The sequence below is a fragment of the Prionailurus bengalensis genome, chromosome B1 (genome assembly GCF_016509475.1).
Source record: "Prionailurus bengalensis isolate Pbe53 chromosome B1, Fcat_Pben_1.1_paternal_pri, whole genome shotgun sequence".
Taxonomy (NCBI): Eukaryota; Metazoa; Chordata; class Mammalia; order Carnivora; family Felidae; genus Prionailurus; species Prionailurus bengalensis.
Genome location: NC_057344.1, coordinates 194,808,565 through 195,046,106, shown reverse-complemented (window position 1 = coordinate 195,046,106; position 237,542 = coordinate 194,808,565). Strand labels below are relative to the sequence as shown.

Sequence of the window (237,542 nt, the reverse complement as noted above, 5' to 3'; positions counted from 1 at the left end):
ACGGGGGCCAGAGAAGGTTTCACACGTGGAAAAACACTAACCATGCTAAGTTGTGTGTGTTTAAGGAAGTGGGAGGGATACAAAGGAAACAAGGAATTCTGCAGCTGCATTTACCCCATCCCAACCTCGAAACACCACTGGTATTCGCAATCAGAAAAGGGTGGAAAACCCAGAGATGAAGGGGACCTGGGAAGGGTAATGGAAATGAAGAGAAACAAGTTACTGAGATCAGCCAAGAGGTCATTCTCCTAAATTTGTTTAGCTTGATGGTTTCCAAGACAATTATTATTCCTCTTAGCTTGCACACGAGTGAGGACACTACCTTACATTGGTGGGAAGCATTATTTCTCATGGATTTCCGAGGTATTGAATCCAAATAAAAGTGAAGCGTATGTGCACTGATTTATAGTGAAACGGTGGCAGTGAACAGGCGGAGGAGGGAAAGAGACCAGACGTCTGAGCAGATAACTGTCGCTTCCAAGTCTCATGGCCCCTGCAGTCCCGCTGTCCCTGGGGGGCATGTTTCCACATGATTTTTCATGATTTCTACTGACAGTGATAGGATTCCCTTACTCTCTTTTTGGTGGCTTCTTTTTTTAATGTTTATTTATTTATTTTTGAGAGAGAGCAAGGGGGGGAGGGGCAGAGAGAGAGGGAGAGAGAGAATCCCAAGCAGACTCTGTGCTATTAGCACAGAGTCTGACGAGGGATTCAAACCCACAAACCATGAGATCATGACCTGAGCCAAAATCAAGAGCCAATGCTTAACTGACTGAGTCACCCAGGCTTTTTGGTGGCTTCTAATTTTTCTTCCATGCTTTCTCTCTTTGCTCACTCACTCAGTAAACGTTTGTAATGCCTCCTATGTGTGAGTCACCGAACTGGGTTCTGTGAAGGTGGAGGAATACCAAGGTAAATATGTCACAGCCCCCTGCCACCACATGTCTAAGGATACAAGAAAGGAAATGACATGTGTACACATACACAAAATACCAAAAATTCTAGAAACAAACAGGCTAAAATATGCTAAGTTCTAAACTGGACATAGAGACCAATGGTCTGGAAGAAAAACTGAGGGGGGCAGGTGTAAAATTAAGTGGTGAGAGAGGAGGCCTGGGGAAAATCTCCTCCACCCTCTGGTCTTTCAGTGGTAGGTGGGACTTGGAATAGCCAGCGGTGACAATGGGGACAAAGCATGAAAGTGAGAACAGAGACCCAGAAGAGCCTCAAATGCCAGTGTGACGATTGGGGACTTCATTTATGAGGAACCCTGGAGCCCCTGTGTGCCCCAGAGCTGGGTGCTGCCCTTATCAGCAAGGACATTTGCCGTGATCAAGCAGCTGTGCACAAGGAAATGCTCGCTTCTGTCATCTCCAGACCTATCTCCCATCATCCTCTTCTGCCTGCCTTGCTTTGCCCACTTGTTGGCCTCCATCTGAGTCAGGACACAGGTCTGGAAGGCTAAGGGCAATGAAAGTATACAAAGAAGAGAAAGCAAAGGTGGTTTGAGATAGTCACCTGCCTCTAGATAACAGCTTAACCTGGAAGGCCAGGCTACAGAGGGTAAACACAGCCAAGAGCAGAAGCTGATCTGGGGATCATGAAACTATGGGCCCTTTGAAGACAGTGGGATGTGCTGGAAAAACTGGCAATGGAGGAGTTATTGCAGACAGTCGTGAGCTACAAGGTTGTTGTGTAATTGAGAACTTTTGCTGATCGTGATCCATTAATGCATTCATTTTTTTTCTGGACGTTGTTTACTTATCTTTTAAATGTTTCTTTCATTACAAAGCCTATTTTGAGTAGCTTTCTTAAACGCATGTTTCTTCAGCTGGTTCTAGGCCCAGAGATGAACTTTATTTTGAAATATCTGGTGGGATGGTGATGGGGATCAGAGAGCTTAAGTAGGAAGCAAAAGAGTATTTTGGTTTTAAAAGGAAAAACTCCTTAAGCAAACATGGCTGTCTTTTATTCCATAAAAAAAAAAAAACAACAACAGATGCAACATATCCACATTTGTGGGTATTTGTGTAAAGAAAATAGAAGACAGACTTTGGTTTAAAAAATTCTGATTTTTTAGATTCCAATCATTCTTCGTAAGGGCTGACTTGTGATGAATTTGTGTCAAGAGAGATTTATTGACTATATAACATCTTGTTTCAGAAGGATTTAGAGTCACTTGCAAAGACGGATACAACACAGAAAGAATGCATTAGTCAGAATCAGGTGAGAGGAAAGAAGCAAAACAAAAAAAAAAACAAAACAAACGAAAACAGCAACAACAAGTGAGACCTACACAAACCTGTGTGGTGAGCTTGAGTGTGCCTGTGTAACACGCTTTTGGGACACGTGTGTTTCTTTGTACCTGTGCCTGCTAAAGGGAATTCCCAGGTCACTTATCATTGTGAATGATGTTGTTTGTGGTGAAAAACGAAAGATTCTATAAACTCTAAATATACTTCTTCCCTGCCACTCTGTGAAAAAAAAGATCATGGACATAAAAATATTTCGGAAACTGACTAACGTGTTGTTTGATACCTTCTTCCCTCTTGCCTTCTCTACCTCCATTTCCAGCCGGCGACATCCATACCCACCCTGTCACCAGTGTCACACCTAAGGACATTCCAGATGTCATTCTTCCCCTCCCCACTGAATTTTTTCAGTATGAAATTCTTGATGGTTCTCTTACATGTACATTTCTGAATCCTTGAATCTTTCCATCCCCAAAGCCAAGGTTTCCTTCATATGCTATCATGACTTCCCTAGACTAGTAAAAAACAACTTCCTAAATGACCCTTTGCCTCCAGCCGCAACCCTTCAATCCATTCTCCACAAATACAAATATGGTCACGTCAACCCACAGCTTACAGACCAACAATGGCCCTCAAATCCCCGCAGTATGAAAGGGGCCTTGAACTTTTGGAGGCTTTGCTCTCTGGTACACATTCCATACCACTTTTCTGACATCCATACATAATTTCCTTCTGAAGGACCATCCTTCACATGCTAAGTCTTTGAGCTTCTAAATGGAATCGACTCCTGCACCATGTTAAATAACTGGTCTGATCAATCAGAGCATAGCATTCCACTCACCAAAATAATTGGCCCTGGTGACTCAATCAGAGACTAGGAGACTTTACTGGGACTTCTTGCCTGTTGGACTTGAGTCTGTGAGCCTCTATGAGCCATCTTACCATTACAGAGTATAATACCATTTGAGACAGAATCACCCACAGATGAAGTCGAGTTGGAGATAAAAGGAGTCACCATTGAAATACTAGGCATACCTATAGCCCATCTTCCTTTGGACTTTTCAGTTATGGTAGCCATTAAATGCCATTTTTACCAAGCACTTTTGAGGTGGGTACTTAATCACTTGCAAAAGATATCTTACCTAATATTAATACAAACACCCTTTAGCAAGGCACATTAGACCCTTTGGGATTCAGCCTCTGCTTGCTTTTATGGTCACATCGCCAAAAGTCACCACATGCAACCTATAATCCAAGCAAATACAAGATACCTGCAGGTCCAGGACACCTTGTTCTTATGTGCCTCGGGGCCTTTACACACACTGTTTCATTTGCTCATAATGCCATTGCTGTCCTTGTCTGCCTGCTTAGCTCACCTTTCAAGACTCAGCTAGAAAAGTTGCTTCCTTTTCTCTAGTATGCCTCTTCCCCTATGCCCAAGGGGAATCATCGCGGACCTCACACATCTTCCTTATGATCTGGGAACTAGTGCAGAGTTACGATAGCCACAGTGAACATTTAGCACTATTCAAATGTTTTACATATATTAGCTCACTTGCTCCTCACAGCAGTTATTCTCTCGTTTTACAGATGAAGAAACTGAGAGGCAGAAAAGATAGGAAATGTGTTAAGTAAATAGCGTCACAGTAGACCCAGGCAGTGGAGCACCAGAATCCACTCTTAATCACCATGCTGGGTCCTTCTCCTGTTACACACTCATTCCGCAATCATGCCATCATTGCACTGCCCATATTTTTCTGCATTTGGCGATCCCTCCTATTCATCTTTATACTCAAGGACGGCACACAATGCTGACCTTAATATGTACTCGATTAAAAAAACGTGATGGACTGATCAGTGCCAAGTTCTTTTTAGCCTCAATTTCTACATAGATCATTGCACTGGGGGAGGAGTGACCCGTTCCTCCCCCCTCTCTCATTGATGCTTGTAAACATCATCTTCTTTCTATTTCAGCTGGAAGCTAAGCCCATCACAGTCAGGACTGGCTCCCCCATGATCCAAATATGCAGTGTGGCTAGAGCAGACAGCTCTGCAAACTCTAGGGAGACAAAGCTATTCTAACTTCCCTTGTTCTGCACAAGGAGCAAAGATGCACCCCGGGACAGGTGCCGAGTCAGTGGGTCTGGTTTAGTTCTCCCAAGGAGAACTCAGGCAATCTTTTACAACACCATGTTCATTGTTATGCTTGCAAAAGTCAGGCAGCCTGAACTCCTCTCGGTTTTCCTCACAAGACAGTCCTCATAGTAAGCACTCTCACACACACACACACACACAGATTAATCCTCACAGAAGCCAGGAACAAGCAAGCAAGACTACACTTTGCACACACCTCATGTGCCCCTCAATACAGTTTGTACTCAAGCCTGAGACATGCCAGATACATCGGGTAACTGACGAGTCCTTTGGAGAAAAACATTCAGCCCACACACAATTTTCAATGAGGAGTGTTTCAGTGCTATACCAGGGTTTCCAGAGATACACTGATAGTTCCTTCTCCTTTCGTTCTACAACAGGATTTCTAGCCTTAGCAACAGTGACATCTAGAACCAGATCATTCTTTGTTCCACAGGTCTTTCTTGTGCATAGTAGGACACGTAGCAGCATCCTCGGCCTCTACCCAGTAGGTGCCAATAGCACGCCCTCCAGTCACGGCAACCAATGGTTTCTACAGACACTACCAGATGCTCCCTAAGTGGCGAAACTGTCCCCAGCTGCGAACCATTTCTGTGCCATCTGGTCACGGTGACAGCTTCTCCTCGGTCCCCACAATCCACCTGTTTGCCAACAGCCATTTTCCAGTTGATCCTTTCTTTTTACAGACACAAAACCACATGGCCAGTCACCATGTCAAGTAAGATATTTGTTTCCTTTCCAAGGGATCCACCAGTTGAAGAGCACCCTGTCCTCAAAGGCACACAAAAAGCAGCAAGAAACTATGCCCTCATCCCAGTTCCATCTTGCTGTGACCAGAACATTTCTTTTGCGTTTTGTCTAAGATACAAAACTCACAACGTCTCCAATTTCCGGGAATATAGTCCAAGAAAATAATTAATAATGAGTGCAAGGGTCTAATTACAGAGAAAGCCTTACAGCAAAGTTGATAACATGGCAAACCGGGAGATAGCTTAGGTGATAATCGAATATTAATACATCGATCCAACAGAATATTTAGAGTGCAATTAAAAGTGATGAGAATGGAATTTCATCGGCACCAGATTCATGAAATATAAACAGAACGAAGAGATTACTGACAAGTATTTCATTGCTTATCCTACTTTTAAAATGTTTTTGTATATATGCATAGAAAAACTGGATAAAAATAAGTAATTAATGGGGATTTTTTAATTTCTACCCTTTGATCTTTATTTTTCCCTTTTGTAATAAACATATTTTACTTATTTTACATAAAACATTTTAAAACTACTTTTTTCATTAATTTATTTTGAGAAATAGAGAGTGAGTGGGGGGGGGGAGAGAGAGGAGAGAGAGAGAGAGAGAGAGAGAGAGAGAGAGAGAGAGAATCCCAAGCAGGCTTCACGCTGTCATTGCAGAGCCCAACATGGGGCTCAGTCTCACGAACCATGAGGTCATGACCCAAGCCAAAACCAAGAGCTGGATGTTTAACTGACTGAGCCATCCAGGTGCCCTACATTTTTATGTAATTTCTTAGGTAGGGTAGTTGCACACTATTATGCTCCCAAAGGATTGCAGAGAAAAGTCTAAGGAGAGAGAGAAAAAAAAATAAATAACCCTAAAACTGTAGGTGAAGTGTGAAACAAATTGACCCTTTAAGTTTTCTGGTTGCATACCTGGATGTCTATTCCAGATTCTTTAAAGCAGGAATAAAACTAAATAATCCTAGTTTATATATTTTTTTAAATGATCCCACCCTAACTTGAACAGGGAAGGAAATGAGTCTTGAATTGACATCATTTTATTGAGTTTTTATTAGTCCGGAACTGTAAAACCAATGGATTAGCCACAGCATGAAGTCATTCCGAATCAATGCATCTGTCGGATGGCAAAAGGATTTATGAGCAGCAAGATGAAGAAGACCAAGCCCATGGCTTCACTCTGGTGCCATCATGGAGGTGGCAGAACTTATTGACATTTTTATCGCCTTGCCCGATCTAGTCAAAATTCCAAGAAATGATCTGAAAGCACTGGAAGTAGAAAAAATCATAAACTCTACAGGGCTGCATGGATGCCCTTACATTACAAAAGTGCTATTTTTTACAAGATTGTTTGTGAGATGCTGCCTTGGCTAAAATAAGCAACAGGAAGAAGCAGTCTCTGTAATCTATCCCTACCACAGCTTCAGATAACATTCCTGGCACTGCACCGCATCCCTGTTGTTACTGAAATTACTCCAGAACAATGAAAGGGAGTTGCAAGGATTTTCTAAGAAAACACCCAGGTCTCACTATATTCACGATGAAAAATCAAAGCACAGTTGCCTGAGGCGTTCCAGGTGGTCAACCTATTGGCAAAAAATAATTAGATAGTTGACAGGTGAGATGGTCAGGATCGAGAATACATATTCATCGCTATACCAAGATACATAAACACACATACACACACACATGCACAAAGTCCTTACCCACTTGACTCCCCCTAGGCATAAGATTAAATTTAAGATGTCCAATCAAATTTGAATTTCAGGTAGCCCAACAAATCATTATAGAGTGTAAAGATGTCCCCAATATTTAACTGAGTGCCTTGTATTTTTATTTGCTAAGTCTGGCAACTCTACTCCCCTAGAATTCACCTGCAAAGGCATAATGTGAATCCAAATGACCTTCAGAAGAGCTCTGCACACAGTTTTTCATAATAAGAAGAAGAGAAGAAGAGCTTTTCTTATGAGGAGGGATTCTTAGCTTCTCAAAAGGGCTTCAAAACTAAATGTGACTGAATCAGAAAGACACAAGAAGAGCCAGGCGGAAAGTCAGAAGATGTAAGTTCTAGCCCCAGCAATAATGGTAAGCAGCCTTGTGTGACTTTTATTAAAATAGCACTAAATCCAGTAAGTGTATTTCCACATTAGATCCATGGTGTACAAAATGTGGCTGCCTTTCTTTCTCTGAACTCATGCAGACATTGCTAATCGATCTCAGCATTCCTTCCCACTGTGCACATGGGCAGCCTCAGGATCCTCCTCAACCAAATCTTCCAGCGGCCATCATTCATCATCCACTGACTAGAGTCTACCCTTGAGGTGAAATTGCTCGTCTTTCTGAACTAAGTGAGCCTTAGGTTTCCCTTCCAGCTCTAATGAAAGTTTAGAAATCTCTGCAATTCCAATTCAACGCTAAAAAGCAAGACCCTACCTAGTTTCACACCCTCAATTAAAAGCAAAACATGACAATTGTTTTTGAAGTAGAATTCTTTCAAATTCAGAGTGGGAGTAGTGGACACAGGAGTCCTGCTTTGATTGGACCTTATGGGAGCTGGATGGCTCCAATGGTCCTTCAGAAGCTCAGTGGAGGACACGGCAGGTCCTGACTCCCACCTTCAGTAATGCCTTTGACGCCTCTTCACGTTTTCACATCTTTCTGCACACCATGGGCTTTTCATACTACTCACTGGCTTCCTCTCCCTCTATATATCTTTTCTACCTCGTGAGTTCTGCCTTCTCACAATTCCAACCTCTCCTAGCTTCTTGTAGTACCATGCTAGTTCATGACATTTTTTTTTGTTTCAGCTCCAATAGCTCAATCTGCCTGATTCTCTCTTATTTGCCCCAGACTGCGGGTCTCAAGGCTTAGCTGGTTCCTGTCTGCCAAGGGGCCAGTCTAGAGATTGGCTGCTAGCTCAGTCAGCACCCATTGTTCCTGTCAGCTAAGACTGTAAATACCTGGTATAAAACATGGTTGCCTGGGTGAAAGTTCATCAGCAGGGGATGTTGGGGGGTCAGGGAGTTTGTTCCGTTCTTTCATTCTATCACACAAATATCAATGCCTTTGGGTCTGTGCAGAAACCATGCTTCAGTAACTAGAGCTGTACTTTCTGTTCATCTCAACTCTCACTCTGAGATTGTTAGTAAACTCAGCGGTGAGTACTTAGCAAAAGGAGTCAAGACCGAGGCTCCAATATGTCAAAAGGAAAACTGTTTCTTTGGGGATATTTCTTCCTTCTCAAAGCAAGGTAAGAAAATAGTAATTTTGCTTCTCCTTCGAGGTTTACTTTGATGGCTGAATGGAATGAGGCCAGTTTGCTTTTTAAGGTACTGACCTCTAGTGGCCAGAAATGATAACTACTCTGCTAGAGAACAAACTAGGATTTTACAAAGCCAACTGTGAGCATGGAGGGGCTTTGAAGATCATCTTTCTCTGCCCACTTCATGTTATGGAAGAGGAAACAGAGATCCACAAGAGATGAAGAACTTGTCAGTGGTCACTAAGATGGAACTGAAGCCAAGGTCTGTCTCATTCTGTTCATCTCTTCCCACTGCTTCGCACACCTTTCAAAGCTACTCTTCCACATGTGCTGCACTTAACAAATAGAGTGGCAGTGACAATACTTCAGTTCCAGACACTCCTCTGTGACTGACCACAAACCTGGCTGGATGCCTGAGTATGGAGGCTTCAACCCCCACAAGATGGCAAACACCTAGAAGGTAAGGATTTTTCCCTAATCATTTTTGAATGTCTAGCCCATTTCACTACACCTGCCACATGGCAAATACGTAATAAATGTCGGATGGATGGATGGATGGATGGACATGTGGAAAGACGCATTTTAACTTGAAATTGTGAATCAACTAAAACCATAAGCTACTGTCTTTTTATCCTATTAGCAAATGGCAGATCCAAAGTTTGAGGCCAGAAGTTCAGTCTGATGCTAAAAGCCACCGTCTCAACCACTTGCCCCAAAGACCCCTGCTACTAATGCTGGCCTTCCTGAATTTCACATAAGCAGTCTTACTGGCTCTTGAGTCAAGACAGTTGATTCAAGATGAGATGGTGTTTTTCAGACTCTCAGTCATACATTTTTGTCCTCAAAAAATGACCCAGTGAAAACTTCCTTTCATGTGTTAGTTTGTTCCTTCGATCGTTCAGCATATATTTATTGAGTGTCTACTGTGTCCCGAGAATTTCCTTGACTAATGAGATCCCAGTAGGAAAGAGAAGCACTATGCTAGTGGTAAGATTTGGGAGGACAAAGAAAGACGGAAGGCTTGTAAATGACAGCAAATCCTTCTCCAGTGTCAGTGGAGATGTGAGTTAGGAGACAGGACTGAAGAATTCTAGCCTGTAGCAGTACCTCAAAGAATGTGTAAGTAAACCTCGGGATCCTTCTGTACAATAACTCAGTCAGTAGTGAAGGGTAGAATATTCATATAGTAAGTGGCAAACCCAAGACTCCCTCCCCCAACTGTTGTTCCTAAAATTTACTCGCCTTTTGAGGATTCTAGGATTCTCCACTGATACCATCCTTCGGGCTCCTACAATTCTTCTTCCTTTCCCTACCCTTCTGTCCCAAGCATGGATATAAACCCCTTCTGTAATTTCCCACAGCATAGATGAGACTATGTTGGAACATATAAAAGATTTTAATAGTCTCCCCAAAAGAAAGAGGAATTATAACAGAGTTACTGAAAGCTGGCAACTAGATATGATGGCACTTGGGACCCTGAGGCCACCCTCATGAGGCTGGCCAGGCTCCCATTGGATCGCTCCACTGTCCAGCCCAGTTGGGCAGCATATGGCAGTGTCCATCTTTCCCAGCTGCCTTGTAAAATTCCTCAAGTATGTCAAAGCTCCTTAGAGGCCAAGCCCAAGAGAGCGGAATGGTGCCCAGTGACAAGTGTTCTTTTGCCCTGAGCTCCAAATTCCATCCTTCTAATAGTGAGAACACAGGCAGCTACCAATTTACAGATGGCTCTTACTCCAGAAATCTATTTGCTAGACAGTTATTTGGAATCTGCCATGCATTTCCCACAGCATCAACAGTGATCAAAATCAGAGGCAAGTACAAGAAAATTCTATTTATACCCTGGTCCATTTAAGGATATTAGAAACAAAGCTTCCCAGTTTGACAGAAGTGAGGAAGTGAGTTTAGATGCTCCTGGATACCCACTATATCAGTGTATCATCTGCACCAGCGCAAGAACTCAAATCCTCCCCCTGTCCCCGGCCCTCAAGAAATCTGCACCAAAGGGCAGAGCACAGTTGTCTATACAGAGAGCTATGGCTGCAGACAGCAAAAACATGAAAATTCTTGACCTGGAATCAATAGAAATGTCATTCCTAAATTAAGTCTAGCAAACTGTCTACGCTTCCTAAGTATATTTAGCATTTGGTGCATTTGAAGGAAATACATTGCAATTTGTGGCATCACAGGACATGAGAAAATAATAGATGGATGGGTGCCCAGAGAATATTTTTATTGAGATATTGTCAGCAGTTCCTCTGTCTAGTGAGCCCAGAAGGTGTCCTTGGATAAGATCTCGTTGCAGTGAAGGGTCTTCTAAGCAACTCTTCTGGATTTTACAAATGTTAAGACACCACCCCCTGGGAAATGGGGGTACAATGGGATTTTCTACTACCTGAAGGACTCTTCCCTTTCTCAATGCCCCTTGTAGTCCTTGAACAAATTTGCAAAGCGGAAAGGAACTCCACGGGGACAAAAGGGATTAACTCATTCCTGCTGAATTTCAACAGCATGAAAACCTCTCTGATCAACGTGGATGGTCCTAATTAAGTTGATCAGTTAGAAGGGATACTTGGCACCCTGGAGGGCAATTCAACAAGAAGAAAAGGGGTTTGGGGAGTGGAGACAGTGGTTCAAATCAGAACTCAGGGGACTGGGGGGAGGGGAGGAAGGAGGGAGTGTAATTGCTGGTTTAGGTGTAGCTTGTGACTGAGGTCTTAAACCTCTCCAGATGCTGGGAACAGTGAGAAGTTAATTGATATAACCATATTGGAGAAACCAGGGTCCTATTGGCGCTTGGGGCCAATGTTTTTATGGAGAAGGGGGCTGTCCTGTGCTTTGAAAGAGGCTTAGCAAGATCCCTGGCCTCTACCCACTACATGCTGGAGGTAGGTTCCCTATATTGTGACAACCAAACATGTCCCCAAACTTTGCCAAATGTCCCCTAGAAGGACAAATTCAACAGTGGTTGAAAAGCAATGGTATAAACTAAAAAGTAAAACCATGAACTCTTTAAAAAAATTTTTTTTAATGTTTTTATTTATTTTTGAGACTGAGACAGAATATGAATGGGGGAGGGTCAGAGAGAGAGGGAGACGCAGAATCTGAAACAGGACCGGACTCTGAGCTGTCGGCACAGAGCCTGACGCGGGGCTCGAACTCACAGACTGTGAGATCATGACCGGAGCTGAAGTCAGATGCCTAACCGACTGAGCCACCCAGGCGCCCCGGAAAACCATGAACTCTTAAATGTGAGGAATCTGGTATGACTATTTGGACTAGTGGACACATCAATGCATCTGAGGGCAAAAGCGTTCAGCCCTCTTGGAGCCATTTACTGCAGTAACGAGCTGGACTCCTCTATTCTCTCTCCTTTGGCATTTGGATACAGGACTACCCCTTGAATGGAGTAAGCCATTGTTCAAGATTTATGAACACTTCTAAGTGAAAATGAAGCTTCCAGGGGAGGCACTAGTCTTTGAGTTGGAAAATGAAAGCATTGTGATAATATTTATACCCTAAGCTGGTGAAGCAGGTTGTAGCAGTGAGATGCTTTTAAAGGAAGTAGCTGAAGAGAAGAGAATATAAAAATTGTAACAAAATAACCTTTTCAACAAGAAAAATATCAGAATATGAGAATTCACAATTCCTACTAAGAGTAGCAGTTTCCTCTGATATGTAAGAGAGTATCCAATTATTTCAAATTATGACATGAGTCTCCAGATAAAATGAATCTTCTAGCATTTTATTCTTGATAGCTTAGACAGCTCTCTTAGGAAGGGAGAATGTTTTGAAAAGAAGCAAATGAGAAGAAAGCCGTTGCAATTCGAAACAGGCTGAAAATCACAGCCCTGGAGGAAGAAAATTAAATGCTTTAATATCTACAAAATAAAAATAAGCTACAGAACCAATATATCTGAGTCAATAAGTGTTTCTCTCCACTTACTATAGAAACAAGAGGTTCAGATTTGCTGGAGTTTAAGCCATATTTCAAGGGGAGATGTATATAATTCAGTGAATTGGAAAATATAAATCAAATGTTGAAGAGCATGGTTTTGTATAATTTATGATTCAAAGGTGATTCTTTAGCTTCCAAGTTGAGCTTTGTTTTAGCAATGTGTTTTCCCTTGTGACAGATTTTTTTTTTCCTGGAGAAAGTATCAACTACAATCAAAAATATTATAAAATTCCCAGAACCGAGTAAGAATGACTCATTCATCTAAAGGCTGAACTTGTGTTCCACCTGTTCAGGTCTGAAAAGCGCAGTTTAACCCTTATTGACCTGAATAATGGGCCATGGCAGCTCTCCTCCAGAAAGAACATAGCATGATAGTCTCATCTCAGGTCCTATGACTTTTCCATTTTGATTTTAGTGTCCTAATCTCCCAAAGAGGGTTCCAATGCACCATGCTTTAGTGGTATACCCTTTCAGGCATTGAATACATTTGCTTATTATTTGTGTTTTAGGTATATAAGTAAAAATTATACGCCTCAGAGTCCTAAGTAAAAAAAATAATGACCATATTTCATTTGTTCATTCATTCATTTCTTCATCTATTTAAAGACGTGGCTGCTACAATTACTTGTGCTGCATAACAAATGACCCCAATTGCAGTGGCTTAAAACAATCATTTTATTATGCACGTGGATTCTGAAGGTCAGCAATTTGAACAGAGCACAGGTGATTGATTCATTGATCTCTACTCTAATCTGCTGCCTCCACTGAGAAAAGCCAAACCCTAGAGGTGATATAATGTCTAGGGGTTGGAAACAACCAAAGGCTTGTGACACACATGTCTGGGGCCTTGGCCAGGCTGACGCGAAGACTAAAACTTCCAAATAGAGTGTGTACCTTTCCATGTGGCCTGGCTCCCTCACAGAGTGGTGGCTTCAGGGTAGTCAAACTTATATGGCAGCTCAAGGCCTGAAACATGAATGGTCTAGCAAGCAACATAGAAACCTCACTGTTTCTGTGACTCAGCCTCAAGAATCAGCCAACAAGTCAGTATCACCTCCATAATACTTGATCGTCAATGAGGTTATAAGTCCGCTCAGATACAAAGGAAAAGAAAATAAACTTCATCTCTCAATGGGAAGAATGTCAAAGAATTTGAAGGTTTTGTTTTTTTTTTTTTAAGGTTTATTCATTTTTCTGACACAGAGAGAGACAGAGCATGAGGTGGGAGGGACAGAGAGAGAGGAAGACACAGAATCCGAAGCAGGCTCCAGGCTCCGAGCTGTCAGCACAGAGCCCTACAGGGGGCTTGAACTCACGAACTGCGAGATCATGACCTGAGCTTAAGTTGGATGCTTAACTGACTGAGCCACCCAGGCACCCCTTGGAAGTTTTGTTTTAAAACAACCAGGAAGAGGTGCCTGGGTGACTCAGTCGGTTAAGTGTCCAACTTCAGCTCAGGTGGTGATGTCACAGTTCATGGGTTTGAACGCTGAGTCAGGCTCTGTGCTGACAGCTCAGAGCCTGGAGACCACTTTGGATTCTGTGTCTCCCTTTCTCTCTGCCCCTCCCCCGCTCGTGCTCTGTGCCCCTCTCTGTCTCTCAAAAATAAACATTAAAAAAATTTTTTTTAAACAACCACAAGGGCATACCAACATAGAGCATGGGGTTTTTATTATTCAAAATAATTTTTAAAAAGATACAACTACAGACAAGTCACAACTTAAAAATAATGAGGAATATTTTGAAAATCCTTATGCTAATCAATTTAAAAACAAAGAAAAGCGGGGCGCCTGGGTGGTTCCGTCAGTTAAGCGTCCGACTTCGGCTCAGGTCATGATCTCAGGGTTCGTGAGTTCGAGCCCCACACCGGGCTCTGTGCTGAAAGCTTGGAGCCTGAAGCCTGCTTCAGATTCTGTGACTCCCTGTCTCTGCCCCTCCCCCAGTCGCACTCTGTCTCTGTCTCTCTCAAAAATCAATAAAACGTTAAAACAAATTAAAAAAAAGAAAAGAACAATTTCCTAAAAGTATACAATTCTAAAACAGAAAGAAGAAGAAATTTAAAGCTTGAATAGGCTTATAAGCAACAAAGAAGTAGAATCAGCAGTCACAAGCTGAGCTACAACCACCCCCTACCCTCCACAAATAACGTTATTCTCCAAAGAAGATCCAGGATTAGCCAACAAACCCGATGGATTACAGAGCTCAACATCACTACTCATAGGGAAATGCAAATTAAAACCACAGTATGATGCCACTTCATACCTACTGGAATGACTGTCAATCAAAAACGTGGAAAATGACAAGTGTTGGCAAGGATGTGCAAAAATTAGAACCCTTGCACATGAGTGGTGGAATGCAAAATGGCTCAGCCACTGCGGAAAACAGTGGCAGTCCCTTAAAGAGGTAAACCTAGAATTACCCAACAATTCCACTCCTAGGAATCTACCTAAAAGAATTGAAAGCAGGGACGCAGCAGACACGTGTATGTGACTGTTCGTTGCAACATTATGCACTCTCACGGAAAGATGGAAACAACCCAAGTGCCCATCAGCAGATAAATGCAGAAGTTAACCGCCAGTAGCTCTGCAAAGGAATATTAATTCAGCTTGAAAAAGAAACCATGTGCTGGCACATGCTATGACATGAATAAACCTCGAAATCCTTATGCTAAGTGAAGTGAGCCAAACACAAAAGGACAATTGTTGTATGATTCCATTCATATGAAATAACTAGATTAGGCAAATTTATCAAGACAGAGAGTGGAGATTATACATTACCAGGGGCTGGGTTAGGTCTCCAGAGGGAGAAATACAGAGTTATTGTTTAATGGTTACAGAGTTTCTATTTTGGGGTGGTGAAAATATTTTGGAAACAGATAATGGTGACGGGACGGTTGCACTATGCTGTGAATATAATACACTAATTGTACTATATTAATTGTACATATTACTATATGTACTATATTAATTGTACACTAAAATATGTATTTGAAAGTTACTAAGAGAGTAGATCGTAAAAGTTCTCATTGCAAGAGGAGGCTCTTGGGTGGCTCAGTTGGTTGAGCATTGGACTCTTGATTTTGGCTCAGGTCATGAGCCCAGGGTCGTGGGATCAAGCCCAGCATGGGCTCTGCCCTGAGTGTGGAACCTGCTTAGGATTCTCTCTCTCTCTTTCTGCCCTTCCCCCGTTCTCTCTCACGCTCTCTCTCTCTCTCTCTCAAAAAAAAAAATCTCATTGCAGGGTGGAGGGGTGGGGGGAATTGTAACTATGTGAGGTGATGGATGGCAACTAGATTTATTGTGATCATTTTGCAATATATACAGTATCGAATTATTACGTTGCACATCTAAAACTAATACAATGTCGTATGTGAAATATATCTGAATAAAACTGGGGAAAATGGTTAGAACCACAAATTTGATGTTGTATGTATTTTAACATAACAACAAAAAAATCTCATCAGATCCAAACAGTTTTAGAGACAAGTTTACAACAGATCATGTGTGCATGTGTGCATGTGTGTGTGTGTGTGTGTGTGAGAGAGAGAGAGAGAGAGAGAGAGAGAGAAACAGAGACAGAGAGGCAGAGGGAGAGAAAGAGAGAGAGGATTAGTCTGCTTTTTTGAGATTCATATATCCCTTTATCTAAATTAAAGCAAGGACAATACAAGAAAGGAAAAAGTACAATTTCACTGATGAACACAAAGGCAAAAATAAGATCCAAATAAGCGGTAACTAAATCCAAGAATTAATTTTTTAATTATCTTGACCCAGTTTCGCGTATCCCAAAAATGCAAGAAAAACTTGGCATTAAAAAGCCTGTTAATGTGGGGCACCTAAGTGGCTTAGTCGGTTGGGCATCCAACTTTGGCTCCGGTCATGAGCTCACAGCTCATAAGTTCAAGCCCCATGTTGGGTTCTGGGCCGACAGCTCAGAGCCTGCAGCCTGCTTCGGATTCTGTGTCCTCCTTTCTCTCTGCCCCTCCCCTGCTTGTTCGCTCTCTCCCTCTTGCTCCCTCAGAAATAAACATTAAAAAAATTTTTTTCAGAAAAAAGAAGCCTGTTAATGTAATTCACATCAAAAAAAGGAAAGAAGAAAAATCATATTTGATTACCTCAAAAGTTGCAGGAATAAAAGCTTATGATATGTGATTCAACATTTGTTCTTGATTAAAAACTCTAGCTAGCTCAGAACACTTTACCTAAAAGAGATTTTTGCATCTTGATTTAAAACAAATCTGCTATATTCATTTATTTTGCTTCTATAAGAAACTTTGTAAAAAACGATGTTTTTGAATTATGCTTTTTAATAATTTCAGCACATCCTGACATATATAATTCTTATGCACTGGTTTAGTTTAGTCAAATATTAAAATATCAGAGAAGTCACAATCAGAAGGTAAATTAGCTCAGGGGTGGTGAACAGATCCTATCTCTTATCATAGTTGATCACTTCAAATAGATGATCTCGTACAATAAACATCTCGTACAATAAACATGGACTGAACTGTGTCTCCCCCCAGATCTCACATGTTGGTGCCCTAATGCTTGATGTGACAGTATTTGGAGATAGGGATTTGAGGAGGTCACTAGGGTTAAATGAGGTCATAAAGATGGGGTCCTAATCTGGTAGGATCAGTGGTCTTATAAGAAGAGGAAGGGAGTTGTCTCTCTCTCAATCTGAGTGCACCAAGGAAGAGCCATGTGAAGATACAGATACAAGGTGTCCATCTACAAGCCAGGAAGAGAGCTCTCACCAGAAATTCATCCACTGGCACCTTGGTCTTGGGTTTCCCAGATTATAGACTGAGCAAATAAGTCTCTGTTGTGTCAGTCATCCAGTCTATGGTGTCTTGTGAGAACAGCCAGCCTGAGCTAATTAGAACAACATTCACATTTTTTTGTGTGTTTAGTAAGATGTACAGAATTTACCATATGCCAAGATTTGACAAATAGTAACTTATTAAAGCCTCATAACAACCCTCTGGAGCAGTTACTATCATTAACCTCATTTTACAGAGGAGGAAACTGAAACCTAGAAAAGTTAAAGAAGTTGACCAAGATCCCTCTTTTCAGATCCAGCACTTATCTGTGTCCTCCCTGCTTTCCCCCTGGGGCTCGCGAGACACGGGGGCCTCTTCAGTGCCCCTCCGTGTCTCCCAACTACTCTTTTAATTTCCATCTCGCATGCCACACTTTAATTTTCTAAATCTCTCTTCTACACCATTAATTCTCTTTCCAGCTCTGTCACAGGTAGTTTGACCCATCCTTTGCTTTAAAAAAAAAAAAAAAATCATGACTTTCAGGGCACCTGGGTGGCTCAGGTGGTTAAGTGTCCAACTTCGGCCCAGGTCATGATCTCACAGTTCGTGAGTTCGAGCCCGTCCAGCTCTGTGCTGACAGCTCAGAGCCTGGAGCCTGCTTTGGATTGTGTCTCCCTCTCTCTCTGAACCTCCCCTGCTTGCACTCTCTGTCTCTCTCTGTGTCTCAAAAATAAACATTAAAAAATAATATTAAAAATAAATAAATAAAACGAGGGGCACCTGGGTGGCTTAGTTGGTTGAGCATCCGACTTCAGCTCAGGTCATGATCTCACTGTTTGTGAGTTTGAGCCCCACATCTGGCTCTCTGCTGACAGCCCAGAGCCTGGAGCCTGCTTCAGATTCTGTGTCTCCCTCTCTCTCTCTCTGTTCCTCCCCTGCTCATGCTCTGTCTCTCTCTCACAAATAAATAAACATTAAAAAAATTAAAATTGGGGCGCCTGGGTGGCCCAGTCGGTTAAGCCTCCGACTTCAGCTCAGGTCAAGATCTCGCGGTTTGTGAGTTCGAGTCCTGCGTCGGGCTCGGTGCTGACAGCTCAGAGCCTGGAGCCTGCTTCGGATTCTGTGTCTCCCTCTCCCTCTGCCCCTCCCTTGCTCACGTTCTGACTCTCTCTGTCTTTAAATTATAAACATTTAAAAAAATGTTTTAATTCAAATAAATAATAAATACATACGACGAAATTAAAAAATCATGACTTTATCAATCATTTCTAAAAGCTCTAGCTGATGCTTTTTCACATTTGCCTCATCTGTTTGATAGTATCTCACTCTTCTTTCATATTTTCAAAGCATCCCTATAAGCTCTTCTATGATCATTGCTTTTTTAATATTCTCCATCTGATTGTTGTATGATCAGAAGATCTTGCATATCTCATTGTGCCCTCTGATTGTCTTCAGACTTGTGATTCTTTCCTGTTGTGTTGGCTAACTTTGGATTGTGAGCTCATCTTCAACAAGGTTTATCCACAGCTTTCCTGAACTAAGTACTTGAAGATATAATCCTCCAGGAAAGTTCTGTATCTGCCTTTGCCCAGCACCCCATGGGATACAGTAGCTTGAGATTACCTTTTAAAATTTGTGACATAGGGGGTGCCTAGGTGGCTCAGTAGATTAAGCGTCCAACTCTCAGTTTCAGCTCAGGTCATGCTCTTGGAGTTTCATCAGTTTGAGCCCCACGTCAGGTTCTGTGCTCACGGTGCAGAGCCTACTTGGGGTTCTTTCTCTTCTCCCTCTCTTTCTGTCTCTCCCTGACTCATGCTGTCTCTGTCTCTCTCTAAACGAATAAATCAACTTAAAAAATTCTTTTAAAATTTTTCACTTAGGAGACTCCTAAACAATATAGATAGCACAAATAAATCAAACGGTATAGTGCAAGCCAATAGTTATGAATTCTCTGAAGAATATTTTTCCCACCACAACTGAAGCACAAACTGAGGAGTTTTGTTGCCTCCTTGTGCCATTATTAGATACTAGATAGAATATTTTAACCTAAAGATTTACTCTTTCACCTCTGAGAGTTTTTCTTTTATTATTTCTTTGTTAATTCTATCTTCTCGTTTTCTCGGTTCTCTCTTTCTATAACTACAAGTGTGTTATTTCTTAACCTGAGATCCCCTCATTTTCTCCATAATGCTTTTTTTTGCAAGGGCAATATGCTAGTTTTTCACTGGAGGATCCAGAAATGTCAGTATCTGGGGTCTGTTCTTTGTGACCAGAAAATAATTTTCCATGTTTTCTAGATTGGTGCTGCTGGAGGTGACACAAGGAGAGCCAAAGGTTACTTCAGTTCTGTGAGAAGGAAAGGACCTTGCCTCCTCTCCATTTCCTGCCCAGTTTTCAGCCCTGAGACACACCCACCTTCTGCTGTACCTGGGAACTTGTGGCCAGAGTGTCTCTGGCTCAACTTCCCTTGAGGAGTAGCTTCCAATCCCCTTTGGGGGGGGAGGGGGAAACAGAAAAGGGGGAGTAAGGAGGATGAGCATATTTCCAGGCTGCCAGGAGTAAGGGAGGGTCCTGAGGATCTAACTCCTCTATGCATAGCTGTTCACATCTTCGTGAATTTTCAGCCCCACTTGCCTTGGTATCTGACTAGATTCGTTTGCAGGGAAGGCCGTAACAAAGTACCACATACACGGTGAGAAATGCATCGTCTCACTATTGTGGAGACTAGAGGTAAGAAATCAGGTGTTACAAAATAAACAGGGGTGCCCGGGTGGCTCACTTGGCTGAGCATCCGACTCTTGGTTTTGGCTCAGGTTGTGATCTCACGATTCATAACATCGAGCCCCATGTCACCCTCAGCACCCTGACAGTGTGGTGCCTGCTTGGAATTCTCTGTCCCTCACTCTGCCCTTCCCCCACTCATGTTTGCTCTCTCTCTCTCTCTCTCAAAGAAGTAAATCAACAAAAATAAATAAGTAAGTAAATGTAAAAAAAAACCAAAATAATATAATATAAAATATAAAGGAAATCAGGTATTGATTGGCAGGATCTGTTTCTTCTGAGGGCTGTGAGGGAGAGTGGAGAGTCTGTTCTGGTCCTCTCTCCCAGCTTCTGGGGGCTGCAGTCCTCCCTTAGCTTGTAGATGTTGCTCTTCCTGGGTCTTCACATCATCTTTCCTGTGTACATGTCTGTCCCTGTCCCCAAATATCCCCTTTTTATAAAGACACAGTCATATTGGATTAGGGCCCACCCTAATGACCTCTTTTTAAATTGATTGCATCTGTAAGGACCTGTCTCCAAATCAGGTCACATTCAGAGGCCCTGGAGGCTAGGGCTCCAACATACTTTCTTTTGGAGGGACAGGATTCAACCCCCACCCTCCTGAACCTAGTCCTGACCGTCTCTGGAATTCTGTAGAATGGATGGGCTCATTTCTCCTCCCCCCACACACAGATACACATGCAAAGACACACACACACACACACACACACACATACACACACAGGGTACACAGATGGATATATTTATACACACACACACACACCAGAAAGGTTGGAGTGTGGCTTTCCTTGGTCTATCCATTCCATTTCTCTTCCATGTGCTTTGCCACTTCTCCCATGACCTTTGCTTTCTTTTAAGCCAATACCATTTATATCCTCTTTGAGCAATCTCAGTGGGATTCTGAAAATACGCAAAGATTAATCCTGGACATCCAGCCTCCACATTTAACTGGAAAACACTCACCGCTGCCCAGCAGCACCGCCCAGAACCTTGGCTGCAAATAAGTCAGGTGCACCGCCCACTCATGGTGACCTTTCGTGATTCTAAACCTCCCGCATCTGAGCATCGCCTGTCTCTTGCCAGAAATGCCCAGTGACCCTGATGACATAAGGGAGAGCGTGCTTCCTAAAGCCCCCCCACACCTGACTTCTGATCAGCTGCCCCCAGCTGGTTCCTGTCTGTGCTGGGCTTCTCTGTTCCCCCAGCATGTCCGTGCTCCGCTACTGGAAGTCACCTGTCACTTTAAAAGAAAAAAAAAAAAAAGCCGGAGTGACCTCCCTTAGGAACGTGTTGCTAAGCGGGTGTTTTTGCTCCCAGAGCTTCAGCCTCCCAGGGAGCAGCCCTGGGTCCGCCCCAACGCTCAGCCTTTCTTCCCTTTGGACTCTTTCAGAAGATTCGACAGCAAGACTCCGTCTCTCCCCACTTTCCTTTCATCCCAGGAAGCGGAATCTGCAAAGCGCTTTGTAAAGTTGCTTAAGGTAACCAGTTCTTCCCGGGGAGCAGGGCTGCAGCAAGGGCGTCCTGCCCTCGTGACCCTGGCTTGGAGCTCAACCCCTCAGTCCCCCCTTAGCCGATTTCATGAATTGTGAGTGTAGGGGTTCTCACTACTAAGATTTACATTTTACTTTCTGGAATTGAATTCATAGAGCGTCAGTTGGGCTGCTTTGATTTGAGCGGCTGTCTGATGTCTGGCTCTCAGGGCCGCTGGGTGGAATCCCTCCCACAGGGTTGCTCGGCTTCCGTCCTGGGACTTTCCTGCCATCCTGTCGCTTTCCTGTCTCCCAGAAACATTTGCTGCGGGTTGCGTCTCTGAGTGTCTCAGTTCACGTTGGTCCAAGGGGCAAAGTGCCACTCATTTCAGGCTTCATTTTTCTTGGCATTAGGCGGAGGAAGAGTCATTACAGACAAAGGGATGAGGATCACTGCTCCAAGAGACCACAAGAAAATCTGCGGGCTGGTATTTACACTTACAGTTTGCCTCCGTTGCAAAGAGGCGCTATGGAAAGCTAATAAGGTCTTGTGGGAAGTGCACGCCTGTTATTGGATTTTCATATAACCTCTTCTGCAAATAAATTCGGCTCCAGAATGAAATCTGTCTCTTAGAGCTCGTGTAGAGTCATTCACTCACACGTTTATCGAGCATGAACAAGGTGCCAAGCAACGGGCTGAAGTTCAGAGCAAGCAGAAATGCATTAGACCAGCTCAGAAGCACAGAGTCTGTGCAGAAGACAGCCCTATAAACGGAGGCTAGCAGTACAAGGAGCTAAGTACCGTAAGATATTTATAAAAGTGTCGAACGTGCTTGAAACACAACAGATGACTCCCAGAAAGGGCCTGGGATCACTTAGTTCATCACGTGAACGCACTGGGCATATACCACAGAGCGCAGCGCAAGTGTGGCATTTATATGCACTCTGCCAGGGTGACATGTGTTACATCGAGCCGATTGAATGATTCCATAAAGCTATCTGTCACCAACCTCAGACAAAGGGAAGCTGTGGCTGGAATGCTTTGTAGACTCAGATAATGAATTTAGAAGCAGTGTGTGTGGCACCTGCCAGGGGTCCGGGCTCCAACCCTAATAGGGTAGGGCAGAAAAAGCTAAGCACCATATGCAGGGAGGAAATACCCATGGGTGTGAGGGCAGGGGAGGGCTTCAGAAGCACCACAAATGGAAAGAGAAAGGAAACTCCCCTGGGCCCAGCTGGGGGAAGGGAAAGTGGGGACCTTGGGTTTTGGAGCCAGGAGGGTGAAGGTGGGAACCACAAATGGTAATGGGGGACTTCAATGTCACCTCAGGTCTTTCTGGTGATTCCCCTTCTGTCCCCTTTTTCTACTTTCCTTCTCTAACATCACCTTTTCTTAAAAACCATACCGATATCGAGAGCCTGGTCCATGCTAGGCATTTTACCATACAGTCTATCATTTAGCCCTTATACAATAATCTTGGAGGTAGGAATTTTGCAAATTTACAGGCGAAGAAATGTATCTCAGAGGCGAAGGCATTTGCCCAAGATCACACAGCTGACAAGTAGAGCTGGAATTGGGACCCAGGTTCATTTCATTTTTCACAAAGGTCTCACTATTTCTATACACCCGTGTTCGCACTGTTTTGGAATAGGACACTCACATTGTGTTAATTTTTTTTAAGCAGCCCAAGGTCAGATGCAGTGCATCTCTTATAACACACCTTCATCCTTTTGCCTACATCCTGTAGAACTTGTCACCGGGTCCTCTGGATAGGGCTCTGATGCACTCAGCACCCTCAGAGACAGTCCATTTGTTTGGACAAAGGTCTCAGCAGTACTTTCCTAGAAAACTGTCTTTGGTTTTCTGCACGAAGTTATATAAATCATTGACCTAAAGTAGCCACAGCCCTGTCTCACTGGGGCAATACTCCACAGCTTTCAATTGTACATATTTCCCGAAGACTGAACTAGCATAGATTGGTTCCTGATATGATCACAAAACAGGGATAAATGGCGAGACAGAGAGGTAGAGGGGCATGGGGAAGACTGTGGAATCACCAAGTCTTGGGGTCAAATTCTGAATGTGACATTTAATAACTATAACCTTGGACAAATCGTGTATCCTGCCGGAGGTTAACCTCAGAGGAAACCTTGGTCCCTCAGAGGTGAATTGAGGCACGAGGAACTGAACTAGAAGTGTTGTTGTAAGGTCTGGTGGTACCTTGCATCTAGACATAGCACAAAATAAGTCTGCGGTAAATCATGGCTCTTATTTGGATGTTGCCAATAGGAATATATTAACAAGTGCTCAATGCATTTGGTGATGACAAGCTACATATTAAAGTCGAACAGTATTGATTTATCTTCTCTTAGGATCCGTGCTCATGAAAAAATAAATTTTGATGTCATTTGATTTCCTTAGAAACTCATTCAAAGGTAATGATCAGGAAAGAATGAGGAGAAAAAAATCAACTCTGTTACATTTTTCATTCTTCTATTTACTTCATATATGACTTTTTTTTTTTTACTTATTGAGGAAGAATCTTTCTTTCCTAAAATACATCAGTTCTTTTTTTTTTTTTTTTTCCAGCTCATAATTACCGGGGTTGTTTACTAGAGAGTTTTCGTGTCCTTGGGCATTTCAGTCTTATTCTCTTCCCCTCATTCCTTCTAGATCACCTCCTCGTCCTTTTATTTTCTGAACTGCTGACATCAGTTTCCTTCCTCCATTTCTGGTAGCCTGTGAGGAGGTCTGGAGAGGAGACAACAGATTTCCAGATGCTTTGTTTCCCTTTAATATGCTAATTCCCCATCAGGGTCACTGCAACCTTGAACACCTCAGATGAGCTGCTTAAATGACAAGGCCTAGCTGAGATTCAGATTCCAGGATATTAGGAAGGGCTTACAACTTGTCAGCCCTGGTGTTTCTCCCCACGCCCTCTCTCCTTTGATCTTCTCAGCAGCCCAGAGAGGACAATGAAGATTTAAAGGGCTCCAGAATGGGGACATGGAAGACACAGCCAATAAGTACTGATTTAGTCATTCATTTGAAACCCATTTTTTTAATGTCTCCTAGGCTCTGGAGGTAAACAATGAGCAAATGTCCCTGCCCTCTTATAGCTTATATTCTAACAGGGACAGGCAGACAATAGCAAATAAGTATATATGTTGGCTGGTGACAAGTACTACGGAAAAAAGAAATCATCATGAGATAGTTAGAGAATTCCAGGAAGGTGAGGGAAGCAGATCACCATTGTATTATGAGTGTTCTGGGAAGACTTCTCTGAAGGGTCTCTGTAGGGCCTTCAAGGAATTAAAAGAAACAGAGAGCCTTGCAGTTATCTTGGGCAAGAGAGGTCCCAGCAGAGGGAACAGCAAGTGCGAAGGCCCTGAGACCAGAGGATTTAAGTGCAGATCATGGAGCGCCTTGTAAGCAATGGAAAGGGTTTCGGATTTTACTCTGTTGGGAAAAAGAAGTCATTGGATTTTGAGTGCAGAAATGACATGACTGCGCTTGAATTTTAAACAATTCACTCTCTTCAGTGTAAAGAACAACCTGTGGGTGAGCAAGGTGAGAAGCAGAGAAGTTAGGAGGGTCTTGCAAGAAGCCATGCGAGAGACAATGGTGCCTGACCGGGTGACAGCAGTGGAGGTGGATAGAGGAGGTTGGATTCTCCATATAATTTGAAGGCAAAGCCGGCAGGATTTCCATGGATTGCACGTCGTGTGTCATGTGAAAGGCAGAGCGGAGTCAGCAATGACACAATATGGCGTATGTCTGAGGTTTCTGGCCTCAGACAAATGAGTTCTGTTTTTTGCAACAAGGAAGGTTGCAGGACAAGCAGATCAGGGGGCGATGACAAGGAGCTTCATCTGGGGCATCTTAAGCCAAGTGAAGGTATCCATCAAGCACCTGGATAGTTGAGTCTGGAGCTCTGGGGAGGTGTGCAGGCCCTGAGTGCAAGTGTGGGGGGTACCAGTAGACCGATGGCATTTAAAGCCAAGCGACGGGGTAAGACCACCAATGGGATGGGTAGGGGCAACGCAGACCCCACCGTGTGGTGATTAAGAAGATGGAGACAGACCAGCTTAGGAGTCTGAGAGGGGGGAGAGATGATAAACCAAGAAAGAACATATCCCAGAAGCCAAGTGAAGAAACCATTTCAGGAAAAATCAGGTGATGGGTCACTTTCATTACTGACCCACTGAGAGTCAAATAAGATGAGCACTGAGGAATGATCATTCGATGTGGTGACGCAGAGTCACTGGGACCCTGACGGGAGCAGGTTCAGGGGCTGCTGGGCCCAGCAAACCTATCCAGGAAGAGAAGGTGTGAGGAACTTTCCTGTAGAAGGTTGAAAAATTGAACACTAGCTAGAAAGAGAAGTGGAGTCCAGAGACAGCCCTTTTAAAGAAGGGACCAATCACACACAGCACTTTGTTCATGGAAGGAAATGAGCCAATAGAGCAGGAAGAAGTGATTATCCAGGGGAAAAGGGAAATTGTCAGCTCAAGGTCGTGGAGGAGGAATGTGCTGGGGCCTAGTGCACAGGCTGAGGTCCCAGCCTAGATGGGAGCAGAGGCAGGCAGGGTACAAGTGGAGGCAGAAGATGTAACCTGACTCCGCGGGTGGGGGAGGGGCAGGGGATGGACCCCCCCCCACTGCCACCCCATCCCCCCACCCCCCCACCCCCCACCCCCATCATCTCTCTGTTCAGTGAAATGAGAACCAAGGCCAAGGGGAGAGAGTGAGGAGGGGGTGGGAAGGTGGAGGTTTGAGGGGAGAGGAGAGGCTATGAACTGGACTCCTCTGACTCCAAGGGCAGAATTTCCTCACTCCCACCTGCTGCCCAGTGGCACCAGGTTCATTGCTGGGCTCATTGCCAGGCCCACGGGGCCAGAAGGGTCTGGCATCCTTCCTTTTCCTCTGGGGCTCCCTTCCACCAATCTGGGTCTGCAAGCACATATTCCTTGGGAATGGACCGTCTGCTCTAACACGGAGGTCAGCCTCATAGACATCGGTAGTAAGAAAGATGTTTCACTGATTTTCAAAGGCCTGACTTCTTTGTTTTGTTTTGTTTTGATTCCCTGTCCAGGAGCAGACACTGCAGCCAAAATGAATCCCAAGGAAGAAAAAGTGAAAATAATCACAGAGGTAAGCGGTTGCTTAGATGTCCCCTGAAGGTGTGGCTGTGTGTGCGTTGCACTTACATCACACGTCTTTGTGAGAGAGGAAGTTAGGCCAGCAACAGGCCTTTATTGCACGCCTACTGAATGCAGAGGGCGCTATGTCAGGCACGCGGTGGAGACGGGGCCTGATGGCATAAGAAACGCATCCCTGCAGACATTCCAGGGGCTCACCTCTACACGAATGCTCTGAAGCTGCCCGGTCACCATTTCGTGACACACAGCTGTTCGGAGTGACCACCTGCTACTGAGTCAGCTCTGCGGCAGCACATTGATTTGTAGAAAACTTCAGGCTGAAGGAACCAGTTGTAGATCATAACCACCAGTAAAATCCTGTCTCGTGGAGTCCTGCCATTTCTAACTCATCGTGTACAAACCATCATTGAACACTATCTACAACAGAGAAGGGAGCCCATCTCCTACTTGGAGACCGCAGACCTCAGAACGGAGGAGAAAGTCTCTCAACCGCAGCTTCTCTCCTGTCTGCAGGGCCCGCTGACTTGAGACCATAGAGGCCGAAACGGAGAAGACACGCTGTTTTCTAAAGCCTGAAGGAACCACATTACCCAGCTACAACCACACAGGTTAACTTTAAGCAAGATATCAAGTACCTTCAAACCACATAAATCTACATCCTCTTATTCACGCAACGAATATTTATTGTGTCGCTGGTCCCTGGGGATACCGCAGCAAAACAAAAACCCTGTGCCCTCAGGGAGTTTCCATTCTATCTAATTTGAGGTCCTACTGGACAGTTTTCCACTGATAGAGAATCAAAACATTATTGGAAAGCAAAATAAACTAAAACAAAACAAAACAAAATAAAGCAATTAAAAAGGCCTAGATTTCCTCACAAATCCATTCTAGCCAGTGAGAACTTAGACATGAACTAAGGACCACACTTGCACACCTCAATGTTAGCAACATTTTATAATCTAAGTTGGTGAACCCCTAAGCTAAGAATACTCCCTACCTGGGGACCCTGAATCAGGAGGCCCAGTGAGAACGGGGCTTTCACCCAGAGGATGAATCAGAGATCTCAGGTCCCTTGGACAAAAGACAAGCCCAAGCTATGCCCATTGGCCGGTCAGGACGTGGGTTCCCTCCACCAACCAAAGTTCTCATCTTCTCTAACCTCCACGGCCAAGGGCAGGATGTGCAGTTGGAGGCTGACTCAGCAACCTGCTTGACATTTCTTTGAAATCTTAAATCTTATCATTAAAACCCATCCTTTGTGTTCCAAGTTTATTTCAGTATTAAAAAAATAAAATCCCAATTTCACTTTGAACACCTTTCTAATGAACTCGGTGTAACAGGGAGAGGTTCCAGATTTACCTTGCAATTCTTCTACGCCCAGAGGTGGTGCCCCATTTTGCAGAGGTCTAGGACCAGAGAAGTTTGCAGCTTGAACACTTGAGAGCATTCAGCTCTAACATCTTCTCACTAAAACTTTAGACAGCGTCATGAGGAAAAAGAAAAAGAAAAAGTTTGCACTGTGAAAGAATTTCTGTTTTCAAGAAAACCCACGAACGTTGTCTTTGAATTGAGACTTCGTGACGATTTAACATATATCCTTATTATTCTGTACCTGAGACTGAGGCTGGGGGCAGAGGAACCCGGCCCTTGAAACCCCTGGTTGGATTCCCATGTCATCCTGTGCTGGGGTCCTCTCTCTGGCCAGACCAGCTGTCCTGGCAGGGTCCCTTGTTTTTGGCCTTCATCAGATTGTGAGTTTTGAGGGCAGCAAGAATCTGTGTGTGCCCAGGGCCAGAAGCACGGCAGATGTTGTAGGGGTGAACGATGGAGGCTCCAAGATCATCTCATCTATGATGTTTCCATTTGGATACAACTTTTCAAGACCATGTCTGCTTTGAGAAGAGTAAAGGCTGGTAGCTGCTTAGACCATGTCAACTGTCCCTTCGCCCATACTCAACTTTAGGGGTGGGGGCAGGATGGTGATTTTAATTTGAATACGTAAAATGCACCCTCTTCCTCTCTTACCGCCATTCCCCAACTGACACACAGACTCAGCGACCGCTCTTCCATTTACATTTTTACAAAGGAGTTCGATGAAAATGATGAGGATGCGGGTGTGGGAAGCCAGAAGAAGACCTCAAAGATGGCAAGACAGAAAAGGAAGAAACCGGTATGTGGTGCTGGGGACCCTGTGTCTGTCTGTGCATCGGGCTGCCAATTAACAAGGTGTGGGCACCCTCAGGGGACCACACATCCTCCCTGGGGCACCCTGGAAAAGACAAGGGTGCAGGGGGAAGGTGCAGGGTGTGGGACCTGTGTGGGGCCTTAAGGGTGACCCTCACAGGGACGCTGTGGTCAGTACCCCGGGCATTTTCCCTCTGAGGTTTCTCCCATCTCCTGAGAGAAGCCCCAGAAAAGAGGGACGGAGGCTTTTTACTGTTGTCCTCAAAGGCCATGAACTGAGGCCGGCGATAGATGGCAGTGCAGGATTACTAATCATGGGGCGCTCCCCCTTTCTCCAATTCCAAGCCCGAGCTCAGCTTCGGTCTAAACCAGAGCGCCCGCCCCCCCCAACCCCCCTCCAGCTCTCCTCAGAAGTGACCCTCCTCGGCTGAGAGCATCCCCCTGCAAGGCCAGCCTTCTCAAGGTAAATAACCACCCCCCCCACAACGGCCAGGAGCCCCTGTCCTCTGAGGAGGGGAGGCAGGGAAGATCTCTTTGGAGGGGCAACTTGCTTGGAAGCATCGAGATGCCAGCAGGGGAGGGAAGGAAGGGAGCGCCATTTTGAGCCAGCACCCACGTGATGGGGCTGCCTGGAGAGGGTGGCTGGGACGTGAGGAGGTGTGGACGCGGGGAAGGCACCGAGGTAGCCGCAGTCGGGGGACAAGCCCCCTCTCTGTGCCCCACCGCACTCCGGTGGGGCCAGCTGGGCCGAGGGGCGGCCTCTGCTTGCGCAGCTCGGATGGAGCAGCCGGGGGAGGAGGGGGGCGGCCAGCCACGTGGCCAGCCTCTCTGGCCACTCTGGGGAGCTTTGACCCCTTCCTGCAGGGTCCCCCAGAGGATCTGCAGCCAGGGCAGGCGACCCAGAGTACCGCCGGGACGGGTGCACGTCCTTAGCTACTGGGCCACAGGCACAGGAGAGAGAGGCAGGGACGGGGAGGGGGGAGCATGGTACCTGGCACTGCCCTCCTAGGCACCGGCTCCTGGATGTAACCCGTGCAGGAGCCCAGACTGCAGACCTTGGAGCAGGAGAGGTTTGGGGGGTGTTGGAAGAAATCCAGAGTACTGTCGCTTAACCCCAGCGGCACCTCAGAATGGAATTTGGGAGATTTTTTTTTTTTCCAGTCGGTGCCTGGGGTCCACCCCAGGCCATTTATTTGAATCACAATGCCCGTGCTTTGCACCGTGGCCGATACAAAGTAGCATCTCGGTGCAGCCGCTGTCTTCAACTCCCTTGTTCTACAGATGAAGAAGGAAGGAAGAGAGGAAGTTAAATAACTTGCCCCGAGTCCCTCAGTTCATCTGAGTTCAGAGGCAAACCTTTGTCTGGCCCCAAAGGCCATCGCTCAGCCTTGGCCTCCACTGTCATCTCTGCTCACTGGCCTGTCCTCTGACAGCCTGGGGAAGGAGCCACAGGCTGTCCTTTGCCCTGAATTCCCCGGGGACGCTTTGGCAGCTGTTTCCAAAAGATTTGGAGTTGGGATCACATAGTTTTGGCCGTGGCTTTCCTGCTCCCCCTTTCCACCCAATTTCTGCAAAGGTCTGCACACTATTCATAGAAATAGTGGAAGTATTTATTTTATTTGGGGATGCCTCAGTAATTTAACGAGAACCCTCTTAGACGAACTCAAGGTTGGCACCCCTTTTCTGACAGGTGACAGCACCACGGTTATCTAGATATGAATAGTACTAAGGCTTGTCCCCTCACTGAGTGACCCACCTCATCCCCAGATAAGATCTGTGTCAACCCAAGCCCTGGGGGTAACAACCTCTGCCCCTCTGCCCACAGCTGCCCGCCGCTGGCCCCGAGGAAATGGTGTCTGAAAATCCCCACCTAGGCAACCAGCCGGAGCCCCTGCAGGAAGATTCTGACACTCGCCCCCTGAGCATGACCACCCGTCGAGGCCCCCGGAGTAAGTGTCCCCCAGTTCAGTTCAGCCAGTGTTTATTGCCTATTGTAATCAGCACAGAGCAATATGGGATTTTTAATGGGTAATGTTTTTCATACATGGCTACCACCCCTCCCCCACTGCACCCCAACTCTGTGGGTACTCTCCTAGGTTAGCATCTGTCTAGGAGACAGGACACATAGTTTCAGGACGTACTTCTCTAAGCATATATGTTTGGAAGTGTTAACTTGAAATAAAAACGGCACAGGTGAGGGCACCTCGGTGGCTCAGTCGGTTAAGCGCCGACTCTTGATTTCGGCTCAGGTCATGATCTCGCTTGTGGTTCATGAGATCCAGCCCCGTGTCGGGCTCTGTGCTGATAGCGGGGAAGCTGCTTGGGATTCCCTCTCTCCCTCTCTCTACCTGTCCCCTGCATTTTCTCTCTTTCTTTCTCTCTCTCTCAAAATCAATAAAGAAACATTTTTTAAAAATAGTACAGGTGATCAAATTCGTAGAAATTCAAGGTAGGGTGAAATGGTTAGGAAGCCATCCAAATCCAAAAAGTGTGGCTCGAATTCCCCCTTCCAAGAACCTCCACTATCATGGACAGTCATTAGTTATCCGCTCATTGTAGGAAAAAGGATCACCCTTTACTTGTTGCTTTTCATGAAAAGTGGATTAGACAAGAGAAAAAGGTGTGTTACACTTTTCAGTTGTTAAGCAATCATTACACAATTGTCACCCCATTTCCCTACAGCAGGGCTGGGGCATAAAGTAACTACTGGAAACCAGAAGGCTTTGGAAGCAAGCTCATCCCAAGTCCAACCTTAAGAAAAATGTGGTTCCCATCGAAGAGCGATGATATCATAGGACTGTTACAAATTAGTAAAACAGAACCAAACTTTACCCCATATAGTTACTTCTTTATCCGACTGCTCAAAAGTATTCTTTATGAAAGATTACAACTTGTCTTAGCTCTGGCTGCCATAACAAAATACCATAGACCGGGCGGTTCAAACAAGAGACATCCATGTTCTCATAATTCTGGAAGCTGGAAGTTGAAGATCAAGGTGACAGAGCAGTGGGTTTCCAGTGAGACCTCTCTGCCTGCCTTATAGGTGGCTGCCATCTCCCTGTGTGCTCACTCGGGTGTCCCTGCTTGTAAGGACATCAATCCTATCAGATCAGGGTCCCACTGTGTGACTTCGTCTAACTTTTATTACCTCCTCAGAGGCCCTCTCCCCAAATAGTCACAGTGGGCGTTAGGGTTTCAACATATAAATTGTGTGGAGACACAATTCAGTCCATAGCACAACTATTGAATATTTAAATAGTTATTTTTTTAAGATTATGTATTTATTTGGGGAGAGAGAGAGAGAGAGAAAGAGAGCACACACGGTCAAGTGGGAGAGGGGCAGAGAGACAGGGAGAGAGAGAATCCCAAGCAGGCTTGGGGCTGTCATGGCAGAGCCTGACATGGGCTCAGTCCCCTGAACTGTGAGGTCATGACCTGACCAAAATCAAGAGTCAGAAGCATAACCGACTGAGCCACTCAAGTCCCCCTTAAATAGTTATTTTTAAATCAAGGGAAAAAGTGTCAGAGGGGTTGGCCAATAATAAGACTCTTACCAAAAAGTCAATTCTTTCCCTATTCCTAAAATGAGGAAAATACTATTTATGATCACCATGGGAGTGATGTGAGGATGAAATCAAAAAAGGGTGTAGAAGTATTTTAAATAGTATGTACTGTTATAAATAGTCAAATAGTAGGCACTAGTATATTACATAGATAAACACACAGTGATGAAGGGGTTTTTTACAAGGCGAGAAAAGACTTTTGGAGTTTGCATTGGTCCAAAGTGAAATATAAACAAAACCCATGATTTCTGATTTGGAGAAGAGGAGAACAATAGAACAATAGAAAGCTAGGATCCGCCTGCTTCAACGAGGTCATGACTAGCGGGTAGCTGGATGTCCCTGGATAGAGCTACAACTGTTGTTAATTTCGCAGCACTGGTGGGCCAAGGGGCAAAGAAAACACCCCTAGGACTGAGGTGGGGGCACCTGGTGGATAAGAAGCCTGTGGGGCCAGGCATCAGTCAGAAGTGAGAGGTCAAGACCAGCAGAAAGCTAGCCATGTGGTCAAGAGAGCCGAATGGATTTCATCCATGATGCTGATGCACAGTAGGGCGAAAGACAGATGGGGGACAGGGGAAGACGAAGAGCTCTGAGAAACACGGCAAGGGGTCTAGGCTGAGACAGAGCAGTGGAGGAGCTCAGGCTGAAGGGTGTGTGGGAGCCTTGAGGTAGCACTGCTGGAAGAGGATTCTGGACAGATGGCTTGGAAACCCACAAACGCGGGCAGAAAACGGTGTGCCCTGAGCAAGGTGCAGGCAGCCGTGCCTGGGAAGTTGCACACCTTTGCCATTTGTTAGAAGTATGGCCCTAGGGGCTGCCTGGGAGGCTCAGTTGGTTAAGTGTCCAACTCCTGATTCTGGCTCAGGTCATGATCTCACAGTGCTAGGGTTCGTGGGTTCAAGCCCCGTGTCAGGCTCTGTGCTGACAGTGCAGAGCCTGCTTAGGATTCTCTCTCTCTCCTTCTCTCTCTGCCCTTCCTCTGCTCACACACTCTCTCTCCCTCAAAATAAATACACATTTAAAAAAAAAAAAAACCTTCTGTATATCACTTTCCCACTCAGAAATCTGTGATAAGCATCGCATAAAATCCACACTCTTTCTTTGTTCTGGGTTCCAAGACCCTATGCACTCTGGCCCCTTCCAGTTGTTTCTCCTTTTCTCCCATCTCCCAACCTGGATGACTGCTTACTGATCCCTGAAAGCCTCATGACCACCTGAGCACTCCCAGGCTCTGGTGCCCACCCGAGGAAAGCTCCCCAACCATGTCTTCAATAAGCTTGTGGCAGAAAGGCAGGAGAGCTGTAGCCATAAAGACCGTGGTCTTGGGGGCGCCCAGGTGGCTCAGTCGGTTAAGCATCTGTCTCTTGGTTTCAGCTCAGGTCAGGATCTTATAGTTCATGAGTTCGAACCCCACTGACAACGTGGAGCCTCCTTAGGATTCTGTCTCTCTCCCTCTCTCTCTGCTCCTCCTCTGCTTGTTCTCTTTCTCAAAATAACCAAATAAACTTTAAACAAACAAAAAGCCCATGGTCTTTGGGGTCAGACAAGTGTGGGTACCAGTCTCTCTACCTGTCCCTTTCCTACCCTCTTGGGCAATTTCCTCCATCTCCCTAAACTTCAGTGTCTTTATGTGCAAAACGGGAACAAGAAGAGAATGCCTTAATACCTCCCCAGAGTTTATATTCCAGTTGGGGGTGAAAGGGAAAAGGAGAAAATGAAATAGACATGATGGATATAGAGTATGGCCAGGGGCGGGGGTGCTACAAAGATAAAGAATAAGCTGGATGGGACGCCTCAGGGATGAGAGGGAGGGTTGCTATTTTATCATCATGGGAAGGCCTCTCCAGCAAGACCATCTTTGAGCCTGGAGCAAATGGGAGACCCCTGAGAAAAGTGCTCTTAATGCAAGAGTGTGTTCGGTATGTTTTAGGACCAGCAAGGAGGCCACAGTGGCTGACAGTGAGCAGGGAGGACAAATGGGAAATGAGAGGAGAAGGGAGGTGCCTCGGGGCCCCTACACTTTCAGTCTGAGTGAAATGAAGGCCAGGGGAGGGTGTGCTCAGACTTAAGGGTGCAGGCTGCTATACTAAGGAATTGACTCTGGAAGGTGCAAGAACAGAACAGAGAACCAGGTGAAGAGCAAAGACAACATCCAAGTGGGCAGTGGGGGTTGGGTACTGGGACCAAGTAGTGGAAGAGGTGGAAAGAAAGTGGGACTTGGGGCATCTGGAGGGTAGAGACAATGGGGTTTATGGCTGGACTGAACAGGAGTTTTGAAAGCAGGAAGGACGATGTCAGCTTTTTAACTTGAGCAAGTGGGAAAATGCAGTTGCCATTTACAGAGAGAGGAAGATGGCAGAAAGAATGGGTTTGGGGTAAAATGTGGAAAAGACAGAGTTTGCCGGATGTCCAGGCGGAGGTGGATGTAGGGGTCTGGAGGTCAGGGGAGGCTTGGGGGCAGGAGAGGCCTTTGCTGACCATTTGTCTAAAAGACCACTTTCCTGAGGCCCCGGGGGCTCAGACGGTTGAGTATCCGACTGTTGGTATCGGCTCAGGTCATGATCTCACAGTTCATGGGTTTGAGCCCCACGTCTGGCTCTGAGCTGGCATCGTGGAGCCTGCTTGGGATTCTCTCTCCCTCTCTCCCTCTCTCCCTGCCACTCTCCTGCTCAAGCTGTCTCTGTCTTTCTCTAAATAGGTAGATGATAGATAGATAGATAGATACATAGATAGATAGATAAAACTTTAAAAAAAATTTTTTTAAAAAGAGCACTTTCTGGGGCACCTGGGTGGCTCAGTCAGTTAAGCATCCGACTTCAGCTCAGGTCATGATCTCATGGTTTATGGGTTCAAGCCTTGCGTTGGGCTTTGTGCTGACAGCTCAAAGCCTGGAACCTGCTTCAGATTCTGTGTCTCCCTCTCTCTCTATCCCTCCCCGCCTCAAAAAATAAATAAAACATTAAAAATTGAAAAAAAATAGCACTTTCTCACCTCGTCACCTATTGTGTCCTTCCCAGGGTTCTGTTTTCCCCTAGAGCACGCACCCGCCCCCAGCATGTTCCAAGCAACTGTTTGCGAACTGCCCCTGAGAGCAGGACTTCGTCTTCTTCATTCATGACTGAACCCAACCCCAGTGCCCAGAGCGATCCCTGGGGCAGGGTTGGGGCCCGGTGACATTTATGGAACAACTGTGCCCAGCAGCGTAAGAACGAGCACCTCAGACAGGGTCCTACCCTCTCAGGTGTTGTCGGCTTGTGGGCGAACTAGCTGATTAAGGACATGAGAGTAAAACTACAGAGGCCTGATGGTACGAGAGCACCTTCCCCGCCACCCCGTCGTCCTTGCTGGGCGAGGCTGGAGGCACGGGGACGGGGTGCTCTCGGCTCCACAGTGAGACCGGGTAGGCCGACTGCTCTTTGGAGACAGGAGTGTTTATCACCCAGGCACATTTCTTCCTCGACCCCTTTTATGATTTTTTCCCAGCAAAACGGGAAGTACAAATGTATTCCCTCTGCTCACAACTCTTTAACCCGTCTACTCGGGCTTTATGCGTCTGGTTATCAAAATAGCTTTTGATAACCAAATAGTAAGGTAAGTAACCAAAGTAAGTAACCAAAGTAAGGTAACCAAAGGTAAGTCAAATATCACCAAGGCAAGCGCCACATCTTTAAGATCCTAAACATAATACCCTTGGGGGCCTGTATTTTTCATTAGGAAAATTCAAATGTGCACAGAATTAAATAACATTCAGTGAAATAGGGGGCCTGGCTGGTTCAGAGGAGCATGTGACTCCAGATCTCAGGGTTGAGTTTGAGCCCCACGTTGGATGTACAGCTTACTTAAAAATAATAATAATAATAATCCAGTGAACCTCATATGCCCAGCACCATATTCAAGAATTAACAAGATTTTGCCACATTTAGGGATCCTTTTTCTTGTTTTGTTTTGGTTTTTTTGCCTTTGAGATATCTGTGTGTGTGTGTGTGTGTGTGTGTGTGTGTGTGTGTGTGTTTAATTGTGGCAAAAATACACATAACACAAAATTTTCCATCCTAATCATTTTTTTAATGTTTATTCATTTTTTTTTTTTTTTGAGAGAAAGACAGAGCGGGAGCAGGGGAGGGGCAGAAAGAGAGGGAGACACAGAATCTGAAGCAGGCTCCAGGCTCTGAGCTGTCAGCACAGAGCTCCACGCAGGGCTCGAACCCATGAACCGCGAGATCATGACCTGAGACGAAGTTTGACGTTCAGCGGACTGAACCACCCAGGCACCCCACCATCTTAATCATTTTTAAATGCACACTTCAGTAGAGCTAACTGTATTCACATAGCTGTGCAACAGATCCCTGGAACTATTTCATCTTGCAAAACTGAACCTCTGCGCCTAATTTTTTAAAGTTTATTTTTTTATTTTGAGTAGGGGTGCAGAGGGAGGACAGAGAGAATCCCAAGCAGGCTCTGCGCTTCAGGGCTTGAACTCATGAACCATGAAATGATTGGCTGAGCTGAAGTCAAGAGTTTGATGCTTAACCAACTGAGGCACCCAGGGCCCCCAAAGCTCTTTACCTATTAAACAGGAACTCCCCACTTCCCCTGCCTTCGTCCCTTGGCACCCTCCATTCTTCTTTCTATTACAATGAATTTGACGATTTTAGGTACCTCAGATCAGTAAAATCATACAGTATTTGTGACTGGCTTATTTCACTTAGCGTTTATGTCTTTAAGGTCCATCCATATTATAGCATGTGACAGGAATGTGTTCCTTTTTAAGGCTGAATAATATTTCAGTGCATGTATATGTTGCATTTTGCTGATACATTCATCCTTCATGGACATTTGGATTGCTTCTACCTCTTCTTGGCTATTGTGAATAATGTTGCTGTCAACACGAATGTGCAAATATATCTTCAAGATTCTGCTTTCAATTCTTTTGAAAGAAGCACGAAGCACGAAGTGAAAATGCCACTTCAGATGGTAGGTCTATGCTTCATTTTTGAGGAACCGGCATACGTTTCGTGTAGCGGGTGCATCATTTTATATTCCCACCCACACTGCACCAAGTTTCCAGTTTCTCCACATGCTTGTCAACATTCATTATCTGCCACTTGCATTGTTTCTACACTGGCCATCTTCATGGATGGGAGCTGACACCTCACTGTGGTTGTGATTTGCATTATTCTGATGATTAGTGATGTTGAGCATCTTTTCATGTGCTTGTTGACCATGTGTATATCATGCTTGGAGAAATGTCTATCCTTTTCCACTTTCAAATCAAGTTCTTTGTTTTGGGTGCTGTTGAGTTATGGGTGTTCTTCACGTATTCTGTATAATAAACCCTTTATTGGATACATGGTTTGCCAATATTTTCTCCCATTGATTGTGTCCTTTGACACACAAGAGTTTTTCAGTGTGAGGTAATCCTGTTTCTCTGCTTTTGTCTTTATTGGTTGTGCTTTTAGTGACATATCTAACAAATCAACGCCAAATTCAATGTCATGAATTATTTCTTCTATGTTTTCTTCTAGGAGTTTTATAATTTTGGGTCTTACATGTAGGTCTTTAATCCATTGGATTGCATTTTTATATGATGTAAGGTAAGGGTCCAAGTTCATTCTTTTGCGTATGAATTGCCAGTTTCCCAACACCATTTGTTGAAGAGACTGTTCTTTCCCTATTAAGTGACTTCACACCCCTGTTGAAGACCATATGCGCAAAAGGTTTATTTCTGGGTTCTCTATCTATTCCATTGGTCTGTATGTCTTGTTTATGCAACACCATGCTGTTTTGATCATTGTAGCTTTGCGATATGTTTTGAAATCAGGAAGTGTGAGAATGCCAACTCTTTTTCAAAATCATTTTGGGTATTTCAGGGTCCTTTAATATTCCATACGCATTAAGGATGAATTTCTCTCTTTCTGTGAAAAATGCCAGTCAGATTTTGATAGCGATTGCATTAAATCTCTAGATCACCTTGGGTGGTACTGACAGTTTAACAGTGTTAAGTTTTCCAATACATGAACGTGAGATGTCTTTCCACTTATTTGTGTCTTTAATTTCTTTCAGCAATGTTTGGCAGCTCTCAGTGCACAAGTCTTTTGCCTCCTTGGTGAAGCTTCTTCCTAAATATTTTATTCTTTGTCATGGTATTCTAAATGGAATTGTTCTCTTAATTTCCTTTTTAAATTTTTTTGTTGTTAGTGGATGGAAACACAGCTGAGTTTTTCATGTCGATGTTATATCCTGCAACTTGGCTGAACAGTTCTTTTGTGTATAATCTGTAGAGTTTTCTGAGTGTAAGACCACGTCATCTGCAAACACAGATAGTTTTCTATTTTCCTTTCCAATTTAGGATGCCTTTGTAGCTTTTTTCTTGCACTATTAATGTGTCTGGGCTGCTGTAACAGATGCCACAGACTGGGTGGCTCATAAAGAACAGAAATTTATTTCCCACAGTTCTGGAGGCTGAGAAGTTCAAGATCAATGACCTGGCAGATTTAGTACATGGTAAGGAGGGCCCACTTCCTGATTCACAGATGGCCGTCCTCTTGCTCTGAGGAATGGTAGAAGGCACAAGGGAGCTCTCTGGGATCTCTTTTGTAAGGGCACTAATCCCATTCATGAGAGTGGAACCCTCATGACCTAATTACCTCCCAAAGTCCCCAATTCCAAATACCATCACACTGGGGGTTAAGTTATAATATCAGAATTTGGGGAGGACACAAACGTTCAGTCTGTGGCACTTGCCTCACTGCTCTGGCTGGGGCTTCCAGTACTACATTGAATCAGAGCGGTGAAAGGAGGCATCCTTGTCTCGCTCCTGATCTTAGAGGAAAAGTTTTCAGTTGTTCACCACTGAGCATGATGTTAGTTGTGGGCTTTCATATATGCCCTTTACTATGTTGAGGTAGTTCCCTTCTATCTCTATTCTGTTGAATGTTTTTATCATAAAATGATGTTGAATTTTGTCAAATGCTTTTTCTGCATCAGTTGAGAGGATCATGTGTTTTTTGTCCGTGGTTCTGTTACCAAGGTGTATCCCATTGATTGATTTTTATATGTCGAAACATCCTGGCAACACCCCCAAACTGGGCTGCGCTAATACTCTGTGTAAATGGATCATCAAAGCTATCTCTCATGGCCCATTTATAAATACCGTTTACATTTCCCTAGGTGAAACCTCAGATTCAGTGGGTTCCCTAGCCCCAACAGGGCAGTTTATGTTAGCGCTATGGGACTTTTTAAGCTCACATGATTCCATTTTACTTTCTTCCCTTAGCACTTAGTGGTTTACCTGAGGCATCCCCACACCAAGATAGATAGGTAGGTGATAGGAGGGTAGGTAGGTAAGTAGGTAGGTAGATAGATAGATAGGCAGGCAGACAGATGATAAATTTGACAGTCTTGAACTCTGAGAGCTTAAGCTCATGTTCTGAGCCACTTAGCAAGCTTTCTGATAAGATTTCTACCAAGATTCCTCATTCTTCTTCCTTGCCCACATCCCATTATATCGCCAAGATATTAAGAGAGATAAATGTTTCCATTCAGCACACCTTCCTTGAAACCTACAGGAGCTGAAATCAGACTCACTACTACTCGTTATGACTTTCAACCACGGGACCTTGAGCGATAACCTCATCTTCCCAAACCAAAGGAACCTCATGTATAAAATGGGGAGAATCAAAGTCTTGACATTATGCAGCAGTTACGACAGTGAAATCAAATGATATACAGAACGCGCCTACGGAGGGTCTGGTGCACACGTAGTTGTCTCCTCCAGCTGAAAGAAGAACTCGTTGCCAAATAACTAACAAAAATAATTACCTTTCTTGAGTGCGAGGACAGGGCAGGCACGGCGACATTATTTCTCAGAACAGCACTACCATCAGACATTGTTTTATCGGCGAGGAAACTGAGTTCGGAGAGAAGCACCAGCTAGAGGGTAAGAGGAGCCAGGACTTCAAGTCCAGTCCATAGACTTGTGTGCTCTTCATGGCCACACTACAGCATCACTTGACACCCCAAATCCCAAGCCTGACTGGTCTTTAAGGCTAAGGGTTTCCAGCTGCCCACGGAAGGTGCAGTAGCAATCCTGCAATTAGCACTGCCAGCCGTGGCCCCCAGGCCCCCAGGGGACTCTTCATACGGGGCATAGAGCCAGCATAGAGCCTTCACAAGACTGCCACACTGGCTGTGCCTCTTTCCCCCCCGCCAAAGAGTGTCATTCGGATGAATCACCTACATTACTCTCCCTACCTAAACTAACCCCTTCTCTATTCGGGGTTTTTGTTTATTTGTTTCTCTTACCCTGGCTGCTTACCTTTCAAAACTCAGTATATACACACCACCTCCTTTAGAAAGTTTCCCCCACACCCCAGTGAGGGCTGAGTAGAGCTTCTCTGTACTTCATGGCTCCTGCCCCCCATGTGAGTGTCTGAGGTCATCTTTCTTTTGTTTGTTTGTTTTTCAACATTTATTTATCTATTTTGAGGAAGAGGGAGAGAGCACTGGGAAGGGGCAGAGAGAGAGAATCCCAAGCAGGCTCTGCCCTGTCAGCACAGAGCCCGACGTGGAGCTCGATCTCACAAACCATAGAATCATGACCTGAACTGAAATCAGGAGTCAGATGCTCACCCGACCGAGCCATCCGGGCGCCCCTGAAGTCGTCTTTTTATTACTTCCCCTCTCCACTGGACTAGAAATTCCTGAAGGTAGGGACTGACTTTCAGCTCTGCTTAGCACAAGGCCCATATCCAGATGGCACTCAACAATGCTTACTGAGTCAACAGATGTCTCAACCTGGCCTCTCTGCTTTTTGCTCAAGGCCATGCTCGGGGCTCACACGTGCTGACTTACCACCCCTACCATGCCCACCACATCCTCCGTAACCAGGTCTGCTCTCCTGGATCCAGATCTTTGACTCCTTTGGGCATTTACTTCCCAAACCTCTCTTGGGTCTGGCCTCCCCCTTGGTGGTAGCAGCCCAGCTCCTCACCTTGAACTGCAACCCTATCTACACTATAGCACTCCTACAGGCCTCCAGGTGTTGCGAAAATCAGACTGTATTCGGATACTCAGATACCAGCCCACAGATTATATGGCCTCTCCAGGGCACCAAGCACATGCTCAGAGGTGCCCCTGATTAACAGCAGTATAAATCATGCAGTGAAAGCTTTGGCTCCTAATCTGCTATTCAAACATACATATAGTCATGACATTCCAAATAAAGAAAGCATTTCACTGAGCAGGCACTAGTTCCAAATCAAATAAACATCTAGAAAAAAAGGACACACATTTCCCCCAAGATTCCAACTCATACCATCTCTTAAGGGACTAACTATCAAATGTTAAGTAGTGTCTTACGAACATAAATTTCTTCATTACTGACATCTGTTTCCCATTCATTCGTGTTAGTTTCTCTGATTAAAGCATCATTTCGGAGCCAACTTCTCAGTACTGGTTGAAAAGAAAGTAGGGAATCTGGCGAAATCTGAGGCAAACTTAAGGAAATAGATCATTCATTTTAGGCATACTTTTTAAAAGCCATCCAGCCTTGGAGAGACTGACCCAGGAAAGAAATGTTACAAAGTACAGTATGGGGCACAGAGGAGACCCGCCCAAAAGATCTGGGTCTTGGCAGCTACCTTGGAGTCTAGCAGCTGGAGAAGCAAAAGAACATTCTAGTCAGAGCAGGCATGCTGGGGAATGTTCCGGCCAAAAAGTTCACCAACGCTGGCGTTTGCTACCTCACCCGGTACGGAGGGGACTAAATTAACATATTAATACAAGAATGAATAAATAATACATTGTTTCCATAATTTTTTCCTGGATTAATATCCAGGAAATGTTTGAGGTCTTTAAAAAAAAAACTTTCTGGGTTGAGGAGACTATAGCCAATTCTTAGAGGTGGCAAAGGGCTCAGAGTGGAGTGTGCTTTTGATATGTTCACTAACCAACCCAGAGCTCACCATTTTCCGGTGGGTACAACCCCAGGAAGCAATATTCCTCTGCCTGCATCATCCTAGGGCCAGGCACCAGGCAACTAACTAGAGATAGTAGCTGAGAGCCCCCCCAGAATAATTCAATCTAGCCAGCTCTAAACTGCTAACGCCACCTTGCCTTTTTCCCTCAGAAATTCCAGTAAAGACCGTAGCCTAAGGTCTCACATTGCTCCTGTCTTCGCCTCCTGACCACCCTGCTGTCATTCCATGTGGCCCTGCATGGCATGCCATGCCTCCTGATTCTAGAACTCGGGGGGGGGGGGGGTGATGAATTTGTTTCCTGAGCCTCTCCTCGGTCTCCCGTGGCCACACCTCACTGACCATCTCAAGGAAGAGTACAACAGATACAAAAAAAAAAAACCACACAGAATCATCGTTATTAGCTGTCAGGAAAGGCGTTTTCCAAAAGACTCCTTGAGAGCGACACTGCTCCAAAGTCATCTACCCCTATTTTTGTCTCCAGTCTTGAACCTACTCCAATCTGACTCACATCCCCACTCGCCACGGGCATTGCTCTTGTTGAGGTGGCCAGTGAATTGCCCATTTGCCCAATTCACTGGTCAGTTCCCAGTCTTCATCTTCCTGACCTTCAGCGGCATTCGGTGGAGTTCACTGCTGCCTGCTCCTTGTGCTCTTTGCTGCCAGCAACCTGCTCTTCTGATTTTACTTCTCCCTCCCCGGCTCTACCTCTCGTCTCCTTGCTGGTTCTTCCACCCCCAACCTCTAAATGTTGGAGCACCCAGGCTCAGTGCCTGGCCCTTTTTCCTGCATCAACACTCATCCTCTTGTTCATCTCAAGACTTGAGGGGCGCCTGGGTGGCTCAGTCGGTTGAGCAGCCGACTTCGGCTCAGGTCATGATCTCACGGTCCGTGGGTTCAAGCCCCGCGTCGGGCTCTGTGCTGACAGCTCGGAGCTTGGAGCCTGTTTCGGATTCTGTGTCTCCCTCTCTCTGACCCTCCCCCGTTCATGCTCTGTCTCTCTCTGTCTCAAAAAAATAAATAAACATTAAAAATTAAAAAAAAAAACTTGAAATTCTAACATATACATATCACGTGTGTAACTGACCACTCCCAAATGTATATCCCCAGCCTAGGGCTCTTTCAGACTACATGGGCACACTTCTACCCAATGTCCACGTGCACCTGTCCAATGAGACAACTCACATTTTTAATAGCTTTATTGAAGTTGAATGTGCATATCGTCACATTCACCCGCTGTCAGGATACCATTCAATGATTTTCAGGAAATGTATAGATTTGGACAACCATCACCACAGTCCAGTTTTAGAATGTGTCATCACCCCAGGAAGTTCCTTTGTGCCTATTTACAGTTAATCCTGACTCCCACCCCAGCCCTAGGCAAACACTGGTTTGTTTTATCTCCCTATAAATATGGCTTTTCCAGACATTTCCTGTAAACAGAATCATACAGTTTGCAGTGTTTTGTGTCTGGCGTCTCTCACTTAGCACAATGTTTTTTGAGATTCATAAATGTTGTAGCATCTATCCATGTTTCATCCCTTTTTCATGCTGAGTTCTATTCCATCACAAATATACCACATTTTACTTACTCAACCACCTGTTGGTGGACATTTGGATTATTTCCAGTTTGGGGCTCTTACGAATAATGCTGCTAAGAACATTTGCAACATGTCTTTGCATGGATGTATGTTTTCATTCCTTTTGATAAGTAGTAGAATTTCTGGGTCATATGATACATTTATATTTAACTTTTAAGAAACTATCAATCGGTTTTACAAAATGGTTTTGCCAGTTTACTCTCCCACCGACAGTTTATGAGAGTTGCCAACACATGGTATCACCAGTCTTTAATTATAGTCTTCATAAGGTGTATAAAGGCATTGCAGTGTGCTTTTAACTTGTATTTCCCCAGTGATTAATGATAGTATTTTTTCATTAGTAGCCATTTTTGTATCATCTTAGTAAAATGTTTATTTAAATTTTTGCTCATTATTAACCAGATTCTTTGTCTCACTGTGAAGTTGTAAGAGTTCTCTGTATATTCTGGGATACAAGTACTTTATCAATACATAATCCACAGATATTTTCTCCAAGTAACTATCTTATCTTTTTATTTTTATTTTCTTCTTTTTTTGAGAGAGAGAGACAGAGAGAGCATGCCGAGCAGAGGAGAAGGGCAAAGGGAGGGAGAGAGAGAATCTTAAGCAGGCCCCACGCTCAGCATGGAGCCAGATGCAGGGCTCGATCCCACGACCCTGGGATCACGACCTGAGCCGAAATCAAGAGTCAGACACTCAACCGACAGAGCCACCCAAGCGCCTCTCTTTTCATTTTCTTCATCATGTCTTTCGAAGTCAAGTGTATCACTTTTTTTCTCTCATGGATTGTGCATTGGGGATTATATCTAAAAGTTTTTTGCCTAACCCAAGTTCATGACATTTTTCTCCTATATTTTCTTCTAGAAGTTTTATGCTTTTAGCTCTTACCTTTAGCGAGGTCTGTGATCTCTCCTGAGACAACTCAGATTTTACTCCACTGAAGCTGAGCTCCTAATCTCCTCCTCCAAACCCTTTGTCCTATGGTCTTCCCCATCTCACTAAACACACATTTCATTCTTCCATGGCTTGGGTCACCCTTAACCCCTGTCTTCATCTGCCCCCATCGATGTGTCCCCATAAGTCCTGTTTCCTCTACCTTCAGAAGAGACCAAAAACACCTAAAGTACGCCTATTTCCCACCATATCCACCACTCCAATGCGGATCCAAGCCACCTCCAACTCCCAACTGGAGTATCGCACGGCATCTCAGCTGATGCCCTGGCTTCTGTTCTCACCCCAGCAGCCGGAATCGTCTTGGGAAAATAAGGTCATGCCACTCCTCTGCTCCAGCCCCCCAGTGGTTCTTACCTGACTCAGAGTTTAAGCCAAATTTTGTAGGATGACCTACAGAGTTTGTTTCCACCTTATCTCTACGACCTGATACCCTGGGATTCCATCTCCCACCCTTACGTTTCCCCTTTCGGCTCTGGTCCTACATCAGGCATGGCCCTGTCTCAGAGTGTTTGTACCAGATATGACTTATAACTAAAATGCCCATCCCCCAGTCATCCACGTGGCTTGATCCCTCATTTCCTTTACCTGCTCCAATGTCACCGTGAAGCCCGTTAGGGGCACCTGGGTGGTTCGGTCAGTTAAGAAGCCCTTGCTCGGCCACTCCACTTAAAACTGCACTACACCCCTCCCTTCTAGCCCTCTTTCGCCCTGATCAGTTTTACTTGTTTTCATACCACCTATTACCATCAGATGTACTAGATATACGGCCTGTTTGTGGTCTCCCTTCCCTGCCAGAAAATTCACTCCATGAAGACGAGGATTTGTTTGTTCTCTTCACCATTCTATCCTTCATGTCCCGTACACATAATAGGTGCCCAATGCATATTTGTCAGCTGAATGCTTGAAAACTGGAGGAGATTCTCTAGTCTAGCATGTCCAAAATTGGGTTTTGTAGAATACTAGTATCCTGACAGAGATTAATGCCTGCAAAAATACGCCAAGTTCAGAAGCTTTACATGTTATTTTCCCTCTTGGAAGTTCACAAAGCTTGTTCTGAGGCCACTCAGTTGCTCTGGCACCTCTCACACAGTCCCTGACCCCCCTGAATGAGGTTTACATTTTTTCTGCTCTGCCCAAGACAATGTGGAAGTCTCATCCGTAGGCAGAATTTTCATGGCAAACCATATCTATGAAGCCACGTTTCAGAATCTCAGCCCTGTCTGAAGCCCCTTGCCTTATCCCACCACCATGATGATGTTGGAGCACAGGGACAGAAGGCAGGGCTGGCCAGGCTTAGTCCTGCCCACGCTGATGATCCCCATCTCAGTCAGCTCCAGCTGCTCTAATGAAATAGCACAGACTGGTGACTCAACCAACAGACATTTATTTCTCACAGTTCTGGAGGCTGGGAAGCCCAAGATCAAAGCTCAGGATCATTCAGTTCCTGGTAAGAGCTCCCTTCCTAGCTAGCAGATGGCTGTCTTCTCACTGTGTCCTCACATGGTGGAGACACAGAGAGCCATAGTTCTGGGCTTTCTTTTCTTAGAAGGACACTAATCCCATCTTGGGAGACCTACCCTCATGACCTCACCTAATCCTAATTACCTCCCACAGGCTTCACCTCCAGATACCATCACATGGGGGTGAGGGCTTCAACATATGAATTCTGGGGAGACAAAAGCATTCAGTCCAAAACAATCCCCAAGCCTGGGAAGTGTGCTGACACACAGAGATGTGGGAGGGAGCAAGGGGCAGAGCCTCAGTCCTGGGGTCCCAGCACCCCAGAGTCAGAAGGAGACATACACCAGGATAAAGGCCCCACGTTTTCAGTTAACATGAAACGGAAATGTTAAGGAGGCTGTGAAATAAAGAAGCAGAAAAGAAGAACGTGACTGCAGAAATCCCTCCAGACCCCTCAGCAAATGTGAACTATCAGCAGCTCTGAGGCTCAAAACACAGGGCACAGCCCGCTGTTCTCAGCCTGTTTGGACTTTCGTTTTATGTAGTTAAATTTTCACAACTGGTACTCCTTTGTTTGATAAAAATTAGAAAGAAATAGAAGAAAATAATCACCCACATTCTTTCACCCTAGTGACAACCACCATTAACCTGAGTCCCTTTCTTTGTGCCGGGTTTCTTCTGTGTGACAGCTGAAGACACACTATGTTCACAGAGGGCTGACAGTGGCTGGAAAGACACTCCATTTTCCTACATCCATATGAAGGTGGTTAGAGTCGATGACAGTCCAAATGATTGTCCAACTCATCACGTTTTTTCCTGTCAAGCCTTGGGGATATTACCTCTGCTCCCCTCCAATTTTTCCTGCCAAGGTCAGCTGGCTTCTGTGCCGATGCTCTCCCAACCCCCCAGCTCCATATTTACATTCTATCCAGGAATATTATAACAGCAGGGGGAGCTTATTTGGGGGAGAGGTAAGGCAGGCCAGTGGCACATGGGTGGCTCAGTTGGTTAAGCGTCTGATCTCGGCTCAGGTCATGATCTCGGGGTTCATGAGTTCTAGCCCCGGTTCAGGCTCTGTGCTGACAGCTCAGAGCCTGGACCCTGATTCAGATTCTGTGTCTTCGCCTCTCTCTGACCCTCCCCCACTCGCTCTCTCTTTCTCTCCCTCTCAAAAATAAATGAACATTAAAAAAAAAAAAAGGGCAGGGCAGGCCATGTTTTCCCAACCCTTTTGTCCATTGTCCCAATAAAAATTATGCTATATGTAAGTTGCCATTAAAAAGAATTCTGTCATATTTTAAATACTTTATTGATGACACAGATAGATAAATAGTAATAAAATATAAATATAATAATATAAATATTAATGTCTTAAAATAAAAATGTTATATCACTGTTAAAGACTCTATATGGCACAGTGATTTGATGACCACTGTGATCTCCTTCAAAAACCAAAAACAAGCCCTGAACAGTTGGAAATCTGACACCATTCCCCTTTCTTCTTAAGCTCCTTCATTCCAACCCTCCCCCCCAAGAATTTTAAGTAACCTATATCTATACTGAATTTTTTTTAAATTTTTTATTGCTTATTTATTTTTGAGAGGGACAGAGACAGAGCACAATTGGGAGAGGGGCAGAGAGAGAGGGAGACACAGAATCTGAAGCAGGCTCCAGGCCCTGAGCTGTCAGCACAGAGCCTGATGCGGGGCTCGAACCCACAAGCTGTGAGATCACCTGAGCCTAAGTCGGACCCTCAACCAACTGAGCCACCCAGGCGCCCCCTAACAAACTGAATTTTTTATTGTGCTATTATTACAATTATCAATGGTACACAACTGATGAAAACATAAACATACTATAGGATTTGGTAAATCTTTATTAATCATAACAAGTGAAACAAATCCATAAAAACCTTTAGAAGGCATATTCTTTAACTAGCGAGGGAAGTTGGAAGAGGGAGGTCATGAAACAGGCATCATCACCATGCTCACATATTCTACCTAATCCATGTGAGTCCAGATAATACCAATTCAAATCCAAACCAAAAACACCCCATTTCTGATTTTATGTCCTCAGAAAGTCCTGGAGTACCCCATGGTAGACAGAGAGTTCAGGTCTCAGCAGTGAGATTCACAGAGCAATGTTTTGCAAGAAGTATGGGACTCTCTCAGCACTAGTAGGGGGAAGTGGAGAAGGAGCTATAGAAACTTCTCCGTAAAGACAAGATCACATCAACCTGGGACAGAAGAGGACAAGGCTAGAACACTACTTCAAAATGAAGTGCTTATCTTCTTACAAAGTAGTTGTTTCCCGAGGGGTCAGGTTTATAGAAGTGGTTAAGAGAAAAGTGGAAAGTGGCCACCATTTCGCAAAGCCTATCCAGAGAGAGAAATGGGTAGAGTGAGTATGGGTGATAGGACAAAGGAGACGGAGCAGAGAAGATCTGGAAGCATTTGCAGCCGGGAAGCTGATGAAGCCTCCAGATGAACAGGTGTCCCAGGAAGCTAGAGCAGCCTTGTGAGGACATCATCCTGCTGCTTCTGCGAGAAATAACACCTTGTTGGCTCAGTTGGTTAAGAGTCCGACTTCGGCTCAGGTCATGATCTCACAGTTCATGAGTTCAAGCCCCGCGTTGGGCTCTGTGCTGACAGCTCAGAGCCTAGAGCCTGCTTTGGATTCTCTGTATCCCTCCCTCTCTGCCCCTCCCCATTTGTGCTCTCTCTCTCTCTCTCTCAAAAATAAACATTAAAAAAAAAGAAAGAAATAGCACCTTATAGAGGAAATCTGTATTTCATACTCATTGACATTATGTATAGAAGTTTAACAGGATGCTTATTCTCATTATTCGTGAGCTCTTGCCTCCAAATCAAGTCTTTAATGACTTTTTAAAACTTATTTTCATCATCCTCTTCTTATTCCATGCCATGGAGACTTTATTTACACCAGGTTTGCTCGGGTGTGTCAAAGAGCCTCTGTACGTACGTGTGAGATCACACCCTTCCTCGGCCTTGGCAAGTCTGTTCTTCTCCCCCGGGCAGGAAAAATAGACACGTGGGACCACACAGCAGATCAGTAATGTAGTGGAGTAACTGACAATAAATTAGAGGGAAAAAAATGTCTTACGAGGGTTATTGCAGTTCTAGTTGCTTAAAGAAACACTGCTTCATTCTACCACGATAAAAATGAAAGCACCAAATCTCTACCAGTTCTTAAGTCAAAGGGGGTGGATGAGTCCACGTGGTTTTCCATGAATATCACATCCTTCGTGTTATCTGGAGAAAATGGTTATCACATCAGGTTTCATCCAAATGAGGATTACGTTCATTTTGTTTGTATAATCTCCCTCATGCCCCCGTGCTTCCTTTATATGTTTTTCCTCACTGATTTAGTGCTGCACGGTGCGGGTACAAAGGTCCTCAACTCCATCCTTGCCCTCAAGTGGGGCACATTCTAGCTGGGAAAAAGACACCTCCCCAGCTAGTTGTGCAGATCAGACTCGAGAATCTCTATACCCTTGAAATGTCTTTCACTATCGCGAACTCTAAAATATCCAGCAAGAACTGCTTTTTACCATTTTAAAATCTTTCACAGTTTTTAAAAGTAATCCTAGAGGGGTGCCTGAGTGGCTCAGTCGGTTAAGCCTCTGGCTCTTGATTTTTGGCTCAGGTCATGATCTAGAGGTTTGTGAGTTTGAGCCGCACATCAGGCTCCACGCTGACAGTGGGTGGAATCTGCTTAGGATTCTCTCTCTCTCTCTCAAAATAAAGAAATAAACTTAAAAAAATATTTAAAAAAGGTAATCCTAGAGAAGCCATTTCATTTTTTTTTATTCAGATGAGATAATGTTTAATAAAATATATTGTCTCTCTTTTAAACACTAATTCATAAAATTATTCTAGTGAATTAGGTGGTAGCTATTTTAAGTAAACTTGAAAAACTGGATTCTTTTTAAGGAGGGGAAGTAAATGAATAAGGTGCGTTTTCATGTTTTTCTTTAAAATTTTTTAACGTTTATTTTTGACAGAGAGAGAGAGAGAGAGAAAGAGAGCATGAGCGGGGGAGGGGCAGAGAGAGAGAGAGAGACACAGAATCTGAAGCAGGCTCCAGGCTCTGAGCTGTCAGCACAGAGCCCGACATGAGGCTCAAACTCACAGACTGCGAGATCATGACCTGAGCCGAAGTCAGACGCTCAACCGACTGAGCCACCCAGGCGCCCCCATTTTTATGTTTAAAAACACTTATTATTGACTATTAAAGGACTTCTCTCTGGAGCAGAAGCAAGGTGGGTGGCCAGGCAGACAACAGGACTGGCAAGAACCAGTCAGGAAGCCCGCCTTTGTCCCATCAGGGAAGCACACACACTCTGTGACACTTGCCATGTGCCTGCCCTGCGTGGCTGGGGACCATGGAACCTGAGGAGGAAATGGGTATTAACCAAATAATCACACAAATGTGTGAGTTCATAGTGTGGCCAATGCCATACAGGAAAAGTCTCGGGACCCTCAGCACATGTAACAGTGCATGTGATCTGCCACGTTTACGTGATCTTCAAAATGGAAAATAGTGGCTTGATGATCTTTTAAGCGAGTGAAAAAAGAACGTCAAGGGCATTTTTTTTATTATTATTATTTTTAAATTTTTATTTATTTTTGAGAGACAGAGAGACAGAGTGAGAGGTGGGGAGGAGCAGAGAGAGAGGGAGACACAGACTCTGAAGCAGGCCCCAGGCTCTGAGCTGTCTGTCAGCACAGAGTCCGACGCGGGGCTTGAACCCAGGAACCGCGAGACCACGACCTGAGCCAAAGTCAGACACTTAACTGACTGAATCACCCAGGTGCCCCTACATATATCTAATAATATGTTTGAAATACATGCTGTGTCCATGATTTAGCCTAGGGCCATGGCTTGGGTCTCTAGTAGGGTTTCTCCGATTGAAGTTATCAGCGCTGTTGGAAAGCTGAACCCTGAACTCATTGGCCATCCATTCACCTGCGAGCCTGTTTCTCATTCAACAGATTGGAAAGGCTCTTCCCAATGGTAACTGAATTGGTGTGCCTGTGCCTGGAATAGTTGAGTGTCATTCCTTTTATTCTTAGTTAAGTCGATGTGGCATTGCTGGCAGGACCGAGGTTTTCCGTCTCAGTTGCAAAGAAGCCAAGACATGTACTTATTACGTCAAATGGACAGCTGTCAGCATTATCTCATCTTTGCTTATGTGAAGTTCTAAATTTGCAAAATAAAATTACGTTCTCCTGTTATTTTTTTAATCTAATCTTCCTGTTGGAAAAAAAAGGGAAAAAAATGTTGTTTAAAGTAATTTTTCTGTATTTTTTTAGGCTTACCTCCAATTCCTTCAGCTTCCAGAACGGGCTTTGCAGAATTTTCCATGAGGGAACGCATGAGGGAGAAATTGCAGGCTGCCAGGGTGAGAAAAACCACATGAATATTTTGTTCCGTGCTGATTGCAGTTCTCCAGGTCTTGTCTAGAATGCTGCGTTTGCTCAAAACTGCGTGCGTTTGAATGCCGTTAAATTTGTTTTTCATGTTTTAAATATTAATGTAGTATTTAACATTGGCACAGGTGGAAAATTATGCTTAAGAAGAATTTAATGTCCTTTTTCTTAACCATTTCATTCGCTCTTATCTCTTAAAGAAGCGCAGCGTGTAGTTTTTAGTGACTGTCTGCCATCGAGATGGCGTCGGTGACACTACGCAGCAGTAATTTTCTGTCTGCCTTTTTAGTCCAAAGCAGAAAGCACGCTGCTGCAGGAAATCCCCACCCCTCGGCCCAGGCGCTTACAGAGTCCCGGTGAGAAAGAACTGGAGACCGAATTTGGCACGGAGGTGAGAAACGGGACTTCTCTACTTTGTGATCAAAGACAGTGAGGCGGAGGATGACATTGCCAGCAAAAGTTTCTAGAACAGAGCTATGCACAGAGGAGGTAATCGGTGCTAATTAGTAGTCATCGTAGCTACTGTTTGTAAAGTCCTACTCAATGCCAAGTGTTTTGCCAGGTCTTTTTCTCATGTTGCCATGTCATGATCCCAGCTCCCCTAGGGGAGTGGGTTCTGTTCTCTTCATTCACATGTGACCGATGAGCACACTGAAGTTCGAAGCACCTGCCATCCCCAGGTAACAGGGCAGATGTGTGGAGGAGTCGGGATCGGATTCCAGTTCTTTCTCATTCCCAGGCTGCCTCGTGGGTCAGCATTGCTGGATCCGGGGATTTTCTGGGAAGCAGAGAGAGATAGGTGTGCAGGAGGAAAGTAGGGTGGATTGGTGGCGGCCTTGAATGCCACACTGAAGAGCTTCGATCGTTTTCTACAAGCCATGGTAAGCAGTCGGCCATAGGATGGGGAGGTGGTTTGAATGCACAGGAGTGATTTTTGTTTGAATCTGAGGGGCTGAGGGGCATCTCCATGTGTGCTCCTCTGTCTAGAGATACATACAGAGGAAAGGACCGGGCCTGGAGAAACAGGTTTAGGACACATTTCTACTGCAGTGAGTTTTGAAGTTTGGAGAGGCCTTTGTTTCCTGACAGAAGACTGAATGAGGAGGGTTTTGACCTTCGGCCCATGAGGAAGACAGAAAGCAGTACAAGATAGAAAGTCTTGTCAGAAGGAGATAAAGGATTGGGGCGCCTGGGTGGCTCAGTCGGTTGGGCCTCTGACTTCAGCTCAGGCCATGATCTTGTAGTTCGTGGGTTCGAGCCTCGTGTCGGGCTCTGTGCTGACAGCTCAGAGCCTGGAGCCTGCTTCGGAGTCTTCTTTTGTCTCTGCCCTCCCCTGCTTGCATTCTGTCTGTCTCTCTCTCTCTCAAAAATAAATAAACAGGGGCGCCTGGGTGGCGCAGTCGGTTAAGCGTCCGACTTCAGCCAGGTCATGATCTCGCGGTCCGTGAGTTCGAGCCCCGCGTCGGGCTCTGGGCTGATGGCTCAGAGCCTGGAGCCTGTTTCCGATTCTGTGTCTCCCTCTCTCTCTGCCCCTCCCCCATTCATGCTCTGTCTCTTTCTGTCCCAAAAATAAATAAACGTTGAAAAAAAAAATTTAAAAAAAAAATAAATAAATAAATAAATAAATAAATAAATAAACATAAAAAAATAAAAGAAGTAGATGAAAGACAAGCCTGTAAGAGGGTGGAAGAAGGAAGGAAAGAGCAGAGCCAATGGCTCAGTGAAGCGTTTGCAGATCTAGTCCAACTGTTTGTTGTTGATGATGACAATTTGGGTTGTTTTTCACTATTGAGACAGCACAGGCATGAAGGAATCTGTGGGAAAGATCGCTGATTGCTTAGAGGATGGCTTCTCTCTTTCTGTAATGAGATGTAATAAAATTTTGTCACATTCATCCCAAACAAGCCAAAGATCGCATGACTACAAGGAGAGTTACAGCTGTGCACATGTGACGTGGCCCATGGTTCCTCAGTGGGAATACTCTGTGGGTCTGATGAAATGGCTTTATGATAGTTTATTACTCCACTCTGCTGAGAAGGCATTTATTTTTCTTTGATTCCAATTATTTTCTTCATTGTAAGAGCCATAATTCTGAAATATTGGAAAATAAAGAAAAACTACCTAAAATCCCATCAGCTTGACACAAGCACTTTAGTTATGTGGGTAGGTGTGTGAATCCCAGCGTCTGGTCAGATGGGCTACATGATAGCAGGGTCTGGTCTCTTATATCTGAGCTTACCTACACTTCCTGATTGATAGTCATTTCACAAATTCATGGCAGTTCTCACTTGTGCATGGGCCATGAATATGATATCCCAAATAAAGCTTCAAGTTGTAGAAGTAAAAATATACTCCCTTGGCTTATAGAGTATTTATTGCTTTTTGTGAGCAGGACCTTGACTTATATCCATTATATTCTATATCCCCTAAGAGCCACTGTATGAATTTGAGGTGTTGGAAGAGGTCATCAAAAAGACGTGACCGCTGGTTGACCCGCGAGCTGGACCCAGGCAATTGGAGGCTTCTCACTCCCTCCCCAGTCGTGGAAATGTGTGTTCCACCTGCCTTCCCCACTCCCAGAAGCTGTCCCCAGGGTACAGCCTTGAGACAGAAATGTGGTGTTGGCCATCTGTCTGGTATACTTGACTGAATCCAGTTAGGACCTCTGTACAGACTTTAAGATTTGGCAGGCAGGCGTGGGGGTCTCCTTCTCTTGCAGGCATGCCTCATAATTTCCCTTGCTGATTAAAACTGCCACCTACCAATCTAGAATGGTTTGCTTCTGTCTTTAGTCTCTCCCTCTGCCCACGTGGCCAATTTGCAAAGCAACATACAAGGCAAATATCAACTGCCTTCTCTTTTAATTTTTTTTTCAGAAAAGTAATCTTTTTAAAACATTTTAAGAAATAAATATTTCTGAAATGGAAATGATAGGCAAGGAAAGGAGAAATTGAGCAGGAAAGAGAAGAGATAAGATGTTGTAACTTCAGAGGCGCCTGGGAGGCTCAGTCGGTTGGGCATCCGACTTCGGCTCAGGTCATGATCTCATGGTCTGTGGGTTTGAGCCCCGTGTCGGGCTCTGTGCTGACAGCTCAGAGCCTGGAGCCTGTGTAGGATTCTGTGTCTCCCTCTCTCTCTGCCCCTCCCCTGCTCACGCTCTGTCTCTGTCTCTCTCAAAAATAAATAAACATAAAAAAAAAAAGATGTTGTAACTTCTGACACAACGTGGCCTTGAGGGCCTAGAGGTCACTTCCAAGAGCGGGACAGGGTTAACGCTCTTAGTCTTCACTTAGCTGATCCAGGGGCTCCCAGATCTTGGCTGTAACTCATCTTCCAGTCCATTAGCTTTAAAAAAAAAAAAAAAACCTCCCTTTGTTTTTTCCTCCTTGATGATCCCGAGTTGTCAAAGTGAATTTGGGTGAATGAGGTGGAAATGGCATGTAAAATTGCTTTTAGCACAGCCCTGGAACCATAACAATACTGGATGGTTTTAGGGCTCCACAAAAAAAAAAAAAAAGTCTTGGTAAAGAAAAATCAGTTCTCAGGCACATTGAATGAGATAAACACGCATGTTTACCTTAGCCAATTACAAAGAAGAAGGAAAGGCATCAGGCTTGTAAATTTTGGCCTAGAAAATGAAATCGCTTCAATATTCAGTTTCATTTTTACATTTCTTTAGATTCAGGTTACTCACGATGGTGCCTTTTGAAAGTCTGATTCGGCCAGCAGAGACTGTATAACTTTCCAAAGAGAAGAGTAAGCCTAGGTGGGCAGTAACTGGGGGGGTGGGGGGGGGGGGGGTGGGGGGGGTGGGTACAGAGTTCAGCTCATAGCTCAGAGACCTCCACACATGGCAGCTCTCCCTGACGGGACCGGCTGACCTGGCAGGAATGAGTAACTCCTTTTCCTGTGAAATTGCGACACACAGGCCGGACTCCACAGTTTTTTGTTTTGTTTTGTTTTGTTTCTGACTCTTCCAATGTTGGGTTTCAATACCATGGATGAGGGTTCGAAATAGCCAAGTTACATTAACAGTTGATTCAGCGGCCTTTTTTTCAGACCTGATCTCAGGTTTTTAACAGAACATCTCTCAGGTATATTTCTTGATGTGTATGTACCTCAACCCAGAAGGAATATCCAAAAGTGGTCCATTTATATCCTATTGAGCAGAGGAGAGAGCCCAGATGCTGGACCTTAGCTGCCCAGTGTTAAAATGTTGGCAACCTCACTCACCAGCTGTGTGACCTTGGACATGCAATTTACCTACCCTCTGGACCCCACTTCCCACCTCTGTAAAAGGTGATACTACTAGAACCCAATTCTTGGTATTGTTTTGAGGATTCAATGGACTCAGACATGTAAACGCTGTTTTCAACACTGTCTGGCACATGGGGAGCCCTTTCTATGTAAGAGTTAGCTATCGTTAGAGACTGTAGAGTAAGACGGAAAAGGAGAAAACGGTTGGGAATACTTTGGTCGGTAATCCGAATTCACCAACACCAACCTCTGTTCATTCTCTTTAGCATTTCTTTTTATTTTGTATGAGAACAAAGCAAAACACAAATGTCTAAAAACACGTGAATACTAAAGTGAAAATAGCAGAACATTTGAATATTTGGCCTCCGCTAGAGATGACCAGAATTATTCCTTCATTTGTGGGCCTGGTTCACTGTCCCAAGACCTGATTCCTTGATGTAGTCTATGTGTTGCCCAGCCAGCATCTACAACAGACGCCTTCCTGGCCGGTGTCCAATTGGCCCTGACAACACAACGTTACCATGGATGGCAATAGCCCAACCTAGAAGAGCCCAGTGGGGATCACAGACATTAACGGACAATGTGGAGACAAGGTGGTTAAATTCCGTGCTGGAAAACATTTGGAGCCCACAGAAAGGGCACTTAACTCCAGCCATGAGGTTAGGTTATATAAAATTTGAGTTATCTCAATTTAAGCAGTGGTTTCTCACCCATGACTCCAAAAGCACCTGCAGCAAAAGAATAAATAGACACACTGGGCTTCACCAAAATTAAAAACGTTTGTGCTTCAAAGGGCATCATCAAGAAAGAGAAAAGACAACACAGAGTGGGAGAAATTATTTGCAAATCAGGTATCGCGTTTAGTATCTTAACTAATATGAAGCATATACAAAAATTTCAGGTGTCTACAAGACAATCCAGATTAGGATGTCTTTTAGGGAATCAAAAATGTTGAATGGTAGTTTAGAAGAGAAGATTAGGGCTTGAACTACTATATTTTGTATTTGTGCTATGGTAAAAGTAATGGGACTTAAGATTGTCTTGTTCAAATTACAAGAGGCTTATAGAGCCTTCGTAGAGGACACAATAAATCCAAAGGTGACAAAAAATGCCACCTGGATGCATGGACTATGTGGTGATTGGCACTCAGTATTTGCTGCCTTGAAGTTGAATGTACTTTATTACTTTAAGATTATACAAATGTGTTATAGGTAACAGTTCTTTAAAACTTAATTCCACCCACTCAGTCATTTTAAGACATTTAATGACCTTAAATGTACTAATATAATTTTTTATTTTTTTACCATACCAATATAAATATCATTTTAGATTTGATAAAAGTTACATAACAGACTTTTATATCAAGTGTATATACACTGTGATAAAACCACCACTCTGGCAAATGAAGCACGCCAATGAAATTATATTGTGTGACTGTGATATCCTCTGAGCCAGGAAAGTACAGGAAGAGATGGGAAGGAACAAAACGCATAAAACACTAAACTGTCGGTATGCACATATTGGGCTACCTGGAATTTAACCTACTGATTTTATTTTCTAAACTACCAGTGTTAGACTTTCTGTCGGGTCTCATGTTTTATTCACACCATTTCTCACAGATCTCTGAAAGCTAAGGCTTGCCTGTTCAGAACCAATCTGCCCCCTCTCCCAGCGGTTGACCTCTTGGCTTATTTTCCATGTTTTCAAACCCAGCAGTCTGTCCCATGAGCTGTAGAAGGTGGCAGATTCTGAGGCAGACAGGGACAGAAAGGCATCTTCAACAGCACATGAGAAAGGCTTAGCCCCATTTCGGGAGAGGATCAGACTTGACAGAGCTTTGGAAATCCCCCCTGACCAAGCCCTGGAATCGGCTCTTTATTCTACCCTAATATTTTAAAATCATTTGTCCTTACACTGAATAACATTCATCTGCTTCTTTCCTCATCAAAACAACATTTCAAATTCTGGAATTTACCAAGACCAACAACTCCATACTTTGCATTGCACCGTGGGATTTACTCTCCAGTGCAGCTTCAACTTTTATATGGTTGAGTTGGTACATAACTATTGAATCTAACTTAATACTGCGAAATGAGAAAACAAAGGAAAAACGTAGAATTTTACACAAATGGGAATGGCATATATTCTCTTTGATACTATGGTAAATTATACCCAACTGATATCTCGTTGTTTTTTTTAATTTTATTATTTTTTTTATTTATTTATTTTATTTTTATTTTTTTATTTTATTTTTTTAATTATTATTATTTTTTTAATTTTTTTTAACATTTATTTATTTTTGAGACAGAGAGAGACACAGCATGAACGGGGGAGGGTCAGAGAGAGGGAGACACAGAATCTGAAACAGGCTCCAGGCTCTGAGCTGTCAGCACAGAGCCCGACGCAGGGCTCGAACTCACGGACCGTGAGATCATGACCTGAGCCGAAGCCGGACGCTTAACCGACCAAGCCACCCAGGCGCCCCTTTTTAATTATTTTTTTAATGTTTATTTTGGGGAGAGGCAGAGACAGAAGGAGACACAGAATCGCAAGCAGGCTCCAGGCTCTGCGCTGTCAGCACAGAGGCCAACACGGGGCTCGAACCCACGAACAGCGAGATCATGGCCTGAGCCAAAGTCAGACCCTCAACCAACTGAGCCACCCAGGTGCCCCGACCGACACCTCGTTTTTATTCTGGTCATGCTGGACATCTAGCTGTACCTGGGTGAAATTTCATAGCACCCTGTTTTATTGCACTCAAGGATCTGAAGCTCTCGTCACCGGCCTGTGGAGACCCGCCCAGCCATTCTGAGACTTTCACAAAACTGGAAGGGCCAGGAGCCTGGGGCAACTCTTGCACACTGGGAACAGAAGCCATGAGACAAGGATCCACTCTTCCATGTCCTAGGCAGGCAATTCTGAGAAGCACTGTCCTCAGCAGGGCTCCAGTGGGATAGAGCCCTGGTCACCACCGCATTAGCCAGCTCAGTAGCATTCGTCAGAATTGGCTTTTCCTCCTGTTTCATTCTCCCCAGTTCCCAACTCCTGTTCTTTGGTACCACTTTTCAAAATAAGCCACAAAAATCAGGCACAAAAGACCCTTGCATCAGGCTCTAATTTCTGGCAGACTAAAATAAAACTTTTATAGCCACACAATGTACATACAAGCTAGGAAGATAAAAGACACGTAAGAAGAAAATTAAGAATGTGACACTAAGACCCACCGTTATTGAGCCGTAACTAGGGGCATATTTTAGGTGCATGGCCTTATTTGATGCTCAAAGCAGGTGGCCTAACCTGTTAAGTGATGGAGTTGGGATTCAGGGCTAGGCAGTCAGACTCCAGAGTCCATGGTTTGATTACTAAGCTATACAAAGCAGCACCTGATGTGCCTCAGACAATAAGATTCTAGAAAAGAGTAGTCTGAGAAAGGAAGTAGCTTTGCATGGTATGGAAAAACAGGCAGGACTTGAGAAGCATAGGTGGAGGGGCCCCAGTGTGGGTGTACTATATTCCACTCGCCCTAACTAAAGTCATTCCATGCTGTGACACAAGTCTCAGCACAGATAATAATCTGCAGGTAGAATAAGTGTGTCCCTTCTTACTATGAATATCTAGATATGCTACTAGAATGGCTTAGAGTCACTCCAAAGGAAGGGTTGGCATTTGGATTGTGCTGGGTGGGAAAGAAGGAATGCTCAGGTTCTAGGAGGAGTGGATTAGAAGCAGAAATGAGGACAAAGTGAGGACAGCCCCTGGTGGATTGGCCTGATCAGAGGACAAAGGGAGCCCCCATAATGAGAATTAACACACTGAGCTATCAGAGGCAGAACTCGTTTCCAGTGGGAAGGACCCCTCCAGGGGTTTGCAAGGACAGGCCTCGTGTCCTGGAGGCTGTTGGTCAGATACAGTCACTTTCAGACATTATTGATGCTTTCCTTCATAGACTATTTGGAAATGGTCCTCTATGAACTACGTTATCTATTGATCTGCAGAAGAAATAGCATTTATCATGTTAGGGCCTAGTGAGTATAAAACTCTATCTTTGTTGAGTCTTGAGAGAGACAGAAGTAAGAAAATATTCAGCAACCTTAACCTTCAAATATATTTGACATTTGTAAGCATTTCGTACCTTGGGAATGGTGGTCTACACCAATGGTCTGAGGTTTCCCCTTTGAGAGTTCATGTTTATTTTAGAACATGTTTAGTTTCTTGATTTAAGTGTTCTGTCTATCCTATTTTCCACTCCTATAGCCAGGGGAGGAGGCACAAAAGACTCAACAAGAAGATGATTCCCAAAGTCGCTCGAGAGTAAAGTTCCGTGATTCTGTACGAAAAATCAAGACTAAACCCCCGGTGAGAAAGCCTGTCTTTTTAAATCATGCCTGCTTTAAATCATGTGTTTTGTTGGTCTGTTTGTATTTTTCAAATATATCCAATGAGAGATGCCCATATATATAGCCCGACTCTTATTGCCGTGGAGTATGCAAGAGAAAAGCATGAGAACTGATTCTTGCTTGTAAAATGCTTAAATCTAGGGGCGCTTGGGGGGCTCAGTCAGTGAAGCATCTGACTCCTGATCTTGGCTCAGGCCATGATCTCACAGTTCGTGAGTTCAAGCCCCAAATCGGGCTCTGTGCTGACACCGCAGAGCCGGCTTGGGATTTCTCTCTCTCTCTTTCCCCCTCTCTCTGCCCCTCCCCTGCTCACATGCATTCTCCCTCTCTCTCTCTCAAAAACAAATAAACTGTAAAAAATAATAAATAAAAAAGTAAGTAAGTAAGTAAATAAATAAACAAATAAATGCTTGAATCTAGCAGGAGAGATTAGAATACTGCCTGACTGGATGAAGAGGAGTACAGGGCAGGGCAGGAAATGTTAGCAGGAAGATTATTTGTTCAGCTCTGCAGTTGTACCAGCTTTCATTATGGGGAAAAAAGGGGGTAGGAACTCAGGAGGAATCAAAACCGAAAAAGCACATTAAAAAAAAAAAAAGTTAACAAACCCCTGAATTGCTCCTAATTAAACAAAACTATCTCAGCAGTGGCTTATAAAATAATGAATCTACTTTTTTCTTTTTTTTTTTTTGGCATCTTAATCATCTTTTCAAAAGCTTTTACTGCTGTAAATAAGATATTGATATGCTTATTAGAATGTTCGCTAGTTTATTAAAGAAAAGTAACTCGTGAAAGTATTAGAGGAAGCCACCAACTGCCTGCTGCACTTGTTAAAGTTTGTGATGGGTCATCTCGGACCTTCGACAAAGGTAACACGTTTGGGATGCCTCCAATGTGCCCGGTACCATTAGCATCAAGCCGCGGTGAACCGTCCGGCACTCACCTCGGCTTACGCAATCTGAAGTTCTATTACTCGCTGTTTCTCCGTAGGTCCCACCTGGCTTCCCTTCTGCCGAAGAAGCCTATAACTTCTTCACTTTCAACTTTGATCCTGAACCGGAGGAATCAGAGGAAAAACCAAAAGCAAAAAATAGAGATGGAACTACCCAAGAGGAGGAGGAAGGAGAGGAAGAAGAGCCACCTGTGCAGGGAATCCACAAAACGGTATTTAATATTACGACGGTTATGAGGAGAGGCATGATGATGATGTTACTGACCACAATGGTGACACTGGTGATGGTGATGACATCTTCGCCAGGGAGTGACTGAGGACAGACTTGTCACCACCACGCAGCTCATCCATGTCTTCATTGAAAGCAATGGGGATACGACATTGCCGTTACTTTCTGTAGCCGCTGGTTTTACCCCACAGTTTGGGTAATAAGGACCTTGATTAAATCTGTCCATTTCTCTCTGGTGGAAAAAGAGAAAAACCCAACCATGGGGCTTGCAGGTTCTTGTTGCTAGATCCACACGGTGTTAGTATTCATTTCATATGCAAATTGTTCACCTCTCCAAGGCACATGACACCTGCTCTCTCTTCCCACAACCTTACAGGTGATCAGTTTTTTATGCCCCGTTCCACACCCGAGCTACAACTCAGATTCTATCATTGTGGGAGGTATATGTGAGGCGAAAGAAAACACACCATTAAAAACAAAAATGAACAAAGGACTTGAATAGACATCTCTCCAAAGAAGATCTACAGATGGGCAATAAGTACATGAAAATATGTTTAACGTCACTAATCATTAGGGAACTGCAAATCTAAACCACAACGAGATACCATTTTACACAAATTAGAATGGCTATTATTTTTTTTTTAATTTTTTTTTCAACGTTTATTTATTTTTGGGACAGAGAGAGACAGAGCATGAACGGGGGAGGGTCAGAGAGAGAGGGAGACACAGAATCAGAAACAGGCTCCAGGCTCCGAGCCATCAGCCCAGAGCCCGACGCGGGGCTCGAACTCACGGACCGCGAGATTGTGACCTGGCTGAAGTCGGACGCTTAACCGACTGCGCCACCCAGGCGCCCCATAGAATGGCTATTATTTTTAAAAAATGAAAAGAACAAGTGTGGACAAGGATGTTAAGAAACTAGACCCTTGTGCATTGCTGATGGTGACATGAAATGGAGCAGCTGCTGTGAAAACAGCCTGGTTATTCCTCAAAAATTTAAACATGGAATTATTATGGTCCCACAGTTCCACTTCTGGGTTTAGACCCAAAAGAATAGGAAGCAGGCACTCAAACAGATACTTGGACACTTATGCTCATAGAAGCATTGTTCACAATAGCCAAAAGGTGAAGGCAACCCAAGTGTCCATCAACAGATGAATGGATGAACAAACTGGTGTAGACATACGATGGAAAAGTCTTCAGCATTAAAAGGGAAAGAAATTCAGGGTACCTGGTTGGCTCAGTCAGTAGAATGTGTGACTCTTGATCTCACAGTCGTGAGTTTGAGCATGATGTTGGACATAAGGAAGGAAGGAAGGAAGGAAGGAAGGAAAGAAAGAAAGAAAGAAAGAAAGAAAGAAAGAAAGAAAGAAAGAAAGAAAGAAAGAAAGAAAGAAAGAAAAGGGAGGGAGGGAAGAAGGAAGGAAGGAAGCAGGGAAGGAAGGAAGGAAGGAAGGAAGGAAGGAAGGAAGGAAGGAAGGAAGGAAGCAGCGAAGGAAGGAAGGAAGGAAGGAAGGGACAAAAGAAAGAGAGAAAGAAAGAAAGAAAGAAAGAAAGAAAGAAAGAAAGAAAGAAAAAGGAAGGAAGGAAGGAAGGAAGGAAGGAAGGAAGGAAGGAAAGAAGGAAGGAAAGAAGGAAGGAAGGAAGGAAGGAAGGAAGGAAGGAAGGAAGGAAGGAAGGAAAGAAAGAAAAGATTTGGAGGCACCTGGGTGGCTTAGTGATTTAAGTGTTTGACTTCAGCCCAGGTCATGATCTCACAGTTCATGAGTTCGAACCCCGTGTTGGGCTCTGTGCTAACAAAGCAGAGTCTGCTTCAGATCCTCTGTCTCCCTCTCTCTCTGCTCCTCCCTGCACCCTCTCATAAATAAACAAACATTCAAAAAAAAGATTTAGTTTTTTAACAAAAAGATTTGGATATGCCAATTATATCTCAACAAAACTAAAAAAAATTTTTTTAATATGAAATGTATTGCTAAATTGGTTTCCATACAACACCCAGTGCTAATCCCAACAAGTGCCCTCCTCAATACCCCTCACTCACCCTCCTGTCCCTCCCATCCCCCATCAACCCTCAGTTTGTTCTCAGTTTTTAAGAGTCTCTTATTGTTTGGCTCACCCCCTCTCTAACCTCTTTTTTTCTTTTCCTTCCCCTCCCTCATGGTCTTCTGTTAAGTTTCTCAGGATCCACATAAGACAGAAAACGTATCTGTCTTTCTCTGTATGACTTATTTCACTTAGCATAACACTCTCCAGTTCCATCCACATTGCTACAAAGGGCCATATTTCATTCTTTCTCATTGCCACGTAGTATTCCATTGTGTATGTAAACCACAATTTCTTTATCCATTCATCAGCTGATGGACATTTAGGCTCTTTCCATAATTTGGCTATTGTTGAAAGTGCTGCTATAAACATTGGGGTATAAGTGCCCCTATGCATCAGCACTCCTGTATTCCTTGGGTAAATTCCTAGCAGTGCTATTGCTGGGTCATAGGGTAGGTCTATTTTTAATTTTTTGAGGCACCTCCACACTGTTTTCCAGAGTGGCTGCACCACTTTGCATTCCCACCAACAGTGCAAGAGGGTTCCTGTTTCTCCACATCCTTGCCAGCATCTATAGTCTCCTGATTTGTTCATTTTGGCCACTCTGACTGGCGTGAGGTGATATCTCACTGTGGTTTTGATTTGTATTTCCCTGATGAGGAGTGACGTTGAGCATCTTTTCACGTGCCTGTTGGCCATCTGGATGTCTTCTTTAGAGAAGTGTCTATTCATGTTTTCTGCCCATTTCTTCACGGGTTATTTGTTTTTCGGGTGTGGAGTTTGGTGAGCTCTTTATAGATTTTGGATACTAGCCCTTTGTCTGATATGTCATTTGCAAATATCTTTTCCCATTCCATTGGTTGCCTTTTAGTTTTGTTGGTTGTTTCCTTTGCTGTGCAGAAGCTTTTTATCTTCATAAGGTCCCAGTAGTTCATTTTTGCTTTTAATTCCCTTGCCTTTGGGGATGTGTCAAGTAAGAAATTGCTACGGCTGAGGTCAGAGAAGTCTTTTCCTGCTTTCTCCTCTAGGGTTTTGATGGTTTCCTGTCTCACATTCAGGTCCTTTATCCATTTTGAGTTTATTTTTGTGAATGGTGTGAGAAAGTGGTCTAGTTTCAATCTTCTGCATGTTGCTGTCCAGTTCTCCCAGCACCCTTTGTTGAAGAGACTGTCTTTTTTCCATTGGATAGTCTTTCCTTCTTTGTGAAAGATTAGTTGGCCATACGTTTGTGGGTCTAGTTCTGGGGTTTCTATTCTATTCCATTGGTCTATGTGTCTGTTTTGGTGCCAATACCATGCTGTCTTGATGATGACAGCTTTGTAGTAGAGGCTAAAGTCTGGGATTGTGATGCCTCATGCTTTGGTCTTCTTCTTCAAAATTACTTTGACTATTCGGGGCCTTTTGTGGTTCCATATGAATTTTAGGACTGCTTGTTCTAGTTTTGAAAAGAATGTTTGTGCAATTTTGATTGGGATTGCATTGAATGTGTAGATAGCTTTGGGTAGTATTGACATTTTGACAATATTTATTCTTCCAATCCATGAGCACGAATGTTTTTCCATTTCTTTATGTCGTCTTCAATTTCCTTCATAAACTTTCTATAGTTTTCAGCATACAGATCTTGTACATCTTTGGTTAGATTTATTCCTAGGTATTTTATGCTTCTTGGTGCAATTGTGAATGGGATCAGTTTCTTTATTTGTCTTTCTGTTGCTTCATTATTAGTGTATAAGAATGCAACTGATTTCTGTACATTGATTTTGTATCCTGCAACTTTGCTAAATTCATGTATCAGTCCTAGCAGACTTCTGGTGGAGTCTATCAGATTTTCCATGTGTAATATTATGTCATCTGCAAAAAGTGAAAGCTTGACTTCATCTTTGCCGATTTTGATGCCTTTGATTTCCTTTTGTTGTCTGATTGCTGATGCTAGAACTTCCAACACTATGTTAAACAACAGCAGTGAGAGTGGACATCCCTCTCGTGTGTCTGATCTCAGGGAAATAGCTCTCAGTTTTTCCCCATTGAGGATGATGTTAGCTGTGGGCTTTTCATAAATGGCTTTTATGATCTTTAAGTATGTTCCTTCTATCCCAACTTTCTCGAGGGTTTTTATTAAGAAAGGGTGCTGAATTTTGTCAAAGGCCTTTTCTGCATCGATTGACAGGATCATATGGTTCTTATCTTTTCTTTTATTAATGTGATGTATCACATTGATTGATTTGCGAATGTTGAACCAGCCCTGCATCCCAGGAGTGAATCCCACTTGATCATGGTGAATAATTCTTTTTATATGCTGTTGAATTCGATTTGCTAGTATCTTATTGAGAATTTTTGCATCCATATTCATCAGAGATATTGGCCTGTAGTTCTCTTTTTTTACTGGGTCTCTGTCTGGTTTAGGAATCAAAGTAACACTGGCTTCAAAGAATTAGTCTGGAAGTTTTCCTTCCCTTTCTATTTTTTTGGAATAGCTTGAGAAGGATAGGTATTATCTCTGCTTTAAACGTCTGGTAGAACTCCCCTGGGAAGTCATCTGGTCCTGGACTCTTATTTGTTGGGAGATTTTTTGATGACTGATTCAATTTCTTTGCTGGTTATGGGGTCTGTTCAAGCTTTCTGTTTCCTCCTGATTGAGTTTTGGAAGCATGTGGGTGTTTAGGAATTTGTCCATTTCTTCCAGGTTGTCCAGTTTGTTGGCATATCATTTTTCATAGTATTCCCTGATAATTGCTTGTATCTCTGAGGGATTGGTTGTAATAATTCCATCTTCATTCATGATTTTATCTATTTGGGTCATCTCCCTTTTCTTTTTGAGAAGCCTGGCTAGAGGTTTGTCAATTTTGTTTATTTTTTCAAAAAACCAACTCTTGGTTTCGTTGATCTGCTCTACAGTTTTTTTAGATTCTATATTGTTTATTTCTGCTCTGATCTTTATTATTTCTCTTCTTCTGCTGGGTTTAGGCTGCCTTTGCTGTTCTGCTTCTATTTCCTTTAGGTGTGCTGTTAGATTTTGTATTTGGGATTTTTCTTGTTTCTTGAGATAGGCCTGGATTGCAATGTATTTTCCTCTCAGGACTGCCTTCACTGCATCCCAAAGCGTTTGGATTGTTGTATTTTCATTTTCATTTGTTTCCATATATTTTTTAATTTCTTCTCTAATTGCCTGGTTGACCCATTCATTCTTTAGTAGGGTGTTCTTTAACCTCCATGCTTTTGGAGGTTTTCCAGACTTTTTCCTGTGGTTGATTTCAAGCTTCATAGCATTGTGGTCTGAACGTATGCATGGTATAATCTCAATTCTTGTATACTTATTAAGGGCTGTTTTGTGACCCAGTATATGATCTATCTTGGAGAATGTTCCATGTGCACTCGAGAAGAAAGTATATTCTGTTGCAGAGTTCTAAATATATCTGTCAAGTCCATCTGATCCAATGTATCATTCAGGGCCCTTGTTTCTTTATTGACCGTGTGTCTAGATGATCTATCCATTTCTGTAAGTGGAGTGTTAAAGTCCCCTGCAAGTACCACATTCTTATCAATAAGGTTGCTTATGTTTGTGAGTAATTGTTTTATATATTTGGGGGCTCCTGTATTCGGCACATAGACATTTATAATTGTTAGCTCTTCCTGATGGATAGACCCTGTGATTATTATATAATGTCCTTCTTCATTTCTTGTTACAGCCTTTAATTTGAAGTCTAGTTTGTCTGATATAAGTATGGCTACTCCAGCTTTCTTTTGACTTCCAGTGGCGTGATAAATAGTTCTCCATCCCCTCACTCTCAATCTGAAGGTGTCCTCAGGTCTAAAATGAGTCTCTTGTAGACAGCAAATAGATGGGTCTTGTTTTTTTATCCATTCTGATACCCTATGTCTTTTGGTTGGTGCATTTAGTCCATTTACATTCAGTGTTATTATAGAAAGATATGGGTTTAGAGTCATTGTGATGTCCGTAGGTTTCATGCTTGTAGCGATGTCTCTGGTACTTTGTCTCACAGGATCCCCCTTAGGATCTCTTGTATGGCGGGTTTAGTGGTGACGAATTCCTTCAGTTTTTGTTTGTTTGGGAAGACCTTTATCTCTCCTTCTATTCTAAATGACAGACTTGCTGGATAAAGGATTCTCGGCTGCATATTTTTTTTGTTCATCACATGGAAGATCTCCTGCCATTCCTTTCTGGCCTGCCAAGTTTCAGTAGAGAGATCAGGCACGAGTCTTATAGGTCTCCCTTTATATGTTACAGCACGTTTATCTCTAGCTGCTTTCAGAATTTTCTCTTTATCTTTGTATTTTCAGTTTCACTATGATATGTCGTGCAGAAGATCGATTCAAGTTCCGTCTGAAGGGAGTTCTCTGTGCCTCTCGGATTTCAATGCCTTTTTCCTTCCCCAGATCCGGGAAGTTCTCAACTATTATTTCTTCAAGTACACCTTCAGCACCTTTCCCTCTCTCTTCCTCCTCTGGAATACAAATTATGCGTAGATTATTTCTCTTCAGTGCATCACTTAGTTCTCTAATTTTCCCCTCATACTCCTGGATTTTTTTATCTCTCTTTTTCTCAGCTTCTTCTTTTTCCATAATTTTATCTTCTAGTTCACCTATTCTCTCCTCTGCCTCTTCAATCCGAGCCGTAGTTGTCTCCATTTTATTTTGCAGTTCATTGATCGCATTTTTTAGCTCCTCCTGGCTGTTCCTTAATCCCTTGATCTCTGTAGCAAGAGATTCTCTGCTGTCCTTTATTTATACTGTTTTCAAGCCCAGCGATTAATTTTATGACTATTATTCTAAATTCACTTTCTGTTATATTGTTTAAATCATTTTTGATCAGTTCGTTAGCTGTTGTTATTTCCTGGACGTTTTTCTGAGGGAAATTCTTCTGTTTCGTCATTTTGGGTAGTCCCTGGACTGGTGTGGGACTGCAGGGCACTTCCCCTGTGCTGTCTTGAATAACTTGCGTTGGTGGGTGGGGCCGCAGTCAGACCTGATGTCTGCCCCCAGCCCACCGCTGGGGCCACAGTCAGACTGGTGTGTGCCTTCTCTTCCCCTCTCCTAGGGGCAGGATTCGCTGTGGGGTGGCGTGGCCCGTCTGGGCTACTTGCACACTGCCAGGCTTGTGGTGCTGAGGATCTGGCGTATTAGCTGGGGCAGATCGGCAAGGTGCACAGGGGCGGGAGGGGCAGGTTCAGCTCGCTTTTCCTTCGGAGATCTGCTTCGGGAGGGTCCTGCGGCACCGGGCGGGAGTCAGACCCGCCGGAGGGACGGATCCGCTTCCATGGGCCTCTCGTCTGCACTTGGCTCTGGAGACTCCGTTCTGCTAGTCTTCTGGCGGTTTTCTGGGTTATTTAGACAGGTGTAGGTGGAATCTAAGTGATCAGCAGGACGCGCGGTGAGCCCAGCGTCCTCCTATGCCGCCATCTTCCCAGGATTCCCCAAGACAGCAATTAAAATAATTTAGTGGCAGCTATCTAAAGCCCCTTGGAGCAAGATATCAGCCTACCGTTGGGTGGAAAAGTACCATAAGATTAACATCCTCCAATAAAGCAGCAAAGGCATACAGTAAGTCTCCATACACATTTTAAGTATATGGGTGCCTTGCAAACTTGAAATGCACACATAGTTTGGTACTTATATCTGATACATGAGTGCAACTTAATGTCTCTGGTGGCATTTGCTGCAAAAGTTGAAGCGTTTAGTAATGTTTGTCGTTATGTAATGATGGTGATTAGAATCTATTTCTAGGGCATTTTGATGAATTGCTAGATTTTATACAAATTTTTAATTCAAACACCTTTTAATTCTAAGGACCTTGATTACAGAAAATCGTTAAGAGTACATTTAGAGCACGAAGGTACCTTTTCCAGTTGAATTCTTTGGAATTTCCAAATCAGGAGCACCTATTCTGATTATTCCGGTGTGTTTTTTTGTTTTTGTTTTTGTTTCTTTTTGGAAGTGGGAAGGAGTAAAATTGAGAGGATTAGTATGAAGGAAAGCTGTCTTTTTTTTTTTTTTTTTTGGAGGGAAATAGCTTTTATTTAGAATAATTTTATATTTCCAAAACAATTACAGACATGTTACTCAGTTTCCATACACCCTTCACCCAGCTTCCCCAAATATAAACAAATTACTGCCATAAACTATTAAAACCAGGAGATTAATATTGATAAAAATACCTTAGTCTACAAACCTGATTCAAATTGTGACAATTGTCTTTTTGTGGTCCAGGATCCTATGTTGCTTTGAGGCTTCATATCTCCTTGGTCTCCACCCATCTGGGAAAGTTCCTCAGTCTATCTTTATCCTTCTTGACGTTGACAAGTTTCAAGAATACTAGCTAGTTATTTTAAATAAGTCTCTCAACTTGAGTTTGTCTGATATTTTCTCATGATTTAGATTCAAATTACACGTTAAGAAAAAGATTTATTTATTTATTTGTTATTTTATTTACTTTTATTTTTTAGATTTACATCCAAATTAGTTAGCATCTAGTGCAACAATGATTTCAGGAGTAGATTCCTTACTACCCCTTACCCATTTAGCCCATCCCCCCTTCCACAACCCCTCCAGTAACCCTTAGTTTGTTCTCCATATTTATGAATCTTTTCTGTTTTGTCCCCTTCCCTGTTTTTATATTATTTTTGTTTCCCTTCTCTTATGTTCATCTGCTTTGTCTCTTAAAGTCCTCATATAATTTTTGTCTTTCTTTGACTGACTAATTTCACTTAGCATAATACCCTCCAGTTCCATCCACATAGTTGCAAATGGCAAGACTTCATTCTTACTGATTGCTGAGTAATACTCCGTTGTATATATATACCACATCTTCTTTATCCATTCATCCATCGATGGACATTTGGGCTCTAGGAAAGCTGTCTTTTTAACATAGTCTTTGCAAAATGGCATAATCCTCTCTACATTTGAGTGCATAAACATTGTATGGAAGAGGTCTAAACACTTCAAAGTTACATCTAAAAAACATTCATGATAAAAACTCATAAATTAGGCATAGAAGGAATGTACCTCAATGTAATAAAGGCCATCTATGACAAGCCCACAGCTAACATCATACTCAATGGTGAAAAGTTGAAAGCTTTTCCTCCAAGATCAGGAGCAGGATGATGCTGCCCACTCTTACCTTTCCTATTCAACATAGTACTACAAGGCTAGCTAGAGCCATCAGGCAAGAAAAAGAAATAAAAAGTATCCAAATTGGAAAAAAAAGTAAAATTGTCTCTACTTGCAGATGCTATGATTTTTTTTCTTAATTTTTTAATGTTTATTTATTTTTGAAGAAAAGAGAGATAGAGCATGAGCAGGGGAGGGGCAGAGAGAGAGAGGAAGACACAGAATCCGAAATGGGCTCCAGGCTCTGAGCTGTCAGCACAAATCCCAATGTGGGGCTTGAACTCATGAACCGCAAGATCATGACCTGAACTGAAGTTGGAAGCTTAACCGACTGAGCCACCCAGGCGCCCTACAGACGTAATCCTGACGACTCAACTAAAAAATTGGTAGACCTAATCAATGAATTTAGTGAAGTTGCAACATACAAAGTTAACATACAAAAATCAGTAGTGTTTCTTTACAGTAGCCACAAGTTTCCTGAAAAAGAAATAAAGAAATTGATCCCATTTACAATAGTATCAAGAACACTAAAATACTTAGGAATAAATTTAACTAAGCAAGTGAAAGACCTGTACTCTGAAAAGTATGACACAGTGATGAAAGGAATCAAAGATACAAACAAATGTAAAGCTATCACATGTTCATGGATTGGGAGAGTCAATATTATTAAAATGTGACTACTACCAAAAGCCATCTGTAGATTCAATACAATCTCTATAAAGGTTTCAATGACACTTGCTACAGAAGTAGAAAAAAACACTCCTAAAATTTATGTGGAACCACAAAAGATGCAAAAAGCCAAAGTAATCCTGAGAAAGAAGAACAAAACAGGAGGCATCACTCTTTGATTTCAAGCCATATTATAAAGCTTATAGTCATCAAAACAGCATGGTACTGGCATTAAAAACAGACAAATAGGTCAATGGAACAGAATGGGCAGTACAGAAATAAACCCAAGCATATATGGTCAACTAATATCTGACAAGGGAGGGACGCCTAGGTGGCTCAGTCTGTTGAGCATCAAACTTTGAGTCAGGTCATGATCTCACGGTTTGTGGGATCAAGCCCCATGTCAGGCTGTGTGCTGACAGCTCGAAGCCTGGAGCCTGCTTTGGATTCTGTGTCTCCCTCTTTCTCTCCCTTCCCCCACTCATGCTGTCTTTCTCTCTCTCAAAAATAAACAAACATTCAAAACAATTTTTTTTTTAATTTGACAAGGGAGCCAAGAATACTCAGTGAAGAAAAGACAGTCTCTTCAATAAATGGTGCTAGGATAATTAGATATTCACATGTAAAAGAATGAAAGTGGACCCATATCTCAAAATGGATTAAAGGCTTAAATGTAAGACCCGAAACCACGAAACTCCTAGGAAAAAAAAAATACAAAAAAAGCTCCTTGACATGGGGGCTGGTAGTGAGTTTTTGGAGATGATACCAAAACACAAGCAACAGAATCAAAATGGAATTTTTTACCTAGGCTTACAGAAGCTTGTTCCATACTAATTGGTTTACAAATCAGTGTTCAGCTTGTTCTGACTCTGGATGTCTCTGGAGGTTGCAGACGAGGCCAAGAACGCAATCATTTGGAAGCTTGACTAAGCAGGAGGGTTTGCTCCCAAGGTGGTTTATTCTTCTGCCCGGCGAGAGCTGCTGGCGGGAAGCCTCAGTTCAGAGGCTCCCCACAAAGCTGCATGAGTGTCCCCATGACACGACAGCGGATCCCCAAAGCACGTATCTGGGAGGAAACAAGGAGGAAGCCACGGTGCCCTTTCCTGACCTAGAGCCAGAAGCTACATACCTATACTCGTAATCCTGCTCTTGGAAGGAAGTCATTGAGGGCAGGGCCCCCAGAACGGGAGGAGAACCAGGGTCCGCTTCTGGAAGGCAGGACTGGCAACAGATTTGTAGGCTTCTGAAATCATGACACTTCTCTCCAAAAGCCACGTCTCCTCTCTTTTGCGTGTTTCTCTCCTGGAAGCGACGTGTTCCTCAAACTGCCCTTTGAAATCGTGTGCAAGGTGAGGCCCCGTCCCCGTACTCCATGCGCGCTCTTGTCCGTTCAGACCCTTCCTCAGTATTTTTATGCTCAAGGTGGATTTAGTCTTTCTGGCAGAGGTTGTGGGTTATTTGTAGCTCTCCTTTTCTGTCTTCTCTGCCGTATTTCTCAGTCTGTCTCTGCTCACCGCGAAGCGGAAGAGGGGCACAAGCGAGAAACGTCACACACTGAAATTAGGGCACTTTTTTCTTTTTTTACTTTTTTGACGATTTTGGAATTCTCTGTCTTCAAGTTGCGCTGAGAGCTTGGTCACCACGTAGATTCACTTCCCCTTCTCATTGTTGTGTATATTTGGGAAGAAATAGTAAGAGGCGGGTAACCAGGCAACCACCTGTGCAAATCTCCAGGGGATTTTAAAAGATGTTGCTTAGGGGGTGCCTTGGTGGCTCAGTCAGTTAAGCATCCGACTTCAGCTCAGGTCATGATCTCACGGCTTGGGGGTTCAAGCCCCATGTCGGGCTCTGTGCTGACAGTTGGAACCTGCTTTAGATTCTGTGTCTCCCTCTCTGTCTGCCTCTCTGCCCCTCCCCTGCATTATCTTTAAATTATTTATCTTTAAATAAACATTTTTAAATATATTGTTCATTAATGGGCACCGGACTTCAATCTAAAAAAAGAAAAGTGGTGGAGGAGAAAGAGAAGAAGGAGAAAAGTAAGGTGGAGATGGAGAGGAGGAAGAAAGAAAAGGAGAAAAAATTTGGAAACTACACAAACAAAATTAATATGCTTCAGCGAACATTTGTGATTATAGACCCAGTACTTAGAATTTTTATGAATTCTAAGTCCGATAATTCTCACAAAACCCTAAGAGGTAAGCTCTGTTAAATATCGCCATCCGGGGGCGCCTGGTGGTGCAGTCGGTTAAGCGTCCGACTTCAGCCAGGTCACGATCTCGCGGTCCGTGAGTTCGAGCCCCGCGTCAGGCTCTGGGCTGATGGCTCTGAGCCTGGAGCCTGTTTCCGATTCTGTGTCTCCCTCTCTCTCTGCCCCTCCCCTGTTCATGCTCTGTCTCTCTCTGTCCCAAAATAAATAAACGTTGAAAAAAAAATTAAAAAAAAAAAATATCACCATCTGATGGGTGAGAAAAACAAAGATTAGAACAGTAGGTAAGGTCGGGCGTCTGAGTGGCTCAGTCGGTTAAGCTTCAGCTCAGGCCATGATCTCATTGTTCATGGGTTCGAGCCCCACGTGGGGCTCTGTGCTGACAGCCCAGAGTCTGGAGCCTGCTTTGGATTCTGTGTCTCTGTCTTTCCCTGCCCCTCCCCCACTCATGGTCTGTCTCTCTTTTTTTGTCCCTCTCTCTCTCTAAAATAAATAAACATTAAATTTTTTTTTAAAAAAAGAATGATAGGTAAGCTCCCCGAAGGCAGGCAGGCAGTGCAGGGAGCTGGGAGGCAAGACTCAGTAGCCTGAGCAGAGTGTGGACACAGCTGTCCATGTCGTGTCCTGGGGTCCGTGCCGGTCGGCAGGTTAACATACTACATAACTTCTGGGCCCAAGTACTTTAAGTAAATGTGGAAGAATGCATGCCATCAGAGGAGGCCAGAATTGTTGAGATTTCAGTAGCTTTGCCCAGCACACGTCTTCTGTCTTCAGCCCATTCTGATTTTGACATTTCCCAAGTATGTGGAGTAGTGAAAGACAAAAAACCCACCTGTTAAATATGAAAGGCCAGACAGCTTTAGGCCTTCATTTAAAAAAAAAAAAGATAAACAGGGCGCCTGGGTGGCTCAGTGGATTGAGCGTCCAACCTCAGCTCAGGTCATGATCTCACAGTTCTTGGGTTCAAGCCCCACATCGGACTCTGTGCTGTCAGTGCAGAGCCTGCTTCAGATCCTCTGTTCCCCTCTCTCTGCCTCTCCCCAACTCACGCATGCTGTCTCTCTCTCTCTCTCAAAAATAAATTAACATTTAAAAAACAAATTTAAAAAAAAGTACACAAAAAAATTTTTTTAATTTAAAAAAGTAAACGGGGGTGCCTGGGTCGCTCAGTTGGTTGAGCATCCGACTTCGGGTCAGGTCATGATCTCGCAGTTCATGAGTTCAAGCCCTGTGTCAGACTCTGTGCTGACAGCTCAGAGCCTGGAGCCTACTTCCGATTCTGTGTCTTCCTCTCTCTCTGCCCCTCCCCCTTGCTTGTGCTCGTTCTCTCCCTCGCTCTCTGTCTCTCAAAAACAAATAAATAGACATTTAAAAAGATAAACAAAAGGATGGGGCCCCTGGGTGGCTCCGTCGTTTAGGTGGCCGACTTTGGCTCAGGTCATGATCTCACGGTTGGTGAGTTCGAGCCCTGCATTGGGCTCCGTGCTGACAACTTGGAGCCTAGACCCTGCTTTGGAATCTGTGACTCCCCCTCTCTCTCTGTCCCCTCCCCAGCTCATACTCTGTCTCTGTCTCTCAAAAAATAAACGTTAAAAAAAATTTTTTTTTAAGATAAACAAAAGGGAAAGGTAACTTTATTATAAGATACATTGTTTGATGAGTTTAATGTCATTATTATTTTTCTAAGTAAACTAGTAATCTTAGTGGATCTTTTTCCATCTGTTTAATCCGCTGCAGGATGAACAATTGCTGATTAGTGCTACAGAGGCCGAGGCTTTTCTGTGGGGCTTAGATCACGCAGCTGCAGATTTTGTGGCAGTCAGACCTGCAGATTATGAAAGCGCCCACGTCCGACTACAGATGGAAAAAGAACTCCTGTTCGTGCCCAGCAGGCTGACAGGTACCTGCTCTTTTTGCCTTCTTGCTCAGCGTGGGCATCTTTGTTTTCCTTCAGATGAAATATGGCTTGTGTCTGAGGATGCCCAATTTCTAATCTGAGTTAGTAATCAAGAAATACCTTTTGGGGCCCCTGGGTGGCTTGGTCAGTTAAGCATCCAACTCTGGGTTTCGGCTCAGGTCATGATCTCACAGTTTCATAGCTTGGGGCCCCACATTGGGCTCCAAGCTGACAGCACAGAGCCTGCCTGGGATTCTCTGTCTCCCTCTCTCTCTCTCTCCTTCTCTCTCTCTCTCTCTGCCCCTCCCCCACTTGCACTATCTCTGTCTCTCTCAAAATAAAAAAATAAACTTTAAAAACAAAAAGAAGAAATGCCTTCAGGTGAAACTAAAATAAAGAACATGAGAAAATGCCCATTGAACAAACGCTCACTGATAGACCAGCAAAAGAAATACCAGGATGTTGTGGGGGTCCCCGCATCAAATCAGCAACCTGTGCTGGGGATGGAGAACATGTGAGACTCCGAGATTCTGAGATTCGGGCTGTGAGAAGGAAACTCTCTCTGCTTCATCCTCTACCCACTCAACCTTTCTAGAACACTTTTGTGACCAGACATATGTGGGTTTCTTCCTACACCGACCAATTCTCCAATACCAGCTGGATATCCTATAGCTTACTACCTGCCTGGGGCTAACACAGACCCCACAAATAAGGGCTCGGCCCCACAAGACTACTGTCTACCTCAGACGCCAGCCTCAAGTAGTGGGTCCCCATGTTACCCACACTTCTGCTCGATTTCGCCACAAATTGGGGGCTCCGTGACCCCCTCCTCAGGTTTGATCATTTGCTGTAACAGTGCATAGTAGTCAGAAAAATACTTCTACTTGCTGGTTGATCATGTAAGAAAGGATATGAGAGAGCACACACGTGAAGAGATTCACCGGGCAAGGCACGAGAGGAGGGACACAGAGCTTCCATGCACCTCCGCACATTCGCCAACCAGGCAGCTCTTCAGACCCCTTCACTTAGGACTTCTATGGAGGCTTCTTACATAGACACGATCATTGTAGACCAAATCACTGCCATTAATGAAATCTGTAGTCCCTCTCCTCTCCCAGAGGTGGGATGGAGGGCACGGTTGCTGCAAGTCCCAAACTTCTACTCACAAGCCTGCCCACCAGACCAGTCTGAGACTCTCCAGGAGCCCCCAGCCACCAGGCATGTCACTGTCATGCAAAAGGATGTTATCACGTGAGCGATTCTGAGGGAGCTGCAAAGCAGGTTGGCTGAGGTTCCTCACCTCAGGGAGGTGGAGGTCGGGAATGGTTAAGGGGCTGGAGTCAGGACCACTGGATTAACTCCTAGTGACTGCCCCTGGCTGAGTTTCTGGCCTGGGCTTCCCTTTGCTCTTTTCTCACCTGGAATTTTCTTTCCTCCTGAGAGTGCCTGAGGGACCTCCCCAGTTACTTAACTGGTAGTTCACACTTAAAATGGCAGGGCGGGGGTGCCTAGGTGGCGCAGTCTTTTGAGGGTCCCACTGCGGTTCAGATCATGATTTCGCAGTTCGTGAGTTCAAGCCTCACGTCAGGCTCTGTGCTGACAGCTCGGAGCCTGAAGCCTGCTTCGGATTCTGTCTGTCTGTCTGTCTGTCTCTCTCTCTCTCTCCCCCCCCCACTGCTTGTGCTTTCCCTCTCTCTCACAAAAATAAGTAAATAAATATTTTTTAAAAATTAAAATGGCATGGCACAAAAACAGACACTCAGATCAATGGAACAGAATAAAGAACACAGAAATGGACCCACAAACATATGACCAACTAATCTTTGACAAAGAAGGAAAGAATATCCAATGGAATAAAGACAGTCTCTTTAGCAAGTGATGCTGGGAAAACTGGACAGTGACATGCAGAAGAATGAACTGGGACCACTTTTTTACACCCTACACAAAAATAAACTCAAAATTGATAAAAGACCTCAATGTAAGACAGGAAGCCATCAAAATCCTCGAGAAGAAAGCAGGAAAAAAACCTCTTTGACCTGGGCCACAGCAACTCCTTACTCACTCAACACGTCTCCAGAGGCAAGGGGAAAAAAAGTAAAAATGAACTACAGGGATCTCATCCCCAAAATAAAAAGCTTCTACACAGCAAAGGAAACAATCAGCAAAACTAAAAGGCAACTGACAGAATGGGAGAAGATATTTGCAAATGACGTATCAGATAAAGGATTAGTATCCAAAATCTATAAAGAACTTATCAAACTCAACACCCAGAAAACAATCCAGTGAAGAAATGGGCAAAAGACATGAATAGACACTTCTCCCAAGAAGACATCCAGATGGCCAACCAACACATGAAAAAATGCTCAACATCACTCATCATCAGGGAAATACAAATCAAAACCACAATGAGATACCACCTCATACCTGTCAGAATGGCTAACATTAACAACTCAGGCAACAATAGATATTGGCGAGGATGCGGAGAAAGAGGATCTCTTTTGCATTGTTGGTGGGAATGCAAGTTGGTGCAGCCACTCTGGAAAACAGTATGGAGATTCCTCAAAAAACTAAAAATAGAACTACCCTATGACCCAGCAATAGCACTACTAGGCATTTATGCAAGGGATACTGGTGGGCTGTTTCGAAGGGGCATGTGTACCCCCATGTTTATAGCAGCACTATCGACAGTAGCCAAAGTATGGAAAGAGCCCAAATGTCCATTGATGGATGAGTGGATAAAGAAGATGTGGTATATATGTACAATGGAGTATTACTCAGCAATCAAAAAGGATGAAATCTTGCCATTTGCAACTAAGTGGTTGGAACTGGAGGGTATTATGTTAAGCGAAATTAGTCAGAGAAAGACAAATATATGACCTCACTCATATGATGACTTTAAGAGACAAAACAGATGAACATAAGGGAAGGGAAGCAAAAATATAAAAACAGGGAGGGGGACAAAACAGAAGAGACTCATAAATATGGAGAACAAACAGAGGGTTACTAGAGGGTTGTGGGAGGAGGGATGGGCTAAATGGGTAAGAGGCATTAAGGAATCTACTCCTGAAAATGTTGTTGCACTATATGCTAACTAACTTGGATGTAAATTTTAAAAATAAAAAATAAATTTAATTCAATTTAATTTAAATAAAATAAAATAAATTAATTAAAATAAAGAAAAGAAAAGAGAAAAGAAAAGGCAGGGTGGTTTGAGACTGAAAAGGGGATCCTGCACTTACCTTACCTGGAAGCTAGATTTCTTTTCAGTTGTCATGTCCTGAGTTCCAATTAAAAGCCCAGCCAAAGATAATTTGTTGTTTAATTTCGATAGTTAATTTTGAATCACGTGTGTTCAATGTATTTGTTGGACATGGCGCAGGATGGGGGTGGGGGGGTGTGCTGCTTGGGTGGCTCAGTCGGTTAAGCGATCGACTTTGGCTCGGGTCATGATCTCACAGTTCATGAGTTTGCGCCTGGAGTCTAGCTCTGTGCTGACAGCTTAGAGCCTGGATCCTGCTTCGGGTTCTGTGTCTCTGTCTCTGTCTGTTCCTCCTCCACCTGCTCTCTCTCTCTCTCTCTCTCTCTCTCTCAAATACAGATTTTAAAAAAATAATAATAATAAGCAGAAGGGAAACGTGCCCAAAGCTGACACCTTTGCCATAATAGTAACAGTGAATGCATCCTGTGCTCTCCCGCCAACAGGCACCTTTCTAAGCACTTGCTATGTATCCACAAATCTGCTCCCACACCAGGGCTGGAGAAGTCGTCTCTTTCATTTTACAGATGAAAAAGCAGAAGCCCAGAGAAGTTAGGGAACTAGTCCAAGACGTTGAATCTAGTGACGTGAGGGAGGCAGGTTTCTGAGCGGGATGGCCAGCTGCAGAGGCCACACGTCTGGCACAATGCGTCCTGATGCCCTTTGGGGGAGTGGAGAAATGCATTTGCGGCAACCTCAGCCAAGGAGGAACTTCCTCACCTGCGTCTGTGTGCAGAGGACTCTCACGTCCAGGCCTGTTGCTGCAGCCGCCTGAGTTGGGAGTGGAGGTTTCACCCCAGGGGCCCGCTCAGACAAGGGGTGGGGGGTTGCCCGTGGAGGCCTAAGCTGTCCCGGCTGCACGGGGGTCCTGCTCTGAGCAGGGATCCCATCACAGATCCTTCTCCCACTCGCACTGGCCCACGGGGGGGCCCTGTGAGGAGGTGACCCTGGCCTAGCCAACAGGAGTCGGGGAGCCACACGGCCCCAGCTCCTCCTCCGCAAGGTATGACCATGAGCGAGCTCCTCTATTCCGGGGTGCCTCGCCTGAAGTCAGCAGGAAATGAGATGCTCCTATGACATGACCCTGGACGTTTAGTTTTCCTTTGAGCACTGAGGAATGACATGAGTGAATTACCCGTGCTGTGACCAGCACATAGCAGGAGATCAGAAATAATAGTAATTTCTGTTACTGGTGCTGTCGTTCTTGTCACTGTTTGGAGAACGGTTGCCAAAGTCGAGTGTGTTAGCCAATGTCAGGGCTTCTACTTACACGTATTTTTAATCTCTTCCTTCCCTGATCTAATTCTGTAAGTATGATCATGCGTACACAACATACAGGCATATGCAGGGTGGGCGAGTGCTCAAAAACGTTCCCTTGAAAAGAGTTGAAGACCCCTGGGGTTAGTGATGGGCCCCCGTCTAGCCATGTGAGGGGTGGGGAACAGAAAAAAAGGTTACAACAGTGGCTTGCCCCAGGTTTTCTAAAGACTCCGAGGTAGGTTCTTCCAGAACTACTGGCATTGGTTGCTTTTTTGCGGGGGAGTTTGGGAAGCAGAGTATCCAAATGGCCACACACAGGAGAATTGGCAGATTCGAGGATTTGGCGAGGTTTAGAGTGAGGTAATTATAAACAAAAGTGATTCTCCACCTTTCCTCTTAGCTCCCAAATTGGCTCCGGGCCGTCACAAATCCACCATCTTTTCTCATTTCTCCTCTGGCCTACTCTGCCCAAGCAGGCCCAGGGATCTTTCTAGAACTGAGAATCTGCTCGGTCACTCCCCAGGTAGAGCCTTCGGTGACCCACACCCCTGGCCAGAACCCACTGCTGCTGGTGGCCTGAGAGGCCCTCCCTCCACCCTACTGCCCTGCAGGGCTCACCACCCACTCAGTGCCCGCCCTGTGTTCCTCCCCCTCCCCTGTTCCCTGGGACACTCACACCCCCAGGTCCCCATCCCCAGCTCCTTCCTTCTCAACCCTCAAGTGCAAATGCATCGCCTCCGGAGAAAATCCTCCCTTGCTGCTCTGTTTCAAGTTTATCTCCTTTTTTAAACTTCTTAACTTAGAAAGCATTTTCTCATACTTTACCTCATTTCATTCTCATCCCTTTTGTATGGAAGGAAAGAGTTCAAAGAAGGGCCCGGCCCTGGTTCTTTCCACCAGTGAGCGATGAAGCAGGTCCTCTGATTTGAATATCGCTGTCCCTGTGCTTTGCCACACTGGTGAGTTAGGTGTGGACTTATTTCATGATTCTGCAACGTGATATTACGGGTGAACACATTCCTCTTTTCCCTGGTTCTGCTTCTAGAAGTTAACATGGAGCATTTGCGGCTTCCAAGAATCTAAATGAAATCTCCAGTGGTTGTTTGAAGTCACCAAATTGCAGCTGCAAATGTTTAGGCTGGCACCAATGTTGCTTTTATTTGCTTCTGACCTATCTAGTGCCTACGTATAAAAAGCTTCCCGAGAACGTACAGCCCAGATATCTGGAAGACGAAGGCCTGTACATCGGCACAAGACCGGACGTGCCTCGCACCTGTCAGAACATCATGGAGAACAGGTTGCTGACACAGGAACCTGTAAGCACACAGCCAGTGTCCCCCCACCCACCCCCCGTCCTCCCTGTCCCCCGGTGGGCAACTCTTGGAGCTGCTTCTTCCTGTGGGGACAGTCACATCATGCTCATTTCCTCCTGCCTGTAGACAGTGGTTCAATATTTTTATTTGTCTCTCAGTACGTTTGGCGATCCTCAAACCGCACAACCTCTCCCCCCGCTTAAAACCCATCTTCCGTTGGCTGGGCTCGGGATTCTTCTGCTGAGTCAGATGTCCACAACCCTCACGCAGTTCACAGAAATGTTTAATCATCCACGGATAGAAGGTTCTCCGTTGTTTTGCTCCTATGGTTTTTTCCTTCAATTTCTCATGCATAGAAAATACATTTTTTCTGAAGCACCCCTGTAAGCTTTTTGTTAACGCTTTTTTGGAGGGGAGTGAGGACTATATCTTAATTGTGGGGGGTGTTAGTGACGACTCAGTTGCTAATGGAAACGAGGCTTTTATTTTTTTTATTTAAAAATTTTTTTATGTTTATTTTTGAGAGAGACAGAGAAAGAGAGAGTGTGTGAGCAGGGGAGGGGCAGAGAGAGAGGAAGACACAGAATCCGAAGCAGGCTCCAGGCTCTGAGGTGTCAGCACAGAGTCTGATGCAGGGCTTGAACCCACGAACCACAAGATCGTGACCTGAGCCAAAGTTGACACTGAACCAACCAAGCCACCCAGGCGCCCCAGAAACGAGGCTTTTAAAGATCTATTGGGACAGGGGAAGGTGCATGAAATGTGTGTGTCGACCCAGAATTTTCTTGCAAGTGTTGTTTCTTTTGTAAGCCATTTTCTGTCCAGTTAGAAGACGTTGGGACGTCTGGGTGGCTCAGTCAGTTGAGTGACCAACTTCGGCTCAGGTCATGATCTCACAGTTCATGAGTTCGAGCCCCAGGTCGGGCTCTGTGCTGACAGCTCAGAGCCTGGAGCCTGCTTCGGATTCTGTGTCCCCCTCTCTCTCTGCCCCTCCTCCGTTCTCTCTTTCTCTTTCTCTCTCAAAAATAAATAAACATTTTTTTTTAATTAAAAAAAAAAAAAAGAATAAAATGTTGTCCATCCCTCTGCTTGACCTGCAGGGAAGAAGGTGGTTCGGAGACGATGGGCGAATCGTAGCACTGCCAAACCCCATCAAGCCATTTCCTTCAAGACCACCGGTGTTGACACAGGAGCAAGACTTCAGGGCAGAACTTGAAACATTGTATAAAAAGGTAAGCCCACCTCCCCCTTTTTTAAAAAAGTTTATTTATTTGGAGAGAGAGAGAGAGAGGGCAAGCCCACACGGGGGAGGGGCAAAGAGAGAGAGAGACAGAACCCCAAGCAGGCTCCGCACTGTCAGCTCAGAGCCCAACGCGGGACTCGATCTCACGAATCCGTGAGATCACAACTTGAGTCGAGATAAGAGTCGGACTCTTAACCGACTGAGCCACCCAGGCACCTCCACCTCCCCATCTTTAATGCATGAATGTGCTTGAAAGTGCTTTGTTCTTTGGATAGCCTGGAGTGCTAAGTTCATAACATTGTACTTTGGTTGTTTAAGTTTCTCTACATCACACATAAAGAACAAACAGCAGGCGTGTTATATAAGAACAAGCCTACTATGCTCACCTACTTGCTTCTCAAACAAGGAATGAGCTCCCAGGTAGGAATGGCTAAGTCAGTGACTTTATCTGCGTATCCAGGTTAGCTGGCTTTATTTTTCTTCCTTTTTCTCTGCCATCTCACATATGCTGCAGGATTATTTCCCATTCATTGTCTCTTTATTATATAACTGGAGATTTTCTATCCTTGCAAATCCTTTCTACTGTGTTTTCTTAAGGCCAGGTAGCAAACAGCTTGACTTGAGTCCTGGCACTGACATTCACAGGGCAAACTTGGCCCTTAATTTCGCTGGGTCACAATCTCTTCATCTGTAGGATGGACATAATAATAGTATCTGCCTCTATGATGAGTGTGCAGATTCGTTGAGACAGTACATTCGAGTGCTTGGATCAGAGCTCAGTAAGTGCTGGCTAGTGTTAAACAGGCAGAGTTGCCTGCCTATGTGTTTAATTATATTACTCTTGCTTTCCTGAACTGCTGAGCAAAGATCACCACCTTCAGAAACCCATGTAGTTTTGGGGCACCTGGTGGCTCGGTTGGTTGGGCATCCGACTTTGGCTCGGGTCGTGATCTCGCAGTCCATGAGTTCAAGCCCCACATCAGGCCCTGCACTGACAGCTCAGAGCCTGGAGCCTGCTTCAGAGTCTGTCTCCCTCTTTCTCTGCCCCTCCCCTGCTCGCACTCTGTCTCTCTTTCAAAATAAAATAAAAACATAAAAAAAAATTTTAAAAAAAAGAAACCCATGTAATTTTATGTTTGTAATATTTCACCATGGATACAGTGGAACAGAATGAGGGGATTTAATGATCATTCCGTAAAGCAAGACACGGGTGCGAGTCAGGGCATCTGAACTGCCCTACTAACAACTACTTCGTGACTTTGGGAGGGTCCCATTTCCTTAATTAAAAAATAGGAACAATAATAGTCCTCTCTACCTCAGAGGATCATTGTGAGTATTAAGATAATGTAACTGTATGCCGTTTTAAAATTTTTTTAACATTTATTTATTTTTGAGAGAGCATGAGTGGGGGAAGGGCAGAGAGGGAGACACAGAATCTGAAGCAGGCTCCAGGTTCTGACCTGTCAGCAAAGAGCCCAATGCAGGGCTCAAACCCACGAATTACAAGATCATAACTTGCCCCGAAGTCGGACGCTCAACAGACTGAGCCATCCAGGCGCTCCTGCCCTTTATTTAAAATTACGAATTTCTGGGGCACCTGGGTGGCTCATTCAGTTAAGCGTCTGACTCTTGATTTTGGCTCAGGTCATGATCTCAGTTTGTGAGTTCGAGCCCTGAGTTGAGCTCTGCACCGACAGCCCTGAGCCTGCTTGGGATTCTCTCTCTCCCTCTTTCTCTGCCCCGCGCCGCCTCTCTCTCTCACTAAAAAAATAAATAAATCAACATTTTCTAAAAACAAAAACAAAATGTGAACTTCTATAAAATATTGTTGTTATTACAGACAAGTTTTAATGAGTGGCTACTTTGTGCCCAAATGTGATCATGGGAGTAGATTTGCAAAACAAGCACAAACCCAAGTCACTGTCCATGAGGGATTTGTCATCTGTTTGTTTCCACGCCAGATCTGTGACCTAATTAGTGATCGAGATAGTCTTCCCCTTGGGCACATATCCAGCAATATGTCAGTCTCCCTTCACTGTTCCATCCATTTCAGCAGGACACATTGATATAATGAGACTCTATGGGTTACAATGAGAAAATTGAAGAGTAAATACCACGGAGGGTGGGGTATTAGGGGAGCCAATTAATCTTACCTGTGTGCTTTAGAAGTTGTCAGCTAGCTGGGAAGCTGGGAATGGCACGGGGTCAGAGAGGGATGCAGGCATCAGTCGCACTATGGGAACAGCCGGACAGCAGAATGCCACGGGAACCCAAGACCGGATGGGCTTCCTGTTCCGTCTCCCATGAATTAGGTCCTCGCCTGGACACAAGCCTGGCGAGTTCACCATGGGGACGGCTGAGGAGAACCCACGAGGCCAGTAAGCAGGCTTTCGGGAAAGAGCTAAGAAGGGGCAGCAGAGAACCCAGACCAATGGCTCTTAAGCTCCAGCTGGCTCTCTAGTCACATTCTTCTTTCTCTCTGGGGAAGAAGCCATGAGGATGGACAGTGGGGAGAAGCAAGGTGGTTTCTTCCCGATGCCTGTGAGACGGGAGATCTTCCCATCTTGTGTGCAGAAATGGGGAAGTCGGGAAAGAGAATAGTTCCACTAGGAGGGGGTTGAGCATCCAGCATCACAGGAGCCAAAGAAGTTAGAGGAGGGAGAGATCCAAAGGGACTGGAGGCTCCCAAGGTCATTTCTTAGAGGGTCAGTCTCCCTTCACTGTTCCATCCATTTCAGCAAAGTTACATGGCAAAGTATGAAGGATATGTTGGAGTGTGTGAGAAGGTGGCAGAAGGCTTTAAATTAGAGGGAGGAGATATTATACGCCCTCTCTGATCCCCCATTACACGTTACCTGCTAAGTTCGCTGTTGAATTGTATACCTCGTTCTTTTTTTGGAGTGTCATTGTGGAAACTTCCAGTGATTAAAACATCATGCATTTCTTTCTGGATTGGTATTTTCACAATTTTATTTACTTCCTAACTTTTGCCTTTTCTTACATTTATTCAGATCTGTCCAATGCCAAAACCCGTTCTTCCACTGTTCCATGTCACAGGCTTGCCTTTAAGAACAAACGTTAAATGCGTATGATCTATATTTTTAGCCCTCTATCCAAACATACCTTCCATCTGGGAGTTTTGACATGATGCGCGAGCAGAGAAGGAGATGAACGGGCAGAAATGGCTTCATTGACAGGTTATTAATGCATCTTCTCTCTCCTTCCCCCACTCCCCTGAAAGTGACTCAAGGGCAAAGATGGGGTTTTCTTCTTCTCTTAGCCCTAGCACTGAGCAGGAGGCTGGTACGCAGGGACACCTCAATCAAAGTACAAATTGAATATTATTAAAATGATTCAGCTGAGCTGAATGTGTCTAGAAGAGACCCCCCTCCTTATTCCTCTCCTCAGCTGTCTCTCCTGCAGAACAGTGGCTTTCCTGGGGTCTGGCTTAACCCTGGCATCCAAGTGATGGAAAACCAAGTCAGTGTGCCAACTGGGAATTGGCAATTCTTGGGGCCATTAATGGAGCCTTGGTGAGTTTATGCCTCAGAGCTCTTAGGCTCGATGCTGACCCAGCAGGACTGACCAAATTCATCCCCCATTAGTATTTGGTAAAAATGTAATATTCTACTGTTCCTAATTTAAGACCTCTGTTAGAGACCATTAAATATAGATTAATACTAGGGGTGCCTGGGTGGCTCAGTCCGTTGAGCGTCTGACCCTGGATTTCGGCTCAGGTCAGGAACTCACAGTTTGTGAGATTGAGCCCTGTGTCAGGCTGTGCACTGACAATGTGGAGCCTGCCTGGGATTCTCTCCTCTCTCTCCCCCTCCCCTGCTTGCGTGCACTTGTGTGTGCAAGTTCGGACTCTCTCCCTCTCTCTCTCAAAATAAATAAGTAAATGTAAAAAATAGATTAATACTCAATAAATAAATAAAATAGAGAAATACAAAAAGAGATCCGATATTGTGCAAAGAACAAAATTAAACTTCAAATGAGAAAGAATGCAATCGAATACCTCTTAAGAAGGAACTGTTCCACAACTTCAAAAATAAAAATGCCAAGAGTGCATTGCACATATGGCATAAACAATATAAAATGCAGTTTGCCTAATCCTGATAGCAAAGTAGGGTTCGGGTTGTTGAAAGCATCCCAACAGCCTCCCTCCTTCCCCCCTCCTTCCTCCCTCCTTCCTCCCTTCCTCACTTCCTCCCTCCCTCCCTTCCTCCCTTCCATCTTTGCTTCCTTCCCTCCTACCTTCCCTCTTTTATTTTTAATTTTTCCATCCTTAAGTGAAAGTCCACTATATTCTCAGTTGTCCTAAACTCAGGGAGTACAGAGGTAGCAACAGTCAAACAAGGCCTTAGCGAGACCGCCCCTAGCATGGGGTATATGGTAAACAGAAATGTCACGTGTTAGAGATTCTGTGAGGGGTGCCTGGCTGGCTCAGTTCGAGGAGTATGCAACTCTTGACCTCAGGGTTGTGAGTTTGAGCCCCATGTTGGCCACAGAGTTTACTTAAAAAAAAATAAATAAGTAAAAGGTTCTGGGATTTGAAGTTGGCATGACATTCCTGAGGGGCATTTGTGTAGGAGCCTCCCCTTTGCAAAACTGCTTACCGTTTTGAGGCCTTTACCGTGATTCCAACCTCCTTGTTAATTACCACTTGAGAAGATTAGCACTTTCCCCTCTACCATCCTCACCAATGTTTCCCAGGCATTGGTCACCTACTAGGCTCTAAACTCTGCATTCACCAACACTCTTGGGTTGCAAATGACAGAAGCTAATGCAAAACTAACTTAAGCAAAGGGAGGACTTGGTGGCCCACATAACTGGGAAGGATCTGGAGATAAATCAGAAAATGAAAGGAGGGGATTTAGGAACCAGGACCTCAGGGGCTGAGACCAGGGGCTCCATGATGGCAGTCTCACTCTCCAGCTCTCTTTTCTCTGGTTCTCCTTGAATGTTGACTGGTTTCACTCCCTCCTATTGTAGGCAGGCCAGAATTCTCCATGTGTTAGGAGGCATGACCCTTGATAATCTAAGCGTAACAACTCTAAGGGAAAGGGTCTTATCTTTTCCTCCAAGATTCATATTATCAATACTAAGGACAAACTGGTCAGTTGTAAGTGGGACCTGTGACCCCCACCTCATGCCCAGAAGATGGGGATGAGAAAGCTTTCCAGGAAGACCAGAACAATGGCTACAGAATCTCCTGCAGGTTCTGGGCTGGATTCAGACTCTGTTCCTCTTATTTCTCGGGGCAAATATAGAAACTTGTATGTTAATCCCACCAATGATTATTGTTTTTCCATACAACTTCTAAATTTCTTTCTCCGTTGGCATTCATCTCCACACACACTGAGAACATTGGCAGATAATCCATTTGCATCACCCTTGATAGTTTTGGTTTTTGGTTTTCAAATGGAAAGGGAAGAATCAAATCAATTTCAAAATTAAAATACTATGCCCTACAAATATTGTTTATTCTTAGAAGAAATTGTTTCTGCTGTTTTCGGATAGTTCTCAGTATGTGGGAAAAGAAAAATATAGCAAAAAGGAAGACGTGGAACCAGGAGTCTTTCCCCTTAATAGGAAGAGAGTTGGGGTCTTTTGAGTCGTTAGCTCAGTGACTACCGGTCGTCTTAGAAGTTTTTTTTTTATGTGGTTGAGCTGAGCCTAAGGCAGAGACCATCAGCAATCATTTGAACACAGGCTAATGGAGATTTGGGGAGGGACAAATGAAGTACAATGACTTAGGTCACACTTCAAGCAATGCTACCCACATACCAAGAAGAGTACAAGATGGAACCCGAAAGCCACACCTGAGTGATCTCATAACCCTGGAACCCTTTGGCAAGGGGAAGGACAAAACAAGAACCAGCAAGAGCAAAGCAATTAGAAATGAATTTTCTATTAGGTCTGTGGAATGATGTTTACTTGTACATGTCTTTGTGAAACAGAAATTTTTGTAATTAATCCCGGTGATCATAAGACACATATTGGCCACATGCAGATTAAAAAGTTCTTTTTTTTTTTAATTTTTTTTTCAACGTTTTTATTTATTTTTGGGACAGAGAGAGACAGAGCATGAACGGGGGAGGGGCAGAGAGAGAGGGAGACACAGAATTGGAAACAGGCTCCAGGCTCCGAGCCATCAGCCCAGAGCCTGACGCGGGGCTCGAACTCACGGACCGCGAGATCGTGACCTGGCTGAAGTCGGATGCTTAACCGACTGCGCCACCCAGGTGCCCCTAAAAACTTCTAAGACAAATGCAAGTTATAATTGAATACTTTCACCTGAACGAAAGAGAAAAGAATTATGCCTCTATTGGTGCAGTCTAAAGTGTAAGGACATTAATGATCAGAACCAAGGCTTTTATAAGGCACAAAATATGAACCCAACAGGCATGGTCTCCCCTCCCTATAAACCCAAATGGAGACTCAACTCAGCATATTCTGGAAGGTACTGAGATATAGTCAATCCATTCCTACTTAAGCCTACCATTTGTAAACACATCCTAATTTTATAAGAACATTTTTTTAAGTAAACTTCACTCCCACTTTGGAGCCCAACATGGGGTTTGAACTCATGACCCTGAGATCAAGAGCTTAACCACCCAAGTGGCCCAAAAGGACACTTTTTTTTAAGCAAAAAAAAATCTGTCGATCTTCTCATCAGAGACAGACTAAATGTTATTTTACAGGGGAAAACTTGTTATTTTATTAAAATAAATAAGGATACAAAACATGAGTAGTCTACTAATCTGGGGAGGGGTGGGAAATATGAAATTGAATGGCTGAAAAGAAATAAACTCATATATTCTTACTTGTGGATCTTGGTGCACCTGTTGTCCCACTGCACATCACAGCATCATTATCCAATAAGTGCTTTAACTGTGGTCCCCCCACACTCTGCTCTCTTTGACAGGCGGTAAAATATGTCCACAGAAGTCAGCACATGATTGGGTCTGGAGACTCCCCGGGAAATTTCCAACTGGACATTGATATTTCAGGGTTAATCTTCACTCATCATCCCTGTTTCAGCCGCGAGCATGTTTTGGCAGCCAAGCTGGCCCAGTTATATGACCAGTACCTGGCAAGACACCAGAGAAACAAGGCAAAATTTCTTACTGACAAGGTACACTCTTCCATTCTTACTGTCGACTTGGTTCTTCTGATGAGCCCAAGCAACAAAGACACTTTCCTGCAGCAAACTTTCTTGCACCTCTTTCACATGCTCCCTTGGCCTAGGATGTATGATAGAGTGTTCTACCTACAGGCAAAAGGAGGGATTTGGCAATGTACATTTAATGTGTGAAAATTCGGTGGCACACAGTTAGCTTAAAGAGAAAAGTGTGTGCAAACAGTGCAAGTAACCTGACCTCCCAGGAGCGGGCATTAAATGGAAGATATGTGGCTGTGTCTTGCTTGTGTGACCTCAGATGCTGAGACCGTTCATGGCTTGGGCACCTCTCTGTCCTTAGAGACATTCTCATTTTCACATGTACTTTCCCATAACATGGTACCCAAACACAAGTCAGTTGTTTCAAATGATGCTCAAAGATATGGATCTCTGGCATTTACATGGGCTTTTCTTGCTTAATTTTGACCATGGGCAACTTTCCTCCCACGCCTTGGCTTCAAACCTACTGCCCAAATAAGAGGTAACTCCACCATACCTCCTTTTATGAGTCTATGATTTTATGATCGGTTCACAAAAATACCACTATATGTCCAGGACCCAGAAAGGTCCGCTTTTAGCCTTGAAAGAAACCTTATTTTTGAGACACACACATAAAAGTGACACTTGTCATGAGCAATTTGATTATCTGGGCTACAGAACAGGGATGGACATACACTGTTCTTTATTATTCCTTTTCTTTTTTAAGAATAGAAGAAATAGGGGCTCCTGGGTGGCTCAGTCAGTTGAACATCTGACTTCGGCTCAGGTCATGACCCAGGTTAGTGGGTTCAAGCCCCACGTCGGGTTCTTTGCTGACAGCTCAGAGCCTGTAGCCTGCTTCGGATTCTGTGTCTACCTCTCTCTCTGCCCCTCCCCTGTTCACGCACTGTCTCTGTCTCTCTCAAATATAAATAAATATTAAAAATTTTTTAAAAAGAATAGAATAAATAGCTCTCTGTCAGAGTTCATTTTGGCGAAAGTGTGGGAACAGCTGGATGCCTGAACACCCATTCACAGACTTGTTGGCATCATTTTGCCCTGGAGAAGTGGGTGGTTTGGGGCATGTAATTTGCAGTAGGCAGTAGAGTTTCTAACTCAAAACTTTTATCCATTTTTTTAAGCTCCAAGCTCTAAGAAATGCAGTTCAGACAGGACTTAACCCAGAAAAAACTCATAAGTCTCTTGATACGACCCAAAAAACTATCAATGAGTATAAATCTGAAATTCGGTGAGTATAAGTCTGTCGTTATAACTTGTACTTTTTCTCCCCTTGTTAGATGCATACTTGTTGAAAGCTTTTTTTTTTTTTGGTTTTTCTGAATGCACTGAATACATGAGACATTGAGCCAAATGCAATAATGAGATATATCCATCATATTAACCCCAAATTTGAAATCCAGTAAAAGAATGAGGATGTGGATATTGTGACTCACACACTCCACTGATGTAAATGAACATTGCTACAGCCACCACTTTAGAGAGGAGCCTGACCACACGCTAGCAAAGTGTGGAAAGTGCCCACAAGCTGGGACACAGAAATTTGGGATTTCATAGCATCGTTTACAAAAGTAAGGAACTAAGAATAACCCTATACCAGAACGAACACGTCTGGTATAGTCTTCCACTGAACATCTACACCACAGTTAAACTGACTTAGATCTCTGTGTACCAATATGGATAAAACAACGTTGAATGAAAACATCCAGGTGTTAGGAGGAGACTCGCCATGTGATATGGCTCATGAACCCTAAAGAATACCCAACACAACGCTCGTCTGTTGTAGGCACACCCGTGTGTGGTACACTCGGACAGAAAAGACACAGGTGCCGGCTGCTTCCTCTAGGGAGGGAGAGAAGGGAATGAAACTCAAGAGGTCTTCACCTGTAACTATGACATTTTGGCCAAAAACAAATGGCCCTGAGTAAATATATCAAAATGTGAACAAGTGTCCCAATTATTTATGACATATATTTTTCTATTTGGGGGCATTTTTCATAATTAAAATTCAAAAATTAAAGCCTGATTGTTGCCAAACAAGAAGGAAATACAGAATGTAGAAGGTGACTATCTTCTGGAGTCCCATCCCTCGGGGAAAATCACGATAACAGATTTCTGCTAGTTCTTCCACCTGTACATACACATGTATATACTCACGCACACATACACAGATGTGTTTATATGTTTGTATTTTGTTTAAGGAACCATTGCATTTACCATCTCACAACTTGTTTTCTATGCAAAATGCATCTCAGACCTTTTCTTATTGTAGGACATCTAGGTCCGTATCATTATTTAAAGGCTGACATTATATAGATGCTATGTCCCCTGTTGAGAGGCATTTGTACTGGTCCTATTTTTTATGCTGAAACTGTGCTCTAATTGACATTCCTGTGTGTATATATATTTATGTACCTGTACATTTCCACGGGATAAATTCTTAGAACAGGAATTAATAAATCCAGGACTTTAAATGCATACTTTTCTTTTTACAACCGAGACTTCAGTTAGTTCTTCCAGCAAAGTGGAAATTAGTGACGTTGAGATATTGTCATTGTAAATGCATGAAGAGTATATTTTAAAACAAAAATTCTTGGGGCACCTGGGTGGCTCGGTCAGTTAAGCATTTGACTCTTGATTTCAGCTCAGGTCATGATTTCACGGTTAATGAGTTCTGCTTTGTCAGAGCCTACTTGAGATTCTCTCTCTCTCTCTCTGCCCCTCCCCTGCTCGCACTCTCTCTCCCTCTCAAAGTAAATAAACTTTAAAAAAATAAAATGAAATGAAAATTCTTATTTATGCTAAAACAAAAAAACCCAGCTGGCAGCCTCTTTGTGAAGATAATTTTTGTTTTCGCATACATTGGGTAAGAAAAGGGACAAAAAGCTGTTCTGAATACAGAAGTGGTTTTCTATGGACTTGTATTTATTAATCAGCATTTGGAAGCTGGCAGAACGGTGCATAAGGTGCACAGACCGTGCCGGGGGCCCGTGGGTGGCAGAGCCAGTGTGGTCTTTCTGCCGCCCGTGGGGATGAACAGCTCTGCGGTTCAGCATTTCTGGCCCCGTGAAAGAGTGGGTTTTAGTCTTTTACTGATGTTTAACTATTGCTGAAACGAGTTCAAAGCAGACGGCCTGTTCCCACATGTCCCCTCAAGCGGGCCCGTGTGCGGCTGCTGACCTGACCAGAGGCCGGGTGAGCCCCCGCCGGGCATCGGCCGAGTCAACAGCCAGCAGAGCTCCACAGCGAGCATTTTCCGTCATTTTCCATCTTCTTTTCTGTAAATGGCATCACGACCTCATTGCTGGCCCTCTGAGCTGCAACCAGCTGGACGAGGAAGGAAGCACCTTGTGGGTGCAAGACAGGGAGACATTGTATTTCACTCTCCCTACTGGCTCTCAACCCTCAGACCTACTCAGACTTGAACATGTAAAAATTCTGCCACCCTAGAGCCCCATCTGGCTACACCTTTCTGTGTTTCCCTTCACAGCCAAACTTGTGGCAAACATGAACCAATCTTTCTGCTCGGCTCCCTCCCATCCTGTTCACTGGAACCCGTCCTCATTCACCCACCCGCTTTTCCTCTGAGGCGATCTGGCCACGGTCCCTAGGGACCTCCGTTTTGCCAAGCCCCTCCTGCTACCTGGCCTCTTGACAGCGAGGGGCCTTGTCACCAGAGGGGCCTTTTGTGATGTATTTCTTCCCCTCCCCTCCCTAGGCCACCCTCTCTTGGATGTCCGCACCCCTCTCCTTCTGCCTGTCCTTCCCACCATCCTGTCTCTATCATCCTCCTCTGCCCAGCTTCTAAATGTTCTAAGTCCCTCACAGGGTCTTTCTTTTTCTTTTCTTTATTAATCTGCATTTTCTCCTGAGAGGAATCCAGTCCCGTGGTTGGAAAGATCATCCAGAGAGGCCAGTGAACTCCCAGAGTTTCACCTCAGGGCTGATACCCTCATCCACACTCCGGACCCCATCTTTACCAAGTTTCAGAAGAATGTTACCTGACTCCCCAGGCAAAACTGCCTTTGCCTTTTCCTCCAGAGCCCTGACCACAACTGGTCGTTAAATATTCTTTTGTGATGCTTTGCTTCTGTAGCTCAGATGTCAAATTTTTCTTGCTAAGAGTTCATTTTTAGCATTTCTGAGAAACTATTTTGTCAGGTACTAAAAAAGCAAATAGGAAATATGTCAGAAAGCCTCAACGTGTCCTAGAACTCAGTAAGATAATTTTATACCGCGGTTTTTAAAAAGAAGGCCGGGGAGGTAGCAGCTAAGGGCACAAGAACACAGACCACTTGATAGTGACAGGTAACCCTTGGCGGACCACTTACCAGATGTCGGGCACGGTTCTAGCATTAACACTCCTCTCAACAACCCTGTGAAGTAGATTCTGTGAGCACCCCTAGCTTACAGATGAGGCAGGGAGAAGTTAAGTTGTTTGCTAGGCCAGCTCACAGATGAGAGACCCAGGGTCTCAACCTACAGAGTCAGGTTCCAACATCTGTGCCCTTAACCACATGCTTCACTGCTTCCCAAGAAGAATGTTTCTTAGTTCATTGCTTTCTTGTTTCTGTGAGGTCTTCAGAGAATCTCGAATCTTGGCCACCCAACCACTAACTGGCTGTCGTCTTCCGCCATCTTCTTTTTCCGGAGCCAGCAGTTGAATGACTGGGAACCTAGACCTCTGTGCTTCTCTGTACCATCTCCACAGACTGGGTCATCACAAGAGCAACCTCCAGACTCAGGTCTTCCTTCTGGAGGTCAGGAGGTGCTAATTCATGAGACCCTGCCTCCGTGGTTTTCTACAGCACTCTCTTAGGCGAATCTCACCTTGTATGTTGTAGTCATTTATCTATGTATCTGATTCCTGAGCTAAGTTGTAAATTCCTTGAGGACAAAGACACTTCCAGTCTTAGACATTCTGAATCACCTGGAATGACACCTGCTACTTGCTCAAGAAAAGAAAAATTGTCTAGTTAACTAATTGATTAATAGCACAATAGAGTACATTTGGGTTCTGGACTGGACTATCATTCATAGAGAGGGCTGAAAGTAAGGGGTTGAATAATTCCCAAGCACTTTAAATAATGGGAATAAAAATGAAAACATTTTCAACTGATGCCTCTTCAAATCAAGCTAAAAATATTGTTAATCTAGTTAGCACTGAAAACTCACCAAGGCAGGCAGCGAGCAACATTAGAACTTGTGATTTGTGTTAACAAAGACAGATTTTAATGTTTGTTGTTAACGGGGACAGTAGCATTTTCCTAAGTCTGCAATAATTTAGTCCATGAGAACTGAGTTTACTGGGCCTCTTATTTTTATAACTTCAAAGGTGGCTGTTTGTTTAAGGGTACATAGTATTATTAATAACAAGTTCAGAAGGTGATTTAGTTTAACTGACTTCAGATTCACCTAGAGAAAACAAAATCAAATAACCTCTTGAAACAGATTGGCATCCTATTGTCTTCAAATTTCCACTCATATTTTTGGATTTCTAGTACTTAAGAAGTATTATAGGTATCAGATTAAATATCCAGTCACTACAGCATTATTAGTTTCTTTTTTAATTTACACACCTACCTGAATAACTTTTTAATATATATCAACATGTTCAATCTTCTAGGCAAACAAGAAAACTGCGTGACGCTGAACAAGAAAAAGATCGAATGTTGCTTAAAACCATCATAAAAGTTTGGAAGGAGATGAAATCCCTTCGAGAATTTCAGAGGTTTACAAATACACCCTTGAAACTTGTTTTGAGAAAGTAAGCTTTTTCAAAGATTGTTTTATTGAGAAAATGTGTAAAACATGGGTACAGTTTGAAAAATAATTACAAATAGGAACGCCTGGGTGGCTCAGTCAGTTGAGGGTCCAACTCTTGATTTCAGCTCAGGTCATGGTCTCACCATCATGGGATGAGCCCTGCGTTGGGCTCTGTGCTGAGCGCTGAACATGGAGCCTGCTTAAGATTCTCTTTCTCCCTCTCCTTCTGCCCCTCCGCTGCTCACACCCTCATGCTCTCTCTCTTAAAAAAGGTTTTTTGAATAAAGAATGACAAGTAAATAACAATATGACCACTCCCCAGGTAAAGAAATAGGACATTACATGCACCTGAGCAGCCCCTATGTTCTTAACCCCGCCTCCTTCCCCCTTCATCCCAGAAGTTACCATTTTCCAGACTTTTATGATTAGCATTTCCTTGTTTTTATTTCTAGGTTTTCCATCTACCTGTAACTCCTAAAAATATGTAGTTTAATATCACCTGTATTTGATGTATCCACAAATGAGAGTAGGTTGTATGTACTCTTTGTAGTGTGTTCTTTAATACTGCGTGAGATTCAGCTACTTTATAGCTATAGTTGATTTGTTCATTTTCTTTGCTTTATATTCATTATATGAATACAACAGAACTTGTTCACTCTACTGTTGATGGACATTTGAGTTGATTCCATTTCTCATCTATTACAAGACAGCACTTCTATAAGTACTTTATATGTGTCTTTTAAGGTACACGTGCCTAAGCTCTCCTGAAATATACCCAGAAGTAAAATTGTTGAGTCTTAGGAGATGCGCCTCTCTAATACTCACGTGCTGATTACACTTTTCCAGAGTGGTTGTGCCGATTTATACTTTGAGCGGTGTTCCTGTAGGTCCATATCACTCGTGCCATCGAGGTCACCTGGTCTTGTCAAACCTCACACTTTGCCAGTCCGATAGCATGGTTTAATTTCTAACTTCCCATTCATAAATTGTCCACTTTGATTTCCTCTGTCTGTTCAAGGCTTTTGTAGATTTTTGAACTGAACTGTTTTTCTTTGTATCTTCTGCATAATTGGTAAGAGTTTGACATCTATCCTGGACATGGGCCCTTTGTTGATGTGCATTGCAGATTCCCCTCTCCTACTCTGTACTTGTCTCCTTATTCCCTTCTGCTGCTTTTTCATGATAGAAATTCTTCATTTTACACAGATACAATACGTTCATCTTTTCTTTCATGATTGGTGCTTTTTGTATGCTGCTTTAGAAATTGTTCCCCTCAGTCAAGTAGATATTCTATTATATGGTCTCTATAATCTTTATAGTTTTATGTTTCTCATTCGTCTTTAGTCCGTTTGGAATAGATCTTTGTATATGGTGCAGAGAAAGTATGCTTTGATATCAGGTATGCTACCTAATCCACTAGACTTTGATACATGATTAAAAGTAGAGTCATCACAACAAAACCATATTCTGTATATGAATTAAAGAGTGTCTCTGCTGCTGGTTTTGGTCCCTTCCTGACTGTTTGTTGAAAGTAAGTGTTGTGCTATACATCGACATGAAAAGTAAAAAATATGAGCAATTATCTGATACTTTACTTTGAAGAGAGTCATGCTTTAGCCAAAGATAGCTGCAAATTGTGATTTTTAGGGTTTCATAAATTTCATAATTTTCATAAGACTCAGAAACCATCCTACAGTTCCTGGGACAAAGACAAGACCGTGCTTCCTGAGGGCAGGGATCTGGTCGCCATTGGGTATCTGGTCCCAAACAGAGAAGCTGCCACTTGGTATTTGCTGAGTTAATATTAGCTGATGAAAGACAGATCCAAGTAGTCTGTCCCACAGAAACCACGGATGTCTCCCAGAAATTCCAGAGTTTCAGCTTCCGAATTCCATCTTCCAGGCTGCCCCTCCCACCCAGAAGCAGAACATAAATATTTACCTAATTGTTTTCTCCTTCTTTCCTTCAGTTTAAGATAAACTAAAATTTGTCAGAAATTTACCCTTAAGGTCCCCTCTAGGTGGCACTTTTTGTGATACCTAACACCCCTTCCTCCTATAAGTAGCTGCCTCCTAAATTTTTTTGGAGTGCCCCTTTTTACACCCTTGATTCACCTAGCCACCTTATGATACAGCATAATTTTTTTTCCTGCAAAAGTCATCGGATTTCAGCTAGTTTATTTATGCCTCTACAGAACAGAGAGCAAGGCAAATGGTTCTCTATATGCCAGAGATGGAACATAACTTATGAGCCAGATTTTCTCCGATGTTTATAAATTTCCAGTGCCATTGTGTTTCCCGAGTGACTTCTTCAGCAGGATCCTAGAGCTTTAAGAACCTGTGCCTTAGGGGACTGCTAATTGCTAACCCACCAGGCCCCACGTGTAAGTAAGCAAGCACGTGTACATAAGCAAACCTGAGTCAGCCTTAGGCACCTGAGTAAGTTTATCTGAAAAGGACAGGATCTTTAGGAGTAGAACCCACAGGCCAGACTGCATTGATCGCTAAGCCCAGGCAATTTGCTGCAACAAGTCCAAAGTGCTGGGCGGGAGTGTTTGGGTGACATGTCTATCACCTCCTTCCGGGACAATCACACTGCTCGGTAACATACCACACTTGTTTAATCCCAGGTTGACTCAGCCACAGCGCCTTTTTGGCAGGGGATCTCACAGAACTAATGTTCCACCAAGCACACTATGGGGAACGCTGCTTTGGGCTGGGCAGAGCTCCTGATAAAGTATCAGCAGAATCGTCAAAGAAAAACTCAAATTGTCAATCTAAAATCAGAACAGCAGTTTTGGGGGCTTGGTAGTAACATAATGAAATGGTTTCTCAGAGATTTGAAGCACGAATAAAATAAGTACAATGAAACTCTACCATTACCGGTCGGAAGTCTACAGGCACTGGACAGTGTCATATTGCCATCTGGATCACTTAGCTCAGAGTGGCATTGTTGCTTGGCGGCAAATAGATTGGGCCCATATTCCAGCTCTTCCACTCACCAAATGTGTGTTCTTGGACACCTTACTTAATCTCTCCGTGCCTCAGTCTCCTTGTGGGTAAAATGCAAATGATAGTAGTATCGGCCTCGCAGGGTGGTGAGCTAACACGCACAAAGCTTTCAGAGGAGGATCTGCCCCCCATATGGGTATTTGCTGTTATTATTACTCTCTTACTGAATTTCAAGAAATAACCAAGGTCCTGTATATTATTTTAAAGGGAAAAGGTTGACCAGAAGGCAGACGAAGAAGCATACGAAGCAGAAATTCAAGCCGAAATAAGCGAGTTGTTGGAAGAACACATGGAAGAGCACGAGCAGAAGATGGAAGCGTACAGAGCCGCGTACCAACAGTGGAAAGCCTGGAAGAAAGCCCAGGTTTGTCGAGTCACTTAGCCTTGAGCAGGGCTGACCTTGGGGACCGGAGGCGTCTGGGAGACCACCACTTGAGGCCCGAGGAGGGAAACTGGACAGGAAGACTGGGGTCCCTTCTGACTCTACCCATTGAATGTAGGGCAGTGATGCTTCTAGGATTCCCCGGAAAATCATATAACTTTGCACATATAATCCTGCAACGTTGAAGCCAAGGCATTAAGTTATAGATCGGGTGAATTGCAATGCCGGCCCACAAGACTTACTTTAATTTCAAGATGTGTCCTTGGCCTTTAGCCCCAGTATTAATGATCCCGTGAATAGCTAACGTTTTTCAGCTCTTTCTGGGTCCCAGGCACTGTGCTAAGTGCTTTCCAAGCATTACCTCATTTCAGCAGCCCTGGGAAGAGTTTCCTATGATAGTCCCCATTTTGGAGATGAGAAAACTGAGGCACAGAGAGGTCAAGAGGTTTAGTAACCTGCCTGAGTGCCCACCACTGCTTGAGGTGGGGCTAGGTTTGCAGCCAAGTCTATCTATCTGGTTCTGAAGACTGTGGTCTTGAGTGAAATTCCAAAATTACTATTTTACATTAGATTGCCTTTTGCCCAACAGAGGGCCAAGAAGAAGAAAAAGAAGCAAGCAGTCGAAGAGCATCCCGAAGAGGAGATGGGGGAGCCATATCCTGAGGAGGATCCGGTGAAACCGGTCCCCCCGGAACCCACCGATCGGGCCCTGATGGAGCACCAGGTGAGGGAGAGGGCAGCCCGGAGCAGGAGAAGGCCTGGGGAGCCACTGCTGGTCCCGGAGCTGAGCCTGGCAGGGAGCGTCACGCCCAACGAGCAGTGTCCCAGGTAAGCAGATGCTCAGTGTGTAAGTGGGGGTGACCTGTGATAGGCGCTCGTGGGTGGGCAGGCATGCGCTACATGGAGGGTATATCTCCTGACTGACACAGTTTGATCAAGAGAACCGTGAACTCTGTAAGCAAGTATCATATAGATTGAACTCTATGAAACTGAAGATGTGTGTCCGTATTTTGGTGATGTCGAATGGTTCCCCTACCTCAGGTGTCCCCACTGGTCACTCAGGAGTACACCAAGGGAGGCTGCCTGTAGGAGGCACTCTTCATAGCCACTGCCTTTGTGGCTTTTGATGTAGAGCCTTTATCTGTAACAGCAACGGGTTCTCTGTCCACTGACCTGGCACAGACACGCAGGTCTGTCACTGACCCTCATTTTCACCTGCCCCAGAGGCCAGCTTCTCTCTTAGAAGGCCCCAGAAAGCCTCCCAGAGGAATTGTGGGTATCCCCTGTAGCCATCTGATGCCTGTTCTCCAGATTTACATAGAAATACATTTCTAGTCATTCATATGATGCCTAAGAGGGAACCAGTCAGAAGCCCCACTTTCTGCACGTGCATCTATACATACAATAAATTCAGTCACCCTCAGACATAGTTAGGATGTGGGGATTCATTAGGATGTCCGTTTAAGACTTCCTGCAGCCTCCTTAGTTTCAAACTTCTGTTAACGTACCAATAACGTGTTTTTTTAATTGTGGCTTTTTTCTTCCCAATTTCATAGCATTCAGATACTACATATAAATAAACTATTCCCCAGCAATGAATTCACTATCTTCAAGCCACAAATTGCATAACATATAATTTTATAATAAACATCCAAAATATGTGATTCCAAGGGGGTTTTTTATTACATGTTTTTAAGAAAACATGTAATCGTGTTTGGGGGAAATTGGGGCTTGATTTGGCAATCTTTTGTCATGAGTCTCATTTTGACTGAGACTATACACCTCTGTCTTGAATTTCTCTGTTTTCACTGGGATTTGGGACTGTGACCCAAGCCAATGACTATGATTGAGCTTCTCATCAGGCCTTCACATAAGGGTGGCCATGCAGAAGAAGGTGCCTTAGGTCTGCTCGTAGCAGGAGGTTACTGGAATAAGCCATAAAACAACTCTGAGTAAAGTCTTTGGGTGTCTTGAATACTTCCTGAAATTTGGTGTTAAATTCCTTTATAGAAAAACAACAACAACAACAACAACAACATTGAAGTCATTTGAACAATTCCATATCTGGGATGGGCCTAAATTACAGAGATGTAAAAAGTTAAAACTACCACCATCCAGTTGAATGGATACAGGATTTCTATTTGGGATGCTGAAAATGTTCTGGAGAAAGATCATGCCAATGGTTGCACGTCAGGAATATATTTAATGCCACTGAGCTGATCACTCAAAAATAGTTAAAATGATAAGTGTTATGTTGTGTATGTCTCACTGAAATTTTTTTTTAAGTTTATTTGGGGAGAGAGAGAGAGAGAGAGAGAGAGCACAAGAGGGTGAGGGGCAGAGAGAAGGAGAGACAGAATCCCAAGCAGACTCCACACCATCAACGCAGAGCCTGATGCAGGGATCGAACCCGCAAACTGCGAGATCATGACCTGAGCCGAGATCCAGAGTCAGAGGCTTAACTGACCGCGTCACTCGGGCACCCCTTACTGCAATTTAAAAAAAGACTTTACCACCCAAAAACCCCTGAGTGCATTTCGATTTTATTTTATTTTTCTAAGCTTTCCCTGTTCCTACCAAACTTGAGTAGCTATTGACTTAACCAATAACTGGAGCTGTGGGTGGGCATCTCTACAAATATGCACAGTAAAATTAAAGACTGTTCTTAGAGGTTTTGACTTGTTTTTTAACTTCCTGGCTATAGAGGTGATATGTTTGCCAGGATACCTTTTTTTTTTTTGGAATTCAAAAAGCCTTTTTAAAAAAGGAACAGTTCTTAATCCCCTACATCCAGTGAGTACTCACTGTCAGAAAGTGTTAAGAAAAGCATGAATCCGGGAGAAGCGGATTTCACCTGTTATAATATGCTATTACATGTTTTTTTTTTTTTTTTACTCTGAGTCAGTCTTTATTTTTTATCGTTTATTTTTTTACTTGATCCAGCAATATAACTTTATTTTCATTTCTATTTAAATTCTAGTTAGTTAATATATAGTATAATATTGGTTTCAGGAGTAGAATTCAGTGATTCGCCACTTATATAATAACACCCAGTGCTCATCACAACAAGTGCCCTCCTTAGTGCCCATCGCCCATTTGGCCCATCCCCCCACCTCCGGTCATCAACCTTCAGTTTGTTCTCTATCGCTAAGAATCTCTTATGGTTTGTTTCCTTCTTTTTGTTTTCCTTCCCATATGTTCATCTGTTTTTTTCTTAAATTTCACATACGAATGAGATCATATGGTATTTGTCTTTCTCTGACTGATTTATTTTGCTTAGCATAATACACTCAGGCCCCATCCACGTCATTGCAGATGGCAAGACTTCATTTTTTTTTTTTATTTTTTTAATGTTTATTTTTAAGAGAGAGAAAGAGACAGAGTGAGAATGGGGGAGGGGCAGAGAATGGGAGACACAGGATCTGAATCAGGCTCCAGGCTCTGAGCTGTCAGCACAGAGCCCCATGCGGGGCTCAAACTCACAAACCGTGAGATCATGACCTGAGCCTAAGTCGGCCGCTTAACCGACTGAGCTACCCAGGCACCCCAAGATTTCATTTTTTTGATGGCTGGGCTGAGTAATATTCCATGGTATATATATGTACCACATCTACTTTATCCGTTCATCAGTCAATGCACATATGGGCTTTTTCCATAATTTGGCTATTATTGAAAAAGCTGCTATAAACATTGGGGTGCATGTACCCCTTTGAATCTGTATTTTTGTATCCTTTGAATAAACAACTAGTAATGCAATTGCTGGGTCATAGAGTAGTTCTATTTTTAACTTTTTTAGGACTTTCCACACTGTTTTCCAAAGTGGCTGCACCAGTTTGCATTCCCACCAACAGCGTAAGAGGGTTCCCCTTTCTCCACATCCTCGCCAACATCTGTTGTTTCCTGTGTTGTTGATTTTTATGCTATTACATTTTTAGGATAAAACATCCCGCCCAAATATAAATCGCTACTATCCCTTATGGATTGAATTCACTCCAACTGCAAGGACTATGTTTCTGTTTAGTTAAAACTTCGGGGTGCAGGGGTGCCTGGGTGGCTCAGTCAGTTGAGTGTCCAACTTCGGCTCAGGTCATGATCTCACGGTTCATGAGTTCGGGCCCCGCCTCGAGCTCTGTGCTGACAGCTCGGAGCCTGGAGCCTGCTTTGGATTCTGTGTCTCCCATTCTCTCTCTGCCCCTCCCCCACACGTGCTCTGTCTCTCTCTGCCTCTCAAAAAATAAAGAAAAGTAATAAAAAAAATTAAAAACTAAAACAAAAACTCTGGGGTGCAAACATAGGGCTTCTTTGAAAACAATTAAAGACACTGTAATATGGTGGATGATGCTTGGACCACCGTTCTTCTGTACCCTGTGGCCTTTTGAGTGCCCATTTCTTAGTCCGTATCAAATTTGTTATATGATGCTCCTTGAGACTTGTGGCTGATTTGGTGCAACGAGAGGTAACATGAGTGGCAGGGTCACCTCCAGGTGTCTTGTTCTGTTCAGTGCCCATTTGTCAGACACTCCAGTTTCCCCTGGTCAATGACTAACCCATCTGCGATCGGTCTCCTCTGGCAGGGTGGAGGTCTTGCGAAGGGAGGACGTCAAGAGACGCTCAATATATCTAAAGGTGATCTTCAACGACAAAGAAGTGTCCAGGACCGACAGTCGGCCCCTCGGGGCAGACTTCCGAGTTCACTTTGGACAGATTTTCAATTTGCAAATATTCAACTGGCCGGAGAGTTTGACACTGCAGGTATGCATTTTAATTACAGGCACTGTCCCAAGCATTTTTTTGGTGATCACAGGTACCAGATGGTTTTAAATCATCCATGGGCTACACTGGTGTCCTGATAGATTTTCAAGGTGAACAGAAGGTCAGCCTCCCCTGGGGAGCGTCTGTCCTTCCGGTCTGGGCAGAAGGAGATCTGTTTCCCTGCTCACCTTCTGAAAATGCTGGCCACGGTGCCTCGGTGTGTGCCTCAAGATGGAGAAGGGGGATGAGAGGTAGGGGTTCCCTGGCTTTTTCATCAGAGTACTTCAGTATCACTGTCTGCCTGGGTCCTAGCATGATATACCTCAGAAATCAATATTGCCATAATCAGGGGCGCCTGGGTGGCTCAGTCGGTTAAGCGGCCGACTTCAGCCAGGTCATGATCTCGCGGTCCGTGAGTTCAAGCCCCGCGTCGGGCTCTGTGCTGACAGCTCAGAGCCTGGAGCCTGTTTCAGATTCTGTGTCTCCCTTTCTCTGCCCCTCCCCCGTTCATGCTTTGTCTCTCTCTGTCTCAAAAATAAATAAACGTTAAAAAAAAATATTGCCATAATCACAGGTGGCTATAGGCTGTAAGATCCCCCCAAAATAAATTGCACCGCTAGCCTAAAGTCCCACCATTAGCAATGTATTTATTTGGGTCTGTTTTAGTTTCCTAGGGCTGCCCCACCTAAGCCACATAAACTTGGTGGCTTAAAACAACAGATGCTTATTTTTTCACAGCTCTGGAGGCCCTGAGGTCTGAAATCTAGGCTTCAGTAGGGCCATGCTCCCCGCAAAAGTTCTAAAGGTGAATCCTTCCTTGCCTCTTCCACTTCTGGTGGCCCTTGGAGTCCCTTGGTTTGTGGTAGCATCACTACAGTCTCCATCTTCATGTGGTCATCTCATCGTCTTGACCTGTCCTTTTTTTTTTTTTTTTTTTGTCTCTTACAAGGACATTCTCATTGGATTTAGGGCCAACAGTAATCCAGTATGAGCTCATCTAGATGTTTAACTAATTAAGTATATCTGTAAGAACCCTATTTCCAAATAAGGTCACATTCTGTGGTTCCAGGTAGACAGCAGTTTTTAGAGGACACTATTTAATCTACTGCAGTGTCCAAACTTGCTATTCTCATGGTGAATCCTTTCCTGTGATGCTAACAGAATTCTCTTTTATGACAGTAATAAGCCTGTGAACTACAGTTGCAAATATGTGGCACACGTGCCTTTGCTTGCCATCCGCCACCCACACAGAAATCACTAGTCCTCACCCGCCATTTATGCAGAAATTTCTCATTCCCATCCACCACCCTGGCAAGAAATAACTACATGACCGGGTCCTTTTCCCCCACTGAGCCTGGATATAACTCCAGAATCCTTCTCAACACTGTACTCCAGGCAGTTACTACCTATTGGTTGTAATTGACATTGTCTATAATTACAATTACAGCTGTATCATTATTAAAATATTTAAATACTTCTGTACTGGATTCCCAAAATGCCACCCTGGCCACCTAGACCCTACTTCTAAGATCCCCTGGAGCTTGCCACAGCGGACTAATTAAAGGGTGTGTGAATGAGGCTAATGCCTCCGGGACCTTGTTCTCCTGGATGGCTGACATCTCTTCTGATTGGTTAACACTTGACCATGAATATTCTTTGGCATTTGGAATATCAACCACTAGCTAGATCTCAGTCATTAAAAACCTATTAAAACTGGTAGAGGAAGGGGAACCTGGGTGACTCAGTCGGTGGAGTGCACAACTTCGGCTCAGGTCATGGTCTTACGGTTCGTGGGGTTGAGCCCCACATCTGTCTTTGCGCCGACAGCGAGAGCCTGCTTGGGATTCTCTCTCCCTCTCTCTCTGCCCCTCCCCCACTCACACTCTGTCTCTCAAAAAATAAATAAATATTAAAAAATTTTAAAAAAAGAATAAAACGTGATGGAGAAAGTAAATAAACACAATCTCCAGAAGCCAACTTGATGCTTTGTGGTCACCTGCCTTCAGTAATGAGGGGATGCCGGAGGCCCCTATGTGAGTCCACAGAATAGGAAAAAGTTCATTTATTCAGAGTTTGCCCCCTCATTTGAGATCCATGTGACTCATCCCCCCCTCCTTCCTCCCTGCAGAGTTAAAACTGACATGAGGAAGACCAAGATTAACGGGAGAAAGCAGATAGAGGGGCAGAGTGAAGCAAGGGAGGGCAGCATATGATAACGTGGCCAGTAGGAAGGAGAGGGATCCCTGGAAGGGGACACCCCTCCTGAAAAGAGCACAGAAGACAGAGAGAAGGCCCTCCCCTCCCCGCAGGTGCCCATGAGAGATCAGATCCCCCACCTCTGCCCTGGCAGCCTATGGAGGCTTCTCTGCTGGGCAGCCCTCCATTTTCAGAATTACCATAGAAGGAAAGACCCTTTCCTTCTGCCACCTCCATGAGTACCAGTGTCTCATTTCACATATATTCTGAAATGGGAGGGAAGCTTTCTATCCTCTCTCCTCTTTGCCATCTTGAGACATTAGCTGGCTCAGATGTTGCAATCAAAACAATTTTTTTCAAGTACTGTGAAAAAAGTAATTCTCTAAAATGTTATGAAATGGATTTTCTAAGTAAACAAGCAAAATTTGATCCTGGGGACACCAAGAATATATTCATAGGCAGTTAGCTTGGCCCTAAGAGCTGAATCATGTAATCTTTAAAAAATCACAAATTGGGGCCCTGGGTGGCTCAGTTGGTTAAGCGACTGACTTCGGTTCAGGTCATGATCTCACTGCTTGTGAGTCTGAGACCCACGTTGGGCTTTGTGTTGACAGCTCAGAGCCTGGAGCCTGCTTCGGATTCTGTGTCTCCCTCTCTCTCTGCCCCTCCCCTGCTCATGCTCTGTCTCTCTCAGTCTCTCAGAAATAAGTAAATGTTAAAAAAAAATTACAAATTAAAAAAACTTTGGCTAAATTCCTAAGCTATCCTCAGAGATTTGATAACTGATCAAATCACATATCATAATGGCTCAATGGCATGATTTTTATGATTGAGTAGTGGTTCCAGATGAAATGAATCTAAGGACTATTGTATTTCAACTCTCTAGGAATAGAACAATGCCATTTGGAAATTTTCCACATAATTGCTGTAACTTTGAGATTAGAGAAGGTTCATGAATTACTGGCGGTTTTAAGAGGGTGAGAAAAAATTGCCTTGAATATATCTGTTTATGCCAGGGTTCTGGCATATCTGTTATGCCTGACTTGAGAGCCCAACATATTTCAGAAAGAGTTCCGAGATTCTCAAAACTTTAATGCATTCATTGGTGACCCAACAAACAAGCCATAAATGTTCGCTGCTTGAGTGAGAGTCAACTGAGTAATCCCACGCCAAGATTGTGGTGCAGAACTCGAAGCCCTGGGCCGGAGGGGTGTCCATGGAGCTGCCTTAGGGAGCTTTATTTTTTTTTTTTAATGTTTATTTATTTTTGAGAGAGAGAGAGACAGAGACAGAGCACGAGCTGGGGGCGGGGTGGGGGAAGGCAGAGAGAGAGAGGGAGACACAGAATCCGAAGCAGGCTCCAGGCTCTGAGCTGTCAGCACAGAGCCCCACGTGGGGTTCGAACTCACTAGCTGTGAGATCATGACCTGAGCTGAAGTCGGACACCCAACTGATTGAGCCACCCAGGCGTCCCAAGGGGAGCTTTAAATCCAGCTGGGAGATGGAGGGAGAGAGCTACAGAGAAACAGGACCGGTTTAGTGCCGATGTCAAGGACGCTTGGCGGGATTTGATTGCAGGGTTTGATTGCGGGGAAGGAATTAATTAGAGCAACACAGCTGGACCTGGGACAGTACAAAGGAGTCAAGCCACAGCTGTCCCCAAGAGGTGGGTGAGGCTGGACTTCTCAGGACAGGGGAGAAGGCCCAGAGTCCCTCCAGAAAGGTCCTAAAAATCTCCGCAACTGAGATCTTTCCACAACAAATGTTTGGCCTTCCAAAAACATGAAATCCGATTTCGAAATAAAATAGTTTTGCGATGATCACCTTCATTTCTTTATCATTCACATCTGTATCTGTCGCTGTCCCCCCACCTCCCCGAACCAACAACTATCATGTGGTTCTGCTGGGTGATGCTTACATCTTTTAGCATTATTATTTTTCCTTATGAATCAATCCTGTTGAGCTTTCATATTCTCGGCATGTGGACTGATTTCGGGGATTTTCCCTTTTAACTGAGCTGGCAGTTACTTGAGTTCCTTCCTTCGTCCACCCCTGATTTCCGTGGCCCGTCCACAGAACCGCACTATCCGAGTGGGGAACACAGTCCTATTTGGAGAAGTGTCTTCGTTAGCCCTTAGCCAGCTCACTTCTGTGGTTGTTATTGGTCCTCTGTAGACGTAAGTCCAGAACAGATATTTTTTTTTTACGCACACATATTTATCTACTCAATTACATGGAGCCAGGCCGCCGAGAGCAGGTAGAAAGGACAGTGACGTCTGTGGTGGGACAGCGTGCATGGGGCAAGCAAGGTAAGGTCATCTACATGTAAGAGGATGTGGGTTTGGATGGGACAGGGGCCCACAAACATGGAGAAGATCTCTGGGAAATAACACTTACCGATTATCTACCCCAAGACCAGCTTCTTCACATACGCTATCTGATGTTACCCGAAAGAAAACCACAGGTACTATTATTCTCCCCGTGAGCTTCCGAGATCCTGAGTAACTACATCACCAAGCAGGTCAGGAGGCAGAAGAGAATTCAAACCCGGGACTGTTTGACTCTAAATTGTACTCTCATTTCACCATTTTAATTGGGGATAATGGTAACAAAGAGCCAAGTCTCAAATCTGACCTATCTCCACGCTCTGAGAGCCACTTACTGGGGAGGAAGTCTCAGAAAACAGCCTCAGGCGTCACTGCATATTGAGTTGTGTGGATATTTAGTAATATCTAGTATAATGGTTACTGAGCAATTACAATATGCCAGGCACCTTCTGTGTCTAGACTCAGTCCTCACGACAGTCGCACAGGAGCTGTATCATTGTCCCTGTCATCCCGAAATGCAGAGCACTTAAGTATACCTGCCCTAAGGTCACGCAGCCAGAAAGCGGCAGGGCCCGGGCCCAGCGCCCAGACCCGCTCTCATGTCGACCTCAGCAGGCCGCACGCACCAGCAGCTTGTACGTTCCATCCACTAAGCGTCTTGTTGCAGAGACATTGCACGAGGCTTGGCGGAAAACAGGAGTCCCTGGTCCCTGGCACAGCGATTAGACTGCAGTGGGGAAATGGCAAGAGGAGCTGGTGACTAAGGTCCAGTAGGGCAGGAGAAAAAAAATGAAGTTACCAAAAGAGGGCTTCCCTCCCAGAGGCTTGGCAGAGAAGGGGAGGAGGGAAACGAATCAGGGATTGGAGAGGGATGGTGGTTTACTTTAGGGTGTAGTTAGTTTCAGCATGTTTGTTAGTCGTGAGAAAAGCAACCAGTGCAGAAAAGACTGGTGACTTTGAAAATTAAAAAAAAAAGTGGTGGGGCGAGGGACCAGGCCCTGAATCTGGGTCAAGACTTGACAGGAAGTTCTTTTGGGGCGGGCATGATGACACAGGGGAGGTGGGTGGGGGGCAGAGCTGTGAAGGGGCCCACGTCAGATGCCCCCAACCTTTTCAGCGAAGGAAGGGAGTCTGTGGGCACAAGACTAGGAAGGGTTTGATGCGACCCTGAGGGAAATAGGGACATCGACCATGAGGTGACTAACACACGTGAACATCACAAGCAGCCAAGCTTGAAAGGCAGCCACTTGTACCAGATCCAGCACTAGCAAATGCAAGATGGGAAGCTGTTCTGCTTTGTTCTGTTCTGTTTTAAAAGCAGAGAATCATGATTTAAAATCATGCAATATAAATGGAATGTTGGGTTTTTTTTTTTTATCTATATGAATGTCCCTACATTTCTAAGGTTCATCTTCTCTGTACAATTCTAAATACCATTAGCAGGTAAATCTTCCCCAGATTGTTGAGTTAAAGCAAACAGTATTCCAAATAGAAGTAATAATAATTGCATACATCATCCCAAGTTGGACAAACATATGAACAAAACAAAACAGAGAGAACAGAAACAAACCCTTAAATACAGAGAACAAAATGGTGGTTTCCAGAAGGGAGAAGAATGAGGAGATAGAAGAAATAGGCGGAGGGCATTAACATGTATAAACCTCCAGGGGCACCTGGGAGGCTCAATTGGTTAAGCATCTGACTTCAGCTCAGGTCATGATCTCACGGTTTCGTGAGTTCAGGCCCCGCATCAGGCTCTATGCTGACAGCGTAGTGCCTGCTTGGGATAATCTCTCTCCCTCCCTCTCTCTGCCCCCTCCTCACTCATACACTCTTTCTCTCTCTCTCTCTCTCTCTCTCTCAAAAATAAATAATAAATAAATTTTAAAAAAAAGAATTGCAAGGAAAAATACTTTAAAAAATGTACAAACCTCCAGTTATAAAATAAATAAGTCATGGGAATGAAAAATACAACATAGTCAATAATATTGTAATAACATTGTGTGATGGCAGATAGTGACTCCTGCTACCATGGTGAGCATTATGTAATGTACAGAATTGTCAGATCACTGGGAATGCAAACTGGTGCAGCCACTCTGGAAAACAGTGTGGAGGTTCCTCAAAAAACTAAAAATAGAACTATCCTACGACCCAGCAATTGCACTACTAAGCATTTATTCAAGGGATACAGGTGTGCTATTTTGAAGGGGCACATGCACCCCAATGTTTATAGCAGCACTTTCAACAATAGCCAAATTATGGAAAGAGCCTAAATGTCCATTGACGGATGAATAGATAAAGAAGATGTGGTGTATATATATATATATATATATACAATGGAGTATTCCTTGCCAATCAAAAAGAATGAAATCTTGCCATTTGCAACTACGTGGATGGAACTGGAGGGTATTATGCTAAGTGAAACTAATCAGTCAGAGAAAGACAAAAATCATATGACTTCACTCATATGAGGACTTTAAGAGACAAAACAGATGAACATAAGGGAAGGGAAGCAAAAATATAAAAACAGGGAGGGGGACAAAACAGAAGAGACTCTTAAATATGGAGAACAAACAGAGAGTTACTGAAGGGGTTGTGGGAGGGGGGCTGGGCTATATGGGTATATGGATAAGGGGCATTAAGGAATCTACTCCTGAAAACATTGTTGCACTACATGCCAACTAACTTGGATATAAATTTTTTAAAAAATTAATTTAAAAAAAAGAATTGTCAGATCACTAGGTTATATACCCACCTGCAGCTAATATAGCATTGTATGTTAATTAAAGTTCAGTAATACATTTTTTAAAGTTTATTTATCTTAAGAGAGAGAGAGGGGCACCTGGGTGGCTCAGTCGGTTGACTGTCCGACTTCAGATCAGGTCATGATCTCACAGCCCATGAGTTCGAGTCCCACGTCGGGCTCTGTGCTGTCTGACAGCTCAGAACCTGGAGCCTGCTTCGGATTCTGTGTCTCCTTGTCTCTCTGCCCCTAACCCACTTACATTCTGTCTCTGTCTCTCTCAAAAATAAATAAACATTAAAAAAAAAAAAATTAAGAGAGAGAGAGAGAGAGCATGTGTGAATGGGGGAGGGGCAGGGAGTGAGGGAGAGAGAGAGAATCCCAAGCAGGCTCTGGGCGGACAACACATTAGCGGGGCTCGATCTGACAACGCTGGGATCATGACCTGAGCGGAAATCAAGAGTTGGACACATAACCAACTGAGCCACCCCCAATAATACATTTTTTAAAAAACATAATCTCGAGTTGGTAGCCGTGGATGTAATCGCTATTCTGAATTCATTGCTGCCCTTCATTACACAACAGAAGAATTTCTGAACACCTGAATGTAAGTCAATTATATTTCCTGCCATGTTTTTCCATAACATTCCACTTTCAGACACACACACACAAGCACTCATTTTGCTCAGAGCAGTGTTTGTCAAGCAGAGGTGACTTTGGCACCCAGGGGACATGTGGCCGTGTCTGGAGACATTTTAATTCTACCAAGCGGGGAGCTGGTGGCACCTCTAACGGGAGGAGGCCAGGGATTCTGGGGAACATCCCACACTGTACGGGACAGCTCACCACAGTGAGGAATTGCCAGCAATGCCGAGGTTGGCACCCTGACTTAGGAAAAAACAAAGTCAAACTTAATGATACAGAAAGCTGCTTACAAACACCAAACCCAGGGTGCCCATTTTCTGATTTTTTGAAAATAGCATTGCACCCGAGCATTAAGTAGAACTGATGCTACCTGGGAAGAGCAGGGTGAAAAGTGTGGAAAGATTGTGGGTGTTTTTTTGGCTTGGTCAGATGGAATCCATTTTTCCTTATTTAAAAACAAAGGGGGGGAGGGGCCTGGGTGGCTCAGTCAGTTGAGCGTCCAGCTTCAGCTCAGGTCATGATCTCACGGTTTGTGAGTTCGAGCCCTGCATCCAGCTCTGTGCTAACAGCTCAGAGCCTGGAGCCTGTTTCAGATTCTGTGTCTCCCTCTCTCTCTGCTCTTCCCCCGCTCGTGCTCTGTCTCTCTCTCTCTCAAAAATAAATAAAACATTAAAACAAATTAAAAAAAAAAAAACGTTGAGGGGCACCTGGGTGGCTCAGTCAGTTAAGTGTCTGACTGTTGATTTTGGCTCAAGTCATGATCTCACGGTTCATGAGTTCGAGTCCCACATCAGGCTCCACTCTGACGGTGCAGAGTCTAGTTGGAATTCTCTATCTCCCTCCCTCCCTGCCCCTCCCTCTTTTGTGTGCATGCACGTGAGCGCTCTCTCTGAAAATAAACAAATTTTTTTTAAAAAGTTGAAACGGTAGTCCCGGGTAGCAAAGCCTCTATTTCCCCTAGAGTTCATAATTGCCTCCGTCCTACAGACTCAACACCAAGAGTCCCCATTTACTTCCTGTCCTGACATTAAACAGGAATGTGTTTCCAGAGACCGGGAATAAGGACGCTTCTGCTGTCATCCACAGAAATGCCCTTTCTACAATAACTGCATGTTTTATGGGTCATTACGAAACAGGGTGGCCAGCACAGGGCACACCCACAAGGAATAAAAACCAAAACAGAAAAGCTTAGAAGCAACTCTTGTGGTCCTTCCATAATAACCTATTTGATGAATTATGAAAGTCTTACAGGGATGTTTTTGTAAAGCCATTGGAGCCACATAATATAGAAACTTTCCCTTAGCTGTGCCAGCAAATCACACACTTACTTAACTGCACTGAGTGTTGGAGCATTTGGAATTCTGAGGAAGTGGAAAGTAAGAGAGTCACAAGGTCAGAGACACAGGTTGAATCAAATATTAAACTAAATACTGCAGTCCTGTCACTTTCTGAAGCGTTTTACTGTCGTAAATGGTATTTTCTGACTACTTATCCTTTCTACTCCCTCATCTTGGAGTAATATCAGGACTTCGTTAACTCCTGATTTTTTAAAAACATTTTAGCCTTAATGTATTTCACTTTTCACCTCCTTGCCTTTGGGGATATAGATGATTTCATTACAAATATGGAATATGCCATAAAATTCCTATAAATCCCCAGCAACTTATTGTCTCCTTTGAAAAACATTAAAGTATCTTGAAGAGACAGATCTTACCAGTTTAAGTAAGAAATTCTTATGTCATAAACTTTACTAAAATCAGTTGACCAGCGAGATTTAACAAGATGCTTGAGAAGTGTAATTATGTTTGTGAAAGAGCTTTGTAAACCATAAAGTACTATAAAAATGCAGGTGCTCATTGTCAATCGTATGCCCAGAGGAAGAAGAATAAATACTCATTGAGCTCATAAGTAGGGAAGAGACTTTTCATCCATGTCGGCTAAACTTCAGCACCGCCTTTCTAGGGAGCTTTAAATAACATCTTTGTTTTACAATGAAAGCAAAAAGCGGGGAAGGCCATGCTCAAGGTCAGGAAGCTACTGTCAATGTCAGGATTCAGACCCAGATCTGTTGGAACCCAACACTACCCTGTCCTGTCCACCACACTGCCCTCTGCAGGCTGCAAGAGGAGTGACAGTCAGGTGTGGAGTAAATTAAGACTGAGAAAATCTGAGAGCCATGGTACACCCAGGTCTACCAGCTGTTCAGAGAAGAAAACCATTTCATTCCATGGATTTATCATGTAATGCTTTGTTTCTGGGGGCTCCTGGCTGGCTCTGTCAGTGAAGCATGCAACTCTTGATCTCGAGGTCCTGAGTTTGAACCCCACATTGGGCAAAGAGTTTACTTAATAATAATAATAACAATAACAATAATAATAAGGGCGCCTGGATGGCTCAGTCGGTTAAGCGTCCAACTTTAGCTTGGTCATGATCTCATGGTTCATGAGTTTGGGCCCTGCATCAGGCTCTGTGCTGACAGCTCAGGGCCTGTAGCCTGCTTTGGATTCTGTGTCTCCCTCTCTCTCTCTGCCCCTCTCCCACTCATGTTCTGTCTCTCTCTGTCTCTCAAAAATAAATGAAATGTTAAAATAATAATAATAATAATAATGCCTTACTTCTATTTAGAGTTAGCATGCTCCCTTCTAAATACATTAACTCCCAAATGGAAGGTACTGGACATTCCAAGAGAAATCAGGCAAGACCCCTATCCTCAGGAATCTCCACATCCAGTAAGACATATAATGCATAAACAAGGAATTTTGATAGAGTGGATAAGTGTTTCTGTAGGCAAAACACAGGGTAGGGCGGCGGCACATAAGTGGGTGTCAGTGGGCCGGTGGCCACTCCCCCCATGTCTCACTTGGTGCCCAGTACACGTGGGCACCTTACAGAGAGTTAAAGCACCCGCACTGAAGTGAGCGAGGCATACCTTTCTTGCGGAGACAGCCAACCTCTTGAGAGTTCCGAGCAACCAAGAATTCTGAGACAGGAATAGTTCAGTCTTGTGATCACAGTTGCACACGCTGAGGTGATGCTTTAAGCTCTGATTATAGACATTGTTTTTATGATACTTCATTTTGCGTTTGATTTTTTTTCATTCAGATTTAAGATTTTTTTAAAATATTTATTCATTTTTGAGAGAGAGAGACAGAGAGAGAGAGAGAAACAGAGTACAAGTGGGGAAGGGTATGAGAGACAGGGAGAATACTAAAGCAGGCCCAGTCTCTGAGCTGTCAGCACAGAGCCCGACACAGGGCTCGAACCCACAGACCACAAGATCATGACCTGAGCTGAAGCCTGACGCTCACCCGACTAAGCCACCCAGGCATCCCCTCATTCAGATTTTAAATACTCTTTCAATCATTGTTTCTCACCAATTTGTCTAAACTTTAATATATATATTATATAATATATATATTACATATATAATATATAATATATATTATGTATATAATAATATATATTAATATATAATATAAACTTTAATATATTTTTTGGTTCATGGTTTTGGTTCATGGTTAAAAGAATTCTTAATTATTTGATCACCTTTCTGACTGTCCCTGGCCCATAAGGAAGATATAGCAAAACAAGGTATGAGTTTTGCAGTGAAACAGTTATGGATTCAAATTCCAGCTTTTTGAATTACTACATGAGTGGCTAGGGGAGTTTCTCCTCTTGGAGCTTCAAATCCATCATCCAGAATTGTTGGGTCTGTTAGCTTGCTTAATCTTCACCACAAACCGTTCTTCATAGGAATGTGCTAAAGATTGAAGAAAATACCAGGTCCAAAGTCCATACCGGGCTTCGTACAAACAGATGCCTCAAAGTTTTGGCAAAGAACAAAAAGTTTCTAAAAGGAAAGAAAACCTAACATTTTCTCAAGCTGAAACTTTATTCTAGTGAGTCCATAATTTAATAGGTCAACCAAGATCTCCTGTGCAAGAAAAAACAATCTGTTCGAGGGTCTTTGAGCTCTGTAAGATTACAAATCCACAGGCTCTTATGCAAGGTTGAGACAAGCAATAAATGGCACCCCTTTTCCCATTAGACCTCTAAACCAATAAAAATACAGAGAAAAAGTGGTTTTTTGAAACGTATAAAAAGGGAGAAGGGTCACCTATAAGTTAATAGAGCCTTGAGGGACTTATCAATCAGTTGCACTGTACAGAATATATTTTGATCCTGATTCAAATGAAGTTTTACAGTAATTTTTTGAAACTCTGAAGGAAATTTGAAACTTACTAATATTTGACATTACTAAGAAACTACTGTGATAATAGTATTATAACTATGCCTTTTAATATCATTATCTTTTAGAGACACATATTGAAATATTTACAGATGAAATGATGTCTGGGTTCCAAATATTGGTGGAGACGGAAGGGATGAGAGTATAGATGAAACCAGATTAGTCAGTCATAAGCTAATGGTATTTGAAGCCAGGTGATGGTTTAGGTTCATGGTATATTATTCTTTTGGGTTTTATGTTTGACATTTTCCATAAAAGATTTTTTTTTTTTTATGTTTATTTATTTTTGAGAGAGACAGACAGAATGTGATCAGGGGAGGGGGAGAGAGAGAGGGAGACACAGGACCCAAAGCAGGCTCCAGGCTCTGAGCTATCAGCACAGAGCCCGATGCAGGGCTCAAATGCAAAATCATGACCTGAGCCGAAGTCGGACACCCAAACGACTGACCCACCCAGGCGCCCCTATAAAAGACATTTTTAAAAGAGACCAAAACATCATCTTTTTACTAATAAAGATGAATTTGGAGAATGTGGCTTACTCACGGGCTTCCTGCTTGCCCTGAATTAGGTGAACTTGGCCACTCCACACAGGTAAGTTCTATCACAGGTCTCCTAGGGCACCCAGCCTGCTAGAAGAGCTCACAGCAGGGACGCCTGGGTGGCTCAGATTGTTAAGCTTCCAACTTTGGCTCAGGTCATGATCTCATGGTGTGTGAGTTCAAGCCCTGAATCAGGCTGTCTGTTGTTAGCACAGAGCCAGCTTCAGATCTTCTGTCTCCCTCTCTCTCTCTCTGCCCCTCCCTTGCTTTCTCCTCTCTCTCTCTCTCTCTCTCTCAAAAGTAAATAAACATTTTTTTTTAATGAAAAAAAAAGAATAGCTCACAGTGGTATTAAGTCTGGGGTCCTGAGTTCAGTTCTTATGTAGTATTTGTCTTTGTCTTTGCCCCAGTAGACCCTCCAAGCTCAGTCAGCCATGTGGCAAATGCAAGCTGGTGGATACCAGGGGCCTGGCACAAAATCATCCTCATCTTCATCCTTGAAAAGAATTCATATCATACGCCTTGTAAGGGGAGGGGGTGAGTGGAGGGGGTCCAGAGGGTCCGTAGTGTCATCTTTGTGCATTCCATCGGTACGTGGGAAGTCTATTGCACAAGTCTATTGCAATAGCGGGACTCTATTGCACAAGAAGAAAAATATGAAGATCTAATTAGTAAAAGTGAAAGGAGTGGAATCGGCATTTTAGAGAAACGTGTACCAGCCACAGGGACCTCTTGGAAGGAAAGAATAACACAGGAAAGAAGCCAGCAGAACTGTGGGTATCTTGTCATCTTCTTCCACAAAAGAGAAATGACCCAAGGATACAAGAGAAATTTGATCCAATGGCACAAAGGCTCGTCTTGAAGCTGCATTGTACATTCATAATCAGTGGTTGCCTTGACACTGGATTCTTCGTCTCATAGTGACGGCATTACAATAAGACACGCCACAGTCACTAGAGCCACCGTTGGTCTAGTTTGCTCCTGCTTGGGAGAAGGTCTGAGAAGGAGCTGGTACGGTTTCAGCAGCTAACAAATAAAATGAGCTCTTGAAGGGAAGAATCTGAAAGATGTACTAAATAGTAGATTTGAACCTGATACTCTAGAGTACATCTAGGTATGATACTTCTCCTGTTGACCTTGAAGTTGGTGTAAATAATAAATCATCTGGTGGCATGTCCGCTTTATCTCACCCAATCCACCTGATGGCATCACTTTCTGAAATAACATAAGCCAGGAAAAGGAAGGAGCCCATTCCCCCAGATAACCTGAGTATCAGTTTGAAATGGAAACAATTGTGGTAGACTGCTACTTTGATTAACCCCTCTCTCTACCCCTCTCTCTCTCTACTTTCTTGTCTGGAAAGTAGGCCAGACAAGAGGACAGGATGTCAACAACTTGGCCATAAATACGGTGCAATTTAGTCTCCATGGGAACCATAACACAACTCAGCTTTTCCACTCAGAAATGGGTGTTCTGGGCTAGAACAGTGATTAACATAGATAAATGGACTAAACTCTGGGAGTGAGCACACTCTTACTATTTTTGTCTGTTTCTCTTCCTCGATTTCAGGTATACGAAACAGTTGGACACAGTGGCACCACTTTGCTGGCAGAAGTGTTTCTGCCTATTCCTGAAACGACCATTGTCACTGGAAGGGCTCCCATTGAAGAAGTGGAGTTTAGCAGTAACCAGCATGTGACCCTGGACCACGAGGGTGTTGGAAGTGGTACGGAAAGCTCATTATCCTCAGTGGCTCACAGTTTTACTGTCAGATTTGAACATAACTTTTCTTTTTTCGTTTTCAAACAACCAGGTAATTATAAAACTGCTTTCAGAAATTCAAATTAAAATGATGATATACAATTTTTTGCAGTCATCTTTTATACCGTTGGTGGCCAATAAATTCATAAAACTATGCAAGTATAAAGGAGTTCGACAATGTGAATCAGGACCTTTAAAATGCCTTGGATACCTTAGTTTCTTCTTCTAGGAATCTTTTCTTAGAAAATAATTTGAAATGAGGACAAAGTTTTGTGTATATAAGATATATATCCGGGGATTATTTATAAGGCTGAAAAAGTTTTAAAAACTTAAATATTATAATAGGGAGATTATTAGTTAATATTCTCTCTATTATCCCCTATAATTGTAATTACATATACAATGGACCTTCTCACTCTGTCTACCATGTTTCTTAACCTCTCTAATGTATTTGCTTATCCTTTTCTTTCACTGCTGTATTCTGTGACACTTCTTTAAATCTGTCTTCCAAGTCATGAATTCACTCTTTGGCTGTGTCTAATCATTGAAACTCATCACTGAGTTTTTCATTTTAATTATTGGATTGCTCACCTCCAGAAATTCTATTTTGTTCTTTTCCAATCTGTCTGGTCAGTTCTGATAATGTTTGTCCTTTCTTCAGACTCTCAACCATTTCATTGTTTTATTCCTTCACTACTTCATTTATTTTTAAAAACATATTACAAATACTTTTTTAACGTTCTGTAGCTGATCATTTCAGTACCTATCTGCTTATTGGTCTGATTCTGTTGCTTCTTATTCATGGTGGCTTGTTTCTTCGTGTGTCTCGTGATTTTTTATTGTGAGCACATATTTGGAAATTTATCTGCAAGAATTCTTTGGGGCTCAAATCCAATCATCAACCTAAAAGTCTGGAGACCTAGGGGTGTCTGGGTGGCTCAGCTGGTTAAGCGTCTGACTTCGGCTCAGGTCATAAACTCACAGTTTGTGAGTTCAGGTCCAGCGTCAGGCTCTGTGCTGACAGCTCAGAGCCTGCAGACTGCTGCGGATTCTGTGTCTCCCTCTCTCTCTGCACCTTCCCAGCTCATGCTCTGTCTTTCTGTCTCACTCTCAAAACTAAATAAACATTAAAAAAATTTTTTTAATAAAATAAAAGTCTGGGACCTAGGCTTTAGTTCCCATTCTCACACTGATAAACTCTGTGACCCTAGTAATTATGTAATCTCTTTAAATATCTTCTTCATTCATAAAATGAATCTAAGGATACCCCCTTTAATGTCTTTTGGGGTTATTTGAAGATTAAAGTGGATGTTCAATATAGAGGAAAGATCTCTGAAAAAAACACAAAGGTGCTATTACAGCATAATAGTGGTATTATTTTGTGCTAATAATATTAACTGTAAGTCCAGGGCATGAAGGCACTATTTTTTTGTAATGTTTATTTATTTATTGTTGAGGAAGAGAGAGAGAAAGAGAAGGAGCACAAGTGAAGGAGGGGCAGAGAGAGAGAGAGAGAGAGAGAGAGAGAGAGAGAATCTGAAGCAGGCTCCAGGCTCTGAGCTGTCAGCACAGAGCCTGATGTGGGGTTCAAACCCACAAACTGTGAGATCATGACCTGAGCCAAAGTTGGACGCTCAACTGACTGAGCCACCCAGGCACCCCAAGTCACTATTTTTAGTGCTTGAAAATCTTTTCTTCTTTTATTTGATTAAACAAACTGCCCCGAGGCTTTTTATCATTAATTTCCAATGGGTAGAAGCCAAATCAGTAAGTGAGGCTTACTGTTGCCGCAGTAGCTTAGGAATAGCTAACGTTTGTTGAGTGGTCCAAGCACTAAGTGATCTGCATGTAAGACCCCACTTAACACAATTCTCCTTATTCGGGTGCACTCCCTCCCTAGGGCACTTGACTTGTTCCTTCTGCCACAAATGCTCTTTCCCAAGAAATCGTCTCACTTCCTTACTTTCTTCTAGCGTTTACTCGAAGTCCCCTCTTGTGGAGCCCCTCCCTACCACCCCATCTAAAAGTTCAGCCCTTTCCCACCCACCCCCAAATACACATTGTCTGTATACACTCCCTAATTTATGGTTTCTCTTCACACTTCTCACTCTCTAACAAACCATACATTCCTCCCATTTCTCTTATTTACTGCCTGTCTCCCCTGCTGGAATAGCAACTCCTTGAGAACAGGGATTCTCATCAGTTTTGTGTCTTTACGGCCATCTGCAGCGCCGAGAATAGTCCCTGGAGCCAAGCAGAAGCTCAAATTAGTATCCACTGGATGAGTGAATAAATGGATGTCTTCACAGGAATCTTTTTTAGGAGGTATTATTATTATCCCTATTTTATGTATAAAGAAACTAAGGCTCCGAGAAGTTAGGTCATCTGTTTGTGGTCACACAGCTGTTAAGCGGCAGAACCAGAATATGCACCCAATGGTCCCACTCCAAAGTGCCTCATTCATTGTCACCTCTACACCCTGCTGTCAGAGAGAGAACCAAGAGGCCTATTCTGCACATCATTGCCTGAAGAATTTCAGTGCCGCTGCTGTGAATTATGTGTTCTGTCCTGCCAGCCCTATCCTCTCTGTTCCATTCGTCTACTGTCTGCTTTCTCACCAAGACTGGGCTCGCTCCCTTTTCATAAACAGCGTCTGTGTAATCTGGTGTCTCCCTAGGAATGCCCTTCTCGTTTGAAGCTGATGGTAGCAATCAACTGATTCTCATGACCTCGGGGAAAGTGTCCAACAGCGTGGCATGGGCCATTGGAGAAAATGGGATCCCTTTGATTCCTCCACTGTCACAGCAGAACATCGGATTTAGAAGGTGATGTGTGTCTATAATAAATTGATGAGTAATGTGTTTGCATTAATGATATCCGGGGGGCGGGCGGGAAGCTTGCAATATCACATTCTTTCCCTTTTTTCTCATGTGCTAGTAATTCCATGGTTTTTTTATGGTACTTGAGGTAAAGATTAAAATATTAATAGCCTAATAAATATTAGATGTTTAGCAGTGCCAGAAACAGCAAAAAGCATTTTGCCTTGTTTAATCTCTCCGGTAACTCTGTGAAGTATTCTTTTCTTCATTCTTCATTCTTCAAGTATTCTTTTTCTTCATTTTATAGACGGGGGGAAATGCTGAGCCTATGATTGTGTATAGGTGGTCCTCGGTGTGAATGATGATTGTTATAGAAACTTCTGGTTATATAAAGGTCCCTATTGTCAGTTCTTTCCCTTGATTGCTAGATCCTTAGGCACTCTGTACCTCACCTATTTACCCCTAGGCAGGCCCCACTTCCTTGTGGTTGGTCCCTGCCCAGGCAGCCTGGACTATGGGGGCCAGGTGGCCTGGGTTCAAGTCTGGCTTCTGTCCTGCCCCAACAGATGGGTCTTGAGTTCATCTTTAACCATTCTGGGCCTCCGTTGCCTCCACCATAAAATACAAGGACTTGGGGCACCTGGGTGGCTCAGTTGGTTGAGTATGAGACTTGGACTCAGGTCATGATCTCGAGGTTTGTGAGTTCAAGCCCTGCATCGGGCTCTCTGCTTTCAGTGTGGAGCCCACTTTCAGATCTTCTGACCCCCTCTCTCTCTGCCCCTCACCTGTTGTGCTCCCGCTCTCAAACATAATAAGCACTTAAAAATAATAATAATAATAATAAAGAAAAGGACTTATCCTGATCATCAAGAAGACAGTTTGTAAGTCACAGACTGTCATTTTCGACATGAGGGGAAACAGAGCGGGCCAGGCTCCTCTCCTTTTCTGCCTTCTCCGTCCCGATTCCGATGTCCCTGTGACGAGAACAAGGAACATCTGGTCAGCACCTCCTCAGTCAGGAGATGGGCGGTCACGTCCAGTGGAGGCCTCGAGCCTCGGCATTCTGTCCTCATTCCACTGAGTTCCACACCCGGGACGAAAGCTCCCACTCTCAGGAGAGGAGGTAAAACACAATGTGAGCGGCGAGAGACACAGCTCCATTAACAAAGCCCTGACGCAAAGGTGCTGAGAGCGCTGGCCTCCTGGGAATTCAGTCGTGTCCCAATCCGTTGTGCGTCCGTTTTTTCCTCTTGTATTTTGGCCTCAGCTACGAGGGGTCCCCAGGTGAGTGGGAAGTGAGGCTCTCAGGGCACCCTGAACCGATTGCGCAGGCTCCTTCTCACTGGCCCGGATCCAGGGACTCGGGACACTTCTACGCCCTGGGCAGGGTTGTAGGGATACTTCTTTTTCTTTTTTTTGGTTTTATTGAGATATAACTGACACATGGCATGAGTTTAAGGTGTACCATGTAATGATTTGATAAGTGGATATATTGTGAAATAATCACAGTAAGTCTACCTTACATCGATCACCACACGTAGCTGCAAGTTGTGCTTTCCTTGCCGTGAGAACTTTTAAGATCTGCTCTCTTAGCAGTTTGTAAATGTGCAGTAAAGTACTGTTAACTGTGCATCAGATCTCTGGAACGTCTTTATCGTATAACGAGAACTTTGGACTTTTTGACCGCCTTTGGCCACCGCCTCTCCCGCCCCACCTCTGGCCACCACCAACCCGTTCTCTGTTTCTACAAGTTTTGTTTTGGTTTTGGGTTTTGGTTTTGATTCCAGATATAAGTGAGATCCCACCTTATTTGCCTCGCTCTGTCTGACTTATCTCACCCAGCACAACGCCCTCGAGCTCCGTCCATGTTGTTGCAAATGGCCGGATTCCTCCTTTTTTATGGTGAGTGACATACCACGTTTTCTCTATCCACTCACCCACTGAGGGGCACTTCAGTTGTTTTCATGTCTTGGCTCTCATAAATCATGTTGTAGTAATCATGGGGGTGCAGACACCCTTTAGGACAGCGATTTTGTGCCCTTCAGGTGTATGCTCAGAAGCGGAATTGCTGAATCATATGGCAGTTCTGCTTTTAATTTCTTGCGGAGCCTCCAGACTGTTTTCCAGTGTTCGCACCAGTTTACATTCCCACCAACAGTGCACGGGGGTTCCCTTTTCTCCACATCCTCACTGACACTATTTCTTGGGTTCTTTATTTTAGCCATTCTAACAGGTGCGAGGTGATATCTCACTGGGGTTTTGATTTGCATTTCCCTGATGACAAGTGAGGTTGAGCATCTTTTCACGTGTCTATTGGCCATCTGGATGTCCTCTTTGGAGAAACGTCTATTGTGGTCCTCTGCCCATGTCTTAATTAGATTATTTGGGTTATTGCTATTGAGTTATGAGTTCCATATATACTTGAAACATTAATCCCTTATCAGATGTATGGTGTGCAAGTGTTTTCTTCTACCATTCACTCTTCTCTATTGTCCCTGAAACGTGTATTTTTTAATGTTTATTTATTTTTTTGAGACAGAGACAGAGTGAGCAGGGGGAGGGGAAGAGAGAGAGAATCCCAAGCAGGCTCCACACTGTCAGCACAGAGCCCGATGTGGGGCTTCAACTCTTGAGTCATGAGATCGTGACCTGAGCCAAAATCAAGAGTCAGAAGCTTAACCGACCGAGCCACCCAGGCACCCCCCAAAACGTATTTAATAGCAGTCATCGAGCAAAGAAAAACGGCAAAACTCCTTCCTTATGATCAGATTTTCTCCCTTAGACATAACAGCCTCCTTAGGCAGTGCCGTCCTGGGATTTTGCAGGCCTGAGGCAAAGTGCTCTGTGAAAAAGCCCATCTCACGGCATTAACTTCTTTTCCAGTGCTTTGAAGAGAGCAGATGCCATCTCGTCCATCGGCACATCGGGACTGACAGACTTGAAAAAGTTGGCCAAGTGGGCAGCAGAGTCCAAGCTCGACCCAAATGACCCCAACAATGCCCCTTTGATGCAGCTAATCTCGGTAACGTGGCACCATCGTGCGCACACTGCATTTCTCCACTTGCTGTGCCAATAATAGACACGGCTCGACCCTTTACACGCATTTTCTTTCGCACTGTGTTCTCCAGTGCGATAGTGTTTAAGAACACGAGTGCCGGGTTGAATGACAGATTTAAAGGCCGGCTTTGCCCCTGCCTGGCTGTGTGATCAGGGCGAGCACTCATGCTTCTAAGCACTGTGACACCCTCGCAGTGTGGCCATGACGACGTGCAACGCCTCATCTCAACAGTTAGCAGGGCACACAATCGGTGTGCAACAAATATTAGCTGTTGTTACGGTGTTGCTGTTCCTCTTACCGCTAACCTCTGTAAAACCCTAACGAAAGGCCTTGTTTGGCCCCTCCCCTGGAAAGGCACCTGAGTACGGGTGCTCAGAGTCACCTGCTCGAGGTCACACGGCCGGTAAGGACGCGGATCCAAGACCATTTCAGAGCGCGTGCCCGTTCATCACACCTGGTGGGGCCTTTTAAGAAATGGTGGTTTTGTTCGTTTATTTTCCCATTTGATGATTAATTAGATTATCGTTTAGATTTCTTTTAAGTATGTATGAGATAAATTGCTTGCGTCTATCATAACATTCGAAATTCTTTCTTCAGTGAGTTTATAAATAAAATGGAACATTAGTCAGTAAATGATTCTCCTTGGTAGCAGATACAATTGTTTTTGCTCCCAAGTTCATAATTCCCACAAAAATATAATAAACAAGTAGATGATCCGGAAAGTGACCACAGCAACACGTTCTGTAATCATGTTCACTAGTGGGAGTTCATCAGCAGGGCAACTGTAACCAGGATAACATTTTTATTTCTGTCATTTTCATTTCTGTCCTAGACTTTCCAAGGTAAGTCCCAAAGCAAGCTTGGGTTTATTCTGACTTTCGCCTTTATAAGTTTTCCTTCCAACTCAATGATACTTCTTAGTGTGACTAAGAGAAGTATTAGGAAGAATAGACCACATTACCTAGAGCATAGTCTGTTCCATAAAGAGGTTTCAAATCACGTTTCGATTACCATGTTTAAATCAGCAACAATATAGTATAAATGTCACCTTCATTTTTTTTTTCTTTTTAACTATTTGTCTTCGTGTAGAAGGACAAAACACAGGGATGGCCTTCCAGACCTGTCTCTTTCTTGTTTCAATTTTTTTTTTCAATATTTGTTTATAGTTGAGAGAGAGTACAAGCTGGGGAGGGGCAGAGAGAGAGGGGAGAGGGGGGACAAAGGACCTGAAGCAGGCTCCAGGCTCCACACTGACAGCAGTGAGCCCAATGTGGGGCTCGAACTCAGAAACCGCAAGATGATGACCTGATGATCTGGCATCAGCCACAGTCCGATGCTCGACCAACTGAGCCACCCAGGTGCCCCAGGACCTCTTTTTATGGATTTTCACAGCAGGATCACCTCGCCCACTCCAAAGCCCTGGCGAGTCTCTCCTCCCTGGCTTTCCTTCTGCGAGGAGGAGGTTCCCACTGGCAGAGCACCCAGCAGAGGGGCAAGCAGATGCCCGGGAGAGTGTAGCCTCACCCGCTCAGCCTCCCAGCGGTACCCTGAGACCATCCTTTCCGAGCCGGTGTAGGGGGCAGCGGGGACTGGCACCCAGATCTGTCTTTACTCGGTGACCAGGGCCACGAGGTGCTATTTGGAGACAGCATGACCGTGGAGCCGGTGATCAGCCAACTGATTTGAACTGACCAGCCAATTCTGGGGCCTTTATCTACATGTGTGCCTACATATATTTGAAAAATCACATTTTGTTAAATATATCTTTAAAGTTATATTAAGTTATATATAACATATTTTAAATTCACGTAGTAGATTTTATGGTAACACTGTATATACGCAACCTTATTTCCTGCAGGCACCTAGTAATACACTGATTTAACTCTCCCATTTTTCACTCTGTATATTTACATAACACCTATGGGGGGAGCATGCGTACCCAAAAAAATGAACTTTATGATTTTTTTTTTTTTTTTTGAAAAATGAGTTGCGGTACTTTTTATAGCCAGGACATGAATATAATGGCACCTGCCTCGTTACTATTAGATTTCAACATATGTTGTCCTTAAATGCAGGGTGTTTCAAGTCTCCCTGTCTAAGACTCTTAAGCTTCCATTCCCAAACCGAGAGCTCGGTGCTGGGTTTCTTGAGATGCAATCTGCCTGCCATCCAAAGCTGTGCCTCTTCTGTTTTCCATAGGTTGCTACTAGCGGTGAATCCTACGTCCCTGATTTCTTTCGACTGGAACAGCTGCAGCAAGAATTTAACTTTGTTTCAGATGAGGAGTTAAATAGATCCAAACGATTCCGGCTTCTTTGTCTTAGAAGCCAAGAGGTGCCAGAATTCCGAAATTACAAGCAAATTCCAGCATATGACCGGGAAATTATGGAAAAGGTATTCCAGGTAAGAAATTGCCATGGAGGAGTTAATACAGCAATAAAATAGGTCTGTGCCATTTGGCTTGTACTATGATGAGTGTATCTTCTTGCTGTCGTGTTCTCCGTAGCGATGTTGGTTTCTCATTTCGAACGCTTCACATAACTTTTCCATTATTTTTTTTTACACTAATGTTAAGTAGTCTCTTTGCCCAATATAAGGACATATAAACTAAGAGACATTAGAATCGTAAGTCTGAAAAGTATCTTACGTGTTAATATGGGAAATTATCCTGCCACATTATAACCAACTGTCAGTAATTCAATGCCATTTTAATCCATTAAATATTTAGGAAGCCCGGTAAACACTGCGGGTGGCGGGGGGGAGCCCCTGGGGTCTCAGGTGGGCGGGGCGGCACTGAGGCGGGGCTGGGCACAGGCTTGGCTGTGGAGGGGTCCCTGGCAGGTGGGGAGCCTTTGAGGAACTACAGGTGAAAGGCCAGTGTAGGCCGGACAGGCCAGTGAAAGCCTGATGGGCAAGTTACTGTTTGCTGAGGTAAATGGGGAGTCATTAGAAATGGAGCCCAGTATGATTTTTTATGCAGAAACCATAGAAACTATTGGAGAATATTTTTGATGACTTGGTTCTTCTTTGTATTAGTTGGGACTCGTGATGGTAAGTGATAAAAAGCCAATTTAGGGGCGCCTGGGTGGCGCAGTCGGTTAAGCATCCGACTTCAGCCAGGTCACGATCTCGCGGTCCGTGAGTTCAAGCCCCGCGTCAGGCTCTGGGCTGATGGCTCAGAGCCTGGAGGCTGTTTCCGATTCTGTGTCTCCCTCTCACTCTGCCCCTCCCCCGTTCATGCTCTGTCTCTCTCTGTCCCAAAAATAAATAAACGTTGAAAAAAAAAAATTTTTTTTAAAAAAGCCAATTTAAGCTACCTTGGGCACCGAGAAAGTTTATTAGATGATGAAGTGCCAAAATGGGTTAAATATCTAAGGGGGCGTGAATGGCAGGAGTTCACGTGTGCCTCAAGGACACCCGGATCCAGAACCTGAACACTCACCAGGATGCAGTTCCGTCCTGCCTGGGCTTCCCTTGGTCCTCGTTGTGGGCAGATTCTCTACTTGGGTGCATGGTCACCGGCATCATCCAAGCTCACATCTAGTGGCTTCAGCCAGCAGAGAGAGAGGTGTCCTCTTGTCCCAAGCTTAAAAATCTTGGGAACAGCTGGCTTGAGTTGCCCAGGCTGGGTTAGGAGCGACCCTGGATATTGAGCTGTGGCCAGAGGACTAAAGCAGAACATGGCAGCTCCCCGGCCCCCCGGAAATTGTATTGACAGAGCAAAGCACAGCAGCCTAAGACAGAGCTAACCCACCCACCACTCTCCTCCAGGGAGGCAACCCAAATCAGCTGCAGCCAGAGGCTACTTACTATTTTTGCCATTGCTCTACTTAAAATAGAAAAGACAAAAATGTAAGCAGACGCTTCGGCTAAGTTGCTTGGGTGAGCTGAGCTTCTGGAGTCTCTCTGTATCTCTGTGTCTTCCTACATGAACATCCTGAGTTGTAATTGCTCTATAGAATTATCTTCTACTTCTAAGGCAGTTCAACCAACTGGTTCCAAAACCGGCATACTGCGTCAAAGATCAATTTTGAAACCAATTGTGAACAGGAAGGCGGAAGACACATTTAGAACCATAATTTATTACTTAAACCACATGGGATAAATTCTGTCGTCTCAAGAAGGGCATGGGGGGGAGGGGTACTAGTACTTTAAAATCATAAAACTATTCCTTTTTCATCTTAGGACTATGAGAAACGGTTACGAGACAGAAATGTAATTGAAACCAAGGACCACATAGATCCCCATAGGGCCATGGTAGCCAAGTACCTCCAACAGGTAAGGAAAATCATTTTACAGAGTCCCCACCGGGGGAGCATAGCCAACACCCTAGGACTGGGGGGAGAGTGGTCTTTATTCTGCCGAGTTATCTATGGGATACTTAACTGTCACTTTTTTGCTCATAATTACAGATAAGAAATTAATTTGAACACGTGAAACACTAGGATGTATCTCAGCTTATTATCAGTGGTTATCTTACGTGGAGTATGAGTACAGGGGACACAATTTCTAAGTCGTGATTTTTCTCATATTTGAATGTTTGCATCATATCACCTTTGTAATGAAAAAGTTTTATGAGCCACGTACTAACTGCCCTAATGCACTAAAAACTTGAAATACCCGTTTGCCCTTCCTTCGTTTAGTAAATGTAACTTGTAGGAAATGCTACAGCCACTGCACTACGTTTTTCCCATCCAGTTGATCTACCCTGCAGCTCCTTAGAAAAAACAACTTATGACATTTCAGAGGCCCTCTATTTGAAGAATAATTAGAGGGGCGTCAGGGTGGCTCGGTTGAGCATATGACTCTTGATTTCGGTTCGGGTCACGATCTCATGGTTCATGGGTTCGAGCCCTGCTTTGGGCTCTGCGCCGACAGCACAGAGCCTGCTTGGGATTCTCTCCCCCTCTCTCTGCCCCGTTTGCACTCTCTCTCTCTTTCAAAATAAATAAACTTTAAAAAAAATAAAGAATAACTAGAAAGTAAACCAGTCTAAGGGTGCCTGAGTGGCTCAGTCAGTTAAGCATCTGACTCCTGGTTTCAGCTCAGCTCACGATCCCAAGGCCGTGGAATCAAGCCCCATGTCTGGCTCAGTGCTGAGTGTGGAGCCTGCTTGGGATTCTCCCTCTCTGTCTCCCTTACTCTCACTCTCTCTCTCCCCTCTGCTGCCCCTCCCCCTGTTTGCACTCTCTCTCTAAAAACAAATTAAAAAAAAAAAAAAAAAAGTAAATCAATCTGAATAGAGGAAGAACTCCAGAATCTGAAATGTGTGTGCTTCAAGATCGGTCCTATTTTTTGCAATTATTCATTCATTCTGAAAAATTCCACTGTCATCCACCAGGAAATTTCCCAGGTTCCAAGAATAGAGCAGTGAACAAAACAGAAACCCCTGTGCCTTAGGGAGCTTACACTAACAAGCAAAGCGGGGTGATTTATAGGGGAAGAGATCAGCGCTGGGGAGGAAAGGGCAAGTGTGCTGGGACAACTGAGGTGACATCGGGTGAACACTCAAAGGGGTTTAGGGAGTGACCTGTGAAGTCTATGTGACAGGAACATTTTAAATAAAATACACGTTTGTCCTCAGGTTAGAGAATCAGTGATCAATCGTTTCCTAATTGCAAAACACCATTTTCTTCTTTCGGATTTGATAGTAGAAGAAGAAGTTCCCAATATCAGGTAAAAGCAAACAAATCTTTCGTTTCTTATAAAAATTACTTTCATTGTATTATATGAAAATTTTCACGTAAATAGAGAGTTCTTATCCTTGCATGGTATGCGCTTGGGCCCCCAGTATTGCTGGGAACCAGTAAAACGTGCTCGATGCCTCATGGTTACCTTAGTTGGGGGGGGTTTGTTAAGTCGCATGAGATGCTCTCCATCATGCCCAGTAGACACCATCTCACCTCCCAAGTCCACCTCACAGCCTTTGCCAGTTCCTTGCTGCCATCAGACCACGTCTGACGGCATTGCCCTCCCGCCCACGCTCCTGCCCTCCACCTCCCCTCGTCACACTGCCCCCCAGTCCCCCACACTAGACAGAGGGGGTGGCCGGGAACGAGCAGCCCCAGGTCGGGGGCTGGGGGGAGGCAGAGAGCTGCTGTGTGTTTGGTGAGGGGACAGGGGCAACAGGGAAAATGGAGATTTACATAGAAGTTGGGGATTGACTGCATTTGCTTGATTGATTTCCCTATTACTTAGAATAATCCTTACATGTTCTCAACTCAAGGTGGAAGCATAAAAGATGAAAAATAACTTTCTATACTGGTGGTCTTGTGTACCCCACTAACTTTCTGACCCTTTCTGTGATTAAATCTCTTGGTCTCCTAAAAAGGTGATTTCCTATCATGCGCTTCGTCTCCACCACCAAGCTGGGAAGGAGACAAAAAATGTCTATGCATGGCAGTCCCTTTCTTGGACTTGGCCTCCGTCCATGTACAGAAGGAAGGGCTGTACCCACACAAATTCATGCAAACCCTCCCTCTTCATTCCAGGCCCAGAGTCCAGTCACTGTATTTTTTCAGTCATGAAACTTACACTTTAGAATAGATGATGATATTTCTTGCTGTTTTTTCCATTTCATTTCTTTCTTTTTTCTTTTTCTGCTTTACTTTCTGCATTAAGTTCTGAAGGCTCAGGGTATGTTCTTTCTTCTTTTAATTTTGGTTTGTTCTTAGTGTTAAACTAAGATGTTTCTATATTTAATGGTCCCAGCCGCCAAGATGTTCCCATGCTGACTCCTGGGAGGGCAGCCAAGTGTCCTGAGAAAAGGGGAGAAGTTTCGACAAAGGGAAAGGATGTGCCACGTTAGGACCCCCTGGCAAAGGTGTCCCTCTGAGGTCCCCAAGTTTGGGTTAGGTGGGTGTCCTGGCAGACTGATTAATAAGACAGGTTTCAGTGGCAAGAACATGAACCTTGAGGGCATTATGCTAAGTGAGATAAATCAGACAGAGAAAGACAAATACCGTATGATCTCACTTCTATGTGGAATCTAAAGAAGCCAAACTCCTAAACACAGAGTAGAACGGTGGTTACCAGTGGCTAGGGGTTGGGAGAATCGGGGAGATGTTGCTGGAGGCTTACAGACTCGCAGCTGGTAGATAAAAAAGCTCCGGAGATCTCAGGCACAGCAGGTGAATATAGTCAGTAATGTATCATACACTTCAAAGTTACTAAGTGTCTAGATCTTAATTGTTCTCCCCACAAAAAAAGAAATGATAATTATGTGATGTTCTAGAGGTGTTAGCTAACACCACGGTAGCAGTCATATCCCAGTATCTAAATATATCTATGCCTGAAATTTAGTCATTCGTTCTATGTCAACTATATCTCAGTAAAAATAAATTAACAACACTAAAATGTAGATAACAAGTCACACACAGAAAAAGTTTTACGGTATCACTGTCCTCACTCTCTCTTTTTTTTTTTTTTTTTTTTTTGGATGGGGGAAAGACAGCTATTTTTCATACCTTTACATTATGTTAACATGTGATGGGTCTGCTCTCGTTTTAAGTGAGTTAGAGATAAATATATGTAAGTATTTTTAAAAGAGGAAGAAGCTGGCTGTTTAGTCAGACTGACCAGAGTTGGAACCCCAGCTCTCCCCCTGGGAGCCTTCAGCAAATCCTGTCACCTCCCAGACACCTGTCACCTGTCACCTCCCAGAAGCCTCCAGTTACTTCATATGAGAACTGGGGTAAAGGTTCTACTTGTCAGGATTAGAAATATTCTGCGTATGGCACCTCGCACTCTGCTTGATCATAGAAGGTGCTGGTAAACAGCAGTTGCTCTGTGAGACAGAAGATCCTGGGAACAAGCAGGAGCCCCTCGGGAGCCATCCCCCCACCCAACTCCAAGGCTGGCATGTGTCCCTTGGAAAGAGGCCGCTGGTCAAGCAGGGGAGGCAGAGAAGCGAGAGCCGGCTCTGTGCAGCTGGCCTTGTCCCCTGGCGATGGGCACGGTAATGTCAGCTTGCGGATACAAAGTGACCTCTGTGCTTCTGTTCAGCCTCCGGGCCGGCATAGAATTACCTGCTTCGTGGCCCTTTCTCCCACCACGATTCCCCGGCAGTGCTTGTGTCCTCCCGGAAGTGTTTACGGGATTCTGCCTCAGTGAGAGGGAAGGGATGAGGGGGCTCCTCCTGCCCTTGCCCTTCCACTGCCGTCGTGCCACGGTCATCTTCCCAGCAGCCACCATTTTAGGGCATCCAGCAAGTGCTAGACCAGGGCAGGGGTGCTCTGCAGACACCCCCTCACTTTATCCTCTCTGCAACCCCAGAAGGGAGGTATGATTATCCCCATTTTACAGATGAGGAAACAGAGACGTAAAGAGGTGAGGAAATTTGCCCAAGGTCAAAGAGCAGACCCAGGAGTCCCCCCGGGAAGTGCCCTGGGGCTGAGAGGGAGCACCCCTTCCTGCTGTGTGGCTGGGCCCCTGGGGCAAGGAGAGCAGGAGAGCACCTGCACAGTTGAGGGGGAGGGACCCGAGAGGAGCAAGGCAGAGCACGAGGCGGAGGGGCCCGAGCACACTTTTCTTCCTCTGATCGGTAGCAGCTGAAATCTGTCTTAGTGATCCACCCCAGAGGCTCTCCCCAGTCTCGGGAGAATTCCTCGGCGATTTCCACCCTCCTTAAACAGACAAAAGAGTTTTTCAGGGGCCTTTGAGGGACCTAAGGGGAGAGTCTGGGAAGCTGTCTCACAACTTTCCAGATCTTTCTTTTCCTTAGAGTCCTAATCCTGTTCTGTAATCATTAGCATTTTGGGGCTAAGCCTTTTCAAGCTGGCAGAACAAAAGCGACCACTGAGGCCAAGGAGAAAAGGCCGGAAGAAGGTGACGGCCCAGAACCTGTCCGACGGAGACATAAAGGTGCTGGTGAACATTATCCGGGCTTATGACATTCCTGTGAGGAAGCCGACAGCAAGGTGAGAGCCGTCCAGACAGCCCTGGGATGGAGAGGACAGGGTCCCCGCTGAGTGGTTCACTTCTCTATAGCACGTCCGCTCCCACCTTTAACGCAGTCACTGTTCTGTCCAGGGATGGGGGGAGGTCTTCCGGAAGCCAAAGCCCTGTCGGTTGCAAGTCATAGACCAACTCAGTCAATTTAGGCTCAAGAGGGGATTTATTGTGTCTCAAAGAACTCAAGGTTAAGAGGCACAGCTGGGGGCGCCTGGGTGGCTCAGTCTGTTAAGCGTCCGACTTCAGCTCAGGTCATGATCTCACGGTTCTTGGGTTCAACCCTGCATCAGGTTCTCTGCTGACAGCTCAGAGCCTGGAGCCTGCTTCTGATTCTGTGTCTCCCCGTCTCTCTACCCCTCCCCTGCTCATACTCTGTCTCCCTCTGTCTCAAAAATAAATAAAAAACATTAAAAAAAATTTTTTTAAACAAGAGGCACAGCTGAACTACACAGTGGACCATAAAGATTGGGGTGGCTCTTCTGAGGCCCCGTGGTCTCTGTTGCTCACTTCCTTCTGTGGGTTTGCTTTATTCTTCTCCCTGTGAGGGAAGCCATCCATTCAGCCAGGGTACCGTCCACAAGCATCAGCGTCTCAGGAGAGAAGCTGAGGGTTCTAACTTGTGTCAGGTGTTGACCCATGGTCTAATCACCTATATAACCAGAGAGGCAGGGTCCCCAGGCCCAGCCCTGAAGGTGGGGAACAGTTCTCAGAGAAGCGGGTGTGAGCAGGGCAGATACCCGAAAGGTGTTATGTCCTAGGTTCTGAACATACACCCTGTGAACATAAAAATGTGACTTCCCCTTAATCTGCTCTGAGAAATGAGGGATGCCTGCTGTGTTCCACGACACTGGGGCACAGGGCGACCCCTCAACCAGAGTAAGGTGAGCCTGAGTTTCTTATCCCCTTAGAGAACAGAGATGAGCAAGAATTAAAGAAAGAGTGGCTCTGGTCTCGTGAAGTAAGAAGGAGCCAGAATTAAAACTTGGATCTGCCGGTGCACCTGCCAGTGTAAGGAGGGAGGCTGCGCTTTCTTGCCCATTCGTCGGGTTCCAGACATTACGCTAAGCCTCTTTCGTGTGTATTATGTCACTTGCTTCTCGCTACGATTGCTGTCTCCATTTTAAGACAGGGCAAATGTCTGGGTGGCTTGTCCAGGGTCATCGAGCTCGGTCTGATCCACAGAAGAACACCGTTCTGGCCTGTGGCATTTTCTTTCCTCCCCAGGGTCTTCCCGTGAAATTGATTCCCCCATCCAGTCTTTGCCCTATTGTTTTACTAAGTCTTCCCCCCGTCACAGAACATCTGACGTCACCCACTGTTCCCAGCATTTGGTCACTAGTAAGTGTACATTCAAGCTCTTGAATCTCCGAGGAGCCACAGCCCAACCCCTTCACCTTGATTACGTCACGGCTCAACCGTGGGGAGTAAAGCTGTCTTTTAAAATAACGTACAGGTGTTTCTCTTATCTTTGTCTCTGTAGAATTTTTTTTTACTTTTCTTAAGTTTCTTTATCTGAGAGAAAGAGAGAGAGGGCAGGGGAGAGGCAGCACAGAGCCTGACACGGGGGCTTGAACTCAGAAACCGTGAGATCGTGACCCGAGCCGGAACCAAGAGTCAGACACATAACTGACTGAGCCACCCAGGCGCCCCTCTACAGAATACCTTTTAAGTGTTAAACCATTTCATTCAAATTACAAGGAAGCTTAGTTGATCCTCTGTGCTCTACATTTCAGTGTAGGCTCATCCAGACAGCTCAGATATCAACTCGTGCATGAAGCCCACCTGAATCTTGACCCTCTACCCTTGCATCCAACTGAATAGGATTTTTTCTTCTTCATCCCCCTCTCTGTACTCTGATGGCTCGCGCCCATCCCTATGGGCTAATGTGTATCCCACTGTACTGTGATTATTTCTTTACGTGTCTACCGGCCATTTTAGTTGGAGCCGCAGTGTGTCTGATTTGTCTTTGCAGCTCCAGAGTCCAACACAGGGCCTCAAATACAGTGGGCACTTCACAGATGTTTCTGTAATGCTGTAATCGATGGGGTTCCAGAAAGAAAAAGGGTTTCTCTGGCAGCTGTTGTGTTAAATAATCTACTCTTATTGTCTCGTGGTTTGTCCGAAACTCTTATCTGGGAAAAGGTTAGACAGTTTGGTAGAAAGAGACAATTTCTACTTTGCCTGGTAATGAATATGAAATACTTGGTAAGTCATAAACTTCAGTACAAATATGCAGGTGCATTGTTAGCATGAGGGGAGTGGTGGCTGGGAGAGACCCTCCGGAGGTGACCTTTGTTTCTTTTTGTTAAGAATCCCAAAAGGGATGGGGCGCCTGGGTGGCTCAGTCGGTTAAGCGCCAGACTTTGGCTCAGGTCACAACCTCACAGTTCGTGGGTTCGAGCCCTCTGTCAGCCTCTGTGCTGACAACTCGGAGCCTGGAGCCTGCTTCAGATTCTGTGTCCCCCTCTCTCTCTGCCCCTTCTTGGCTCACACTCTGTCTCTGTCTCTCAAAAGTAAATAAACATTAAAAAAAAAAAAAAAGAATCCCCAAAAGGAAAGAGGGCAAGACCCATAGATCCTAACTCTAGCTAGGAATCTCTGAGTGTCTCTTTCCCAGAGAGGCATAGCAGGGCCTGGAGAGAGGGTCTTACTGAGGATAGGTAGCTCGAGGTTACTGGAGAGCGCAGGGTCACAGAGAATGCAGTGGGAGGGGAACTGGACGAGATGGGGCAGACTGGCCAGGGAGCTGAAGATTCGGCCACTCAGTTCCCAGAGGAACTGAGGCTCTCTCTTGTTGGGGGACAGATTCCTCACTAGGGCACCCCCTGGGAGAGGAGTGGGTGGAGAGGACCCTTTTCTCCGTTCTGACCAAACATGCAGGCCTAGCGGTGGAAGAAGCTTTCTGAGGTGTCAACAAACTTAAGAAAATATCTGTCACCAGAGCCATAGGTCTTCGGAGAAGCCACCTTGCTGAGTATCTCATTAGACCTTTCTTGTCATTAATTTCTGTCATACATTTTCCCTCCTAGCAAATTCCAGCAGCCATCAAGGTCTTCAAGGACTTTCAGCGAAAAGCATGCTGCCTCCCCAACCACACACAGCCCAACCCACAGTGCTGACTACCCCCTCGGCCAGGTGAAATACCTCAATTCTGGGTTTCTGCTTAGAAGCTTGCCCCTTAATAATTGCCTACAAACTTTATCATCTCTTTTCCGCTTCATTTTCTTTGGAAACATACTCTTTGGTAAACATATTCTACCTCTGCTAAGAACAAAATAATTCAGCTAATTGTTCTAGACTCTCATGATCCGCTCTTGTGTTTAAGGTTTTAGTACGTCCTTTTGTAGAAGTTTCTTTTCAACGAACGATTTGCCACACAACTACAGCTGAAGGACCAAACCCCAGCTGGAATGAAGAACTTGAACTTCCATTTAGGTGAGCCTATTTTCTTCTTTAGGGAACTATAGGATATTTTGAAGAAATGTGAGTAAAATGGAGCCCCGGGGGGAAAAGGCCACAGTGAAAGGTTCTACAGGAGCCTGACACTGAGTCCCATTCTGTTGCTCTTGTACCACAGGGGACTCCGACCAAGACTAAAATGGGAAAATGCCCAACTTTTGAAACTCGGGTTCATTGTTGGGACACGCCCATGCCTCTCCAGGCTCTGGCTTTTTGTAGCCCTAAGTTTCCCATTCCCTTGACCCCCTGGCCCCTCCACTGCTTTTCCTTTGTTCCTCGTCCCCCTGACTCTGGAAGCTTCAAATAACCTCTCCAGTCTGGCACTCCCTATTTTCCATAATTACGCTTTCTTCCTCGCCAGAAATAACACATAGGGATTTAAAACTTTAATTAAATGATTTTAGATATTTAAAAGACTCCTTATTTCAGACCTTGACGCTTCCTTAGAAATTACCATTCTACTTTTACAGCAATCAAAACCCACAGGTGGAAGTACCATAGAGACAGAGCAAGGCTTAGAGCCAGTTCGGTCAGAAGAGAGGGACACGCACCACTATTATGCATAGAAGAAGCATAAAGAAGGAGAAAACGTAAAGGCAAAATGCTTGACAAAATACGCGCAGTGGCCCGGTCTTGAGCCGTGCCACAGAGCAGCCAGCTTGGGCCAGGCCCGGACTCAGAGCAGCGACAGTACAGGAGAGGAACCTCGTGCCCGCACCGCGTTTGGTTATCTGTGGGGAAAGTGCGTGGGAGGCAGGTACCGTTCAACCAGCCATATGACACTAGGAGGTCTATGACTGGGGAATGGTCTGCCGGAGAAGCATCTTCTACAGCCCAGTTGCTTAGGAAATCTGCATCCCGGCACGGGTGCCAGCTGGAGACTTTGAACGTAGCCTGTCCCCCGAGCCAACCCAGCTGTGGCCAGCTGGCTCCTGGCAGAGCTCACCACGCAGGTTGGGGGGATGACGGGAGACTCGACGGGACAAACCAGCAGATGGGGGGGCAGGGGGCGGTATCTCTCTGCGCGGGGCCTCTAGTCTAGTGCCCCTTCCACTCGAGTATAGGGATTATGTTATCGCATCCCAGGATAAAGAGAAATACTCGAGGTGAAATCACGGCTTTTAATCCTCATATCTATGCTCATATTTGGGTATTTTTCCCACTGTGAGATCTGAGTGCTCGTTGCTTCCATTTTGCCCATGTTCATAGTCTCGGGTCACGTGTCCCCATTTGCAGGGCCCCCAATGGAGACTACAGCACAAGCGGTTTGCAGTCAGTGAAAGATGACGTGTTCATTAACATTTTTGATGAAGTGCTCTATGATGTCCTCGAGGTGAGTTCACAGTGTTGAGGAGGACGTCTGCACTCATTTTCATGCCCTCCACTCATTGTAAGTCCCTACCTCATTTCCCATCTCTGTGGCGTTTGAAATGTTTGAAACTTGACATGTATAAACGGGAAAAGGAAAAGGGAGGGAGGGAACTAGCTTTCTTATTTTCAGCTGAGTGTCCGCTACCTTCCAGAAATTGCACTGGGTGCCTAGCATACATGGTCTTAATTCTAGAATAACTTTGTGAAGTAGGCTGTTAAATCTCCAATATAGCGGGGCGCCTGGGTGGCTCAGTCGGTTAAGTTATCGATTCTTGATCTCAGGGTCTTGAGTTCAAGCCCACGGTGGGCTCTGTGCTGGGCGTGAAGCCTACTTTAAAAAAAAAATTAGTAATGGGGAAACTGAGGTTCAGAAGGGCCAAGTGACATCGTTAGCGTCACTAAATGATTGACTGAAGCAGAATGTGACTTAGGGCTGCCTAACCTAGCTCACGTAGTTTCAGCTAAACCTCCGCTACCTTCCTGTGGCCACGCTATTCAAATGTGAGGCTGAAGTTCTTAAACAATTACTGCCTCCCACCTTCCTTCAGGATGACCGTGAAAGAGGAAGTGGAATCCACACCCGTATTGAGAGACACTGGTTGGGATGCGTGAAGATTCCATTTAGCACGATATATTTCCAAGCCAAGGTAAGCACCGAAAGCCAGAATTCCATGGGAGTGGGGAAGGGCTGTGTCCATTTTTCCTATTACAGCTTTCTTGGCAGGTCTGTGCCCTCCACACTGAGGGAGCCTATATGCAAGTCGTTGTCAGAAAGATAAAAAGCCGTCGATCTTCTGTCATATTTGCGTGGCTTATTAAACATCGATCTCCCTTGGAGGTAGTAGTTAATGTAGGGCTGTTCCATTCTGAGAATTTTTCTGTCATTTAAATAGAAGTGAGGCAGAAGGTGGGACAAAGTGGAAACTTGTCAAAATGACAAAAGTGGAGTGGATGGACGCCAGAAACGAACTTGAAGGGAACAAGCAGGACAGTGATAGTCCATTGAATCAAGTGCATTCTATTAATGTTTCTAGAGTCCTCGCTATTTCAAACATGAAAAATGGTTAGCACAATCTCATTCAGCTGAGACGCTCTTCTTCGGAGTCTAATGATTTTGCTTAAGGGGACCCATTAGGTTAACAACTCTTGAATGATTTAGTAGCTCCAATCTGGGACAGTGAGAGATTCTGAAATGGCTTTAATATCCTGGTATTAAATCCATGGCAACAGGAGGCTTTGAGCCGCAAGACTGTAGCTAATCTCACACGGCGACAGAGGGAACGGTTTAATTCCACACGTGGCGACCACACAGAGCAAGTGTCGCCTGGGCCACACAGTCTCCAGCAAGCCTGGGGCTTGGATCGGTTGGAATTTCCAAGATAATTGGAATTGCAGTTCTCCCCCTAGACAAAGGGACAGTCTACAGGTGACGCTTCAGTGATGTGCTGGCCAAAACATTTTCGTGTCCCTCTTTGAATAGATTTTATTTTATTTTTTTTTTTCTGAAATTTATTGACAAATTGGTTTCCATACAACACCCAGTGCTCATCCCAAAAGGTGCCCTCCTCAATACCCATCACCCACCCTCTCCTCCCTCCCACCCCCCATCAACCCTCAGTTTGTTCTCAGTTTTTAACAGTCTCTTATGCTTTGGCTCTCTCCCATTCTAACCTCTTTTTTTTTTTTTTTTTCCTTCCCCTCCCCCATGGGTTCCTGTTAAGTTTCTCAGGATCCACATAAGAGTGAGACCATATGGTATCTGTCTTTCTCTGTATGGCTTATTTCACTTAGCATCACACTCTCCAGTTCCATCCACGTTGCTACAAAAGGCCATATTTCATTTTTTCTCATTGCCATGTAATATTCCATTGTGTATATAAACCACAATTTCTTTATCCATTGAATAGATTTTAAATGGAAACAAAAAAATTAAGAGCGCATCAGTTTGTAAACCAAAGTGCCATGTTATCCGGCAATGCTGAATTTCACACCTGGAAGGGTACTCGGAGGTAACTGCTCCAAATCCCTTCTGGATAAATGAATCTCCTTTACTGCATTCTGGTAATATCCATACTCTGTTTGAGTGCCCCTAGAAACGGGGAACTCACGACTTCATGAGGCAACTTGCTCTCTTTGCCATAGCTCTCTGCTACAGATTTCTTCCCTGAACTGTGCCATAATCTGTGCATCCCTATCCATAGGTCCTGGTTTGGAGCTACACATAACAAGTAGAATCCTGACTCACTAATAATAGTAGGAATAACTATACTTGTCACATATTACATGCCATTACCTGCTAGTCTGTATGTCACCTCATTTAATCTCACAACAACCCAATAGGCTTTACTGTCGCCATTTTACAGATGATGAAACAAGCCTCGCGAGGTGAAGTCACTACTCAAATCCCAAAGCTTACAGGATTCACTTTTACCAACTTCCCACAATGCTCACATTGCTTATCCCTGGGGAATGAGATTGGTAGAGGGAGAGAGAACGATTCAATGTTTGGGTTTATCCATTTCAATGTTACTTCTGAGAGTGATGTTATTACATTTGTCATTTAAGTTTTCTCTGACTCCAAAGCTCGTACCCTTACGTGTACCTGCAGGGGACATTTGGCAGTATCTGGAGACATAACTCGTTGTCACAGCTAGCGGGGGAGCCATTGCCATCTTGTCTGTGGAGGTCAGGGATGCTGCCAACCCCCCACGATGCAAGGACAGTCCCCCCACAGACAGTCAGGCCCCAAATATCAACTGTGCCCAGGTTGAGAAACCCTGTCTGAAGTCCTTGCACCAAGTATTTGGAGATAGTGCCCGTTGCTTCCTGGGTCATCAGATGTGCTCCATTCTTTCAGGTGCACTTTGTATGGCTTGTTTTTGTATCCTTGTCCCTGTACTCTCTTCACCTGCCTGGGTGCAGGATTCAGGGGAAAGCACCGACATAAGGAGGAAAATAAACAACAGCTCACTTAATTCCTCACTGGAAGGCATAGTCACTGAAAGTTGAACTTCTTTCTCTATTTCTTCTGAGACATAAATGCCGCTAAAGACTGAAATGAAAACCGGATTCTCCGTAAGTCGGTGAATTTCAAGTTCCAGCCCTGAATAGTTGTGTAGCCCTAGACAGTCTTTAATAAACTTATTGTTGGGCTGGCTAGGCCAAAAAGAAAAGTCCTGTCTTTTGGAACCTCCACAGAAGCCAGGTCAGTTTACATGAGTGGCTTGTAATGCATTAAGCCCACATGTATCGAGCACCTGCTGGGTACACAAAGCGCTGCTCTACGTTGGGAAAGGGTGATAGAATCGTGGGTGAACTATAATCCTATTCATGGAGAGAAATCTGGTATCTGGAACAAAGTGATGGATGTGCATACAACTAGAAGGTCTGCAGAATGTGTCATGGTAATAGCAGAAGAAACAAATTTGATGTGAGGCTGCTAGTGATTACAAAATAATTCACAAAGGAGATAACATCTGGCCTGAGCCTAGAAAATAGAATTAATACTCTGAAAGGGGGGATGAAAAGCTGGGGCATTCCAGAGAAAGGGAATGGCTTCTGGCCAACGCTTACTGAGCACTGAGCATACGCCAGGCATTTTTCTTAGTATTTTACATCTGCTCATTCCGCACACGTAACCACCCTACAAATGGGTACTATTATTGTCTCTATAAATGCACAAGCTGGGACACTTGGAGTGTAATCCAGGATTGGAACCCAGGTGACATACTGTCACATCAACCTGAGTAGCTGGTACGTGCTCTGCTGAACTGGGAAGAGGCAGGGATGTAGAGAGAGCTCAGGGCGACATGCCCAGAAGGATGGGGTGAGCCTCGAATGCCAGTCTGAGCAGTCTTTGTTGGATTCATCGGACAGTGAGGAGTTGACACTTGCCTTTGAACTTGGGTTGGAAAACCACCAGGGTGTTTACCAAGTCATGTGTTGTTCACAGATTGATGGGACATTTAAAATAGACATTCCCCCCGTTCTCCTGGGCTACAGTAAGGAACGGAGCATGATTATCGAGCGGGGTTTTGACTCCGTGCGAAGCCTGAGTGAAGGCTCCTACATCACCCTGTTCATCACCATGGAGCCTCAGCTGGTTCCCGGGGAGTCGGTTCGAGAAAAGGTAACCCTGCTTCCACTTTAAAATCGCACGTCTGATGTTCACGAGACACGAGGAATGCTTGCTATGCTTTTATAAACGCAGAAGCCATGGCCCAAGCAGAGGTCTCCTTGCCAAAGTTTCCGTTCACTACCTTTTCGGTCTGGACAAAATGAGGGGAGATTGTGGATTCGTGTTTCCATTGAGCTGATCATTAGATTGATCAACAACTTAAAATTTCAGGCAACTGTAACACATGCTCCAGGTGTAGAAGAATTTTCTTAAAGGAAGAAAAAAAGCAGACTACTCTTTTATCTTGACATTTATTGGCAAGCGTGCCGAAATACATTTCCATGTCTGACCTCACATCCCTGGTTGTCCTGTGTGTTGAATCAATTTATAGCATCGTAAGGCTAGGCGACCTTCAGGGGTCACCTCATTTCAGTGCCTTCAGATACAGTAGAGCACAAATACTCTAATTCTGGATGGCTCTAGAACAAAGAGTTTCCAGAACTTCCATTTGTTAGCAACTATTTACCAACCCTCATAGCTGGGAGACACTTTCTTAATATAACTTGCTTCTGCAGCACTGATGTGCACTGTCCTCATTGGTTTGGGGAGAAAGTTACTGATCATGACCTCTTAATACCATAATACAATAACCACCACCACCACCATCATGTACTGAGTTTTTACTCTGTCCTCGGCCCCGTGTCGGATTGTTGACGCACATTCTCTCTTAATACTCACAACTGTAGTGTATGGTGGGGTCTCGGATTGAGACATGAGGAAAGTGAGGCTCAACCCTCCAAATTCACCCAGGCAGGAAATGCATTTATCAATTAAATGTCTGTCTGACTCAAAATCATATATATTCAACAAATATTTACTGCTGATGTGACAAGCATTTTTCAGGTACTGGGAATACAGCAGCCTAGAAAAGCAGCTAAAAAATTCCACAGAGCTCACGTTCATGTGTAAGCCCAGCATGTTCCCTCCTAAACTAACCTGCATGGATTCTCATGATGATTCTTTTGTTTATCCGTTGTAATCAACACTCAGATGGAGAATGGGGAAATGAGCACATTCCTCTGTTTCTTTTTCAGCACTACAGTCTGGTTCACAGAGACACATACTATTACTATTCCCCTTTGTGACGATTATTAGAAAAATAAATCTACGGAAATTCAAATTAATCTTACATGCTAGCCTCTGTCACTAAAGCTGTGACAAATATGGTCTCTAGAAAACATGCCAGATAGGAATGCAAGCTGGTACAGCCACTCTGGAAAACAGTGTGGAGGTTCCTCAAAAAACTAAAAGTAGAACTACCCTACCACCCAGCAATTGCACTACTGGGTATTTACCCATGGGGTACAGGTGTGCTGTTTTGAAGGGACACATGCACCCCCATGTTTATAGCAGCACTATCAACAACAGCCAAAGTATGGAAAGAGCCCAAATGTCCATCGATGGATGAATGGATTAAGATGTGGTATATATGTACAATGGAGTATTACTCAGCAATCAAAAAGGATGAAATCTTGCCATTTGCAACTACATGGATGGAACCGGAGGGTATTTTGCTAAGCAAAATTAGTCAAAGAAAGACAAATATCATATGACTTCACTCATACGAGGACTTTAACAGACAAAACAGATGAACATTAAGGGAAGGGAAATAAAAATAATATAAAAACAGGGAGGGGGACAATGCATAAGAGACTCATAAATATGGAGAAAAGAGGGTTACTGGAGGCGTTGTGGGAAGGGGGATGGGCTAAATGGGTAAGGGGCACTAAGGAATCTACTCCTGAAATCATTGTTGCACTAGATGCTAACTAATTTGGATATAAATTTTTTTAATTAAATTTTAAAAAAAGAAAGAAAACATGCCAGAATATATGCATTTCAAAATATTTCTAGGAAGTGAAACTTATATTCTGGATGGTTTTCTTTATGTGTAAACTCAAGATAAAAGCCAACAAGCATGTTTACACAGAAAAATGCTCCCAGACAAAAGATGATTTTGCTATTTCCATGTATTCTTAACAGAGGAAAAAGCACCCCATCTGGAGGTGAGCTTCCAAAACCCGGGAAAGCAGTCTGTCTGTGACTGTGGCTGAGAGGCTGAAAACCAGAGGCTTCTTAGCACCCGACGCCCTTTCGGGGCACTAACCCCCCTATCATGGTTCTGAGCTCCGAGACAGGACGCCCTCCCTGAGTCCTGCAACCTTCCTGCCTCCAGCCAGGTAACGAGGCTGTCTGCTGCTGCTTTCAGTGGCATTTCACTGCCCCTCTGTGGCTGTGCGGAGCATTTCTCTTATGCCTCTGAAATGAGGGCTTAAGAATCCCCGTTGGAGGACAGGTTCTTTGCTGCTATTTGATAAGGAAGGCATGTGGACTGATGCCCCCTGATGTCCTAAACACACAGTGGCAGAAAACACTACTCAGTGATTTCCCCTGCAGATTATTCGGGAAAGAGAAGCTCTCGCCTGAAGATAACAGAGGCCAGAACCTTGAATTGTTTTTCCACTTGCCAGCAACTTCCAGGGATTAGGAGACTGGAGTCTCCCTTCCGTCATCCCATAGGGAACCGTTCCATAGGACTTCTTAGAGGGATTTACTCATGGAATTTTCTTAAGATGCAGTAGCAACTCCTCAAACTCCTACTGTAACTACTTTACATTGTCTTGATAAAAGTTAAGTTTTTAAGAGTAGATTTTTTTCTGTTAATAAAGTCTTCCTCTCATTTCTTTCTCCTTTCTTGCCTCTGATAGATGAGTGACGTACTTAAAAAGGTATACCAAGCATTTTGTTTTACATTTGTTGGTCAGTAGTTCTAAGGCTTCTAATTAGCTGCTTTTTGTCTGCTGCCACTTTGTGGAAGCTGCTGGATGCTAGTGTATGTGTGGTCCCTTGGCAACGAACCACAGATGTCTGAAGTTCCGTGAAGAATGTCCAGCCTTGTCTTTCAGCCCGTTTCGTTTGCTCAGATTCTTATTTAGCCTGGAATGTAGGAAGAGTCATGGTGTGAATGTCACCTCCATGCTGGGCACTATCTCCAGTTTCCAAGCCTATGAAATCCATGAGATGCTTCTTGCCGAGACGGCTGCAGCCCTGACGGTGACTTGTCATGGGTGGAGCTGTCTCAGTGTGGCTATTCAAGAGGATAACCACGCTTAAGTTTCAGTAAACACTGACAAGAACCTACAGGTCAAAAAAATAGAGCCAGTCAAGAAACTTCCAGGTTTCATTTTGAATCAAATACTGAATTTGTCAGTTAGTCCTTGATTTGTTTCATAATAAACCAACCCAAATTCTTTTGGCACTGAGCTTTCCCTTGGTACTTCTTAGATCACTAATAAAATGCCATACTCCTCCTTAAATCATTGTTTCACTCCATTAAATGGTATCCTGGTGGCCGAAGCAAGTATCAATGACCATTAAGAGATACTTATTTAAATGCTTACCTCGTGTATGCTCTGTGCAGAGAGGAACACAAAATGATTCAAACACGGGCCCTGCTCTCACAAAGCACTAGTTACATAGTCAAAACACACAACAGCACGTCCAGCTCCAAGTGGTAGAAAAAGGTTTCGGGGCGCCTGGATGTCTCTGTCGGTTAAGCGTCCAACTTTGGCTCAGGTCATGATCTCGAGGTCCATGGGTTCGAGCCCCACGTCTGACAGCTGCCTGTGCTGACAGCTCAGAGCCTGGAGCCTGCTTTGGATTCTGTGTCTCCCTCTCTCTCTGCCCCTCCCCCGCTCACACTATTTGTCTCTCTCAAAAACAAACATTAAAAAAATTTTTTTCAAAGAAAAGAAAAAGGTTTCGACACAGTTTTTTAAACTGGGAAGGCCAATATTCAGTACTGATTCCAGGTTTCTGTTGCTCTTTCTGGGCAATGCTTATTTGGCCTCTTAAGTATTCCTCTAGCACCTGTGTATTTAGAATCTCTGGGCAAGTATCTTAAGTACCGGATTGCTTATTAATGCATTCCTCTAGACTAGAAGTGGCTCGAGGGTACTGGTTCATATTCATTTATCCACAGTGCCTGGAACCTTTTAGATTCTCAGCAGATATTTTCCAAATAGTTGGGTGAGTAAGTAAATGAATGAGTTTAAAGGAAACCGAGTTGAATTCCACTGGGTGCTTTGTTTCATACCACCCTTGTTTCGTAATTTTTCATCTTTGTAAAGTTACAGTGATTTCTGGCATGACAATTCCGTCCTAGGAGTCTGTGACACGCCCATGCCAAAGTCTCGGAAGCTCGCCTTTTTCATTTGTTTATATATCCATCATAACCATACATTGGGCAGCTCCCACTATGCTCAGTGGTAGGTGGTACCAGATCAATCTGAGTCAGATGTTCGGATTCGGATCTCGGGGACACCCCGTGAGAGTATATAGGAGGCATCTGGAAACGTCTCCATCCTACGTCCTACCTAACCCCCACAACCACTACCCCAATTTTTCAGGATACGGAAATCAAATTAGAAACTGGAGCCACAGTCTAGCTCCAGTGTAACAGAAATCAAGAATAATTAGGATAGCCTAGATTCTATCTCAAGTCAGAAAAAAGTCACGGGTTGTCTTCCCATTCATTCACTCGACAATATTTGTTACACGCCTCCTATAGGTATTATGTGCCAGGTAGTATCCTTGGTACTGGAGATAAAAAAAAATAAGATCAAGGGGCACCTGGGTGGCTTAGTCGGTTAAACGTCCGACTTCAACTCAGGTCACAATCTCGCAGTTTGTGGGTTCGAGCTGCACGTTGGGCTCTGTGCAGACATCTCGGAACCTGGAGCCTGCTTCGGATTGTGTGTCTCCCTCTCTCTCTGCCCTCCCATGCTCATGCTCTGCCTCTCTCTGTCTCTCATTAATAAACGTTAAAAAAATTAAAAAAAAATAAGATAGAAACAAAACCTTTGACTTTAAGAATCTTATTCTATGGGGGAGACAGAGTAAACATATCAGTGGTTTTGAATGCTAATAATAATAATAATAATAAAGCAGAGTATGAGAAGGATAGCTGGGTGCATTTCCATTCTCAAAACGAACAGATTTTCAAGCACTGCCTAGAATCTAAATCCTACTTAAAAATTAACTTTCCTAATAAAATTTTATTTGAGTTTGTCCTGAAACACTGCAGAATATAAGCAACCATGCATATGTTTTTATACTAAGCAACAGAAATCTTGTAAAAATATTTAAATATCTGCTTTTGGCAAGCTATTTTTTAGTAATCACTTTCGGGGGAAAATTACAACATGTGTCTAAGGCAACTAGAATTTGTTCTGTTTCATCTGCTTTAAGTTACTACTAAAAGTCTGGGAATTGGGGCACCCGGCTGCCTCAGCCTAAGGAGTATGCAACTCCAGACCTCAGGGTTGTGAGTCTGAGCCCCACGTTGGGTGCAGAGATTACTTAAAAATAAAATCTTTAAAAGTCTGGGAATTGGTAGCTCATCTTGGATCAGAGAACCACTTAAGATAAATATGATACACTTGATGCTAGTTCTGCTTCTTTTTTTCCCTGAGACCCATTACTATTCTGTATTACATTCATTTTGGATTTAACATTTTTTAACACATCAGTATATATCTGTCGATTTGTTGTGCATTTAACATGACTTGCTCGAGCCTTGCATTTGAGACGTTAGATTACTGAGCCCCTCTCCCCTCTAAAACCAATGTCAAAATACATATAAAGCTACTGCTTATTCTCATCAATCAGAATTAGTACATCAGTTTACATTTTATAGGCTGTTCTAGTTTTCGTAGGGCTGCTTGCCTGTTGACTACTTTCTTTCAGTCCTGTTCAATATATTTTAAGTATTTAATGAATCCATCTAATTTTTAGACTATAAATATAATTAAATAAAGCCCTAGGGACACCAGGGCATGACGCTATTGTAAGCGGTCACGTAATCGTAGTTCCTGAAGCATACATGTAGTTCCTGTTAACCGTAAGATCTCAACAAATCCTACTGTTGTCTCCCGTAATCATATGTAAACTCCATGGAGTCTTTGTTTGTGAAGTTTGATTCTCAGGAAGATGAGAAATTGCTGCAAGCAACGGAGAAGTTTCAAGCTGAATGTGCCTTAAAGTTTCCACATCGTCAATGCCTCACGACAGTGACTGACATAAGTGGAAAAACCGTCTTTATCACTCGTTACCTCAAGCCATTAAACCCTCCACAGGAGCTCTTGGAGGCCTGCCCCAACAACCCACAAGCAACGGCAGTGAGTATTCCATGGCCAATTAGGGCTGCTGCTAAAAATATGTTAAATTTTCAATATATTGCCCTATAACGACCATATTTTATAGTACTTAATTAACATAGTCACTCTATCGAGATCATCAGTGGTGAAAGAAATGATTAACACTTTTTTTATTACTATGAAGCTCACTTTCTGTAGAAAAGTCTGAAGGTACCAGAGAGGGTAATAACCCTTAGTTCATTCTTTCAGTGAACAGTTGTGGGTGCCTCCTGTGTCCCGGGCACTATACTGAATGCCGGAAATTAACCTTTGGAAGATGCTTTACACTTTTGCAACGTCTTCATTACGTGTCCTCTGTCACTTTGTTGGGATTTGAACCTAGGCCTCTGACTTCCGAACTCATGCACTTTCTACTACAGCAAGATAACTATTCAGTGTTATACTTAATATTATAGGCATCATTGAATTCAAATTAAGCAAACGTTATCTCCAAGATTTGAGGATGTACAGCATGTAAGCCGGGACCACGGAGCACATCCATGCTGGGCCACTAAGTACACATATACATCTCTGCCTGTTAAACATTCTTTTTTTTTTTCCCAAATTTTTATTTAAATTCTAGTTAGTTAACATATAGTGCAATATTGGTTTCAGGAGTAGAATTTAGTGATTCATCACTTACATACAACACCCAGGGCTCATCCCAACCAGTGCCTCCCTTAGTGCCCATCACCCATCTAGCCCATCTTCCATGCACTTCCCCTCCAGCAACCCTCAGTTTGTTCTCTGTAGTTAAGAGTCTCTTATGGTTTATTTCCCTCTGTTTTTATCTTGTTTTTCCTTCTCTTCCCCTATGTTCATCTGTTTTGTTTCTTAAATTCCACATATGAATGAAATCACATGGTATTTATCTCTGACTTCTTTCGTTTAGCATAATACACTCTAGCTCCAGCCATAGCATTGCAAGTGGCAAGATTTCATTCTGTTTGATGGCTGAGTAATATTCCATTGTGTATATTTCCCACACCTTCTTTATCCATTCATCGGTCGATAGACATTTGGGCTCTTTCAACAGTCTGGCTATTGTTGATAGTGCTGCTATTAAAATCAGGATGCATGTACCCCTTCGATTCTGTACTTTTGTGTATCCTTTGGGTAAATACTAATAGTGCAACCGCTGGGTTGTAGGGTAGTTCTGTTTTTAACTTTTTAAGAAACCAACTATATGGTTTTCCAGAGTGACTGCACCAATTTGCATTCCCACCGACAGTGTGAGAAGGTTCCCCTTTCTCCACAACCTCACCAACATCTGTTGTTTCCTGAGTTGTTAATTTTAGCCATTCTGACAGGTGTGGGGTGGTATCTGTATTTCCCTGATGATGAGTGATGTTGAGCATCTTTTCGTGTGCCTGTTAGCCGTCTGTATGTCTTCTTTGGAAAAATGTCTATTCATGCCTTCTGCCTATTTCTTAATTGGATTATTTTCAACAGGCATTTTAACAGAATGATTATTCACCATTCTTAAGTGAATACTGTAACCCAGAACTATCTTTAGAGAGTAGATAGTATAGGGAGTAGTTGCTGCTAATAAGTCATTAACACGATAATTTAGCAACAGGTGATGGTGTATCTTTTTGCAGATATAGATATATCAAAACAAACAAACAAACAAAACACCTGTGTTCCACATTTCCTTTACTTTTTTTATTAATCAATTTGTATTAAAAATCATAATAGGGACTTCCTTCTATTCCTTCTAGTAAAAGGGAAAAAAAATTTCTCCCAGGAGAGAACATAGAGGAGTGATGAAGAAAATATTTAAACCATTTTTAAAATCATGGCTGACATAGAAATAAGGTGAGGGGGAAAGTCAGAGCCAGGAAACAACAAAGCAGATTCCACACGGGTGAGAGCCTGGAATAGCGTTTGCTCTGAGGTTGTCAGATAATTCCTAATGTCTGGACCTGGGCTTTAGCAAGCCACAGGGTGACTGGGGAAGGAGGTAGTGCCAGGTATGGTGCCAGGGCAGGGAGGAGGGTCAAACTAGACACTCAGGTGCAGAGCTGGGACTCTTGACAGGTAATGTCAATGATGAGTAAGCCAGGAAATACCCTGCTTTGCAGAAGGAATCCTGCCTGTTTCAGCCTTGACTCTGGATGGAAGAGAAACAAGATAAGTCTCCCCAAGGAATTCCCAATAACCAAGTTGTATTTTTTCACACCAGCAACTAAAATTCACACTACCTGTATGACCAAACAAAACTTCAGCTGAAAATATCATTGAAAGTATTTCCCTGTTGGTAATGCCCCTAAATCCCTGTCAGAAGGAAACACAAATCTTTCTAGAAGAATGCTCTTTAAACTCAGCCTTAAAGAGAAAAAAAAAAAGTTCCAAAGTTCCAAACAACACAAACATATAAAAGATCATTGAAGAAGAAATAAGTCACCATGAAGAGGGTAAGAGTTAGCAAACACAACAAACCACAGAACTGGGCCACAAAGAGTGCAGATATTAGAATTATTAGACTCGGCCTATAAAATAGATATGTTTAATAAGTTTAAGAAATCTAAGCAATTGAGGGGCACCTGGGTGGCTCAGTCAATTGGACGTCCAACTTCAGCTCAGGTCATGATCTTGTGGTTCATAGGTTCGAGCTCTGTGTTGGGCTCTGTGCTGACAGCTTGGAGCCTGGAGACTGCTTCGGATTCTGTGTGTGTCTCTCTCTGTCTCTGCCCCTCCCCCTCTCATGCTCTGTCTCTCTCAAAAATAAATAGTAATCATTAAAAAAAATGTTTAATAAATCTAGGGAATTGAAAATGAAACAAAAGAAAAATAGGCAGATTGCAAAAATATTGCATAGTACTTACAGAAATATAAAATAATTAAAAATAGAAAGTGAACAAACAGCTTAAGCAGAACATTAAGTACACTTAAATACAGACTTAAGTTACATACAGGTAAGTACAGAGAGTTAGTGAGCTGGAATTTACATGCAAAGAAATTACTTGGAATATAGCACAGAGATAGCCAAAAAACAGAAGATGAAAAGGAAAGGTTAAGAGACATGGAGGACAGAGGGAGGAACACCAAATCACACATGAAAGGAGAAAAGCAATGTTCAAAGAGAGCTGAGAGGGGCGCCTGGGTGGCTCAGTTGGTTAAGCATCTGACTTCAGCTCAGGTCACGATCTCGCGGTCTGTGAGTTCAAGCCCCGTGTCGGGCTCTGGGCTGATGGCTCAGAGCCTGGAGCCTGCTTCCGATTCTGTGTCTCCCTCTCTCTCTGCCCCTCTCCCGTTCATGCTCTGTCTCTCTCTGTCTCAAAAATAAATAAACGTTAAAAAAATAATTTAAAAAAAAAAAAAGAGCTGAGAATGTGTTAAGATCTGACGAAAGACAACGAACCTCTGATGCAGGAAGCCCAATATACCCTACACAGGATAAAATGAAATTAAAATCTAGGCATATTGTAGGGAACTACAAAGATGATCTTAAAGGAGCTGGAGAGAAAACAGATTTTCTACAAAAGAACAATGATCCAACCAATCAACTTCTCAGCTGCACAAATGAAGTCAGAGAAGGAATAATATCTTCAAAAGGCTGAAAGAAAATAGCCATTGAACTAGTAATTTATATCCAGTGAAACTGTCTTTCACACAAACATTGGGAGAATTTACAACCAAAAGAGTCTCACTTAAGGAATTTCTAAAAAATAGCCTTCAAAGAGAAGGAAGGTTCTCAGAAAATCCTAGGTGCGACACTAAACAGTAGATAAAGAAAATGGGAAACTTGTGAGTAAATGGAGACAGGCATTGTCTTCATATCAGTAATAACAGAAGTGAGGGTGAAAAGTAGTGACAAAACAAAAATCCTGGAAAAAACTGCATATATGTCAGGACAGGATTGATGAGGATTTTTTAATGCACTTGTATTTCCCAAGAGGAGAGTCAAGGTATTTATTAACTTTTAGAGTTTAAGTTAAATATTCACATTGAAATTCCTAGATTAATCACTTAAAAGAATAAAAGAAAGTATGTAGAACTTGCAAAATTAACAGGAGGTAAAATAATGAAATGGGGGTGAAGAAAGTGGGGAGGGAGAAAAAAAAAGAAACATAGAAAAAAGTATGAGAAATAAAAAGCACAGAATAAGGTGGTTAAAATGGCCGAAATGTTTACCAATAATCACAATCAGAGCAGAGATTAAACTTTCTGATTAAAAGACAAACAAAGACTGTCCGGGTGCCTGGGTGGCTCAGTCAGTTCAGGTCTGACTTTGGCTCAGGTCATGATCTCACGGTTCGTGGGTCTGAGCCCCACATCGGGCCCACCACTGTCTGCTCAGAGCCTGGAGCCTTCTTCCGATTCTGTGTGTCCCCCTCTCTCCGTCCCTCCCCTGCTTACAGTATGTCTCTCTGTCTCTCAAAAGTAAATAAAACCTTTAAAAAGATTTAAAAAAAAAAAAAGACAAAGACTTGTCAAACTAGATGTTTAAAACCATTTATAGTGGAACTTGACAAACTGATTCTAATATTTATATGGCAGTGCAAAGGGTCAAAGTAGCTTAGACATCTGGAGGAGTAAGAAGGTGTCGGTGGGAAGATTTGCCACACCATATACCCAGACTACTTACAAGACCATAGTAATTGAAGTAAAATGGTATTGACACACAGATAACAGAAAAATGGAAAAGAATAAAAAGTCCACTCAAATATGACCCACTCAAACCTGACACATGACAAAGCTGGCATTGGAAATTACTAAAGAAAAGACTGACTATTACATAAATTTCACTGGGATCATTGATTTTTACATATGGGGAAAATAAAAATAGACTCCTACTTCACAGCATTCAAGGGCAGATAGATTGAGTACTTAAATATGGAAGCATTTTTTTTTAAGTTGATTTATTTACTTTGAGAGAAGGCAGGGGAGGAGCAGACAGAGAGGGAGAGAGAATCCCAAGTAGGCTCCCCACTGTCAGCCTAGAGTCCGATGTGGGGCTCAATCTCATGAACTGTGAGATCATGACCTGAGCCTAGACCAAGAGTTGGAGGCTTAACCAACTGAGGCACCCAGGTGTCCCTAAATATGAAGGCATTTTTTATCTGTATGACTTGAGGTAGAATTTCTTAAATAAGATAGAAAAAGGCACAAGCTATAAAGAAAAAGAAAAATACATTTGGCCATATTGAAAGTGCGAACTTAGGGGCACAAGGGTGGCTCAGTGGGTTGGGAGTCTGACTCTTGGTTTCAGCTCAGGTCATGATCTCATGGGTCTTAAAACTGAGTCCCTCCACCAGCTCTGAGCTGACAACAAGCAGCCTGCTTGGGATTCTCTCTCTCCCTCTCTCTCTGCCCCTCTCCTGCTTGCTCTCTCTCTCTCTCTCTAAACTGAGTAAATAAACTTAAAAAAAAAAAAAGGTGAGAACTTGGGTTTATCAAAAGACACCACAAAGGAAATGAAAAGCCACAAATAAGGTGTTTACAACATATATAATAGCCAAAGGAATACCAACTAGAATATATTCTTAAAAACACCTGCAAATCAGTAACAAAACGTGCAGAATACTGAAATAGAAACTCACGGTGGGACTTGTCCTGCCAGTCAGGGGCTGTTTCCCCTAGTTATAGCCAGTTGGGCTGGTGATGAGATGGAGGGTAGGAATGTCTTTTATTCTTTGAGTTCACAGAAGACACAAGAGGCTTCAGACGGGGCCTGAAGGATTGGGCCAAACCTCGTGTCTACCACCAGAGCCCTCTTCCAAGCAGACACGTCCAAGGCCCGGCTACCTCCCAGCCCATTCAATGGACTGCTGTCACTGTGCACACGGGGGCCGTGCCGGCCACCGCAGCCAGCAGAGCGAGCCCTTCCCCCAAAGACCGGTGCCTGGTGCGGGGCTCGCAGCCCCGCAGCACCGCCGCACCCCTCTCCCACCCGTGCGTACCGGGAGCGGAGACAGAGACCTGGAGGTTCGTAGGTTTTCCAAAGGAAAAGAGAGCAGCGTTCCTAACCAGGCAAACCCTCACCAAGCAGGTAGCTTGCTGGGTTTGGAACAGGCTGAGAAGAAAAGTAGTGGGGCAGCCCTTTGGAGAAAGCCATTCTTCCAGGGCCATTCTCCTAGGGCCCCTGCATCTCTTGAGCTCGGCAGGGTTGCTCACCCTCTCTGGTCTCGTTCTTGGCAGGATTCCTTGTTAGAAGTTTTATTTATGTTTTGTGCACCTCAGCTGAGCACGTGAATGAAAGAGTGGCAATTGGAAAAGCTATGCTTTCTTCATAGCCTGTGGGTCTCCTTACAACGAAACTAGGGGGTTGTGACCCGACCGGCCTACCAACCTACTACGGTGAGATTCATTTGGGAGAAACCAGCTGTAACTGTTTAAAAATCACTGTTTCACTCTGTTAATTCAACAAGGATAGGAATGGCTGTGCCAATACAAGTTTTCTCCTTTAAAACAAACAAAAAAGAGGGGCATCTGGGTGGCTCAGTCGGTTGAATGTCCGACTTCAGCTCAGGTCATGATCTGGAACTTCCTGAGTTGGAGCCTGAGGCTGCCTCAGATTCTGTGTCTCACTCTCTCTCCGCCCCTCCCCCACTCGCACTCTGTCTCTCCCTCTCTCAAAAATAAAGATTAAAATTTAAAAAAAAAATTCAGAGAAGTGTAAACTTGAAAGGCCAAGTAAGCATATGAAAAAGATGTTCAACCTGCTTAGAAGTTGCATGAATAGGAGCTATAACTACAATGACGCCCTGATCTTTGTTTCTAAATACGATTATCCTCTAAAAAGCTCCTTGGAGAAGTGGCTGCTTTTTGGACTGGGGTAGAGAAAATACAAGATGATTGTAGAAAGTCTTTGTAGGGGTGCCTGGGTGTCTCAGTTGGTTGAGCCTCCCAACTTCGGCTCGGTGATGATCTCGCGGTCTGTGAGTTCAAGCCCTGCATCAGGCTCTGTGCTGACAGCTCAGAGCCTGGAGCCTGTTTCGGATTCTGTGTCTCCCTCTCTCTTGCCCCTCCCCCGCTCATGCTCTCTCTCTCTCTCTCTCTCTCTCTCTCTGTCAAATAAACATAAAAAAAAATTAAAAAAAAAAAAAAAAGAAAGTCTTCCTATACCATCAAGTAAGGAAGTGCAGGAAAAAAAAAAAAGAGAGAGAACATTTCAAAGAGACCTAGGAACCAGGGTCTTCATCTGTAAAAGGATATTAACAGTGACCTCCTTCCTAGGATGCTTGGAGAGGATGAAATGAGTGTTAACACAACACCTAGCTTGGTAAGCACTTAGCCCTCACTTCATTCCACACACATCAATTTTGTGATATATAGAACTCTTACAAGAAAATGAGGTCGAATATCTAGGTATCTATTTTATCAGAAATTAATTTTTTCAAACAGGAACTGTTTAATTATTTTTTTTGCTTAAACAGGAACTGGTGGCCCGGTATGTGTCATTGATTCCTTTCTTGCCTGACACTGTTTCATTTGCTGGCATCTGTGACCTGTGGAGCACATCTGACGTAAGTAGTTCTCCCTCACAGATTTACCAGTTTGAGCTGACTTCACTGAATATTGGCCAAAGGCTCGTATAATTTTAAATTGCAACATTCATTAGTCCTTACAAAAATCCATTTGGTCATCTGTTTGGCAGGATGAACTAAATTCTGAAGTATTTTGTCTTTCTGGTTCAGTTTGCCCAAGTTCAGAAATTAAGAAAAACTTCTGTTATTTGTACAAATAATAACAAAAAGTACTTCAGGTATCTTAATACTGATTTAGCCTCCCAGTATTACCTCAGCAATATCCCAGCTTTATTCATTAAAAGAAAAAAAATCAAAATTACACTCTATATTACATTTGGAAATTACATACTCCACAACTGATGGGCTTTTTATGGCAAACCGTGTCATTACTGATTCAGTATGTATTTCCTGGTCACACACCACCTATCACACACTGTACTAAACTGTGGCTATGAGCAAAATAAACACGGCCTCTGCCCTCCTGGAATTTACAATCCACGTATGTTACGATACATCCAAATGGCTCCTAGGTAGTAGGACACGAACACATACCTTATCACAGGTATTCTGCTTCTGGATCTCATGTGGTGCTGTGTTTGCATAAAATTAAACTATGTTACACAACTCCCGTTAAGGATAGCTCTAAACCAAAGAAATTTAAGCACATCTTATTATTTTTGTTGAAATTTAAGTACACTTTAAATTTTTGGGGCGCCTGGGTGGCGCAGTCGGTTAAGCGTCCGACTTCAACCAGGTCACGATCTCGCGGTCCGTGAGTTTGAGCCCCGCGTCGGGCTCTGGGCTGATGGCTCAGAGCCTGGAGCCTGTTTCCGATTCTGTGTCTCCCTCTCTCTCTGCCCCTCCCCCGTTCATGCTCTGTCTCTCTCTGTCCCAAAAATAAACGTTGAAAAAAAAAATTAAAAAAAAAAAATAAATGTTTGCTCCCCAGTTTATTTTGGCAACATAATGTTGACAATATTAGAGGTAACATTTCCATAACCTCAAGACACCTAAAGAAAATATGCAAAGGACAGAATAATTCATGTGCTGTAGAGCCAGACTGGCTTTACCGCTTCCTAAGTATTACCTCACCTGTGTTTCCATTTCCTCATCTATAAAACTGGAAGATGAGTACTTCCCTCAAGGGAAGCAGAGCACAAATGATTTTTAGGGCAGTGAAAATTCTGTGATACTCTAATGATGGGTACATGTCATTACACATTTGTCAAAACCCATAGAATGTACCACACCAAGAGTGAACCCTACTGTAAACTGTGTACTTTGGGTAATTAATTATGACATGTCACTGTAGGTTTCTCCATTATTAACACTCAGACCGCTCTGTAGGTAGATGTTGATAGTGTGTGGAAACAGGGGTAGATGTTCTTCTTCCCGACTTTGCCGTGAACCTAAAACTGCTCTAAAAATAGTATTTAAAAACATATTCAACACACAGGGAGCTATTATCTATAAATTCAAAATGAAGAGTAAAACTTTGAAATTTGTCTCCCCATTCATAGTGTTGATTCTAGGAATCCATGGAATCGATGTCAGAGAAAATACCATGTCCGATAAAAGTGTTCTGTTTTTCTTTTTTTTAATTTTTTTTAATGTGTATTTATTTTTGAGAGAGACAGAGCATGAGCAGGGGAGGGGCAGAGAGAGAGGGAGACACAGAACCCGAAGCACGCTCCAGGCTCCGAGCTGTCAGCACAGAGCCGGACGCGGGGCTCGAACTCACAAACCGCGAGACCATGACCTGAGCTGAAGTTGGACGCTCAACCGACTGAGCCACCCAGTCGCCACTGTGTTTTTCTTTTTTAATGATTTAAAACATAGTATCAAAATCTGGAAACAGATTTTTAAAATAGGTCTATTTACACTTTAAGGCACTAATTTTAACAGTGACTTTTGAAAAATCCTGTATGTCCAATCCAGAATGAAGCAGTCAATCTACACAGTGTAATTTTTCTTTTCTTCCTGTCAGCAATTTCTTGATCTCCTGGCAGGAGACGAAGAAGAGCATGCGGTTTTACTATGTAATTATTTTCTCTCCCTGGGTAAAAAGGCCTGGCTGGTGATGGGCAGTGCTATTCCTGAGGTAAGACCACACAGGCTGGCTCCTACAGAGGAGTGTAGTTGTCTAACATGGCTGTTATGTTCCAGAAAATGAACAGTACTAATTTGCATAGCGATCCTTCGAGTTGCAAGGCAAGTGGCCCAGAGATTCCATTATGGGCAGAGAGAACCAGTGATTAGACATGAAATGGTTTTTTCAGTGGCACTTGGACTCTGATCGGTGCTTCAGATCAGGGGCTTTTTTTCGGCAAATCTGAACCGTTGACCATTCAAAGGCCCCACCTGACTCTGTCCCTTGTAGTATATGAGCCCACACCTGCCCATGTTGCTAAGAATTCTGATTCCCTTAGTGATCTAGTGTTAGATCACTAGTGGCAAGGTGAGAGATCTCCCTTCTCATGCCCACTGCTTCCTCAGGCACCTGCTACTAAGCAGCAGGTACAGCAGAACAGAGCAGACAACCTCAGCAGCAAAGAAAAGAATGTTAGCAGCTATCTTTTGATATCATTATTGTTCATTTTATTAGACTGGAGACGGCAAACGATTAGAATTTGTTTCCCCAGCCCACAGCAAATATCCCTCAATTTGGGGCGCGTTTGGGGTAGTTGGGGGTACGAGTTTAGAAAATTCACGTGAATTGAAGCAGTGTATCCAAAGAGTGTATCGAAAAGAGGCCACAGGGCTCTAGGACTCCTCGGGAATTAAGTAGCACGAGTTGCCACTAGGCAGGTAGGATCACATCCGAAAAACGGATGCATTCTCCACCGTCATCTTCCAGAGAGCCTGGTAAAAGGAAGAGAACACTAGGCTAGGAAGTCACAAGACCCGAGTTCCAGGCTCTGCCTATTCCTCGTGAGCTGTGTGGCTCTAAGCGAGTCAGTTCACAACTCTGAGCTTTTAAGGAAACTAGGATAATTTTTACCCTGCCTTCCCCAGGAGGCTGTTGTGAGCAGCAAAGCAAATCCATACAGGAGCAGTAAATGAATAAATGTTCGCTATGAGAATTAAAAAAAAAAAAAAATCCAGTAAGACTCAAGTATTCCGAGTAAAAAGTTAAAGTACTTCTTCAGACTCAACCCCCAAACCCACCCACCCCCTAGGTGTGTTCACTGTTAACAGTTTGGTATGTTTTTCAAAACATCTTCTATGCATTTACATAATTATAAAAGTGTATCAAGTACTAGTTAATGTAGTACTCAGGCATAATCGTTCGCCTTCTCAATACTTAATCAGTTATCCCTGTTTGGTCTATTACAAGGCAGTAGCAGATACGTGCATTTTGCAAAAAGGAACATTTGATTTTATTTCTTAAATCGAGTGCAACGTAGAACTTCAAACTAATTTCCACCATTAGCCATTAATTTTAGAAATTAGGGGTCCAACTAAAATAACGAATTGTGTGTGCAAACTAATCTTGACTTCAATTGCATAATTAGTTGGAAGTTGTTTTAATGACTATTTTCCTTCAGGGTCCAACTGCCTATGTTCTAACTCGGGAGCAAAGTCACTATTTAATATGGAATCCCTGCAGTGGACATTTTTATGGACAATTCGATACATTCTGTCCCTTAAAAAGTGTGGGCTGTTTAATAGGTCCCGATAATGTAAGTATTACCATTGGATGGCTTTTTAATTGACCTGATTTACTATTTTATGTATCAAAAAAATTTATATAATCATATACATATACCAGTTAAATGTAGTATCAAGCACAGTGGCAACAGTAATAACTTTTAGTTGAATTAGTCGCCTGATCAGCTGAGAAGGATGAGGGTAAGGAAAATATATAGAACTTAGATGCAGAGGACCTGAGTTTGTGTCCTGGCTCTGTCCTCAGTGTGTTTTGAGAGCTAAGTGAGGCAAATCTATCACCTGGGAAAACTGGGTCCCTCCCTTCCATCCTTCTTCCTTTTTCTTCCCCTGCCCCTTTCCTCCTTCCCTTCCCCTTTTAAAGACAGATTCCCAGGACCACCAGGTGATTCTGGTTACACCCAGTTTTGGAGGCACACTTAATTACGAAGGGTACTGTAGAAGACTGGTTAAAAACAGGAGTTACGAGGTCCGAGTACCGGAGTTTAAACTTCAGTGTCATCACTTACTAGCTGTGTGAGCTTGGGAAAGTTTCTTATGTCATACAGCCTCAGCTCCTTCACTGGAGGTAACAATGGTAGCAATTATGTTGTAGAGTGTTGTAAGCTGCAGAGGAGATGATCAATGCAAAGCAGCTAACAAACAGGGACAACTCTACTAGCTGCTGTCATTTTTTTTATCATCATTCTCTACCTTAGTGGTCTCTGAACTTTAGGCATCTGTCAGAAAAATCATTTGAGCATGCATCCCCAATGTGTATTTTGTACTGAAGTACCATTAACATAGTGTTATATTAGCTTCCGGTGTATGATGATTCAATAATTTTATAGATTACTCAGTACTCGCCTTAAGAAATGTGCTCTTGATCGCCTTTATCTATTTCACCCATTCCCCCAACCCACCTCCCTCCAGCAACCACCAGTTAGTTCTCTGTGTTTAAGAGTCTGGGTTTTTTTGTTTTGTTTTGGTTTGTCTTTTTGACTTACCTTAAATTCCACATATGCTTAAAGTCGTATGTTATTTTTCTCTGTTTGACTCATCTCACTTAGCATTATACCCTCTAGGTCCATCCAATTATCACAAATGACAAGATCTCATTCTTTTCTATGGCTCAGTAATATTCCATTGTATATATATGTACCATATCTTCTTTATCCATTCAGTCTATCAGTGGACACTTGGGTTCTTTCCTTATCTTGGCTATTGTAAATAGTGCTACAATAAATAAAAGAGGTGAATATATCTTTTCAAATTGTTTTCGTTTTCTTTGGGGAAATACCCAGTACCGGAATTACCGGATCATATGGTAATTCCTTTTTCTCCACATCCTTGTCAACACTTGTTCTTTCTTGTCTTTTTTATTTAGTCATTCTGACAGGGGTAAGGTGATATCCGTGTTTCGTTTTTTTTTTTTTTTTTAATGTTCAAATAGCGTTTCATGAAACACAAATGTACTATATTTATAGAAGGTATTTTTTACTTTAGAAACATTTTTATTATTTCAAGTATTTAGTTAGTTAACATACAGTGTGATATTAGTTTCTTGCGTACAATATAGTGATTCAACACTTCCATACATCACCTTGTGTTCATCACAAGTGCACTCCTTAATGCCTATCACCTATTTCACCCATCCCCCACCTACCTACCCTCTGGTAGTCATCAGTTTGTTCTCTACAATTAAGAATTTGTCTCTCGATTTGTCTCTTATTTTTTTCCCTTTGCTTGTTTTGTTTATTAAACTCCACATATGAGTGAAACCATGTGGTATTTGTCTTTCTCTGACCATATATACTCTCTAGCTCCACTCATGTCATAGCAAATGGCAAGGTTTATGGCTGAGTAATATTCTATTGTACATATATACTTCTTTATCCATTCATCTATCGATGGACACTTGGGTTGCTTCCATAATTTGGCTATTGTAAATAATGCTATAATAAACTTAGGGGTACATATATCTTTTTGAATTAGTGTTTTCATATTCTTTGGGTTAATACCCTATAGTGGAATTACTGGATATGGCAATTCTTTTTAATTTCTTGAGAAGTCTCCATACAGTCATACAGTGGTTGCACCACTTTGCCTTCCCACCAAGAGTGCACAAGGATTCCTTTTGCTCCACACCTTTGTCAACACTTCTTAGATTTTTGATTTGAGTCATTCTGACAGGTGTGAGGTGCTATCTCATCGTGGTTTTGATTTGCATTTCCCTGATGACTAGTGATACTGGAAGTCTTTCCAAATGTTTGTTGGCCATCTATCTGTATGTCTTCTTTGGAAAAATGTTCATGTCTTCTGTCCATTTTTTAATTGGATTACTTGGGGTTTTGTTTTGTTTTCTGGTGTTGAGTCATGTAAGTTCTTTATGTATTTTGGATACTTACCCTTTATCAGATATGTCATTTGCAAATATCTTCTCTCATTCTATAGGTTGTCCTTTAGTTTTGTTGTTTCCTATGCTGCACAGGTTTTTTTTTTGTTGTTTTTTGTTTTTTATGTAGTCTCAGTATTTTATTTTTGCCTTTGTTTCCCTTCTCTCGGGAGACATATCTAGAAAAATGTGGCTACAGCCAATATCAGAGAAATTACTACTGGTTCTCTTCTCTAGGATTCTTGTGGTTTCAGGTCTCATATTTAGACCTGTAACCTATTTTGAGTTTTTTTTTTCTGTGTGTGTGGTGTAAGAAAGTGGGCCAGTTCATTCTTTTGCATGTCTTCCCAACACCATTTGTTTTTCCTCTTGCATATTCTTGCCTCCTTTTAGAAGATTGACTATATAAGCATGGGTTTATTTCTGGACTCTCTATTCTATTGATCTGTGTGTCCATTTTTGTGCCAATACCATACCGCTTTACTACAACTTTGTAGTATTTCTTGATATCTGGGATTGTGATACCTCCAGTTTTGTTCTTCTTTTTCAAGATTGCTTTGTCTATTCGGGGTCTTTTGTGGTCCCATACAAATTTGGGATTTGTTCTAGTTCTATGAAAAATGCTTCGGTATTTTGATAGGGATTGCATTAAATCTGTAGATTGCTTTGGCTAGTATGAACATTTTAACAATATTTGTTCTTCCCTCTATGGCGAGGGAATATTTTTCCATTTGTTTGTGTCAATTTCTTTTGTCAATGTTTAATAGTTTTCAGAGTACAGGTCTTTCACCTCCTTAGTGAAGTTTATTCCTACATATTTTATTATTCTTAGCACAATTGTAAATAGGATTATTAATTTCTTTCTGCTATTTCATTATTAGTGTATAGAACTGTAACAGATTTCTTTATATTAATTTTCTATTCTGCAACTTTACTGAATTCATTTATCAGTTCTAGGAGTTTTTGGTAGAATCTTTAGGGTTTTCTTTATATAGTATTATGTCATCTGCAAATAGTGAAAGTTTTATTTCTTCCTTACCAATTTGGATGCCTTTTCTTTTTGTCTGATCGCTATGGCTAGGATTTCCAGTACTATGTTGAATAAAAGTGGTGAAAGTGAACATCTTTGCCTTATTCCTGATGTTAGAAGAAAAGCTCTCAGTTTTTTCACCATTGAGTTATCATGTGGGTTGTGGGTTTTTCATATATGACCTTTATTATGTTGAGGCATGTTCCCTCTAAATCTTTGTTGAGTTTTTATCATGAATGGATGTTGTACTTTGCCAAATGCTTTTTTTTTTCATCTACTGAGATGATCATATGGTTTTTATCCTTTTTCTTGTTAATATGATTTATTATGTTGATTAATTTGTGAATATTGAGCCACCCTTGAATCCTTAGAATAAATCCCACCTGATCGTGGTGAATGACTTTTTAAATGTATTTTTTATTTGGTTTGAGGATATTTTGTTGAGGATTTTTTGCATCTATGTTCATCAGAGATACTGGCCTGTAGTTTTCTCTTTTTGTGGTGTCTTTGTCTGATTTTGGTGTCAGGGTAATGCTGGCCTTGTAGGATGAATTTGGAAGCTTTCTTTCCTCTTCTATTTTTTGGAATAGTTTGAAAAGAGTAGGTATTAACTCTTCTTTAAATGTTTGGTAGAATTCACCTGTGAAGCCATCTGGTCCTAAACTTTTGTTAGTTTTTTGACTACTAATTCAATTTCATTGCTAGTAATTGGTATGTTCAAATTTTGTATTTCTTCCTGATTTAGTTTTAAGTTACATATTTCTAGAAATTTATCCATTTCTTCTAAGTTGTCCAGTTTGTTGGTATATAATTTTTCATAATATTCTCTTAAAATAATTTCTATGGTCAGTTCTTTCTCCTCCTTCATTTCTGATTTTGAGTCTTTTTTCCCCCCCTTGATGGGTCTGGCTAAAGGTTTATCAATTGTTTGTTTACCTTTTCAAAGAACCACCTCCTGGTTTCTTTTTTCTTTTTTTTTTTTTTTATCTTTTTCATTTATTTCTGCTCTGATCTTTATTATTTCCTTCCTTCTACTGGCTTTGGACTTTTTTGTTCTTCTCTTTCTAGCTTCTTTAGAAGCTAGCATAAAAATAACATACCATGGGGAAGCATGCTCAAATGATTTTTTCTGACAGATGCGTGAAGACTGAAAGGAAGGGATGGAAAAACATTTACCACACAAATGGAAATTAAAAGAAAGCTGGGGTAGTAGTATTTATATAGGACAAAATAGACTTTAAAGACTATAACAAGAGACAAAGAATGCTATATAATAATAAAGGGAATAGTCTAAGAAGAGGATATAACAGTTGTAAATATCTACGCAACCAAGATAGGAGCACCTTAACACATAAAGCAACTATTAACAGACATATGGGGAAAAAAATTGACAGTAATACAATAATGGTAGGGGACTTTAACACCCCACTTATATCAATGGATAGATTATCCAGGCAGAAAATCAGCAAGGAAACAGTGGCTTTGAATGACACGTTAAACCAGATGGACCTAACATATATACAGAGCATTCCATCCAAAAACAACAGGATACACATTCTTTTTAGGTACACATGGAACTTTCTCCAGGATAGATGTGTTAGGCCACAAAACAAGTCTTAATGAATTCAAAAAGACTGAGATCATATGATGCATCTTTTCTGACCACAGTGGTTATGCAATTAGAAATCAATCACAAGAAAAAAAAATCTGGAAAAAACACAAATACATAGAGGCTAAATAAAATGTTACTAAACAAAGAATGGTTGAACCATGACATCAAAGAAGAAATTAAAGGGGCACCTGGGTGGCTCAGTTGGTTAAGTGTCCGACTTCAGCTCAGGTCATGATCTCGCAGTTCATGAGTTCAAGCCCCATGATGGGCTCTGAGCCCATCATGTCAGCTGTGCTGACAGCTCAGAGCCTGGAACCTGCTTCAGAATCTGACTCCCTCTCTCTTTGCCCCTCCCCCACTCATGCTCTGTCTCAAAAAATAAATACACACTAAAAATATTTTTTTAAAGGAAATTAAAAAATACATGGAGACATATGAAAATGACAAACAAAATCTTTGGGATGCAGTAAGAGCTATTCTAAGAGGCAAGTTTATAGCAATACAGGCCTACCTCAAGAAACAAGAAGCTCCATTACATTCACAGTACTATGATTTTTACAAATTGAGGGTTTGTGGCAACTCTCTGCCAGGCAAGTCAGTCAGTGCCATTTTCCAACAGCATTTGCTCGCTTTGTGTCTCTGTATCATGTTTTGGTAATTCTTACAATATTTCAAACTTTTTCATTATTATTATATTTGTTATGATGATCTGTGATCAATGATTATAATTTGCTGAAAGCCTAGATGATGGTTAGCATTTTTTAGCAATATTTTTAATTAAGATATATACATTGTTTCTTTAGGCATGATGCTATTGAACACTTAATAGACTACAGTATAGTGTAAACATAACACGCATATGCACTGGGAAACAAAAATACTCATTTGACTTGCTTTATTGTGATATTTACTTTATCACAGTGGTCTGGAGCCAGACCCACAATATCTCAGAGGTGTGCTTGTACCATTGCGCCTCTTTCCTTTGCTTCCAAAATGATTCAATTACTAATTATATCCCCTGCTTCTACATTCTCAGTACATTCAGACTTTAACCCTTTTAATAATCTAGCTCCTCTTCCCCTGACTCTGAGAAGCACCATTGTTTTGCTAATGGATAAATAAATCCAAGGGTTTATTCTCATTCCTCATTCTCCTCTCCTTTTCTATGGCACATGACATGACTAATACCCTTTTCATGAAAAGAACACTTCCCCCTCCTTGGTTTACAGATAAAGGACTGTTTGGTTTTCATTTTCTCTGCAAGTTTCTTAGTCTTCTTTCACTGGCTCTTCTTACCCCTTAAAAGTAGATGTTCCTGAAGATTCTATACTTAGATTTCTTACAGTACCATACCTATCATTATTAATTGCAGCTCTATCTAGGTTACCCTGGCAGAGAAGTTATAATCCTGTCACTAGCCCCAAAATCTTTGGATCCTGAATTTTCAACTGACTTCCAGACTCCTAACTGCTTTATCAAAATCTCAAACTTGGCACACACACCCAAAACTCCAATCTTTTTCCCCTTGTCTCCAAAACCAGCTCCTCCTCCTGGCTTCCCATTTCTATGGATGTCAATTACCCAGATTCACACTGCAGAATGGTCCTTGATTTTCTCTCTCCCTTACTTCCTCCTATTTCAATCCTATTAACAGATACCAAGTCATATAGGTTCTACCTGTTCTGTTTCCCAGGCCATGCCATTATTGCTTCACCCTGCATTACTATAAATAAATAATCTCTCCAATTCAATCCATTATTTGGTACACTGATACCTGATTAAGTTTCTGAACATTCAGCTTCATCATTCTATGGCTTAAAAAGTACTTACCGGAAGTACCTCACTACATACAGATTTAAGAATAAAATTTCCTCCTTGTATCTCAAAGTCCTATATAATCTGACTTCAACTTTTCCAACACTATTTCCCACTACTCTTCTGCACATTCCCTACTCAACAGCCAAACTGTAATTCTTAAAGACCCTGCCTTCTTAAAACAATTTCTTGAATTCCAAGTATCAAAGCCTCCTACATCACAGACTGCCACTTCTATCCTTTCCTGTTTTTTTTTTTTAATTTCTCCAAATTTGAAAAAGCAGAAGCTCAAAGCAAGTTCGTCAAACATCTTTGCTATCTATACTTTCTCCCTAGGAACATATATATGCTAATGATCTCTAAATGTATCTCTAGCTCACCTAGCTCCCAGAACTTCAGACTGAAATATCCAACTGTCTCTTCAACATCTTCATATAGATGTCAGATATCTCAAACTTGATGTGCCCAAACTTGAACTCCAATTTCCTTTTGCAGTCTGACTTCAATAAATAGCAATTCCTTCGGTGCAGTTACTTAGGCCAAAATCCTTGGAGTCACCTTTGGTTCCTCTTTCTCCCACAACCAATTCATTAGCAAATCCTATTGGCTTCATAGTATATCCAGAGTCTGACCATAGCTCACCAATTTCACTGCTCTATTTTGGTCCACACTACTGTAGCTCTTACCTGGATTATTCGAAATAGCTTCCTAATGGGAAACTTCACTACTTGCCCTTATCCCCTTCAGTATAGTCTCAAAGCAACAGAGAATATTAGTGTTAGAATGGAAGGCAGACTATGTCACCCCCTCTGCTTAAAATACTCCAATGGCTTCCTTGCTCACTCTAAAAGCAAATACCTAAACCTTTAAACTAATCCACAAGGCTTCCTATGACTTGACTGGCATCCCATCCCACCAGCTTCCATCCTCCACAGATCTCATCTCTTACTTGCTCTAGCTTGCTCACTCTTCCAAAGCTACCATCTTCCTTGCTGTTCCTCAACACATCAAGCAGGTTTTGCATTTGCTATTTCCTCTGCATAGATGACCTTCCCCCTTGCTAGATATCATCATAATATTGTCCCTCAATTCTTGCATTTCTGATCACATGTCATCTTTCCAGTGAGAATTTCCCTGCCCACCCTGAAACTCCACATCTCTTCCCGTGTCGTTTTCTCCACAGCCCTTGCACGGTTAGCTCTTGCCACAGTAAAAATAGTAAAAGCCCACCCCCAAACTAAATGGCTTCAGCTAGCTATTCTCATGAATCTGTGGGTCAGCTGGGACAGCTATGCTTCATGTGTGTTTATTCTGGGACTTGGCAGTGACAATGACAGAAGCACAAGAAGGCAAGCAGGAACACACGGAACCCCTTAAGCTTAGATTCAGAAGTTACACAAGGGCACTTCTGTCCCATTCGGCTGGCCAAAAGTCAAGGAGCAGGAACATCTCAACAACCCTTTCAGTGGGAGGAGATGCAGACAAAGTAACATGGCAAAGAGTGTGAGTATAGGACGGGATGAAGAACTGAGGTCAATGAAACAAGCTGCTACATCATGTAACATCATCTGATAATTCCACATGTTTATTTACTTGTTCACACTATGTTCTCACTAGCTACTGCAAAAGGGTAGAAACTCCGATTCATTCACTACTTTGTTCCGAGTGACTGAAACTGAGCCTACACATGTAAGATACTTGATAAATGTGTTGAATGGACAAATTTACCACTCATGCAGTCATTCAACATGCCTGCTATATACCAGAAGCTATGCTATATGCTAAAGATAGTGAATAAAGCACATGGCAACTGTCCTTAAGACAACAAGGTAATATCTAGTGAGGAGGCAGGTGTAGGCAATTATTAACAATGATACACACTAATAATAAAAAATTAGCAAACAAGTATTGAGCACCTATGTAACAGGCATTGTTCTAACAGGTATAGATAAATTAACTAATTTAATCTCCTCAACAATTTTATGAGGTGGGTACTATTACCCAATTTTATAAAGGAGGAAAGAGAGGTACACAGAACTTAAATAAATCATCCAGGGTCGCACAGTTAGTAAATGTTGGGGCCAGAATTCAAATACAAACGGCCTGGTTCAGAACCAATATGCTGCATGCCTCAACAAGACAGGTGCTAGTCAGAGATGCTGTGGAAGCAAAGAGGTACACACCTAACTCAATTAGGAGGCTAGAAAAGCCAGCCTCTCCTAAAAAGTTTAAATTTTCTTATCAGGAACTATCTTATTTTATCAACCTACAATCAACGTAAGGCGCACCTCAAGTTCAGATATAAGAAAATGTGAAAAAATGGCCAATGACAATTTTATGTCTGATTATAAAATGCACGCTGGTTTTACAAATCAAAATGTGCAAAAAATGTGTGTGTTCTCTTGCTGTCGGCTTCCTCTTTACACATGCGCACACACACTCACACACATATGTATTTCTGCTGCCATATATGCTAAGTTAGTCTTGTCTTTTTTAGATTTGGTTTAATATTCAACGACATGACTCACCACTACGGATAAATTTTGATGTCACCAAGCCCAAGCTATGGAAGTCTTTCTTTTCAAGAAGTCTTCTATATCCTGGCCTTTCCAGTGTTCAGGTATAATTCTTCTATTAACAATGTAGACTAAGAAAAGTGGGGGATTTTAAATCATTATACTGGGTAGCCAGGTATTTTTTGACGTTTAGTTCTATTTCTAGATATTCAGTTAAAAATAATGTTTCTCAAACTTATTTGAGCCCACTCACAATAAGAAATTACCACCACTATCGTGAACCAGTATATACAAATGTGGAAAAACAAATTTTGATATAATGAGCCTCAGGCCATTAAAGTACCACAAAATATATTCTACTTAATTTTTTAAATGCTGGACTCATTTCACTAAATTAATCATCAGATTTCATGACTGCTATTAAAACATGAAGTCATACCACAGGGCATGAGCCACTAGAGGCTCGTAAAGTTAATTTAGAGGGTCCTGGCTGTAGTAAGATTGTTACGTAGTAAGCATGAAAATTGTTTACTAATACTTTTGTTAGCTACATGTTTATATGTGTGTGTGTATACTGAGTGTGCAGTATAAAATCTTTTTACTGTGATCCAGACCTTTCCAAAAAGTTTAAAAAACAGTGCTCTAGAGAAATTCTTCCATGTGTACAAGGTGACATATACAAGACTGTTTTCATAGAAAGATTCTAGCCTAAAAACTGGAGTTAGATGAGATAAAATACATATAGTACATAATGGAATCTTTTTTTTTTTAATTTTTTAACGTTTATTTATTTTTGGGACAGAGAGAGACAGAGCATGAACGGGGGAGGGGCAGACAGAGAGGGAGACACAGAACCGGAAGCAGGCTCCAGGCTCCGAGCCATCCGCCCAGAGCCTGACGCGGGGCTCGAACTCACGGACCGCGAGATAGTGACCTGAGCTGAAGTCGGACGCTTAACCGACTGAGCCACCCAGGCGCCCCCATAATGGAATCTTTTATAGTAGTTACACGAATGAATCAATGTCAATAAATCTTATTAGCACTCTAAAAATATGTATGTTATTATCTCTAAAGGTAATGTTAAGGGAGGAAAGGCAAGCTGCATATTCACAGTATAAAACTATTGCATAAATAGACTTGTCCAGTCACTATGTTGTACACCTAAAACTCATGAACATTGTGTGTCAACTATACTTTAAAAAAAAAAAAAACCTATTACATAAAGTTTAGAAAATACCCAAACGAAAACAACACATTGTTTAGGGATACATAGATCTGTGATAAAATCATAAATACATTTTATTAACTTGCCTGTTTCTACCAGGTGTGATGTAAACACCAGGATAGCAGGGATTTTTATTCATGGCTATATACCCATCACCTGAAAAAAATGCCTGGCTCACAGTAGTTGTATGTTGAACCAAAGTGCTAAAAAACAAATTCAGGTCTCTGTGATGAGAAAGGAGATGAAAATGAGAAAGAACCAAACCGCCATAATTTATTTGTGATATTGTACTTCAGGTGGGTCATGGGTACATTGGCATCCATTATAATGTATCTGAAAGTCTGAGATTTTGTAACTTTTTAAAAAAGATTTAGAAAAGGATGTATAGCCATTCAAATTCAAGTTAAGTGTTTTTCTGGAATTTCTGAACTATTTCCTCTTTTATAGCCAGAAGAACTAATTTACCAGCGCACAGACAAAGCGGCCGCAGCTGAGCTACAAGACAGGTCATACAATACCCATAAATCCACATGCAATCTGTCACTAGGAGTGCAATCCCAAACTAAACAATTCTCAGCCTGAATCCATAATCTGAGCAGTTAAACTTTAGTTCATGTTTATAGACAGATACCAAATACAGATGTGATCTCTAAATGCCACAGCCCAAAGGGCAGATGGAACAAACAGAAGTGAGCTCCAGCAATGACAGGTAGTTTTCCGAAACTTTACCTCAGATTAGAGTTCAGCATCATGTTGTTATGGTTGCTGTTCAGACATGTCATAATCCTCAACTTAAAATATGCCTCTTTTGTCCAATAGTGGCTTACTGAACTGCAGCTAGTTTATAAACCGAACACATGGGGAAGTCTGGTCTCTATGAGATTTAATGATATTAACTCCCCATAATCCTCATAACCCTGTAAAATAAAACTTACTCTTCCAGTTTTGCAAATGTGGAAACCGAGGTTCAGAGAGGTCAGCATACTTGTTAAGTGTTAGAGGGGGCTTCTGTGCCCAGCCAGGTCTTTCTGATTTCAAAGCCTGTGTGCTCTTTCTACTGTATCAAGCTGTGTAAAGAGCAGCATGTCAAACACACAAGAATAACTGTGACCCTTTTTAAGTTATTACGACTAGAAGACACCAATTTATTCTCAATTTCAAATCTATATAAAGCCTTACTGGAGACCCCCACCTAGAGCAACTAACTCCCCCCAAAAGTCTTTTTTGTTTCTTCTGATGGTTTCAGGATACTGTATTAATTAGACCCACATCATTTATTCTTCCAATACTGATGAAGTGTGTGGCAATTCACCCATACTCTCTTGCTCGGGCCATCTTGAAACCCAGAATGAAAATATGTAGAGTGTGCCAAACAAGAAGTGGATCCTACAGCTACTGAGCAGTGGGGAGCTGGCTGGTCCCCTAAATCTGTGTTTGGTTAGGGATACACAGGAGGCTTTAGAATTGACAGGGTTTTGACTCAAACTCCAGCTCCCTTGCCATTGTCAACTCACTTATCCTACTTCAAACTGTCCCCAGGTAAGTAAAATCCACCCATAGAGTCACTGTTAGGATTCATGTTTATTAACTTTTGAGAGAGAGACACAGCATAAGTGGGACAGGGGCAGAGAGAGAGGGAGACACAGAATCCCAAGCAGGTACCAGGCTCTAGCTGTCAGCACAGAGCCCGATGTGGGTTTCGAACTCACGGATTGTGAAATCATGACCTGAACCGAAGTCAGATGCTTAACCAACTAAGCCACCAAGGTGCCCCCAAGTCACTGTTAGGATTAAATAAAAATTAAAAAAAAAAAAAAAAAGGCATTTTGCACAGTACCTCGTTAAAAAAAAAAAAAGGCTTAATAAATGGTAGCTATTTTCCTTTATTCTGTGTTTGAAACTTAATTTTTGATATCCTGCTTTATAGCTAATATGACAGGTACTGGATCCATAGGATATAAAGCTTAGTGAGGATGGCTTTTCTGAAAACAGTTTCGAGGCAATCTAGGAAAACAATACTCATCAACAGAAATCACAGCACAGGGTAAAGAATCAACATGCGGCATTAACAGCCCTACAGAGAGTTAAGGCTTTCAACATAAATGTGCCTAGTGAATGACCATGTCACCTGAATCCCCACCACATACAAGCTGTACCTTTGCTGACAGAATCCAATCAGCAAAAGATGGAGCTTCTTTTTTATAAACAGGATTGAAAAAATACTCAAAGAGAAAATCATGGACTGGCGGCCACGGCATCTGACCAGGTGGAACAGGTACTGCACCTCCGCGCTACGACACTTCCTGCCTCTGTTAGAGAGAAGCCGAGGAGAGGACGTGGAAGACGACCACAGAGGAGAGCTGCTCAAGCAGCTGGGGGACTACCGGGTAAGTGCAATGGCTCTAAACTGAGCCTGTGGACTGCATTTCAAATTGGAAATTGCTTGGTAATGGATTTTTGGAATCAAAATGCTGACTCTGCTCTCCAAAGCACATAGATGTAGCAGCATAGGCTGAAGGATGTAATTAAAAGTTCACATCTCAGTAATTAAGCTATTATTAAACAGCAAAATGCCTCTAGACACTGAAAATGCTGAGAGAGTAATGCAATGAAAAATACCTTAAATAAAATGCATTCAAAAGTCTTGAATACAATTAAAATATCTGGCTATATCCTATTAGGCTCAACTGTGCATAAAGGTGAAACCAACCAGGGGCGCCTGGGTGGCTCAGTCGATTAAATGTCCGACTTCGGCTCAGGTCATGATCTCGCGGTCCGTGAGTTCAAGCCCCGCATCGGGCTCTGTGCTGACAGCTCAGAGCCTGCAGCCTGCTTCGGATCCTGTGTCTCCCTCTCTGCCCCTCCCCAAAATTAAATTTTGTGCTCTGTCTCTCTCAAAATTAAATTTAAAAACGTTTAAAAAAATTTAAAAAAAAGGAAAATTCTCATTAATACGTGTGCCCTCCTGCCTGTCAGCAGTGCTGTGTTCACATCCTACAGCCAGATAATAAAACCTAGAAAGCAGTCTCAAACTAAGACAGTAAGCCTTGTTAGCTGAACAGCATGACGTCAAGTTGGACATTTAATTCTATTCACGGACTACAACTAGGTTTTCAGCGAGGCTGTCTTCAAGGAACAAAACACGTAATTCAGTCTTGGGCAATGAAAAGAATTCATTGGCTTATTTAAGTCACAGTATCAGAGTGCACCAGTCTTCTTGAAGTCTTTCCACCCTGCCCTCCACCGCGCAGCGGTGTTGGGCTCGCTGTTTTCATGGTATCCAATAGCGGAACAGCTCCAGGGCAGGACTCATGTCTGCACGCACACTGTGCAGAGCAGGCGAGAGCATCTGTGTGCCATTATTCCTATCCAGTTTCCTGAGACTCACTTTGACAGATCAGTCAGTGTGGCCACAGGAAAAGAGTGTTGATTAGCTGAATCCAGGTCCCTGGAAACACATGGGTTACCACACAAACTCGGGGCTATCAGGCAGAGGGAAAGGAAGTGGAGGGTGGCTGGGTGCTAACAGCTGTCTTATACACCAATATACTAGCAACTAAACAAAAGAGCCATCTGGCCCCTCTCCATTTTCTGTATTGCTAATATATAGTTGAATAGAAGAGCAGAACTAAACAAGTGACTTTGGGATGCAGAAGAAGACAAGAGAATTAAGAATAGCGTATGTTTACATGAAGAAAAAATACAATGAAATCTTCAAGCTTCACTAATGACTACAAATCTTGGTTGTGTTTTTTTTCCTTCAGTTCTCTGGATTTCCCCTTCACATGCCCTATTCTGAACTGAAGCCTTTAATTGAAGCAGTATATAGCACTGGAGTACATAATATTGATGTTCCTAATGTTGAATTTGCTTTAGCTGTATATATCCACCCATACCCCAAAAATGTTTTGTCTGTTTGGATCTATGTTGCCTCTCTCATACGCAACAGGTAACTTTTTTCATCGTATACTTTTTATATCATGTAGAAACTATTTCATAGGACAATAATCTTACGTGATATTGATCACATCAGAAGGAAGAAATTATTTGTAAATAATGAAAATGATCATTTTCAAAATAAATGTTTTTATTTAGTAGTCTGTCTTGCCTTCTGCCACCCTGACCCTCAATTCAATTCAGGCTACCCACAGTTCCCCTCACACTAATAGGCTTCCTACCTATGCCACTGTGCTTACCTTCCACTTGGAAAGCCCTTCCTCTTTGCCTGTCCAGCAGAATACCATTACACTTTTAAGATCCAGCAAAACAACACAACTTTTCTGGGGGAAAGAGGAAAAACTTTGCAATACGGAGTTTTTATGTTTAATGCCAACTACCTTAAGACCTTATCCTACAGAAATACTGAGCAAACATGCACAAGTACACAAATGTGCACACACGCACACACACACTCCTACTGAAGCAATATAGTATTTTAGGGGGGAAAAAAGAAATATACTTAAACATGCACCAAAAGTGAAGCCATTTAAGAAATTAAGACATGGCTATGGACCGAACATTTGTGATCCCACAAAATTCCTGTCTTGAAACCCAAATCCCTGGCACAAAAACAGACACATAGACCAATGGAATAGAATAGAAACCCCAGAACTAGACCCACAAACGTATGGCCAACTCATCTTTGACAAAGCAGGAAAGAACATCCAATGGAAAAAAGACAGCCTCTTTAACAAATGGTGCTGGGAGAACTGGACAGCAACATGCAGAAGGTTGAAACTAGACCACTTTCTCACACAATTCACAAAAATAAACTCAAAATGGATAAAGGACCTGAATGTGAGACAGGAAACCATCAAAACCTTAGAGGAGAAAGCAGGAAAAGACCTCTCTGACCTCAGCCGTAGCAATCTCTTATTCGACACATCCCCAAAGGCAAGGGAATTAAAAGCAAAAGTGAATTACTGGGACCTAATAAAGATAAAAAGCTTCTGCACAGCAAAGGAAACAACCAACAAAACTAAAAGGCAACCAACAGAATGGGAAAAGATATTCGCAAATGACATATCGGACAAAGGGCTAGTATCCAAAATCTATAAAGAGCTCACCAAACTCCACACCCGAAAAACAAATAACCCAGTGAAGAAATGGGCAGAAAACATGAATAGACACTTCTCTAAAGAAGACATCCGGATGGCCAACAGGCACATGAAAAGATGTTCAACGTCGCTCCTTATCAGGGAAATACAAATCAAAACCACACTCAGGTATCACCTCACGCCAGTCAGAGTGGCCAAAATGAACAAATCAGGAGACTATAGATGCTGGAGAGGATGTGGAGAAACGGGAACCCTCTTGCACTGTTGGTGGGAATGCAAATTGGTGCAGCCGCTCTGGAAAGCAGTGTGGAGGTTCCTCAGAAAATTAAAAATAGACCTACCCTATGACCCAGCAATAGCACTGCTAGGAATTTATCCAAGGGATACAGGAGTACTGATGCATAGGGCCACTTGTACCCCAATGTTCATAGCAGCACTCTCAACAATAGCCAAATTATGGAAAGAGCCTAAATGTCCATCAACTGATGAATGGATAAAGAAATTGTGGTTTATATACACAATGGAATATTACGTGGCAATGAGAAAAAATGAAATCTGGCCTTTTGTAGCAACGTGGATGGAACTGGAGAGTGTGATGCTAAGTGAAATAAGCCATACAGAGAAAGACAGATACCATATGGTTTCACTCTTATGTGGATCCTGAGAAACTTAACAGGAACCCATGGGGGAGGGGAAGGAAAAAAAAAAAAAAAAGAGGTTAGAATGGGAGAGAGCCAAAGCATAAGAGACTGTTAAAAACTGAGAACAAACTGAGGGTTGATGGGGGGTGGGAGGGAGGAGAGGGTGGGTGATGGGTTTTGAGGAGGGCACCTTTTGGGATGAGCACTGGGTGTTGTATGGAAACCAATTTGTCAATAAATTTCATAAAAAAAATAAAAAAAAAAAAATAAAAAAAAAAAAGAAACCCAAATCCCCTATGTAATGGTATTTGGAGATAGGTCCTCTGGGAGGTTATGAGAGTGGAGGCCCTGTGTTGGGATGAACACCATCATGAGAGAGGAGAGTCTGCTTCCTTTCTTTAGACCATGTGTGGATACAATGAGAAGAGGGTGGTCTGCACACCAGAAAAACAGCCCTTACCAGAAACCAGATCTGCCAGCACCTTAACTAACCCTGGACTTCCCAGCCTCCAAATATATGAGAAATAAATGTTTAAGCCACCCACCACTGTTATAACAACCCAAAGAGACTAAGACAGACACAGACACTACTATAGTAAGCCATTAAAAGGATTAAAGGTAGGGGTGCCTGGGGGGCTTAGTCTGTTAAGCATCAGACTTCGGCTCAAGTCACGATCTCCCGGTTCACGAGTTGAAGCTCTGCATCAGGCTCTCTGCTGTCAGCACAGAGCCCACTTCAGATCCTTGGTCTCCCTCTCTCTCTGCCCCGGCCCCGCTTGCACTCTCTCTCTCAAAAATAAACATTAAGGGGCAACGGGGTGGCTCAGTTGGTTGAGCATCTGACTTCAGCTATCTGACTTTGGCTCAGGTCAGGATCTCGCATTCTGGGAGTTCGAGCCCCATGTGGGGTCTGCGCTGACAGCTCAGAGCCTGGAGACTGCTTCGGGTTCTGTCTCCCTCTCTATCTCTCCCCAGCTTGTGCAGATGCGCTCTCTCTCTAAAACTAAATAAACTTTAAAAAATTTTTAACAAAAATTAAAAACATTTAAAAAAATTTTTAAAGGTATTAAATGTATGTGCTAACATGGAAAGATGCACACAAAACAGAAATACATAAAGCAGGATTTCTCAGCAGAAGCACTACTGACATTCTGGGCCAAGTAGTGTGTGGCTGCGGAGGGCTGACCTGTTCATCAGAGGATGTTTAGCAGCACCCCTGGCCCCTCCCCACTAGATGCCAGTTGCATCCCTTCTTGCCAACTCTGCCAAGATGTGACAACCAAACATGTTTCCAGATGTTGTGTAATGTCCTCTGTGGGATAAACTGCCTCCAGTTGAGAACCAGTGATTAGCTGGAATCACTTAAAAATAAATAAATAAATAAAAATAAAGAGGGACCAATTAAGGAAAAACTTTCACCTTTTGCTTTACTCCCTTATGCCTTCCTCTATCAAATTATATCACTTATGTATTTACAGGCCCCTGATAACTCAACTATGAACTCTTAAGGGAGAGTTCAAAGACTGACCCCTAATGGTCATTACCAGGGTAATCCACGGACAAGTTAACCCCTCTCCTACTTATTTTCCCCATAAGATCAAAATGATCACATGACTTACTTCATTGCACTGTTTAAACAAGTCAGTATATGTAAGTATAGGTACTTAGACCACCACCCAGCACTGACTGAGCACCTGATGTCAGGCACCCCAAGGCATTTTACATTAACTTGTATTTTATTCTAAGAATGAACAGTCCCAATAATTCGTGAAATCAATTACAAAACCCAAGGTAAATGTAAAACAAGTATATACAGTGTTTCGTCAAATACTAAATAAGTATCCCCTGAAGTTAATGTATAAAAATTAGATATAACTTATGCTGTCTATCTCCCCATGCAACTAAAGGAGAGGTAGAGTAGGAAAACAGTGAGTCTCCATATAACAGTGTGCTGACACACCGAAGTCCATTTAGTCCAAGACGGCCAAGGCCTATTTAATGGTTTGCTAATATCAAGAAGCACAGGACAAAGGGAGACACCTCAATTACCTGGTACCCCTGAGGAAATTAGCCGCTCAAATTAATTAACTGAAAAGGATAACATTTAAGTCAAGTTCTGAAACAATGAATCATGATTTTCTCCCATAAGTGTTATCAAAATTTCTCCTCCCCAAATAGTATACTGTTCTGTGGTTACATGGAGGATAAACTTTACTCATCACTCGATTACTCAGGGCCAGGAGTCCAGAGGAGTAATTTTACTTACGATTCATGTAAATACAGACAAGATGCAGTTGGGGTTGGATGGACTCACTCCAGAAGAATTCTCGTAGTTTGTTTTACTGAAATGGTCCCCGATGGGAACTGCTCAAATCAGGTTTATTAAACACTTAAGGAAATAAAAATACAGTAACTACAAGAGAATCAACCTTACAAAATAACACTTCAGATCCTGTTAAGCTCAGATTTCCTTTCAAGCTAAGGGAATCAAGAAGTCACTTCTTTGTGCTTAGGCCAGACTTCTAAAGGAGGTGACTAGGTGCCACGGAACCACCTAAGAGGTACAAGCTCAAACAAGATGGTCTGCTTACACAGCTGTCTTTTCCTACATGCAAGAAACATTTTGCAAGTGTCAGCTGTGACACAAGGAGAGAACCCTGACAAGATGGGAAACTTCGGAGTCATTATCATAGCCACGCCCCAAGAGGTGGGTCTCCCCTGCCATGTTTAATTCAAATGATAGTGAGACTTAAAAGAATGGGTGGATTTCTCATCAAATGATTCTTCCTTCATCTTTAGACAGCTGTCTAAAATAGTCTTCTCTTCACCTGAACTGAAATCTGTCTGCCGTAGTTTGTATCTTTCCTAGTCCTCCTGTCCTTCAATAAAACAAACAAAAGAACGCCTGGGACCACAAGTAACAAGACTGCAAGACTGCTTCCTCTTCCACAGACTTGCATGTATTTCCCACAGCAGATGGATGGCATGCTGCCGACTGTTCTTTTTTGGACACAACATTATACAGCACATTACAGAAAACTGATTCAGGGGCACCTGGGGAACTCAGTCAGTTAAGCGTCCAACCTCGGCTCAGGTCATGATCTCACAGTTCATTAGTTCAAGCCCCACATCGGGCTCTCTGCTGTCAGCACAGAGCTTGCTTGGGATCCTCTGTCCACCCCGCCCCCTCCTCTTGGCCCCTCCCCTGCTCATGCTTGCTCAAGCACTCTTTCTCTCTCTCTCAAAAATAAACATTTTTTAAAAAACTGATTCAATACGTGTTTTTCTGAATGATAGGTTCCCACTCCCACTGTCTTTTCACACAGCAATGGAGATAGGCATACACAAATTCTGGCTACTGCACAAATAATTTCAAAAAAGACCATTCAGCTCAACAAAATTAGGTATCTGTCTAAAACTGCCAGGATCATGACTTCATGGGAGCTCAAAACAAAATATTTAATCTTATTTTAGACTAATGTAAATGTGAATTGAGATTTCTAATAAAATCAAAACACCAAAAAATTATTTGGTAAAGTCCTCAAAGTAAATTTTATTGATACATTTCTTCAAAGGATTGTGGAATTTTTAAAAATCCCTTCCAAATTTGACAATTTAGGGACAGTGGTAGGAACCAGGAGTATCTGAAGAAAGCAAATACAAATACATTGGTACTTTGCTAGCTCACTGAGCTAACACCAAGAAGCCAATTTATTCTATTATCTTAAGGAACCTTATATATGGGTATGTTTGAATTGGCCCTCTGAGAATTGTTCAAATAAAGGAAACATGGGGAAAAAAAGACTGGTTTTCAAAATGTGCTATCTTTGAAAATAAAACTTCAGAAATGTATGTTTGAAAGGATCTGCAAAGCTTGGTACAGTGTTTATATATAAAGAGAACCAATAACCCCCATTGACTTTAAAACTCAAATTAATCTAAAAAATACTCCAAATGGCATGGCATTAGTGACATTCTTTTCAAAGCATTCCATTTAAAAGAAAACCAATAAAACTGTTCTCACCCTTATGAAAAGATCTAATCCCTTTCTAAATCAAAAATATGATTGCAAGAGAAACAACACTGTACAATTCACTGGTAAGTTAAGATTTCTGAGGCTGTAAGACATGGGGCCAAAACAAGTCACACTCAAAAAGGGATGGTTAACACAAGAAATGTGCTATAAGTAAAGTGCATGAAAGGAAGCCTGCTCAGCTAAATGAAGTAGACAAAGATCAGGAGTCAAGGGTCATTCGCCAGAGCGGCAGCAGGCTCGAAAACCACACTGCAAATTCTGGCATCCGCTGGCGGTATCAGCATGAGGACCTGTATAAAAACAGAAAAGTGTGAAAGGAGGAATTTCTTAGAGATCACGTGAAAGAGCTAAGACATCTGACTTTTTTTTACTAGCAATCCATGTATAACATAGAAATAAAATGTCCCAATGATTGTATAAAAAATTAGACACAAAAATAGCCAACAGCAGTTCTACTTTAACTGGTCCAAAATCTATAGGAAAGAAGGGAAAGAAATAATTGTTTTGGCAACAATCTTACAAAATAAAAATCTAAGACAAAAAGATAACCCACAGAAGTAATGTTGTAGGGTAACTTAACAACAGATTTCTTAAACTGTCAACATCCTTCCTAGAAATATAATTAAGACAAAAACAGCCCCATCCATAATACATCAGCTAAAGAATCCACTATTCAGCAATTACAGTAAACATTATATTCGAAACTTAAATAAACTATATAGACATAGACTGAACACGTTCTCCTTATTTTTATTTAACATCTGTAGCAAAACAAATGGTGAGAGTTACGTGAAATTATCTTCCAGAATTAAGTATATAATCAATGATTAGCTAAATAAACATATCTAAGACATAATAAAACCTGTGACTCAATTAGAAAGAAAAATAAAACACTGTGGACTAACTGACATTTTATTCCAGTCACATTACACTACCCAAACACTAGATAAAAGATCCATTAGGGAACACAGCCCAGAGTGAGAAATATCAAAGGAGAGATATCATGGCACATACACAAAAGTTAAGTTCTTTGAATGAATCATAGTTTTCATAAAGGCAGGCAAATGTGCAAAAGGATGTTTTAACTATACCAAAGCCTTTCAGTAGGTCTGCACCATGAACAAAACCAAAATACTTGCATTTGTTATTTGTGATATGTACAGACCATACACTATGTAATTTTATACACTATGTCAAATGGATAACTGAAAAATCACAGTATTCTGGATTGATATCTAGTTCAACTCAGAAACATATTTCAAATAAGCTTTGTTTTGTTTTTTAAAATAGCAATCTGTTTTTTAAAGTAGCAATGCAGGGCACCTGGGTGGCTCAGTTGGTTAAGCATCCAACTCTTGATTTCGGCTCAGGTTCTTGATTTCAGGTCACAGTTTGTGAGTTCAAGCCCCATGTCTGGCTCTACACTAAAGTCCAGAGCCTGCTTGGGATTTTCTTTCTCTCTTTGCTCTCTTTCTCCAACCCCTCCCCTGCTTAAACATGTGCACACGCTCTCTCGCTCTCTCTCTCAAAAGTAAATAAATGGCGCCAGGGTGTCTCAGTCGGTTAAGCGTCTGACTTCGGCTCAGGTCATGATCTCATGTTTCATAGGTTCGAGCCCCGCATCAGGCTCTGCAGTGGCAGTGTGGAGCCTGCTTGGGATTCTCTCTCTCCCTGCCCTTTGCCCACTTGCGTGCACACTCTCTCCCTTTCTCTCTCAAAATAAATAAATAAACTTTAAAGAAACATCAAAGAAACAGATGAAATAATAGAGTAGTAATCCACTGCAAAAGAAGGCATTTATGTTAACATCAACATAAGAAAAAGACTGCTTGCATCAAAACACACAAAACACTTATTTCCCAGAATTTAACTTTTCCTTGTAGTCCCAAAATGGCATACGCAAAATACCAAGGGCACACTTCTTTGGATATACAATCAATGAAGTATAATGTTTATGGATTTCAATATGGAAATAACGCATCTTTAAGAAAAGAAACTAATGAACTTTACCAGCATATGTGGGACTGCAATGGGTTAGGACTTCATTTATTTTCAAATACTTATGTTTAATTTTAAAACAGAGGTGATGCCTGCAATGTGGGGCACAGGTACGGGAGCGGGCAATGCTAATACAGCAGAAGATCGGTCACACGTTTATAACTGCCAAAGTCAGTAACACATGAGGCTTCATTGTATTATTCCATGTTTATATGTTTAAAATTTTTCCTAACAAAAAGTTTAAAATTATCTCAAATATAAAATTGAATTACAAGCCCATTTTTTATTTAATCAAAATTAAAATCTGTTCTATTTTAAAAAATGAAAAGTTCAGTGTGTCAAATATTTAAAATTCACAAAGCAGCATTTTGTTATTATTTTCCCTGAAAACAAGACTCCAGGTTAGCCATCTTAACCAAAACCAAACGTCCTAGAACATATTATCAGATATGTATTAGAAACTCTTCTCCCACAACCTTTGACCAAGTTTTCCTTCTGAACAGATTTGCAGCGTTTCCCCGTGCCACCTTTTCCTAGCTCGTCTTTCCTCACCCCGTAAAACACTCGTTCCTGCTCTGCTTGCCAATCACCTACTACCGATCATCAAGAGCCAATCTCCCGCCTCACTACCATGGCCCTGCCTGACATGCAGTCCTAGGATGAAATGCTTAAACTGGTGGATTCTGCAAAAACGTATTTTTCAGTATGTAATTCTACTCTAGAGTCTTTAAAAGGGAGAAATAAGAGGAAAGAGACTTGGAGATTTTAAGACAACTTTCCAACTAAAACTCCCTAAAATACTTTAAAATTTCCATATTCCTATTTTTTAAAAGGACAGAAAGGTAAGGAAGAAACTTCATGCTGAATTCAACAATGGCCTGGGGAAAATCGGAAGTGCTGGATGAAAGCAACGCAAGTGAAGCACAGTTCTAAGGCAGGGAATAATAAAAGGGAGCTGCCAAGGGGCCAACAGGATCAAGGAAGCTCTTCTAGAGATTCCTATCTTTCCAAATACTAAACAGCTGGTCACCATCCTCTCCAAAAAAACAGGCTCAGCAGCTTCAGGTCTACCTGGGTCACTCTTTGCTCTCAAAAGTCTAAAGGATGGTACTAGAGGTAACAGGGGAAGAAAAATGTGTGTCCCATACATAAGTAACCCAACCCTGCTTATCTGTCAGCATCTCCGTATTAACATCACAAAAGAAATTCCCCACTCACACTGATATAAGATGTGCCCCCTCCTTCAAATATGCACTGGAATATCTGAGTTTCAATGGGATTCTAAGTATACAGAGTGAAGAGACAGAATTAATATGTAAGTGTTTTCAAATCAAAAAGTAGAATCTGCAGCGTGTGGGTGCCTCAATCAGTGGGGCATCTGACTCCTGGGTTCCAGCAGCTCAGAGCCTGCTTGGGATTGTCCCTCTCCCTGTGTCCCTCCCCAACTCATGCCTGCTTGAAGGAAGGAAGGAAGGAAGGAAGGAAGGAAGGAAGGAAGGAAGGAAGAGAGAGAGAGAGAGAGAGAGAGAGAGAGAGAGAGAGAGAGAGAGAGAGAGAAAGAAAGAAAGAAAGAAAGAAAGAAAGGGAGGGAGGGAGGGAGGAGAGAAAGAAAGAAAGAAAGAAAGAAAGAAAGAAAGAAAGAAAGAAAGAAAGAAAGAAAGAAAGAAAAGAAAAAAGAAAAGAAAGAAGAAAGAAAGAAAGAAAGAAAGAAAGAAAGAAAGAAAGAAAGAAAGAAAGAAAGAAAGAGAAAGCAAGCAAAGCAAAGCATTGATCGATCTAGAGAAGGTGGTGGGTACTTAAACAATAACTACACTACTATCTCAAAACTACAATCCCGTCTTAAGGTTACAGACCAGATGTCTGATCCTAATAATTATGAAAGTGATGTCAACCATGAGGAGATTTTATTCTATTTAAAGGCCTAGGGCAAAGCAAAAGTAAAGATAACCACTGTTTTTAACTTTGGTTAGTCTCATATTGTAGTAAACAGAAAAGAAGAGCAGTTTCCAAAGCATGAAAACCATAACCAAAGTTAACAGTGAGACTCTTAAGCATCACAGGACTGTTTGAAAAGGGAATAAATGGACAGCAGAAAAAGTGAGGCAGCATTAGAAAGAAATATTAACTAAGATACCTCCTACATTATTTTGCCAAGTACCTCAAGCAGCCAGCTGCACTTCCATAAACACTGACAACTCAAAGGCAGTTTCCCTTTAAATATTTGACTCATCACCAGCAAATGTCTATGTTGATATAGAACAGAAAACTCAAATGGTTATAATATACAAAGGCTAAATTACATAAAGGAATAATAAACAAGGAAAATAAAATTGGCATTATTAAATTTTTAAATGCATGGTAAAAAATAAATTTTACAAGAAAGCATTTTTAAAATATTAGATAAAAAGAGCTAGAATGTTAACTATAGTTATTTCCCCAAATTTTTATTACTGATTTTTTTTTCCTGGATTTTAAGTATATCATTTATGCTGTATATCTGCACTTACCTTCACTTACCTTTAATTCCTCTTTAACTTAAATTAGAAACATAAGAAAGCAAATCATCTGAGACTGTGTCACCTCCAGAACTATGAGCTAATCTACCTTAATTCATAAATTATACAGACATGGAAATGCAGATAAGTACAAAAAGTTTATTTGCTATCATTGTCCAAGTGTTCTTCAGAGCTCCAAAACTATGCAATTCCATTTAATACTTGTTAAATGACAGAGAATGTCTTAAACCTTATGGTGAAGAAGCCTTCTTTTATATTTAAATCTTAACGTTATCAATCAAATAACAAATGTAAATGTCATGAGGAATCATTCAGAAGAATAAAAATGGCATTTTTTAATCAGTGCTTAGTACAGTGTCTTGCTCGCAGTAGGTATTATTTGGATATCTGGTACTAACTTATCTTCTCCAAAATCTCTGCCAGTGCTCAGGTCATCTGCTTTACTTATCACTCATTATTTAGTTAATGAGTATCGTTTATCAGTATTTACTTCTTTTAGTTAGTGAGCTGGTAGCTAACTATGCACGCTTTCTTTTGACAACTACGTTTTTAAATGTTACTCAAATACTTAAAATAGTCTATTACCTAAACATGCCCCCTATTATTCTAAGACCATATATAAAACATATTAACTACTTTCTGAAAAATTAAAAATAATAAAAAGGGGACCCCATAAGTGGTCAGTACATATTTACTGTACAAATTGAGTCGTAGCAAAAGAGGCTGGATCAATGGTGTCATCTTGCAAAACTGGATACAATGCAACTTTTATTCTAACACTTTCTAGGTTGTCCATAAGTCCTTTTAAGGAAAAAATTCTATCAGAAGATTACTTTAGGAGCAACTGGCTAGAACTCCGGAACACAAGTTAATATGATAAGTCATCCTATAAATTTTAAAGGATCTCCATTTCCCCCGAATTATGTTTTAAGAAGCTGTAAAGGGAGACTTAATATTGGGTTATACAAACACTATCAGTTTCCTTTCAAATCTTTCAAAGTCAGATATCTTCATTAAAATTCACTTATTGAAAATTACCACTCATTTATCAAAAAAAAAAAAATCACATTCAACAAGAGGAATGTAGCAGCTCCTTTGGAACACTTTAATATTTATATATTCAAAACCAGTTAAGATGAAATAAATTCTAACATCCTAACAAAATGCAAAAGACTTTAAGTATTTAACTTCACCCCATCACCTAAATTATTTCAAGAAGTTTAAAAAACTTTACATGCAAAACAAGCAGGCAGATCATAAAAATGAACTGAAATCCAATCTCCCCCACCCTGTAACATCTACATACCCCAAAACAAATCTAGCAAATTCAATTGTGACATTTATTCCCACAAACATAACCTATGCTAAAATCAATTGTGGACAATTCAAGTGCAAGACAAAGATGAGAATGTTTTCTTATAAAAATAACTGCTTACTGGTTACTTTCATAATATGTCCTATAAACCTTGGGAAGCACAACACTGCATGTACAATAACAGCCGTGCATTAAAAAAAAATCTCCCATCTCAAATTCACTGCCATCTACAAAAGCAGCAAATTGTTCATGGAAGCAATCAAACTTACTTGTTGTACACTTAGAGGCTGCAACTAAAATGACATTCATTCTCACCATTCCTGGATTATACACTGAAGGCAAAGAAATGCTCCTATTTAGTGTTGCTACTTCAAGAACAAGGGAAGTCATCTCCTGCGTGACCAATGTGATTCCACAAATAAAAGAGCTTCAATCTCCTGTCTCTTTATATGTATTTAAGGAAAATCTAATCTCCCAGAAATAGCAATTTGCTAACTTCTCTGCCTACAAGTATGTCATTAAAGAGACCATTCCTCCAGTCTTCCTGGCTCCTGTCAATTGTTCTCCCTGAGAGAAACTCAGCTGATATTCCTGTCATCTTAAGATGACACAGGCTTTCAAGGAACAGTTTATGGTGTAAAAAGGTGCACAGCAGAATCTGAGCTATACAAATATTTTTCCAGTTATAAATACAGGCGGTGATTTGCTTACTAATAACTGAGGAGGAGCTTTTTATATGCTTCTAGAAACTTCAGTCTCTCCTAGTGACTATCAAAAGCCCAAAAGGGCATCGAATACCTTGAAAAAACATAGTCAACAGGCTCACAGGGTAGGGAAGGTTTAAGAAAAAAAAACAAAACAATCAAAATAGGTATTTATCTAATGACTGTTAAAAGTAGGTTCAGGAATCAATCTCCATAACACTACAGGAATTTTAGTCAGGTCTAAAGCAACTCAGCCTCTTCGATATCACATGGCAACCCCACCTCAAACTTCCATGAGATTGATTTGGAACCAGAGCCAGGATCCCCAAAAGGTTCCCATTACCAAAGTCCTCCTTTTCCAACTGCATTTTTTAAAGTTGTCCCACGAGAAAACTGAGTGATCATCCCTAAGAAAACAGTGTATCTAGAACATCAATACATCTAAATTGTTAATGAGTGCTACATCACTAGAAGAGTTTCCCAAAATTTTATAAGAATTTTAGTATTTCTACAACTTACCATTTAAGAATGTATTAAACTGCTACATATTCCAAAAATCTGGCATGATAGATATTTGAAATACTCATCTGCAAGAAAAACTTACCTTTATAGGAGCTAATTAATGAAAACATGTGATTTTTTAATTTTATCAAATGTAAAGGACTACCACTGAAAGTAAAACAGTTTGGTAATTACAAATCTAGAAAATTAAATACAAACCCTAAGAATTATCAGAACTGCTAAAATTTTTTAAATCTATTCCTTCAAAATTATCTCATTATTAAAAGGCATTACCGTTAATGTTGTCACAGTAGTAAAAGTATTCATCGTTTAGAGAAGGACATGCTGAGACCAAATCCTGCAAGCCTGCACCAGTTACAGTAAGACAACCAGAGAGATTAAGGTGCTCCAAATAAGGCAGCCCTCCTCCCAGAGTCAAAACCCTGTAAGAGAAACAATCCAACAATTAGAATATATTAATCTATGAAAATTATATATTCCTATGGCCTACTGGACCACTATTAACAGATCTTCCAATTTGATAATGACAAAATTCAAGAATTTCTATAAAACACGGTAACTAACCTCCTACTTAGGCAGCAGTAATTTACCTGAGAAAAACTTCTTACATTTTTCCTCAAGACATTCAATAAACAAGTCTATGAATTTTTTCTTTTTTTTTTTTTTTTTTTTAATTTTTTTTTTTTTTCAACGTTTATTTATTTTTGGGACAGAGAGAGACAGAGCATGAACGGGGGAGGGGCAGAGAGAGAGGGAGACACAGAATCGGAAACAGGCTCCAGGCTCTGAGCCATCAGCCCAGAACCTGACGCGGGGCTCGAACTCACGGACCGCGAGATCGTGACCTGGCTGAAGTCGGACGCCTAACCGACTGCGCCACCCAGGCGCCCCTGAATTTTTTCTTTAGAAGAACTTAACAGTAACTCAATTCTTAGAAAGAAGTACTAAATCTTGGAACTATAATCTTCATTCTCCTACAGGCTAAGTGAAAATTATCAAGAAAATTACGGACTAGTTTTGGCAGTTCCTCAGAGAACATACGACCCAACACTTCTCCTAGGCATATGCCCAAGACAACTGAAAACATATGTTCACATGGTAACTTGCAAAGAAATGTTCACAGCAGCATCATTCATAATAGCCAATAAGTGGAAGCAACCCAAATTTTAATTAATTAAAATGAATGGATAAACAGACATTATATAGCCATAAACTACTGACACATGCTACCAAATGGATGAACCCTGAAAACATCATGCTAAGTGAAAAAGGCCAGACACAAAAGGCCACATAGCATATGAATCTATTTTTTTATTACTTAAAAACATTTTTTTTCATGTTTATTTATTTTTGAGAGACGGAGACAGAGCACGATCAGGGGAGGGACAGAGAGATAGAGACACAGAATCCAAAGCAGGCTCCAGGCTCTGAGCTGTCAGCACAGAGCCTGATGTGGTGCTTGAACCCATGAACTGTGAGAGCATGACCTGAGCCAAAGTCAGACGCCCAACTGACTGAGACACCCAGGCACCCCGAATCGATTTTTTTAATGTTTTTATCTTTTGAGAGAGAGACAGAGAGAGAGCATGAGCCAGGGAGGAGCAGAGAGTGAAGGTGAGAAAGAACTGCAAGCAGGCTCAGCGCTGTCAGTGCAGAGCCCTACATGGGGCTCTAACCCACAAACCATGAGATCATGACCTGAGCAGAAATCAAGAGTCGGATGCTCAACTGAGCCACCCAGGTGCCCCTGTATGAATCTATTTACATGAAATATCCAAAACAGGCAGAATAGGCATAGAGACAAAGTAGATTGGAGGTTGCTAGGGGCTGGGGGCAAAGGGGCATAACTGTTAAACAGTATATAATTTCCCTATGGTATGAAGAAAATGTTTCTGAATTAGTGCTGATGCTTGCCAACCTTGTAAATCTACTAAAACCACTGATTTGTACACTTTAAAAGAATGAATTTAATGGTAAGTGAATTACATGTCAGTAAAAATGAAACCCTAATGGCATATCCTAGAATAAAAACATTAATATAAATAGGATAAAATGAGGAGTGAGCTAAAATGACAATGGCAGAGCTAAAAAAATATCAGGAACAAAACTGAGAACATTAATTTTCTGTACAATATAAAGTTCTGAAAACTAAAACAGTCTATCTTAAAAGAGATGTCAAGGGGTGCCTGGCTGGCTCAGTCGGTTGAGCGTCCGACTTCGGCTCAGGTCATGATCTCGCGGTTTGTGAGTTCGAGCCCCATGTCCAGCTCTGTTCTGACAGCTTTGAGCTCGGAGCCTGGAGCCTGCTTCGGATTCTGTGTCTCCCTCTCTCTCTGTCCCTCCCCCACTTGTGCTCTGTCTCTCTCTATCAAAAATAAATAAAATGTAATTTAAAAAATTATTTAAAAAAAAAGATGTCAAGAGAGGCTCTCATTGAGCTTAATGGGAAATCAAACAAGCCAAAAATAAATATGCAATTATAATACCATATGATGTACGGTCTCCCAGGAACACACAGAAGGGCACTGATGGGGGAAGGAGAGGGACCCAAAAAGGTTTCCTTTAAGAAGGGACATTTAAACTGTGATAGAAAAAAACAGAAATTGGCCAAAAAATGTATGTTACAGACAGAGAAAGCAAATATAAATATCTAAATGTAAGAAATATGGTGCCTTGGAGGAAGAGAAAATAGATGCATATGGCTAAAGATAGGATGGCTGTGTGTGTGTGTGTGTGTGTGTGTGTGTGTGTGTGAGATGTCTGTTTCTTGTCTTTTTTTTTTTTTTTTTTTTTTTTGGCAGGGGTGAGGATGTGACCAAATCAAAACTTAGAGATTTAAGAAATAAGATATAAACTACAGAGGTAAGCAAAGGCCAAGAATTTAGACTTAACCAAAGTGCAACTGAACTCACTGAAAGGTTTAGATAGAAGAGTAATAACAAGTAATAAGAAATGCATTCTAGGGAGATCACTCTAGTCTGCTTTTTACCACCAACGTCCAAGTATGTCAGGCACAAGCCTAACCCATAAAATGCAGGATGAATAAAACACAGGTTCTGCCCTCAACTGGGGAAAGAAATATTTAAACAAAGTATTGACAATATATGCAATAAGAAAACAAAAAGTTACAGAAATATACAGAAGTTATAGAAACAATACAGACCAGGGAATGATTCCAAAATAGTAATCTTTAGAGGAATAGAACAAAATCCAGAATTCAACAATGTATAATTCACATTATCTGGTACCCAATCAAAAACTACTAGACATTCAAAGATCAGGAAGGAAATCAATCAATAGAAACAGACCAATAAATGATAATGATGGGATTAATAGACAATGACTTTAAAACAGTTTTATATTTTAAATATGCTCAAGGATTTAAAAACCATACAAACATAAAAGAACCAAAAAAACACATATATTAATGTCTTTGTATGCTTTTGTATATTTACATATGTTATTATATGTTTACGTGTGCGTATATACATATATATATGGAGGGGAACATACCAAATGAAACTTCTGTACTACAGATGAAAAATACAATTTCTGAAATAAAATACACTGAGATTAGCAGTGATTAGACACTGTAGAAACGATTAGTGGACTTGAAGACACAACTAGATTAGCCTAAATAAAGCAGTATTACCACTACCACTACCACCAAAAAAACAAAAAAAACAAAAAAAAAAAAACACAAAAAACCTTGGTATTATGGATTAAATTGTTATCACCTCTCTCCCCCTAAAAATATGCTGAAGTCCTAACACCTGGCATCTATAAGTGTGACTTTGGTTGGAAATAAGGGCTTTGCAAATTTAATCAAGTTAAGATCAGGTCACTGGGGTGGACCTTAATCCAATATGACTGGTGTTCTTGTAAGAAGAGGAAAATTTGGACATAACAGAAAATGCCATGTGAAGACATAGACAGAGACTGGAGTTATGTTGCCACTAGCCAATCAAAACACAGGTCTACCAGAAGCTGAAAGAGTTAAGGAAGGATCCTCCCTTAGACATTTTAGAGGGAGTATAGTTTGGCCAATACCTTGATTTGGAAAGCTAGCCTCTAGAAGTGTAAGAAAATAAAGTCTATCATTTTAATTACCAAAGACACTGCCATTTAACATAGCACTTTATGTTCTAGCCAGAGCAATTAGATAAGAAAAAAAATAAATAAAAGACACCCAGATTGGAAGGGAAGTAGTGAGATTATCTTTGTAGAAAGATCTTACATGTAGAAAACTCTAAAAAATTCATACAAAAAACTGTTAGAGCTAATAAATTCAGCAAAGTAGGATACAAAATCAACATGCAAAAATCAATTATATTTTTATATACTAGCAATGAGGAATCAGAAAAGGAAACTAAGAAAATTCTATCTACAATACCATCAAAAATTTTAAATACTTATGATTTTAATTGAAAAGGCAAAAGACTTAAACACTGAAAACTTAAACTACTGAAAGAAATTAAAGAAATGAAAACAGGGACTCAAACACCTGTATGCCAATTTTTACAACAGCATTATTCACAACAGCTAAAAGGTATAAAGGATCCAAGTGTCTAATGATGACATCAATCAATAAATAAAATGATGCATAAATACACTGGAGTATTATTCAGCTATAAAAAGGATGAAGTTCTGATACATGCTACCACATGAATGAACCTTGAAAATACTATGCTAAGTGAAACAGGCAGACACAAAAGGACAAGTGTTATGACTCCATTTATATGATGTATCTAGGATATAGAAATGATGCAAATACACAGAGACAGAAAGTAAAATAAGTTACCAGAGGCTGTGAAGGAAGAACAAGGAGTTACTGCTTGATAGTTATAGAGTTTCTGTTTTGAGTCTTGAAAAAGTTTTAGAACTGTATAGTGGTGAAGGCTACACAACACTGCAAATGTACTTAATGCCACTGAAATGTACACTTAAGAATGGCTAAAATGGTGGAACATCTGGGTGGCTCAGTCGGTTAAGCACCCAACTCTTGATTTCAGCTCAGGTCATGATCTCATGGTTCACAAGACTGAGCTCCGCATAGGGCTCTGCGCTGACAGCATGGAGTCTGCTTGGGATTCTCTCTCTCCCTCTCTCTCTGCCCCTCCCCTGTGCGTGCTCTTTCTCTCTTGCTCTCTCTCTCAAAATAAATAAACATTAAAAAAAAAAAAAAAAGAATAGCTAAAATGGTAACCTCTATAGAACACATACTTTACCATAATTTTTTTCTTAAAATGCATACAAACCCTGGAGCAAATATTAAGTAAATGAGGTACTAGCCAATAGGAGAAATAAAACAAGATGCTAAAAAGTACATAATAAATCCAAAAGAAGTCAGGATAAGACAGAACAAGAAGAAAAGATGAAACAAGAGGAAAACAAAGAGCAAGATGGTAGGCCTAAGTTTAACAATATCAATAATTATATTAAATGTAAATGGTCTAAATACATCAATTAAATGACAGCGAATATCTGACTGAACAAAAAAAGTAAGACCAGGAGCACCTGAGTAGTTCAGTTGGTTAAGTGTCTAATTCCTGATTTCAGCTCAGGTCAGGATCTCACGGTTCAAGAGATCAACCTGCATTGAGTTCCAGGCTAACAGCATGGAACGTGTTTGGGATTCTCTCTCTCCCTCTCTCTGCCCCTCTCCTGTACACACATGCTCTCTCTCAAAATAAAATAATTTTTTTTAATCTTGATTTTTCAATGTACATTTTTATAGTCAATGCTCTTGTCACAAACCCTATATAACCAATTTGCCAGAACTAATTGCTATCCCATCCCTGAACAGAACATCATGACTAACGCAGGATATCCTGACAGCTCCCAATTAGCACCTCTGTTCCCATACATTAAGTTGTATGAGTGCATGAGTTATATCTGTTCTCAAACCTACTGACATCAATTGTACTTATTAATGTAATTGAAATAATTTTTAAACCAACATAACGAATACAAAAATTGTTTTTAAAAATTAAATTTGCATTTATTTCCTTAGCCTTTTTCCCAAGAAATGCACATAAAATGCACTAACTTTATTCCAATCTCTACTCAAAAAATGCTCTTTTCAAGCCTTTCCTGTCTATCAAATATGAAGGAGCATTCTCTGTATTCTCTATAAACTAACTTTACTTTTCTTCAGAACATTCAGTCTGATATTACATGTTTACTGACTATTTCTACCACTAAATTATACACTCTATGAAAGCTGGGAATGTGTCTTATTTACTCTGGATCCGTAGCAATTAGAACAGTGCAAGTTATCTAGTAGGTGCTCAATAAACATCTAAATGATTTAGAAAGATTCCTTCAGGAAACTAAAGAAGTCATCTGCACTCAGATTGCAGACTTTTTCAGTTAGCTACCAGTCTAAATGATATTAGATGAGATATTCCTATGTGGTTCCCCGTTATCAAAATTAATTCTTTCTTAAATTCAAACTCAAAGTGTTTATTTCAAGGATATCTCATATGTAAACTCCTCACCACTACCTGTAAAACCATAAGGCAGAAATGCAATTTATTTCCATTCCCAATAGCAGTAAAGTTTTTATTTGTTATTTCTAAGGTTAATAGTATCAAAATTTAATAATAAGTGCCAAACTCACACTATGAAGTAACAACTAAAAATCACTTTCATGCTTTTCTTCAAATTTCACTTAGGAATTCACTTCCTGCCTTGGAGGGAAGTAGGGGTGGAAACTCTTTAGTATTCAAACAAAGCCCTGTAATTCTTCTGTTAGATGAAATATGCCCCTTTCTAGCATTTTCTAAACCTTACCAGAAAGTTTCTAAACCCTTTTTCACTGAAAGCAAATAGAAGAAACATCCGGATTAGATTCATCAAAAATTTTGACTCCCTTTGAAATTGATTTTTAACTATGCAGAATTTTTAATAAATTCTGGCTTATTTAAAAATATACCAACAAAACTAAAGAAACACAGGAAAACTGCCATTTCCTCAGACATCACCGCAGTTCTGAAATATTACAAATGGTCATATGTCTTATTTCATTCTTTGGACAATAAAACTGGTCACGTTGAAAACTCAACTGAGAGGTACCAGGCTTGTTCTCAGGGTTGTGAATTTGAACCTCATGTTGGATGTAAACATTACTTAAATAAAAATTAGAAAGAAAGAAAGAAAGAAAGAAAGAAAGAAAGAAAGAAAGAAAGAAAGAAAGAAAAAGGAAGGAAGGAAGGAAGAGGGAGGGAAGGGAGGAAGGAAGAGAAAAAGTAACTAAACAGAGCCACAAATAAGTTTTAATACGGCACAGTAGTAATGAAAAAGATAATGGTATTGGAAATGAATTTTAGGTTTTAAATTGAACCAAAAATTCCTTTTACTTTAAAACCAAGTTACATTCAAACACAACTAAAGCCACATCAGGAATACATATATAAAAAACACAATAAAGAAGCCTGGATGACTCAATCGGTTAAGTGCCTGACTCTTGATTTTGGCTCAGGTGATGCTCTCACAGTACACAGGTTCAAGCCCTGGGCTTGGGCAACAAGCCCCGGGCTGGGCTGACAAAGCCAGAACCTGTCTGGGATTCTCCCTCTTGTGTACACTCTCTCTCTGCTCTTCCTCTGCTCATGCTCTCTCTCAAAATAAATAAGTAAACATTTTAAATATATATATATATATATATATATATATACACAATATGGGCACCCGGGTGGCTCAGTTGGTTAAGCGTCCAACTTTGGCTCAGGTCACGATCTCACAATTTGTGAGTTCAAGACCCACGTCAGGCTCTATGCTGACAGCTGGGAGCCTGGAGCTTGCTTAGATTCTGTGTCTCTGTGTCTCCCTCTCTCTCTGTCCCTCCCCTGCTCATGCTGTCTCTCTCTCAAAAATAAATAAACAGTAAAAAAAAAAAAAAAAAAAAAAAAATTAAAAAAATATATATATATACAGTAAAAAGTTTAAAAAGGAACAAAATGAGAATATGGTTGTCTTTTGCTTTTTATTGCTTTAACTACTGTCTATGCATTTGGGTTTGAATACACAGAAAATTAATGGAATGATGCACAGCAGCCCAACCATAATGGCAGGAGTTACCTCAGGGGGAAACACTCTTGGTACAGGACTTCTGAAAGATTTTTGTAATAACCTCATATTAAGTATCTTTTATAATGGTAGGGAAGTATTAGGTTTTGTGCTTGGTAAATTCTTCATCATAAAATATGTGACCATCTGATTATTAAAGAGATCTGGTAAGGGGCCCCTGGGTGGCTCAGTCGGTTAAGTGTCCAACTCGTGATTTCGGCTCAGATCATCTCAGTTTGTGAGATTGAGTCCCACGTAGGGCTCTGTGCTGACAGAGTGCTTGGGATTCTCTCTCCCTCTCCTTCTGCCCCTCCCCCACTGGTGCACACATGCTCTCTAAATAAATCAATAAATAAGTAAGTCTGGTAACATTCAAATCTACACTGACCCTTAAAGAACATGGAGGTCAGGCATGCCAACAATCCCCACCTCACACAGTAGAAAATCTGAGTGTAACTTATGACTCCCAAACACTTAACTACTAATAGCTCACTTTTGACTGGAAGCCTTACCCATATCATAAACAATTAACACATATTTTACATGTTACATATGTATTATATACTGCATCCCTACAATAAAGGAAGCTAGAAAAAATAAAATGTTATAAAGAAAATCATAAGGAAGGGAAAATATATTTACAGCACTGTACTGTATTTATAAAACAAAACAAAACAAAACAAAACCCCGTGTCTAAGTGGACCCACACAGTTCAAATCCATGCTGTTCAAGGCTCTACTGTATCACAGGGCAAAAGAGAAAACACGTAATCAGTTTCCAAAGGCTCCTATCAAAACTAATCAGGGGTGCCTTGTGGCTCAGTTGGCTGAGCTTCTGACTTTGGCTCAAGTCATGATCTCATGGGTTCGTGAGTTTGAGCCCCTGCATTGGGCTCTCTGCTGTCGGCAAGGAGCCACTTCCCAATCCTCTGTCTCCTTCTCTCTGCACCTCCCCTGCTCATACCCTCTCTCAAAACTTAAAAAAATAAATAAATAATAAAACATTAGGGGCGCCTGGGTGGCGCAGTCGGTTAAGCGTCCGACTTAAGCCAGGTCACGATCTCGCGGTACGTGAGTTCGAGCCCCGCGTCAGGCTCTGGGCTGATGGCTCAGAGCCTGGAGCCTGTTTCCGATTCTGTGTCTCCCTCTCTCTCTGCCCCTCCCCCGCTCATGCTCTGTCTCTCTCTGTCCCAAAAATAAATAAACGTTGAAAAAAAAAAAATTTTTTTTTTAAAAAATAAAACATTAAAAAAAGGTAACAATTACTGCAGAACTGCTACTACTTAGTGAAAACCTACCATGCGTCACCTATTCATGCTATATAAGCCTCAGTTTAAGTGTTTTAGACAAAGCCAGTTATACAGGGGAAAACCAGTATCAAAAACAAACAAAAATCAAAAAACCAGTATCAACCTACACCAAGTCTGTCTGTCCCAAAAGTCAGTGAACCATGGTTCACTGGCATTTTCTCCAACACTTTGTGTAAGAACACTTAATAACCTAACAGAGCTCCAAGTGGGTCCTATAAAACATGTAATAGAACCTAGGTGCTGAGAAGAGCTACCTCTCTGAGCTAACGATGTCTCCCCTCCACCTTCTTTGCTCTAAGAAGAAAGAGATCAATTTAATCTGCTAAAGATTTTATTGACAAAAAAGAGAAAGTAAAATACGGAATTCTCACACATGGTCTTCTAGAACTTAAGAAGGCAGTACAAGTAGATCATGCTCAAAGATCAAAACCTCTAAACTCTGGCTACTCGATTCCAATACTACTCAACAGTGCTTTGCTTTTTGTAGAACTTTAAGGATACATAATGGCATTAAATTACTTCTACAGACATTCCACATTTTTCAAAATCCCCAATACAATACCATGACTCATTTTAAGTTAAAAAGAGAAAAGAAAATCCCAAATAATGAAAGAATAAGTGGAATGCTGCACCCCTTAAAGATTTTTAGCAGGCCAAATTCTAGTATCAATGCCAATAAATTAGCAGAGAATTATTTTCTTCCCAAAAACCTTTACGAAGATCCCTTTCAGCTAACTTTCCTGTAGATTTAAAATAGGATTTTATTTATAAAAGTTTTAACTACAAACGTTTTTATAAGTTATTAAACCATGTGGGGTATATCTGAAATAAATATACCTTTTTGAGAGTGCCTGGGTGGTTCAGTTGGTTAAGTGTCCAACTTTGGCTCAGCTCATGACCTCGCAGTTCATGAGTTCAAGCCCCACATCGGGCTCTCTGCTGTCAGCATGGAGCCTGCTTCAGATGCTCTGTCCCCGGCTTTCTCTGCCTCTCCCCCACTCAATCTCTCTCAAAATAAACAAATAAACTTTAAATATATATATATTATATATATATATATATATATATATACACACACACTGTATATACCTTTTTATAATGACCTAACTGCTTAAACAACAAAGAGAGAATATAGAAGGCAACTCAAAAAATACTATTTTTCTGCTTTTCTACCTTCCATTTATATACCCTCAACCTACTTCTATAGACTTATATTCTACTATTGCCCAATACATATCCTTCACTACAATCAAACTGGATACAAGTCTCCTGTAAACATTCCCTATTGAGTCCAACTTAATCTGCTAAAGATCATACTTAGGAGAAAAGAGGGAGTATTAGGCTTTACATTAGATGAACTCATTGTTTAGTTTGTCTAGCACCCCATTATTAAAGAGCCCTAGGGGCGCCTGGGTGGCTCAGTCAGTTCAGCACCCAACTTCAGCTCAGGTCATGATCTCGCGGTCTGTGACTTCGAGCCCCGCGTTGCGCTCTGTGCTGACAGCTCAGACCCTGGAACCTGCTTTCAGATTCTGTGCCTCCCTCTCTCTCTGCCCCTCCCCTGCTCAAGCTCTGTCTCTCTCTGTCAAAAATAAATAAACATCAAAAAAAAATTTTTTTGAAGAGCCCTAATAAAATTCAAGTCTATTATAGAGTAAAAGAGAAACACATAATCAATTTCTAAAAGTTCGTATCAAAGACTAATTATTGCATATTATTAAGGCTGAGAAGAGCCATAACAGCAAAAGAACCTAACAGCAGCTCCAACAGTGTTCTACTACCGTGTGCTCAAGTCCTCCCCACTGTTTGCAATGGTACCTTTTCCCACTGCCACCTACCAAAATCCTTCATTTTTATTCAAGATTCAACTCAATGTCATCTCTTCATTTAAAAAAAAAATCTTTTTTAAGTAGGCTCCATACCCAACATGGGGCTTGAACTCACAACACTGCAATCAAGAGTCAGATGCTCTACTGGGCCATCTAGGTGACCCTCTTCATTACATTCTGTGATCATTTACTACAATTGAATGAGAGGTCTCTCTCTCTCTCTCTACTTTGATCCCCACAGAATCTTCGTTTGAAATGCCTTAAACAGTGGACACATATGGGGGTGCCTGGGTGGCTCAGTCAAATTAAGCATCTGACTCTTGATTTCAGCTCAGGTCTTTATCTCATGGTTTTGTGAGTTCAACCCCACACTGGGTTCTGTGCTGGCAGTGCGGAGGCCACCTGGGGTTCGTTCTCTCTCTCTCTCTCTCTCTCTCTCCTCTCTGCCCCTCCCCTAGTCACTCTGTCTCTCTCTCAAAATAAATAAATAAACACAAAAAAAACTTTTTTTAAAGAGTAGACACAAGTAACACACAGCAACAGAATATGGTATACATTATCTTCTTCTTTGCTACAAGTCCTTGAGGGAAAACTATCTTATTCACCTTTACATCCACTAAGGCACCTTAGAAAATGTGTAGGCGTTTGCTAAGCACTGATTAAACTCTCAGTGGTCTTCCACATGTCACAAAGAATTTAAATTGACTGAAATGAAACTTCGAGCTCAAGTTATATTGCTTCAATGCTCTGAAGTAGCACAGACTCCGGTGAACTCTTTTGCTTAAGTAAATCAGCTGAAAGTAATGACTTAGATTCCAATTTTTTTTAATAATTATTTATTTTTGAGACAGAGAGATGGAACCAGCAGGGCAGGGGCAGAGGGAGAGGGAGACGCAGAAATCCTTACCGGGCTCCAGACTCCGAGCTGCCAACCGAGCCTGACACGGGGCTCGAACTCCCAAGCAGTGAGTTCTTGATCTGAGCTGCAGTCAGACTCTTAACCAACTGAGCCACCCAGGAGCCCCTAGATTCCAACTTTTATCTCACATTTGAGAATGTGAACATGTCCACTTCCTAATATTCTGCAACAGGTCACTTACCTGAGACCATGATCTGTGATCTGATAACATCCGGACAGACTGAGAAACAGAAGTACACGTCCAGTCTCTTGGTCAGATTTTTCACTCCCAGAGTAAATTAAGTCTTTTCCTCTGAGCAGTCTAGTCCTTGGTGCTTTTTTACACGATGCAGAAGACTCTGGGAGCGCTGACATAGTTCTCAGAGCTGTCCCTGTACAACAAAACGAATGACCGCAATATGCAAAGGCCGGGGAAGCGCCATGCTGCTGCCAACAGACACTGGTCCTTAGTCCCACAATATCGTGACTGTAACAGGCAGAGGAGGAACAACTAAAGTTGGATGCTGTTTCCATTACACAGAGACTTTCAACATTTCTGTGTCTCCATTCTACGGCATCTTCAATATCAGCCAAATCTTCAGCATCTAACATCCACACATACGGAGAAGGGAAATTTTCAGAAGAAACAGGCTTAGTCCAGGGGTGTTCGTTATCCATGTCTTCTCCGATGCCTTTGTTAGTTAAATCGTGCAAACAAGCATACTGCTTGGTGGACTGCATGGTAATGTCTTTATTCTTCCATGGAGTCGAAGTAATTTTGCTCGTAGAAGTTTTCAAAAGGCCACTCTGATGAGATGTCAGAATTCCAAGGGCTCTAGAAATCTTCTCTAGAGCCACATCTGTGATTTTTTCACATCCAGACAGGTCAAGATGCCGAAGACTTTGGCAGCAACCAAGCCAAGACCAACTATAATTAAGAAGTAACAAGACTATTAGTGGATATTGTTAAAATCTTCAAAAGTAGATGAAAACTAGAAGAAAGATTTAAAATCTAATATAATCAATCACATATTTACTGAACATCTACTGCCAGGCACCATTTTACATGGTAGGATAGGAAAAGACAGTAAGAGTAATTAGGGACTAAGAGTACTGCTAACATAATAGAAGGGTAAGGAAAGGGTAGAAAGGTATGGAAGGGAGAGACTTCACTTATTTTTCTGAAAAGTAACCAGTGGAGGCAAGGCGGTACACACATCAAAGAAAGAGAATAACTAGTAATTAGAGGAGGAAGATCCAGAAGAAACAAGCTCTAGCATCTGAGAGAGAACCAGCCATAGCCAGAGAAGGGTACACCTCTCCCTCTGAAACAGGCAGAGAGGTGCTGATACAAATGCTACAGTGGGAAAGAGAAGGGTGAGGCAGAATAAGAAGGAAAGTGATAGCACCTAAGGAAATAAAACCTGTGGAGACTATGGCTTGACCAAAGTGTTACAGTTTCAGAGTATGAAGAATGTAAGCGGGAGCTTTGCCAAATGGCATTAGGAGCCCAAATGAAATAGAAACTTCTTAAAAACGTATAGTGCCAATCTACATGACTGTACAGCAAGGCTCAAAGGTCTAGACACAGTACAGGATTATAAAGACAAAAGGATGATGCAGATTCAAGTTTTGGATCAGCAGGAACCCATGGACAAAAGCAAAGAACTGGAGGGTGCTATCAAGTTGTAACCATACATGACTGAGATCTATCTGCATGGTAACAAATAATAGCACAATTAAACTGCAATTATAAAAATAAGAAACTACAGAACAATTCTACTAATTCATAAGTAGAAATCCTTATACTGAAATATTTAAAAATAACTCACCTGTCAAATGCAGAATCTGAAATGTCAGTCTGGGTAAGATCCAGATGCTCCAAGTTAGGACAAAGTTCTAAAATTTGCCTAACCTAATGGGGGGGTGGGGGGGGGGGGGGAGAGGGGGAAATCACTGTGAAAATCTGCAGACTTTTAGTTAGATTGAAAAAGACGTAACTTTTAATAAATAATATAAGCCAGTAGTTCCCAAGCTTTTGTGCATGTAAAAATTATTTGGATACTGCACTACAAATATATATTCTGGGCTCAAACTCTCAAGAATCTGTTTTAGTAACCATAATACTAGACCCAGGAAATTTATATTTAAGGAATACCCAAGGATATTCTGATGCAGACTTTTAAAACAGTGATTTAATCTCACTTGCCCATTTTACCATGCCTTACATATAAAGAATCATATAAAACTGGGCTTTCTCACTTAGTATCTGTGAAACTGAATAAATTATTTAACCTCTCCTAGTCTTGGTTTCCTTCCTGTAATGTGTACAGTTATCTACATATAAAGATACTATGAAAACTGACATGAAATAACATGAAAGTCAGCAGTGTATGCCTACCCATGGGAGAGCACTCTCCTGGGTAAAAGGGTGGGTTTTTTTCTTTTTCTCCCCTTAATTAAATTCAGAAATAAGTAAACCAAATGTAGATCACTGCTACTTTTTCTTAATACCCAAACTAGTGCCAATTTATACATACCATCTTGCTGGAAACTGCAGAGCTGTATGCTAATACTATAGTTTTTACTGAAGTACCAACATATGGTAGAACATCGTGAATTAAGCCGTGAAGTAAACGTTTTTCCATTTGTGCAATGCTGATAGCAATCGATTCTTCGGCAGACTCCTCTGTAAAATGAATTTAAAAATCTAAGAATTTGATACACTAGTGATAATTAGGCTGCTCAAGGAATTACCAACTTATTACATATGAAATTCTTTTTGCCATTCTTAAACTCCCTTATGTATGCAAAGCAAATTAAATGGACAAGGTCTCACTCGCCAGAACTTAGTATTTAACAAGTCTGACATTAAAAAGAGACAAAAGGAAAAAAAAAAAAAAGGTTTACAATGAGAACGAAAGGAAGACTTTTTCTCATTTGCTTCAAAGTTGAAAGCGATTTCCATATCAAAGTTGGTACAGCAGAGAGAAAGAAAAAAATACTCCAGTTTCAGGCACTTTAAAAAGTTTTGGGGGGAAAAAAACTGAATATTTAAAAGAATAGAAGCTCTTCAAGAAAATATAGGATATCAAAAGAAAAATGATCCATAATAAAAAGTATCATTTGTTCTTTTAGTAAAATAGAAGGAACAAAGAGTTAGAAGAAACTTAAAATAATCAAGTGAGCATGGGACGCCTGGGTGGCTCAGTCGGTTAAGTGCCTGACTCTTAATTTTGGCTCAGATCATGATCTCACCGTCGTGAGATCCAGCCCTATCTCTGGCTCCCACACTAGGCAATGAGCCTGCTTGGGATTCTCTTTCTCCCTCTCTCTCTGCCCCTCCCCTGCTTGCTTGCTCTTGCGCTCTCTCTCTCTCTCTCTCTCTCTTTCCCCCCACCTCTCAAAAACAAATTTAAAACCACAAAAATTAAGTGAGCCTGGTCATAATGAATCAAGCAAAAGTAAAGTGCCTTAGAATTTTTTAAGAAGTTAAAATTAAGCACAGCATTTGGTTTTTGCTTAATAACTTTCTTTTTTTTCAGTTTATTTATTTATTTTGACAGAAAGGAGGAGAAGGAATGAGAGGAGGCGCTGACAGCTCGGAGCCAAACGCAGGGTTCAATCCCACAACCCTGGGATCACAACCTGAGCCAAAATGAAGAGTTCGGTGCTCAACTGACTGAGCCACCCAGGCACGCTCCGATGTTTGCTTAATCACTTCTATAGAGCTTGGATACTTAACAATGAAATGCAGGTCTATAACAACCAGCACAACAAAAACACTACAAATTCCAATTTGATGTAAGGGGAAAAACACACACTAACTACACTAAAAAGAATGAATACCTGTATCACCTTTCTCAGGATCCTATTATTATTATGTTTACCAAAGACCTAGCCTGAATGTCTCGAAACATAAAACAGTTTAACAGAGTAAGTTAAAGTCTCATTTCTTTTTTGAGAGAGAGAGAAACTGCAAGCACACAAACACGGGAGAGGGAGAGAGAAAATCTTAAGCAGGCTCCTTGCCCAGTGAGCAATGAGTCCCACTCGAGGCTCAATCCCATGACCCTGGGATCATGACCTGAGCCAAAATTAAGAGTCAGATGTTCAACTGAGCCCCCCCCAGGTGCTCCCAAATCTCATATTTTTAAGTTTTTTTTTTTAACATTTATTTATTTTTGGGAGACAGAGCATAATAATTCTCAACGTGTGACTGTTTACATATTTACCCTAAATTCCTTGTTTAGCCAGACATATGTGTAAAGTACAGAGATAAGAATTACTTTTAGCAGGGTGCCTGGGTGGCTCAGTTAAGTGTCCAACTCTAGATTTCAGCTTGGGTCACGATCTCACGGTTCATGAGTTCAAGCCCCGCAACCGGCTCCACACTGGCAGTGTGAAGCCTGCTTGGGATTCGCTCCCTCCCTCTCTCTGACCCTCCCCAGCTCTCAAAATAAATAAATGAAAACTTTAAATTAAAAAAAAATGACTTTCAGCGCACTCTATTTATTCTGGTATAATTTTATTCCCAAGTCAGTCTTTTGATTCTGTAGTCCTATCTAAATCTGTATTATTTACTGTGAAATCAAAAAAATAAATTAAAACATCCTATGAAGAACAGTATCTTTCTGCAAGACTAGTAAAGACAACTAAACTTAAAAAGCACGAACATAAAGCACAGTGAGTAGTTTACTATCAGATACACCAAACAGCTGAATATATTACCTTAAGGCTCAATCATTACAGCCTTAACCTTTCCCTTTCAGTATGAATGCTTATGGATAAGCATGGTCTTTGGCTATCAAGTGTGGACACAAATACACTAAATTTGGTAAAGACTTTTAAAACTCATGGGTTTTGCTCAAATTTTTCAGAGGACCTTAACTAATCACCCTATTTAAAATTGTAACTTCTTTCCTCTCTTTCTGGCACCCTTTCCTTTTTTTTTTTTCTCCACAGCACTAGATCCTATCCAATATGGCATATATATTTTGCCTGCATTTACTGTTTATCTCTCCTCTTCAAATTTTAAGCCCAAGGATTTTTTTTTCCTATTTTGTTCACTATTAACCTCATGTTCAAGAGGGTTCTCTTGTCACAAGGTAAGCACATCACCAAATCTAACTGGCAAATATCTCTTCCTTACGTAGCACCCTCTAAATGTTCAAAACTGTAACACATAAACATTCAAAACGATGTAAAATGTGGTGACTTCACTTCAGACAAGTAAACTTGCTACTGAAATAATCTTTATATGCTTTTAGTCCTCACTTTCTATATGTTTAGTTTTTTTGCCAGACCAGCTTACTATTTTTTAAGTGAGCAATTTAGAATAAAAATTCCCTAAAGTTTCAGTTTTACGAAGTATTAGTGTCTTGTCCCCCTTTTTTTTTTACTATTTCATCAAGTTTTAGCAATTATTTCCTAGAATAGTACCTAAGACAGTATTTATTATCTTCCTCCCCCATACTCCCAAATAGCATCTTTCTGCACCTCTATTATGCCATTTTTTACTAAATACCTTGAATTAAGGATTACGTATTCCAAATTCTCTTCCATATGAGTTCTTTAACAGTAAGGATAACCTTAGTCACGCTTGAGTTCTCCCACAGTGCTTAAAGAATGGCTACCCTAGTTTTTACAATCCTTCGCCATTTACAGAGGATTTTCATGTATATATATTACTTCCTAATTCCACAACAACCTTGTAAGGCAAGTGGTAGGACTGTTTACAAATGAAGAAACAGGTTCAACAGCTTCACACTCCTTCCTCTAGGCCACAGAGGACTCAATAAATACTGCTGAACTGGTCAAATGAAATGGTCCTAAAAATCACATTGTAAACTGCAAAGTGCAATAATGGATGTACGTTACTTCAAAAAGGAGAACAGTCTTTAATTTTTTTAAGTATTTAAATATAAAAAAACCTCTACACACACTTAACAATTACTTCAAACAGAATAAACTTTAAATCTGCTTATTATTCTTTCAAATCTTACAAAGTAGTAGACTTAAAAACACGAGTTTCTTTAGAAAACATGTAAATGTTTCTTTAGAAAATGCGTAAACCTTAACACCTAGTAGTCTGTAAATTCATAACTGCTGGATATAGTACGAATTACCAGAGTCGCATGGACTAACATGAACTCCCAACGTGGCTTACCAGACTCATCTACATCAGCGTCCTCATCCCACTCCTGAAAAGCACGACTTTCATCTTTTCTGTTTTTCACCCATTCCTCGTCAGGTTCGGTATCAAGTTCAGCTGCTGGACCACTATACCAGTCACCTACTCCACAAATAAGTAAGAAAACAAAGTAAGATCGCACTGGCTACCGCTGCCCAAAAAATCATCTATTTCCAATAAAAATCTCTGCACACAGAAAATACTTGAGTTCTAGGCAATGGGCCACCTATTGTTAGAAATATTCAATCATGGTTAAAATATTACACGTAAATAGTACACAAAGGATCAATTTCGGACATACTAAAAAGAATTATGAAAAATAACCATCAACAATCTTACATGCAATTTTAGAAATCATCGAAAAGAACTTAACCTTTTTCCCCTACTGTGACTTCACACTGGCACCAGTACCCTCCAAATGATGACAGCTAATAAAAGCAAGCACAGACTTTCTGCTCAGTAGTGAATAGTCGGCAGTTCATTCAGCAACAGGTAGGAACATAAAGTCGAAGGGGAAAGATTAAGGGAAAGCTAAACCATAAATTTAAAGACCCTGGAGAATACACTGCGATTAAATTATATGATTGTGAAGTGAGAGACAATGCAGAATTAACTTACTGAACTTTTAACATTATATCTAAAGTATGGTTTCTCAATCTCAACACTATTGACATTCTGCACTTGGGTAATCTTTGTTGTGCACTGGAGGGAATTTAGCAGAAAACCCTGGCCTCTACTCACTGGAGGCCAGTATAATCTCCCAAAATAAAAACAAACAAAAATGTTTCCATAGACATTTCAACATGACCCCTGGAAGGTGGTAAAATAAATTCTGATTGAGAACCATTGGAAACAAACACCATAAATAAATAAACAAACATTTTTATTGAAACTTTTTGTTTAAACATATTAAAAAAAAAAAAAAGCATATTTAAGATCTGATGAACACCACAGAAGTCTTGCACAGCATTTTCACATTTGATCTTTATATCAAATAGTACCTAATTATCTTTTAATTCAAATTAGTTAACAGTTAAAAATATAACTAAACAAAAAGCATTAAATATATCCATATTTGCCTTGACTTTTCACTTAATATTTCATTTTCCTACAACTAATAGAAAAAATTATTCCACATCAAAATATTAATTCTAATCATTTGTCTACACAATACTTCAAATAGCTTTACTCAAAAAATAAATATCTAACAACAGCTATTTTAAACATGCTATACATTAATAAAAAAATAAAACTTTTTAAATTCAATTTGTAACTTAATTATAAGAGAAACACATATTTCCACGTCCAAGTCATAAATTATAAAAAACAAAAAACTTTTACATAAATTTGAGGTTAAAAGAGTCACTTAGATGAAACTGTTTTAATTCAATGACAGAAAAATGTATGCCATATTACTTGCATTTACTCCACGACTGCATTAAATGCTCATGAAAAGGAAATTTTCTTTAATTGTTCACACGTCAAAGTAACTTACCGCAGTGAATTAAATATGAAATTGTGATTTGTAGAATGAGGCATTACCAATCACAACAAAAACATGCTAAAGACAAAAACAGATTCAGTTACTTTGAGCCACTGCCAAGGCAGCCATAATGGTGCCTCATCTTTAAATTTTATAGAATTTATTCTATTATTTTTAAAATACTGAATCTATTTAAAGCTGTTCTGACAATGCATTAATTTCATTTCTAACTCTGAACACACTCAAAAGTAGGAGGAAGCAGCATTTAAAAAGTAGCATAACGAATATTCATGAACTCATCACCTATCTTCAACAATTATCAACATTTTACCAATTATTTAGCAACCTCTCCCCTGTTTTTTCCTAATTATTTTAGAAGAAATTGCACGCATCACATAAATCACTCACGGATACTTGAGCACTGCTAGTTTTTCAAAAGTAGTATACAAAGAACACGTGATCTAACTATGGAATCTACTTTTTGGTCAACCTCTCAGAATTTCCCTTCCTGACCTTGCTTATTAACATCTATGAATAATCATTTGAAAAAAACGGATTGAAATTATTTTTTAAACAAGCTAAAAGTCACATTTACCTACCTCTAGCCCAATGAACAGGGTAAAGATGTTTCCAAAGCGATCCAGTTTTTGCGAGCTGAGACCATTTAGTGCTTACTTGACTGCATCGACATAATTCTTGAGGATTAAGATAACTGAAAATTGACAGCATTACCTCAGGAGGAAGATGGGTTATACCTGTGGATTGCTCTGACACTTCCGCTTCTGAAATAAAAAAGAAAAACTTGAACATTAAAGGCTGTAAGGGCAAATGCAGTAAGAAGTTACAATCACATTTCTATAAATAAAGTTCAGTGCCTAAAGTCCACTCCTTCCTGCTTGCAAGATGTGGAAAGGAAATAACATGGATTAGTGGTAACATGGGGATGTTCAACTTGTTAAGAACCCGTAGGGTTAAACTATCATGGCCCAAATCATACTTCATCAGTGGGAGCTACAATCATGAACACAGAATTGACTTCCTCTTACAAAGGCATCACAGAAAAAACAATACTCACTTTGTAGCATAAGAAGCATCATTTGAAAAAGGAACCCAGCAGGTTTTACAGCTTCCAGTATAGAGTCAGCCAGATGATGAGCTCTCCAAGGCATTTTTAATGACACACACAAATCTCACAACACGTTCCACTCATCTATTAGGATTATGTCAGTATTTTCCTTGTGTTCCCTCTCTGATTTTCACATTTGATACAAGATGCCTGTGAAATCTAACTTCTATAACCACGGCTAACCTACTGTTTGTGAGCCAGTTGAGAAAACGTAAACATTTCTAATGCTGGTATACATTTATCAGGAATCTTTTGTCAGCAACTATTATAAAAAATAGTCACTGAATGTCCAATTTCCCATAAAGAATTACTTCAGTAATTTTTTTAAAAATGCAAATGAGGCGCTACAATAAAGAATACAGAATACAAAAGATTCATCATTAAAGGATTACAAAGAATTTGAGGTACTTTGTACATCTGATTTGCCCTCAAAAAGCAACTTAAATACAGAAATGCTATGATCAAATTATTTTAACCTAACCCTTTTCAAATGGCAAATATTTAATCATAATACAGCTATAATTTGCTTTGAAGGAGTGGGAAAATTAAACGTAATAAGTGTGATGCTTTTAAACCCCATGTTGTAATTACAATTAAACTAGACACAACAGGTCTTGGCTTGGTGTCTAAGGCCCAAGCTGCATTTCAAAGTGCAGCACCCAAGTTTTATGGGTTTAATTATAGGTTCACCTATAAAAACATTTTTGTTTCAACATGCATCTCACCTACTTTGTTAAATAAAGAGAAAAGGACCAATTTCAAAGAATTTTAAGCAATTTTAAAGGAATGTCATTGCTATTGCCCATGTAGAAACAGAAGAAATTTTTACTAGCCTGAGGATGCCAATTTTCCTCAATGAGGTTTTAAAAGGCAAAGCTATCAAAGATCTTTAAGAAAAATGAGGAAATAGTCTATGAATAAAAAAGGCAAACATATTTTACTTGCATTTGTCATTTGTTTTCTCAAAGTAACTGTACACAGAAAAACAATACCTCTCATTCTCACTCCTGTTTGTATTACTGGATATACGTTAAGACAATGACACATGGAAAAGGATGGAAATAAAACTATAAGCACAACTGATTTTAAAATCTGATGGAGGGGCCCTGAGTGGTTCAGTCAGTTAATTGTGCAATGCTTCATTTTGGCTCAGATCATGATCTCACTCATGAGATCGAGCCCCATATCAGGCCCCACGCTGTCAGCCTGAGATTCTCTCTCTCTTCCTCCACCCCTCCCACATGCACACACACTCTCTCAAAAATAAACCTTAAAACATTTTTTTTTTTTTAAAAATGATGAGAAAAACAAGGAAGGATAAAATCAGCCACTATGGTCAATGGAGCTCAGAAAGTTGGATGATACTGCAAAAGTGCTCTGTATATGGTAGCTTTCAATAATTTTGATTGGCCAAAATAATAATTATTACTACTACTACATGAGTTCCTTTAAGAAACACTATATTATATTGCTTGTGGCCCAAATATATGGGATTTTTTTTTTTTAATTTTTATTTATTTTTCAGAGAAAGAGGGCCAGAGCACGAGCAGGGGAGGGGCAGAGAGAGAGGGAGACACAGAATCCCAAGCAGACTCCAGGCTCTGAGCTGTCAACAGAGCCCGATGCGGGGCTCAAACCCACAAACAGTGAGATCATGACCTGAGCTGAAGTCAGATGCTTAACGGACTGAGCCACCCAGGTGCCCCCCCCACCCCCCCACCCCCCGCCGCCGATGCTAAATTATCATAACATCAAATTCTTAGAAACTAGTCTTCAATTAAATGTACCCTTGTAAATAAATGGTTTAAATTTATTCCTCAAACAAAATCTAAAGCTCATTATCAACAAGACACAGATGGCCTCAAAACTAAATCATTCATTATCTAAACATAGGAATCTCAGGGGCACCTGGCTGGCTCAGTCAGTAGAGCATGCAACTCTTAATCTCAGGGTCGTAAGTCCCACATTAGGTGCGGAGTCTACTTAAAACAAAATAAAAAAATAAACGTACGAATCTCACCTTTATCTGACTTTTCATCCACAGAATATTTAAAAAACTTCTGTCGCTCCTCAGCTTGATTCCACAGGCTAAGACCTCTAAGGAGTTCCGCAGTGTCCTTCTGAGAACAGTGCTGTGCAATCACTTTCTTCTTAATATCCTTAAGCTCTTCATAGGTAAAATATTCCATTAACATTGGCTGAAAAACCTAAATAAAACAAAATATTCATAAGTAAATATGCCTAACTAGTTCTGTTTACTCTACACCTTTTTTTTAATGTTTATTTAGTTTTAAGAGAGACAGAATGCAAGCGGGGGAGGGGCAGAGAGAGAGAGACACAGATCAAAAGCAGGCTCCAGGCTCTGAGCTGCCAGCACAGAGCCCAATTTGGGGCTCGCACCTGTGAACCAGGAGATCACGACCTAAGTGGAAGTCGGACACTCAACCGACAGAGCCACCCAGGTGCCCCAGAGATTCCTATGTATAGATTTTTTTTTTAATGTTTATTTTTGAAAGATAGAGTATGAGCAGGGGAGGAACAGAGAGAGAGAGGGAGACACAGAATCCGAAGCAGACTCCAGGTTCTGAGTTGTCAGCACAGAGCCCGATGAAGACCTTGAACTAGTGAACCTCAAGATCACGACCTGAGCCGAAGTCAAAGGCTTAACCGACTGAGCCACCCAGGCGTCCCTATACCTTTTAAATTATTAATGGCTCGAGTGTAGTATTATGACCTCGTATTTCAAAAAAATAAAAATTTTACTTGTTGCCACCAAATTAGGTTAGCCAAAAAAGTGTGTAAAGAGTATCACCAGAAGACCCTTCTTTCTACAGCTTCTCTAATAAATCCCATGGAATTTAAAAGCGTCAAAAGCAGAAGGTTTTCTGTACAAACACTCTTATCAGTCTCATATGGTTAGACACTTAGATCCATTAACTGCCTTCTGATACCTCAGTAACTGAACTCTACCTCAACAGGGCCTCTAAATCATGAGAAAGGTACCCAGTGTACTAAGAACCATAAAACTCAGAGGTCTACTGAGACCTTGAACTATCTATATTTCTTCTTCGAAACAGATGCTTAGTCCCAACCCCCAATTTACAGAATTAGAATCTTGAAGAAGTGAAGACAAGGCTTTTGTTTTTTAGGGCGGGAAGGGGGCAATCATTTTGATGTACATCACAGGTTAAGAAACACAATTCTAGTAACTCAGTGGCTTCAGTGGTGGTTTCGTCACAATGACTTGGGGACTTTTCAATATATCCAGGCCAGAATCTCTCACCTGATTTAATTAGTCCGGAGAGAGCTGAAAAGTAGTTTTATTTTATTTTTTTTAAACATAGATCTGATTATAAGGTGAAGCCATAAGTGAGAATGACCACAGTAACTAATTTGCAATGAAACAAGAATCCAGCTCCTCAAAATTATTTATTTTTCTATTCCTTACCCTAATCCTGATATTCACCCCACTTTAGAGAAAAAAGAGAATGGAATAATGTTTTGCTCATCCACTCAGTGATAACCCAGTATGTGTGTAGTAGGAATAAAATTGGTAAGTTTAACACTACCATTTGATTACCAAAATGTACTACAAAAAAAAGATCAGTAAAAATTCTTTAAACTTAGCATGAAAATACACAAAACATTAAAAAAGTTTAAAGAATCCCCTAAAGGTTCTATGAAGACATTAAGGTAACATAAAAAGCTACTAACATTCAATACAATGCCATCTACATAGTAAGAAAATAAATATTAATTGACTAATTGAATTAAATAATGGATTCAATGAGGGACACCTGGGTGGTGGCTCAGTTCACTAGTTCAAGCTCCAAGTTGGGCTCTGTGCTGACAGCTCAAGAGCCTGGAGCCTGCTTGGGATTCTGTCTGTGTCTGTCTGTCTGTCTCTCTCTCTCTCTCTCCCAAAAATAAACATTAAAAAAAAATTTTAAAGGTGTAGAGTAGGGGGCACCTGGGTGGCTCAGTCAGTGAAGCATTTGACTTCGAATTAGGTCATGATCTCACAGTTCGTGAGTTCAAGTCCCGCATCAGGCTCCATGCTCAACAGCTCAGAGCCTGGAGCCTGCTTCGGATTCTGTGTCTTGCTCTCTCTCTGCCCCTCTCCTGCTTGCACTCTCTCTCTCTCAAAACTAAACATACATACATATATGCATACATACATACATACATAAAGGATTCAATGAAAAGCAACCAAGGGAACAAAATTAATGTTTTCCTTGGGGTTTTCTTCCTTTCCTAAAATGAACTGGAGGCTTATCTTCCTGTGCATTATTTTTAAGAATGAAAGGCAAAATAACATCTTAAAAATTTCATAAATCAAATTTACAAGGGAGAAAAAATTATGCTTACCTCCTCCTCCTCTTTCATGTGAGGAAGAAAATCTCTTGTAAAAGCCTCCAATCTCTCTTTCAGCTGTTTTGCATAATTTAACTGCTCACATTCATTCTAGAAACATAAAAAAAATTACATCCTATAAAAGTTTTGCTTCATTATTTACACTGTACTGATCCTAGGAAATCAGTTTAAAATGCAACATAAAACCTCAGGAAAAAGAACAGACTGACAAATAGCAAAGTGGTCTCTGTACTTTTCAAAGCATTAAAGATACCCTTAAAGGGGCAGGCACCTGGGTGGCTCAGGTGGTTAAGCATCCAACTTTGGTTCAGGCCGTGATCTCGCGTTCCGTGAGTTTGAGCCCCGTATCAGGCTCTGTGCTGACAGCTCAGAGTCTGGAGTCTGCTTCAGATTCTGTGTCTCCCTTTCTCTCTGCCCCTCCCCCACTCATGCTCAGTCTCTTTCTCTCAAAAAATAAACATCCAAAATTTAAAAAAAAAGATGTCTTTAAATTATCTTGCAAAGGAACCTTGGATTATTAGTAATGTGATCTTATACTTCTTTAAAATGTCATGAAGTTGGGCCGCCTGGGTGGCTTAGTTGGTTAAGCCTCCAACTTCAGCACAGGTCATGATCTCATGGTTCATGGGTTTGAGCCCCAGGTCGGGCTCTGTGCTGATAGCTCAGAGCCCAGAGCCTGCTTTGGATTCTGTGTCTCCCTCTCTCTCTGCCCCCGCCCACCCCCTCACGCTTTGTCTCTCTCTTCCTTCAAAAAAAATAAACATTAAAAAAACAAAATTTTATGGGGCACCTGGGTGGCTCAGGCGGTTGGGCAGCTGACTTCGGTTCAGGTCATGATCTTGTGGTCTGTGAGTTCAAGCCCTGCATCGGGCTCCATGCTGACAGCTTGGAGCCTGGAGCCTGTTTCGAGCCTGGGGCCTGCTTTGAATTCTGTGTCTCGCTACCTCTCTGCCCCTTCCCCATTCCCACTCTGTCTCTCTCTGTCTTTCAAAAATGAATAAATGTTAAAAAAAATTTTTTTTAAATAAAAAAACAAAACTTTAAAATGTCATAAAGTCTAAAAATAGCAAGTATTTGCTCAAAACTTCTATTGACTTCTAATGTCTACATTTATATAATCTCTATGTTTCTTTTCCTAATCTATGTCTGAGCAGTTCATAAGAGTCTACTGGACTATATCACCAGAGTTCCTTCAAACTCATCTGGGGCACCCTCCACTACACGATCTACAACACCTGTTATGTTATGCTGACGGAAGACCATATCTACTTCAAAAAGTCAGGTTATCAACGTACTTCTAAGGGTAAGGGGCTCCCAACATTGTTTAGTAAATCACTCTAATTCTGGACAACAGCTAAAAAGTTCTTTCTCACATGAATTCAGATCTCATCTCCCTGTAACATCTAACACTTCTACATCAGCCCTATCAACTTAAAACATGCAGAATTTTACAGGGGTACCTGGGTAGCTCAGTCGGTTAAGCGTCTGACTTTGGCTCAGGTCATGATCTCACAGCTCGTGGGTTCGAGCCCCGTATCAGGCTTTGTGCTGACCGCTCAGAGCCTGAAGCCTGCTTCAGATTCTGTGTGTGTCTCTCTCTCTGCCCCTACCCTGCTCATGCTCTGCGTCTCTCTCTCTCTCTCTCTCTCAAAAACAAATAAACGCTTAGGGGTGCCTGGGTGGCTCAGTCGGTTGGGCGTCCGACTTCAGCTCAGGTCATGATCTCACGGTCCGTGAGTTCAAGCCCTGCGTCGGGCTCTGTGCTAACGGCTCAGAGCCTGGAGCCTGCTTCAGATTCTGTGTCTCCCTCTCTCTCTCTGCCCCTCCCCTGCTCATGCTCTGTCTTTGTCTCAAAAATAAATAAAAACATTAAAAATTTTTTTTTTTAAATGAAACTGTATATATGTGGGAATAGGGGCTCCCAGGTGACTCAGGTTGAGAGGCCAACTCTTGATTTCAGCTCAGATCATGATCCCAGGGTTACAGGTTTGAGCCCTGTGTCAGGGGCTCCATGCTGAGCTTGGAGCTTGCTTAAAACATACTCTCCCTCTCTCTCTCTCTCTCTGTCTCCCCCTGCCCCTCTCCCCTGCTCACACACACACACTCTCTCTCTAAAATTAAAAAAATAATTAATTAAAATTTAAAATCTAAATAATAAAATGTGGGAATATTTTATTCCTGATGAGTGTTTTGTAGTCTCCTCCTTTTTGTACTAATTTATTCAAATGCTTCCCAATATTCCATCCAATGTCCTAATCTCTAAAGATTTTACACATTTTCCCTAAGCATGCCCAAGTGGCTTCCATTTCCACTTCACATGCTAATAATGATCAAATTTGCTTATCTAAATCAAATTACTCTTCTGTCCCCAAATCCCATCTATACCTCTTCCTATTAATAAGTGCCCACCTGCACTGCAAAAGCAGTTAAAACCCAACGTGTCCAAAATGGATCTTTTTATTCCCCAAGCCTCTTCTATATTCCCTATAAAGTCAGACTCAATTCTCATTCTTACTTCTTTCTCCTTCTCCTTTCCCTTTTCCTTTGTATGTAAGCACTACATTCTATCAATTTTATGTCCTACATAATTCTCAGGTCTGTCTTCTTCCCTCTATCTCCTCTAGTCACTACTTTAGTTCAGATCGTAATCATTTTATTGAACAAGTAATACATGAACATGACATAAAATTGAAAGAGTACAAGAGTATTCAATAAAAAGTAAATCTCCCTTCCATCACTACCCAGTACCCCACCCTCACCCCATCACCCACCTCTCCACCAAGGAGTTACAGTGTCTTCTTCTAGACACTACTACAGTATTTTTTAGAATGGTCTTGGTCTTTCTACTTCAGTCTTTTCTTTCCCTTCAACCCATCCTCCTCCCTGCTGCACAACAGTCTTTCTAGAACGCAAGTCTGTAAGTGAAAGGTGTGTGGTTGTTTGACAGAGTTGCAACTTAAATCTATGCTTCACCAAGCCAGAGGGAGATAAAAGATAAAACTTCACATTTCCACAATATGCAAATACAAGTAAAAGGAAAATCTTTCTATATCATTATCCTAAACTATACTCAAATAGGTCTAATTTTATGTCAATTAAAAATTGTCCCGTGTAACCATCCCTGCACCCTAAAATATGGAAAAAGGGAATATAGTAAATGTTATAGCTAACATTCAATTTTTAAATAAAATTTTAAATAAAAATTTATAAATAAATTTTTATAAATTAATAATTTTTAATAAAATTTTTTTAAAAGTATTCCTTCATTGTAGTAACAATCTCACCTTTAGTCACCAGTAACTGCATTCATTATAGCTTTCTTCTAAGAGTTGAGCAAATGTTACCAGAAAGTAAAAATTTTGTGGTAATTAAAATTTCAACGTACAAAAACTTTAAGACCTGTGGAGTGGCATTCACTATAAATTTTATATACAGTAATAAAGAGGTAACTAACAAAGATTCTCGTCAACCTGATAGACTCAGGCTCCTTTGAGCCCTCTTCTCAACTAGGCCTCAACCCTGAGCTCTGTCCTTGGCTCACTTAGTCTAGTTTTAGCAAAAGTCATTCTGAATCAGTTTAGCAAAAATCCCTCTACCCTTGACATTGATCATAGTCAGTATCTATCCACCCTCAATATCTCACCACCCTGATCTGCCTTCAGCAAAAATCCTCTTGAGTCAGTCTAGCCTTGATGTTTCTTCTTAGAAATTTTCCTGACCCCTGCTCTGTTCCTTGGCTATAAATCCTTAGATATCCTATTCACAGTTGAGCCGAATCTCTCTCCCCTACTGCAAAACCCCAATGAAGGAATCCCTTGAATAAAGTCTTCCTTACTGTCTTTAACAGTGTGAGAATATTTTTTTTCTGTAACATAACATCATTTACTATAAAATGCTAATAGGTTTTGCTAATGACATACTAGTAAGGACACAAGTTTTGACAGTTAAATACTCATTTTTGCAACTCACCTTAACATTCTTCAGTCCCTTTTCAAAGAGGCTAAGCATCTCAGAGAGTTTATTGTCAGAATGTACATTATAAATGGTCTGGCTGCGTTGTTGAAGCAAACCGATAATGTATTCATTTTCGATCTGCTCATGCATTTTGAACTCCTTAAAAGTAGCATACAAAGACTGCAGAAGAGCACGGAAATCATTGTTGTTGGAAAAGTTCGTTTTAGAAAGCTGAAGAAACATTTTAAAAAGAAAGGCATAATAAATATATGTAAATACACACCAATAAAAAATATTCAAATACACTCCTATTCAGTTTTGTACACAGCAAAATACCTCCCTTACACTTATTTGTTCAAGTACACATAAAGGAAATTCATAAATTGACAAATTATAATGGTATAATAAAAAGTACACTAGGGTCAGAAAGAAAATGGTCTGCATTCTGAAGAGCTTGATGATACAGGAAACTGATTCATAAGCCAAAAAATCACATAGTTTCTTTAAATAAAAGGGATTAGACCAGACTCCCTCCAAACCTAAGATTCTGTTATTCTACACATATACTAAATACAGATACTCCATAAAGTTATATGAAATTTTTAAATAGTTGTTAGGATAATATGATAAGTACTTTTTTCTTTGTTCAAAATGTTCTTTATGCTATTATACTACTTTTACAATGTAAAAGTTTAAAAATACTCTATTATAGTTTGTTTAAACTTTAATATCAAGATGAGTCTGATCTGTTCCAGAAATAATTATAAAATATTGAGCTATCAGAATATTATTAGGGGCGCACCTGGGTGGCTCAGTCGGTTAAGTGTCCGACTCTTGACGTCAGCTCATGATTTCACAGTCTGGTTTGTGGGATCGAGCCCTGCATCAGGCTCTGCGCTAACAGCATGGAACCTGCTTGGGACTCTCTCTCTCTCTCCCCCCTCCTCTCCCCTGCTCCTGTTTGCTCTCTCCCTCCCTCGAAATAAATAAATAAACTTAAAAAAAAATTAGATGATTTTAGGGGAACTAGTTTTTGTTTTTTAAGAAAAACAGAATAAACACTTAGCAGCTCAGATAAGAAATCATGTATTTTTCTGAGGTAAAGGCACTGCAACGGTACAACGTGGAAACCTAGCACATCACGGCACGAGAAAGTAAATGCACTTGAAGGAAAGGCACAAATCAGTCACAAAACAAAGAAATACATACACTGTCATTTTCTTTAATTCTACTATTCAACCAAAGAAAATAACTATTCAGAAGTAATTTTAATTTTTTACACTGAATGGCAAATTAAATTCTCATGTTTAAATGTATAATCTTATCAAGAAACCTGATTCAAATTAAAGCTCAAAATAATATACAAACCCTCCATTGCCATATTAACTCTACTTTCTATTGTATCAACTCTAGTTTCAAAGTCCATTTTAAGAGGGAAAACCTGATTAGGTTAAAAACACAGACAGTGAATGGAGGGGAAGAAGCTACTGACACCACACTTCCTAGACTTGGTTGGTCAAGTCTGACCCAGTATTCCTAAAATGGAGCAGACCCTAAGCTGTCTCAATTGCCTGTTCTCAACAGGAGTAGTAGGCTTATGACAAAGCACCAGAAAAGATGGTAAACACCTAAAGCAGAACTATTCCACTACACATAGAATTAACTAAGTAGCTTATGTAAAACTTATGTGTATTAGGTATCAAGTCATTTATAGGAAACCACAACACAGTCTCTACGGATCAGATCCTACGTCTACCATTTATTTAAATGTGTAACCCTGGGTTAAGTTACTTTACTCCTTGCAATGTCTTAGTTTCTTCTTGATGTTAAATGAGAATAACGACATCTGTAGTTCACATGGTAGCTATGAAATTAAAATGAACTGGTGCTTAATAAATGCTAGCTCTAGTCATTTTGAAAATTAATCATTCGCTTTTATAAATTCATGCTTTTTTTTTTTTTTTTTTTTTTTTTTTTTTTTTTTTTTTTTACTCAATTCAAATAGTTACTGGGCAGCTATTAAGAGCTAGGCATTGTTCCTGTACTCGAGATAGGAACATCATGAACAAAATAGACATCTCTGCCTTTATGGAGCTTCTAGTCTAGTGAAGGGAAATAACATAAGGAACAGTAGCCACAATAAGTAAGTAAATTATCGAGAAACTTTTTCTGGTAAGGGCCAGATAATAAATATTTTAGGTTCTACAGGGCATACTCTGTAGCAACTATTTAATTTAGCTGCTGTAGCATTAAAGCAGTCATACGAATGAATGTGGCTATGTTCCAATAAAACTTTATTTATGGATGGAGAAATCTGAATCTCATACAATTTTCACATGTCAAAATATTATTCTTTTGATTTTCTCCAACTGTTTAAAAATGTAAAAACCATTCGTAGCTCCTGAGTCACACAAAAACAAGAGGCAGAACAGATCTGGTTATACTAATGTTGATTTTATCCTAAGAAATGCTACACAAGATCACAACAAAATTCACCAGTGGCTAGTCTTAGCAAATACTATCATGGGTCATTTAAAAAAATTAAAAATAGGGGCACCAGGGTGGCTCAGTCAGTTGAGTGTCCGACTTCAGCTCAGGTCATGCTCTCACGGTTCATGAGTCCGAGCCCCACATCAGGCTCTGTGCTGACAGTTCAGAGCCTGGATGGAGCCTGCTTCGGATTCTGTGTCTCCCTCTCTCTCCGCCCCACCCCTGCTTGTGCTGCCTCTTTCAAAAATGAATAAACATAAAAAATGTTTTTTAATTAAAAATAAGTCTTAGAAATAACAGATAAATCTTAAAACACACTATTGCTATACAATTTTTAAGAAACAAAAACCAAAGCATGGCAAAAAAAAATAAATAATGCCCTCACATGACTTAAGGAAAATAACATCTTAAAAGACATGCAGGAAATTCTGCATACATTCTCACTGGACTATTAGGAAATCTTTCAGATTTAACAACAAGCTAAAATAAAAACCAGGTCCATACTACAGACTGAGAACCCAATGAGATCCATGAAAGGACTCTACGTGATTCATAGAGTCAATCCAGCTTAGTGGCTGCAAGTGCGAGTCTGGAGCCAGACTGCAAAGAAAGGAATCCATCTCTGCCACAAGTCACTAAATGGCTCTCTACCTCAGTTTCTTCAACTGTAACCTAAGGCTAATAATATTAACTACCTCATAGAGCTCTTGTTATAATTTAATAATACATCCAAAGAACACAAAATTAATATAAATAAGCCCTGCTTGGGTTTTTCTGTTTATTTTTATAGTTAGCCCAAATAAAACTATCATTAGAAGTCCTTATGCTACCCAAATCACTTCATTTCCACTTGAAATGAGCAATTGTTTTAGCCTGGTACTAAAGTCCGTAAATTTTGCAGCTAAAAAGATAACCAGAATGCATACAATTTAACTTTTAAAAAATCGGCTTATAGGAATTTTTAAAATTTAGCTTGCCTCTGCAAAGTTACTCAAACACACAAACTTGATTGAGACAAAAAACCTAGAAACTAGTAATATCTGGGACATATTGAGGCCTATGATGCACTATATACTAAGTGCTGTTTGTTTGTTTAATGTTTACGTATTTATTTTAAGAGAGCTGCCAGCACAGAGCCCAATGCAGGACTCGAACCCACAAACCATCGTATCATGACCTGAGCCGAAACCAAGAGCTGGACACTTAACTGACTGAGCCACTCAAGTGCCCCTAAAGTAAGTATTTTTAGATAAAGTAGGTATTATAATTCCCATTTCATAGATGAAAACCCTGAGGCTCAGAAAAAATAACTTGCCCAAAACCATACAACTAGTAGACAACAAAACAGAGATCAAACCTCTATGATTCTAAATCTTATGTTCTTTCTGCAACATAGAATATTGGTTCCAATCATAAAGCTATCTTTCCACATCCAACAAAGAGAGTGAACTGTCAGAACCTTGCTCTAAAGCAATAGTTCTCACCAAAGGTCAATTCTACCCTCCAGGAACTAATGTGCAAGGACATTTTTGGTTGTTAACCACTGCAGAAGTGCTACTGACATCTAGTGGGTAAAAAGCCAGGGATCCAGCTAAACAGTCACAAGAAAGAATCATCCATCTAGCCCAAAGTGTCAACAGTGCTGTGGTTGAGAAATGCTACTCTAAAGAAGTGTTTTTCAAACACATTTAACCGTGACCTTTAGTCTGAAATACAGTGCAACCTACACACACACACATCACAAACACTTCAAACAAATTTCAGGAAACAATTATTTCCCTCTCTACCCTGTGATGTACTCCAATATATACTTTTCAATTTCATTTTTTAAAGTCTTTTGTATCCCATGAAACTGATTCCATGACCCACTAATGGACTATAGAACACACTAGGAAAAACACTGCTACAACAGGATATAAAATTTCTTAAATGACCTATAAACTTGTATACCTTGATGCCTGGCAAACTCAACCCCATAAACCTATATAGAACAGGATACACATAGTCAACAAATAGTAACAACCCAGTAACATGGTATCTCTCATATTTAAAAGGATTTGTAACTGGCTTTCTGTCTCAGACACTCTACAACCTAAAATCTTAAAACCTGGCTTCAAAGGGACTCAAAAAGTTGTGTCACTTAAAGACTAGATTAAGTTCTAGTCTTATATATATGTGTGTGTGTGTGTGTGTGTGTGTGTGTAATAGTACAATAAAAACCCAAACATTATTGCTTCAAATAAATTTTTACTTTTTATCTACTCAGCCAGACAATGCTATGATTCAATCAATGGAGATTTATACTCAATTAAAAAAACCTTAACTATATTATGGACTAACTGTATGAAAAAAACTATGGCCCACAGGTGAAATGTTTGCAGAAAATCATGCAACAGGTAATAAGTAACAAAATCAATAAGGTAATACAAAAAAACGTGGGCTTCAGAAGGAGGGAAAAATCCTATGATTAAAATTCTGTCTCTCCTAGTTACTAGTTGAGTGGGTTGGGTAAATTACTAAACTAAGTCTGTTTCCTCATCTTTAAATAACAGATAATACCTGTATCACGAGGCTCTTGTAAGGATTAAAAGAAATAATGTATGCATGTAGTAGGAACTCATTAAATTCCCCTTTCCTTCACTTTCTAGCTCTCAATTCAATATTCCCTCTAATAAACCAATGTCCCCAAAGCAGTCAGTAACAGCTTTTACAGGTATGCAGAGAAAAACAAAGAAACTAAATTCTTCATAAAGCTACATCCAATTTTTTAAAATAATCTATTCAAGTTATTAGTTTATTTCCCTCTTAGGGCTTCAGTTACAAAATGTCCTTTGTTTATAAATTGATAAAGTAAATAGCACTTTTAATATCCTTACCTGAAAAACCTGGGCACTCCATAAAGCCCCCGCCACTTGAATCTTTTATAACTGGCTTATGTGTAAGTCTGGGAATCTCTGTATTATGCACATCCTTAGAACCACCACCTACTTTGTTCTCAGCACTCAGTTCAAAGAGACTGAGACCACTCCTGAAACTTTAATGCACAGCGGACCATATACTTCCCTTGGCTCCCACTGTACCACATCTGGATTTCCACCTTAGCACAAATGTTAGATAGTAAACTCCTTAAGAACAGGAATCACACCTTATATCACCAGTGCAAGCTACTGACACAACACAGGGCCAACAGACAGTAGAGACTCCAGACTGACTGGCAGAATTAATGTTAAATTTTGAGGACTAGAGGAAAGACTGAGGAATCGGCGTAAACTGGAAAAAGGATGTCATCCAATGAAACGTTCACTAAAATCCTCCCAATCTGGAAGATGAGTGAATTAGCAAAAAAGATTTCATAACAGACTGTTACCCAAAAAGATTTTTCAGAAACTACTATGGTTTCATACAAATTAAATCATGATATAAATAGAAATCATGATCCTGGGGCACCTAGGTGCCTCAGCTGGTTAAGCCTCCAACTCCCGATCTCAGCTCAGGTCATGATCTCATTGTTCGTGGGTTCAGTGGGGAGTCTGTTTGGAAAGCTCTCTCCCTCTGTCTCTGCCCCTACCCAACTCATGTTCGCTAGCTCACTCTCTGTCAAAATAAACACACTTAAAAACAATTAAATTTAAAAAAAGAAAAGAAAAGAAATCATGATCCTGACTTGGGTTTCCATCTAGATCTGTAACGAACTGCTCGTGTGAACTGGGTCTAGCTAATCTAGGCCTACAAGTCCCCACCTATAAAACAGGAATAACCCTTCCTTTACTTGCTTCAAAGGACTGTTGTCCAGATAACAGTGAAAAAAACTTTCCATGAAACCTTATATAAATTTAAGAGGAAATCCAAGAGCAAAGAATTAAATTAGGTATTACACAGCAATATTTAAAATGGCCTATAACTTCAGAGTATGTTATTCTAAGTAAACTATAGTCTAAGTATATAAATGATTGAGTTGATGCTAATAAATACACAGATGCTTCTAAAGTATATTGTACTTGAAAAGTTTGATACTGGAAATAAAACTGACTTCTTTTATAATTACTGTGCATTCAGAATCAACATTAGAATACAGTGAAATAATATATCTTGTACCTTTTTAGTTTGAGTACAAAAACTAGTTCTCATTTTGTAAAGTTTTACTGCTGGCTATTTGAATATCCGTGGTCTTTACCACCAAACAATGGTGAAGGCAAAACTTGAGATGATAAATGAATAAAAAAAAAAAAAAAATTAGGGGCACCTGGGTGGCTCAGTCGGTTAAGCGGCCGACTTCGGCCCAGGTCATGATCTCGCCGCCCGTGAGTTCGAGCCCCGCATCGGGCTCTGTGCTGACAGCTCAGAGCCTGGAGCCTGCTTCGGATTCTGTGTCTCCCTCTCTCTCTGCCCCTCCCTCACTTGCACTCTGTCTCTGTCTCTCAAAAATAAACATTTAAAAAAATTTTTTTTCTTAAATTAGTCCTTTAAGATTATTCAGCCATCATAAAACACTCACCTCTCCACCCTGGCTCCCAAAGGACATCGTAGGAGATTTCCACTAGCTATTAGTATCAAGAAGAAATCTGGATATAGAATTCCTATAGTTTTTTTCTCCCTAAATCACCTTGATCTCTGATCCACAGTTTGGAAAACCGGACTTTTAATCTCCTTGATGAATATCTACAACAATCTCATTAACTACATCTAATTAAGAATTAGTGATAATTTTGACTTATGCTATGTCAAGTTGAAAATGCTTTCTTAATTACTGCAAAAGGAAACATTTAAGTACTGAAAAGAATCTCATTTGACTCAGGTATTTTTTGTTAATGAATTTACTTATCTTGAGAGAGACAGACTGAGAGAGGTGGAGCAGGGGAGGGGGAGGGGCAGGAGAGAGGGAGAGAGAATCCCAAGCAGGCTCCGTGCCTTCAGCCCCAAGCCTGACACAGGGCTCCAACTCATGTACAGTGAGATCATGGCCTGAGCTGAAACCAAGAGTCAGGTGCTCAACAGATTGGGCCACCCAGGCGCCCCATACCCAAGTATTGGTTTTTAAAATGGCACTGTAAGGGGTGCCTGGATGGCTCAGTCGGTTAAGCATCTGACTTTGGCTCAGGTCATGATCTTGTGGTCTGTGAGTTCAAGCCCTGAGTCGGGCTCTGTGTTAACGGCTCAGAGCCCGGAGCCTGCTTCAGATTCTGGGTCTCCCTCTGTCTGTGCCCCTTCCCTGCTTGCACTCTGTCTCTCTCTCTGTCAAAAATAAATAAGGATTTAAAAAAAAATTTTTTTTAATGACACTGTATACGGGACGCCTGGGTGGCTCAGTGGGTTAAGGATCCGACTTTGGCTCAGGTCATGATCTCTGTGAGTTCCAGCCCCGCGGCGGGCTCTGTGCTGACAGCTCAGACCCGGCCCGCTTTGGATTCTGGGTCTCCCTCTCTCTCTGCCCCTCCCCTGCTCACGCTCTGTCAAAATAATAAATAAACATTAAAAAAAAAATTTTTTTTTAATGTATATAACCAGTATATACTTTAATGTATTTAACCAGTATAAGGCTGGTTAGTCTATCACGTAACTAAATAAAACTGTGACTCTTAACTACCACGGGAAAGTCACAACCGCCTGGCGAAAACCACAAACACGCTGGGAAAGTGTACACGTGCGCAAAAATTTCCGTAACAATTTCAAGCCATTTCAAGCCATCTCCAGGCTGACCTGCAGAGAAGACCTCATATTCCTGAAGTCCTCACCAACTTTCCCTTTTCAATTTTGAGAAAGTAAAAAAAAAAAAAAAAGACAAAAAAAAACCAAACCTTTTTTTTTTTTTTTTTTAATTTCCTGCAATTCGTGACCACTGTCGGAATAACTAAGTTGAAAGCCCAGAGGAGGTAAAAACGCTGCAGCGATCTAACTGAAACACTTCAGGGTCGGGCAGCCTAATGGATGGCTTAACCCGCTCCTTTCGCTTCTTCGGGGTAAACGGCTCTCACCCTTGGCTGCACTGCGAGCTGGACTCACCGGGGGAGCTTCAAATTGTTCATACTTGATGCCAGGGTCACTGCCGAATTTTCAGTGCTTTGGGCACTGGATTTGGATTTTTAACAGCCTTGGGGCGGGGGGGGGGGGGGGGGGGGGGGCGATTCTAATCAGCTACCAAGGTTGAGAAGCACTGTTCTGGCCCGTCCTGTTTAAGCCTATACCCAATCGGGTTATTTTTTAATTTCCAAAATGGAAGGAGGAAAAGGGTGGTTGCGAGTGCGTTTTTAATTGCTGGTTTTTAACGTGGCTTCGCCCTGAGCCCTCTGGGCATCCTCCAACCACCTCACTGGGCTCTCACAACCCCTCTTTTCCCTCAACAGGGCTTTTGCTTAGTGCTGTGGAAGTTGTGAAAATTCACAAAAGCTGACTTCTGGGCTTCAACAAGAGTTGTTGAAATGCTTTTCATCTGGTTCATTTCTACACGAAAACGGGCCTGCCCGAAGTTTCCAGCACCTATGTGGACATAGGTGGCCCTTCTTTCCCCCAACGTGACACTGACAAAAATGTGGGCGCTTGATACTGCTTTAAAACCCCTAGCAGAAGGCCCTGAGCCATCTCCAGAAAAGTGCTTTTTCAGCTAATGCTGCACCAATCAAGAGTCCAAAAAGGTTCGCACAGTTAAACCAACTTTTTCCGAGGCCCGTTTCACTGGAGCCCACGTTAAGAATTCCAACAGAGAGTAGCGGTCGTATCACACGATCCACGCCGAAGAAATGCTCCGGGACAATAAAAGTTGCAAGGAGAAAGAGAACTCTAAACCAAGAGCGAAGCGTCTCCCCATCCTAGACCAGGAAACCTGGGGTTTCTCCCAAATCAAGCCAGGGAACGGCCGGGGGGCGTAAGATGAGCAGGGGGGTGGCTGGGAGAAGCTGCCCCTCGAGCCAGGAAGCGAGCGAGAGGTTCCGAAGGATGGATGGGTGGGTGGCGTCTGCAAACAGACCCGGGGGCCCCCAAACCGGCCGGGAGCAGGATGAGGGGCGGCGGCGATGGGGGCGGCGGGGGACAGCTGCAGAAACGGCCGGCCCCAGGCGGACAGGAAGCCCAGCGCAGGTGGCCGGCCCGGGGTCCCCGAAGGTCGGTGGGGCGCGGAGGGGCCCCTCTCCCCAAGGGGGCGGGGGCGGGAGGCTCGGCACGGCCGCAGGCAGCGGGCCCGCCCGGCCAGGGGTGCGCAGCCAGGCAGGGGCCGCGCCACGGGCCCCGAGGGCACGTCCGAGGCCGCCGGCCGGGCGGGGGCGCGGGCTCCCCGCCGAGGGTGCGGGGGAGCGAGCGCGGCGCTGACAGCTGCGCAGGCGGCAAGCCGCGCGGCGCGGCCCCGGGGGCCACGGGCGCGGCGCAGGCCAGGCCGCCCGGGGACCGGCCCGCTCCTGCTCGCGGCCCGCGCTGCCCGGAGCAAGAGACCCCGCACACCGTTACCTTGTCGCAGTAGAGCCCCACCAGCTGCTTCATCCGCCAGTGCGGGGCGGTGAAGACGTCCACTTCTTCGGGGAAGGGCGCCATCGCCACTGCCTCAGCCTCTGCCTCAGCAGCCGCGGCCGCCGCCTCTCCATAGACACCCTCGCCGCGGGGCAGAGGCGGCGCGCCCCCCTGCGCATGCGCCCGCCCCGTCGGCGCGCGCGCCCGGCCTACTCGGCCGGCCGGGACGCGGGGACGCGCGGGCCGCCGCCATGCGGTCCCCGGGGCCCACGTGACCAGGCGCGCGGCGGCGGCGGCGGCGGCGGTAGCGGCTGGAGCTCTCTCTTACCTGCTGGGTTCTTTTCGTGCTTGTCTCCTTCGCTTGCTGAGGAGAGAAACCCAAGTCTTTACCCTATTTGTTGTTTCGCAACATAAAACACATTATCCGAAGGCAGGGGGTGTCGTCTTGGAGGCCCTCTCAGCGCTGCCGCTACGCCCACCAGGCCTTGAGGCCGAGGCCGCCGAGCACAATGGCCGCGCTCGGGCCGGGAGCTGCGCCTGGGCGCCGCGGGCCGTGACGCCCGTTCGCCCGGGTGGCTGTTCTGGGCGCCACTGGGCCCTCCTAGGCCGCCCTTTGCCTCCCTGCCATGCCCAGGTGGCGGGCTCGACCTCCCTGCCCGCTGGTCAAAGGCCCCGGCTAATGGGTGGCCCAGGACCGGGGTTCCAAGAACTTAGGACCCACAGGGAAACGGTGCCGCGTGAACCGACTGGACACCGGCCGCCCCTCCGCTCGGGGCGGGCGCCCAGCCTGGGTCTGGGGGCAGGGCGGCATCTCCTCCCCAGCAGGCCAGAGGGGAGGGCAGCGTGGAATTCTGGCGCCTCCAAGGAGGGAAAAATGTCCCTTGGGAATCAGGGAGGCTGGAATGTACCTCAAGCACAGAAACACCAGGTCAGGGGTGTCAGAAAGGTCGCGGGAGGTGGGGGGGGAGGGGCGAATGATCACAGAAGGTTAGTGCGGGGAAAGAACCTTGGTACACATCCCACCATTTTAAGTCGAGATTCAGGGAGAAAGGAGACCAGCAAGGTCACTGCCGAGAGGTCAGTCTCTTCCCCACAGGTCACGTGCCCCCGCCCCCTCCAGACCTCAAGGAAACCTAGGGAGACCCTGTCACGGGCTCCGCAGATCATGATCAAACCTCGACTGGTTGGTTGCTGGACTAATGGACACACCGAGAAACGGGAGAAAACAGGGAAGGCTGAGAACCTGAAAGTGTTAACGTTATTTGCTTAATGACTATAAACTGTGGGAAGGCAAGAAACAGGATCTGTTCATCCTTTATCTCCCCATTATCTGTCACAGTTCCGTGACAACACAGGGGTTTGATGAATATTCAATAAATGATGGTTAGAAGGTGAGAAAGAATCTTGCAGTAGGGCGCATCTGTTTATTTCTCATCTTACTATGTGCCCTTTATGGACAGGAAGTATGAGCAGCACTTAAAAGCACAGACTGGAGACAAAGTAAGATTCCTGGTTTTGCCAGATACTGCTTGTATGACTTTGAGTAAGCTACATGAGGTCTTTGTGCCTCAGTTTCCTCTTCTAGAAAATAGGGACAAAACTATGGACTAAATGCTTGTGTTCTCAAGTTCATATGTTGACCCCCTGCTTCACCCTGTGATCGTATTAGGAGGTGGGCCTTTGGAAGGTAATCAGGATTAGGTGAAGTCATGAACATTAGGTCGTGACTGATTGTTGCCCCTGCAAGAGTCACTAGAGAGCTTGCTTCCTATGCCATGGGATAGAAGCGGAAATTGGCAGTTCACAACCGGGAAAAGGATTCTTACCACGCTGGCATCCTGATCTTGGACTTCCAACCTCTAGAACCATGAGAAATAAGTTGCAGTTGTTTATAAACCATCCAGTCTGTGGTATCTTCGTTAGAGCTAAGACAAATACCTCCTCATGTCACTGTTAGGAGAATTAAGAGAGTTCATATATTTGACCTGCTTATGTTAGCACCTGGCACATAGTAAATACTGCCTGTAAGCTATTATTATTAAAACGGCTTTGTGAGGTAGTCCTGTAGGAAACTAAGTCCTGAAGACACTCTGGTAATTGCCTAACATCCCACAAATTGGTAACCGAATAATCTGGCCATGTGAATCCAGGTCCAGTAACACCCTCCCAGGCACTGTGTTAGTTGTGTGGAGTACGGAGATACGGTTTATGCATCGTCTGTACTAAAGACACAAGAATAACACTTAAATAATAGAACATAGATAGGGCCCTTAATATTTCTATCATCCTCTTCCCCTTTCCCCTTCTTTCTTTAAAAAATTTTTTTAATGTTTATTCATTTTTGAGAGACAGAGACAGAGCATGAGCAGGGAAGGGGCAGAGAGAGAGGGAGACACAGAATCCGAAGCAGGCTGCAGGCTCCAAGCTGTTAGCACAGAGCTCAACGCGGGGCTCAAACTCATCAACTTCAAGATTATGACCTGAGCGGAAGTCAGGCACTCAACCGACTGAGCCACCCAGGTGCCCCTCCCCTCCTTTCTTTTAAACTCTGCTCTTTCACCAGGGCTTTGCTTCTATGTTTTTTAATATCCCCTAGAAGACATTGTCTCATTTCCCCTCTATTTCTTTACTTCGTTCGGGTCTTTCCCCCCAGCTGTCTTGAAATGTAGAATTAGGTGAACCAGTTATATGGAGAAATGAGTTCCAAGAGAACATGCATTTTGTTTTATCCTCAGCACTTAGAACAATGCCTATCATACGTTACTACTTAATATTTGTGGAAAAAAGAAAGAAAGAATAGAGGCACCTGGCCAGCTCGGTGGGTAGTGTGCAACTCTTGATCTTGGGGTTGTAGGTTCAAGACCCAGGCTGTGTGTAGAAATTACCTAAAAATAAAAGTCTTTAAAAAAAAAAAAGAAGGAATGAGGGAAATTCTTGGCATTCTGTAATTTCCTCATTTTAACTGACTTTTACTACACCGTATTCTATTTCTCAATACTTGTTTGTATCTGTGTTGTTCACCTGTGTATCCCCAGATGCAAGCACATTAAATAAGTGTTTAACAACAACAACAAATCCTTCCACACACAGTTTTGCTGTAACCCAGAATTTGAAGCTCTGCAGTCAGCTCAACAATAATAACAACCACTTTGGACTCTGGCCATTTCAGGGAATTTGTTCAAGATGACAAAATGAAAGAAATAAAGTGATAAAAAAATAAATAAGTCCTGTGGATCATTCTTCCCCTTGAAAGAAGCTGTTAACATTAGCTCTATATGCTGAGTAATGTGGCAATTAATCACCTGCTATATCCAGAATAAATGATTGATTTAAACTTTAGCCCCAGAAAGAAGACATTGATCAGCGTAGTCTCATTATGGGTCGCTGCAGCTACAGCAGATCAGGAACTGTTATGGAGGCCAAGCTTGTCAGTTAAACCACCTCTCTCTGATTTCTTCTCCTACATGACAGAGAAGGAACTCTAACAGACCATCTAGCTATCGGCTACCTCAAGGAGACTGGATAGACATGTGAACAGAGCACTGAAAATCCACATCGCTTAGTGCCTGTTGTATTGAGGGTTCCTTCTTTCCTGCTCTCATTATCTCTGAAAAACTGCATGACACGGGGGGGGGAAGATGCCAAATCATTCCATGGTGACCTAAAAATATGATGGTAGGCCTCTTGGCTAGTATTTTCCAACCCTAGTTTGGAGGGCCCTGGAAAGGCTTAGTGGTCAAGGAAAGTCAAATCTAAGGCATTTAACTCTGTTTATCTGAGTGACACAGCACTTTCCCCAACAGGGGGTGAGTTGTGAAAACAAGCGATGGAAGAATGTTGCTGTTGCAAAAACAGTTGGAATCCCAGTCCTAACTCGGTACCAGAATTGATCCTCACTGTCTGTCAAAACAGCCAATCAACAGTTTGCTGCAACAGGCTAGTTGATTCAGGAGTAAAGATTTTAGTAGGGGTGATGGCATTATTAAGAGAAAAGATAGCCAGATTTGAAATGCAAGGCCATTTTCTTTTTTTCATTTTCCTTTAGGATAGTTTATATGCAAATGGCCCTCAGAAAAGGAAATATATATATAGGCCTGTAGTTTGCCCCAAACCCTTACTTTCTTTTTTTAATTTAAATAGTGAATGCTATTTCCCCATTGGTGTTCACTGTATAATAATAGATGAGTCACTGTGTGTATTAGTTTGCTAGAGCTGTTGTAACAAACATCACACACTGGGCAGTTTATACAACAGAAATTTATTTTCTCACTGTTCTGAAAGTCCAACATCAAGGTGTCGGCATGTCTGATTTCCTCTGAGGCCTCCCTCATTGCCTTGCATATGGCCACCTTCTCGTAGTGTCCTCACAGAGCCTTTCCTCTGCCCTGTGTATGTCTATGTCCTTTTCTTCTTTTCATACAAGGATACCAGTAAGATTTGATGAGGGCCCACCCTAACCACTTTATTTTAACTTACTCACCTCTTTAAAGGCCTGATCTCCAAATATTGTCACACTCTGAGATACTGAGGGTTAGGGCTTCAACAAATAAATTTAGGGGGGAACACATTTCAGCCTGTAACACTATGGAAAGAAAAGTTTGTCATAAAGATATGATAAAACTTTTTATATAATGACCAAAAACACTGGAAACAACTAGATGTCCCTCAGAAGGATACTGGATTACAGCACATTCATTCAATGGACAAATAGGCATCTGTTTAAAAAAAAGCATAAGATATGGGGTGCGTGGCTAGCTCATTTCATAAGGCATGTGACTCTCGGGGTGCCTGGGTGGCTCAGTCAGTTAAGCGTCCAACTTCAGCCTAGGTCATGATGTCACCATTCCTGATTCGAGCCCCGCATCAGGCTCTGTGCTGACAGCTCAGAGCCTGCAGCCTGTTTCAGATTCTGTGTCTCCCTCTCTCTCTCTGCCCCTTCCCCACTCACACTCTGTCTCTCTCAAAAATAAACATTAAAAAAATTTTATTTAAAAAAACAAACAAACAAAAAAATAAAGCATGTGACTCTTGATCTCAGGGTTGTGAATTCAAGCCCCATGTTGGGCATGGAGCCTACTTTAATATATGTATATGTACATATACATATATATATACCTTTTAACATATATACATACATATGTACATATGTGTGTATACATATACATATATATACCTTTTAACATATGTATTTTACACATATATTGTACATATAAATGTATATACATATATATGTTTATATATATGTTTGTATATATATATGTATGTTTATGCTTAAAAGCATAAGCATAAGATAGATCTATGTTGCTGGATGGAATGAAATCAAGATATTCTAAAATCTTGTTTTAAAAAAAAAAAAAAAAAAAAAAAAAAAAGGGTACGGGGAAGCCTGGATGGCTCAGTCGGGTAAGTGACAGATTCTTGATTTCAGCTCCGGTCATTATCTCAGGTTTGTGAGATCAAGTCCCACATCAGGCTGTGCAGTGATAGTGCAGAGCCTGCTAGAGATTGTCTGTCTCCCTCTCTCTGCCCTTTTCCTCCCCCTCTCAAAAATAAATAAACATTAAAAAAACAAAAAGTATGTTACTAGAATAAAAACAGAAATTTGTAAACAGGGGTTCTGAGATGGGAAGCAGTTAAATACCTTTCAAATATGTACCTTTTGGTATAGTTTTATGATTTTACTACACGCACCTGTTGGTCTTCAGTTATAGAAATTCATTAATAAGAATGCATTTTAACAGAATTTAGGCAATAACTTTTAAATCTTTAATGCTATGAGGGGAAAAATGTTTGATTATACATAATCAGTAGCAACAGTGCTCATTGCACATAGAGTCATTTTATGGTTATCCCAAGTTTTATTCGAACCTGTATCATACACCTGCTTTGCCTCTCTGGCTTCTCTGTGTACCCTGCCCTTTAGTCCACAATCATCTTTCCCGTAGGACTGGAGGCATCTTCGAGGGTAGGGACAATGTTTTAAAGACACTGAGGAAATGGGTCCGGTAAAGTGTTAAGTGAAAAAGAGCAGGATCAAAATTGTACTTACAGTATAACCCACACCCACGTTTACAACATGCGTAAGAAGGATTAGAAATAGATGAGGCGAAATCTTAATAAGTCTCCTCTGAATAATAAGAATTATAGGTGATTCCTTCCCTCTTTTACATTTTTTCTATTTTTCCCAATGTTTTAAATGAACATGCTCTACTTTTAATGTCAAAAATACAGAAATGAGCATATTACAATCTGATGACAATTACATTTTATGAATACATTTAAAGGGGGCTGGAAGGAGATACATCAAAATGTTGATACTGGCTGTGTGTTAGCAGTAGAACTATAGTTGATTTGGGGGAGAGGGGAGCTACTTTTTCCTTGAAATTTGAACAAAAAATGTCCCCTAAAAATTAGGCTTTGGTTTAAAGATTTCAATGTAACATTAATCACTGTCAGAGCTACATCCAGTCTCTCAGAGGCCCATCCCACCTCACAGAGAGAGTCCAAGGATGCTTCCTAGAACTGTGCCTGGAGACCTTTGCCTACATCTCGCCTCATGGTCCTATTGTTGTGACACAGGACTTCCCAGCTTGTCACTTGGAAGCCATTCCAGTGAGTTCTAGCTGGATTCTATTCTTTAGACCACCAAGCCTCTGTGGCACTTCTGGCATGACACACACATAAGACTGCCTTCACCTTGGCAAGAGCTCCCTAGCCAGCGGCCAAGGTTGATGCTAGCTCTTTTAAAACCTTAGAGATACAAGGGGCGTGGAGAAGGGGGTGGGGGAGTGGAAGCAGGGGTTGGGGGGGTGGCTATCTACCACCTTGGACATTTTCCTGTTTGATGGCCCTTTGTGTCCACAATGGGTCTCAGTATCCCTTTCCAGAACTTCAAGTTTGCATTTTTGGAGCAATGCTTCCCATTCTCGGCTAAGCTGATAGGGCATCAGATTGGAATACAGGTGCTCCTTCTTACTGTGCCCTTTTTTACAGGTGTGGCCCTGTCTCCCCTAGAGGTGGCTGGCTGGCGGCGCCTTACATATGAGAAAAAGAATTGCTCGGACATATACAAAGGCATAGGATAACTGAAGAGCTGAGAAGAGGAAGAGACGTAAAAGATAAAGGGATAGATAGGTAAGACAGAAATAAAAAAAAGATGAACAACAGAGTGAGGGAGGAATAAAAAAGAAAGAAAAATATATAGGTGGAAATAGAAAGGAGAACGCAATGCTTAAATTTTACTAAGGTCTTACTATGTACCAGGCATTATAAACTCTTTACATGAATTATCATGTGTAGTCCTTACAACTACTATATGCGGAAGGTTCTATTTTTTCTCATGTGACAGAAAAGGGAAATGCTGTTTAGACAGAGGTCTTGATTTGTCCAAGGTCATAGAGCCAGTTAGTGGAAAATCAGGGCTATAAATCTGTGTCTTACTCATCCTAGAACATGCACTTAAACTTACACTGAAAAGACAATTTTGTCATTAGTTTATGTCAACAAACTAAATGACTAACATGTGCTCTTAATCTCTGACCTGGAGCCAAAGGTTACTGCAAAGAACGTGGGCTACCCCATAAACTACATGTGTCCAAATATAGAAGTCTCAGTCCTTAGGTTACCTTTTGAAGATTAGTAGTTCAAATAATGCTAAGAACATAGTTTTGCTTCATTACAAATATGGACAAATAATGTGTATAATGGCTTCTAATGTTTCTTTGCAAAAATTTCAACCGAGTAAGAGCCTTCCATTTCCTAAACATACCTGTGTGTCACTTATCTTATTCTTAATAAATGGTGCCAAGTGAATTCCAACTTCTTGACTTCCACTCAAAGGGCCTATTATGAGCTAACAGGATGTTGCCGTGTATGTGGCCTGAGGGAAAGGTGGCTACTCTCAAAGACAACTTGACTCAGCTGTTTGCACCGTGTAGCGAGGAAAAGCATCGCAAGTTTCGGAACGGAAAGGACCGATAAGCTTCCTGTAAATTGTCGGGCTTACATTTATTGTAATGATGAAATCTGGCAGGCAATTGCTTAATCCCTGCCTACAGAAGGGGCGGAGGGGATTATTTAGGGAAGTACCAGTTCTGTTTCCTTCCTCCTTACCAGTGACATTTAAGTTTGAGAAACAAAACAGATGAACACAGGAGAAGGGAAGGAAAAATAAGATAAAAACAGAGAGGGAGGCAAACCTTAAGAGAGTCTTAAATACAGTGAACAAACTGAGGGTTGCTGGAGGGGTGTTGGGTGGGGGGGGGGTGGGCTAAATGGGTGATGGGCATTAAGGAGGGCACTTGTTGGGATGAGCACTGGGTGTTATACGGAAGTGAGGAATCACTAAATTCTACTCCTGAAACCATTATTACACTACATGTTAGCTAACCTGAATTTAAAGGAAATGAAAAATAATAATAAAACGCATGCAAAGAGAGAAAGAAGCAAACCAAGAAACAGACTTTTTAAAAATGTTTATTTATTTATAGAGAGAGACATAGTGTGAGCAGGGGAGGGGTAGGGAGGGGGGCACAGAATCTGAAACAGACTCCAGGCTTTGAGCTGCCAGCCCAGAGCTGGATGTGGGGCTCAAACTTGTGAACTATGAGATCATGACCTGAGCAGAAGTCGGATGCTTTATCAACTGAGCTACCCAGGTGCCCCAAGAAACAGGCTCTTAGCTGTAGAGAACAAACTGATCCTTACCAGAGGGAAGGTGGCTGGGGGGATGGGAAAAATAAGTGAGAGGAATTAAGGAGTGCACTTGTGATGAGCACTGGGTGTTGTACGGAATTGCTGAATCGTTACATTGCACACCCGAAACTAATAAAACACTACCTGTTAGCTAAAAAGAAATAAACAACAAAAACCACAACAAACCTTCATAAACCCAAAACACAGTACAAAAAATATCTGCAGTTACATAAGGCAACTCCCAGAAAATTTTTAGATGCTGACAGCTATATAGGCAGAAACAGGAATGTCATATATACCTTTGATTCCCATGGGCTGATACCTTTTTTTTTTAAATACCCTCTGCCACTACCTACCTATCCATGAGATCTTGGGCAAATCACTTGCCCTTTCTGGGAAGCTTTTGAGAATGATAAGGTGTGATAAGTAATTAATACATACAATCTACAACACCTGTAAAAAGGACTCTCCCAGACAACTGCTTACCTATTATGGGAAATCAATCACCAACCAACCAGATAAGTCTATCAAGAGTTAGTTGACCTTTACCCAATCATTATTTGCTTTGTGTAACTAGTTTAACTGTAATTAGTTCAATTGTGATTCATTTTACTGTGATTAGTTCCATTCACTTTTCCTAAAGTGTCTCTACCAAGGTGATTTTAGACTATTACAGTCCCTTAAGTGCGAGATTATAATAGCACTTTGACATGTGCTTGTAACTGAACTACTTGAAAAGTATTCTTTAACAGTAGAGAGATAGTACAGCAGACTGGGTAAGAGTGCGAATCCAGTTTCCTTTTCTGTAAAATGGGATAGTGAGTTCTTCCTCACTGTGTCCTGAGAATTGTATGTTGTAAGGAACTTTGTAGAGTCTAGCATAGGAAGCACTAAATATTAACTATTGCTTTTGCTTGTATAAAAGAGGAAATTAGACAAGATATTCTCTTTGGTCTCCTCCAGTTCTGAATTCTGGGCCTCAAGGAACAGCACCTTGAAAGCTGGTTCTTTGGGCAAATCCTACAAATTAATTAAACTGGAGAAGGGAGGGATTCAATTAGATTGGGCTGTAAGTGACTGAAGACCCAAAATGACAAGAAACAAGAGAGGTTTTCTTCTTTTTCTCAGGGTAGTAGTTATCTGCTGCTGTGTAACAAATTGCTCCGAACCTTAGTGGTTTAAAACAACATTTGTGATTTCACAATTTCTGAGGATCAAGAATTCTGGAGTGGCCTAGCTGGGCCATGCTGATCGAGATTCCCTCATGAGTTTGCAGTCAGGCTGGGAGCCAGATATCGAGATTTCACCAGGACTAATGTTGGAAGTGAGAGCACAGGATCAGACAGATTTAGGTTCCCATCCTTCCATGCTATGGCACCCAGAGCAAATTACCCAAAGCTTGAATTTCTGGGCCCTCACTGATAAACTAGGAGACACCTCAAGTGTTGTGTGGCAAACACCTGAGTTAATAAGTGTAACAGGCTTTGCACAGTAAGAATTCAATGCTACCTTAACATTATTACATATATATGTGTGTGTGTGTGTGTGTATATGTATACATATATATACATATATATATACACACACACACACACACACATATATATAAGAATATTCCAGGGGCAGCTCAGTCAGTTAAGTATCCAGCTCTTGATTTCAGCTCAGGTCACGATGTCAGGATTCATGAATCGTGCTGCCAGTGTGGATCCTGCTTAGGATTCTCTCCCTCTCTCTCTGTCCTTCCCTCGCTCATGCACGCATGCTCTCTCTCTCTCTCTCTCTCTCTCTCTCTCTCTCTCTCTCTCTCAAAATAAATAAACTTTAAAAGATCGTTGTGAAATGTTACCAAACGTAAATGTCCAATTTGGGTCAGCTTTAGGATAGATCGAAATAAGAGGAATGCTATTATTCACGAAAAATTACAGATTTACGTGCATTTAATCTTGCCGGCCTCTAAGTGAACCGATTCATGAGAAATGATATCCCTCCCTTTGCATACAACATGGTACCTCTATGATCTCCTCTCTAAACACAAAGGTGTGTTTCACATTGACCACAGCCACCGATTATTGAAAGACTAACACTAGACCAGGAACCACATCATCTCACAACATTGTGAAGCAGGTTACGCCAACCCAAGTTTACTGAAACTAAAGTTTGGAGAGGAAGAAGTAGGGTTTGCAGCCGGGTCTGATGCTCTCACCACACCACAATGCTCTTCCTCTTGTACAGCTATCACACTTTATTTTCTGTGAAACACAAGTCCTTCCATGCAGCTTTGCTGGGAATTTCAACAGAGGAAAGGGGTGCAGAGAGTGGGAAATGATACATGGCAGAACAGGAGGCAGAGTGCACACTGCTTCAAGGTTCTTAGCTAAGTGCTTGCTCTCAGCTAGATTAATAATAGAAGATCTGAAATGATAACTAGGAGGTAATACTCTGTATGGTATTGGCAATGTAAGTGCCGTAAGACTTCACTCGGAGAGCCACGAGCACCGGAACCAGCCCATCCTTAGTGTTCCTCAAAATATGGTCCTAGGAGAACCTACATTGGAATCACATCAGGTTCTTTTAAAGACCTGATTTCCAGGGGCGCCTGGGTGGCTCAATTGGTAGAGTGTCAGGGTAGAGTCTCAGACTTCAGGTCGGGTCATGATCTCACAGTTTGCGGGTTCAAGCCCCTCATGGGGCTCTGTGCTGACAGCTCAGAATCTGGACCTGCTTTGGATTCTGTGCGTCCATCTCTCTCTGCCCTTCCCCACTTGTGCTCTGCCTCTCTCTCTCTCTCTCTCTCTCAAAAACAAACATTAAAAAATTAAAAAAAAAAAAGACCTGATTTCTTTTTTTTTTTTTTAATTTTTTTTTCTTTCAACGTTTTTATTTATTTTTGGGACAGAGAGAGACAGAGCATGAACGGGGGAGGGGCAGAGAGAGAGGGAGACACAGAATCGGAAACAGGCTCCAGGCTCCGAGCCATCAGCCCAGAGCCTGACG

The 237,542-nt window shown here is 42.3% G+C and overlaps 2 protein-coding genes across 12 annotated transcripts; one reads left to right on the top strand and one right to left on the bottom strand.

Moving 5' to 3' along the window:
- Positions 1–21,194: 21,194 nt before the first annotated feature.
- On the top strand, positions 21,195–174,002 carry CC2D2A (coiled-coil and C2 domain containing 2A). Of its 10 annotated transcripts, XM_043572927.1 has the most exons (39): positions 21,196–21,405; positions 26,493–26,551; positions 28,646–28,729; positions 30,569–30,692; positions 51,636–51,724; positions 52,042–52,143; positions 60,264–60,365; positions 61,397–61,570; positions 75,371–75,533; positions 81,226–81,362; positions 82,460–82,591; positions 89,534–89,743; positions 90,910–91,016; positions 95,412–95,552; positions 98,770–98,926; positions 99,534–99,772; positions 103,519–103,696; positions 117,965–118,121; positions 120,834–120,981; positions 123,859–123,997; positions 126,233–126,436; positions 128,219–128,311; positions 129,618–129,709; positions 130,655–130,669; positions 132,784–132,951; positions 136,015–136,120; positions 136,311–136,420; positions 137,681–137,777; positions 138,364–138,462; positions 141,768–141,944; positions 144,701–144,721; positions 147,968–148,171; positions 155,572–155,661; positions 157,652–157,765; positions 159,213–159,347; positions 168,662–168,784; positions 170,353–170,411; positions 172,115–172,292; positions 173,670–174,002. In XM_043572927.1, the coding sequence occupies exons 2-39, from the start codon at positions 26,513–26,515 to the stop codon at positions 173,856–173,858; spliced, it is 4,896 nt and encodes a 1,631-aa protein (XP_043428862.1). In that variant the 5' UTR covers positions 21,196–21,405; positions 26,493–26,512; the 3' UTR covers positions 173,859–174,002. The 10 variants fall into 10 exon arrangements, with proteins under 10 accessions (XP_043428867.1, XP_043428869.1, XP_043428871.1 ...); XM_043572928.1 differs by lacking the exon at positions 130,655–130,669; XM_043572929.1 differs by lacking the exon at positions 144,701–144,721.
- A 5,134-nt stretch (positions 174,003–179,136) lies between these two features.
- Positions 179,137–226,317, bottom strand: FBXL5 (F-box and leucine rich repeat protein 5). 2 transcript variants are annotated; one of them, XM_043572926.1, is made up of 11 exons: positions 226,183–226,317; positions 215,946–216,161; positions 211,971–212,066; positions 209,623–209,809; positions 207,076–207,258; positions 204,970–205,095; positions 201,341–201,489; positions 200,633–200,715; positions 199,003–199,728; positions 186,968–187,116; positions 179,137–179,929 (listed from the first exon to the last, which is right to left on the bottom strand). In XM_043572926.1, the coding sequence occupies exons 2-11, from the start codon at positions 216,078–216,080 to the stop codon at positions 179,853–179,855; spliced, it is 1,911 nt and encodes a 636-aa protein (XP_043428861.1). In that variant the 5' UTR covers positions 216,081–216,161; positions 226,183–226,317; the 3' UTR covers positions 179,137–179,852. The 2 variants fall into 2 exon arrangements, with proteins under 2 accessions (XP_043428861.1, XP_043428860.1); XM_043572925.1 differs by lacking the exon at positions 226,183–226,317 and adding an exon at positions 225,855–226,145.
- Positions 226,318–237,542: the final 11,225 nt, after the last annotated feature.

What these genes read in the sequence shown, in the direction of transcription:
- CC2D2A (XM_043572927.1), top strand. Translation starts at nt 26,513, where the DNA reads ATGAATCCCAAGGAAGAAAAAGTGAAAATAATCACAGAG. An exon ending in TAGCCAAGTACCTCCAACAG is followed by an intron (nt 128,312 to 129,617) that starts GTAAGGAAAATC and finishes GTTTGTCCTCAG; the next exon opens with GTTAGAGAATCAGTGATCAA. An exon ending in CTGACTACCCCCTCGGCCAG is followed by an intron (nt 136,121 to 136,310) that starts GTGAAATACCTC and finishes CTTGTGTTTAAG; the next exon opens with GTTTTAGTACGTCCTTTTGT.
- FBXL5 (XM_043572925.1), bottom strand. Translation starts at nt 225,938, where the DNA reads ATGGCGCCCTTCCCCGAAGAAGTGGACGTCTTCACCGCCCCGCACTGG. An exon ending in GGATGAAAAGTCAGATAAAG is followed by an intron (nt 207,259 to 209,622) that starts GTGAGATTCGTA and finishes TTTTTATTTCAG; the next exon opens with AAGCGGAAGTGTCAGAGCAA. An exon ending in CTACTGTGACAACATTAACG is followed by an intron (nt 179,930 to 186,967) that starts GTAATGCCTTTT and finishes GTTTTTATACAG; the next exon opens with GTCCTCATGCTGATACCGCC.